Source organism: Pelodiscus sinensis, chromosome 12, assembly GCF_049634645.1.
Source record: "Pelodiscus sinensis isolate JC-2024 chromosome 12, ASM4963464v1, whole genome shotgun sequence".
NCBI lineage: Eukaryota > Metazoa > Chordata > Testudines > Trionychidae > Pelodiscus > Pelodiscus sinensis.
The window spans coordinates 43,752,264-44,040,621 of record NC_134722.1 but is presented as its reverse complement, the minus strand read 5'-3'; the positions used below and the strand labels follow the sequence as shown (position 1 = coordinate 44,040,621).

The 288,358-nt window shown below is 45.9% G+C and overlaps 1 protein-coding gene and 2 long non-coding RNA genes across 6 annotated transcripts; all 3 read left to right on the top strand.

Annotated features, from left to right (window-relative positions):
* The first annotated feature begins 30,663 nt into the window (after nucleotides 1–30,663).
* Nucleotides 30,664–33,273, top strand: LOC142831097 (uncharacterized). Its single transcript, XR_012906766.1, has 3 exons — nucleotides 30,664–30,870; nucleotides 31,536–31,601; nucleotides 33,196–33,273. It is a non-coding gene; the product is annotated as an uncharacterized LOC142831097 (long non-coding RNA).
* A 31,261-nt stretch (nucleotides 33,274–64,534) lies between these two features.
* On the top strand, nucleotides 64,535–69,581 carry LOC142831096 (uncharacterized). The gene is made up of 3 exons (XR_012906765.1): nucleotides 64,535–65,495; nucleotides 67,816–67,881; nucleotides 69,529–69,581. It is a non-coding gene; the product is annotated as an uncharacterized LOC142831096 (long non-coding RNA).
* A 34,521-nt stretch (nucleotides 69,582–104,102) lies between these two features.
* NUP93 (nucleoporin 93) lies at nucleotides 104,103–280,424 on the top strand. Of its 4 annotated transcripts, none has more exons than XM_025180496.2 (22): nucleotides 104,103–104,207; nucleotides 127,119–127,336; nucleotides 133,936–134,053; nucleotides 206,281–206,343; nucleotides 208,795–208,923; nucleotides 233,345–233,419; nucleotides 237,123–237,212; nucleotides 240,248–240,387; nucleotides 245,153–245,285; nucleotides 247,655–247,812; nucleotides 250,614–250,779; nucleotides 251,643–251,736; nucleotides 252,757–252,948; nucleotides 253,208–253,334; nucleotides 253,430–253,502; nucleotides 253,874–253,918; nucleotides 255,674–255,790; nucleotides 256,322–256,440; nucleotides 258,452–258,569; nucleotides 265,178–265,261; nucleotides 266,826–266,954; nucleotides 280,193–280,424. In XM_025180496.2, exons 2-22 carry the CDS (start codon nucleotides 127,158–127,160, stop codon nucleotides 280,301–280,303), a joined length of 2,460 nt encoding a protein of 819 aa, XP_025036281.1. In that variant the 5' UTR covers nucleotides 104,103–104,207; nucleotides 127,119–127,157; the 3' UTR covers nucleotides 280,304–280,424. The 4 variants fall into 4 exon arrangements, with proteins under 4 accessions (XP_025036281.1, XP_075796506.1, XP_006114794.1 ...); XM_075940391.1 differs by lacking the exon at nucleotides 104,103–104,207 and adding an exon at nucleotides 104,942–105,094; XM_006114732.4 differs by lacking the exon at nucleotides 104,103–104,207 and adding an exon at nucleotides 105,341–105,676.
* Nucleotides 280,425–288,358: the final 7,934 nt, after the last annotated feature.

The window sequence follows — 288,358 nt, the reverse complement described above, 5'->3', positions numbered from 1 at the left end:
CTGAATTAGCTCATGATCACTTGAGCCAAGGCTGTCTCCTACAACCATTTCATCTATGAGGTCCTCGCTACTCACCAAAACCAAATCTAAAATAGCATCCCCCCTTGTTGGTTCAGCAACTACTTGATGAAGGAATTCAGCAGCTATCACATCTAGGAAAATCTGAGCCCTATTATTATTACTAGCACTTGTTCTCCAGTCTATATCTGGAAAGTTGAAATCTCCCATGATTACGCAGTTTCCATGAGTATTTACTTCATTAAAAACATTAAAGAGGTCTCTATCCATATCCAAATTGGATCCTGGTGGTCTATAACACACCCCAAGCACTATCCCAGGGGAGGATCTGATAGTTTTCTTCCCCAATGTGATTTTTGCCCAAACAGACTCTGTCTTCTCCATTCCATCACTTTTTATTTCTTTACAATCTACCTCATCTTTGATATACAGTGCGACTCCACCATCTTTACCCTTATTTCTGTCTTTCCTAAATAGCACATACCCTTCAATACCTGTACTCCAGTCATGCCTAGTTTTCCACCATGTTTCTGTTATTCCTATAATATCTGGTTTCACTTCCTGGACCAATAGCTCTAATTCCTCCTTTTTGTTACCTAGGCTCCTCGCATTGGTGTACGAACATCTTAATTTTTGCTGTTTGGCCTCATTCACATTCTTTACCCAATTTGGCGCGGACGTTGTACCTCCAATATGACCTATTAGACTAGTATCCACCCCACCCTTCCTCATGTTCATTCTCCTACTCCCAGCTATATCCTTTCTTACTTCGTTTTCCTCCTTCTCAGTGTTAAAATCTGGCGTAGAGATTACCTGGACATCTCCCAACCGTCTCCCCCAAATTCCTAGTTTAAAGCTCTCTTAATCAATTGAGCCAGCCTCCATCCTAGAAGTCTATTTCCCTCCCTACTTAGATGAAGTCCATCCCTAGAGAACAGTCCTCTGTCCATAAATGCCTCCCAGTAACCATACATCCCTAAACCCTCCTTATAGCACCACTGCCTAAGCCATCTATTGATCATCATAATCTTGTCACATCTTAGTTGCCCTTCTCTAGGAACAGGCAGAATCCCACTAAAGATCACCTGAGCCTCAATTTCCTTGAGCATCCTTCCCAGCCTAGCATAGTCTCCCTTAATTCGTTCCAGCGAGAATCTAGCCGTATCATTTGTTCCTACATGAAGGATGATCAATGGATTCCTTCCTGCTCCCTTAATAATCCTCTTCAACCTCAGTTCCACATCCCGTATCTTAGCACCTGGCAGACAGCACACCCTTCTATTCTCTGGATCAGCTCTGGTTACAGGCCTATCTATTCTTCTCAATAAGGAGTCCCCAATCACATAGACCTGCCTTTTCCTAGTGACAGTGAAATTCTCTGGTCTATCTCTAGCTTCCTCTGGCTGCAAGTCCTTGCCATTCCTATTTTCCCTTGTAATCCTCTTTAACCCATCCTGTATCCTCCTAATGCTCATTATTGGTGTTGTCTCCATTAAGTCTTCCCCTTTATCTATGGGACTAGCCACTCTTCTCTTCTTCCTCACCCTTCTATCTTCATTATCTACCTGCTTCTTCATTCTCCAGCTCCACATACCCCTTCTTCATTCTCCAGCTCCACATACCTGTTCTTGAGCTCTATTTTTCCTTCACTGACCAATCTTTTCCTCTGCCTGGTTCTCTGAGTCACATGCTTCCACTGTCCATTTTCTTCGCCCAGCAGTCCCCCCTCTGAGGCCCTTGATCCTGCTTCCATCTGCATATTTAAGCTTTCCCCTTCAGCCACGTCATGCCTTTGCCCCATCATCTGCTCAAACCCCCTTCTAAACTCGACCAGAGTTTCCACCTGCATCTCCAGTCCTCGGATCTTTTCTTCCATCAGCTCTAGCAGGCAAACAAAACTCCTTTCAGGTACCCTCTCCAGAATCGTGTACATACCACAGCTACCACATCCAATCATCCTCCTTGTGTTCTCTACTACTTGGGCCATGGCCACTACTGCCTCTGTGTTTTATCTACTTTCAATGATGATTCAATATAGTCCTTTGATCATTCAGACCCATAATAGTGCATTAAATACAATGGACTCCAAAGATATGTAAACTTAATTCAGTAAGGTCTCTGGAAGGAAATTGCCATATCTGTCAAACAGTGTCCCAGAATTTAGTGAAAATATCTCTAAAGCCATGTCTGTTGCAGGAACCAATCCAGCATGTTCTTGTCTGTCTGAAGAAATTATTGCGTGAAAGCTAGATTGAAAGATTCCTTGTACAAATATTGTCTAATTGTGGCTACCTTTTCATCTCAACTTATATACTTGTTGAAAAACCCACTGACCAGCAGGACCCCATAGGGTCAGCAGTTACTCAGGTTCCCTGTGGAAGCTGACCCTGAAGCTGGACCTTCTGATCACTCTGAGTAAGCCACAAACTCTCACCCAAGTAAGGACCAACCTATAGAAGACACCCAAACAGAACTTGAAAAGGGATGGGGACTTTCTATGGGAACAAAGAGAAGACACAAACTTTCAGCCATACCTGGGATCAGGCAGTGGGTTTAGGACTACAAGGGGTCAATAAGCTGAAAGGCCCATAGGATCCATGATTCAATATTCAGAATTAACTGGTATATTGAGTGGTTTCAGACCCCTAAATGAGGGACAGCTTCTAGTTCCACAGAGGTTGCGTCAGAGCCTCCTTCACTTGCTCCATGCAACATGATGGGTGGGGCACCTGGACAGAAAGAAAACCCTCTAGAGGACAGCTAATTACTTCTTCTGGCCAGGTATGCCAGGAGGTAAGAGACCACTGCACGTCCTGTGCTGAATGCCAGCAGACTGGACCTAAGGGGATGCCCAGAGCTCCCTTCCTACTGTGGTGGGGATCCCATTTAAATGCATTGAGATGTATATGGGTGGACCATTGGAAAAGAATAAGACTGAGAAACGTTCATCCTGGTGGTCATTGATTATGCAACCTGGTACCCTGAGGCTGTCCTGCTATGCACGGCCACAATTCCAAACATTGCCAAACATTTGCTCAGGTGGGGATACCAAAAAAAAATTTCTGACCAAGTGTGATGGGTCGGACAGGCCCCACACTGAAGGGCAGGAAGTAGCCCAGGCCCAGCTGGCTGAGAAGACCCCACCCATCCAGCCCTGCTGGACATGCTCGCAACAGAACCAGGGTATAAAAGCAGAGAGCCCTGCAGTGAAGGGGGCTGCAGAGGGGGGACTAGTCCAGGCTATGCCAGTGTTTCTGCAGCAGCTGGGACTTGAATCTCAGCCCGTGGCCGACCCTGGAGCAGAGCCAGCAGCTGCCAACCCCAGGGAGACAGAAGCGCCTACAGCCCCAAGCAGGGGCGGATAAGAGCTTTGCGGGGGTCCAGGGCAGCACAATTTCGCGGGGGCCCCTCTTTGGAGAAAAAATAGAAAAAAGGCATCAAATGCGCAAATTGAAGGCTATTTTCATATTGAACACGAATTGGGTAAATTTGATAGAAACTTAATTTTGTTGGATAATTTTTATTTTAATTATATTGTAATTCATTCGTAAACAAAATTCTGCATTAATAATTAAAACATTTCATTTGTATTTACGTCTATTATAGCTGTGTAGCTCTTTTGGCAGCACATTCTTCAATTATGTCTTTAAAGTCCATTTCTTTACACAGGTAATTTTCCAAAAAGGTTAAAAATCCTTCTTCATAAACAAATGTCACAGCCACCACATGACAAATATGTGTGACTGAGGACTACAAATATTAAGCAGTACATTCACCCGCCAACATGATTTTTAAACCCCTACAGCAGTGAAATCCTGCATGATTGTTCTCTCAATACTCCTAGGCTACGTCTAGACTGGCATAATTTTCTGCAAATGCTTTTAACGGAAACGTTTTTCCGTTAAAAGCATTTTCGGAAAGGAGCGTCTAGATTGGCAGGACGCTTTTCCGCAAAAGCACTTTTTGCGGAAAAGCGTCCGTGGCCAATCTAGATGCGCTTTTGCGCAAAAAAGCCCCGATCGCCATTTTCGCGATTGGGGCTTTTTTGTGGAAAACAAATCTCAGCAGTCTACACTGGCCCTTTTGCGCAAAAGGGTCTTTTGCCCAAACGGGAGCAGCATAGTATTTCCGCAAAAAGCACTGATTTCTTACAGTAGGAAGTCAGTTCTTTTGCGGAAATTCAAGCGGCCAGTGTAGACAGCTGGCAAGTTTTTCCGGAAAAGCAGCTGATTTTCCGGAAAAACTGGCCAGTCTAGACACAGCCCTATTATTCTGCATCCTTTTAGACTTTTAGATAAAGGTTTTCAAGATTACAAATAGCAATTAGGCCCAACTGAAATAGCCCAATTCTAATGAAATCTCAGAGCTGAAAGTCCAACTTTATCAGATATACCTTTGAGAAAAATCTCCCGTCTATATCTATGTGACAATTTCTCATTTAAGGAACAAATTTTCAGAAATATGCAAATGAACATGTCCCAGATTCAGCCCTGCTGCCTATCTACATATTACTTCTGATATGTCCCAAGCAAGTGATGGGTCATTCCTTAGGAGCAAGGCTAGAGAAAGAAACACCCTCCAGCTCCGACCAAGATGCCTGGCTGTTGTGGAATTACTGGAGGCCTCGCGTGTCTCTTGGGATTTCGTGGTTTCAGACACACACTTTTCGAGGAGAGCCAGAGAGGCTGAGACAGGAGGGCTGGGAAGTTGATTCGGTTGCGCCAGGGTCCAGGCTATATTAGCAGCCTACAGCAGCTCTGGCTTCCGGTGGGTGGCATGAAGGGACGAGAGTGGCTCCACTCAAAGCGCTTGGCAGTGGAGAGCCAACTGTCTCCTAAAGAAGAAGGGCGGGATGGTGCTGGTGGCCGGAGAAAACCCCAGGCATCCAAAAGAAAAAGAGAAAAAAGAAGCCGCCTAAAAGACAGCGGGCGGCTTTCACCTAGTTCATCCGGTGGAGCGTGGACTTCTCAAAGAGCCGCAAGGAGCGGCCGCGACTGGGGTCGACGTCCAGAGGAACAAAAGCTTCATCAAAGCGCTCAAGGACACTTCAAAGTGGGGCCTGTTGAAGTGCGGGGCCCGGGGCAGCTGCCCCGCTCGCCCTGCCCTATAGCCATCGCTGGCCCCAAAGCCAACCCCGGTAAGGACCGGTCTGGGAGGCCAGAGACTACAGGGTACCAGGGCATGGCTGGAAGCAGCCCAGGGCTCGGCGTGTGTCGGCCGGATTCCCCACCGAGCGGGCAGGAGCCATAGTGCTTGCCTAGTGGGCCCTGGGCTGGGAGCCGGTGGAGAGGGGCCTGGGTCCCCCTACCACCTATTCCCCTACCCTGTACAATCAACCCCTGATCCAGGAAGGGCTTCTCCGGGCGGCTAGGCCTCAGAAGCCATATTTACCCTGCTAGAGGGGCATCATCTTTGGGGGACTAGGCTACTAGCCATATTTACCCTGCTAGAGGAGCATCATCTTTGGGGGACTAGGCTACTAGCCATATTTACCCTGCTAGAGGAGCATCATCTTTGGGGGACTAGGCTACTAGCCATATTTACCCTGCTAGAGGGGCATCATCTTTGGGGGACTAGGCTACTAGCCATATTTACCCTGCTAGAGGGGCATCATCTTTGGGGGACTAGGCTACTAGCCATATTTACCCTGCTAGAGGGGCATCATCTTTGGGGGACTAGGCTACTAGCCATATTTACCCTGCTAGAGGGGCATCATCTTTGGGGGACTAGGCTACTAGCCATATTTACCCTGCTAGAGGGGCATCATCTTTGGGGGACTAGGCTACTAGCCATATTTACCCTGCTAGAGGAGCATCATCTTTGGGGGACTAGGCTACTAGCCATATTTACCCTGCTAGAGGAGCATCATCTTTGGGGGACTAGGCTACTAGCCATATTTACCCTGCTAGAGGGGCATCATCTTTGGGGGACTAGGCTACTAGCCATATTTACCCTGCTAGAGGGGCATCATCTTTGGGGGACTAGGCTACTAGCCATATTTACCCTGCTAGAGGGGCATCATCTTTGGGGGACTAGGCTACTAGCCATATTTACCCGGATAGAGGGGCATTGAATTTGTGGCAAAGCCGAGGGGGGACGAGCCCCTTGACACTAAGCCACTAAAATGTCCTTCAAATTAATAGCAGAATTGAGTCATCTCATGAACAGTTGAAAACTCCAAACATCTGTATACTACCCCCAAACAGATGGGCTTGTTCAATGTTTCAATGGCACGTTAAAGTCTATGCTACCAAATTTGTAGAGAATGACCCTAAACAGTGGGATTCACTACTACCTACCTTACTCTTCACCATTCAGGAGGTCTCCCAAACCTCCACTGGAAACTCCCCTTTCAAACTCCTCTAGGGGAAACAACCTCAAGGCATCCTTGACCTTTTGAGGGAAGATTGGGGAGACACAAGAAACTCGGGCCCTGAAGACTTCATGGTATGTTACTCCTACGAGAATGACTCCAGTCCCTGGGAGCTTTTGCTCAAGAGGCTCAACAGAACCAGGAGCAGCAATACAAAAGGGTGTGCAGTTTTGAGCCAGACAACAAGATGTTACTTTTGGTACCTTCTTCAGAATCAAAGCTTCTGGCCAAGTGGCAAGGACCCTTCCAAGTGACCTGTCATGCAGGGCCTGTGGATTATGAAGGTAGACTGCCAGGCCGAAGAAAAGAGGTCCACACTTATCACATAAGCCTACTAAAACCATGGAAGACAAAAACACTGTATTTATTGCAGCATCCCTTCCCCCACCCCTGAATCAGAGTTAGGCTCACTAGTGGGAGAACCTGCAGACGTAAAGCCAGCTGGGCTGTCCAGAAGAAGTTACTACTCCTCCCATTTATCACATGCCCCCAAAATCACAGGTAGTGCTGGGCAGCCTGGCCTAGGCTAGGTCCACACTGGGCTGTGATTTCTTCCTGGAGGTCTAGGAGAAAATATACCGTATTTTCCGGCGTATAAGACGACTTTTTATACTAAAAAACATCCCCCAAAAATCGGGGGTCGTCTTATACGCCGGGTATAAACATACTGTAGCTTCAGCTACATACAGAACGTCCCTGTGCTGATACTGTATGTACCGCGCTGAGCCAATCCCGGCAAGCGGTGTCATCTATTAATGCATACAAAGCCTGCTCGGATTGGCTGAGTCAGAGAGGCGGGCTATTACAACCTTTGCCAATCCGAGCAGGCTTTGTATGCATTAATAGAATACAAGATGAAGGGGAAGCCGAAGCTGAAGCCATACCATCTGATTCGGAATTAGATCCATATGATGACTGTCTTACAAATGTACCACAAGATGTCATTGATGAACTTATGATGTCAGAGGATGAACATGATGAGGATTTTGAAGGATTTTAAGTACCGGTAAGTCAAAACCATTTTAATTAAAATTATTTAAATCAAATCTGATGTTATTAAATGGTGTTGCCTCGGAAGGGGAGGTAGTCTTATACGGCGAGTATAGGCCAAAACCTATGTTTTAACTAGAAAATTAGGGGGTCGTCTTATACGCCCAGTCACCTTATACACCGGAAAATACGGTAATAAGATACAATAAGATACATGCACATACCGAATTCACTATTGATGACATGGAGAACTAAACAAGATTCTCCCCCCCCCCCCCCCCCCCATTCATGGAATACGACTCAGATTACAGGGATAGTTTCAACTGGCTGAGTCTTGAAACGCTCATGGGAGAGCACATTAGCCATTTTGTTAGAAGCTCCTGAAATGTGTTGTATTTCAAAATCAAAGTCTTGGAGAGCTAAGCTCCACCTAAGGAGTTTCTTGTTATTCTTTTTGACTATGTGAAGCCACTTCAGTGCAGTGTGGTCAGTCTTCAGGTGGAAATGCCATCCCCAAATATGTGGGCTTAGCTTCTCCAGAGCATATTCAATGGTGTAACATTCCTTCTCTGAGCCAGACCAGTGGCTTTCCCTCTTGAGAGAGCTTCTTGCTAAGAAACACAACAGGCTGAAATTGTTGATCTGGCCCTGTCTGCATTAGAACTGCTCCCACACTAGACTCGGATGCATAATGATGAAGAAAGGGTTTTCATAGTCTGGGGCTCTTACTATAGGGTCAGACATAAGGGCAGTCATAAGCTGCTTAAAAGTTTCCTGACATTCCCCAGTACACTTAAATGCATATGGTTGCTTCTTCCTTGTCAGGTCTGCCAGTGTAGTGGTGATCTGACTGTAATGCAGTAAAACTCACCTGTAATACCAGAAACTGCCCCCCAAACCATTTGCAGCCTCTGCACACGCAGAATGTGCCTGTCCTATTTCCTGCAGCTAGGCAGGGAAGCTTTCCAAGCATAAAGCTCAGAGAGTTAGAAAGGAGGGGGACCTAAAGTGATCAGAGAGATGGCTGAAACTGGGTGGGAGGTGTTCCCATTTTCAGTGACAGCACAGGCAAGGGAAAAGTTTGGTCTTGCTGTCACTGGTGGAGATCCTGACCTGATTGCAAACAGGGTGAAAGTAGGAAGAGAGAGGTACTGTCTTGTTACTACATAGCAGGGGCGAGGGGTGCAAATTGGAGAGAATGGGGCAAAGTAGCAGGTGGAGAAGTAAACAGAACTGAATGATCAGCAGGGAAGTATAACACGTGAAAAACGGGATCCCTGGCCAATTCCCCAACGGAAGGCAGGGGAGAAGTAGGAAGTGGGTGAGGCTGCTGCCCTGTTAGCAGGGGAGGATTTGGGAGCAAAGTAGGGAAGTTGACCTGATCTGGCACTTCCTGTAACTTACCCAGCTTTTCCCATGTGGCCAGTGGCAAGCAATGAAGCCCGATCCCTCTTCCCCTTCAGCCGGCAGCTTCAGCACGATCTGGGTCATATGATCCCCCCAAGTGCTTCCTTGTCTCCCTGATTAGATAACTCACTCATCCCAGCGAGTACAGACCCTCAAGTAGGGTTATGAGGGGAGGGGGGAAGACCAGAGAGGAGGCAGGAGCCAGTATAGCAGGTGGCAGCAGCAGCTTCTGCTGCTTTTGCTCCCTTACAGCCAGAGAGCGAGTGCTCTGCCCCCCCTTCCCAGCTGATCAATTGCATGAGGAGCTGTAACCTCTGCATGGGCTCAGCAAAGGGCAGGCGTGCAGCGTACAGGGAACCTTTTAGGAGGGTATTACATTGGCTCAGTACAGAGAAGTAAAAAATAAAATAAAATAAAATAAAATAAAATAAAATAAAATAATCTGATCATGTCTAACTAAACAGTCCCTATTTTACTTACATATCTGTTAGTCCATGGTTTAGTAATCCTTCTCTAGGCATGGATGTCACTGGATATTCCATGCCTGTTTTCTTGGCTTAACTCATTTCTGTCCAGCTCTGCTCTGGTCACACAAAGATTGGAGCAGGAAGGTCCTACTTCCAATTTAAAAAGCTACACTCTGTTTTCATTGGCTCTCCTGGCTTCCTCTCTACATTAATAGGAAGGGCTACTTTTCTATGGTGCTCCAGGCCCTGGTCTACCACTGTGGACAATTCACGGACATTTTTGTCAGGTGGTCAGGCAGGGCACACGATGCCCGCGTGTTTCGTAATTCCAGCCTGTGTGGAAAGCTGGAGGCGGGAACATTCTTCCCCCACCGTGAATTTGCAGCTGGGGATGTGGAAATGCCACTGTGCATCATGGGAGACACAGCCTACCCCCTCATGCCGCGGCTTATGAAACCCTATACCAGTCAGCGGGACCCCAGCCTGAACCTGGCCTGGATCCAGGTCGAGTGCACCTTTAGCCACCTCAAGGTGCGTTTCTGGTGCCTGCTGACCTGCCTCGACGTGGCGAACACAACAACCCCAAGGTGGTCATGGCATGTTAAGTCCTCCACAACATTGTGGAGAAGAAGGGGGAGGCCTTCCTCCTGGAGTGGGAGGCAGACACCGGCCGCGAGGGAGGAGCGTTCAAGCAGCTGAGAATAGCTGCCATCTTCCAGGCCCATCAGGCCAGGGTGCGCATCCGGGAGGCCCTGAGTGAGAGGTTCTCTCAAGGACCCCAGTAACTCTCCCCATGTCCTCCCCAACAGGGGTCTCTGGCTTACTGCCCTATCCCTTCTCCACCACAACCCCTCTGTTAGCCCCTTCCTTGACCTCTCAATAAAAACACCTGTTTAGTTTCCAACAAAATAAAGTCTACGTTTATCTTTCATTGCAAACAAGTGGGCGGGGGGGGGGGGGGGGGAGAGGAGTAGCGTCGGGGCCGGCTAGATGTGCCACCTCAGGTGCGGGGACCTCATTGGGGTTGTGTGAGTCCGGGGACCATGGCGGGGGGCAAACAGGAGGGGGAGTCAGGGATCACAGGTGGGGCAGCGGGAAGGGGCATGGGCATCACTTGGGGAGGAGGCAGAGGCATTGCATGGGGGGCAGGCAGAGGGGGAATGGACATAGCAGGGGAGGCAGGAGGGTGGTAGGCAGGAGGAGTGACAGCAGGCAGTTGTGCCATCACGTGTGACATGATGGCACACATGGTATCACACCGCTGCATGAGCTGGTCCCATGCATGGTTCCACCACTCAGCATTCTCACAGCCCTTCTGTGCTGGGGACTGCTGTATGTCATGCAGGATGCTGACATGCTGGCGCATGAGGTCTTCCTGGACCCTGGGTCTCCCAGGCTGTGACAGCTGGCGTGTCTTTGGGTCCCCTGGGTTGTGGCAGCTGGCATGGGTAGTGTGGTTTATGCCGCAGTCCCAGCTGGTCCAGCTGTGGAGAACACAAAGAGGGAGAGGTGGTCAGTCATCTATGCAGACAGAGTCCCTGAGGCTGTGCCCTCCTCTGTGAGCAGCGACCAACCGTCCTAGGGGCACTCCTTGGTGTGTCTGGGGTCGTGCCTGCACCCTTGTGGCTAGCCTGCTTCCAGCCGTGGCAGGTGCTGGGAGGGCTCCCTACCTGGCCAGATGTGTATGGCCTCCCCTGAGCCTGGCAAGAGGATCCTACCCATACTTGGGCTGCCTGCTGCATCCGTGTGCCGCACATTAACACTGCACATGGTTCCACATGCGTCGACCACAGCACAATGTCCGTCCCAAACAGCCTGAGTGACACTCGCACCTCTTCCTCTGTGCGCCCATCTCCACACTCTGTGTGCATGACAAACTGAGACCACTCACCTGAAGACCCTCTCCGGTGTTCAATGAGGCCTGGGAGACGTCCTGGCTGACTGGCCCTGGCTCCAGGAAGACAGGGTGATGGTCTCCGCCACCTCCTCCACCTCTTCCTCCTCCTCTGGCTGGCCCTGGTCCTCCTGCTTCTCCTCTACCATGACCTCCGGCCGGGCAACAGTGGGGGGCTTGAGGCCAGAGTCCACAATGATGGATGGGGAAGATGTTTCCTCACCCCCAGGATTTGGTGTGAGGTCCTGCCCCTGAGCTCAAGCTGAGCTTTCTGGCCCAGACATATCCCTGACGGAGCTCTTTCACCTTACTCTGGACCCGTTTCAAAGTCCGGGGTGGGTGTCCACATTCCACCAGGGACTCAGCCATGCGCTCAAATATTTCTGCATTTTGGCGCTTGGAGCGGAGTTCCTGCAATGTCTCCTTGCCTCACAGCTTGATGAGGGACAGGATCTCCCCTCCGGACAAGGAGGGTGTGCGCCTCTTGGTTCCCCTGGGTGGGTCCTTGGTCCCCCTGGGTGGGTCCAGTGTCTTCGCTGGAGCTGCTCCCTGCAAGGGCCGGAGGGATTGTGGGGGGCTTAAGGTTCTGCCATGGCCGGCAAGGCCTGTGGCAGGGAGAGCCGCACAGTGAGGTGCTGCTCTCAGGCTGGCTTCCTGCCACAAGGCTTGTCTGTCCAGGATGCCTGCAGCTTTAAGAGGGGCCAGGAGACAGGAACTATAGGCTATGTCTAGACTGCAGGCTTCTTTTGGAAGAAGCTTTTCCAGAAGAGATCTTCTGAAAAAACTTCTGCTGAAAGAGAGCGTCCACACTGCCAAAGCGCATCAAAAAAGTGATCTGCTTTTTCGAAAGATAGTGTCCATGCTGAATGGCCGCTCTGGCATTTAAGCTGTGATTACTATGGATGGAGTGGCCACCAGGGCACCTGTGCTTTTTCCTCTTTCCTCCTCTTTCGAAAGAACTCCCTCTTCCCCGTCCACACACACATTTTTCCGAAAGAGCTCTTTCAGAAAAAGGCTTCTTCCTCGTAGAAAGAGGTTCATCCATGTTGGAAACCCCCCTCTGTTCTTTTGATTTTTTTTCGAAAGAACGCAATTGCCATGTGGACATGATTTTTTTGGAAAAATGGCTGCTTTTCAGAAAAAACCTTTGTAGTGTAGACATGCCATAAAGTTGATTACTTTGGATGGAGGGCACCTGTGCTATTTCTTGGAGGGCATCTGTTATTTGGAGGGCACCTGTGTTATTTCTTGGAGGCCTCTTCTTTTGAAAAAAACCCTCCTCCCCGTCCACACATGCCTTTTTCTGAAAGAGATCTTTCGGAAAAAGGCTTCTTCCTCATAGAAAGAGGATTACCAATGCTGGAAAAAAACCCTCTGTTCTTTTGATTTACTTTCGGAAGAACGCGATTGCCGTGTGGACTGTTTTTCCGACAAAACTCTGTAGTACAAGCATATCCTAAGCTTTCACATCCAACAAAGAACCAGAGAGTAACCTGCACTGAGGAACATGGAGATACTGAGGCTTTTGGACTGAGGCACCACTGTCTACAGTAGGAAGCAACCCAGGGTGGGTGAGTGAGTGGTACATCCCAGTCATGTGAGCTCAACTTATTTTGCTGGGGTTCCCTGCTGAGCCAATGGTATTCTGCTTTGCCACTGCCCCATGGGCATGAAAGCGTCTTTGCCCTAGATCTTGGACTGTGAGGATGAAAAAGCCTGGAGGCCACCCATAGGGGTAACCACTGTGTCCATGCAACTCCTAGCTACACCTGACTGGGACGGTGGGGTGTACATTGCGACAGCCTGTCAGAATTCAAAAAGCGGGCTATCTGAGAGAATTGAGGGAGGGAGATTCAAGCAGCTGAAGAGGGCTCTCGTGAATGGCAGGTAGAAGAGAGATGGTCAAGCAACCTGACATCAAAGGGGAATTCTGGGACTAAGCTGGATGGATGATTTAAGGAAGTCAAGCAGCAAAGAAAGAGGCAGGCAAAAGGACAAACAGTTCAGGTCTGCAATGGCAAACCTGTGATTTTTGGTAATCCCTTCCCCAACAGTTGTTTCTTCAGCCTTCTGTACATATTTTTGGCTGAGTGCTAGCATCAGCCCTTCCTCAATGGCAGCTGGTGGGGACAAGGACATAAGATGGAATACAAGGTAAATTCCAGGCCTACGCTTTGTCAGCCAGAGACTTTTCCAGCCTCACTCCATTTCCTTTCCCGGATGGAGGTTAAATTTTCCCCTCATCAGGCACTGATGTAACTCCCATTTACAAGAGTTACAAGCACACATCAAAGGAAAAATAAATGCTTTAATCAGCAAGACATGTCTGAGCACACATCTTCCAACACAGAAAGTGCTAATGACCTTATTATAGCTCTAGCTAGGATCATCCCAGTTGTTTCACTATACACACCCTACACATACATCCAATGCCATGACTGCAGAAAGGGCACTGACCGACTTTTGCAGTATCATAAGAGACCTCGAGGGGAAAAAATGTTCAAGGTTTCCCCTCTAGATCAAGTAAAAAGTTTATCCTTGGTGTAACGAATGTCACTGATACAGAGTGAGAATTTGCTTTCTCCCCCCACCTCCGAAAAAAGAGAATAATAATCATTACTGCTCTCTAAGTGGTTTTGCAGGGGGATAAGCATCATGATCTTCAGTTTAAAAATTTACAGAATGAAGTGCAGGAAAAGTGACTTGCCCAAGCCTGGGTCCTACAACATGTCAGTGGTAGAGCTGGGACTAGATCACTGGGACTTACAGGTTCACAAGCCTGTGTATGAGCTATTGGCTCACACTGCAAGTACTTAGTAACTCAAAATCAAAATACTGTAGTATATTGTAGTAGTCTGAACCCTAAACTGTTTATGAACATTATTGATTGATTGTATCTTTAGTATAGCAATATTTGACTGTACTAAAGATATAATTTGCACTAAGTCTGGGAGACCTATTGTGAATTACTGACTGACCCTTTGTGGGGAATGAAACAGTCACTGTATCACTTGTCCACTTCCTGATTTGCTAGTGAATGTTCCCTAGTACTGTATGGCAAGCCATCAAATGAGATCGGCACTACAAGCCCTTTTCCTCTAAAGTGATCTGTTCAATGCCACATGCTAATGTCTTCGCTAATGACATCCCACCACTTCTTCTTAGGTCAGCCTCTCTGGCTTTTTCTTTAGCCTTCATTTATTGAACTCTTACACACACAGTGGGGAGGCATGTGCCATAACCAAGCCCTTTGAGCATGTACTCCACCATTTTTTCATTTATGGGTGAGCATGTCTCTAATACACATTCCTCATGTGATCTTTTTTGCTTACACCACTCGTCCATCTCAACATTCATACTTTTTCCTTTTTTGCTTCCCAGCACTCAGTGCCATATTTAAAACTGGACAGACCACCATTTTACAGACTTGCCCTTTAAATATTACTGGTTTCTTACTGTCACATACTACAACACTTCTCTCGATTTGAGCCAGGCATTTATTATCTTAGTGCTAATTGCATCCTCCATTTCCCCATTTTACTGGATTCTGTAGCACAGATGTATGAAACATTGTATTTTAGGTATTATCTGCTGTGATGGATGGGAGGTCCCAAGAGTTAACTACTGAGAAAGACTTTAGTTAACTGAGTGGCTGGAACATCCAGAAACATATATCTCACCCCCCATTCATCTCAGGGGGTCAGGGTGGATAATCAGCTGAACATGAGCTCCCAGTGCAACACTGTGACCAGAAGAGTTCATTGGATGCCTAAATAAGAGAATCTCAAATAGGAGTAGAGAGGTTAATGTATCTTTGTATTTGGCCCCAGTGTGACTGCTGCAGTTCAAGAATGATGGTGATAAATTGGAAAAGGTTTAGAGAAGAGCCATGAGAATGATTATAGAATTTAAAAGCATGCTTACAGAGCTCAATCTATTTAGTTTCACAAAGGAAGATTAAGGGGTGTCTTGATTACAGTAAGTGCCTACATGGGGGAACAAACATTTAATAATAGGCTCTTCAGTCTGCCAGAGAAAGATCTAACATAATCCAATGGCTGGAAGTTGAAACTAGACAAATTCAGAATAGAAATAAAATGTGAATTTTTAATAGTAAGAGTAATTAACCACTGAAACAATTTACCAAGGTCATGGTGAATCCTCCATGACTGGCAATTTGAAAACCAAGCTTGGATATTTTTCTAAAAGATGTGCCCTAGGAATGATTTTGGGAAGCTCTGTGGACTGGGTTATGCAGAGAGTCAAACTGGATGATCACAATGGTCCCTTCTGGCCTTGGAATCTATGAATCTGTGACCCTTTAGCAACAGTTTCATAGCAGAGGTTGAAGTCACAAAGAGCTCTCCTAGTACTAGGCCTTCCTGATTTTGGAACTCCTAGAAAAGAACTGCAGCAGGCAAATTCCCTTTGCATTCAAATCTCAACACTTTGTTCCCATTGGTTCTCCTGGCTCCCTGCCAATACTTCCTGTTTCCCCACTCTTCTGGGTTTTACACTTTTTAGTTACTGAATGAGCTTTTGGCTCAGCAGACCAGGGCAGTGTGGTACCCCGGACAACAGGGAGCCCTTTAGATAACAGTCTTGAGGGGATCTCTGTGACCCAACCCATCACAAGGGTATGATTGCATCATCTGTTTTCCCAAATACAGAACAGAAATAGGTATTAGCACTTTGCCTTTTCTGCATTATGATTGTTAATTCAACCATTTTCATCTATCAATGGGCCACTACAATTGTTAGGATTCTTTTTGTCCTAATATGATTTTTGTATTGTTCTTATCTCTGCTGGCCATACATTTCTCCTTGTTTCCATTGCTTCCCTTATCAATTTCTTACAATTGCTAGCATCTGATTTATTTTCATGACTATCAACTTCCCTTTTCCATTTTTTTAAATTATTTTTATAGCTGCTTTTGTACGCTCTACTGTACAAAATCAGCCGCTATTCCGGAAAAACTATTCTGCTCCCGCTCGGGCATAAGTCCTTATTCCGGAACACTGTTCCGGAAAAGGGCCAGTGTAGACAGCCCAGTAGTCTTTTCCGGAAAAAAGCCCCGATCGTGAAAATGGCGATTGGGGCTCTTTTCCGGAAAAGCGCATCTACATTGGCCACAGACGCTTTTCCAGAAAAGGGCTTTTCCGGAAAAGCAGCCTGCCAGTAAGACGGAGGCCCGGTGGGACGGCGGAGCAGATGGATGCCAGACCTCCAAAGGACCCTTCCTTATGGGTCCCGAATGTCCAGAGGCAGAAGGACTGAGGACTCATACTGCAGGGACGGTCAAAAGGTGGACAGAAGCCGAGGGGGAGGGCGCGAGGGAGAAAGGGGGTGGCACGGTCTCAACCCCCCCCAGATAGTGGGGGGCGCCCCCCCCCCAGTTTGAGTGACTCGGCTACATGCCCCCTTACTCTCTTCGGGTTCCCAGTTCTGTCCTTTCTCTGTTGTTTTCCCCAAATTAAAACTCCTGTTCTTTGCACAACGGTGTCTTTATTGCTTCTACTGAAGGAGTGGGGTAATTAAAGGTAAACTCAGGAAATGCAAGGGCACCTTGTGGAGAGCCACGGGGAAGAGTCTTGGAACTGCCCTTGCAGAAAACTGTCCTTCAAGGCATCTCTGATTAGCGCTGCCCCTTGCTGTGCTCTCCTTATGCACTGGTGTCCAGCTGCTCAAAGTCTCTAGCTAGGTGCTCTGCCTCAGCCCCCCACCAGAAAAGTCTTCTCCTTGTTCTTGCACAGATTATGCAGCACACAACATGCTGAAACCACAAAGCAAATGTTGCATTCACTGAGGTCCAGCCAAGTCAGGCGACTCCTAAACCTCCCACTTGAATGTTCAAACACATGTTCCACCCCATTCTGCACCTGCTCAGCTGTTCTTGCTGGGGTGTAAACTGCTCATGTACAGCTTCATGAGTCAGGGGAGCAAGGGGTTAGCCGGGCACTTCCTCCTCTCCGATTGAGAGTTTCCTGTCCAGGAGGAAAGTTCCAACATGCATCTTTCAGAAGAGACAGGCGTTCCTAAAGATGTGCGTGTCATGCACCTTTCCTGACCATCCCACATTGATGTTGGTGAAACAGCTCTTGTGATCTACCAATGCCTGCAACACCATGGACAGGTAACCCTTCTGGTTGATGTACCCTGAGGCCCAGTGGTTGGAGGCCAGGATGGGGAATGTATGCTGCATCAATGGCCCCACCGCAGCTAGGGAACCCATTGTGGCAAAACTATCCACTATGTTGTCCATGTTCCCAAGAGTCACAACTTTCCATAGCAGAATGGTATTGGTGGCCTTGGCTACTTGTATAACAGCAGCCCCCACTGTAGATTTCCCCACCCTGAACTGACTCCCCACTGATGAGTAGCTGTTTGGTATAGCAAGCTTCCATAGGGCAATTGCCAGGTGATGCTCTGTGGTCAGCATGGGTCATGTGGGTACCTGGTGCCTAGGGGTATGTCTACACTACAAAGTTAATTCGAACTAACGGACGTTAGTTCGAATTAACTTTGATAGGCGCTACACTAGCGCGCCGCTAGTTCGAACTTAATTCGAACTAGCAGAGCGCTTAGTTCGAACTAGGTAAACCTCATTCTACGAGGACTAAGCCTAGTTCAAACTTACTAGTTCGAATTAAGGGGTGTGTAGCCCCTTAATTTGAACTAGTGGGAGGCTAGCCCTCCCCAGGTTTCCCTGGTGGCCACTCTGGCCAACACCAGGGAAACTCATATGCCCCCCTCCCGGCCCCAGACCCCTTAAAGGGGCACGGGCTGGCTACGGTGCCCGTGCCAGGTGCAAGCCTGCCAGCACCCAGCTAGCAGACCCTGCACCTGGCACGGTTCGAGCCAGCCACCCGATGCCCCCCAGCCCTCCCCCTCTTCCCAGGACCAGGCTGGCGGCTCCCGGGAGCTTGCCCGGGACCGCAAGAGGCGGGCACCTTCCTGGGCTAGTGCGGACATCGTGGACCTCGTCCACGACCTCCGCACTAGGCACAGGAAAGTGGCCGTCTAGGGCAGGAGAGCTGCCAGCCTGGCCACCCAGGAGCAGGTGTGCATGAAAATCAAGGTGGTCCACTGAGACCCCCGACCCTGAGCCCTGAGCTTACAATGGCCGTACTGGGTCAGACCAAAGGTCCATCTAGCCCAGTAGCCTGTCTGCCAACAGCGACCAATCCTAGGGACCCTGGAGGGGATGGACCAACGACAATGACCAAGCCATTTGTCTTGTGCCATCCCTCTCCAGCCTTCCACAAACTTTGGGCAGGGACACCACTCCTACCCCCTCACTAATACCACTCCATGGACCCAACCTCCATCACTTTATCTCACTTCTCTTTAAACTCTGTTCTAGTTCTAGCCTTCACAGCCTCCTGCAGCAAGGAGTTCCACAGGTTGACTCTTTGCTTTGTGAAGAACAACTTTCTGTTACTAGTTTGAAGCCTGCTACCCATTCCTTTCCTTTGGTGTCCTCTAGTCCTTCTATTATGGGAACTAATGAAGAACTTTTCTGTATGCACCCTCTCCACCCCACTCATGCTTTTATAGACCTCTATCCTATCCCCCCTCAGTCTCCTCTTTTCTAAACTGAAAAGTCCCACTCTCTTTAGCCTCTCTTCATATGGGACCTGTTCCAAACCTCTGATCATTTTAGTTGCCCTCCCCTCTCCCACCCTCTCTCTTCCCCTCTTCCACCTCCTTTTCCCAGTCTCCCCGAGTTTTGTTCAATAAAGAGAGATTCTATTTTTGACCACACATTTTCTTTATTTTGTACATCAGGAAGGGGGGCTAGGGAAGGGTAAGTGGAAGGAGGTGAGGGAGGAATGGGGTACGAGCCCCCGATGGGGAGGACTGGGCTGGCTCTGCGGGCTTCTGGGGGTGGAAGCTCTCCTGTAGCCCCCCAATTGCCCCTTCTCCCCAGATGGCAGCCTGCGGCAAGTGCAGCCGGGCTGATGGCCGAGTGCTGTGATGTGCCCAGTGTGGGCACTCAGGGCACTCCAAGCCAGGACTGCTTTGCAAGCGGGGCACCCCTGAGAACTGTCTGTCCGGGGTGGGGGTCGGGTCCCTTTAAGCACAGCCCTCGGTTAGCCTGAGACAGCAGCTCCACGCTCTAAGTCCTCATCTGATGCCCTGCCGGCACTGCTTCCGGCCAGCCTTAACCCCGGTTCAGGGTCCACTTAATGTGGACATGCTAGTTCAAATTAGCAAAACGCTAATTCGAACTAGTTTTTAGTTCTAGATGCGTTCGTTCGAATTAGCTTAGTTCGAATTAACTAATTTGAACTAAGTTAGTTTGAATTAGCGCTGTAGTGTAGACATACCTTAGGGTTGCCAAGCATCCAGTATTGGCCCAGACAGTCCGGTATTTGCAGCCTCTGTCTGGTAAAAAAAAAACAGAAAATACCAGATATGTAAAATGTCTGTTATTTTCTGTTTTTCTTGGACGGAAAGCCGCTTGAGACATTCTCCCCCACTGCAGCATCTGGCGAGGGTGGGAGAGAGTGGTGAGCATGGGGTTTAAAGGCACAGTGCCTCTTTCTTTTGTGTTTTCTTTTTTTTTTTTCTCAACAACTTTGTGGTCCTCCATTTTTGTTTTTGTTTTTTTTTTTGCTCAACCAATTTTTTCCCTGCCATGTTTGGTATTTTTTTCTAAAGTATCTGGCAACCCTACTGGTGCCTCAGGGCAGGGGAAGCTGTTTGCAAAGTTCTGGGCACATGACCTTGTGAATGAGGAAGTTCTACAGTCACTGCTGGTCATCCCATCTCTGCATCACAATGTTGTCCCACCTGTCCGAGCTTGTCTCACAGTATCAGAATTGGTGTTGCACGGTGTCCAGAGGACTCACTAATGGATGTGCTAGTATCAGCACCAGGCCTTGCATGAGCAGTGCCTCCATGCCACACCACGCTTCATCCTCATCCTCTTCGAGGAGAAGCAACATGCATACAATCTCCAAGTACTGTGCTGTGAGGTGCACCACAACACACATGAGCTTTCCTGCACAGCAGGCTACATGCTTGCAGTGCTCTGGCCTCTGCACAGGCGACCATGGCCCCAAAAGGCATAAGCACACTTCCTCCCCTCTATGTCATGCATGGGGTGAGGGACTAGACCAGCACCTTATGGGATGCTGCCGACATGAGCCCCTAACCACCTGCTGCAGAGTTTTGGACCCAGAGACCCCCCCGGAAGCATAGCCCAGATTGCAAAGCAGTGCACAGTGCCTTGCTCTCAGAGTTGATGATAGGCTCCCTAATGGAGGCGCGCTACTTCGTACTTTATTTGATTCTTCCCCACAGTGAGGGCATGGACCTTGGACTTCTCAAAATCCGGTGGTAAGAAATTGACCATATTACATTCAATTGTATCTTGTAGTGTAGATGTGCCCTTAAAGTACAAAAACATGTTCTGGTTAGGATATAGCTTTGGGGTGCTACTCACGAAGGTTGTTTGTACAACCTACAACGTAAGGGTACGTCTACACTGCATGGCTATTTCAAAATAAGCAATTCCAGAACAGTTATTTCAAAATAGCTTATTTCAAAATATCATGTCTACACTGCAGGGAAGTCTCAAAATGAGTCCGAGGCTTCCCTAATGTAGACGTGCTCTCTCGATTTAGAGCCTCAGGAGAAACTAGGAGGAATAATTTCGAATGGCCCTGCTGAGGGGCTATTTTGAAATAGCAGCAGTGGAGCGTCTACACAGGCCTTATTTCAAGATAGCTATTTCAGAAGAGGCGTTATTCCTCGTAGAATGAGGTTTACAGATGTCGGAATAAGCCGCCCGTTATTTCGAAATAACGGTATGGCTGTGTAGACGCAGTGTTATCTCGAAATAACTGTGCAATGTAGAAGCACCCTTAGGTGGATCCCTCACTTATTCTTGCTCACATGCTAGCCTGTTTGCATCATTCTGGCCACCAGGCCACTGGAGAGTACACCTGTCAAAAGCACAAATGGCACAGTTCAGCGTGGCTAAAATCGAGGTTATGTCACATGTGCATGATGTACAGGGTGATAATCATCTGCAGAGGAATGTCCCCACTCTGAGATACATTCCATATCTACGGGAGCATGGCAGATATGATTATAGCTGCATCTGCATGATTAATGTTTCTGTTTACGCTAATATGTGAAAAGCAATGGCCGTGTGTGTTAATGCACAGACCACCTGTACTGATAAGCGTGTGCATGTTACAGAAGAGCTGACACAATAAGAATTAGTGATGACAGCAGTAGCAATTTCATTATTCACTGGTGAATGGATGCCAGGGTATGTCTGTACCATAGGGCTCTGCTTTTCAGAAGTGCTGAGTACCCACAACTCCAGCTGAAATCAACAGCAACTGCGAATGCACAGAATTTCTGAAAAACTGGACTGCCCAGCTCCTATTAAAGCAAGTGATTTCAGTTGGACTAGGATCAGTCCCTTAATGTCTCCTCATTCTTAGGCATCAGTAAATCTCAGGCATGGTTCCGCAGTGTATAGTAAGTACAATGAGATGTGCAGTGTATATAAAGGGAGAAGGTTTCTGTGTAACTTTGGAGTTGTGTTGTACCCTGCATCTATCTGCTCTGCATATGAGTCTGATCAACTCAGCATAGCACTTTTGTGTGCCCAATAAAGATACTGACGTGACAAAGGCTGGAGTCAAACTAAGTTCTTGGGAAGCCGAGTGGAAATAGATGAATCTCTGCCTCCACTAGCGTAGCTGGAGTTGACGTAGCTTAGGTTGACTTACTGTGGTGTCTACTCTCCACTGGATCAATGGGAGAAACTCTGGCATCGACTCACCTTATGCTTCGCCTTCCAGTACTGGAGTTGATGGGAGAGCAAGCTGAAGTTGACTGAACAGGCAGCGTTGATCTCCTAGTAGTGCAGACAAGCCCTTAGTTGGATCAGATATCTTGTCTTCTGAGCCTGCTAACCTATTTACTTATCCTAGTGAGCACAAACTTTCTGTTTGCAACCTAATGCTTTATTTATGTCCCTAGTTATGTCTTCCAAAAAGCCCCAAACAAAAAACTGGTGCCCAGGGTTACAGCACCTCTCCAGTTTCCCCAGCTGCTCCTCCATCATCATCATGGACTGCCCAGTGGATAGGCCACACCTGAGCAGCTCTGCAACCTCATTCACCAGGCCAGAAATGATAGAGTGATGATCCCTGGAACAGAAGCCACCTCTGCAGGATGATCTCAGTCTCCAGCTTCCTCTTCCTGCTCTCCCAGAACTTCCACTGCTCAAGGGGAAGCTTAGGAATTTCATTTTCTCTTGTTTGATCCCCCTAGCCCCTGCCACATCCCCAGCAGGGACAAAACTCAGCCAAAGGAATTACAAAAGTAAAAAGAATTTCATGTATTTTATGATTGCCATAGAAATGCCATAGAGTTATTCATTGTATAATACTTGTAGGTAGTACTTTTTTTGTTTAAAAAAAAAAAAGGTGCCGATATTCCAGGGGAAAAGTTGTTGAGCTCTGACTGGAGGTGCTGGTACTGCATCTGGAGGTGCTGGTACTGCACCAGGCAGTACCATCACAAAAAAGCACTGCTTGTAGGCATACATGGCACATATCCATCAGGATACATGCTTCAGAATTTGCTAAAAGGTTCTCAGATAATTTCCACCACTCGTCATGAAGACATGCCCACAAAACCCTGAGGAGGTGAGCAATCTTGATTCAAAGTAGGGAAATGGAGGCACCACATGGCTATAATTTGCCTAGGCTCACTGTGACAGAGTGGTCTGCCCCTTTGAAAGCCAGGGAGCAGCTGGTATGTTCTGGAGCTGAGCACAGCCAGCAGGCAGGTGCTAAGAATCATCTGACCCATCTAGATAGCAGGAAGTGATTGGGGCTGATTACTCCTAACTAGGGAATACAAAAGAGGGCCCCACCTCCATCAGGGAGCCTGAGACCAGGAGAGGGTTGGCAATACATTCTCCTGTGGAAGGCTGTAACAGCACAGACAAGCACTGTGGATTTCCCCCAAGGCAGGGAAAGATCCAGGCCTTTAAGCTAGTGATGAGAACCTCATAATCTCCGTGAAGAATGAGGCTGTGACTTTGTTATTGTTTCACATTTCCTTTTTGTGACTGGACAAGGTTCTGAGGTAAAGAGCTACAAACTGAACGGGAGAGGGCCAGTTGCTTGACCTAGGCTGGTGATTGGCTCCACCAGGCCACAAATTTGCAGCAGAATCAAGAACAGAAGCCAGATCTAGGTCTTGATCCCATGCCTCTTACAATCAGAGTCTTTCCAATGGCCGCAGTGGATACTGGATTGGACCTCTCGTGCTTTAGCCATTAGATTATCCTTACGCTAGGTCACTGATACTGTCACAGGCTGTTTGCTGATCTATCGCTGGTGCAGTATGTCTGTTCATGAACCCTTGACAAGGTTTGGAGCTGTGTTCAAAAGCCAGTGTGCAGGGAGTGGAAATCACTTGTCTGGATCCAACTCTAATTGAAAGGCCAAACAAATAAAAAGCATCCGTGGTAAACTTCCAGTTTTAACAATTTACCAGGTATTAATTAGTAACACAGCATATTTAAAAAAAATAATTAAGATCATGATGTTCTGATATCTACAACACTCCAAAAGAATTATGTTGTTAAAAAAAAATTCTTTCTTACTGTCAGAAATCTTGGCACCTACCAGCGAAGTCTGCTTTCCCCAGCCGCTCCACGCCCTCCCCTTGCAGCTTGCTCTCCCTTGGGGCTGGGAGAGAGTCCCTTCTCTCTCTGACACCAGCTGCTGCTTCTCCTCTGAATATGTGTTTACAGTTTTAGAGCAAACACTTCTATAATTACAGGACAAACACTTACCTATTGCCTTATAACCTGGGGTATAGATTAAGGATGTTAAGTAACGGTTAATTTACTAGTCGAGTAGTCGATAGGCACTTCTGCATTCCTCCTTTGAAATGTACAAAAGCCCCCATCGGGAATGCGGAACTCTGTGTGCAGCCCGGGACCAGCGGGAAGTCCTGCTGACTCCAGGCTGCATGTGGGCGTGCCAGCTTTGAAATGTACAAGAGTTCCCAGCGGGGCTCTTGTGCATTTCAAAGCAACAGCACAGCATGGAGCCTGGGGTCATCTGGGGACTTCCCAGCTGATCCCGGGCTCCCTGCGGCATTTCAGCAGAACCTGGAATTAGCTGGGGACTCCCTAGCTGATTCCAGGTTCTGCAGGAATGCCACGCTGGAGCCCAGGATTAGCTGGGGAGTCCCCAGCTGATCCCAGGCTCCACACACAGCAGCGCCGCACAGCTGATCCTGGGCTCAGCTGTGTGGCACTGCCCCTTTGAACGCCACCTCTCTTTGAAATGCTGAGGGGGCATGTCAAAGAGACAGCACTGCACAACTGATCCCAGGCTCAGCTCTGCCCCTTTGAAATACCCCCATCTTCCCCCCCTTTGCTGCCTCTATCTGATAGAGGAAGCAAGGGGAGGGGATCGACGAGTCAACTAATCGACTGACTGTCCAATAAGTCTTGCTTATTGGATAGTTGACTAGTCCTTAACATCCTTAGTATGGACGCTATAGAATTAAGACCTAGACTGATGTCCAGCTATTCAGTAGTTAGTGTACAACTGAAGCCTACGAGTCTTGGCAGAAGCTGGCACGTAGACTGCAGAATCACAGCAACTTGGTTCATTCCCTTATTTCCAATATCTGCTGCTCACAGGAAATGCCTTCTGCTTTATGGTTCCTCAATGCAGCATGGTCTAAGCATGCACATTAAAGGTCTGGTTCACTATTACATTAATCTAAGGCCGGGTCTACACTACACTAGCTTGACTTAAGGTAAGCAACTCCACCTATGTAGAATATGTAGCTGGCGTTGGCTCACCTTAAACCAAGTTTGGTGCCATCCCTTCAGTGGGAGGCTGATGGGAGCAAATGTTCCTGTTGACTTCCCTTACTCCTCACAAGAGCAGGAGTACCTGCCACCGGGGGGGGGGGGGGGGGGGGGAAGGGAAACACCCTCTGAGTTTGATTTAGTGAGTCTCAACTAGACTCGCTAAATCAAACTTTGGAAGATCAGTCTATGTTAGAACTGCAGTAACTCCATTGTTAAACTGGAATAACTCAATGGTGAATCAGGCCCTCAGTCTGCAGACATAGGTGAATACCTGTATAGCTCTTAAGCCTTATCTCACTCATATTGGTATAAGTCAGGAAAAATTCCATTCAAATCAATGGGGCTATGCTGGTATGGGATCAGACTCTGACCCCTGGGGTCTTTCTGAATATCAGAATGAAATGAGTGGCACAACGCACACTTTGCACAGATATTATTAGTCTGCTGCCTTTTAGAATATAGCTCACCACAGGACTTGGTACTGGATGGCACTCCTAATGATTGGGTATAACTAGTGCCCGTCTTGTAAGAAGACATTAAGCTCTTTTATGGAGCTAGACAGCTCAACAAATAAGGACTTCCCGCATACAGGCACATGTCAATACCCACAGAGGGCTTTCACAGCTCTTAGTTTATGTTTGTCTGGGAGAAAAACAGCAGAAAGACCAGCCAATTGTCGAATCATAGAACTGGAAGGGACCTTGAGAGCTCATCAAGTCCAGTCCACACATAACAAAGCACCATCTAGACCAGAAGTGGGGAACCTTTTTTGGATCAGGGGTCACTGACCCCAGAAAAATCAGTCAGGGGCCACACACAAGTGAGAAGCAAAAAAAAAACCCCACAAAAAACCACCCTGACGTGGCCCGATGGAGGACACGCCCCACGTTCTCCTCACCACAGCCTAGGAGGGCCCAGCCTAGTAGGTTTTGAGTGCTCCAGCCCCATGGTAAGACACTGGGGAGGAGGGACTGCAGCACCTGTGCAAGCTCCCCAATGCTGGGTGAGGGAGGCTGAGTCTCAGAGGCAGGATCCAGGCAAGCCAGGGGTATCTGGCCCCCAGCCTGAGGTTCCCCACTCATGATCTAGACCAATGGCCCCCAACACGGTGCCCGCAGGCGCCATGGCACCCACCGGGGCATTTATGTGCACCCGCCGAATGATCTGGGCCGGCCCCACCCCCGGGTGCTTCGTGCATGGGCGGCCCTGCCCCCCGGTGCCTGGCAGCCCCGAAAGGTTGGGGATCTAGACCAGAGGTTCCCAACCTTTTCCAGATAGGGACCCATTTTGACAATTCAGGAAGACTTGGTGACCCAAGGCAATTAAAAAACAGGGGAGACACGTGGCAACCCTTTTGAAATGTAATGGCGACCCATATTTGGCAAACCCTGATCTAGACCATCCCCGACAGGTGTTTGTCTAACCTTCCCTTAAAAATCTCCAGTGATAGCGATTCCACAAACTCCTTAGGCAATTTATTCCGGTGTTTAACCACCCTGACAGGAAGTTTTACCTAATGACGAACCCAAACCTCCCTTGCTGCAATTTAAGCCCATTGCTTCTTGTCCTGTCCTCAGAGGTTAAGTAGAATAATTTTTCTCCCTTCTCCTTGTAACAACCTTTTAGGTACTTGAAAGCTGTTATCATATTTTCTCTTCTCTAGACTAAATAAACCCAGTTCTTCCAAGCTTCCCTTGTAGGTCATGTTTTCTAGAGCTTTCATCATTTTTGTTTCTCTTCTCTAGACCCTCTCCAATTTGTGTACATCTTTCTTGAAATGTGGCCCCCAGAACATGACACAGTACTCTAGTTGAGGCCTAATCAGCGCAGAGTAGAGCGGAAGAATGACTTCTCATGTCTTGCTCACAACACTCCTGTTAATGCATCTGAGGTGGGGTAGCCCCGCCCCTCCCGGAAGCCGCCGGGATGCCGCGATCGCGGGGGGAAGGCTCACCCCCCGGAGCGGCGTGCATAGCCGCCTGTCGTCCCCGAGCGGGGGGGCCGGCGCACCGGCTGGGTGACGAGCCGGGGCCGGCAGACAGCGCCGAGAGGGGGGCGGGGAAAAGTGGCCGCGGTAGTGACGTCACGGGGAGGCCGGCCCGGGGGGGGGCCCGAGGCCGACGAGGGGGGTGACGTCATCTGCCTGCGACATCATTCAGTCCAGCTCCTTTCCATTGTGGGAGACCATTAGTGTAATTGAGAACAGAACTAGCCCAACAGGCTGTGTTTACACTGAGCTTTTACTTCAAAATTTCCCACCATTTCACTAGCACTGCAGTCCCACCCCCGGGAGTATGAGTATAGACAGGCCACAGATGTGTCATCTAACAAGCTCAGAACAAGTCTAGACAGCCCGGTAATAAAAGTACCATCCCCACCAGTGCGGTGTCTATACTGACTGTCTTACCATCTGTCACCACCAGTAGAGTTGCACGAGAGAGAAACTTGAAGCAAAAGCTCAATGGAAGAACAACCATTGAGCTTCCTGACTAAAACACCTACCTGTCTCTGTGTGAAAGTGCCTTTGGCTGCTTTGCAAATGAGCAGGCTATGCGAGTGGGCCAATGAAAGAGATGATTGTAATGCTGCTGGCTTACTCATCATGCCTCTAGGGAGCCGAGTGCAAAGAAAGCACATTTGCTTGCCTACTAGGTGCTAAATTATATTGTATCCGTATAATATCAGGTAATTAAAAGGGAATAAGCCATTAACGCAAAAGAATTGCTTGAACCTGCAGGACAAATAGCACAGTCATTTTCCCCTTCGTCAGCTAATTTGTACCTATGAAGCCACATGGTCTGGAGGAGAGAGCCTGTGCCTGAGCCATATAGATGCTCTTCATTTTGAGCCTGGTTCTGACACTCTGATGTGTGGCCTAGGGCCAGAGCAACTTAGGCAACAATTTTCAAACCTGGGTTCCTATAGTTAGGCTCCTAATTCTATATTTAGGCACTTAGGCTAAAGTGGTCCAATTTTCAGAAGTACACTCAGAACCCGTAAAGTCAGTGGGAGTAAGCAGCTCTGAAAATTGGATCTTTTTCCTACAGGCTGCCAGGTTTAAAAGCTTTGCCATAATTGGTGCTTGCTTCTCCTTCTATTAAAAGGGGATAACAACACGCACCCACCTTACATGTCGTGCAGCTTTTTTTAGGGTTCATAGAATGCTTTGAAGAATAAAACTGTAAACTCTAGGTATGATTGTGTTTTACAGTGTTCTTAGCACCACAGCTATTTCTGACATACTGTGGTTTTTCTTTAGTGACCCATTTTTATGTTGTGTGAACTATTTTTATACAGCACCCACTCACAGGAGAAAGTTTGGGTGCAGGAGGGTGCTCCGGGCAGGTGGTTAGCATTGCCAGGTGTCTGGTATTGAACTGGACAGTTCAGTATTTTCAACTCCTATCTGGTAAAAAAATTCACGAACTATCGGACACATAAAATGTCCAGAACTTTCTGTTTTTTTCCTGGCCAGGAGGCAAAAATCCCGGGTTGTCCAGCTCAGTACGGAGGCAGCCTGGCAACCCTAGTGCTTACCGGGTTCCGCAGGCAGACAAGATGGGGGGTGGCCTCCAACAGCCTGTTAGGGCCAAAAAGCCTCACCACGTGTTTTTAAAGGGGCCACGCTGTTTTTTTTTTTTTTTTTTGAGGATTTGTTGTTGTTTTTTCTTTTTGCTTAACAACTTAAAAACTTGTCAGAGAGGGAAAATCCACTGCTGAGGAAAATCGCATTGCCCTGGTTGCAGAAAAAAGAAAGGAAAGACAATTATCATGCAGCAGTCACATCCCAACTCTGACTTCCAACACTCTATGCAATGTCCACCAACAAGGCCGTGGCTCTAGGACTGGACCCATACAAAATAAAATCTGTGAAAGAGATCATCCTCAACCTTGAAGGATTGCCAATGAATACAAAATTTTGTTTTGCCCAGCTTCGACAAGACTAAGGCCAAGATTTTCAAAAGCAATTAGTGATTTAGGGTACCCATTTGGATACACCTTAATGGGGCCTGGTTCTCAGAGCACTTTCTGAAAATCAGGTCCAGGAATCTTCAATAGGGTTCCCAAAAATGAAGGCATAGGGAGTCACCACTCACTTTTGAAAATGTTGACCAAAAGCAACATGTCACCATTAGGGTCCAAACCAAAAAAATGTGTTTGCGTCTGGAAGATTTTCCCACGTTGAAAATACCTCTTGTGCCTGTGCTTTTCAGTTGAGTCTAAACTGCTCCTATTAAAAAAACAAAAACAAAAAACAAACAACACCCCCCAATGTCATTTGTTCAGCCCCTTCCAAGATTAGCAAAGCTTTTTGAAGCAAAATGCAGGACAATGTAGCACTTTAAAGACTAACAAGATGGTTTATTAGATGATTTTTGCAACACATTAACAAACCTCAGAAGACCCATTATACAGATGAGGCCATAGAGTGAGTTGAGCAGACCAGAAACAGAATCTGGTCCTCTTACAAAATGTTGTTTCCTGAATAAATCTAGAAGGAATGCAATGGAGCAGCTACAGACAGCCCAGAACAAAACCCAGCTCTAGCCCCTAGCTGACATGTCCTCCCCTTCAAAGGCATGTGACCAGGAGCGACCCTAGACAAGCTGCCGGCAACTGGCGCCCCTGCCTCCAAAGCCCTCAACGGCCATTTATCTTGGCCCCCTAAGTGACCGCTTTGTATTGAGGGGCCGCCACTGTATGTGACAGCAAGATGAATAGTGGTACACACTTCAGTGGTGGCATGTCTAACATTCAGCTGTGCACTGCCACTGTAGGGTGCAGGAAGGTGGAGCCTGGTAGCTCTTAATGCATTTGAAAAGCAGAGGCCGGGTGTCTGGGACTTGGCACCAGCCAGGAATCAGCTGATGTCTCTGCCTCTTTCCCCCTCCCCCACGGTGCTGTGGGGTACCAGCTTTTAAGTGGGCTCCCCCCAACACTGGCTCCTGCCTCTCTCTGACAGAAGCAGCAAGTGGGGAGGGGGGAGCGACTAGTCAAGTCGCTACTGGGGTAGTCAACTAGTCGCGTAGATTCCTCTCAAGTGGCCACTGTTCTGACGACAGGTGGTTCTCGGGGTTACTGCCTGCTGCTGATGCCAACATAGGGATCTGCATAGGTCCCTCTGCCCGCTCGGGCCGGAGTAAGGGGAGACAGGCTGGATCACTGCTGTGATGAGTGCACCCCGTGCTCTGCGCTCACAGCCCCCCAAGAACCCCGCAGCCTGGCGCCAGTCCCGCCCTGCTCTGCGCTCACAGCCCCCCAAGAACCCCGCAGCCTGGCGCCAGTCCCGCCCTGCTCTGCGCTCACAGCCCCCCAAGAACCCCGCAGCCTGGCGCCAGTCCCGCCCTGCTCTGCGCTCACAGCCCCCCAAGAACCCCGCAGCCTGGCGCCAGTCCCGCCCTGCTCTGCGCTCACAGCCCCCCAAGAACCCCGCAGCCTGGCGCCAGTCCCGCCCTGCTCTGCGCTCACAGCCCCCGGAGGCGCTCAGGGTCCCTTTCCCTCTCCCGGCATCCGCTGGCCCGGGCAGGCTGGCTCCGACGCCAGTGGGGGCCGCAGGGCTGCGTGCACATGGCGCGGGGTGCGGCAGGGCGCGCAGGGGGCGGGCCGGGCCGGGCCGGGCGATCTCGCAGGCGCCAGCGACTCCCTGGCGCAGAAGCCCTGGCTCAGCAGCGCCCCGGGCAGGTGCCCGCGCGGAGCCGTGCGCAATGGCCGGGGCGGGGGCTTTGCACTCGCTCCCGCTCTGTGCGCGGATAAATAGGGGGCAGTGGCCGCTCCGGAGCAACTTCTCCGCTCGGCATCTGCAGCCCGGCACCATGGACCCCCAGGACTGTCCCTGCGCCATTGGTAAGTGACTCCGCTCCGCCGCCCGCCCGTGCCGCGCACAGCTCCCCAGCCCGCCTCTCGCTCGGCGCTGGAGCGATTGCCCGCATCGCCGGGCGTGCCCGGGTGGCTTTTCCTCTGTCCCCGGGACGCGTTCGCTTTGCTAACGTCCCTGCCGCAGCCTGTCTGGCCGCTCCGTCTCCACTGGGCTGTTCCCAGCGCCCGGGCTCGCAGCTGGAGGAGCATCTCGGGGGGAGTGTCCAGTTATTCTCTGGAGGGTCCCAAACTAAGGCTGTACCAGCACATACTCCCCCTCCTTTCGCTAGAGAGCAAAAGTGAAGCACTCTGCATTTAAAAAACCTCAGGCTCGTATGTTCGCTTTCTGGTACCACTTCTGCCATCAGTTAGGTATCAGGAATAGATTCTTCCTGAAGACCTGTGGCTAAACTTTCCTTCCTTAGAAAGATAATAAATAAATAGCACAAGCTGTCTGAGTTCTCTTAGATGCTGGGGCTGACTGACAAGTTTCCAAGGCAGTGTAATCTTTATTCCTTCCTCTTTACTCCATCCTCGGGACTACCTAGGGTTAGTATGGTTAGGGCCCTGGAATATAACTGTTGAGACCTGTCTGGCTTTTCCCAATGTGTTTTCATGGGGTGGTTATTTTTTCTCGTGTTTGTTCATTTTAGGTGGCACCTGCACCTGTGGTAACAACTGCAAATGCACAAACTGTAAATGCACATCATGCCAAAAAAGTGAGTAGCTCAACAGATTTCAGTAGCCAATCAAGTATGTAGTATTTTAGAACCCTTACAGTCTATATCTATGAAATGTGCAGTTCTTTTCTAACCGACCTTGTTGCTTAATACACTAAACCAAATGAGGTCCTGGAATAACTTCATTGTTTTTTTTCTCCAGGCATGAATCGGGCCCTTTTCAAATATCTTTTCCCAACTACCATCAACAAATTCCTCCCTTGTTACAGACCATACACCAGTTTAATCTCTCAGCTCTTATTGCCATCTGGGCTCCTGTGATCTCTTCAGCTGCTGGAGAGCAGAGCTGTCTTCAAGCGAAATTTGACATGAGCCATGTCTGCCTCCCTTTATAGAAGGGCTGTGAAATCCTGTTACATTGATTACCTGGGGAAGTGTGATGTCTAGCCAGTTAAAGGGGTGGTAGTTGTGGGAGGAATGCTGCAGCCCAAGTGGACTGGAGTGTTCCCCCTGCCGCAGCAGGAGCGACTCCAGCACAGCTGGAACAATCCCTGCCTGTGACATGGTCTCGGCCCGCTGCAGACAAGGGCTGCTCTGGACGGCCCCTGCCTGCGGTGGGCAGGGAGCTGCTCCAACCCCCACCAGTTAACCTTTCGCATCCTACTTCAATATGCTCCATGCAAGTCCTAGTAATTCCTGCCCCCTCCTCCACAGTGAAGTGCAGAAAGGGGCACTGATAAACAGATCAAAATATTAGACCGCTTCTGCCGCCTACAAAATGGGAGACAGTTGGAGAGAAGATGTGGTGGGTTGTTTTTAAAATGGGGATCTGAAATAGGAAGGTGGGGAATGACTAGACTAAACCCAAGGCAGTGAGACAAGAATAGAGAAGGATTAAGGCATATATGAGAAGAGTAATAGAAGGCAGAAGTAGCATTGATTTTTTTTTTCCCCTATATTGCTTCACGTGATTTCCCCAGGTGACTGCAATAGTCAAGGGTTCCCTTGAAATCAGTGGGAGTGTGGCTTGAATAAGAACTGTGGGATTGAAACCTCTACGTTTTAGAATTTGATTAGTTTATAATGTACCCTCAAGGCAAAACACCCAGGCTAGGTCTACACTACAGAGGTTTTGCGGAAAAACCCGTGGAGCATCCACACCTCAAGTGCATTTTTGCACAAGTAAAATGAAAGACCAGAGGGTTTTTTCTGGTGTAGGCATTCCTCCTCCTACGAGGAATAACTCCTTTTTGCACAAGAGCTCTTGCGCAAAAAGGTGTGTGGGTGGAGAACCGGGGTTTTTTTGCGCAAATAGAGGCAATCAAAAAAAGCACAAGGTGCCCTGGTGGCCATTCTGTAAATAGCAATCAGAGCTTTCTTGAGAGAGAGCGTCCATGCAGGCTGGACTTTTCCGATGCACTTTTGCAGTTTGGATGCGGTCGGGCACAAGATCTCTTCTGCAAAAAGCTTCTTGCGCAAGCAGCCTGTAGTGTAGACATAGCCTTAGAGGGAATCTTATGTAGCCTTGGCTGTAGATGCTTATTTGGTCTGTCTCAGCCTGCCACATGGCATTCCATGTTATGGTCCCTGTTTGTTTTGGACCTGTTCTGACTCTGTTTTTATTCCTTGTTAGGCTGCTGTTCCTGTTGCCCACCTGGCTGTGTCAAGTGTGCCCAAGGATGTATCTGTAAAGGACAACCTTCAACCAAATGCAGCTGCTGCAAATAACATGCAACTTCTCTTCCTGACAGTGCTATATATAGTGACATGAAAACTACATTATTGTGCTTTTTGTATATTTGTCCAAATATGGTTAGTATTTGTGATGTGAGCAAAGCTGCCTAAAACAATAAAATTGCATGTATATACGTGTGTAGAAAAAGCTCTTGCTGGTCACTTGATTCTTGGACAGCACATGTCTCTTCCTGCCTGTGCGCCTTCCCACCATACACACAAGGTCCCCTGCAAAATTGCATACAAACTGCAGAATAGCTTGTACAGTACATAAAATTCAGTGTTGTGAACGTCCCAGCCCTTTCAAAACAAATAACTGCTTCCCTCGGAACTAGCAAAACACTTGATTTCTGATAGGTATTAAAACCTACCATTCAAGGTGGGGTATTTTCCTTCTTTAAATGTTTTTCTACTGCTGTTAAGGATCCTGTAGCCCTTCCTCTGGCAAAACTCCCCCAGGGCCAAAGGCAATCTCTTACTTGAGTGCTCACTGCAACTCCATGCTAACTCTTGAGGCTTTAAGGTAAAAGCCTGATGGAAGCAGTGCGCAAAGCATGCCCTTGTCAGTACGTGCCCTCTCAGCATGCGGGTGCTGTTACTGTGAGACTCACTGAACTATCTTTTCCCTTTTTAATAAGAGCCAGCTCCTTGCTTTACTTTCCATGAAGATGGTTTCCAACAGGACGCCACCATACCAGCTCAGAGACAATCTGGAAACTGCTGAGCCTCCTCAACTGCTTGCCTCGGTGGAGAGCTGAAAGCATTTGAAGGATCAGGACCAATGCAAAACAATAATTGTGATAAAATGAGATTATGCTCAGAGTACAATATGAACATGGCCGGGGCTGGTGTATATACTTCCATCCATTCTGAACTTCTGCTAGAAATGGCCCTTTCTAATCGTAGTCTATCACCAGCAGTTTCAGCCATAGGGGGGTCCTCAGTGATCTTGTATTTCTCTCCTATTCCCCAGTTATAATTTTCTTATGCTGTTCTGGCTTCTGCAAACACTTCTTATGGGCAAATAGAGAGCCATCTGCTGACCGAAGTAAGAGCACTCCACCCCCTCCATATTTGGGACTTAACCCTACCTACTCCAAATGAACAGGAGCCCTTTACTTTGTAATTGCAGTACAGTGCTCATCTCCCACATCATCACATGATGCCATGCTCATCCTGTGCTGTGTGTCAGCAGTCTGATGTGTGAGAAACAACTACATCAACACCTCTTCTACGTCGGTCAATGCTGAAAGTGCTCACTCAGTACTATTGTACTATTGCCAGTCCTCCACCCTACTCAGCCTCACTTATTCTCTAGAGAACCTTTCTCAGGTTCATCTGATTTATCCTCAGCCACTCCAAGCTCTGTTGTTCCAGCCTTTATGGATCTTGAGTTTTGCATGAAAGTCTTCCAGCTGCACGAAATTCTCATTGGAATACACCCGATAGCTCAGTTGCTCTTCCCTTTGCTGGTGTCCAACCAGCCGGCCAACAGATCCCTACAGTCCAGCCTTGTTAAGAGGTATAGTATTTTGAGTGTTTCTCACAGTAAGGAAGAATTCAGTAGTGATGTTTATAAAGGGGATTCTTTCTTTAGCTTCCTGGACACACACACACACACTATAATTCCCTCTAGTTTCCATGCTAAGTAACATCAGCTAGTGTCACCACAAAGTGTCTCTCTAAATATTGGACACAGAATGGGCTCTTGACACTACATTCATTCTCAAACCTTGCTGAGGGCTAAGTCCATGTCAACTTTCAAACTCCAGCCATTTTTAATGTAACCCCCAACAAAAAGTGTGGCTCTAGAAAAGAAATGTTATTGTTTTATCCAGAGGTGAAAGTAAGCGGGTGCGCCCTGGTGTGCAGCTCTGGCAAGAGCTAGCCAAGCTGTGGCAAAAGCCAGCAAGGACCTATTTAAAGAGCTGGTGCGGACCTGGGTTGCAATAGGACAGGACCTGTAAGAAATTGTAAGGTACTTTCACCACTGGTTTTATCTTATTGAACCTCATTGAGACTGGTTAGTGTAACAGCTGCTTTTTTGGGAGGACAAATGTAAGCAACAATTTAGCTCCTGTTTGGAACTAGGTAGCTGAAACAATAAGGGCTTCCATCCAAAACAAAGCCACATGTAGAGGTGGAGTAAAAACTGAACCATGCAGTCAAAATGTGGACTGGTGTGAACTGATATATCTGTGTGCGTGTCAGTGAATTAGGAGAAACAGCAGAGATACTGGAAGAGAAGCAACAGAAAGAAAAAGACACAGCCAGAACAAGCACTGGGAATGTGGCCTTAAGCAAAAGCCTAGAGCGAGAGTTTTTGGGCTAAGAGCTGTCTGAAAAAGGGCATGGAATAGTTAGGAAAAAGACTGTCCTGCTGTGTTCAGGGATACGGGGCTTTAGAAATAACCAGGATTGCATCAAAGGTACCTATCTTTGTCATCAGTTTCTCCTCATAACTCAACCTATTAGACCTTGAATTTTGGCTTACCACTCAAGTAAAAAATGCATATTATTATTATTATTATTTTATTTTTATTTATTTTTTATTATTTTATTTATTTATTTTATTTTATTATCTCATGAAAAGCAGAAGGGATTTAAAGATTTTCCTTCACACTTCCAGAAAAAAAACCCAACAACATTTGACTGATGCAAGGCTTGGAAATTTTATTATGAAAGTTGCATTTAAAAAAATAGGGAGGGCTCAAAACAGGCGTGATAATGAAAAGCATTTTACAACCTTTCACTTCAGTCTTGCAAAGACCTATGCACATGCTTAAGTTTACACTCTGCACATAGGTTCACTGACTACAGTATGTTTTTCTGTGTTTCTCAAAGTGGTCCGTGGACCCACTTTGAGAGTGTATCTACACAGCACCTGTAGGTCAAAATAAGATGTGCAATTTGCATAGCTCAAATTGTGTATCTTATTTCAAGCTAATTTCAAAATAAAGCACTATTCCGAAATGTCCCTTAACCATTGCGGAATAATGTACCCATTATTTTGAAAACTAGTTTGAAATAAGAGGCACATTTAAAGACACAGAATAGCTATTTTGAGGTACTTTCTCAGACATAGCCTGAGAAAGCTGCCAACTGGCACTCCCGTTTGTGTATTTATCGGCTCTGCAGCCACGGTGCCTCGCTGCTCCCCTTGGCTGCGGTTCCCCTGGGTTGCAAATGGCAAACCACAGACAAAGGGAGCCACGAAGTGCCATGGCCACGGAGCCGGTAAATAAACAAACAGGCGTGGCCGGTTAGCAGTTTTCTCAAACTGGTGCCTGTTATTTCGAAACAGGATTTTGAGATCTGTACTCTTGCTTTTCATCAGGAGTAATGCTAATTCTGAAATAGTTATTTTGAAATAACGATAGTGTGGACACTCCTGTGCCACTATTTCAAAATAATTACTCCCCAGAGTAATTTGGAATAATGACTCCCCAGTGCTTCCTGGGGCGCTAAGTCGGAGGCAGCATGTCCACATTAACAGAGCCTGCCTCGGGCTAATTTTGAGGCTCCCCTGAAGTGTGAACATGCTAGTTTGAATTTATTAAATTGGGAGATATGTAGAATTTACTAAATTACACTAGTTTCCTAGTGTAGACGTGGCCTAAGAGTGCCTGTGGCGGGGCTCCCGGGGTGCGAGCTCCTCGCCCCTTCTCTCCCGGCCGATCTCGGCCCAAGTCTGGGGAGGGGGCGGGGCCCAGCGTACCCCTCCCGCCTGAACTATGTTCGTTGGTCGCCCCACCCGGGGTCTGTCTAGTAGGTTCTAGCTGCGGGGGCGATCACCCCTCAGCCCCAAGGGACTGGGGGGGCTCTGCGACCCCTCCGTTCTCTTTCCCCTGCTCCTCGACCTGGCGGAGTAGGGGAGGGTAGTGGCGTGGGAGGAAAAGGGGAGTGGGGGACCCGGGCCCTCCCTCACCTCCGGGTCCCAGCCCGAGGCCCTAAGTGGGGGTTCACGACTGGGCGTCGCTCCCCACGGCGGACGGGGCTGCGGCCCTCAACTCGTCCGCCCACGGGCGCCACAGGGGCCCCGCCTCGGGCTCCTTCCACTCCCTGCTGACCTGTCCCCCAGGCGGAACAAGCCCCGGGTGACTCACCATGCCGGAGTCGTCGGGCGCGTCCCAGGGCGAGCCGCCAGCTGCCGAGTCCGTCTCGCCGGGTCGCCCCAAGGGCTGGGGGCTTGGTGCTCCTGGACGCCAGGGCGCCCGTCGCTGGGATCTTCCCCCCTTCTGGCCGGGACGTCCCCGGCTGTTATAGTCGCCGGGGGATGACGTCGGAGGGGTTAGCTCCGCCCCCCCCGGCGCGGCCCCCCTTCCGGGTGTTCCGGGGCGCTCCCGGGTGCCTGCCTGGGGCGTCAATCGGGGCAGCAGGGGCGGACGCTTCCTGGCCGCTCGCGCTCGACCCCGTCTCCCGCTCCCGGCTCTTTCCGGGGTTGCGGGGCGTCCGGCCCCCAGTGCCGCCGCCTGGGCACGCTCGGCGGCCGCTGACGCCGCTTTTCCCCTCGCGGAGGGGGTTCCCCCCGCCGGGTCAAGTGCGGACCCTACCGGGTCCGTCACAGTGCCCATTAAATTTTTCCATCACACCCCACTATCATGCAAAAGTGACGAAAAGTCCTGTGGCACCTTATAGACTAAGGGTATGTCTACACTACAGCTTTATTTCGAAATATCTAATTTATTTTGAAATAACGCATCTAGACACAAAATGCATTTCAAAATAGCATTTTGCTATTTCGAAATAGCACGTCCACACTGATAGGATGCTGAATCGCATTTGAGGCCAGCCGGAACCGGTTCTGGCAGGGCATCAGGTCAGGAGTTACCTTGTGTGGCTGCTGCCTGGGGCTATCTGAGACCTGTGCTTAAAGGGACCCCCCCCCCCCCCCAGACAGCCAGTTCTAAGGTTTCCCTGCTTGCTTGCCTACCTCACTGAGGGACGGCAAAGCATTTTTTCCCCTGCATGCTCTGGTTGCCCTCACTCAGGACACCACAGCATTCTGCAGCATGGAGCCGGAGCCGCCCTTGGGCACTCTGGTGCTTTTCCTGGATATGTTGCTGCAAGCCTGGCAGCATGTTCTGCAGACAGTAACAGTCTCCCTGGTGTGCCCCACTGGGGGCTTGTGCCTCCTTCCTCCCTCACAGCCTTCCACTTACCCCTCCCTAACCCCCCTTCCTGCTGTACAATAAAAGACACGTGTTCATTACAACAAAGCCTCTTTATTGAACAAAACTGGGGTGGGTGGTGGAGGGGAATGAAACTGAGGTGAGACTGGGGAAAGAAGCGGGGAGAGGGGAGGTAGGAGAGAGGAAGGGAAAACCTGGGAGGAGGGAGCTGGCAGGGGGAGGCAAGGAGAGGAAGGGGGAGGAGAAGCTCAGGGTTCAGTGTTGGGGGTCTCGCCAGCCCAACTGTCTCCCAGCACCGTGAGTGTGGGGGCCTCGGCATCCCTGGGGGTGTGGGGAGGGTGGGAAGGAAGAAGCAAGAGGGGGAGAAGGAGTAGGAGGAGGAGCGGTAGCTGGGGAGGCATTAGGGGCTGGAGCAGCAGGAGACAGCAAGCTCTGCCCCAGGGTTGATGACCACCTGGGGGACACGGACCATCCTGCCCCCCAGGATGCGGTCCAGGGCATCAAAATAGGGGCTGGGGGCTGGTTCTGCCCCTGGTTGGGAGCTGCCCCCTGTGGCCCTGGCATAGGCCTTCTGCAGCTCCATTATTTTCATGCGAACCTGCTCCTAGGTTCACATGTGGCCTTTGGTGGCCAGGCTGGCAGCCATCCGCCTGTAGACGGTTGCGTTCCTCCGTTTAGTGCAGAGATCACATTGGAAGCATCTCCCCAAACCTGAATAAGGCCCCGAACTCCGCACTGGACTAGGCAGGTGCCCGCCTTTTCCAGCCCCTGGCAGGCTCCTGGGAGCTGGCAGATTGGTCCCGGGGAGTGGTGGAGGGCTGGCTGGAACTGGCTGGCTGGCTTATGTTTTGGGGCCACTGGGTCAGGGGCAGTGACTGCTGGCTCTGGGCTGGCAGGCTTGGAGCTGGCACAGGCACTGTGGCCAGAGTCTACCCCTTTAAGGATTCCGGGGAGGGAGGCAGGGAGAGGAGTTTTCTTGGTTGTGCCCAGAGTGGCCACCAGGGCACCCTGGGAAGGGCTGGAGGCCCCCTACTTCGAAATAAGCGTATTCACAGCTCTTATTTCAAAATAGCAATTTTGAAATTGGCATTATTCCTCATGGAATGAGGTTTACCAATTTCAAAATAATTTCAAAATAGTGGTTTGGCTGTGTAGACGCTGGTAAAGTTATTTCAAAATAATGGCTGTTATTTCAAAATAACTTTACTGTGTAGACATACCCTAACAGATTTATTGGAGCATAAGCTTTCATGGGCAAAGACCCACTTTGTCAGATCATAGAATTATAGATCCATAGAGCTGGAAGAGACCTCAGTAGGTCATCAAGTCCAGCCCCCTGCTCTAGGCAGGACCAATTCCAACTAAATCATCCCAGCCAGGGCTTTGTCAAGCCGAGACTTAAACACCTCTAGGGATGAAGACTCCATTACTTCCCTAGGTAACCCATTCCAGTGCTTCACCACTCTTGTAGGGTGTGTCTAGACTACATGGCTCCGTCAGCGGAGACATGTAGATGAGTGTATTCGGCAAAGGGAAATGAAGCAGCAATTTAAATAATCGCTGCTTCATTTACATCAAAATGGCTTACAGGATCTGACGACAAAGGTTCTGGGGTCAATTGGTCCCTGTCTAGACTACCACGCTGTGCCGACAATCAGCTGATCGGAACAGCACGGCGGCCATTTTGATGTAAATGAAGCGGCGATTATTTAAATCGCCGCTTCATCTCCCTTTGCAGAGTACACTCATCTACATGGCTCTGTCGACGGAGCCATTTAATCTAGACATACCCCTAGTAAAATAGTTTTTCCTAATATCCAACCTGGACCTCTCCCACTGCAACTTGAGACCATTGCTCCTTGTTCTGCCATTTGTCACTACTGAGAACAGCCTCTCTCCAGCCTCTTTAGAACCTCCCTTCAGGAATTTTAAGGCTGCTATCAAACCCCCCTCACTCTTCGCTTCTGCAGACTAAACAGACCCAACTCCCTCAGCCTCTCCTCATAGGTCGTGCTCCAGCCCCCTCATCATTTTGGTCACTCTCTGCTGGACCTTCTCCAATGCGTCCACATCCTTTTTGTAGTGGGGGGCCCAGAACTGGACACAATACTCCAGAGGTGGCCTCACCAGAGCCGAATAAAGGGGAATAATGACATCTCTGGATCTGCTGGCAATGCTCCTCTTAATGCAACCTAATATGCTATTAGCCTTCTTGGCTACAAGGGCACACTGTTGACTCATATCCAGCTTCTCATCCACTATAACCCCCAGGTCCTTTTCTGCAGAACTACTACTTAACCGGTTGGTCCCCAGCCTGTAACAATGCTTGGGATTCTTCCGTCCCAAGTGCACTTGTCCTTGTTGAACCGCATCAGATTTCTTGTAGCTCAAACCTCCAATTTGTCTAAGTCACTCTGGACCCTATCTCTGCCCTCAAGCGTATCTACCGCCCACGCTAGCTTAGTGTCATCCGCAAACTTGCTGAGGGTGCAATCCATCCTCTTGTCCAGGTAATTAATAAAGATATTGAAAAAAAACGGTCCTAGAACTGAACCTTGGGGCACTCTGCTACAAACCGACCGCCATCCTGACATCACGCCATTGATCACTACCCGCTGGGCCCAGCCTTCTAGCCAGCTTTCTATCCATCTTACAGTCCATTTATCCAATCCACATTCCCTTAACTTGCTGGCAAGGCTGCCAAAATTTATTTTGTAATAGTACCAAACTTTTCACGAAAAGGTACCAAAACACACAAAAACATACCAAATTTTAAACATCAATATATAAACCCTATAAAACATCTTAAACAGGAAAAAATACATTTAATTTACATTACATCTTATTAAAACATCAAAATGGAGGAAATACATTCAACTTACTTTATATTTTGTTAAAAGAGAACTTTTTCGTCAACTGCTTCATTACTGCTTCTTTTTTGTTGCATTCTTTCACAAAGCTCTTTTGGTGGATTCCATGTCGTGCAGTTAATGTCTTGAAGTAAAGATATAGATTTTATTAACGCATTTCAGGTGGACATTTTCAGAGACGCGCAATTTTTAACTTTAATGTTGTTGAGTAAGGAGAAAACTTTCAGCAGCTGCTGAAGAGTGAGGCAATAAAAGAAGATTGATCATAAATTTTGACAACAGAGAGAAGCGATATTCGTCACCACATTTTTCTTGAGATATGTTAAACCAAAATTTTTCAGGCATTTTTTCAGCATTAGGAGGTTGATCTTGCATTGTCAGCTCCCTCCATTCTTTATTTATTTGTTCATAATGTTCTTCATCGACTAGGTTAGAAAATTTCATAACTAGTGGGATAATTGATTTAGGCCTTCCCTCAATAACATTAGCCGGGTCCAACGCCTCAAGCAACTCCAATTTTGCAAACAATTCACAAGATAAAAAGCATCTGCTTTGTAAGGAAAACATAGAAATTTAAAATTTGTACTCGAAATTCTTGCAATTCTTTCCGGGAAATTGTTGTTGAATTATCCAGGTAAATGCTTTCTACAGTGGCACCACAATAAATGTCATCTATCCTGAGATATGTTGAAGGATCATTAATATTGATTTTACTTATATCATTAGGTTTCAAATTTTCTCGCTTGATGAAATTACTGAGAATCCCTTTAACACTAGTATTAATAGAATTCCTTAACTTACAAATTCTAAATATTTCTGCTTGATACTTCAAATTGAGCTTATTGATGTCAGGCAAAATGTAAGCTAAGAAAGCATGATACATTTTTGTAATGGGATTTCGTAATCCCTCTAGAATTCTTGAAGCCATAGGAATGCCATCTTCTAATGCAGCAGATGTAAAGAACAATAAAGCTGTGTCTACACTGGCCACTTATTCTGGAAAAGTAGCCGCTTTTCTGGAATAACTTGCCAGCTGTCTACACTGGCCCCTTGAATTTCTGGAAAAGCACTGACAATCTACTGTAAAATTGTCAGTGTTTTTCCGGAAAAACTATGCTGCTCCCGTTCGGGCAAAAGTCCTTTTCCGGAAAAACTGTTCCGGAAAAGGGCCAGTGTAGACAGCACAGTAGTCTTTTCCGCAAAAAAAGCCCTGATCGCAAAAACGACGATCGGGGCTTTTTTGCGGAAAAGCGCGTCTACATTGCCACGGACGCTTTTCCGGAAAAAGTGCTTTTCCGGAAAAGCATCCTGCCAATGTAGACGCACTTTTTTCGGAAATACTTATAACGGAAAACTGTTCCGTTTTAAGCATTTCCGGAAAAGGGTGCCAGTGTAGACGTAGCCTAAAAGTGCAGGCCATTGGTCTAAAATTCTTTTCACCACTTGCTCAAGGAAAGCCATTTTGTGCAGCTAATGTGGAGAATTTTTTGAGGATTGGTATTTGTAAATGTTTGAAATTCTTTATATTCATTTAGGCGCTTAGGACTATTGCTCAAATATGAAAAAATATTTCTGGCAAAATCTTCTAAGTAATGTGGCAGTGCAGTGCAGGTTTTAGAAGCACACAAGTGCAATGAATGGCAAACACGAGGTTGTATGAAGATATGAGGATTTTTCTCGTCTAAGAGATGCTGGACTCCTTCTTTGCTTCCCATTATAACCCTAACATTTTTGCTGGCAAATCCTATTAGGTTTTCAAAGGGGATTTCATTACTGTTAAAAACGCCTCTATGCAATTATAAATTACAAGAGCAGTTGTGTCTTTAATTTCTAAAAGTGTTAGAAATTTGTCCACTGTTTTTTGAACTTCAGTATCATAATGTCTAGCTACCAGAACAAGTTGTTTGATAGTAGAAATGTCTGTTGTCTCATCAATAATAAGAGAAAATTTCGTCACCTTCAACTTAGATACTAGGTTACTGAAGTCATATTCACCGATCACATTAGAAAAAATGTATGTTCCTTTGGTTCTAGCACACTTGATATCCTTTGCTATTTTTGAATCTGGACAAATGTTTGCAACAAGGCCAGGCAAATGATCCAAAAGGGCTATAGGTAAATTGTGTTCTGCAATAAATCCACACAGTTTAAGCTCAGCAGCTGCTATCTATGCTGAGTGAATAGAGGATGGACCAGGTTTCATAAAGTCAGTTACTTTTGAAGTTTGTTTTGTAGATTTTAGGGTTTTTTTAATGCTTTTCTGTGTTTTCATGTCTTTCAATTTGACTTAAACTACCAGCAATTTCGCAATTGCATAATTTGCAGAAACCTTTACCTGAGTTGTATTTAGTAACTACTAGCCAGCCAGAAAATTTTTCATGTGTCAACAATTTCGACGGCAATTTTCCCTCATAAGAAGCTGTACACTTTTGTTTCTTTTTCTTAGGAGTGTTATCCTTATCATTTTCATCGCTATCTGAACTAATATTTTTCTCTTCACTCATAATGGGTTCACAAAAAACAATGTGAAAACACAAAATGTTCACAAAGGACTTGTAAAAGTAAGCAAACAATGCCGAGTAACCAGAACACAGCGCTAACTGCGTCACTGAAACTCAAACTGATGCCAGGGCGGCAGGGCCAGTGACGCGGCCATGTGAAGTGGAGGAATACATCACATGATTGCATCACATTACACAATACACACAGTCAGTCTCCTCTCCCCAGTCTTCATTTGCATAATAAACCAAAAAGATATTAATGAACATGTATCGGATGTAAGAAATGTTAACATTGTAAAAATGAGCGTGGAACATAAAATTATAACTTAGAGGCTTCTGAGAAAAAATTTATAATATTAACACAAAATTCCTAAAACATACCAAAAATATCGGGCGTCGTACCAAAGGTACAACAGGAGGTAAATAGTACCAATTTTGTATGAACGTACCAACTTTGGCAGCCCCGCTTGCTGGCAAGAATATTGTGGGAGACTGTATAAAAAACTTTGCTAAAGTCAAGGTATATCACATCCACTGACTTTCCCATATCCACAGAGCCAGTTACCCCATCATAGAAGCTAATCAGACTGGTCAGGCACGAGTTGCCCTTTGTGAATCCATGCTGACTATTCCTGATTACTTTCCTCTCTTCCAAGTGCCTCAAAATGGATTCCTTAAGGATCCCTTCCATGATTTTTTCAGGAACCGAGGTAAGACTGACCAGACTATAGTTCCCTGGATCGTCCTTCTTCCCTTTTCTGAAGATGAGCACTACATTTGCCTTTTTCCAATCATCCGGGATCTCCCCCGATCTCCACGACTTTTCAAAGATAATGGCCAAAGGCTCCTCAATAACATTTGCCAACTCCCTCAGTACCCTCGGATGCATTAAGTCCGGACCCATGGATTTGTGTACGTTTATCTTTTCTAAATAGTTCCTAACCTGTTCTTTACCCACCAAGGGCTGTCGATCTTCATCCCATCTTGCATCACTTAGCTCATTAATCCGGGAGCTGACCTTGTCCGTGAATACAGAGGCAAAGAAAGCACTGAGTACTGTTGTAAAGCAGGCTTTTTCTGTCCACGGCCTTCACGTATAGCCCATCCTGCCACACAAAGCCCCTCACACAAAACCCAGATACTCAGAGGAGCATGGGAAGCACAATGCAGTTTTGTGAATGGAATTTGACCTTACAGGCATCCTGGAACTCAGAGGCACCAGAAAACAGGGAGGTGAGCATGACTAGATAGCTCCTAGCTGCATTTACAGATAAGCCGCATTTGACCGTAGCTTGACCGGTCTTAGGGGCAAGGGAAAAAGCAAGCATAGGGTAATAAAACACAACTGTCTCACACTAACCATGCCCCATCTAGTCCTGTCCACGAGGGGATCATGCATACATCACGAAAATTCCTATAGGGAAGTATTGTCATACTACCTCATCACTAGACTATCAGGCCCTGCCAAATGCAGACCCTAGCATGGCATTAGACACCAAATTTTTGTATAAAAGACCCTCTATCCCTATGTTTGACGGAGGTTCCGTGTATTGAGGGCACGTGTCTTTTTTTGCCCGGCTAAAGGATTGATCACCCTGAGGCTGCCTCCCCACCCTTCGAATCAAATATAGGGGTGCACGAGTCCTGAGCATGCTCTGAGTTCTAGTGTGCCTTTGTGTTGTTATCGTTGCTGGATTTGTAAGTATTGCTTTAAATGTATTAGTTATTGGTTTAATTAATAGTTAAATTGTGTTAATTTCACTGTGTAATTCTGTAAAATGTATCTAAGTTCTGTTAACCACACTGTATAAATTGTATAACCTTGTGTTGTGTAGTAGTGTTGTATTTAGGTTAAATATAAGTGTTAGAAATAGAAGCCCAGGAGTTGTTAAGTTGTAAAAGTAGATTTATGACTAACTCCACCATCTGCCCTAAAATAACCATAGAGGGGCTGGCTTTGGACGAAGTTTTTATTATCATTATATTGTCTTTGTTTTTGTATTTTTTGTTAAGCAAATTAGAGACAGTGATTTGGTATAGTTGAATTGTAATAAAAGAAGTTTGTAATTAGTTAAGTACAGCTAAGTTTAGGGTTTTCTACCCTGTAAAAGCATTAGGCAAGTGATAGTTTAAAAAAACCATTTGCTAATTGTTAGTTTTGATAAAAACAAAATCATTCCACTTAATAAAAATAATTTGTTTCACCATCATCCAGTAGTTTTCACTGGGTAGTCGGCTTTAACCCTTGAGGCTCCCATCACATCACCGAACCAAAGTGTAACAAGTACTTCAGCTTTCCCCACATCATCTGTCAGTAGGTTACCTCCTTCATCCAGCAGGGCTCCCCACACCCTCTCTGATCACCTTCTTCTTGTTAACATGCCTGTAGAAACCTTTCTTGTTATCCTTCACATCCTTAGCCAGTTGCAATTCCAATTGACTTTCGCCTTCCTGATAACCCCCTGCATTCTTGAGCTATACATTTAAACCCCTCCCTGGTCATTTGTCCAAGTTTCCACTTTTTGTAAGCTTCCTTTTTGTGCTTAAGTTCACCAAGGATTTCCCCTGTAAGCCAATCCGGTCTCCTACCATGTTTGTTTCTCTTGCTACGCATCGGGATGATTTCTTCCTGTGCCTTCAACAAGGCTTCTTTAAAATACTGCCAGCTCTCCTGAACTCATTTCCCCTTCATGTTAGCATCCCAGGGGATTCTGCCCATCAGGTCTCTGAGGGAGTCAAAATCTGCTTTTCTAAAGTCCAAGGTGTGTATTTTGCTACTCTCTTTTCTTCCTTTGGTCAGGATCCTGAAATCTACCGTCTCATGATCACTGTTTCCGAGGTTGTCACCCACTTCTACTTCCCCTATTACTTCCTCCCTGTTTGTGAGCAGAAGGTCAAGCTGCGCACGGCCCCTGGTCGGATCCTTCAGCACTTGTAGTCCATGCAGAGTTCTTCTTCTTGTGCTGTTGGTGGGAGGTTAACTGTGTGTCAGTGCGCTGTTCAGTGTTGTGTTGAAAGTATTCCTTGAGTTGGAAATGACAAAAGTAGGCTTCCAGATCACTGCTGAACTGTATCATGTTTGTGGGGGTGGTGGGGCAAAAAGAGAGTCCCCGAGGTAGGACAGAACCTTCTGCCGGGCTGAGTGTGTAGTTGGATAGATTGAGTAAAAGACTCTGTCCAGGAGTCTGTTGCAGTTGGAGTCACTGGGCAGGGCTCACAGTGCCGAACAGGAGTGCTGGAGCTCAGAGCTCAGCCTCAGAGCGAGGCATTGAGATCATGCAGCCTGCCCTAAACGAAGAGCGAGACCCCTTAGGGGGCTGGCACTCTGAAGGTTTCCTTGGAGGGAGCTGTTTAAATGCTGGTCAGTACACATGTATTTTGGGTATCAGTTCCCCTTTGCTTAGCACAAATATTTGCAAAAAGGAATCTGTTGGTGCTTGGTTCCATAAAATGGCAGGAGTCCCAGAGGCTTAAGGCCAAATACCCAGTGAAAATACAGAATGATGGCAAGACAACAAGTTTTGCTAAAGAAGGAGTGATTTATTAAACTGAACAGCTTCCTAATATTTACCTAACATTTACCTAATATAATGAACAACTACCTAATATTTACCATACAACAACTTTTAAACCCTACCTAAGTTACAGCTAAGTCAAATATATACACACTTAAAAAACCAGTTTCTTTAACACTGACAATAGCAAGGGTAAAAGTTACCCCAGAGCAATATATTTTCTAACCTGTCTCTTTTAAACAACTTAACAGTGGGGGTAAATTAAATACTCACAAACTCAGCAACAACAACACAAAGACACACAAGGAAACGGAGCATGCTCGAGATTCGTACACCCCTTTTTAGATTCGGTGGGTGGGAGGCGGCCTTTGGGTGATCAGTCCTAAGCCAGACTCAGATTCTGTCTTCCAATATTCGGGAGTCCTCCCCGAGCTAAGGGCAGAGAGGTTTTTATGTTCTTGCCTATTACCATATTTGGTGTTGTTTGTGCTCCGGGAGTGGCATGGGTGTGGTCTGGGTGTGGTGTGATGCCCATATAGGGTGTTGAGTACTGGACTCTGTCAAGCTCCATTTTATTGGTAGATAAGCCTTGTTGCTATCCAGGGCTATGTCTAGACTGCAGGCTTCTTTCGAAAGAGGCTCTTTCGAAAGCATCTTTCGAAAGAGCCTCTTTCGAAAGAGAGCGTCTAGACTGCACGGAGAAATTTCGAAAAAGCGGCTTGCTTTTTCGAAAGAAAGCATCCAGTGAGTCTGGATGCTCTCTTTCGAAGAAGCCCTATTTACATTGAAGAACGCCTTCTTTCGAAAGAGGAACTTTCGAAAGAAGGCGTTCTTCCTCGTAAATTGAGGTTTACCGCCATCGAAAGAAAAGCCGCGTTCTTTCGAATTAATTTCGAAAGAACGCGGCTTGAGTCTGGACGCAGGGGAAGTTTTTTCGAAAAAAGGCTACTTTTTTCGAAAAAACCCCTGAGTCTGGACACAGCCCACGTGACGTGGTGAGGTTGCTGAGGTAGATCTCGGCTATACGCACGAGGCCTGGCCAAGAGAACCCATACTTGACAGAATCATGTGGCAGGTGCTCAATCTGTAGATTGTCAGCGTGGCCTAGTTGACAGGAGCTCTAGACGGAAAGTCAGGAGAAGCAGGTGCTGTTCCTAGCTCTGCTGCTAACCTGCTCTGTCTTGGATAAGCCACTTACCCCTTTTGTGCTTATTTTCTCTCCCACTGTTCCTCTGTCTTGTCTCTCGTCCAGCACAATGGGGGCCAGATGCTAGGGGTGTAGCCATTTAGGCTCCAAGCCCACTGTGACTGACTGGGCCGGGTCTGGGCACAGCTGAGGGTGTCCGCTCAGGGCAAATTGCTCAAATTCGGGGCTCCTTTCAGCCCCCAGACTGGAGACCTCTCCAGACAGGCCACAAACCAGTCCCACAGAGCACTTCCATCTGTCTGCCTGAAACCTCACGAGCAAAACCCCTCCGACACCACAGCAATATCCATGCCCCAGATGGCCCCGGGCCTCATACACAGGTGAGGGGTTTTAGAACCCAATCTCACCCACCAAGAACAGGTTCTGTCCGGTTCCAAGAAACCAACCACAGATCCCAGGCCAATTTACCCTCCGGCTCTTAACCACAAATCACGCTGAGCCAATCCTTTAGCATCTAACATCTAAAGGTTTATTATTATAAGAAAGAAAAGCATGAGAGTAAGGTGGTTAAGGTATCATACGTTACATGCATCGAATATCCCAGTTCTCGATACAGGCTTGCAACAGAGATGTTATAGTTGCTGGCTTAAAAGTCCTTAGTGCACATCCTATGCCAGGATGGGTCCGCAGTTCCTTCCGGCTCTTCGATCCCTGCACTGCTGCCTCTGGGATGATAGGCTGAGCTGAGTTCCAAAATGGAGTCCTAGTTCATAGATGTTCATAGACTTTAAGGTCAGAAGGGACCATTATGATCATCTAGTCTGACCCCCTGCACAGTGCAGGCCACAGAATCTCACCCACCCCTCCCAGAATAATCCTCTCACCTATATCTCAGATATCGGAGCCTTCAAATACTTTGAAGACCCCAAGATGCAGAGAATCCTCTAGCTGTGATCTGTGCCCCATGCTACAGAGGAAGGCGAAAAACCTCCAGGGCCTCTGCCAATCTACCCTGGAGGAAAATTCCTTCCCGACCCCAAATATGGTGACCAGCTAAACCCTGAGCATGTGGGCAAGACTCATGAGTCCTGGCTTCTTCCAAGCTGGAGGGAGTCACATGGCCAGTGGCCAGGTGTGTCTTTGGCCTCCAGAGGTCCATTGTTGCCTGGAGCTTCGCTCATTAGCATGTCCATGAGCAAACATTCCTAGCCCATTACTCAAGCACATTCAGAGAAACTTCCAGTCTCCATACAGAGTAGATTCATAACTCCACACACAGACATTATACAGATCTATGAAGCCCATATACAGACTCAGTAGAAAGTAAGCTTTATTTTGACCCCTCACACAGCCCCCTTTGTACCACTTTGGGGGCCAACACCCTCTCCCCCATGGGTGCAGCGGTGATCTGGCTGCTTCCCCCAAATTCAGTAACACCTAGTCCTTGCTCTGCTCCTGGCTGGGCACATGGGCTTCCCCTTCTACATCCTGTGCTTCAGCCAGGCCTGGAGAGTGTGTTGGGGGCTAGTCCTGTTCTGTTCTGTTCTGCCACTGTTCCTGCCATGGAGTGGAGCTGGGAGATTGTAAGCCCTGGAATCCCAAGCCCACTCTCCAGCAGGAGGAAGGAGAAGTGGAGCAAGCCCCCAGTACTGCTTTGCAGCTGGAGCTCCAATACCAGAGCAAACCCCAGCATCCAACCCCACTCCCCACTGGGAACACTGGGTGGGCAGAACATGACAGCCCCAGCACCCGAAGTCCCCTCTCTGCTGGGAACATTGGGTGGATAGAACAGGGCAAGCCTCTGTGCTGAAGCCCCACTCCTCACTGAGAGCACTGGTTGGGAGCAAAGCATGCCCTTGATTCCTCTCCCCAGCAGGAGCATCCCGTGGGCAGAGCAGGGCAAACCAAGTGCCTGGTGGGGAGTGCAGGGGCACACAAGGACCAGCGTTCCCTCTAATTTTGTACATGTGCGGGATACATTTTTTAATGTGTACCAAGGCAGATGCAGATGTGCACCACTAGTAGAAATGCATGCATCTGGCCAGGGGGCAATGTGCCTGCTCTGCTAATCAGCTGGACAGCATTTGAATCTTTCCTGGAGAGCTGCCCAAGCACACAACTTACAAGGAACACTGATAGGTGCTCCTGCTGGGGAGAGGGATCCGGGGCTTGCCCTGCTCTGTCCCTCCCTCGTCCAAGGACAATTGGAGGGAGGGAGAGATGGCCCCATTTCTGCTACCACCCCATCATTGCCTGCCCACCTGAAGCTGGGCCCCACTCACTTGTCCCATCCTGGCTACACCACTGACCTTAGCTGGGAGTTTTGGATGCTATTGTAAAACACAATAAACTCTTCAAATCAATGGGATTGCTCTTGTTCTCAAAGTTAATGTGCTTTTTTTCGGTAGGAGTCCATAACAAATAATTCACACCTGCTCGCAAAGAGCCAAATTGTTTCTTACTCTATGCATGTTTGAGGAATAAGGTACTACTCTGTTGGGATCACTGGGCATGATCCTAGGTAACTCGGGGGAGTGGAAGATCACGAGGATCGATGAAGCGCCCCCGCTCTAGGCCCAAGCACCCTAAAAGCCCCCTTCCCCCCCAGGCATAACTTTTCTCTAGCTCGCTAACAGCTGGGAACAGCAAGACCTTGAAGTTGCCTAGTTACTATCAGTGGTATAGAAGAAGAATTCAGATATGTCTCTGTAGAGGGGAGGGGGAGGAGGAGGGCTGTCAGCATGTCCCAGCGTGGGAAACTTGCTACAGTTCACTATTCTCCTGCAAGTAAACAACCTGGGTATATAAGGAGGGAAAACTGCTTATGTTGGTGTGCTTGATCTGAGATGTCTAGTCTCCTGGCACCTATTTGGGCGTTCAAATAAACTTTTTTTGCTTCTCCACACCGGTGTGTTTATTGGAGCGGGCACACCGGGCAACGAACCCAGCTGTTGCCCCCCTCGGGCACTGTGTGTCGGCAACAACTCCATCTGGGTAAAGACATTAGAGTCCAGTTTTAGCCATCTCAATGGAATAACCCCTTCCTTACAATGGGATTGAATGTAACTTGGACTCTGCCCTTAAGCCTCCCCTCTGTGTCCTACGCACACTGGCTAAAATGTGTGTGATTCATTTCACTGTAGGAAAAATGTGGATGAGGAGAAAGTCTAAGAATGACAGTTAGTGAGGAAATCAGCGTGGATCACTGTCCAATGTTTCTGAACACCATGAAAGTCCTTAATGATGAAAACAGAGTGAACATAAATACCCCCTGCTACTGGTATGTGAAAGTTCTACTGGTTTACTCAAAATCTTGCATAATTATTTTTGAGAACTGGGGTAAATGTCTGACACAAACTTTGAGGCTCTGCTTATGAGTGTATAGCTGGATCCACTTCAACAAACGGGGTCTGTGGCCAAAGAATCTGTCCTTTTGCACCCTTTTGCTCCCATTGCCCCAGTAAAAGGGGAGAGCACTTGATTATATTCCAGCTCAGTGTTTCTCAACCAGTGGTACAAGTACCCTCAAGGGTACTTGAGAGAAGTTGGGGCTGGGGAGGGGATGTCAATACAATTGAAATTTGGAGAAAACTGAATTTTTGTTTTAAGTTTTACAGCACTGTATTATTTTTTTACTTTTTACACCCAAGAATTCCATCTCCCGTCCAGCTACGATTAAGTTGTTTAAACAAATGTGTTGCAATGGTAGAAAAAAAATTGTGTCTGAAAATATTTGTTCTGAAAAATTTGTGTTTGTAGGTACTGCGTGTACTTTTTTTTTTTAAAGAGGTACTTTATAAAAAAAAAAGGTTGAGTCATATCTCACCACTGGGGCTGCTACTGTGGAAGTTGTGGTGCAAACAGGAGCCTGATTTTATCCCCGCACTGTCATGTGAGTAGCATGACATGACATGACAGTGAAAACCTTCTCTGCTGCCACTAGCACTTCCCCATTGCTACCACTGCGTGGCACAGCGGGGCCAGAAAGGAGCTGCAAAGAGCTGAAGCAGGATTCTTCCAGGGCTTGGCTACTATCCCGCTGGCACACACCAGCAGGAGAAACATGCGGGGCAGGGCTCACACCAGGGGGACACAGACCCGCCATAGAGCATAGCTGCAGGGAGTCTGGGTTTTGTGGCAGGCCAGGGGAGGTGAAACGGGCCCATTTCTTAGCGCACACACGGTCCAGGCAGCACAAAAGCAGGGGGCTGGAACATGTGTGTAGTGCAGCGCTGAGGGCCAAACTCAGTTTGCTGGAAACCACTGCAAGCCTGGGGGCGCTCCAGAAGCCCCCAGGCAACACCCTACTCCCAGCGCCTCTGCGAAGCGCAGGGCTGGCCTCAGGCCTGCTATTGCACCACTTGCCCACCCTGGTCCTGACGAGAGAGATACAATAACCACCAGGAAGACGGAATGCTGCCGTTGGCCCTGGATCTGTGCCAGCTTTTGCTTAGCACCGCGTGTACACCCTGCACAGGGACAGCACCCCCGCTACCGTGCGGAGAGGGCCGATGCAGTGAGCAAAACACTAACTTCTCCAAACGTGCGACTTCGGGTGCACTGAACATGCGCCCGAACTGAGCAAACACAGTACCCAGTCCCTCTGAATTTGCAACCCCTGGACCAGGAGCAAAAGGCCCCTTCCCAAGGCAAAACACCAGCATCCCCGGAGTCCCTTATCCCCTGAGTCCGTTATCAAGCAGGGAGCATATTGTGAGTGTTTTCACCACAATACCCAGTCCCTCTGAATTTGCAACCAGCAAAGGTAGCAAGTCCTGAGCAGTAGCAACGAATTCCATGTATGCACGACAGAAACTGCAATGGTCGCAAAAACGGAGAGCTGCACTTTCTGTCTATACACCTGGTCTGCACAGGGACAGCACCCCGCTACCGTGCGCCAGGGCACAGGACGTCCTCTGTGCGGGAACAGGACGTCCCGAGCGATGCCCCGCGGGCCCGGACCTTCCCGCACAGGGGGGCCTGCGGGGGCGGGGCTTTGCACGCGGCGCGCTGGCGGTGCGGGGCAGGGGCGGGGCTTTGCACGCGGCGCGCTGGCGGTGCGGGGCAGGGCGGTGCGGGGGCGGGGCTTTGCACGCGGCGCGCTGGGGGGTGCGGGGTTGCACGCAGCGCGCGCTCCTTTGTGCGCTGCCCGGCCCGTGTGCAGGCTGCGGGGCGGGGCTTTTGCGCTCGCGCTCAAGCCTCCAGCCTATAAATAGGCGGCAGCGGCAGCTCCGCAGCAAAGCGCCGATCCCGAGCAGAGCGAGCGATGGACCCCAAGGACTGCCCGTGCGCGAGCGGTGAGTGGCTGCGGGGAGGGGCCCTGCGCTCCTGGCCGGGGAGCAGCCCCCGGCGCTGATGCGCTCGGAGCGAGTGTGGCTCTTCCCTCTGGCTCGCTGCGCATGAGCGTCACTAGGGGCTGCCGTGAGCCCCGGGGGGCAGTGGCAGGTGGGCGCTTCCCTGCAGGTGGAGGGACGCGATTAGTCCCCCTGCTCGGCACATCTGGAGTATTGCGTCCAGTTACCCCCCCCCCATGCACTATCGCCGGGGCAACCTGGGGGAGCCCCGCAGAGGGCAAGGAATGGATGAGGGGGCTGAGGTGCCTGGCTCAGGGGCGGATACTTACTCAATCTGCAGAAGACTGAGGGGGATTTGACAGCAGCCTTCAACTACCTGAAGGGGGGGGGGGGGTCTGAACAGACGGCTTTCCATGGTGGCAGATAGCAAGGAGGCGCTATGGCCGCAAGTTGCAGAGAGGGAGGTCTAGGTTGGATATTAGAAACTTTAAACTAGAGGGTGGTGAAACACTGAGATGGGTTTCCCAGGTTGAGACTTGACCAAGCCCTGGTGGGGATGATTTAGTTGGGGGGGGGGGGGTGGCCCTGAATTTAAGTGCCTCCTGAGGCCTCTTCCAACCCTGTGAGTCTATGAAATCAAACTCCCTGATTTAAATGTCACTCTCACACCTGAGTGCTGTGGGCTGGCTTGTAAATGTCCTTTTCCAGGTGTGGGGATCAATTTTAGGGAACTTTAAAATACACTTTCATGGGGTGTGAGACTTCTGTAGTAGCTTTCTTTTTGGTAAGATGCAAGTAACAGGGGAAAGTCAAATTAAGGGATAACCGGATGGTAATTTTCCTTTAGCAGAGCAATGGAAATAAATTGACTGAGATTAAACCACTTTTTTAATGCTGGTGATTAATTGTCTTTGCTTTCTTTTGTGTTTAGTCTCATTACTATGTTCATTTCCCTTTTCTCTTTTGCCCCCAAGGTGGCTCCTGTACCTGTGCTGGCTCCTGCAAATGCACAAATTGCAGCTGCAAGTCTTGCAAAAAGAGTGAGTATCTCCTCCCTTCTCTTCCCCCCCCCTCTGTTTTTTTAAATGTTGCACACAACTCCTTTGTCAGCCTGCTAAGACTGAGATGAGTGTTTTGTCACTGGCTTTCATGACAATAAAATGGAGGCTAGAATATAGAAGCTAGAATTTCTGGCTCTTATTTGGCAAGTATCAGAGGGGTAGCCATGTTAGTCTGAATCTGCAAAAGCGACGAGGAGTCCTGTGGCACCTTATAGACTAACTGAAGTGTAGGAGCATAAGCTTTTGTGGGCAAAGACCCACTTCGTCAGATGCATGTCTACATGCATCTGACGAAGTGGGTCTTTGTCCACGAAAGCTTATGCTCCTACACTTCAGTTAGTCTATAAGGTGCCACAGGACTCCTCGTCGCTTTATTTGGCAAAACATTTAAATATGTGCTCAACTTGTAGTTAGGGATTTGAAGGGATAACTGGTTACCCAGTCAGTATTGCTTTACTGGCATACTTACTGGAGTAACCAGTTAACCATGCCTGGTCCAGATGAGCCCACTGTGCTGCACCATGGCCGGGGGGGTTCCAGCCCTGCTGAGGCAGAGTAGCCCACTGCGGCGGGCTGGTTAAACATAGGTAAACCGACTAACATAAATGGGATTTGATATCCTTACTTGTAGTTGGTGGGAGTTAAGGCTGCAAAGCCTAGCAAAAGGAATGAGTCTTATATTTGATTTTGGTGGGCTCTTGGATCAGGCTGTAAACACTTTGCTGAATGGGGATCAATTTAAGAGTATGCTTTAAGATAAGAGAAACAAAATACAGGACTATGTAGCACTTGAAGACTGTGCTTTGCTTAGTGATGAAAGGATACTTACTACTGATGGTCTATTGATACTTACTGGCCTGTAAGGTGGTACCAGTGTCCTTTTTAAGGTATCCTGGGTGTATGTGGACTGTTGACTTTAAAATGATTTGTAAAAACATCTGGTCAGTGCCAACCAGTTTTCCATACATTGAGACTGTTCAACAACTGGTCAGACAAAAGATTCTGACCTATATCGAGGTAGGCAGTGACCAAACTTGACTTTATATGAGGTCTTTGAGGCATAGTTATAGTGTTTACAGCCTGGTTTTGCTCCTTATCTCATCCATGTTGAACTTTCTGAAATTCCAACAGAAGGATGATTGGTCAATTTGGTTTTGTCTGGCATCTCCAATAATTTGTCTTCACTTATGTTTTCAGGCTGTTGCTCCTGTTGCCCAGCTGGATGCAATAATTGCACCAAGGGCTGTGTCTGCAAAGATCCAGCATCCAGCAAATGCAGCTGCTGTCCTTAAAATGGCTATCTTCTGTTCTCTTGTAAATATTCTGTATGAAAGGGGGGAAATATAATATAGCGGTGACTATTTTGTACCTTTCATAGAAATGTAGATTTCAGATTGAATGAAAATAAAGGATGTGATTGGAGAAATGGAATGCAAGCTGGAAATCATTGAACTGAATACATCAGGCAAGACTACACCCTGTTCAGTTTAGTTCTCACACAGGGTGTTTGCTGCATATCTCATGGGAGCATTAACAAGAGCCTGGAGACTAAAGCTTCATCCATGAGCTGCAGCACTGGCTTAGCTTGCCTGAAGCTCTGCTGCCAAAAGGAGAGGTTTTCAAATGCTGCATTTGTGTGGGTTGGTTCTGAGTTACTTTCGCTGCTTGGGGAGCAAAGGGAAGCAGCCTAGGAATCTGTCTAGAACACCGGCCCTAGTTCTGCAAAGTGTTGCCTTTCAATCCATTGTGCCAGGTTCAGGAAACTCTCAAGGGCTGAGAGTTTAAGTAGGAGAGGAGTGGAGTCAAAGCTTCTGTAATATACCTTCATCCTTACTTAATACATATATTGCATCAACTTACAGCTTGTCTATACTGCCACTTCCAGAGGCATTGATAACTAGAGAGAGCTGGCTGAAACATCTTTTATAGCCACACATACCATGTTTAGTAGTTACAACAGCTTGCTGCAGCCCTCTGGCCTGGACCATGGCTCTTCCTGTAACTAGGTCACAGTGCTTTGCATTCTTGAAGATCCCAACTCTAGGTGTAAGTGATTTCACTAGCCTCCTAGCTCTATGCAGTAGGGCAGTGATCACTAACCAGTAGCCTGGGATCTACTGTTAGATCTTGGTGCCTCTGACAGATGATCCTGACTGGTCTGGGCAAGAGGCTACCCAGTACTGGCACTTCAGCTGCCCCTCCACACACTGCTGCTCATCTCCTAACCTTTGCCTGGGAGGTGCTCCTCCCCCTGTGGAGCTTTCTGTGCGAGGGGTGGGTGGGAGAGGAGTTACACTGATGTTAAGGTGCCCCATCCCACTCTAGCCTTTTGTGGCAAAGCAGAGGGGGGGCACAACAGGACTCGGGATGGAGTTTGCTGGCTGCTTTAGGGAGTGGGCCGGGTCCAGAGCAGGGGTGAGGCTCTTAGCCCTACTGCACCATTAACCAGGAGCCTCCTGAGGTAGGCAGGGCCCAGCTAGAGCCCACATCCCAAACTCCTACCCCAGTCATGAGCCCCTTCTGCATTCAAAGCCCCCAGCAGCCACTGCAGGGCCTGCACCTAGAACCCCTCCTGCCCCAAGAACAGCTCAGAGCCCCTCTCTCATTCCAGATCTCTTCATCTAAGACCAGAATCTGCACCCCAGCCTGATGAAAGTGAGTGAGGTTGGGCAGGAGAGGGCGGAGAGGTGGGAAGGAGGCGGGTGCAAGGGTATTTATATTTGAGGTAGATCTTGGATTGCACTTAAATTCAAAAAGTGACCTTGTGCTCAAAAAGGTTGGTGGCCACTGGGCTTCCCCAGAGTGCAGGCATTCTTCTTGATATGTTCCCTGTAGGTACTCCATGTAAGGCCCTATGGACAAGTTGCCCAGAATGCAACAATACAAATACACCTGCTCAGCCCAAGCACTTGTACCCTACTGTGGGGTGCTCTGTGAGAGAGGGTCAGGCTGGCCCCTCTGCTGTGGGGGCTGCTGTTAAAGCTGTGAGGCTATACAGTGGCGGGGGGGAGGCAGGAACACAGCAGGGGGTGGGCCTGGACCTGCATTCACCAAAGGAAACTTTGTAAACTGGCTCCAGCCTCTCTCTTCCCTTTGCTCCCAGCTGCATTGCTTGGGGAAGGGGTCAGGGCTGCCCTTGCATGCAGCAGTGGGGAGTTAGTGGAGCAGGCTGGGGTGCTCTTCCCTACTGTGGCTCATGAGTGCGGAGGCAGGCTTGATTGGTGCTGGGCCACATTGCTCAGGGGAGGAGGCTTGAGGAAAAGGGGGGAGGACAGAGCATGAGTGGGAAGAGACAGAGCAAGGGTAGAGGCTTGGGCCTTGTACCTCACTATGATGCAGCCCCGGGGGGAGCCAGCTGGGGGTTGAGACTGGTCCCTGGAGCTGCTGCATACATAGATTTTGCATATTAGTAGATGGCCATGGTGGGGACACGAACATACAAAGGCTAAGGGGGGAAAAAAAGCTGCCTTGGCGGCAGTCTAACTAAAAACCAGGGGCTCCTGAGAGTCTGCATTTACCTGTGCTGTAAGAAGCAGAGACCAATGGGCTTTAGATCATCCTACCAGGACTCAAGATGCCTTCCTGGTTGCTTGCCTGGGACTTGCAGCCTCCCTATTCGCAGTTTCCTGTTTGTCTGCAGTGGGGCTCTTCTAAAAGAGAATGACACAGAAGGTAATTATCCCAGCCAGAGGAAAAGCAATCCCGGGGCTGTTCCCACAGACTGGTGGGAGAGCTGACTATGAGCGTGGGAGCTGAGAGAGTAACTATGTGCACCTGCCAGAAACTGGAGGAGGGAGGAGTGCTGCACAAGGATATGAGATTTCAGGATGCAGAAATTGGGGGATGCAAAAATCTAGCGAGCAAGGTGCAGTGAAAAGAAGGATTGATGTTAGGTTGACAGCCACCACAGCAATTCCTGCAAAGGTTCATGTCCTCACTATGCCCCTCCCCCCTTTGGTGGTACAAGTCCTCACCAGGAGCACTTCCACCAACTTAGCAGTCTGGGGCATTTGTGGGATTCTAAAGCCCCCTGCCAAGGGGCGGGCAGGCCAGGCAGTCAGCCCTGAGATGGGCAGGCTCAAATCATGAGCCCCATATAGGCCTGACAGCCAACAGGTGAGTAACGTAGTGTCTACACAGACACTGTGTCACCCCAGCTACATCAACCTAAGCGCTATGCTTCTTGCGGAGGGGGAATTATTAAGCTGATGTAGTGGGCAACTTACATTGGCAGGAACAACACTGTACTGCAGACACTGACACAATTAGCTTGATGCAAGGTGCTTTATATCTGGGATGGGAAAACTTCTTTGGATTGGGGCCGCTGACCCACAAAATATCAAGTGAGAAGAAAAAAAACCCCTCACTGACATGGCTCCCAGCCGGAAAAAAAAAGACACCTCACTCATGCAATTAGGGATCCAAAGCTCAGGTCTTCCCCTCAGAGCCTGACCAACTCTTCTGGGAGCCGAGGGCTAGTAGATGTTGTGGTCCCCCATAGGCTCTGGGAAGGGTCAAAATGAAGGATTCAGTGTGGGGAAGGGAGCTGCTGGCCTGGGGGTCTGGGCATATAGTAGGAAGGGTTGCAGGGTCTGATTGGGAGGCAGAATGCAAGAATGGCTAGGGTGGGGGACTTTGGTGGGAGGGAGAGTGCAGGAGGAGGCTGGGGGCTATGGGCAGAAGGGAGGGTGTAGGAGGGGGCTGAGGATGGGGGTGTGAGATCTGGATGGGAAGGGGAGTGCAGGAGGGGATCTGGGATGGGCGTCAGGATGTGAGGGAGGGGGCTGAGGGCACGGGCTGGGTGGGAGGTAGGGTACAGGAGCAGGGTGTGGGGACTGGGCAGGAGGTAAGGGCAGGAGTGGGATAGGAGTTTAGAGTATGGGAGGGAGGAAGATGCAGGAGGGGGCTGGTGGTGAGGGATCTGCAATTGAGGGATGCAGGAGCCGGTGGGGATGGAGTCTGAGGAGTGGGGGAGAGAGCAGAGGATTAGGGTGCTTACCTGGCTCAGCTCCCGGGGTGGGACACAGGAAGCTCTGCACCAGCCTGCACTGGCAGCCACTGCCCCCGCAATTCCCAGTCAAAGGGAGCGACGGGGACGGAGCCTGCAAGCCAACACACGGGACAGGGCTTCCCTGTGCTGCCATTCCCGGTGCAGAGTCGCTTCCTCCCCCCACCAGATACAACCTGTGGGCTGGATGCAGCTTGTCTTGACTGGGCGTGTGAGGCTCGGGGCTCCCCCCTGTAGCGGAGAGAGCCAGCTCTGGCACTCCAGCCACATGGGGGGAGATCTGGTGCTCCCCCACGTGTCTTGAGTTTCAGCCCCAGCTCCTCGCTGCACCTCACGGGCTGTATCAAGGCAGCAGTGGGCCAAATCTTGCCCGTGGTCTGTAGGTTCCCTATCCCTGTCTCATGTCACTGTGACTCTGCAGTTTAGACCAAAACAGAAAACTAAACCCAGATTTCCCAAGAGGCACCCTTAGCCACTGCACCATTCTGCCTCTCAACGGCTAGCTTCTGGCTAACGTGCTGCCCATGGGCTTTTTCACAATTACAGCCTCCCAGGTCCTCCCTGCATGTGAGCATGCTAGATATGAGCTGGCAGTGTAATAAGGCACCAATGCAATGCTAAGCTATGTATCAGGGGACAGGGAGATGTTAGTTCCCTACCTCACCGCTCTAGGGCAGCAGCATGTGAGATATTGTGTTCAGACTAGGGATGTTAAATCCCAGGTAACTGATTAAATGTTAGGTTTGCCTAGCATTTAACCCGGTAACTGACGAAAGCAGGATCACAGGTTGGGGACCGCTCCAGCCGCTGCCCATGGTGGGCCAGGCTCCCTGCAAACAGGGACTGCTCTGGACGAGAGCAGACCCTGTCTGCAGAGAGCCCGCTATGGGCTGGAGCAGCCACCTGCCTGCAGCAGGCGGGGAGCTGCTCTGACTCCCACCCCATTACCAGTTCATAGAATCACAGCATCAAGAGCCATAGAGCTGGAAGAGACCTCAGAAGGCCTTCAAGTCCAGCCCCCTGCCCTAGGCAGGACCAATCCCAATTACTGTTTAAAGTGATGCTTACCGGTTAACTGTGCAACTGGTTAACCTTTCACATCCCTAGTTTAGACCAGAGCCCCTTGTTATTGGAAAGATATTCAGACATGGGATGGAGCTCTGAGAAGCAAAACAAATAATCCGGATGCCCTGGGGATCTGGCTGATGAGGAAAGATTGAAAACAGGGAGCAATACATAGAACTGGGCAAAGGGATGGCTAAAGTGAGGCGGGATGAGGGGTACGTGAGGAAGGGCTGTTAATATAACCCCAAGGAAGGAAAGGGATAACTGACCATAGTAAATGGGGAGCACACAAAGCAATAGGAGGAAATAAAGAAGGGGAAGATTTGGGCTGAATATCAGTTAGTGGGAGCTGGGGATGCTCAGTGTCCCTGAAAATTAGCTCGAGGTGTTGCAGGATTGGTGCTCCAAAATGGCAATCCCCACTACCTAGGCACTTTTAAAAAATGTTTTATATTTGATTAGTCAGGCGTGGCTTTTCCTTCACCATCCCTGCCAGCAGGAAGTTGGATTATCATCTTTGAAACGCAAAACTCTAGCAGTCCCTCCCCAACGTAAGGCAAGCCCATGCAACCTCAACCACAAGGCAACTCCACAATCTCTCCTCCCTCCTCAACAGCCACTTATCATATCCAGAGGGTTAACTAACATATAGATAAAAAGTCTCCGATGAGTAGTTGTGTTAGGAACTTTAAAAGCAACAAGCAGTCCTGTGGCACCTGCTTAGAGACTAACAAATTTATTAGATTATGAGTTCATCTGATGAAGTGGGTTTTACCCATGAAAGTTCATGACCTAATACATTTGTTAGTCTCTAAAGTGCCACAGGACTACACATATAGATAAGATTAATGACATCATTTTCTTACTTAAACTGCAGAAGCGGGAGTGTTATATTGTCTTCAGCTGAGCACAGAAACTGTTAACATTAGATATCCCAGTGTATTGTGATAATAATGAACGTCGTTAATCCCACGTACAAAAAACTCAGCAGATTAAATTATTTTTCTGGTAACTGGCAAATCCATAAAAATATGTCCAGAACGGTCAAATTCAGTCCCTGCCAGGAAGTAACTCTACCAGGATCTACACTTGCCATTGCTCTGAACTGCTGCCAAAAGCAGCTCCACCCACGAAGTAGGCTTCCTATGCTCCAGTAGCTTGTGGTAAATTGTTAGTATGTATATAGGAACTTTCATTATTTTCATTCCTTGTTCTTTCATTCTTGAGGTAAATGTACTCGCTTAGGAAGAGCTGTGTGGTAGCATAAAAACAGCCACACAAGAGCAGACCAAAGGTTCATCTATCCCAGTCTCCTGTCTTCTGACAGTGGCTAATGCCAGGTACCCCAGAGGGAATGAACAGAGCAGGTAATCTATCAAGAGATCGTATGTATTGGGCTAACTAACATTGTTGCCCATTCCCACATGGCTATAGCTATTGATGGATCTAGCCTCATGAATGTATCTAGTTCTTTTTTAAACACTATTATAGTTTTGGCCTTCACAACATCTGGCAGAGAGTGCCACAGGCTGACTGTGGTTGTGTGAAGAAATATTTCCTTTTGTTTGTTTTTAAACCTACTGCCTATTAATGTAATTGGGTGACCCCTAGTTCTTGTGTTAAGAGAAGGACTAAAACAACATTTCCTTATTTACTTTCTCCACACAAGTCATGTTGTATATACCTCTATGCTGCCCCCCCCTAGTTTCTTTTGTAAGCTGAAAAGTCCCAGTCTTATTAATTTCTTCTACAGTAAAACTCCAATTGTCCGGCATCCAGTGGTCCAGCACTTCTGATAGTCTGGCACTAACTGGACCCCAGAAGTGCTCCGGCCAGCTGGAAAATTGGAGCTGCTCTGCCCCTGGCTTCCCCAAGTCCGCCGCTGGTCAGTTTCAACAGTGGTGGACTTGGGGAAGCCCTGGGGCAGAGCAACCCAGCTGTTCTGCCCTGGGCTTCCCCAAGTCCGCTGCTGCTGCAACTGACCAGCGGCTGACTTGGGGAAGCTGGGGGCAGAGCAGCTGGAGTGCTGCCGGGCTGGTCCCGCAGCGCAGCTCAGGTGAGGGGCGGCACTGCGGGACCAACACGGCAGCGCCCCAGCTGCTCTGCCCCCAGCTTTCCCAAGTCCGCTGTCGGTCAGCAGTGGCTGACTTGGGGAAGCCGGGGGCAGAGCAGATGGGGTGCTGCTGGGTTGGTCCCGCAGTGCCGCCATCTCCCACACTGCACAGTTCCCCTCCGACCTCCCCCCCCCCACCCTACCCCAGACTCCTCATAGCCCCCCTTCCTGTACTCCGGCACAGCTGATAATCCGGCACCCCCTGGGTCCTAAAGGTGCCGGATTATCGGAAGTTTACTGTATATAGCTAAATGGCTCGTTGGGGATAACACAGGCAACTGTGTGGCTTGGAACAATCCTGGTTAGGAGGGACTGAGACCTGAGTCTCCACCCAAAAGGTAACAGCTGAGGAGCTGGGAGACTAAATGCGTGCCCTTGAAGGGCTACAGAGGGGGAATACAGGGGCAGTTGCCCTGAACTGTGATACGGCTCGCTTAGAGGAATAGGGCTTAGAGAAACTCACTGGAGCTGGGCTGTTCTGGTAAAGGAACAGCTATTGCTACAGTGCCATATTTCTTTACCCTTATTTAGCACTAGGCCTTTTCAGAATGCCTTAAATTTATGCCATTAATTGTAATCATATGGGTACATCTAGACAGCAGGGCTACCCCATGTCTTTTAAATGTGCCTGTTATTTCGAAATATTTTTCAAAATAAAGGTTGTGCTATTTTGGTATTCAAAGGTGTTGAAATAGTGCATTATTTCAACAATTTGGCACCATTTAGACATGTCAGATTTCGAAATAAGCTATTTTGAATTGCAATTGAAATAAACTGCGCAATTTACGCAAATTGCATTTATTTCGCGTTTGGGGTGCTGTGTAGATGTGCTCTATGTGAGCAATAAACACTGCATTAAAGGCTCTCCTAGGCAACTCCATTGTAGCATTTTTGTCTAATCATAAGCATCCATCTCCATGGTATCTAGGTGCTTTAGCAATAAAAATGCTGGGGACTTCAGTGGGATTGTATGGATGTAATGAGAGACAGATTTTTATCCTTATTTCTTTGTTTGTAAAGAGCTGTGCTAAAACTGAGTTGATATTTCCACATGTGCCCTGGTCCTCCTTAAAGCTATTCTGGTAATGCTCCTTGCATAGTCTGAGGTGTCAACACTGGCATACACTGCTATTACAGATGCCCTCTCACCTGCCAGGTAGACCTCTGTCCTAATCTAGAAAAAGAATCTTTCTCATGGTGGTCCTAGGAGATCATCCTAGACCCAGGGATGTTAGATATCGTTTAATAATCGTGTAACTGCACAACATCTTAGTGGTTACCCAATTATTTGATGGTCCCCAGGGGTGGGGCTGGCAGCCAGTGTGCTCCCGATCCCACTCCCAAGGGAGCCCCCTGCCACCCTGTGCACGGGGAGCCTGAACTTCTTGCAGACAGCGGTGAGGAGTCTTGTGGCACCTTATAGACTAACTGAAGTGTAGGAGCATAAGCTTTCGTGGGCAAAGACCCACTTCGTCAGATGCATGTAGTGGAAATTTCATGCATGTGACGAGTGGGTCTTTGCCTACGAAAGCTTATGCTCCTACACTTCAGTTAGTCTATAAGGTGCCACAGGACTCCTCGCCGCTTTTGCAGATTCAGACTAACATGGCTACCCCTGATTCTTGCAGACAGAGGCTGCTCTGCCAGCCCACCTGCTTCCCCTTCTCTCCTCGCTGCTGCAGATACAGAAACATCATACAGAGGCATCAAGGGGGAGGGAGTGTGTGTAGTCCTTAGGATTAACCAATAAACCCAGGCTTATTGGTTAATTGTTTACATGATTATACACTAACATCCCTAGATCATCCCCCTTGTGCCAGAGCTGTTTCCCCATTTCACTCTTCTCCTCTTGCTGAACAACTCCGGGCTGGCTGCTTCCTTCCCTCTTCCCAGCCTATTATACCAGTCAGGGGTTTGAGGATTTCCTCAGCGATTCTCCTCTTTTCTGGGATTTTCTTTGTCTTTTCCTGCAGGCTCTTTTTGCCCTAGCAACAGACCTGGTACTGGGGTCCATAGAATATGAATGGGGAAATCTGAAGAGAGGTGACTCATGGAAACAGGGAACTGATGGAGGAAGGTCTTGGTGTCTCACCTGTGCTGGCACTCTCTCCTGCTGCCTGTGTGGGGAGAAGAGGGACCCTAAAGAAAACAGGGAGGAGTGTGAAGCTGCAGTCAATGTTTAGAATGACTTGTAAATTCCAAGGGACCATTCACACAGAGCAGAAAAATGTCCCCAAATGATTCCCCTTGAACCAGAAATACAAAAACCCTGTCCATGATGGTGAATCCACCACCACCCTTAGGAGAAAATGGCTTCAATGGTGGTTAACCTGCAAAGTGCCTTATTTCCAGGCTGAATTTGTCTTGCTTCAGCTTCTAGGCATTGGCTCAGGTTAGCTCCGTGGGCTGCGACATGTCTGGGTCCCACTCACGTTTCTGGAGCTGCCCGCTGGTGATGCTGCCTTTGCCAGCCTACGTCTCAAGGGAATCGAGGTCACCACTGAACGGGTGCGGGGAGGAAAGGGGCCGCATTGTCTTAGGGCAGGTCTGCGCTTCCAACGCTGCAGGGGGGAGCTGTGAGACCGAGTAGGCTTCACCCCCGCACGCACCAGCCCCTTCCTGCTGACACCGCCGCACCCGCAGCTGCAGCCTCTCGGGCCGTGTGCCGCCGGGCGCGTCCAGCTGCACGCGGGCCCCGGAGGCTGAGCCCCGCGCGCTCTGGCTTTGCGCACGGGCCTCTCGCTGCTGCCAGTGGCTCAGCTTCCCGGGAAAGGGGCGGGCAGCTGGGAAGGGAGCGATCGCTGCACTGCCCGCTGCGGCTTCCGTGCCTTGGGCAGGGCTGGCTTCGCCTCATGGGGCCTGGCCCAAGTGTGCATAGGGGCCCGCCTCCCCGGAGAGCCGCTGGATAGTGCAATGCACTGGGGGGTGGCGGGGCACTGCACACTGCGCAAGGGGCTGTGCGGACTCAGCACCCTGCACTACAGAGTGTTGCACGCCGCGCTCTGGGCTGTGCTGACTCAGCACCCTGCACTACAGAGTGTTGCACGCTGCGCTCTGGGCTGTGCTGACTCAGCACCCTGCACTACAGAGTGTTGCACGCCGCGCTCTGGGCTGTGCGGACTCAGCACCCTGCACTACAGAGTGTTGCACGCTGCGCTCTGGGCTGTGCTGACTCAGCACCCTGCACTACAGAGTGTTGCACGCCGCGCTCTGGGCTGTGCTGACTCAGCACCCTGCACTACAGGGTGTTGCACGCTGCGCTCCGGGCTGTGCGGACTCAGCACCCTGCACTACAGGGTGTTGCACGCTGCGCTCTGGGCTGTGCTGACTCAGCACCCTGCACTACAGAGTGTTGCACGCTGCGCTCTGGGCTGTGCTGACTCAGCACCCTGCACTACAGGGTGTTGCACGCTGCGCTCTGGGCTGTGCTGACTCAGCACCCTGCACTACAGAGTGTTGCACGCTGCACTCGGGGCTGTGCGGACTCAGCACCCTGCACTACAGAGTGTTGCACGCCGCGCTCTGGGCTGTGCTGACTCAGCACCCTGCACTACAGAGTGTTGCACGCCGCGCTCTGGGCTGTGCTGACTCAGCACCCTGCACTACAGAGTGTTGCACGCCGCGCTCTGGGCTGTGCGGACTCAGCACCCTGCACTACAGAGTGTTGCACGCTGCGCTCTGGGCTGTGCTGACTCAGCACCCTGCACTACAGAGTGTTGCACGCCGCGCTCTGGGCTGTGCTGACTCAGCACCCTGCACTACAGGGTGTTGCACGCTGCGCTCCGGGCTGTGCGGACTCAGCACCCTGCACTACAGGGTGTTGCACGCTGCGCTCTGGGCTGTGCTGACTCAGCACCCTGCACTACAGAGTGTTGCACGCTGCGCTCTGGGCTGTGCTGACTCAGCACCCTGCACTACAGGGTGTTGCACGCTGCGCTCTGGGCTGTGCGGACACTGACCACTGTGCAGGAGTTTGCAGACAGCATACTTTTGGCACCGGGTGCAGGACTTGCCGGGGGGGGGGGGGGGGGAGGGTTGCGCTCGCCTCATCCCCTCACTCGGGATAAATAGGAGGTAGTAGCAGCTCCTGTGCAAACCTCTGCTCTGATCCCCGAGTCTTCTATTGACTGAGCAGCTGCTGAAGCCAAATCCACCATGGATCCCCAGGATTGTCTTTGTGCAACCGGTGAGTGGCTCCTCCCTGCTGCAGAGACCAGCTTCAGTTGCAGGCTGCCATTGGAGTGCTTATACTAGGGCGGGGAAGAGCTTCATTTGTGCCAGTCTGAGCTCCAGCACTTCTAGGCATGGCAGTTCATAGCTCTGGCACCTGTGAACTTGCTACGTTAGGTATGAGGGTTTTATTTAAAAACATTAGGCCTCTACATTTTTTGGCATTATAAATTAAGCACTTTGGAGGGCCTCTGTGTTCCCCTCGCAGCCACTCTCCTGGCTTGGAGTCAGCATGGGCAAGGGAAAGAGCCTCTCTAGATCTTGAGAATGACTTGTTTTGTCTTTTTCCCTCTGGGCTGGACCCTAGAGACCAAACTCCCAGACTTAACTGTCACTTAGGCTTACCATAGCAAGGCAGGCTGTATTTAAATACTGTGTAAGTGGACCTGACATGTTTAAATACAGTTTTTATGGCGTCAAAGATTCCTTGCATTACTTTTTTTTGAAAGATCAAGGTAATGGGATGGGGGGGGGGGGGGGGAGAATTGGGAATTTTGTATAATCTGAAAATAATTCTTCCTCTTGGTAAAAATCTCCTTTGGGTGTCTGACCAAGTGTGGACGTCTCCTTTTTATCCCTCAAGGTGGCTCATGTGGCTGTACTGGCAATTGCACATGCAAAAATTGTAGATGTGGATCTTGCAAAAAAAGTGAGTCGATTTTTTTTACTGTGATAAGATGGGTTAGACATGAAAGTATCAAAATACTTCAAACATAGACGCCGTAACTTTTTTGGAAATGGTATGCCAAGGCGTTGAGGACCCAGTAATTAGGGGCTGTTTCCAGGGAGCTGTGGAGCACGTGGAGGGGTGAAAGTTTCAGGCCCACAGTCTGCTCTTTATTCCAGTGTACAAGCAGAATAACTACTCTGAAGTCAATAGATATTCTGGCTGTAGGTCCTGTGACAGGGTGCTTGCCCTGCACTGGCCCTTAAAGGGCAAAAACCCAGCCCTGAGCCAGGACTGTGGGTGAAGCTCCATCTGAGGCAGTTCTGGCCAATGAGCAGGGGGGACCTGGTTATCTGGGAAGTAGAAGGCTTCCTGGTGGTAGAGTAGTGCTGGGGAGGGGAAGCCCTGGCCCTGGCCAAGCAAGACCCCAGTCTGCAAGGCCTGAGGCTACTATGGCAGGCAGGGGCAGCAGGTCCACACCTCTTTGCTCATGATGAGTGGCCATTATAGACTGCAGGTTGCCCTGAGGCAGGGCCTAGATGAAGACTGGCAGAGGGTCACTGAGGCAAGGTGGGTACAGCGGAATTAGGTGCCCCTTGGGAAGAGAGGGCCCTGGAGTGTGCAGTTGAGTAAACAACACCCCCTCATCCCCAGAATGGGGCACAGAGAGATGGGAGTGGTTGCTGCTGGAGGACAGTGTCCTGAAGAGGACGCCATGGTCAAAGAGTAATGCATTGGGATCAAAGGGAAGAGCGAGGACATGGGAAGATACCAGTTAGAGGGAGATGTCTAGTGAGCTAATTCCCAGGACTGCAAGCTGGAGGCACCAGGGTGGTTAGTCTGCCCTGTGACAACCCCCAAAGCACTTAAGCATGTGCTTATTGAATTGAGTCCTTGCAGTGGAATGACTAAGAGCAGAATTGGACCTTTTGGGACTTGATTCTTAGGCTACGTCTACACTGGCAGCTTCTTGCGCAAGAACTGTTTTGCGGAAGAGTTCTTGCACACAAAAGTCTTCCGCAAGAGCGTGTCTACACTGGCATGTGCTTTTGCGCAAGAGCATCTATGGCAGTGTGGACTCTCTTTTGCGCAAGAAAGCTCTGATGGCCATTTTAACTGTAGGGGATTCTTGCGCAAGAAATTCAGGTTGCCTGTCTACACTGCCCTTTTGTGGGAGAGCTCTTGTGCAAGAGGGCTTATTCCTCATGGGGAGAGGAATAACTCTTCCGGAAGAAGCCCTGTTTTACAACGCTAAACTGTAAATTTACTTGAGCAAGAACATGCATGCAGTGTAGACAGCAGGCAAGTTTTTGTGCAAGAACGGCTGTTTTTGTGCAAGAAGCTGCCTGTGTAGACATAGCCTTAGAGTTTCTGAGAACCAACATTAAGATTTTCTTTTATACACCAAGTAGGTTAATCTTTTTTTTTTTTTAAACTATAAAACAGGGAGGTCTGTGCCATGTCAGATGTGACAAAACTGTATTCTTTCCTGTACTAGATGCAGATCCCAAGGAGGAACTCCCCTCCCACATCAAGATCTCTTTGATACATTGCGTGTTCTGAGATTCTGAAGAATGCAACATCTTTGTTGCTGTCAATAAGCAATCTTTTTATTTTTATTTTGTTTAGGCTGTTGCTCCTTTTGCCCAGCTGGATGCAGTAATTGTGCCAAGAGCTGTGTTTGCAAAGAGCCAGCATCAGACAAATGCAGCTGCTGTCACTGACATGGACATTTGTGTTCTCTGGTGACTAGCGTGTATGTAAACAAGAGTTTGTACAACTGAGTGTGAGGAATGCAAATAAAGACTTTATTTGAGAAATGTCTGCTTTCTTATGTTAGTCACTGATTTCAGTTTTGCAGAACTAATAGCTGTACATGTTTAGAGATTAATTATTCTCAGAAACTTTTGCACAGGGCATTGGCTACTTACCTAGCATGGGCATTTATGAGTCTTGGGACTACAGTATGCATGACATAGTGTCTGCTTCTGTAAGGGCTCATTCTTGGTCAAGGCTGTAATTCTTGCGGTAGTCAGAATTGAGTGCTAGTTAGGTGACTTATTTATTGGCCAGCTTCCCTCCCCTCTTCTGATGGGGCAGAAACACTTGGGCTGCGTCTAGACTGGCATGATTTTGCGCAAATACTTTTAATGGAAAAGATTTTCCATTAAAAATATTTGCGCAAGAGAGCGTCTATACTGGCATGTGCTTTTGAGCAAAAGATTTGCTTTTGCGCAAAAGCATCCGTGCCAGTTTAGACGCTCTCTTGCGCAAGAAAGCTCTGATGGCCATTTTAGCCATTGGGCTTTCTTGCGCAAGAAATTAACGTTGCTGTCTACACTAGCCCTCTTGCGCAAGAATACTTGTGCAAGAGAGCTTATCCCTGAGCGGGAGCGTCAGAGTATTTGCGTAAGAACCACTGATTTTGTACAGTACAAAGTCAGTGTTCTTGCGCAAATACTCGTGGCCAGTGTAGACAGGCGGCAAGATTTTGCGCAAAATCTTGCGCAAAATCATGCCAGTCTAGACGCAGCCTTGCAATTTATGACCTCAGAGGGAATTGCAGACAGTCAGGCCCATACAGTTTACATGAGCTTCACAGAGGGAGTGAGGACACATTAAAGTTGTGTGTCAGTCTCGTGCCTGGGTTAGTAACATTTGCCTTAGTTTGACGTGTGTGTGGTCTGTCCTTTGCAATGCTTCCCAACAAATACTGTAGACAGAATTGCAACCATCAAAAGATGACCTAACCTATGGCCCTGATCCTGCAAAGAGATTTCCTTGCAAATGCTCTTAGCAGGATTGGGGCCTATATAGTAACTAGGGATGGTAAGAAATGAGTAATCAGCACTGCAACTGAAATGTAATAAGAGGCGGGCATGCAGATAGGGGGAGCTCTTGGACCAGTACAAGCTGCATTGGCTCAGTCCTGGGCTGGGTCGGGGCCAGCAGTCCCTGTTCGCGGCCAGGCCCGAGGGCAGCAGAACGTGCTGGGCAAGCCCAGCAAAGGACGTCTTGTAGATAGAACTGATTTGGGATGTGGCTTCCCAGTGCATCTCATTTAACTCCCCCTTCCTGTCCGGGCCCTGGCAGCTAGAGGTAAAGGGGAACCACAGCGGGTGCTGCCTGCTGTGCACATCCTGCAGCTGGGAGGGGAAGCTGAAGGACCATGGCATCCCTGGCTGGGCTCAGGGAAGGCAGCGCTGGGTCGGTGAAGGGCGCTTGACCCACCTATTCGTGCCTCTAGCCTCATGGAGCAAACTGCTGAAGCCATTTCAGAAGGGTGGCTCCCTGACAGTGGGCAGCAGCACCCACGTACCGCATGGGCTGGGCAGAGCCCAGTGTAAAGCAGAACTGTAATACCAAGGTTATAGCTATGTAATAGGTAACCAGTATATAACTGGGGGTATGTCTACACTACCCTCCTAGTTCGAACTAGGAGGGTTAATGTAGGCATACCACCCGGGATTTGAATTTCCCGGGCTTCATTTGCATAAGCGGGGAGCCGCCATTTTTAAAACCCCGCTGGTTCGAACCCTGTGCAGCGCGGCTACACAGGGCTCGAACTAGGTAGTTCGGACTAGGCTTCCTATTCCGAACTACCTAGTTCGAGCCCCGTGTAGCCGCGCTGCACGGGGTTCGAACCAACGGGGTTTTAAAAATGGCGGCTCCCCGCTTATGCAAATGAAGCCCGGGAAATTCAAATCCCGGGCTTCATTTGCAAGTGCGGTATGCCTACATTACCCCACTAGTTCGAACTAGCGGGGTAGTGTAGACATACCCTAAGTGAATATAAGTGTAACATCTAGTGTGAGTCTATAATGTAATACCACGTACAGTGTATGTCAAATACAGGACTGATAGCTATATATCGGAATACCTAACCACTGTAAAATCTATATAAGACTAATTTATATATATATATATATATATATATATATATATATATATATATATATACACACACACACACACACACACACACGTCATATTTCAAAATGGAGTCCAAAACTCCATTTTGAGTTAAGAATTCTATAGACATCCATTTTAAGTCAAGATCTTGTCACATGCCACAGCTACCTGTATACATAGCTGTTGGGATTTAAAAGTAAAAGCTAGTATACCTGTTGAAATTTGAATGTTGAATGATCTATGAATATGCATAAGCTAAAGTGTCAACCAATGATTTTAAACTATGCTGGAATAGCATCTTTTCTAAACCAATCAGATCATACTATGGAACTTATGAGTATGTATGAGCCTAGACTATATAAGGCTCTGCCGCGCAGCAGTTGCTGTCGCGTCGGGTCTCGTCGGATTCATCGGTTCCGTCAGGATAGGCTTAGCTTAGAGAGAGAGAGAGAGAAAGAGAACCTAGGACAAGATTAAATGAGCTCTCTGGTCCTAGGTTAGAATGAAAGTGGTCTTGTCAAGATATTCTTCTGGAGAAGCTAGCGGAAGGCTATGCTCCCTCCATTTCATAGAATATAGTATTCTCTTTGAGTCAGGCTGGCGGAAGGTCAGACCTCCTCAAATAGGTTAGGTTAGTTAGTTTAGTATTTTAGACAGAGTTTGTACGGCAGGTTGCATCGGTCCTCGCATGTCGGCCGTCATCGTGCTTGTTCGTCGGGCTCGTCACGATTTAGATAAGGTTTTATTTTAGGACAGGATTAGTGTAGGTAAAATAGAGTCATCCATCGCCTGATCCTGCCGCTCCGAAGTGCGGTGAAGAGGTATCTAGGGCCAGAGGCTTCACGGAAGGTGAACCGACCGCCATCGCTCCCTACCTGTACTTCGAGGGATCTCCTGGCTGTTCCTCTCCTGCGGCTTTAAACTAGCCAAAGGATTGAAGGTCGCCAATCGTTGGGATCATCCGTCGAGGGACGCCTGGTAGTTCCTCCCTTAAGGCTTTCAATTAGCCGCAAGGTTGTAGGTCGCCAGCAACACCTCAATCGCCCTCTGCATCTTGGACTCTGTAAGTTAGTTAAGTGAGGGACTACCCCTCAAGCTCCTTTCAAGGTATTGTTTGTTAAATTTGCTGTTAAATAATATATTCTTGTGGTTTCCACTTAAACTTATGTTGTTAAGTTTTTATTTTATACGCGTCTAATATCCCTGAGAGATTATACTCTACCGGTGATCAGATACGGTATGAGGGTATGCACCTAATATACCATCCCTAGTGGATGAGACCAGGTTACGGTTACAAAGTAACCATCTGGAGTAGCTAGTCTTCATGACACTTCTCCATTCTGTTAAAAGATTACAGTAACACCAGCCAGGAATCACAGGGCCAGGGAGGGCAGATAGTGGAGACCGGGCCACAAACCAAGCGCTGCTTGCACCTGTGGGAGCTCTGCTTGGCCGCTCACCCTGCTTCTGTGGGCTGCGGAGCACCCACCCGCCTGGGACAAAGCCCAGGCAACAGGTGAGCTCCAGTCCCTGCCCCCGGGTCCAGCGCCTCCTCCCAGGTGCCCGCATGGCGCAGCCAGGCTCCCCCAGCACCCTGCTTGCCATGGGAGACCCGTCCGTGTGGCACCACCAGCCCGGCCCTTGAGGCGAGCCCACATCTCCCCAAGCTCAGCCTGGGAGCACCAAGCTTGCCTGGCCGCTGCATTCTTCCTGCCTGGTCTCGTGTCCTCGGCTCCTGGCCTAGCCCCGGCCCTTTCCCTGCTTGTTGGGCATGAGGGGGACCAGCCTGGAAGGGACAGGCAGAGAGAAGAGCTGTGGCTGAGCCGCCCCCCAAGCAGCTGGCTCATCCCGGGTCCTTGTGTGTGTGTGTGTGGGGGGGGGGGGGGGGGGAGAGAGAGAATGCAAGTAGAATAGTCAAGTACTCAACTACTCTCTTCCATCCTTAATAGGTAGATATATTTAGCTCCTGGAGGGTCAAGAGTTTCACCATTGCTTCTGTGGATATCTTTTTGTTTGACTGGGAAGGTGAGGCAAAATTTGTGAGTATTAAAATGCGTAGCAAGCCCTTTGGGCCAGATATAGGAGCCTGTCACGGGGTACGCCCCCGTCAAGGGGCTCGGCCCCCCCCTACCGGGCCGGTACAGCCCCCAAAGTCCCAACGCCAAGGTCCCGGCCCTTCTCTCAGGGCATATACGGTACTACGGTCCCCATGCTAAAGTCCTGGCCCTTCTATCAGGGCATATACGGTACTACAGTCACAATGCAAAAGTCCAGGCCCCTCTATCAGGGCCAATATGGCAGGACAGTCCCAATGCAAAAGTCCTGGCCCTTCTATCAGGGCCAATACGGTAGTAGAGGCCTAGCCGCTCAGAGAAGCCTCTCCTGGCCCGGGGTTTGTTTGTCCAGGGAAGGGGAAAATGGGTGGTAGGGGGACCCGGGCCCTCCCTCTCCACCGGGTCCCAGCCCAGGGCCCTTTAGGCAGGGTCTGTGGCTCCTGCCGGCTCGGCGGGGGATCCGGCCGATACACGCCGAGCCCTGGGCTGCTTCCTACCGCGCCCTGGTTCCCCCCGGGCCCCTTCACCTCTCAGGCCGTACCTGTCGGGGTTGTGGGCGCGCTCCTGCCGCCCTGGGTCGGCAGCTGCGTCCTCCGTGTCAGGGTCCGGCGACTCTGGACCCAGCGGCTGCAAGAACACTGGCCCAGCCTCGGCTCCTCCTTCACCCAGGGGCCTCCCTGACTGCCAGGCTCCTTCGGCCTTTATACCCGGCCGCTGTTGGGAGCATGCCCAGCAGGGTCGGAGGGGCGGGGCCTTCTCTGCCAGCTGGGCCTGGGCTATCCCTGCTCATCAGTGCAGGGCCTGTCCGCCCCGTCACAGAGCCCTTTGAGCTGTTTGGGGCCCTAAGCAATTGTTTAGTCTGCTTATGCCTAGCACTGGCTCTCAGTAGCTAATGCAGCTTCTGTATTGCATGTAGGGTTTTCTGCGTTTAGAACAGACAATACAAGTTGTGTAAATGTTAAGGGGACAGGCACAGTAGGGTCCTGATTTATGATTTGGAGTTACTAGATGCAACCATTAACGTGTGGCTTATGCGATTATTCCCCTTTATTCAGCACTGGTGAGGCCACATCTGGAGTATTGTGTCCAGTTCTGGGCCCCTCACTACAAAAAGGATGTGGACGCATGGGAGAGGGTCCAGCGGAGGGCAACCAGAATGATTAAGGGGCTGGAGCACATGACCTACGAGGAGAGACTGAGGGATTTGGGCTTATTTAGTCTGCAGAAGAGAAGAGTGAGGGGGGATTTGATAGCAGGCTTCAACTTCCTGAAGGGAGGTTCCAAAGAGGATTGAGAGAGTTTGTTCTCAGTAGTGATGGATGGCAGAAAAAGGAGCAATGGTCCCAAGTTACAGAGGGGGTCATCTAGGTTGGATATTAGGGAAAACTATTTCCCTAGGAGAGTGGTGAAGTGCTGGAATGGGTTATCTAGGGAGATAGTGGAATCTCCATCCCTAGAGGTTTTTAAGTCCCAACTTGACAAAGCCCTGGCTGGGATGATTGAGTTGGGATTGATCCTGCTTTGGGCAGGGGGTTAGATTCAGTGACCACCTGAGATCTCTTCCAGCTCTGGGATTCTATGATTCTAACAGACCTGGATGAGTATGAGTAACCCGAAACAGGAGTTATTCTTACGACTTTCAGGGAAGTAACTGGGTGTAAAAGCACAGTCTGGCCCTTTCTGCTTGTTCATAAGGTAAGAGACTTAACGTTCTAAGGACTTGATCCTGCAAATAGGTAGCAGGTGGGCAATAATTTTGGATAGGGGGCCACTCCAAGAATTTGGTGGAGGAGGAATTTTGGTCAGAGGTCCATATCAATGGAGGAGGTGTGGGGTGTAGAAGCTGTAGAAACCATTTCATATTTAGCTAGAAGCCATCTTGTATAACAGAAACCATTTCAGCTTTTCTCTCAAGCACGTAGACCAGAGTGAACTTTCTGTCACCCCGTGAGAAGAGGCCTACAGGATAGGCTATTGGTATGTGTTAATTGGGCTGGTTGGGACAGGAGATGTACTCCCTCCTCCCTGTCCGCCATCTTGTTGATAAGGCTTTGTTTTTCCAAGTTTAATTGAGGATTTCTGTAATTGGATGCCCTGACATCAGACTGTTTGGCTAAGGGTATAAAGATACTAGGATTGATTGTATTAGCAGCTTTACTGGGCCCGGCTCTGCTCGGACCATGTTTGGCTCATGCTGTGCTTTATTAATTAATAAAGCTGTTTGTTAGCTGCCTAAACAGAGAGGAGCGTTTTTTTGCTTCAACAGGGGGTCTGGGATGGAGGTTGGGTGTAAAAAAAGAGCTTGGGATAAGGAATTGGAGTGCAGGAGGGGGTGAGAGATCTGGAAATTTGGGTGAATTAGGGGGTTGTGACCCGAGGAAGGGGACCAGGGTGCAGGAGGGAGTTGGAAGAGACCTCAGGAAGGTATCTAGTCCAACCCCTATTCAAAGCAGGAACAACTCTAACTAAATCATCCCAGCCAGGGCTTTGGTAAGTCTCTCACAGATGCAGCAGTGTGGGGGGTGAGGAGGATGGGACAGGGGGGAGCTCATGCTTGCGGGGAGCTGCCATTCATCACTACTGTAAACAGCCTCTGTCCATCCTCTTTGGAACCTCCCTTCAGGAAGTTGAAGGCTGCTCTCAAATCCCCCCTCACTCTTCTCTTCTGCAGACTAAACAAACCCAAATCCCTCAGCCTCTCCTCATAGGTCATGTGCTCCAGCCCCCTAATCATTTTAGTCGCCCTCCACTGGACCCTCTCCAGTGCATCCACATCTTTTCTGTAATGGGGGACCCAGAACTGGACGCAATACTCCAGATGTGGCATCACCAGAGCCGAATAAAGGGGAATAATGACATCTCTAGATCTACTGGAAATGCTCCTCCTAATGCAACCTAATATGCCATTAGCCTTCTTGGCTACAAGGGCACACTGTTGACTCATATCCAGCTTCTCATCCACTGTAATCCCCAGGTCCTTTTCTGCAGAACTGCTACTTAGCCAGTCGGTCCCCAGTTTGTAACAAAGCTTGGGATTCTTCCGTCCCAAGTGCAGGACTCTGCACTTGTCCTTGTTGAACCTCATCAGATTTCTTTTGGCCCAATCTTCTAATCTGTCTAGATCACCCTGCCCTCCAGCGTATCTACCTCTCCCCCTAGCTTAGTGTCATCTGCAAACTTGCTGAGGGTGCAATCCATCCCCTCATCCAGGTTATTCATAAAGATATTGAACAAAACCAGTCCTAGAACCGATCATTGGGGCACTCCACTAGAAACTAACCACCAACCTGACTTCGAGCCGTTGATCACTACACATTGGGCCGGACAGTCTAGCCAGCTTTCTATCCATCTTACACTCCATGTATCCAATCCATACTCCCTTAACTTGCTGGCAAGAATATTGTGGGAGAAAATGGCTCGGGTGTAATTATGTAATTAACAGTGAGTTTCCATTAGCAACGGGTAGTCCGCAGAAAGGTTTGGAGATGGCGAGGCCTCAAGAAAGGTGTCAGGTAAGGGATGTGGTAGATCCTGGCTTGCTCTGACATTTAAGAAGTGATCTTGGGCGTAAAAAGGTTGGAGACCACTGCTGTAAGGTGCCACAGGGCTATTGTTTCTAAATATACTATTTTGACACACAAATCATGGTTATGACAATCTCTTAGCCATAAATACTACTAATTGTAAGATGCAGCTTGATATACTTACGAAGTAGTTGCTTGAAATGTTTATGAAGTATGTGCCCTGGCTTAAGAAGTCCTTTTTAGTCCCATGAACCTCAGTGATCTAGGCACAATATTTTTGTAATGGGTATTTGACCTTTGTTTTTCTATGCCCACTTCTTTTGTTCTCCACTCAGTAATAAAATGACCATTAATATAGCCATTGAAAATGGCAGGTAGCCTTCAGGCTAGGCATTGCTTCTATTGGTTTATATAACTTTAAATCACATTCATTATGATCTTTACACACTGCTGTAAGCTGGCCTTGAGGGAACACTTGTGCCAGTTTCTCCTATTCACTTTCATATTGCGTCCAAACTTGCTGTAGAACGTGCTGCTGTTAGGAGTCAAAAGAGTATTGTACCTTGATAATTTGAAGTGGCTATTGTGCAGCAATACAGGCAGTCCCCGGGTTACATGGATCCGACTTACATCGGATCCCTACTTACAAACGGGGTGAGGCAACCCCGCACTAGCTGCTTCCCCCCAGCAGACCAGGGAGACGTGAAGCTAGTGCCCCCCCTCTCCCCAGCAGACCAGGGAGACGCGGAGCGGCTTTTCTCAGCAGACACCTCAGCTTGAGAATAAAGGACTGAGGGAAGTGAGGTGTGGGAGAATAAAACTGAGCTCTGGAGAAATGTTTGGCTAGAGTTTCCCCTACAATATGTACCAGTTCCGACTTACATACAAATTCAACTTAAGAACAAACTTACAGTCCCTATCTTGTACGTAACCCAGGGACTGCCTGTACATCCCTACGATTTCCAGTGTTAAGTGAAACTTAAATATATTTCCTGATGGGCCTAAAGGCAGCTTCTTGATTGCATTTGCTCAGTCAACACAGCTTCAAGGGGAAATAAACCCCAATAGGAATAAGCCAAGGAGGCCTCTCTATCCATCCCTGGATTCATGACCAGGAAGGATTTGCCCTACTTTTTAGGAGGGGAAGTATGGGCTTGCGGTTAAAGGATAGGATGGGTTGTCAAGAGACCCTGAATTTGACTACTGATGAGCTTTGCAACCTTAGGCAAATCCTTGAATTACTTTTTTCTGAATCTCCTATTTGGAAAATAGGGATAACAACATGTGGGAGACTTAAATAATTAATGATTGAGATCCTCAGATGAAAGGTGTGATAGAAATGCAAATAGCTGTTATGCTAAGTGGTGACTATTCCTTCCTTAGTAGCTACTGTGTCCATTGTGCTGTCTTGTTTCCTTTGCCTTCATGTTTTGGTTCCTGTTTTTTGTAAGAGCTGTTGAACTGAATGTACCACATAGACTCTCCATCCACAATAGAAAAATGCCGGGGGGGGTTTGTGCCACCACAGGTCTACGGTAAATAGCTTCTACGTCCAAAGAGAATGAGTGGCTGGCCTTGAGATCTTTTAAAACTGTTCAGCACAGAACATGCAGTGTTTGAGCAGTTCACTAACTGTAGGTTGGAAAAGATTGCTCTGAGGAAAGAAATAATGACTAAACTCATTGCATCCCCAGCCTTATGTGGCGAGCTGGCTTTCATAGATTAGGGTTGGAAGAGACCCCAGGAGTGTCTCTAGTCCTACCCCTTTTCCAATGGGTGTCACTTTGACTCCATCAGGAAGGAAACATAAGGAGAGGGGAAGTGGTTTAATAAGGATGTTCCAGAAGGATTAATTCACTCCATTGCAAAGGGCTAGCCTGATGGGATAGGAAAGCACTGAAAGACAGGCTTTTTGAGTATGGGAGTGATACACATGGTTTCAATAAGGCTACATGTGCTTAGGAGGTAAAGATACTTGAGACCAAGTCTGTACTAAAGCTTTGTTGGAATAGCACTGCCACTTAGAGTGTGGAGAAAACACACACCACAGTTCAATGGTTTACTGCCTCCTCCTGCTCAGGGTCTGTTTGTAAATACAGGCAGTCCCCGGGTTACATGGATCCGACTTACATCGGATCCCTACTTACAAACGGGGTGAGGCAACCCCGCACTAGCTGCTTCCCCCCAGCAGACCAGGGAGACGCGAAGCTAGCGCCCCCCCCAGCAGACCAGGGAGACGTGAAGCTAGCGCCCCCCCCAGCAGACCAGGGAGACGTGGAGCGGCTTTTCTCAGCAGACACCTCAGCTTGAGAATAAAGGACTGCGGGAAGTGAGGTGTGGGAGAATAAAACTGAGCTCTGGAGAAATGTTTGGCGAGAGTTTCCCCTACAATATGTACCAGTTCCGACTTACATACAAATTCAACTTAAGAACCTACAGTCCCTATCTTGTACGTAACCCGGCGACTGCCTGTACTGATGGCTTGCTATGAATGAGTAATGGGGTGGGGGAGAAATGGCCTGTTGTGATCCAGTAAATGGCAGGGGGAGCCTGTCTCAATCCAACAAACAAGTGTGTGTGTGTGCAGGGAATGACAGGTTTTGCACCCGGGCAGGGGATGGGTGGTGGGGCTTAGTGCATCTCTTTCAGCTCCTGTTGCATGGGGTCGGCTGGACTCTGCTTGGCGTTGTGCTAGTGCAGTGTTTCTCAAATTGGTCCACAAAACCACTTTGAGAAACCTGCTAATTTGCTGCGCCAGTTTTTTTCTTTATTGGCGCTCCGCCCACGGAGCCTCGCGGCTCCTATTGGCTCCGTTTTGCCATTTGCAGCCAAGGGGAGCTGTGGGAAGCAGCAGTCCTGCCCAAGCCACTTCCCGTGGCTCCCTTTGGCTGCAAACAGTGAAGCGGAGCCAATGGGAGCCGCAAGGCTCCATACTCACAGCGCCAGGAAGTAAACAAACCAGCGCAGCCAGTGAACAGGTTTCTCAAAGTGGTTTTGTGGACCACTCTGAGAAACACTCTGCTAGTGGGAAGGGATGCAGCTAGGCCAAATCTGAGAGCTGTGTTGTAACCTGATGCAGGGGGTGGCAACACCACTCACTCAAATTTGACCTGTTTGTCCCTCTCCCATCATTGTGACAGAGGAACAGCTGTGCCAAACCAAATGGCACTGTAATACCAGAGATTGCAATTTTCAGAGCTGGGAGCCGAGCCCCTCCAGCCCTGCAGGACCTGCTCTGTGACCCTTTGAAACATTCAGGGGGCCCAGTTTTGGAAAAACTTTGAGAAAGAATGTCTTACCTGCTGTAGCTATGCTAACCAAACCTGTACTAATGTTATACTGGAAGAACTCCTCCTCCTGTCAGCATATACTGCAACTATCTTAGGCGGCTCTGGGGATATAGCCACACTGGTGTAGCTGTACTGACAGAGCTTGTGTCATGTAGACAAGGCCTAGGTGCTTTGCTGGATCCAGGCCTTGTTAACAGGGAGGCATAAAGTGTCATTGATGACTGAGAAATCCGTTGTGTCTCAGTGACTGTAGCTCAAATTTACTCAGTTTGCAAGTAAGTTGTGTGTCCCTGTGAAGGGCCACACAAGCCTCCCATACCCCGCCGAAGTATTTGTGTCTTCTCCGCATATTTCCACCTCTCTGATCGCTCTCCCAGATTACTAATGAATAGATATTAAGCCACCTCAGTCCTGGTGCAGTCCCTAAGTAGCACCATTCTGTTGGGTGTATCCCTCTACTCCTCGTAATTTGGGGATTGATCTAGTTCCTGCTGACATCTGTGGCAACGCTCAGACTGGCTTCGGTGACACAGCTTTATTGGCCCCTTGCCTGCACTTTAATTTATGAATGTGTCTGGCGCCTTCTCTCATGACACCATGCTCTCTGCCAGTACTTCATCTTTATTATGCGAAAAGAGCAGGGTGAATGCAATGGATGAACTGCTGACAAAAAAGCCACAAGGGGGGAGGGGGAGGAAAAGAGACCACACAGGGAAAACATGAGGGCCCTTTTGTTGTTTTTAACTCTTTAGTGGGCTTGCTGCTTCTCACAGGGAATCTGCCACTAGAAAGGGAATATCAGGCAAAAGTTACTGTAAGTCTTTGCTGCCACCTGGCTTTCCTTCCTCTCAGTGCTTCCAGCTGAGGCCTGTATTAGATTGTTTCTTGCCCAGCCTTGCCACCATGAGGCATAAACCTTTCTGCTTTGAATTGTATGAGAATGTTGCCTTGTGGACAAAAGGGCCAATCTATACCACAGTTGCAAAAAAATCAGGTTAAACAGTGGATAGTATTGCTAGGACTTTAAGCAGAGCCCCAGATTTAATTCAGTTAGGGTATGTCTACACTGCCACCCTAGTTCGAACTAGGGTGACTAATGTAGGCGTTCGAACTTGCAAATGAAGCCCGGGATTTAAATATCTCGGGCTTTATTTGCATGTTCCCGGGCGCCACCATTTTTAAATGCCCTGTAGTTCTAACTCCCTGCCTACGGCTACACGCGGCACGGACTAGGTAGTTCAAATTAAAGCTCCTAATTTGAACTACCGTTACTCCTCCTGTAATGAGTGTTTCTCCTCAGTTGTGGGCCATTTTTGTTTTTGTTGGGGTTTTTTTGTTTTGTTTCTCACTTGTGTGCAGCCCCCCAACTGATTTTTCTGTGTTTCAGCAGCCCCGACCCAAAAAAGGTTCCACACCCCCTAGTTTAGAGGCCTTCTTAAAGGATTTGTTTGGTTTGATTTTGGTCTCCCATTCTTGGATCCTACAGAGCTTTCTATGACAAAGCCTTCCAAAGCCACTGAGCCCAGCAGGAGAAAAGATAAACTCTCCCACTGCCACTGGTCCCCCTTCAATCACCCCTTTCTACTCGCTTTGTCCACTACAGGAACATCCCTCTCGTGTGTATCTTTAGTGCAGAATATATGGTACATCTAATTGCCATGCATGTGATGTCTTTCTACACTCAGCTTTTCCTGACGCTGACTCAGGGTGCATCTGCACTGCACCCTTAGCTCGAAATAAGCTATGCAATTAGAGCTACAAGTGTACTTTGAAATAGCTTATTTCATAATTTTGAAATAAAGCGCTATTCTGAAATGTCCCTTAATCCTCGTGGAATGAGGTTTACAGGGACATCGGAATAGTGTGCCTGTTATTTCGAAAGATATTTCAAAATAATGGGCATGCTGTCAAGACACGGAATAGCTATATTAGGATACTGGAAGTATCCCGACATAGCACCGCAGTGTAGACATACCCTTAGAGACCTAATTGTGAGAGTATTTTAATTGATTTCTGTGGGTTTGGATTAGGCCCAAAGAATGAGTCAGGAAAGTAAAGTCTCTGATAGAACATCTGTGGGCCTGGCTCTGCTGTCAGTTACACTTGTTCTAATATCATGAATTATATCAAGTCAGCAGAATATACATCTGGGTAAAACTGGGATAAGTGAGACTGGAATCAGTCCACATCTATGTGTCAGCCCTGAATGCAAAAGCCTGCCGCTGCTGACAGCAGACTCCTTTGAGATGTAACAGTGCAGTACACAGAAATCAAAATAAGTTATGTAGCTGTGGTTGCATACATGCGGCACTGTAGAAGTATGTTATTACTTTGAAGATAATAAATAGTTGGGAGGATTTAAAATGCTCTATGACAGGGATGGGCAATAAAAAAGGTGGCCTAGCATGGTTAATACCTGGTGAGCTGCTCCTGCTATATTTACCTGGGCCTCTGCAGGTATCAGGCATTTGCAGCTCTCGTTGGCCACGGATCACCTTTCGTGGGCGATGGGAGTGGCGGGAAGCAGCGTGGATTTCTCACCACTCCCATTGGCCACAAATGGCAATCTGTGGCCTACAAGAGCTGTGATTGCCCAATACCTGTGGCAGAGCGGGTAAATATAGAGGTGGGGGCCCGCCAGAAATTTGCCCGCCACTCATCTAAGATAATGGTGTCAGACAGACTGATAAGAGGCCCATGGGATCATGAGCTTTCATGGGCACAGCCCACTTCACTCCGGTCATCTGAAGAAGTGGGCTGTGCCCACAAAAGCTCATGATACCATCTACACGTTTTGTTAGTCTATAAAGTGTTACCAGACCATTTGCTTGCTGTTTTTTTCCCTGAGTTTATCCAGTTAGCCTTAATGTTATTTGGCCATAATATGGGGATTTTCCACAAGGGGTTATCAATTTGCATATCTAAGAACTGAGTTTACAGATTCAAAATTCAACCAGAAACAGAACAAGACAGGAGTGCTTTCCATACAATTGGAAGTGGATTTTAAGGCTGTAAAAAAGGAAATAAATCAAAAAGGGAGGAGGAAAGGATGAATGTTTTTGACAGATTAATGGGGTTTGGAAAGAAGCTGAGAGAGAAAATTTGATGAAGTAGAAAGGTAAAGAAGCCATTATGACAAAAGAATATTTAGTTATCTTGTGACTGACTTATCCGTGATTAATAACCAAGCAGTGGAAGGCTGTATCAATCCTGTTGCTTTTTTTCTGTCTGCTAAAAATGCAGCATCCGATGGCACAAATTCGATGCTGGCATACATCCAGTTAATGTATTGGGTTCTGATCCCACAATGAGCACGGACCTTTGAGCTGAGCCTGGGGGGCTATCAATGAGGCTCTTGCAGAAGAGGGGTGTGAACTACTTACAGGCCGTTGCCGAGAGAAGCGAGTTCTAATATTGAGCTATAAAGTCATGCTCCACTTTAGACAGCAGAGGGTGTTAACAGACGATTCAGTTCCTGACTTGCTCTCTCCTAAAAGAACTCCATTGTTCAGGAGTAGCTGTCGGTAATACTGCAGTGATACTGCTGCAGTCTCTATGGTCTGGAGCCATTGCTGTGATCTTGCCTATTAACAATATTAATTCAAAGGGGAGTTAGGTCCAAATCATGTTTATTTGTAGAGCTTTAAAATCCTGGATTCCCCTGATGCTGGGGACATAACTCAGCTGAAGGGGTTGGGACAAGTCCTGCACTAGCCTCAGAAACCAAGGTCTGAGTGTTTGTTCCCTCTGCAGCTTTGGGAGTTTGGCCATTATTAGGAGCAGAACACTGGAAGTTCCACTGGAAGCTATGGGCAGATGTTCCTCCTGCAGCAGAATCCATCAGGACACATTCAGAGGACAGCAAAACCAGTGTAAATCTGAAATAATTCCATCTGTATGTGCTGGGAGGAAGGGGGAGGGGTTGGTTTGACGCTTGTGTAATCTGGAGCAAAACCTGTCTCATAATCCATTCTTAAAATATTCTGGAATTAAAACAGAACAAACTGGGATGATCAATTCAAACATGCGCAACAGTCAGCACACACAATAGACAGGCACCAGAGACTTGTGTGTCCTTACTTATGGTTGGACCTAGCATAACTCATGCATGCATTCTTAACATTAAAAAAAAAAAGAGTTGCACTGAGATAATGGAGAGTCTAATTTCTCCAGAGAAAGCAGAGGAAAGCAAGCCAAATCAGGTACGTAAAAACCTCCTCTCTTAAAAAAAAAAAAGTTGGCATTTTTATTTATAACCAGAGCCAGGTAACTTGTAAGCATGGCAGAATAATTAGACAACACCAATTATAATTATAGGATGCAATTTTCCCCTGTGGCAGGTGGAGGTGGAGGGGTGATTTTCTGCCAGTTTTGTGGCCCCTGGGATCCTCCACCCATCCCAGCTAAAATAGCCCCATCTTAAAGAAGAGCAGACTCTGATGTGCTCTAATTTCCAGAATTCTCCCAAGAGCTGCAATCTGCAGCAGCCCAGTCTCTCCATACCCTGGCGAGGAGAGACACCCTTTCATGGCTGCAGCACTGGGACTCGTGAGGGGAGGGAGGCAATGTAGGACGACTTACGTGTAGGGGTCAAGAAGAGACCATCTCCCCCAAGGTTTATATCCCACTTAAGTCTCGCTTAAATCCTCATAATGGGGCTTGGATGAGACTTAAGTGACTTATATGCTGGCCCTCTGCACAGGGCCCACCTTAGGGAAAACGGCACCCTGGGTGAACTTGTATTTTGATGCCCCTGCCCCTCTTCCTGGGCATGGTGCCCCCCATTTCCATTGTCTCCACCCCTGGATTCCCCATCCTGTGCCCCCGTTGCCATTAACTCCTGCCCCTCCTGCAATATGCCCTGTGCCCCAACCCCAACATTTTGCCACCTTCACCCCAACCTCTGCACAATACCATCTTCACCCCAGCCCCCACACTTCCCTCCCACCTGCACCCCAGGCCCAGCCCTGCATTGCTGGTGTGCCTACCATACTGCCTCCCTGCCCCGTATTATCACCCAGCCCCTTATGCCCAATAACCCCCATTCCTAGTCGCCTCTCATCCAGAGATCACCACAAATCCCTATGCCCAGTGCCCTCCCACCCACAGACACGCCACACTGCCCAGCATCCCCAAAACTGCCCCGCATCCCACATTCCTGAGGGCATTTGGCACCAAAACATTAAATATTCTCTGCACAATATTTTAAACTTCTGCAAATTTTATTGAGAGTAAGTAAATGTGGAGGCTCCAGCATGGGAGTGGCAAGCACGGGCCATTGGCTAGATGAAGGTGGGAAATCACACCCCACCTCCTCCCCCACCCCACCCCACCCCTCCTAGCATAGGGACTTGGCCGTGAGATACTCTGGGTGCAGGACAAAAGGCCACAGGGAAGCATTTGACACGATGGTTGAGAATCAGCCATGACCCAAAATCCATTTGAATGACGAAAGCAATTGCTAATGCTAACGACTGAGTCCAGCCCGCACCCAGGCCCTTGCCTGCCATGGCTCTGGGCCATCCCTTCCCAATGGCCTTTTCGTTTCCCCCTCAGCCTGAAATGCAAAGAGGGGCTTGGAACGTGCAGTTGAGTAAGAAAAGGACCCATCAGGCACCAGCCACAAGGAAAAGAAATGTCTCTGTTCTCTCAATCAGTTTTCCAAGGCAAGTCCATCTTCCCGCCTAGGCTGAGAACAAGTCGCTCCCTCCCTTGCATTCCGCAGCCCTGATTGCTGCTTTTCTGCTCCACGTACACACACCCCTTTTGAGAGAGAGAGAGAGAGAGAGAGAGAGTGTATATACACACGCACCTCCCTCCCTCATGTCTGTGGCTGATTTCTGCTGGGGAGGGAAGGAGAGCGGACCCTTGGCAAGTGGGCTTGAATTTCAGAGCAGAGGGAGACAGCGTGAAAAGGAGGTTAGAGAGATTGCAGGGAGAGCAGGGCAGGGGCAAGGCATGAGGGCAGAAGAGAGGAGAGGGGCAGGTGCAGTGCAGGTGGGAACAGCTGCTGGCCCCCAGGGGCACCAGACTGCTCCCCAGTCGGTCCTAGTACAGTTACTTCATGCTCACTGAGCCAAACAATACCCCCCTCCTTTCCCTTCCCAGCCCCACTCCTGTCACAGCCACCACAGCCTGTTCCCCCCCAACACACACCCAGAGCTCGGCTCCCCCTCTCTCCAGCCTTGCCCGGCCCCCACCTGCTCACTCACATGCTGCAAACTTTCGCTCCTGACAGAGAGGGGCAGTGTCACGGAGGGGCTGGATGGAACTGGAGCCCTCAGCTGGGCGGAGGGGAGGGGTGGGGAGAAGCCTGCCCCCTGGATGGGAGAAGAGACCGGAGGGGAAGGGGGGAGAAAAGCCTGCCGGCTGGCTGGGAAAAGATGCAGAGGGCAGGGGGGAGAGAAAAGCCGGCAGGAAAAAAGGGCCGGAGGGGAGGGGCGGGTCTGAGCCGTTGTGGCACCCCCTGGCTGCAGCGCTGCCCTGGGCCTAGGCTCAAAGGCCGGTCCTGCCTCAGCATGGGCTGGGTTCTACCCCAACCAAGCATTGCTTCTGTTCTCAGGGAGCTCCCAACCATTCGGGGGAACTGCCAGCATTTGCTAAAAGAACCTTCCAGTCCTGCTGGTGGAGGCAGCTGCACCTTAGGATCCAGGCTTGGACTGCAAGAGCAGAGCTTCTGGCTGGGAGGTTGTCCGGTGCAAGGCAGAGTCAGGCTTTCTGGAGCATCTCACCCCAGGGCTCCTGCTCTCCAGTTGTCCAAAAGGGATAGGCTGTTTGATGAGAAGGCTTGGGAGAAATTTCCCCACTGCTCCTCCTTTAGGAAGTTTATCTCTAGCCACAGCTTGTTCTTTTTGTAAAATTGTCTCCTAGGGTTACAGTTTGCACTGGGTGCTGTTTACTCCCTGTGAAAAGCCTGCACAGGATGTATGCACCGCACGTATGCCCTGTTTGAGGGGCTTTACTCATACCTATTCCTCGTAATGTGACCTTTGCACAGGTGAATTTCACGTGGCCTTTAAAGGGGCCATGCAATATTCTCTAAAGTGGGCAGCATCCTTTCTCCTCACTGCACAGGGTGGAGTGGGTTGAAAAAGCCCCCTGGGACCAGGTGGACTCCCCTGATTTTCCAAGGGATATTGCTATCCTGTGGCACATAGGGTAACTGCTGCTGGACTGTGCTTGTAATGTCATCTGTGAGATAATTTCCACTAGGTAAGGCTGTGCAACTGTGTCAGGGAATGACATGGGAAAGAGAACGTGGACATTTGTCTCCTCCAGTATTCAGGCCAGGAGGTGCACACAATAGTGTGTTTTCCTCTGCCGGAGGAGCAGGAGGAACACCAGTAAGTAACAATGACAAGTGATGCTGAGGGCAGCAGACTCCACAAACTCGGCCCGCTCCTGATCACATCATTTTGCTCATTTTAAAAACACAGGGAAGGTCTATTTGCAGCCTTCCATTTTCCTCCGAGCATGTCTGCAAAAGAGTGTTCTGCTGTTGAAATGAACAAGGATTTCTAGATGTACCATTAGCATCTCTACGGCAGGCCCCGGCATTATTCAGGTGCAGCCACGTCAGTTTCAACAGTTAGGTTAATATGCTGTTCGTACTCAGCAATGTACAATAAAGACAGTGCTGCCCCTCCATGAAAATAGCCCCTAAACACACCGGGCTGCATTCTGGTTGCACTGACTCTGATGCAAATCCAGACTAAGGATTACTCTGGGGCTACGTCTACATTGGCAAGATTTTGCGCAAATACTTTTAACGCAAGAGTTTTTGCGTTAAAGTATTTGCGCAAGAGAGCATCTACACTGGCATGTGCTTTTGCACAAGAGATGTGCTTTTGCGCAAAAGCATCCGTGCCAGTGTAGACGCTCTCTTGTGCAAGAAAGCTCTGATGGCCATTTTAGCCATCGGGCATTCTTGTGCAAGAAATTCATGTTACTTGTCTACACTGGCCTCTTGTGCAAAAACAGTTGCGCAAGAGGACTTATTCCTGAGTGGGAGCATCATAGGTCTTGCACAAGAAACACTGATTTCACACATTAGAATGTCACTGTTCTTGCGCAAGAACTCCCCGCCAGTGTAGACAGGCAGCATGTTTTTGCACAGAAGCGGCCACTTTGGCGCAAAATCATGCCAATGTAGACACAGCCTGGTTTATGCTGGAAGCAGAATCTAGCTGCAGTGTCTGGAAAGTGTCATTTTCAGTGGAGAGTTACTGCAATAGAACAAAAAGAAAAGCCTTAAAGCTCTGGGAACCAAGATCACTAATTTAAAAAGACAAACATCTATTTTCCATTGATTACAGTTGGGGGATCTATATTTCCTCCATGTCTCTGATGTCATTGCACAGCTTCATGGTAATTGCTTTGATACAGGCAGTTGGAAATAAAGCTATAGGCTTGCAGACTCCTGCATGGCGAGCCCTGCAAAGAACCAGGCCAGACACATGCCGAAATCAAATAGTCCTTCAGGAGCATTTGGCTGCCTCAGATACTTGGCCGGCCATCATTAAAAGATGATTACGTGGCACCAACCAGTCTAGGGCTTTAAAAGGCCTATTTTTGTTAGCTACTACATTAGAGCCGCCTGTTTGCAGGTGGAAGCAGAGCCCTAGTGAGAGGAAGGAATAGATTCCTTGTCTTTTTGCATTGGAGTGCACTCACTAGTGCTTTCAGCTGCATTGTGCTGTGCTGGAATAACTGCCTGGAGAATGCCCTGGCCTGACGGATCTTGCTTTCAGTTGTGTCAGTGTAAATCTGGTGCCACTCCACTGCAATCAGCTGTGTAATTCTGGTGTAAAACTGATGCTGGTGTCTCTGCATAGGGGATTATATTGTTACAATGAAAAGTGACAAAACTTTTGTGTCAAGGCTTTTTTAGAATAACCAACCTCACGCTATCACACAGTGACTGGCCCCTTTAAGAGGCAGTGGGTCTAGCCCCACTTGAGCCTCGCTCGCTCTTTGCCCCAGATAGGGAAAGTCATCGCAGCCACATGCCAGGTAGGTCATGTGGCTAAATCAGACCCAACCAGGCCCAGAAATGAAAGAAAAGCCATCGGAGAGCCAAGGGAAGAGGGAGCAGGCAAGGAGGCCTTCCTGTCTAGGGGAAAGGACTGAATTAAAGGGGGCCACCTCAGGGAACCCGCTTGAAGGCTGGCCTGAGTTAAAATCACAGGTCACAGAAGGAGAAGTGTGAGACTCCTGTCCCCAGGAGAGGGAGCCTATGGGAAATGGCCGCCATAGGCTGTGGGATCCCTGAATCCAGGACTAGATTTGAGGGGCTAAAGAGCAATCAGTATGCTCACCCTTTGGGGGAATTGCACGTTACAAATTCTGGGAGTGATGGCTTCCAAGAGGTAGTCAGGAGAAGAAAGGGTCATGCACCTGCCAGGGCACGTGCACAAGGGGGCAGGGAGAGGGATGGTTGCCTGTCTCATAAAAATGACAAAGGGACACTTAAAACAATTAGTGTTCTGGTGTCACTCCTGCCAGCTTCTGCATAATCAGTTATGTGCATGTTACTCAGACAGGAGAGCTTTCCCCAGTTATGCAGTATACTGGGGGGCTACGTCTACACTGGCATGATTTTCCAAAAATGGTTTTAATGGAAAACTTTTCCGTTAAAAGCATTTTCGGAAAGCACGTCTAGATTGGCAGGATGCTTTTCCGGAAAAGCACTTTTTGCGGAAAAGCATCCGTGGCCAATCTAGACGCGGTTTTCCGCAAAAAAGCCGGATTGCCATTTTCGCCATCGGGGCTTTTTTGCGGAAAACACTACTGTGCTGTTTACCCTGGCCCTTTTGCGCAAAAAGACTTTTGCCCAAACGGGAGCAGCAAGAGATCGTCAGTGCTTTTCCGGAAATTCAAGTGGCCAGTGTAGACAGCTGGCAAGTTTTTCTGGAAAAGCGGCTGATTTTCTGGAAAAACTGGCCAATCTAGACACAGCCAACAGGTAAAACACAATAACAATGAAGCAACACTGAATCAATCCAACCCCTCCTCCCACTGATATAATAGGAGACAGTACAGATAGGATCATAAACTAACGGTAGAATACTGTACTCTGTCAGAGCTTCACAGGTGCTCAGGACCTTCTACCCTGAGGCTGCAGGTAGCTGTAGGGGAAGAACTCTGCGGAGTCCTTAGGCGTTTAGATGTTGAGTAACTCATGAAGCACTGCAGAGGGCCTTCTCCACAGAATGCAGGCTTTGCCTCATGTAATCAATGTTGTCCGATGGTATGAGACATACCATAGGTAGCTATGGACTCACTATGCTGGGCAGTTGCCACAAGGGTGGGTCTAAGCACCCTGATGGCGGCCGTGGGATGAGGTCTGTCTGTACTTGAGGTAAACCCGGCCTTCGCCACAGCTTCCAAGTATAACAAGCGACTCTCCTCCACAGTGATGACAAACGGCCGACCCGATCCGCTCAGGAACAGGTGTATTTAAGGATTCAAAGGTGGGAAAACAGCTAGAGTCCTGTGTGCAGAAAAATAGTGATGCGTGCACAGTCTATGTGCCTTGTGCATGTTTCCGTGCCGTATACACACAATTGGTGTCATGAGCACAGCCAGGTGCTGTGTGCAAAGCTGTTTTTGGCAGCAAAGTCTCTGTCATTCATGATGTGTTCCATTTTGAATTCCCTGACTCCATTTTGATTTTACCATTTTACCAACAATATCCTTAACACTGAGCTTGTGCTTAAAGGGGCTCCCCTTTACAGCCACGTCTCAGACTTTTCACGTTGGCCTTCCTCCTTGTGGGAGGACAAACTCTTCTCACTGCCTGCTTTGATTACCCTTGTGGACGCCACAGCACTCCAGCCAGGGAGCCGGACCTTCTGCAAAGCAGTCACCAGCTCTTAGGCTTCCTGCTGCACCTGCTGGTGCAGTTACTGCAGGCTGTCCACGTGGCACTGCAGGACCAGGACCCACATCTCACTTCAGGGCACTTCCTCACCTCTCTCCATGTGCTGCTCATGCAGCACAACCCCGCCCAGCCATCCCTGCACACCATGCACTGCTGGTTCTGGCACCAGGACACCAGTTCCAACTGGTGGGACCCGATAGTCATGGAGCAGTGGGACGACCAGCAGTGGCTCCAGAACTTCTGCATACTGAAGCTGTGCAGGTGGCTCGCCCGTGCCCTCGTGATGCAACCCACCATCCCCCTTCACAAGTGGTCACCATCGCTATTTGGAAGCTTGCCATGCCAGACAGCTACCACTCCGTTGGGAACCAGTTTGGCATGGGGAGATCGAGCGTTGGGGCTGTAATCATGTAGGTGTATGACTCTCTTACGATTGTCCTAGGAGGGTGGTGAACTGCTGAAATGGGGCTCCCTAGGGTTAGACTCTTCCTCCCTGGAGGTTGTGCACTCCCGCCTTCACAAAGCCCTGCTGGAGATAGGGTAGCTGTGGTTGCTCCTGCTGTGGGAAGGCACTTCGGGACCTCCTGAAGGCTCTGGCAACCCTGTGATTCTCTGTTTGTCTCCTACAAGTGGCGAGGGTCATCAACACCATCCTGCTGCACAGAGTCATCATCCTGGGTGATATTGATCCCACCATGGTCAGCTTTGCCGCCATGGGCTTCTCCAACTGTGGGGGGTCATTGACGGCATGATGCCTGAATATTCTGCAACTCCAGCCTCTTCCAGAAGATGCACGCCGGCACAGTTTTCCCTAACTGCACCATCAGGGTTGGGGACGTGGACATGTTGATATGCATTGTGTGGGACACACACTACCCTTTTCTCTCCTGGCTCATGAAACCCTACACGGGACACCTGGACCCCACAAAGGAACCTTTCAACACCAGGCTGAGCAGGGCCTGCATTGTGGTAGAGGGCACCTTTGGGTGTTTGAAGGGGAGGTTCCACTGTCTCCTCACCTGCCTGGACCTCGGTGAATGGAATGTCCCCTAGGCAGTGGTGAGAAGAAAGGGGCGACATTCTTGCCTGGGTGGGGGGCAGAGGCCAAGCAGCGCGCAAGGGCCTTTGAGCAACCATGCACAGCTGCCATCCAGCAGGCCCATCAGGGGGCTGTGCGTATCTGGGAGGCCCTGAGGGAGAGTTTCAGACAAAGACACCTGTAACACTCTCCCCTGGGCCTCCCCACAAGGGGCCTCTGCATTGCCCCTTTGTGCCTTTTCTCCCACACCGTTTCCTTCCCCTGCCCTCCCTTCCCACCTTCCTCTCCCCTGCGGACACAATAAACCAGACTTTTTGTTTTAAAAGAATAAACTGGGTTTTTTATTTGGGGTAAATATAATTGGGGTGGGACTGGGGAAAGAAGCTGAGAGGGGAAGGAAGCAGATGGAAGGGGGAGGAGGGCTCAGGGATGGGGCTGGGACTGGCACCAGCCTTGGGTGATCTCACTGCCTCATGTGTGGGCAGCCACGGGATGGGGGACACTAGGGGGAGAAGCCAGAGGGGTGGGGGCAAGGGTGGGAGGAGGAGCGGGGGCAGGATGGCTGCTGGACCATGCAATAGTGGCCACCAGGCAGTCGACAGCAGCAGTGTATGCTGCATACATGCTCCAGGCATGCTGCGACAGCTCCTGCCAGGTGGTGTGGTGCAGCTCCTGGTCGGCGTCCAAACTCTGCTCCTGCTGCTCCAGATACCACTGCACAGCACATGGGCAGGCAATGTGTTCCCTCTCAGTGTCTTCCCGGGGTCACTGGGGCCTGTGGGTTTCGTGGGGTTGGGAGGCTGGCCCGGGAGGTGGTGGACGCACCTCACTCGCAGCTGGTCCAGCTGTGCAGAAACGTGAGGCCAGTAATCCCAGGAGACACTGCATGAAGCCCAGCCCTCATCTCTGATCCAACACCGAAAGGTCTCAGTTCAGACGAAGGCGATGTGCTTCAGCAAGGCCATCTGTGGCCTAGACAGCAGGCACTTTCCTGCAGGGGCACAGATGTCCCAGGGGAGCCTTGCCACCCCCACGTCCCGGGAACAAGCTGGTATGGGAAGGTGCCAGCCAGGTCAGGAGCCTGTGGGTGGGAGGGGGAGGAAGGGGTGGCTCGCCTTCCCTCTGTGCGCACACATGCCAGGCCTGGCAATGGCGGCGTCCCACAAGCAGAGGACTTGTATCCCTACACGCTGGACAAAACGAGGGGGGAGGGTGCTACTGGGGTCCCCTCCTCTTCCTCCTGGCAGGTTCCCATGCAGGGGCTTGGTGTCCTCTGCCTTGCAGTGCTTGCCTGGGAGCAGACGCTGCCCTGAGAGTACGGGTCTGACCACGTGCTATGCATGGCACTGCTGTGTGCGTGTCCCTTGACCCAGCCTCCTCAGTGGTGGCAGAGTGTCCCCCCGTCCCACCCTGGAGTTGGGAGTAAGACAGGCCTCTCCAGAACCTGTGAGCAGGAGCACAAGTTTCCTTTGTGGCAGCCTCATGCGGCTGTCTGCTCTGCACTGGCACTACCTACGCACAGACTGCTGAGCGATTCCCAGGCCGAGAAGGCCAAATGAGGCGTGCGCAGTCCCTCGCTGCTCTCAGCATCCCTCCGCCTGTGTCTAGGGAAAGTAATGGAACTCACCTGATGGGCCTTCCCCGGCCTTGTCCAAGCCCTGGGTGACGTCGTGGGAGGGGGGTACCAGCTTCAGGGTCAGACTGACCTCCTGGCTGGTAGGCATCATCTCCTGGCTGGCCTCATCTTCCTCCTCCTTGCCCACAGGCCTGTCTTCTGGAAGGCTGAGGATGGGCATCTCCAGTCTAGGGTCCATAACAAGGAGAGGGGGAAGGGACCAACCCCCCTCTCAGAATGCAGTTTAGCTGTTCATAACAGGGGAACAAGTGGGGTGCTGCTATGAAGTGGCAGCGCCGCTCCCTGGCCTTAGCATTGGCCTGCCTCAGTTCTTTTACTTTCATGTGTACCAGCTCCTGTGTGCGCATGTGGCACTTCTGGCCCAGGTTGTTGGCCATCTGGCTGTAGATATCAGCATTTCTGTGCCTGGTGCGGAGATCCTGGAGGTTTAGCTCTTCTCTGCACACCTCAGTGAGATCCAGGATCTCCACACCACACCAGGATGATGCCCTCCTCTTTTATACCCAGGCAGGGGCTTGGGACCTGGCTGCTGGCTAGCTAGCAGCACTGGGGGGCTTGGTGGGAACTCTGGGGTCAGCCATTGATGGGGTGGTGTGGGTGGCTCAGGGCTGTCAGGGCCTTCTTGCTGCCACAAGCCCTCTACCCTGTGGCTGCAGCTTTAAAGCCTGCAGAGGAAGGGGAACTACCGAGTTCTGGTAAGTGGACAGAGTGGCTACCAGGGCAGCTGTGAGAAGCCTTGAAGGCCAATTCTTTTGAAATAACCTCAGCTGCCCTGTCTACACACACCTATTTCGAAATAGGTATTATTCCTCGTGAAATTAGGGTTTATTATTCTGGAATAAGAAGCCCATTATTTTGAAATTATTTCACAATAATGGATTTGCTGTGTAGACGCTCGCCTTGTTATTCTGAAATAATGTGAATTATTTTGAAATAACGCTGCTGTGTAGATGTGCCCTTAGGTGCCATTAAACAGAGAGCAAATTCTATAATGTTCTGTAGTTTTAAAAAACAGTGCCAATCTGTACTCCTATGCTCACCCCTTTTACAGGACAATGATGAATTTTGTACAAAGTATGCCTTGAGAGGTTTCATCTGAAAACTCATAATTTGTTGACCATTATTGTTCTGGTAAAATGTGTGGCAATATTGTATATAAAGGTATAATATTCTGCTGTATGACATTACTAAGACATGTTCCAAGTCTGGGGAGCCGTCACAAACCAGTTTCACACAGGCAAAAGGCTGGCTGATGCCTCAGCCAGGAGTCAACAAAGTCAAACAGACCATCAAACAGCTAGGTGGACATTCTTTGGCAGGAAAGAGGGCATGGGGAGAAAACTCTATGGCTGTGTCTACACTGCACCCCTTTTCCGGAAAAGGGATGCAGATTAGACACTTCGGAATTGCAAATCTGCGGGGGATTTAAATATCCCCCGCGGCATTTGCATTTACATGACTGCCACTTTTTTCCGGCTTGGGGATAAGCTGGAGAAAAGCGCCAGTCTAGACGCGATTCTCCGGAAAATAAGCCCTTTTCCGGAGGATTTCTTATTCCTACTTGATTTAAATATCCCCCGCGGATTTGCAATTCCGAAGTGTCTAATCTGCATCCCTTTTCTGGAAAAGGGGTGTAGTGTAGACACAGCCAACATCTTGACAAAGAAACAGCTTGATATTCCCATCTCCACAGACTTTCTGTTTCCTTAACCTCAGCTGAAGAAGAAAGAACTTTAAGAAAGGAGAGCAGATGCCACATTATCTCTCCCTTTCACTTGATCCATGGCATCAACACTTTGAATCCTCACTTAACTTAAGTTCGGCATTAGTTGCATTTTTCTGTTATTTTCTTGTAATCAATTCTGACTTTTATATCTCATTACCTGTAGTTACTTAAAATCTTTGCTTCTGTAGCTAATAAACCTGTTTTACTGTTTTCTTAATTGTATTTAAAGCAATGTGTTTGGAAAATTCCATTTGGCATAACAGGATATGTGCATATTTTCTATTAATAAAATGATGGACTTTGCTTGTGTTGTCAAGGACAGAGCAGGGTGATATGAGACATAAATTTGTGAGAAAAGCCTGCAACGAGTAATTTGCTGCTGTTGCTCTACAGTGTAATTCAAGTGTGGCTGGCTAAAGTACTTGTTCAATATAACAGGGAATAACTTACATGCGGGAGTCTGTGTGTGTACCCCTAGGCTATGGCTACACAAAAAGCTTTTTCCAGAAGAGGAAATGCAAATAGAGTGGTCATTTGCATATGTTGTGCTCTCATTTGCATTTTCTCTTCCGATCCTTTTTGCGGAAGAGGTTTTTGCGCAAAAAAGCACTGTGTGGATGGCGCCTTTTTGTGCAAAAACCCCCTTTTGTGCAAGAGCCCTTCTTCCTCATTTTTGAAGAAATGTTTAGGAGAGGTGAACTGAGGCACAGAGAGTAAAATTTGCAAAGCATCTAAATGGCTTAGGAGCAATGTTCTTTTTAATTTTTTCCATCAATGTACATAATACATTTTGTTATGTGCACCAAGGCATATGCGGATGCGTACCACATGAACACATGCTGCTGGCTGTGGGCATTCTAGGTGCTCTGCTAATCTGCAGGGTGGCATTTGAATCTCTCCTGAGTGGCCGCCCAAGCACTCAGCTTACAGGAAACACTGCTTAGAGCCTAGATTCCATTTTCAGAAGTCACTTTGGCTCCTAAGTGCCCAAGTCACTTTTTAAAATGGTGTTTAAACACCAAATCACTTAAGAACTTTTGCAAATGTTATTCCCCGTAAGTGACTTCCCTATGGTCATACAGGAAGTATGTAATGGGGCAGGGAATGGAACCAGACACTCCCAAGCCTCAGCACAGTGCCACTGGACCATTCTATCTTTCTTTCCCTTACTTTTGTTACTCTGTCTCAGTATCCCATCTGTAACATGGGGAGGGTTTCATTTCCCTCCTGCACAGATGCGTTGAGGATAAATACATTAAAGACTGTGAGATGCTCATAAACTGCTGTAATGGGGCCATATAGGTACCTTAGGCCATGTCTATACTTACTGGCAGATCAGCACTCCAGAGATCAGTCTTTTCGCATTTGATTTAGCAGTTCTAGTAAGGACCCACTAAATTGAACACAGGGTGCCCCTGTCGGCACTGGTACTCCTACTCCTCGTGAGGAGTAAGGGAAGTCAGTGGTAGCATTTCTCCCATTGACCTCCCTCAATGGGGATGGCACCAAAGTTCGAATCAAGGTACATCAACTCTAGCTATGTAATTAATGCAGCTGGAGTTGCGTATCTTAATTTGAACTCATCCCCTAGTGTAGACCTGGCCTTAGACAGATGAGGATTGCAGATGGCAGCACTTTGACTACCTCTGCTTTGATATGTGCGGGGGAATAAATATATAATTGAAGCATCAGAAAAGGTAACACTTGAGAAGAATGTAGCCAGTTCCATGTCATGACTATAGATCAGGTCAAGCATTCAGCCAGACAGCATCCCCTCATTGTGCTTGCAAAAATGGGCAATAACGGAACCATTTGTTTTCCAAGAGGTAGCAGAGACCTATGAGGTTCCATCCAGACTTTGGGACACCAACAGGACTGGTTTTTTCTTTGCAAATGAAGCTAAGTGTCAAGAAAAGATTATTTGTCTTGCAAGAGGGATGTGGATGACTTTGTCAGGACAAGAAAAGGGAACGTGGCCAAGGGAAGCACTTTTCCACTGCTGCTAATCATTCTTATGGGTATAGAGGATGACAATCCGGAGACAATGATTCTAGAGAGCCAGGTACCAGGCAAGTCGTCAGTAGGTGGGCAAAGTGCAACCTGGCTAGATAATATACAGTGGGCAGGCCTGGCACTGAGACAGAAGAAGGCCTCAATCCTGCTCTCACTGAAATTGGCAAGAGATTGGTCTAAGTGACAGTAGGATCAGAACCCAGGCCAGCTAGAGGAGGAACGGAATGGATCAGCCAATCCAGATACCACACCCAAGGCCATGTCAACATGCTATAAAATTGTTCCCACCAGTGCTATGATTTGCTTATCAGAACAGTGCCAAAGGTTTGTGGTTGCCCTAGTGTAGAGAACTCTCGGATGGCTTTCAGGACATATACCATGGTTAGTTAAAAGTAGCCAAAAAGTAGGCTAATGCAGGATGTTAATGGGAGACTTATCTACGCTAGGCCTCCTATTGATTTAAAACTGGAGGGAACTATTTTTGTGAAGTTCAGCAGTGTAAACAAGTCTCACATAGGGATGTAAAATCCCACTTAATTGGTTAACCAGTTAAACATGAAGTTTAATCTGTTAACCAATCAAAGAAGGGGAAGGTGTGTTGGGGGGGTCGCTCCAGTCTGGCAAGAGCAAGCTCCTGCCTGCAACATGCCTGGGCCTGCTGTGGACAGGGGCTCTCATTTTTCTTTTCAATGCCACCAGAAACTCCGACAAGCTGAAATTGCCTCTTGGTTCCTCTTTTGAGAAATCTGAGCCATATTTGGCCTGAATCCATCCCATTGCAGATAGAACATTTGGTCATTGTCCAATTATTTCTCAGGCCAGAAAATGGCATTGGTAGGGACAATTAATCATTCTGTACACAAACTCTGAACTGAGATCTTTCACTTGTAATTGCTGCTGAGTCAGTTCCAACAGTTCATTGTAGCTCAAAGAGGTACTAAGTTCTAACTATGCAACAAATGTTTAACCAGTTGTCATTTTCACTATTTTACTGAAGGATTTTCTTAATCTTTGGTTTCATATACATTTATGTTGCCTGGATTCACTCCTAGGCTATGTCTGGGGAGCTGCACCAAGAATAGGGACTTTTATCACAGGTGATTTCTGTCTAGATAATATGAAGTGACGAAAAAGTTAAGGAAATTGGCCTCTTATAGGAAGGTTTTGGAAGATGAGCTGTTGGAGGACCAATCTGGATGTGAAATATTGCTTGTCTGTAGAAATATTTTTAAGAGGAGGTGGACAGAATCATAAAACTGGAAGGGAGCTAGAGAAGTCATCTTGTCTCCAATAATGGTGATTCCATAACCTTGCTATGCAATTTATTCCAGTGCTAAACCTGACAGGAAGGTTTTTCTAATAACCAACCCAAACCTCCCCTTGCTGCAATTTAAGCCCATTGCTTCTTGTCCTATCATCAGAGGTTAAGGAAAATATTTTTTCTCCCTCCTCTTATAACAACCTTTTAGGTACTTGAAAGCTGTTATCATATTATCTCTTTTCCAGACTAATCAAACTCAGTTCTTCCAAGCTTCCTTTGTAAATCATGTTTTCTAGACCTTTTATCATTTTTATTTCTCTTTTGTAGACCTTCTCCAATTTGTCTACATCTTTCATGAAATGTCACACCCAGAACTGGACACAGTACTCTATTTGAGGTCTAATCAGCGCAGAGTAGACCAGAAGAATTACTTCTCATGTTTTGCTTACAACACTCCTGTTAATACATCCCAGAATTATGTTTGTTTTCTTGCAAGTGTCACATTGTTGGCTCATATTTAGCTTGTGATCCACTAAGACCTCTAGATTACTTCCTACAGTACTTCTTCCTACACAGTTATTTCCTATTTTGTATGCATGAAAGATATTGTTCCTTCCTAAATGGAGTACTTTTGTCTTTCTTCAATTACATCCTGTTTACCTCAGACCATTTCTCCAGTTTGTCCAGATCATTTTGAATTATAGTCGTGCCATCCAAAGCACTTGCAACTCCTCCCAACTTGGTATCATCTGCAAACTTAATAAGTGTCCTCTCTATACCAATATCTTACTTGATAAAGATATTGCACTGGTTCCAAAACTGATCCTTGTGAAATCCCACTCGGTATACCCTTCCAGCATGACTGTGAACCATTGATAACTACTCACTGGGAATGGCTATCCAACCAGTTACGCACCCACCTTATAGTAGCCACATCTAGATTGTATTTCCCTAGTTTATTAATGAGAAGGTCATTCAAGACTGTATTAAATGCTTCACTAAAGTCTAGTTATACCACATCTACCACTTCCCCCTTATCCACAAAGCTTGTTATCCTATCAAAGAAAGCTATCAGGTTGGTTTAACATGATTTGTTCTTTTTGCAAATCCATGCTTCCTGTTACTTACTACCTTTTTATCTTCTAGATGTTTGCAAATGGATTCCTTAATTATTTGCTTCATTTTCTTTTCTAGTACAGTAGTTAAGCTGATTGGTCTGGAGTTCCCTGGGTTGCCTTATTTCCCTTTTTATAGATGGACACTATATTTGTCCTTTTCCAGTCTTCTGAAATCTTCCATGACTTTTCAAAGATGACAGTTAATCGCTCAGATATCTCCTCAACCAGCTCCTTGAGTATTCCATTATGCATTTCATCAGGCCTTGCAGGATCAGATCCAGGGATTTCAATAACTGAATAGTCCCTATGCTGGGATGCAAGGAGGGAGCCTTTTTGAACCCACACTGTCACCTTACAAATCTGTGCCAATTTAGTCCATACTAATGGCTTGGAGTCTTGGTTGCATCTTGCAGGAAATGGGAGCTATTAACCAAACCCCAACCTGGAATTCTTTCTTCCTAATCAAATTGGATGGAAGAACAATCTTATGCCCAAGCCAAGGGCAGGGAATCTCTGTGTATTCCTTGTGTTTCCTGTAATTTTGCAAATCACTATTGTGCACTATAGAAACTTTAAAGGACTGCAGAAAAAAGAAAACATATTAAGAAAAAAATCCTCCCTCTACTATCTTTATGGTAGACAGTTGGTATTTTGAAGTAGGATGCTGGATCCAGTGTCCTTGAAGGCCAGTGTCTGATGCTGGTATTATGAATGTCAGACACCAGACGATCACGCAGCTCCATGTCACCAGTGAGGCAGACAGCATGAAACAAATCCAGATGGCAAGGTAAAAAACTATGAGGCAGGAGGGAAGGACAGCTGTTCTCTGGCTGCCTTTTAAATAATGTTGCTGATCTTTCAACAAAAGCACTTAAAAGCCTTCAAACAGGCAGCATCTTTAGCTATTTAACCCTCCGGCAGCAGCCAAAACTAGTAAAATGAGACTGGGAGAATCTGCTCATGAAGAGGATTTGTTAGCGTTGGCAAGTAGTGCATATCTGGAGAGAGAAAGGGGGAAGCAATCACTTTCTTATACTCCCTTGGCTATGTCTAGATTGCATCCCTTTTTCGTAAAAGGGATGCAAATTAGACGTATCGCAATTGCTAATGAAGCAGGGATTTAAATCTCCCCCGCTTCATTAGCATCAAAATGGCTGCCGCTTTTTTTCAGCACGGAGCTTTGCCGGAAAAAAGCGCCAGTCTAGATGCAGATCTTTCGGAAAATAAAGCCTTTTCCGAAAGATCCCTTATTTTAAGAGGGATAAGGGATCTTTCGGAAAAGGCTTTATTTTCCGAAAGATCCACGTCTAGACTGGCGCTTTTTTCCAGCAAAGCTCCGTGCCGAAAAAAAAGCAGCAGCCATTTTTATGCTAATGAAGCGGGGGAGATTTAAATCCCCGCTTCATTAGCAATTGCGATACGTCTAATTTGCATCCCTTTTACGAAAAAGGGATGCAATCTAGACGTAGCCCCTTGTGTGGCAATTTGATGTATTTGTGATTCCACATGGCACAAGAGGGGCATCATTAATTTTCACATTGTTAAATGAAACAATTATTATGCCTGGATGCCATAAACTTATGTATTCTAAAGGAAGATGTTTACAGAAGAAATTCAGGATGGGGTTATGTTGGAAAAAGTCCTTCCCTGAAATCAGCCAGGCTGTAGGGTCAGAAATAGATTTCTAACCTTAGGGGTTTTCTAAGGGAATTTCCACAGCCCACCAAGTGGGTAGCACCAGCTAGGAAGTGGGCATGGATGGGGCAGACGACTAAATCAGTGATTCTCTTCAGTAGCCTTAGCTAGTACAGCTTCCTTAGGGTATGTCTGCACTAGGAGATTATTTCAAAATAACTAAATTCAAAATAATAACTTCTGAAATAAAACCAAAGTGTCCCCACTACAGGGGAGTCTTGAAATTAGTATAAGGCAGGCTCCATTGTTGTGGACATGATACCTCAACTTTGAGCCCCAGGAAGCACTGGGGAATATTACTTTGAATGACTTTAGGGAGCAGTTATTTTGAAATAGCAGCAGTGGAGTGTCCACAGTAACGCTATTTTGAAATAACCATTATTCTTCGAGGAAAGCAATACAGATTTTGAAATAACCAGGCCATTGTTTTGAAATAATAGGCTTGGTAGTATGGATGTTTCGCTTATTATTTCAAAATAAAGAGGGTTATTTTAAAATAACTTCTTACTGTAGATCAGGGCTTAAGAGTCCTAACTGTAAAACAAAGTTGCTCAATTCCCTAGTAGTAATCTTGAGCTGTAGGGTGGTGATTGTACCACAGTTGCCCATCCTTTGAATGCCTGTGGTTAATTTACATCGCTCTGCAGCAGCCCTCTGGAATGTGGCCATACATACAGCTGAAAAGTGTATAAATGGGACATTTTTGTTAATTCTTACCCCCATACCAAACTGAACTAGAAACTAGGAACCAAATCCTTCTGCCAGTCGTGTGATCCAGCAACTCCCCAGACCAGAGAATCCCTTCTGTTGGCATAGGTAAATGCTATAGCAGCACACAGCACAGGGCATGGTGGGCATAAATCAGGAGTAACTCCATTGCTGTCACTGCAGCACACGGCTATAAGGCAGAGGGACCCATGCTCCTTGTCTGCCTAGTGCGTGGGTGAGCAATAATTTTTGGAGGGGGGGCCACTTCGAGATTTTGGAAAGCGGTGAAGGGCCACACTTTTCTGTGGAGGGCATACAAGGTCCAGGATGGAGGTTGGGCACAGAGGGTAAGGGACTGAGGTGCAGGAGACAGTGTGAGGTCTGAGAGGAAGTTTGGGCAAAAGAGGGAGTTGTGACCTGGGTTTGGGGATAGGGTCAGCGAGGGGTATGGGTGCAGGAGAGGGTTCTGGCCTGAGAGAGGGGCACTAGAGCTATGTCTACACTGGCGGGTTCTTGCGCAAGAATGGCCATTCTTCTGTAGAGCATCCATACTGCTCGCCTGCTCTTGCACAAGAAGGTTTACAGTAAAGTGTGGTAAGAGAGGACTTCTTGCACAAGAAGCTCTCTTGTGCAAGAGGGCAGCGTGGAGGCGCAGCAGGGGTTTCTTGCACGAGAAAGCCCTATGGCTAAAATTGCCATCAGAGCTTTCTTGTACAAGAGAGCGTCCACACTGCCATGGGTGCTCTTGCGCAAAAGCACATGGCAGTGTGGATGTGTTCTTGCACCTGCCAGTGTAGACAGTGTAGCCGAGGTGGGGGTGCAAAGTCTGGGAGGGAGCTGTGACCTGGGAGAAGGGGAAAAGGGGATGCAGGCTATACCGGGTGTGGGTAGTGACTTGGGGCAGGGGAATGGGGTGCAGGGTCTGGGAGGGTGTTGGGGTGCAGGAGAGGATTCTGGCCTGGGGGTGGGTATAGGGGGGTACAGGGTCTGGGAGAGAATTGTGTCCTGAGGCAGGGGGGTGCAGAGGGTTAGGATGGTGACCTGGGGAGTTGGAGTATGTATAGGAGGCACAGGGGTGCCAGAGGCTGGGCTCCCTGCCTGCTGCAGCCCCAAATGACTGACAACGGCAAGCTGCAAACACCACGTGGCGCTCAGCTCTGGGAGGGGAAAGAGATTTGCGGGGCTCCCATCCTCCAATCTCTCAGATCTTATTGGCTGGTTGTTTCCAGCCAATAGGAGCTCAGAGATTGCCGGGGTCAGTTCCTATTGGCCGGTTGTTTCTGGCCAATCGGAACTAAGGCTTGGGCTGGGGGCGGGGAGATGGCAGGACGCTTCCCCCTCCCTGCAGAGCGGAGAGAAGCGGGGACTGAGCTCTGTGCTACGTGCCTGGGGGGGTCCCGGCAGGGGGGCCCGCGGGCCGGATCCAGTGGCCCTGGCCTAGTGACCGCAGGCAAGGCCATCAGCCCCCTGCTCAGGCAGCGATCGCGCCTCCTACCCGCCTTGCTTAGTTAATTTCGCCACGTGCGGGCTCTTCCCATCCCAGGCTCGTTCTGGTGCAGGGCAGGCGGAGCGCACAGCGGGCTTGAGAGCGGTGCGTTCAGCTGTTTCTGCAGTGCCAGGCCCCAGGCAACCTCAGGCAGCTGGGCCCCCTGCCCAGCCCCAGCACGGATGCGATGGAGCGGGGCCTAGGCCAGGGCACCAGCTGCCTCAATTGCCGAGGTGCGGATGGATCCGCTCCTACTAGGTTCCCGCTGGGCTCTGGCCAATGGCCCCTACACACCCCGCACCACTAGGGATTTCCCCACCTCGCCCGGCCCCCAGGGACCCCACTCTGGGCCCGACGCCCGCTGCCCACCAGGGACCCCACTCTGGGCCCGGCGCCCGCTGCCCCCCAGGGACCCCACTCTGGGCCCGGCGCCCGCTGCCCCCCAGGGACCCCACTCTGGGCCCGGCGCCCGCTGCCCCCCAGGGACCCCACGCTGGGCCCGGCGCCCGCTGCCCCCCAGGGACCCCACGCTGGGCCCGGCTCCCGACGCCCCCGGGGACCCCACGCTGGGCCCGGCGCCCCGGGGACCCCACGCTGGGCCCGGCGCCCGCTGCCCCCCAGGGACCCCACGCTGGGCCCGGCTCCCGGCGCCCCCGGGGACCCCACGCTGGGCCCGACGCTCCAGGGACCCCACGCTGGGCCCGGCGCCCCCGGGTCCGAATCCCTCGCTAAGCGTTTCAACCAAGCTGAGCTGACGTCAGTGGCGCGGGGGCCGCTGGGGGAGCGGCGCTTCCTCCAATCAGCGCGCCCGGCGCGGAGACAGCGGCTCCCGCAGCGGAAGGAGGCGGCAGGTAGGCGCGAGCTCAGGCCGGCGGGCGGGGGCGCCTCGTGCTCGCGGCTACCCCCACCCCGCCCCCGGCGGTGCCGGCCTGGCGAGGGGCCCTGGGCCCACGGGGGCGCCCGGGGACTGTGCCAGGGGCGCTCCTCGGTCCGGTGGCCTTGGGCTCGTTCCTTAGCCCCTCGGCCGCGCCTCAGGGGATGGGGGCGGCCCGCGGGGCGATGCCAGGCTCCTCTGGCGTGTCCGCCCCTTCCCCGCCGGAACCGGCTCCGCCTGCCCCGCCGCCCGCGCGGGATGTGTCCTGCCCGGTGACCGGGCTGCGGCGTAGCCGGGCGTGTCTCCAGTGTCTCCGTCCGGCGCCTTGCCCGAGGGAGCTAAGCACCCCTCCACACGGGCGCCTGGTTCCCCAGAGAGTCCCGCCCACAGTGCTTGGCACCTGTTTGGGCCCGGAGTACCCAGGGGTTTCTTCATGCGGCCTGGATTGGGCTGGTTTATTGTAGCCTCTGCTTAATGCTGCAGCGCAGCACTACATAGGCACGTAGGACAGGGATCTGGAGGAAAAGTCTGGGATCTAATTGAAACGCCATTTGGGAATGTAAGTAGGTGGAATGGGAGGCCTTGCGGAGTACTCTGTCTGCTGGTAGACTAGTGATAGAGATGGAGCCGGGTTAGTCTGGTGTAGCTGAAACAAAAAACAGGACTATGTAGCACTTTAAAGACTAACAAGATGGTTAGTCTAACGTGATGAGCTTTCTAGGGCCAGACCCAAGTGGGTCTAATAAACCATCTTGTTAGTCTTTAAAGCGCTATGTAGTCCTGTTTTCTGTCTGCTGGCTGCTTGTGTAACCCACACACCTACTGGGTGTGCTGCACTTAGATGCTTAGAGAGAAAGATTGAGTGTGCTCTACTGCCTCAGCTGAAAGCCAGTTGGTCTAAGCTCCAGGGGTCCCCGGTTCAGTTCTGCTGGTGAACCCTACACTTTGTGGCTGATTCTTGCTCATATCTGTGGGGTCATACTAATGGCCGTATGTGGGGGAGAGGGAAAGAATTGTTCCTCAACTCAAATTGGCAATTAACTTGGTAGGGTTTTGCTCCTGCAGCATGAGTGCATGGTGGGGTCACTTGTCACATTTATCTGGGTATATCTCACAATCATTTTCCTGCATTTGTGTCCTTGCTATTCACTGCCTAAGGCACTTAACAGTCTAGTCACCTGTGGGCTGCAATACTTTGGCATAGTTTTGGTTGTTGAATTTAGTGTTCAGATGGGTGGTGGTGATCTGTGATGGATAGGCGGTCCACCTAGATTGCGGTCCTCAATCTTTTTCTTTCAGAGCCTTTCCTTCCCCCAATATGCTATACAAACTCCATGGCTCACTTGGGCTACAACAATTGGTTTTCAGGTATAAAACCCAGGGCTGGCATTATGGCAGGGATGGGCAATAATTTTTGGCCAGGGGCCACTTCAGAAACTTTTGAAGTAGCCCTAGGCCACCCAGGAAAGGATGGGGCCTCAGGTAGAAGGAGTGGGGCTAGGACACTTCTGTGCTTTCCCACCCATAGACCCTGCTTGGTCTGGGGATGGGGGATTGTGCAAAGTTCCCCTCCCCCCGGAGAGAATGGCAGTTCCCTCTAGGTACCTGTGCCTGTGGCAGTGAGAGTAGACTTTGCATGCTTCCCCCTGCTGCCCCCAGGTCAGTCAGGGCCTGGGGAGTGGGAGCATGTGAAGTCTCTTGTTCCCTGCTCGCACCCTGCAAGGGAGCAGCAGCTGGCAGTTGACTTTAAGTACTGAGCCCCTTGCATGGCAGGAGGAAACTTCACGTGCTCCCCTTGCCTCTAATCCCTGATTGGCCTGGGGGAGGGGGGAACTGCGTGAAGTCTCCTCCCACTTTGCCCCTGTCCTAAATGCTCCACGCTCCTTGCAGAAGTGCCGCACCCCTTGCAGGGTGAGAGGAGACTGCCCACTTCTCCCCCTCCTGCAGGCCCTGATTGGCTTGTGGGTTGGGGGAGTAGCAGGCCACCGCTGGCCAGATCGACTTACTTGGTGGGCTGGATCCGGCTCACAGAGGCCCTTTTGTCTCCCTTCTCCCCCCCGCAGTAGGGGGTAGCAAGCAGGGCAGCTGCTGAAGCTGAGTTGCTTGGGCTTAGGCTTCGGCCCCAGCATGGTGGCAGGACTCAAGGCCCCAGGCTGCAGCCACATGTGGTGAGACTTTGGCTTTCTGACCTGAGCTCCAGTGAGTCTAATGCTAGCTGTGCTTGGAGGACCACCCGAAACCTGCTTGTGCCCCCACTCCGGAAGCCTCAGAATCCTGGTTGAGAACCACTGATCTGAATATGGTGTTCCCTTCTGACCTTGAACTGTACAACTCTAATAGCCTGAATTGGGCTTTTGTGAAAAGTACTATCACAAGTGGCTGAGATTTTTGTTTAAAACCTAATCTGAAACACTGTTGTCAGCAGTACACTCTCCTGTAACACTATAGTGATAGAAATGTAGCCGTGTTAGTCTGGTGTAGCTGAAGCAAAATACAGGACTATGTAGCACTTTAAAGACTAACAAGATGGTTAGTCTAACGTGATGAGCTTTCGAGGGCCAGACCCACTTCCTCAGATCAAATAGTGGAAGAAAATAGTCACAACCATATATACCAAAGAATACAATTAAGAAAAAAAAAAGAACACATGAAAAGGACAAATCAAATTTCAGAACAGAAGGGAGATGCGGGGCGGGGGGGGGGGGGAGGTAAATGTCTGTGAGCTAATGATATTAGAGGTGATAATTGGGGAAGCTATCTTTGTAATGGGTAAGATAACTAGAGTCTTTAAGACCCCTGTGCAAAGTGTCGAATTTTAGCATGAATAACAGTTCAGAGGATTCCCTTTCAAGTGCAGTTTTAAAAAGCTTTTGAAGCAGGATGGTATCAGCAGTGTGAATATGTGGACAAAGCTGATTGTAGGTGATGACAAGTGGTGTTCTATTGTTGGTTTTCTTGGGTCTGTCTTGAAGTAGATGGTTTCTAGGTATTCGTCTGGCTATTTCAATTTGCTTTTTTATTTCTCCGGGTATGTAGTTGAGGTTTATAAATGCTTGGTAGAGATCCTGAAGTTTCTGGTCTCTGTCAGTGGGATTAGAGCAGATGTGGTTGTATCGAAGGGCTTGGCTATAGATGATGGATTGTATGGTGTGTTCTGGATGGGAGCTGGAAGCATGTAGGTAACTGTATGAGTCAGTGGGATTTCTGTAGAGAGTGGAGTCTAATTTTCCGTTGTTGGTTTGTACTGTGGTGTCCATCACCTACAACCCCCAACTTAAACCTGTCCAACACATTATCAATAAACTACAGCCTATACTGGAACAGGATACCAAACTCCAAGAGGCTCTGGGAGACAGACCCATAGTCTCCTATAGACAACCACCTAACCTCAAGATGATTCTTACCACAACCACAGGACATACCACACTAATACCAACCCTGGTACCTTCCCTTGCAACAAACCCGTTGCCAGCTTTATTCACATATTCACTCTGCTGATACCATTATTGGACCTAACCAAGTGAGTTATAAGATCAAGAACACATATTCCTGCGCATCCAGAAATATAATTTATGCTATCATGTGCCGAAAGTGTCCGTCTGCTATATACATTGGACAAACGTCTCAGACACTTCGCCAAAGGATCAATGCCCACAAAACAGATATTAGACAGGATCACAAAGAAAAAACAGTTTCTTGCCATTTCAACCAGAAAGGACATTGTCTCAATGACTTAATTACCTGCATCCTGCTTCAAAAGCCTTTTAAAACTGCACTTGAAAGGGAATCCTCTGAACTGTTATTCATGCTAAAATTTGACACTTTGCGCGGGGGGCCTTAACAAAGACCCTAGTTATCTTACCCATTACAAAGATAGCTTCCCTAATTATCACCTCTAATATCATTAGCTCACAGAAATTTACCCCCCCCCCCCCCCCCCGCATCCCCGTTCTGTTGTGAAATTTGATTTGTCCTTTTCATATGTGTTCTTAATTGTATCCTTTGGTATACAGTATATGGTTGTGACTATTTTCTTCCACTATTTGCTCTGAGGAAGTGGGTCTGGCCCACGAAAGCTCATCATCTAATAAACCATCTTGTTAGTCTTTAAAGTGCTACATAGTCCTGTATTTACTTCTGTAACACTATGTGAGACTTTTTGTTCTTTTATCGTCTTGGAGGCAAGTGTGTACCCATAGGAACATTTTATTGTTCTGCCTTGATCTTTCATCCTGTTAGTGTGCTACTCTATCACTGCCTTAGCTTGTGAGATCTGGTGGGAGTGCAGCGTTCAGGTCACACAGCATGATAGTTGCCAGGTAGCATTTTTAAATTGGGTGTGCTCTGTTAGCCATGGGATTTTGTACAGTCTCTGGTAAATGAGGGCATGGCAACTGCCTTTGGATGCCTAGAGTGAGACCTGAAATAAAAATCTAAATGAAAATAATATGTAAGCTTCAGCTTTTTCCACTCATAAGCAATCTATAGTGACCTTATAGCTTCAAGCTCTCCATGTGACATACCTGCCTAAAGTGTGGCTTGTGGACCCATATGGCTTGACAGATGCTATTGATTCCTTCCAATGATTTCCTTCTTTCTTTGCTTTGGATGACCTATTAGTACCGCAAAGGGATAGGAGGAAAATAGAAAAAATAGAAAAATATCCTATCTGCATAATAACTTAAAAGAAATTAGTTGATCAGTTTGTTCTGCTCTCCCTTACTTTACTCTGTGTCTTTCTTTCCAGTGGGTTGGGATATGACCTTTCAACATACAGCTGATTCTTCTTGGCCAGCTGTATTCTCCAGGGTTGGGACACTAGCTTTGTTGAAACATCCTCTCCATGTTATAACTCTGATCTTTACAACACTGAGCGGTAACAGAGCGTAACAGTGTTTGGTCCCATCTACACAGACAAAGCAAAATCTCTTATAGTATGATTGTAGTATTTTTGTGTTAAACATGAACTCCTGATACAATAAGAATTGCTGTGTAAACAGCTGCTAATATGGAATTAAGGGTACCCAGGTTGGCATGACGTTATCATCCACCTATAACTTGGGAGAAGAAGACAGAACTTTTAAGTCTCTTCATTAGACACGTAGTTTTATGATCACCTTCAGGTTCTGCACTGTTGCAACCAGGGCTGCTTCTCTCTTGGTTTAGTCATCATGATAGTATTAATTCCTGCAGAAGTATCACTGTCCAATGCAGAGTTTGTGCAGAATTCATGTTCCTTGCAAAATTTTATTTTTTTCCTGCGGAATTTCTCATTTCTCCCCCGCATCCCTGCCTGAACCTTTTATGGGCAACTGGCGTTGCTTCTGAGAGTCCTGAGTGGCTGGGGCTGAGTGTTGGAGCATGATTATATTTGTGTTATGGCAAATAAAGCAGCGGTGGTAGGAGTGAGTAATTAACTAAACATTTAGTTGATAGACTAGATGGTTAGTCAATAAGGAAAGAAGCCTCAGTCCCAGCTCTGCGCCAGGTCCAGGAACTACCCCCTGCTGCTACTCCGTAGTTGAAATGAAGTAAGAGCTGGGTGGGCAGATATAGCAGGAACTGGGCTGTTTCAACTGCAGAGCTGCAGCGGAGGTAGATCCTGAACTCAGTGCAAGCTGGACTGAGCCAAGCTTGTTCAGTCCTGGCGTGTGCCAGATCCAGCAGCTCCTGTCTCTTGGAGGCACCTGCAGGGTGCTGGGACCCCTCAGATTTCCTGCTCCACCTTCCCCCCACTGCTTCTGATACAGAGGTAACAAGGAGGGAGGGAATGTGAGTAGTCCACTCACCTACTCACTTGCAGGCGAGTGGACTAAAGTATGCAGAATTTTTAAACTATGTGCAGAATTTTTAATTTTTTTGGCACAGAATTCTCCCAGGAGTATAGAATATATAAGTTCCCATAGCCTGATTTTTCCAATAGAGGTATTGTGGTATTGTCATAGTGGTTTTTAAATTTTCCTTGTAATACCCTCTGTTGCTTCAGAGAGAGGAGAGAATTTTTATAGTTTGATTTTCCTCCAAGGATTTTCAGAAACAAAATTACATACTTGATGTAATCAGTTTTCTATGTAGCAAAGGTTAATGGTGGGGTGTCCCAATGACCTGTGCTAGGATCAGGTGCCATTTAATATATTTATTGAGGAATTGGTAATGAGGATGAATGATGAGGTTGTAACATTGACAGATGACACAATTATTATAGCTAAGACTAGAGAAGTATGTGAGGAAGTTCAAAGTCAGATGACAGATGAAAGTCAGTGGTGATAAATGCAAGGTAATACACATTGAAAGAATAATTTGAAATACTCAGACATGTTGCTGGGTCCTAAATTAAATAATGAAGGGTACAGAGGAGGTAAGTTAGGTATGCTTATTTACTTTTTCTCACAATACAAGAAAAAAGGAGGATTACATGAAACTGAAAGGCAACACATTTAAAACTGATGGTATGAAATTATTTTATGTAGTGCATATTTGACTTGTGGAACTCAAGGATACAAGAGATCAATCAAACCAAGAGCTTAGTATCAGTCACTGGAAGATGAGACTTTTATATGGACAAATGCATATCCACATTTAAAATAGATAGGATTAACAATATCTGAGCCAAAAACTGATAAGTTTTAGACTGAAGCCATGTCTACACCATGAAATGAGGTTGAATCTATTAAGATCAATTTCTGGTCACTGAATTTTGCAAAGTCAAAGGTCCATGTCACCACTGCGGGGAAGAATTCAGTGTAGTTTGAAATAGCATGTCCCCTTTAGAGAGACTGCTGTTGACTTTGAGAGAGATGCAATGTGGGTAGCAATCCCACAGTGCCTGTGCCACTTTGCATTCTGAGTTATGCTCCCAGGGCACGCTGGGATCAAACCTGTGTAGCGTGTAATTATTGTCATGTTGTCAGCACCCTATAATGCTCTCATCTACTCCCTCCCCCTTTGCTTGAGACCATTGGGAAGTAGTCTTTTTGTGCCTTTTTTGGCCTTTCTTACTCATGCAGATGCCATAGCAATGCAAGCATAGATTCTGTTTTGCATCAAACCATTGTGATGGTGATGTCTATTTTAATGTGCCTAATGGTTCAGTATGTTGAGAGCGCATGTCATTCCACAGGAAGACGAGGACAAATCTCAGGATCTCATCTCTTCTGCTGATGGAAATGCAGTTTCCATTCGATCCTCTGGACACAGTAGAATGCCAGTTCTGGTGCCATGAGACAAGCACAGACTGGTGGGACTGCATAGGGCTGCATCTATGGGAGGATCAGCAGTGGCTGCAAAACTTCTGAATGCGTAAGGCCACTTGCTTGGAATTTTGGCTTTTTCCTACCCTGAAGTGCAAGAATGCTAGAATGAGACATACTCTAACCATGGAGATGTGTGTGGCAATTGCCCTGTGGAAGCTTGCAACACCAGACAGCTACTGGTCAGTTGGGAATTAATTTGGAGTGGGGAAATCTGCAATGGAGGCTGTTGTTGTTAGGGATGTTACATTTCCATTAATCAGCTAATCGAATAGTGGATGGTCTTTCCATCATAAGCACTAAGTCTTATGGGATAGGTAACATTGGAACAGCCACACTGGGTCAGACCAAAGGTCCATCTAGCCCAGTAACCTGTCTGCGCAGTGGCCAATACCAAATGCCCCAGAGGGAGGGATCGCAACAGGTAACCCTCACATGATCCCTCCCCTGTCATCCACCTCCAGAGAAACAGAGGCTAGGGATACCATTCCTACCCATCTTGGCTAATAGCCATTGATGGACCTAGCCTCCATGAATCTATCTAGCTCTTTCTTGAACCCTGTTAAAGTTCTATCCTTCACCGCATCCTCTGGCAAGGAGTTCCACAGGTTGACTGTGTCCTGAGTGAAGAGAAACTTCCTTTTGTTTGTTTTAAACCTGTTGCCTGTTTATTTCATTTGGTGACCCCTAGTTCGTATATTGTGGGAATAAGTACATAACTTTTCCTTATTCACTTTTTCCACAGCAGTCATGATTTTATAGACCTCTATCATATCCCCCCCTTAGTATCGTCTTTTCTAAGGTGAAAAGTCCAAGTCTTTTTAATCTCTCTTCATATGGGACCCGTTCCAAACTGTAATCATTTTTTTTTTTTTGCTCTTTCCAGAACCTTTTCCAATGCCAATGTATCTTTTTTGAGATGAGGCGACCATATCTGTCTGCAGTATTCAAGATGTGGGCATACCATGGTTTTATATAGAGGCAATAAGCTATTTTCAGTCTTATTCTCTATCCCATTTTTAATGAGTCCTAACATTCTATTTGCTTTTTTCACTGCTGCTGCACACTGAGTGGATGTTTCCAGAGACCTATCCACAATGACTCCAAGATTTCTCTTGAATAGTTGTACCCAAATTAGTCCCCATCATATTTTATATATAGTTGGGATTATTTTTTCCAATATTCATTACTTTATATTTATCAATATTAAATTTCATTTGCCATTTTGTGGCCCAATTACTCAGTTTGGGTGAGATCTTTTTGAAGCTTTTCACAGTCTGCTTTGGTCTTAACTATCTTGAGCAGTTTGGTATCATCTGCAAATGTTGCCACCTCACTGTTTACCCCTTTCTCTCGATCATTTATAAATAAGTTGAATAGGATGGGTCCCAGGACAGATCCTTGGGGGACCCCACTAGTTACCAGTCAAAGAACTATGATTTGATTGGAATAACGGAGACTTGGTGGGATAACTCGCATGGCTGGAGCACTGTCATGGAAGGGTATAAACTGTTCAGGAAGAACAGATGGGGGAGGCAAGGAGGAGAAGTTGCATTGTATGTAAGAGAGCAGTATGATTGCTCAGAGCTCCAGTACAGAGAGGGAGAAAAGCCTGTTGAGAGTGTATGGGTTAAGTTTAGACGTGGAAGCAACAGGGGTGATGTTGTGGTTGGTGTGTGCTATAGACCCATTGGATCAGGTGGATGAGGTAGACAAGGCTTTCTTCAGACAACTGAGAGGAGCTTTCAGATCACAGGACTTGGTTGTCATGGGTAACTTTAATCCCCCTGACATCTGTTGGGAGACCAATGCAGCAGTACACAGACAATCCAGGAAGTTTCTGGAGAATGGTGGGGATAACTTCTTGGTACAAGTGCTGAAGGATCTGACCGGGGGCCATGCGCAGAACTAGTAGGGGAAGCAGAGGTGGATGACAACCTGGGAAGCAGTGATCACGAGATGGTAGATTTCAGGATCCTGACCAAAGGAAGAAAGGAGAGTAGCAAAATACACACCCTGGACTTCAGAAAAGCAGACTTTGACTACCTCAGAGAACTGATGGGCAGGATTCCCTGGGATGCAGGGAAGGAGTCTAGGAGAGCTGGCAGTATTTTAAAGAAGCCTTATTAAAGGCACAGGAAGAAGCTATCTCAATGCGCAGTAAGAAAAGCAAATATGGTAGGCGACCAGATTGGCTTACCAGGGAAATCCTTGGTGAGCTTAAACACAAAAAGGAAGCTTACAAGAAGTGGAAACTTGGACGGATGTCTAGGGAGGAGTATAAATATTTTGCTCGAGAATGCAGGGGAGTTATCAGGAAGGCGAAAGCTTAATTGGAATTGCAGCTAGCAAGGGATGTGAAGGCTAACAAGAAAGGTTTCTACAGGCATTTTAGCAATGAGAGTGATCAGAGAGGGTGTGGGGCGCTTACTGGATGAGAGAGGTAACCTAGTTACAGATGATGTGGGAAAAGCTGAAGTACAGGCAGTCCCCGGGTTACGTACAAGATAGGAACTGTAGGTTTGTTCTTAAGTTGAATTTGTATGTAAGTCGGAACTGGTACATATTGTAGGGGAAACTCTAGCCAAACATTTCTCCAGAGCTAAGTTTTATTCTCCTACACCTCACTTCCCTCAGTCCTTTATTCTCAAGCTGAGGTGTCTGCTGAGAAAAGCCGCTCCGCATCTCCCTGGTCTGCTGGGGGGGGGGGGGGGGGGGAGTGCTAGCTTCATGTCTCCCTGGTCTGTTGGGGGGAAGCAGCTAGTGCGGGGTTTCCTCACCCCGTTTGTAAGTAGGGATCCGATGTAAGTCGGATCCATGTAACCCGGGGACTGCCTGTACTCAGTGCTTTCGTTGCCTCTGTCTTCACAGACAAGGTCAGTTCCCAGACTAATACACTAGGCAGTGCAGATTGGGAAGGAGGTAGGCAGTCCTTGGTGGACAAAGAACAGGTTAAGAACTATTTAGAAAAGCTAGACATACACAAATCCATGGGCCCGGCTTTAATGCATCTAAGGGTACTGAGGGAATTGGCAAATGCCATTGCAGAACCTTTGACCATTATCTTTGATAACTTGTGGAGATCAGGAAACATCCTGGATGATTGGAAAAAGACAAATGTAGTTGCCCATCTTTAAAAAAGGAAAGGAGGACAATCCAAGGAACTACAAACCAGTCAGCCTTACCTCAGTCCCCAGAAAAATCATAGAGGGGATCCTCAAAGAATCCATTTTGAAGCATTCATTCGGAAGAGGGGAAGTGATCAGGAATAGTCAATATGGATTCACCAAGGGCAAGTCTTGCGTGACCAATCTGATGAGCTTCTATGATAAGGTAACTGGCTCTGTGGACATGGGAAAGTCAGTGGATGTGATATACCTTGACTTTAGCAGGGCTTTTGATACGGAGTTTGGGTGGCCCCACTCCCGGGTGCGCGGCGCAAGGGCTGTGCCGGCCCCGGGCGTACGGCATATGGGTGGTGCCGGCCCCTGGGCGCACGGCACAAGGGGTTTGGTTCGAACTAACGTGCGCACTTGCACTTTCACTTTCAAAACAGTTGTTGATTGGATTAACGTGCTGGAGGGATCATGCTAATGAAGTGTGGGATCTTTAAATCCCAGCTTCATTGACTGTTTCGAATGCCTACATTTGCAACCCTAGTTCGAGCTAGGGTGCAAGTATAGACATACCCTATATTTGCCTGCAATCTCCCACCACGCCTCTGCAATACAAGCAATGAAGAGACAGCAGGGAAAGAAAAGTCCATGGTGGGGACACAGAAACATGAGACAGACTGTCTTTTGCCTCCAGAGCCCTTGGAGGTTGAGTGTGAGGCTGTCCTTGAGTGTCGTCCCCCCCCCCCCCCCCCCGTGTGTTGGGACTCCTGGGGGTGGAGGTTATGGAATTGGGGGAGGAGGGAAATTTATTTTGCATGGGGTGAAGAGGGCGCTTAGGGGGAGGTTCTTCTCCAGGCACACCCCCAGGCGCTCCATCATTGCTATCAGGGAGGCAAAGATATTCTTTCATTGCCTCGCTTGCAGTTCCCTGCATGCTCTCCTCTTTTGCTGTTTCATTACCTGTCCTGCCACTCTACCCACATCTCGTCCTCTATATCACTCCACACCGTTTGCTCCTGAAATATGTCTTCCCTTGGCCAAAGTTATGCTTTAAAGCAGCCACTGCACAGCAGATTTCTCAAGGGAACCTCTGGACTCACATGGTTCAGAGGCAGGCCTAGTAAGGAGTCTGGGCACCGTCCTGTGGGCAGGTGAGGGGGGGATGGGGTCTGGTCCTGCCCTGCCAGCATGACGTTTTCCCCCTGTGTCCGGCACACCTTGCTTCTTGGGAGAGTGCTGCTTTCCCATTCTGCTGGAGCCTGCGGATCGGAGGGCAGAAGGGAGTGAGGGAAAGAGTGCTGGAGGCTAAAACCATGCTCGCAGCAAAGGTAGCAGCTAATAACTTCCCCCTTCCTTCATCCAGATTGCCATGTGTTTTCTCCGCATCACACAGAGTGATAGGGAGCTGATGCTGATTGAATGTGGCCATAAACATAGGCCTTATGCTGCAATGCTTTGTGCAGCAATGATGCCAGACCACTTACTGCTGGCTTGGTTTGGGAATGTTTCCTACCATAGAGGACAGAATAAGACTGGCCTCCCCGGAAATCTTGTGAGATGAATCAAAGAGTTCCTGAGAGCTTCATGGAGATATGTAGGAAGGATTCCCGCTCCATCTCCAGGCACATTAACAAGCTGTTCCAGGCCCCCCTAACTGTAGGCACAGAGCATGCCTCACGCCACACTCACACCGTAACTGTCTTGTAGTAAGAAAACAATTGTGAACTCACCAGAAGTGCCCTCCCCCGGAACAGTGCTGGATTAGGAGATGCCCTGGAGGAGGGGACTGCTCCAATGTTAAGAAAAGTGCTTGGCTCTCGCTGATCGCCGGCTGGCCATTCTCCTCATTTGTCCTCCCCCCCCTCTACCACCATGCTGTCCTCCACACTGCTGCCAGGAGTGTCTTGGGCGGACTCCACTGACAGGTTTGGGAAGCTGGTTGGGTCCCCCTCTAGAATTGCAGATCATAGAAATGGCATGCTTGTGGCGATGCACTAGATCATCCGTTTGCCTCCTTTGATTTTTGGTGGGACTGCTTCAGCTCCTTTATTTTAACTCTGCACTGCTGGGCATCCCTGGAGTAGCCTTTGGCCACCGGGCAGTTTGCAATCTTTGTGTAGACATCAATGTTTCTTTTGCTGTTTCAGAGCTCAGAGAGAATGGATTCCTCTCGCCATGTCTCTATTATGAGGTCCAAGATCTCCTGTACACTCCATGCTGGTGCTTTTTTGGGCTCCTGGGAACTGGAGCTCATAGGATTTGAAGTCATGGCCAAGTGTGCTGCGCAAGTGTCTTGCCTACTCTCAGGTGTGCTTGCAATGCTGGCCAATTGGGAAATTCAATTTATACTTTCCCAAGGCTTTACCTATCCACCTTTAGAGGAGTCAGAGTGCAAGTTCTGGTCACAGTGGAGCACTGTGGGATGTCTCCCGGAGTCCAAGAACCTTGACTTTTGCCAATGCTGTGTCTACACTCCCATACATTCAACCGGGGCAAGGTTGGAAATTGCATTATTTGTAAAAGCAGGAGTTCCCAAAATCAACTTTAGTGGCCCTTGAGGTCGATGGAACAGGCTTGGTAGTGTGGACACATTGTTTAGAAAATTGACTGTATGTGGCTAAACTCAGTATAAACTCTTAGTGTAGACAAGGCCTAAAAAAGTTGCTCATTACAGATATGCTTGTCCTCATTGACAGGGCTTGCCAAGTGGCGGCGAGCCCCATTCGCCAGCTGCACGGTTTTGCGAGCTGCGCATGAGCAGATCACGTGGCGCTGGCTATGCCGGCTTGTAATCTACTCGCCATGGGTGAGTAGATTACGTGATTTGTCGAGCCTTGCTCATTGAAGCATTTGGTACTAACCAGTGCTGGAAACAGGGCCGGCCTGAGCCCTTTTGGCGACCTGGGCCCGGGCGTGCGGCACTGCCCCTGGGCATGTGCTGTAGGGGCAAGGGCGCTGCTGGCCGGCACCCCTTACAGCTGCCATCAGGCGCCCCCGTGGGTTGGCGCCCTGGGCAGCTGCCCGGCTCGCCCATGCCTCTGTCCCGCCCTGGCTGGAGACAGGATATTGGACTAGAGAGGTTGGTCATTGATCTGTCATTGATTGGCCATTGATTGAGTATGGCAATTCCTATGTTCCTAAATTATTTTTTTATTGGCTCTGTGATCTCTCATGTCATCCTTATGTGCTCACTGTTTGGATATCTGGCATGCTTTTAATTTATGGGGGTGGGAAATCAGCTTCATAGGTGATTAGTCAGCCCTGTCCTGTCAGAGGCTCCGGGCTCCATGCATGGAGCTGACTGACTGGGCAGGGCTGATTAATCTCCTGTGAAGCTGTGCTGCAGCAAAGCTTAGAGGGAACACTGGAGTTCCTTTGACTGAAAGTATCCAGCTGATTTACAGGTTTTGGCAGACCATTTCCACCCATGGTACCTAACTTCAAGGTGCTTTACTTTAAAACATTTGGAATTCTATTTAGCTTCAGGCTCTGGTCCTGCAATTCATACTTACGCAAAATGCTTGAGGCCTGCAGAATGGGGCTTTTACCTATTGATCTTTTGAATTCTCCAGCTTTCACAAGAATGTAGAAATAGTAATACAAGGAATTGCGGTAGACATTGAAAATCCAGGCTACTTTTTTTTTTTTCATTTTTACTCTCCCTCCCCTTCTCACCAACCGATTTGAAATATTTACTAGGCATTTCCTATCCAGAGGCCAACATAGAAGATAAAGGGGATGGTAGAGTGGGGAACTTACGCTGTCAGATGAAGTTGTTAGAATTCCTCCTAGAGTGCTGTCTTGGAACCTGTTCAGATGGTCCTATCTATCCCCTCACTTGTATAGGGGTTCCCTTTATAAGTCACTTCAATAATCGTCTTTTTGCATATACATTGTCAATTAATTAAGGAAACTAAAATCATTATATATCTCACAGACCCGCACTTGTCATTTTTCAAGGCACCCAATGCCAGCAATGTAGGCTGGGCAAGTTTAATTAAAAAAACCGTGACTCCTGCTGATGCTGCTCATGCACACAGCACCCCAGCGCGTGCTCATGGCTGAGCTGCTGAGCACACGCGCCCCAGCACCTGGAGTGAGCAGCGCATGGCAGTAGCGGTGGTGGTTCCAGGACCCAGGCATTAGGTTAGAGCAGGGAAGGAGGATTTTATGGGTTACAGGTACATTATATGTATATACAGTACACGCGTGTGCACTGTATGTGTTGAGAACGTATCTCAAGCTAATTACATTATTCCTTATGTGTATTAATTCCCCTTTATAAGTCATTTCGCTATAAGTTGCATTATTTAGGAACGTAACCTGGCCTTATGATGGGACCCCCTGTATCTTCAGAGCCCTGGCTACTGCATGGAAAAGGGGACTGTGCAGCTCTGCCCCATTCTTATCCTTGTGTCTTTCTATCTTCTTTCCACCTATGCATTTGGAGCCAGAGATAATCATTGTTAGGATCTTTCATAGGAACAGCAGTGTGAAATTGACCTGATTTTTGTCTCTTTTCCAGCTGCTGGGATTCTGAGTAGAAGCACTGAAATTGACACTACTAGTTGATTTCACATGGCTGAGTTCTCTGAGCCAGCCAGTTGGAACTGTCTTGTGAGAATGAGGGTAGCATTAGATTTATTCATGTTTACATCATATTTGAAAAAATATTTAGTGTATTTTTTTATATAGAAGCCTGAATTATAATCAGAGTTTAATGGCTTACAGTCTCCAATGAAAGTTTCTTGCAGGTCACAGTCATGTGGACGAGGGGTTCCTGTCACAGGTGCAGAGCACTGGGAACAAGTTTCAGGGGGTCCTCTAAGCACAGCTAGCATTAGATTCACAAGGCCTCAGGGCAGAAAGCCAAAGCCCCACCACATTGGACTGAAGCCAAAACCCGAGCAACATAGCTTTGTGGGGGCCCCTCTGCATAGGACTCCGTGGAATTGCGCTCCTTGTTACCCCCTAACAAGCGCTCCAAGTGCAGAGGCCCCATGCTGGCGCTCCAAGTGCCGAGACCTTAAAAATACCTTGCTTCTATAGGCTTCTGCTTAAAAGCTCCCCAAGGTGACAGATTCCCTATTTCCCCAGAGGCTGCCACCACCAAGTGAAACAAAAATCCCTTTGTTCTTGAACGCAGGAAGAAAGCACTTCTTCCAGAGAGGTACACGCATTTGTGCTTCATGGTCCAGTTCATTTCCATACCCAGTATTCTTTGTAGGAATGGTAGTTGTGCCTGGTTTAATTCATCTTGTTCCCCTTGCTCCTAGCTTAAAACTCCCACAAAGAAAACAGCAGGCAGGTATATCTTCCAATTCAAATCTCAAAACCTTCTCCCGTTGGCTCTCCTGGCTCCCTGCCAACATCCCCTAACTACCTGGGTTTAACCTGTTAGTCATAGAATGCTGGGATGTTCATAAAAGGCTAGCACTCCTCCTATCCATCACATCAGCCCTGGCTTTTATGTGCTGAAAACTAGTTGTTGTTGCCCAAGTGGGCCATGGAGTTTTTTATAGCATGTTGGCTGTGGGTGGGGGTGGGAGGGTGGGGTGGGGTGGGGGGAAGGTTCAGAAAGAAAAAGGTTGAGAATCCCTTGAGGGTGACTGTTTTTCAGACCTCAAGTTTTTGAGTTTTAATGTCCATTCCAAGAATTAGGTATTTCTGCTTTATCTATTTGAGCCTTTTCCAGTAATAAAGAGATTTAAATTTTGGCTCATATTACTCAAAACTAATTAATTAGATCATAAGCCTTTGAGTATTTGAAAGATAATAGATACTGTTCATACATTTAAATATTTAAGCTTTAAATCTTTTTAAAGCCCGTTCAATAAAATATTCAGCATGACTATATCTGGAATATAGTAATTACAACATTCTTCATCAGACAGTGTGTCCATCTTCTTGAGGAGACTTTTTTTTAATAGCAAACCATAATTGAAAATACTCTGTGTGGAGTTAACAAACCAGTCACATCTTATTGGCTCCTTTTGCTTAAATTTAGGCAACTAAATCAGTCTTCAGAGTTTATTCTTGGTTTCAGAATGTTAGAGAACTGTTGAAATTTGAGTTTTATTAGACATGGAATAATAAAATCCTAGTAGTTTAATGCAGAAGCATCTATTTATAAATTACCAATGTTGTTTTACTGAAGAGCTGTGCCAGTCCTGACTTAGCCCACAACTGATCTGCCTTCACAAAAGTTAGTTTAATTTTTTCTGTCTGCATTTTCTTTCCCTTAGGTGTCAGTTGTTGCTCTTTCCCCAGCCAGACATGAAAATCTGCCATACTGTAGCAGTTCCCATCTGAACAGCACCATTAATAGTCAGACTGTAGTCTCTTGAATGCAGTAAATTCTGTCAGTGTAAAGGCTATTTTTTTGTGTTGCTGTTCTAACGATTTTAATGTTGTCTAGAAAAAAGCTATTTGCTGATCACTCTCCAGATGAACAGAGAGTTGTCATTACCACAGATTTGTTATAACTACAGTTAATTTAGTGTGTGTAGTTAAAATTCTGGGTTTACCTAAATTGATCTCTGTTTTCACTGAATTTGTTGAAATTGTCCCATATCTGCAGATTTATGTAACAAACTGTTTGTTGTTGATGCTGAGTCTATGTGTAAAAGTGCAGGTTTGGGAGCAGTTTTACACTGCACTGACTCGTCATGCGTTTGGTTTCACTGCTCTCTAAGAAATTAGCTCCTGCTTATGTTGTTGCCTTTTTATCTAGATAGTTAATGAAAATGGGAAGTGGACCGGATCAAATCAGATCAAACTAAATTCCGTCAGTCAGTGCCACACATGCTGCTCCCTCAGAAACTGACATTAGCAGTCTTCACTGTATAGAGCGTGGTTATTCTGGTCGCTGTCTGCCAACAGAGGCTGCTTCTGGCAGCAGAGTACAGGAGATCTGTGCCAAGGGGAAGTAGTTCACAAATAAATACTGAAAAGATGTGCTATATTGCATTGCAGGGCATGAAATTGTCTTCCACTGGCCTGCTAATCTTATCTAACAAATCCAATACAAACTATCTATTCTGGTTTGTTGGCCAGCATAAACTTGATTGCCAACTGTACCCAAACTGTTCAATATCTAGCCAGCAGTGTGTGGAGAATGTTTACATTGGCCCTAATGTCTGGAGGTAGGCTATTAGTTTGTGTCATGGTGTCTGTGAAAAATAACAGTGTACAATGTTCTTGAATATTTCATTAACTGCATGTGACTGAATCACTAAACATAATAGTTTTAAGCAAACTCCTACCCGGTAGTGCTAAATAGTTCTCTCAGCACAGAGAGAACAGTGGTGCCTAGCCATGAATGATGAAACTAGATGACTAATAAATATAAAATCCATTCTATTAGCATTCTTGGGTTTCTTTTCTGCTTCACTGTTTGTTCTAAGCAAAGGTTTTTTAAAATATGTTTTTGAGAGCTTTTTACGTGTGAACTCTCTGATGGTTTTGGTCATAGAAATGCCCTTGGGGTTGTGCCACAGTGTGCTGATCAAGCCACTGATTCCTGCCTTACTCCCCTTCCCTCCTACTCTGTTGGAAGGCTCATATGCTCCCTCCTTTTTTTTGTGCTGCTTTGATCGTTCCTTCCTCCTTCACCAGTATAAACTACTTAATTGTGAGAATTGGGTATCCCTTGAACAACTGAAATTATGGTAAAAGAAATACAAAATGCTCCCTTGACCAGATGCATTTGTAAGAAGTTCAGTCTCTTTGGGGGACACTGAGATGTTTAAACTGTAGGTATTTTCCTTCTATAAAACAGTCCTTTTTCACATTGGACTCATTTGTCTGTCTGTTGCTCAAATAAGAAAGTAAATTACTTCTTGTTGTTATATTCTTGCAACAAATTAGTGTTAAAGAATTACGGTTTATGCCACAGACCTTAGTTTGTCTTGTCTGATTGCTTAGAAAGAAAACATGTTAATTTATCTTCTGTGAAGGGACATTTTAAAATTCTGGATAAAGGAGCTTATTTGTAGGAAGAGGAGGAAATTCTAAAGGGTTATACCAAAGTTCAGATTTGGTTTAGGGAGGATCCCAGTTTGTGGATCTGTGCATTGAAGCAGATATGAGATACCTTGTCATCTCTGTTTGAGCCCGAGTCAGCTGGATTTGTAGATTTCATGTAAGGAGAACATTTCCTGAAAGTTTGTTGACCTTTATTTAGAGGGCATTTTCTTAAGATGGCAAAAAGAAAGTTGGCTGGTACAAAGGCAATATGCATGCTTTGAGAACTGGGTCATGGCCAAACAGGCAATGTGGTGCCATTTTATTTACCAGGGACACTGCTTTGTCTTGTACGTCTAAGTTGTGCAAAAAAACCCTCCAACAACCTTGTGTTTTTAATGCACATTAGTTAACCCACATTAGCAAACTTATGTTAAAATAGTAGTCAAGATATGGCAGATCTGCTTTTTTAACTCAGTTTAGCAAATCAAATTCAGCTACGTCCAATATAGGCTTATAATCAGGCTGCTAATCAAGTTACCAGAACTTGTTTGTTTTATTTTATAGTGTAAACATACTCTTTCAAGAAATATTGGTTATTTTTGGTACTTGTTTTTGCTGTACTTTGAATGCTGCAGAAGTATTTTCTAGGAAGGGTAATGATGGGGTTGAAAAGACTGATGGCGGTGAATGGGCTCGAGGTTTCATTATTGTTACTTCATATATACTGAAAGGATAATATAAGTATGTGGATGCTGTAATTTTTAGTGGGAGGGGCTATTGATTCACTTAAAAGCAGATGCCAATTAATTAGTCAGCTCCCAGAAGACTATTACGATGCTGATTATGCATCAGAGTAACACCTTTTGTGTGGAAACTTCAGGGGGTAGCTGAGTTAGTCTGTTACAGAAAAAACAACAAATGGTCTGGTAGCACTTGATAGACTAACAAATCATGTAGATGGCATCATGAGCTTTCATGGGCACAGCCCACTTCTTCAGATGACTGATTGATGTGAACCAATGTTTGTATGGTCCAGTTTTACTTTCAATATCTTCTGCAGGTAGCATGGTCACCATTGCACTTTGCATTAGCATGCTGTCAGGGGTGGCCCTAGACTAGCTGCCAGCAGCTGGTGCCGGCCTAGGCGAACCATGCAATCGGTGCCCCCACCTCCAAACCCCTCAATGATCTTGCACCACCATTTGTCTCCCCATTTAACTTGGCGCTCTAGGCGACCGCCTAGTTCACCTATATGGATGGGCAGCCCCTGCATGCTGCACATTGGAAAAACTTGTTTACTGAATGCTGATCATTACAAACAGTTTTAAAATAATATAGCCTTTCTGTTCTGGGTCATCAGACCTTCATGTAAGCTTGGCCATATGTTCTGTGCTGGGACAAATGTCCATTAATTAGCTTCTGCTTTTTTCCAGACTTCTAAGTTTATGGGTTGCAAGGAGTGTTAGGTGGATATTGTTGCTAATGAGTTAGACATGTAAATTCCTTGCATTAAATGGAAAATAAATCTCATACTCAGGTGACAACTGCAGAGCTATATCAATTTGCACCTTTATTATGTCTGTCTCAACTTGGTCTTTGGTTGGAGACAGCTGTTCTGATTATTGAATACTTGCCAAACACATGGAAATTCTAGAATGCTGGAATTTTTAGAAGTCCAAGTACTTTTCTAGAATAGCCTTTATCTTACACTTGGCCTTGGGTGCTCCTTGAACAAACTGTGAATTAGAAAAATATTGTGCTGCTTCTTTGTGTCTTGCCTCACTCTGAACAGGGCTGTCTTTCCAAGTTTGTCAGGAACTGAGCAAACTTTTCTAGAAGTTGGTGTTTAAAAGTTGAGAAATTCAAGTAACTTGAGTTCTTATTAACTTGACCATGAATGTAATGGATGTATGAACCTAATTTTATGTATCCAACTTGGGATGTTTGAATCCTTGTCTCTTATTGACATGAGTTTCCTGGCTGAAATTAGAAGAGGCCTTTCACACATTGATCCCTATATGTTTACATTCCCAGTCCTTTTTAGATCACAGTTACTGTTCAGTAACCGGCTCCCTGGGTGTACCGACTCCTACGGATTTGCTTGCTCCCCCCTTGCCTCCTGCACATCAGCTCCCAGGGAGCTGTCCCTCCCATGAGTAAATGTGTAACCACTGAAATTTTTCAGCAGTTACAAGTTTACCCAAAGAGATGCATTTTAACATCCATACTGCAGTGACCCCATCAGTTACAGCCTGTTTGTTAAAGACTCACTTTATACTGTCCACTTCCTCCAAATGATAAATTCTACTTCAGTGTATGTACGTAACTCTCATTAACACTAATGAAAGTTTCCCATGTGCAGTGAGGGAAGGCTATCTGCCTTCAAGATGGAACAGCCTGTTCATATTTTTCCTATCTATATACTTAGTGATACATGTCTTTATATGCTTTTCTGAAAGAGTAAAATAAAAAAGACAATATATGCTGGTTGAAACAGAAGTAGTTTAAACTTAAGACTTAATTAATACCAAATCCTTACCTTGGGCAATTGTACCTTCTGATCACTTCCACCCCCATATATTCGAATTAACCATTGTACTCCATTTGATGTGTTTTAAGGTCATAAACCTGAACTAATAACCTCATATCTACTAGGCAATTGCCTATCTTAAAAGACTACTTTAAATATCCTTAAGATTTGCAGTAGTTTGGGGATGATCTGTAGTGTGATTGGTTATTCTGTACTCAACAACCAGTTTTTGCCCCTGGGAACAGGTGTTATTGGAATCAATGAGGGATCTTTTACTTGTTTTGTCAGAAATCTCCTAGGGTGTTATGCTATGTTAGTCTGTATCTTCAGAAACAACAAGGAGTCCTGTGGCACCTTAGGCCTGCTCTACACGACATAGAAAGGTCAAAGTAAGATATGCAATTTCAGCTATGCAAATTACATAGCTGGAGTCAATGCATCTTACATCGCGTTTCTGCACAGTCCACACAGCAAATGTTCCCATCCACTTCCCTTACTCCTCAGGAGTAGAAGGGTATCAGTGCTGATGGGGGGGTGCCCTTTGAGTTCAATGTAATGGGTCTATACTAGAGTTGCTAAATTGAACCCCAGAAGATCGACTGCTGTGGTGTTGATCTTCCATGTAATGTAGGCATGCCCTTAGAGCAGGGTTGGGGAACCTCAGGCCCTGGCTTGCCTGGACCTGGCCTCCGAGGCTCAGGGCCTCTCCAGCATTGGGGAGCACAATCTACTAGGCTAGGCCTCCCTAAACTCTGGTGTGTGAGGGCAATGTGGGGAGTGTCTTTCTCCTTCTCAGTTGGGGGCCACGTCAGTGAGGTTTGTGTTTTTTGTTTCTTTCTTGTGTGCGGCCCCTGACTAATTTTTTTTTTTTGTGTGGGTCAGTGGCCCCCAACCCAAAAATGGTTCTCCACCCCTGTCTTAGAGACTAACAGATTTATTAGCGCATAAACTTTCAGGGGTAAAACCCACTTCATCAGATGAGTTGGAGTGGAAATTACAGAGGAAGGGAGATATATATAAACAGCAAAAGAAGCTACTTGTCAAATCAGAGTGGATGTGTCTCATTCACAGCATTTTGATGTGGAAGATGTATCAAGAGAAGGGAAATGAGTCTCTCTCTCTCCCCCTCCCTCCCAGGGGTTTCTGTGCACGTCTTGTATAGGAACTGCTTTGCACATGGACATTGAAGGATTTGGAGAACTCCTCCAGCAGGCGGAACAGCTTGCAGCTGAGACAGAGGGAATCTCTGAACTTCCTCATGTAGAACGCAACCTGCAGGAGATCCAGCAGGCTGGAGAGCGTCTGCGGTCCCGGACTCTGACCCGCACATCGCAGGAAACTGCAGATGTCAAGGCGTAAGTACTTGAGTTTTCAGGACTCTCTTTAGAGATAGCAGTGCTGAAGAGACAGCCTATTAGCTCATTTAATTCCTCATGAAAATCTAACATATTTAAAGATCTTATAATGGAGCTGTGAACTACTTTGGGAAGAAGCTCCTATGTCTGTAAAGGTCTACACATCTCCTGTTTGTGCTATACACATACTGTTTTCAGTGGTGGTAATTTGATAGGTATGATTAATCTCACCAACAGTCTCTTACCTTTAATGTGCGTCTGTTTATAACATGTGACTTGATATCCCTCAGTCCTGCTTTTGTGTGTCTACCTACAGGGAATCAGAACATACACAAAAAGACTGTCAATAATCCTGACTTTATAAAGACCTGCTTCATGTTTAGTTTGCCTATGGATTTCCCAGACATAAATCCAGACCAGGTTTTTTGCACAGGGACAGGCTACATCTTAAATTTGATTGATTAAAAGAATGCAATTTGTCCCAACCTAACCCCATACCACCCGTGATCTTCTGCTACCTGTGATTGCCTTAGAACAGGGTGTTAAGCTACTCTGAACAGCACATTTAAAATAGGGAGGGAATATGGTCTTGTGGATCAAATGTTGGACTGGTACTCAGGAAATGTGGGTTCTATTCCTGGTTCTGCAACTAAGGAAGGGCAAGTTACTTAAGCTCTCTACGCCTTTGTAAAATTAGGATAATGACACTGCCCTGCATCACAAGGGAGTTTTGGGGATAATAGGTTAATGCAGTGGTCACCAACCAGTAGATCTTTGGAGCCTCTGACAGGTGATCCTCACTGCTTTGTCCTGGAAACTATCAAGCGCCAGCACTTCGATTGCCCCTTCCTCCACTGTGATGCTGCTCCTCCTCACTGCCTTAGAGCTGTCACCCTGGGAGCCTCCTGCTTGCTGTGCAGAGTGTGGTAGGGAGAGGGGCGGGTGCTCCTGATGCCAGGGTGTCCATCCTCCCCCCACTCCTGTACCCTGCCTCCACACAGACAGCTGGGGATGGAGGGAGCTTGGCAATGCAAATCTCTGCCACTCTCACAAACACACGTTACCTTTACTCTCATCTCCGAACCCAACACATATGTGCATTGTTGTTACTTCTTTTACTGCTTGCTAAGTGGATTCTTTTTGGGTTTTGACTGCTCTGTGCATTTCATCATTTTCATTTCTCCCTTACGCTTACATTTCATTCTTTGAGTAGCGAGTTCTAAAATGCCAAACCTGTCGTGGTTGGAGCCATTATCCCTGTGGTAATTGCTGTTGCTGGAGGTGGTTGGCATATCCCTGCAGCCCCTGAGAAGGGCAGAGCAGGGGATCTTCACACGCTGTCCTTGCCTGCAGATACCACTCCTGCAGCTTCCATTGATCAATAACAGGGAACCGTGGCCAGAAGAAGCTATTGGGTCAGTGCCTGTAGATGAGGAGCAGCACATGGCGCCATAGAGCCTTTGCTGTACATACCAGCTGCTTTCAGGAGTGGTGCAGGGCCAGGGCAGGAGAGAGCCTACAGCAACCCCACGGCTCTACTACCCAGAACCCATCTCAGTTACGTGATGCCCAGCCAGAGCTTGCATCCTGAATCCCTGTGCCAGTCCCAAACCCCTTCCTGCACCCAACATCCTGCCCCAGACATGAGTCCCCCTGAACCCAAACTCCTTTCTAGAGCTTGCACCCTGAACCCACTCCTGGACCCTAATCCCCCGCCCTGGACTAAGCCCCAAGTCCCTCCCACACTCTGAACCCTTTGGCCCAAGACCAGAGCCTGCACCTCTACCCCAGCCTGGTGAAAGTGAATGACGTTTGGAGAGGAAAGGGGTGGAGTAAGCAGGGTGAGGCCTCCGAGAAGGGTGGAGCAGGAGCTGTGCCTCAGAGAAGGGCGGGGGGAAGGAAGACAGGTAAGGGTATTTGGGTTTGAGGTAGATCTTACATTGCACTTAAATAAAAAAAAGTGATCTTGTGGTTAAAAAGGTTGGAGACCACTGGGTTAATGGTTTTTGTGAAGAACTTAGATAGTACTGCATAAGGGCAGTGGTTCCCAACCTTTTCAAGCATTCGGACCCCTTTTCAATCTATTAAAATTTCACAGACCACACCTCTTACTAGAAAAAGAAAAGTAAGGATAAAAAAGAAAAATGGTGGGCCTGATGCTTATTTTTAAACTTTCCACATACCCAGGTAGTACCGCTGGGGACCACCAGGGGTCCACGGACTTCAGGTTGGGAACCGCTGGTATAGGACCCTGTCAGAAGACGAGGAGGGTGGCTGACTGGCATCTCTAGCTTCAGATAGAAAATGAAAAATTGTCATAGTTCCCTTATGAACAGCACAGACCCTGGCCGTGCCTTCTAATGCAGTTTGGCCAAAGAGCATGTTCAGTTAGCTATTTGCACTTTTCCTGACATGGAGCCTGGAGGGAAACAGCTGAGTGGAGCTGGAGGAGAAATTTAACATCATCAATTGGATGGGCAAATAATTTTTAATTTTTTCTGCCACTAAGTCAATAACTCAGATGCAGTAAAACTGGTGAAAAGCTAGGGATATTAAGTGTAAGTCTGATTGGAAACTTGTGCACTGGGAGATAAGTAAATATTTTTGGGCTTGGCTGTCCTTAGTCACCAGCTGTGATGGGATATTCCTAGTTTATTTAGGAGAACATCCCATATTCCCATTCATGTTAAAATTTCTCTTTCTGCATTCCATATTTCTGCACTGAAGTTCTCTGGCAGAAATGCATTCTGGCTGGCTGGTAAGTGGGTTCTGAATTTTTATAGGCTAAAGCTCTGTTTTTCATGACTCTCAGTCTATTTTAAATCCTTTTTTCTCTGTTGGCTAAAAGACTCTGTTAAAGAACCATAAGAACATTAAGAATGGCCATATTGGGTCAGAACAAAGGTCCATCTAGCCCAGTGTCCTGTCTGCCGACAGTGGCCAATGCCAGGTGTCCCAGAGGGAGTGAACACAACAGGTAATGATCAAGCGATCTCTCTCCTGCTATCCATCTCCACCCTCTGACAAACAGAGGCTGGGGACACCATTCCTTACCCATCCTGGCTAATAGCCATTAATGGACTTAACCTCCATGAATTTATCTAGTTCTCTTTTAAACCCTGGTATAGTCCTAGCCTCCTCAGGCAAGGAGTTCCAAAGGCCAAATGGTTACCTATTAAGATAATGGTTATGGTAGAAGGCAAATGTCTGCATCTTGGGTATAGTGGCATACCCATAATTACGACACTGTCATTTCAGATTTAAACATCTGAAACCATGAAATATTCCAATTTTCAAATCTTAGGTCCATGAAATTGACCATAATGAATCCTGAATTTAGTAGGGCCGTACACATAGGGCATGTTTTCTAGATCTTTAATCATTTTTATTGCTTTTTGCTGGACTTTATTCAATTTGTCCACATTATTCTTGAAACGTGGTGCTGAGAACTGGACACAACACTCCAATTGAGACCTAATCAGTATGGAGTAGAGCGGAATAATGACTTGTCATGTCATAAGAATGACCATATTGGGTCAGTCCAAAGGTCCATCTAGCGCAGCATCCTGTCTGCCAACAGTGGCTAATGCCTGATGCCCAGTAGGGAGTGAACAGAACAGGTAATCCTCAAGTGATCCCTCTCCTGTCATACATTCCCAGCTTTTGACAAACAGGTTAGGGTCACCATTCCTGCCCATTATCGCTAATAAATATTGATGGACCTAAACTCCAGGAATTTAACTAGTTCTTTTTTGAATCCTGTTAAAGTCCTGGTCTTCACAACATCCTTGTCTTGTTTACAAGACTCCTGTTAATGCATCCCGGAACAATGTTTGCTTTTTTTTGCAACAGCATTACACTGACGACGCCTATTTAGCTGGTGATCCACTATGAATGGCTTTCAAATAAGGAGAGATGAACAAGACTGGGACTCTTTGGCTTGGAAAGGCTAAGACTAAGAGGAGACATGATAGGGGTCTATGAAATCATGACTGGTGTGGAGAAAGTAAATAGTTATTTACTTGTTTCCATTACGTTAGAACTAGGGGTCACCAAATGAAATTAATAGGCAGCAAGTTTAAAACTAAGAAAAGGAAATATTTTTTCACACAATGTATAGCCTGTGGAACTCTTTGCCAGAGTATGTGGCAAAGGTCAAGACTCTAATAGGATTCAAAAAAGAGTTAGATAAATTCATGGAAGATAGGTTCATTGACAGAGGATAGCTCCATTGAAGGCTATTAACCAGAATGGGCAGGAATAGTGTGCCTAGCCTCTGTCTGTGGGGAGCTCAGGCCCCACATGGACAGGGGCTGCTGCCACCCCAAGCTGCTACCTCTGTATCAGAGGCAGCAGCACAGGGTGGCAGGCAGCTGATCTCTGAGCGGAGCTGGTTTTTAAGCTGATGCAGTGAAGCCAGTGCTTTGGGGGGAGCCGGCTTAAAAGCCTAAGAACCAGCTCCTGCCTGCCCCTGCCCCACTGTCTCTGTGGGAGGCAGCAAGAGGGGCAGGCAGCTCTGCGGAACTGGCACGCGTAGAGAGCCAGCTTAAAAGCCGGATCCCCACACGTATTGACTGCTGCCCTTCCCCATCGCCACTGCTGCCTCTGATAGGAGACATCTTGAGAGGCGGCTTCCCGCATGTACTGGCTCCTGCCTGCCCACCTTACCCTCCATGCTGCTGCCTCTCTATCAGAGGCAGCAGCATGGTGAGAGGTGCGTCAGGCGGCACTGAGTAATCTGGTACTCGTGGGGAGCCTCGTCCCCCCCCGATACAGAGGCAGCAAAGGGCGTGTGTGCATATAGTCCTTTAAATCAGGGGTCTCCAAACTACGGCCCGGGGGCCGGATGCGGCCCGCGAGGCCCTCTCATCCGGCCCGTGGAGACCTTTTTGGATTCAAAGGCAGAAGAAGTGAGATTGTTTCAAAACCCATTTGAAGCAGATGTGGCCAGTTGCCCAGATGAACTGCAGCTGGAAGTCATTGAGTTGCAAGCAAATGACCTCCTTAGGGACAAGTTCAAAATAGGACTGGTGGGTTTTTACCAGTTTTTGCCCAAGGAAGACTTTCCTAATGTCAAAACTTTTGCATCAAGGTACCTTTCAATCTTTGGAACAACATACCTGTGTGAACAAACATTTTCAAGAATGAAATACGTGAAGAACAATTTGAGAACAAACTTGTCCGATGATAATCTCAGGTCACTGTTGATGTTAGGGACAACAAATCTAAAGCCAGAAATGTCTGCTATTTTGGCATCCAGGAAACAATTTCACCATTCACACTAATACAGGTGTTCATGTGTAGTGTATGAATGTGTTATTAAATAATAACTGAATAAAATAATATTAAATAAATAATTAAAAACAACATCCATGTTTTGATTGTTTTTTATTTGGACCTCAAGTGTGTAGTCGGCCCCCGAACTGCTGTTTGATAGTTAATGCGGCCCTCGGGCTGAAAAGTTTGGAGACCCCTGCTTTAAATGATTAACCAATTAACCTAGGCTTATCAGTTAATCATTTTAAAAAACTATATGCTAACTAGGGATGTGAACGACTAGTTGACTATCCGATAAGCAAATGCTTATCAGATAGTCGACGGGCTAGTCAACTAGTTGCTGCCCCCCTTTTGCTGCCTCTATCAGAAAGAGGTGGGGGGGGGGAAGAGGAGGATATACTTCAGAGGCAGCACCATGTGGAGCCTGGGGCCAGACCCTAGGCTCCATGGAGTGCTGCTGCTTTGAAACGTTGTGTGCAGCCTGGGGCCAGCTGGTGACTCCCCTGCTGACCTGGGGCTCTGTGTGGCGCTGCCGCTTTGAAACGCCATGGGGAGCCTGATGTCAGGCTCTTCGCGGTGTTTCAAAGTAGCAGTGCCGCATGGGGTCAGTGGGGGAATCGCCAGCTGATCCTGAGCTCCATGGGGTGGCTGCCATTTTGAAATGCTATGAAGAGGCTGACGCCGGGCTCTCCACTGTTTCAAAGTGGCAGTGTCGCATGGAACCCCGGGGACATTCCCCAGCTGATCCCATGCTCTACGTGGTGCTTTCACCTTTGAAATGTAGCAACAACCTAGGGCTGTTGCTACACTACAAAGGTGAAGGCACCCTATCGACCAACCAAATAGTCGATGCAAAATGCATCGACTGTTTGATTAGTCAGTTACTTGATATTTAACATTCCTAACACGAACATCCGTACTGGTAAGTGATTTTCTTCCCCACTCAGAAGCTTAATAGAAAAAATGCTGGAACTTTGAATTTTTGGTAAGTGACTAACGTACTCATCTTCTGAGAGCTAACTCCAAACATTTAAATCCAAGAGGGCAGTATTCTGTTCTAGAATTTTTATGAATGGAAACATTTGACAGCTGTATGGTACTGCAATGAGAACAGTATTCGTTTTGCAAGGGAGAGCCTATTTTCTCTTTACATTCTTTCAGGACGGATAATACTGGATGTTATAAATGATACAGTGATGTCAGAAGAGAAACCTTCTCTATACATCTACAGTCCAAATATTTGTAATGCAGATTTTTTTTTCAGAGCCAATAAAAGTAATCTTATTGGTTTAATTTCAGTTTTCTCCCTTTCCCCCATATAGATCTGTTCTTCTTGGGTCCAGAGGACTTGACATATCCCACATCTCTCAGCGACTGGAGAGTCTTAGTGCAGCCACTACATTTGAGCCTCTAGAGCCTGTGAAGGACACTGATATACAGGTAAGGGCAGTCTGTGACAATCTCAGCTCCTCTGGACTAGGGATGTTAAAATGAGATTATTTTACTAATCGATTAGTTGATAGAATTTTTCTTTTCTTGTGTGTGGTTTCCTGGTAAGGTGAACCACAAAGAAAATAATTTCATGCAGTCAGAAACCTACCCTGAAAGATTTTGGGGTTAGGTTTTGGTTGAGGCGGTAGGCCTTTGTTTGCAAAATTGGATTGTAATGGGCTGCCACGTCTTTCCAGCCTTTAGACTTTTCTTGTGTTTGAGTGGATGAACCATGGTGATTAATTCAGTGATTTCAAGTGACTGGGTTTCGGGACAGCTCTTTTTCTCGGTCAAGCCAGCTTGATTCAAAGAACATGGGCAGTGAGCAGCCTTTTCCTTACAAACTTATGCTCTGTATTGTGGATCTTGTGATTGAGTTCATCAATTGGACAATGTTTCACACGGGCCACATTTCCTGCTTTTGACCATAATTAGATGTAGTTTATTATCTGTTTTTGCTGTAAATCACTTTTACAGCATATAGTCACCAGCATCCTACTAGTTTGATAGTTTTAAATGTGACTTGTTTTGATGTGGTCTCATTTTCACCTTATCAGTTGTTTGTGTTATTAAACTAACTTTTTAATAATATTGCTCTTTCCAGCACCAAGAAGAAAGTTGTTGGGTTAATGACTTAGTTAAGAGCTTGTTAGCTAAGGATCTGTAAGTTATTAGAAAATTCCGTTTGTCTTACCGTTATTTAATGAGTTAGAGCAGGGGTCGGCAACCTCTGGCTACCAAGGCAAATTATGGCTGAGTAGGGAGCCAGATGTGGCTCTTTTGCAGCTTCAGCTCAGCCCCCCCACCATCTCATTCCCTTCCAGCAGGGAGCCTGTGCTGGCGCTCCAGTCTTGCAGCCCCTCGCGAGATTGGAGCACCAGCATTGGCTTCCTGTGGGGGTGGGGAGGAGCCCGAGCCTCCCCGCTGGATCTGGCTCCCAGGAAGAAACAGCTGCATGTACTGCTGCTTCCCTTCCCCCTGCTCCGGCTGGGGGAACCGCAGTGCAAGGAAGCATGATAATGTCCAAAGGCTCCACAATGACATTTGCCAACTCCCTCAGTACCTTCGGATGCATTAAATCTGGGCCCATGGATTTGTGTATGTTTAGCTTTTCTAAATAGTTCCTAAGTTGTTCTTTCCCCACCAAGGGCTGTCCACCTCCTTCCCATACTGCATTGCCTAGTGCAGTACAGGAAGTCCCCGGGTTACGTACAAGATAGGGACTGTAGGTTTGTTCTTAAGTTGAATCTGTATGTAAGTCGGAACTGGTGTCCGCTGCTGGAACTGATCAGTTTCAACCGCGGCTGAATCTGGATGCCAATTCTGACTTACATACAGATTCAACTTAAGAAACCCAGGCGTCCCCAAGACAGCTGCTGCTGAAACTGACCAGCGGCTGATTCCAGGAAGCCTGGGGCAGAGCAACTCTGCCTCGGGCTTCCTGTAGTCAGCCGCTGGTCAGTTTCAGCAGCAGCTGACTTGGGGACGCCTGGGGCAGAGCAGCTGGGGTGCTGCTGGGTTGGTCCGGAGCGGTAGGCAAGAAAAGCCTGGTCTGTTGGGGGGGGGGGGGAGCACTAGCTGCACCCCCCCCCCCCCCCCCCCCAGCTCCCAGCAGACCAGGGAGACGGGGGTGGCGGGACTGCCCAAGTCCTCCACGGCTTTGCTCCGTCTCCCTGGTCTGCTGACCTGGGAGACGCGGAGCAAAGCCGCAGAGCACGCGGGCAGCGGGACAGTCCAGGCGCGCCACGGCTGTCCCACTGCTGGCGTGCTCCGAGGCTTTGCTCCCCATCTCCCTGGTCTGCTGGTCTCCCCCAGCAGACCAGAGAGACCGGGAGAAGCTTTTCTCGCCCCGGAGGACATGGGTGGCGACCCGCCGCCCGTGAGCTCCGGGGCGAGAAAAGCCCCGTTCGTAAGTGCGGATCCGACGTAAGTGCGGATCCGACGGGGACTGCCTGTAGTCTGGGAGCTGAACTTGTCCGTGAAGACAGAGGGAAAGAAAGCATTGAGTACTTCAGCTTTTCCCACATCCTCTGTCACTAGGTTACCTCCCTCATCCAATAAGGTCCCTACACCCTCTCTGATCACCCTTTTATTGCTAACATGCCTGTAGAATCCTTTGTTATCCTTCGCATCCCTTGCTAGCTTCAATTCCAATTGCGCATTTGCTTTCCTGATAAGTCCCCTGCATTCTCGAGCAATATATTTATACTCCTCCCTAGTCATCTGACCAAGTTTCCACTTCTTGTAAACTTCCTTTTTGTGTTTAAGCTCACCAAGAATGTCCCCGGTAAGCCAATCTGGTTGCCTACCATATTTGCTTTTCTTACTGCGCATCGGGATGGTTTCTTCCTGTGCCTTTAATAAGGCTTCTTTAAAATACGGCCAGCTGTCTAGACTCCTTCCCCTTCATGGAAGCATTCCAGAGAATCCTGCCCATCAGTTTTCTGAGGGAGTCAATGTCTGTTTTTCTGAAGTCCTGAGTGTGTATTTTACTCTCCTTTCTTCCTTCTGTCAGGATCCTGAAATCTACCATCTCATGATCACTGCTTCCCAGGTTGTCACCCTCTTCTACTTCGTCTACTAGTTCCTCCCTGTTTGAGTAGCAGGTCAAGCTGTGCATGGCCTCTGATCAGTTCCTTCATAACTTGTACAAGGAAGTTATTCCCAACATTCTCCAAAAACTTCCTGGATTGTCTGTGTACTGCTGTACTGGTCTCCCAACAGATGTCAGGGTGCTTGAAGTCCCCCATGAGTACTAGGGCCTGTGATCTGGAAGCTTCTCTCAGTTGTCTGAAGAAATCCTCATTTACCACCTGATCCGGCAGACACCAACCACAACATCACCCCTTTTGCTTCCACGTCTAAACTTAACCCACAGACTCTCAACAGGCTTTTCTCTCTACATATACTGACCAATCATACTGCTCTCTTTTCTCCCCCTCCTGTTCTTCCTGAACAGTTTATACCATTCCTTGACAGTACTCGAGTCATGCAAGTCATCCCACCAAGTCTCTATTATTCCAATCAAATCATAATTCTTTGACTGGGCCCGGGCTTCTAATTCTTCCTGTTTGTTTCCCAGGCTTCTCGCATTGGTGTACAAACACCTTAGATAACCAGTTGATTGCCCTATCTTTTCCATCGGAATCAGGAGTCCTTCCTTGTTGCTTGTTGCTTCTTGTGTTTCTTCCCGGTATCCGACTTCCTCACTTACCTCAAGGCTTTGGTCGCTGTCCCCCAATGAGCCTACTTTAAAGCACTCCTTGCTAGGTTTGCAAGCCTGCCTGCGAAGATGTTCTTTCCTCTCTTCGTTAGGTGGATCCCATCTCTTCCCAACAATCCCCATGCTTGGAACAGTGTCCCATGATTGAAGAAACCAAAGTCCTCTCTCCGACACCACCTGTGCAACCACACATTTACTTCCTCAATTCGATGATCCCTACCCAGACCTTTTCCTTCAACAGGGAGGATGGACGAGAAACCCCTTGCACTTCAAATTCCTTGATCCTTCTTCCCAGTGCTACATAATCTGCTGTGACTCACTCAAGGTCATTCTTGGCTGTATCATTAGTTCCTACATGGAGAAGCAGGAAGGGGTAGTGATCCGAAGGTTTAATCACTTTTGGAAGACTCTTGGTCGCATCCTGAATGCAAGGTCCTGGTAAGCAGCATGCTTCTCGAGATTGCAAGTCTGGATGTCAGATGGATGACTCAGTCCCTTTTAGGAGGGAGTCCCCGACCACCACACCACCTGTCGTCGCCTTTCGGGGGTGGTGGCCAAGGAACCTCCATCCGTAGGACTACGCAAGCCATGCCTTCCGGTAGATGGTGGTCCCTTCTGATTTCTTCCCTAAGATGTCTCTGCCAAAGCATTCTCCACTGCAATGCCTGTGGAGAGATCCTGAAAGCAGTTACTTACCTCTACAGGAATGGGGGATACCTGAGTTGGCCGCTGCCTTCTTCTAGAGGTTACATGCTGCCAGTTCTCTTCCTTGTCCTGCACTGCCCTCACTGGCTCTTCAGCCTGCTGTGCCTGCAGGATTAAACGCTGCCTTCTATCGAGGAAGTCTTCATCTTCTCTGATGGAACGTAGGGTCAATACTTGGGCCTCAAATCCTCTAATTTTTTCTTCCAAAATGGCGACCAGTTTGCACTTAGTGCAGATGAAATCCCTTCTTTTTTCCAGGAGGAAGACAAACATTGCACATGCTGTGCAGGTAACAACAGCCGACCTATCATCGTCCATACCTGCATTCCTTTTGAGAGATTCCTCAGATTATTAAACGCCTCCTTGAAGGGCGGGAGTGCTGTGAAAAGATTTTAAAGAATGGCGAGTGTCTCTCATGCCCTTTCCACTCTCCTTCTGAACTCCCTCTCCAAACTCCCTGTTAGCAAGTTCCCCGGTCGCTGACTCACTCCTTTATAAATCCCTGGACTGCCTGATAGCTCCTCTCCCTGATTAAGGCTCGAGCAATGGGCCTGGACTGTGTATTGTGGGGAAGGATTGTTCAGTGAATGGCTGTGCTGACTAGCACTGCTCCATGGACAATGACTGTCAGAGTGGCCAATACACACCTGAGGAATGTATCTGGAAGCCTGCAAACCAGCCAGTGTCTCATGGCTACTTGCATGTGAAACACAGACAGGTCACTTGATCATGTAACGAGCTCCAATTTGGGAGACACCAGGAATATAGAAGTGCCATGAGGGCATCTCCATCTTGTCTTCAATCCTGCTTCTGATTCCAGATGTATCTTTGCTGGGGACAGAGCTCCGGGAAGGATTTGCTGACCTGTTCTGATACAGGAGGTACACCAGAGACTTTTAAGCTGGTAGTTTGTAACATCTCTGCTGAAAGCCTGCATCAAGCACTTGGTGACTGATGTATGTAATGTATTCTCCTTAACAATCTCACTCTCAACCTTTTTTTTTCTTTTATTAATAAACCTTTAGATTTTAGATTCTAAAGGACTGGCCCAGCGTGCTCTTGTGGGTAAGATCTAAAGTGTAAATTGCCCTGGGACTGTGGTTGGTTCTTTGGGACCAGGAGGATCTGTTTGGAGTTGGTGAGATTGGATTTTATATAACCTCTCACCTGTGTGTAAGGTCTGTATTTGACTGTGGCACAGGGAACGGTGGCGTGTCCGAGGGGTTTTGCTTGTGAGGCTTCCTGAAGGCCAGATTGGCAGCTGAAGTGCTCTGTGTGACTGGTTTGTGGCCTATATGGGAAAGGACTCCAGTTGTGGGCTGTAAGTAGCCCTGGTTTGAGCATTTCGTCCTGAGCTGACACCCTCAATGTTGCCCGGACCTGGTCCGGTCCGTCACAGGGTAGGGGTGCAAGAGTCAGGGCTGGGAGGCTGGGGGAGGAACTTACTGGGGCTGCCCATGGTAGTAAGGGTGGTGCTGTTCCTGCTGGCGGTTTCTGCTGGGGCAGTGGAGGCTGCTGCTGGCTTCCAGCTTGTCCGTGGGCCAGCACCACCTCCAGCAGACCCCACTCCTGCCCTTGAGTGTGTCCAGGTGGGATGATAGGGTTCTGGAGGCCATCTCTGGCCTCTCGCTGACTCCCCGTCCTGCAGTTGGTCCGGGGGGGGGGAGGAGGGCTCTGAGGGCTGGCCTTCAACCTCCAGAAGCCCCCCTCTGCCCTGCAGCTGGTCCAGGGCCAGGTTGTGGTTCCCAACTTCTCCTCTGGATGGGTGTGTCTCCTTGAATGGAGGTCAGGGTTCAGTTCCTATCCCCAACTTCGGTTGGTGGACGCTCTCCTGGGTTGGGGTTGGCCTGAACTGTTGGTCCTGGGAGTAGTCCGAGGGGGAGGGCAGCAATGGCAGGAGGGCTCCCCCTCACTCCCCCCCGGCACTGTTTAGGCCAGGAGGTCCACTTACCCAGTTTAGTAGCTGGCAGTGTGGGGAACCCTTTTCCCAGCTGGCCACTCTTGCTGGTGTGGCTGCTCCAGTGGGCTCTTTGTAGTATAGCTGTCCTCTGATCAGCCCCCTTCATTTCCATATTATGGAAAACTTCCCATTTTCCTGGCACAAGCAAACCCTTGCCTTGCTTTGTTAGGATAAATGGAAGCTGCCTACCAAATTTGTTGGTCCTAGCCCTCACTGTTTAGAAGGAGTTCTTGTATAAGTAGACTCGCAGGCCAGTAGACAGACGGGGATACAGGCAGTCCCCGACTTAACGCGGATCTGACTTACATCGGATCCTCACTTACGAACGGGGCTTTCTCACCCCGGAGCTCGAAGGCAGCGGTCAGCCACCTCGACCTCCGGGGCGAGAAAAGCTGCTCCCGGTGCCCCTGGTCTGCTGGGGACCGTCTCCAGCAGACCAGGGGCACCGGGAGCAAAGCGGGTCCCACGCTGCGGCTTTGCTCCCCATGTCCCTGGTCTGCTGGGGGAGAGGGGACGCAGCTAGTGTACCCCCCCAGCAGACCAGGCTTTTGTTGTGGACCCTGGGGCAGAGCAGCTGGGGCGCTGCCGGTTGGTCCCGCAGCGCCGCTCTGGGCACTACTGGACCAACCCTGCAGCACCCCAGCTGCTCTGCCCCAGGCATCCTGATTCAGCCGCTGCTGGTCAGTTTCAGCAGCGGCTGAATCAGGATGCCTGGGGCAGAGCAGCTGGGGTGCTGCTGGGTTGGTCCAGTAGCGCCGAGGAGCCGCGCTACTGGAGCAACCCAGCAGCACCCCAGCTGCTCTGCCCCAGGCGTCCCCAAGTCAGCCGTTGCTGAAACTGACCAGCGCTGACTACAGGAAGCCCGAGGCACAGTTGCTTTGCCCCGGGCTTCCTGGAATCAGCGGCTGATCAGTTTCAGCAGCAGCTGACTTGGGGTTCTTAAGTTGAATCTGTATGTAAGTCAGAACTGGCGGTCAGTTTCAGCAGCGGCTGAATCTGGACGCCAGTTCCGACTTACATACAGATTCAACTTAAGAACAAACCTACAGTCCCTATCTTGTACGTAACCCGGGGACTGACTGTGTGTGTGTGTGTGTGTGTGTGTGTGTGTGTGTGTGTGTGTGTGTGTGTGTGTGTGTGTGTGTGTGTGTGTGTGTGTGTGTGTGTGTGTGTGTGTGTGTGAGAGAGAGAGAGAGAGAGAGAGAGAGAGAGAGTGAGAGAGAACGAGAACAGCTAGGGCCACCAAATTTGGCAGGCAGTTTCCTCTTACCATAACTTAAACCAAGGTCAGGGTTTGGTTGTGCTGGAAACATGGGAAGTGGTGAGAAATGGGCTTCTCCCCCCCCCATCATAGAAAAGGAGGGGCAGAGAAAGGAGGGACGCGATCCTCACACTCCCCACTGGGGACAGCGAGCAGGGACTCGATACTGCAGAGTGAACACTGGGGACAGCCACACCATCATGAGACTGACCAGCTGGGAACAGGCCAGACCACCTTCTATGGGTAAAGATCCCCACCCTGCTATGGGGCCTGCTATGGAATTCCTCAGATCCCACCTATTGCTGTGACACTCCTACGGGGCCTAGTGATTCTCTCCCTCTTTTCCCTTCCCCCATGCCTCCTCACAGGGCCTGAGGATTCCCCCCTCCCCTTCCCCCACAACTCCTCACAGGGCCTAGGGATGCCCTCCTTCTTCCTCCCCCTACTCCCCTGTGTGACTCTTCATGGGGCCATGCCATGCCCTCCTTTCCTCCCTCTGTGCTGCCCTTCCTTTTAATTCCCAACAAAACCCAACCAATCATTTCTTAAGTTACATACCCGAGCAACACCAAGTAAATCTGTGTGTGTATAAAATATAAGATTAAGGACATCCAGGAGCCCTCGTGCTTCAGGATTTAAGCCAATCTCTACTGCTGACCTGTCTCCCCAGCCTAGCTTAAAGCCACATTCACAAGTTTGGCCATGCTCACAGAGCAGTTTTCTTTTTCAAATGCAACAGAATCCCGTTTGTCCGAGCATCCGTTACCCAGCTCTCTCTATTAATTGAACAGGTGCTGGGACTGGCAGCTGGAGCCTTGCCTGGTTTTCTGATTATCTGGATTTTGATGATCCAATCTGGCCCCAGTCCCAATTAGATTGGATAGTCTGGTTTCATTGTATAAAGCACATAAAGTAACAAATGGTTATTTTCCTGACCAAAGCAGGCTACAGAGTCCTAGAAGCTTTTTCATTGATGTTTTTCTTCTGCTCCAGCCTCAGCCATACAGGATCTACAGAGTTTCCCACTGCTCTCCTTAACTGAGTGCTTTTAGCCTTTTACATGAATCCCATGACTCCTTCTCAGCTGGATCTGATTATTGAAGAGTCCTGGCTTCCATCCCTTAGAAGGGCAGACCACCCTGTCATTATAGAGGGTCAGAAGGAAACTTTCCCAGTGGACAGGTTAGGTCCTCTGATTACTGCACATTATCTGAAGTAGCTGGTACTGGCTACTGTCCAAGGTGGAGTACTGCCTCTTCCCAACTTACGAACCAGATACGGACCAAGCAATTGGTCGTAACTCGGTTCGTTTGTAAGTCGGACCCCATAGAGTTACACGCGACCACGCTGTTCATAAGCGTAGATCGCGTTCATAACTCGGGGTCCGCCCTTTACGACAGCTTCGGTCGTAAGTTGACCGTTTGCAATTCGGGGACCGGCTTGTACTGGGAAAAGGCACCATTATAGGGACTTGGGGGGCAGTAGCCCCCCTGAATTTGAACCCCCTGGATTTGATACTGAGATTTGCCTAAAGCTGCATGCCCTGACTCCAAAGGCAATTCTTAAATGCAACAGAGTTTGAGCTGCTCCTAGTTTTGCCTTCGGGGCAGGTGATTAAGAATAACAAAAGGCCGGGCTTTCAGGCACTTAAAGGATTGTTAGATCATTATGAAAACATTGCTGGATACTCCACTTAAAAGATGTGGGGGGCGGGGGAAAAGAGTAGGAATGACTGTTGTGCTGCTGGGATTTGCATTTGGATTACTGTGTTAAATTTACAAATGTTCTTGAAAAAGGGGTGAACAGGGACCAATTCAAAGCTGACTGCAAAGAGCTACAAAGGGAATTCACAAAATTGGGTGATTGGGTAACACAAAGGCAGATGGAATTCAGTGTTAAGTGCAAAGTAATACACAATCGGGGTAAGTGCAGCTGCTGGGAGGGGGTGAGTGTCCATGGGGACAGCCGGCCTGGCGGTGTGGGAGCCCCCAAGAGCCTGCTGCTGGCACATAAGCTGGGGTGGGAGCCCCGCTCCTAGTGTCTGTCCCAGGGCTGCTGTCTTGAGCACTGCACCACCACCACCCAGTTGTCATGGCTGCAATGTGGGGTCTGCTGGCAACTGTGCCATATTTCTTGGCTTTGAAAGCCCTGTGGGGTGGTGGTGGAGGAAGGGCAGTAGGGGCTTGGTTTATAATAGCAATTCCAAGTGGTGAGGGGAAGCAGCAAAGTTGGGCTCAAGCTGGAGGAGGAGAGAGGGAGGAGGCAGGTGGGTGGCAGAGTGACGTGATAACATCTCTGTTGTCCCACAGGAAAAACTTTTAAAACTATATATAGAGAAAATAGCTGTTACCACTCAAGAAAGAGACCTCGGAATCATTGTGGATAGTTCCCTGAAAACGTGTTCAATATGCAGTGGCAGTCTTAAAAACTAAAAAGCCAAGAGAATATTGGGAATCATTAGGAAAGGATAGATAATTAAAAAAAAAGCCATATTGCCCCTACATAAAGTCATTGTATTCCCACAACTTGAATACTGTATGCAGATCTGGTCAATCCAGCTAAAGAAAGATATATTGTATTTGGAAAAGGTACAGAAAGGGCAACAGAATTATTGGGAGTAAGGAACAGCTTCCATATGAGGAGAGATTAACAAGTCTGGCACTTTTCAGCTTGGAAAAGAAATGACTAAAGGATAGGGGTAAGTTAGAGGTTTAGAAAATCATGAACATTGTGGAAAAATAGAATAAGGGAATGTTATTTATTTCTTCGCTAGCATAACACAAGAAGCATGGCCCTATTAAAAGCATAGGCAGCAGATTTAAAACAAACAAAATATATTATTTTTTTCACAATCAGCCTCTTTGTCAGGGGATGGTGGAAAGGCCCAAACTATAACAGAGTTCTGATAAGAACAAAATAAGTTCAAGGAGGATAGGTCTATCAATGGCAACTAGCCAGAATGGGCAGGGATGGGGTCCCTAGCTTCTGTTTGCCAGAAGCTGGGGATGGGTGACAGGATAGCTTATGATGTTTGCCTCTTCTGATTGTTCCTTCTGAAGCACCTAGCATTAGCCACTGTGGGAAGACAAGGATACAGGGCTAGAATGACCTTCGGTCTGACCCAGTATGGCCATTCTGATGTTCTTATATAGAGCTGAAATATATGTACCCTCTTGCTGTAATCCACTAGATCCCACTCCCCTTCCAGAGCTGAGAGAGAGCCCAGGAGTCCTGACAGGATCTCTCCCTCTATCCACAGAGTTAGTTACAAAGAAAGAATATATATGAAAATGTTAAGGCTAACCAGTGTCCCGTAAGTGACTTGCTACTAGATGTCATAATATGTTATTGTTAGAACTGAGTGGGTCTAATAATTATTATTGTTATTTATTTTATATAGGAATTAGATATAGTGCTCACAGCAGCTAACTGCTAAGTTGTCTGCCAAAAAAGTAGAGTTTTCCAGTACCTTGGTAGTCCCTGGATAGAGATGATACATATGGCAAGGAGGAGGAAGATGGGGTTAGTTCCCCTCCCCCTTCCCCATTTGGTGCTCGGCTTGTACTGAGCATGCTCAGTAACACTGCTGAAGCCTGTGTCCTCAGTCCGCCCCTCCCATACTTTCACTCCCCCTGCCCCCCAATCATGGCAAAGCCCTCAGTGTAGTCACAGCTAGGCTAACAGAAAAGGGCTTCTCTTGGCACAGCTAAGATCAATGGGGAGGTGGTGTTACTATGGTGGCAAAAACTGCTCCTCTTGTCATACGCTGCATCCACACTAGAGAGCTCTGCAATACAGCTGTATAATATAGCTGTATTGGCAGAGCCTAATGTAGCCTCAACAAGCTTCAGTGTCTGAGAATGCAAACAAAAGAGAACAGAGAAAGGACAATTCGGTTCCATCTACACAACAACTGGAGGTGTAACCTGTTACCAGGTTAGGTAGACCTGCACATGCTAGGTTTGATCGAAAAGCAGCATAGACATGATGGTATGGGCATCTATCTTAGTCCAATCCTGTTTGAGATCCTATGTATGTACCTAAGCTGCTAGATCACTTGCGCTGCCACAGTTACGCTGTATTTTTAGCATGACAGCTCAAAGCTCTCATGTACACACTTTCCTGAGCTGGAATTTACATCTCCAGCTCCAGTGTAGATGTAGCCTTAGGTCAAAGGAAATCTGTAAAGATAAATACGAACTAAAATCATACATGTCCCACTGTGGGGTTCGAATGCCAGCACTGGCTTCCTGCTGGAGGCAGGGAGAAAATCACAAGCCTTGCTGTGCCATCGGGCTCATGGGGAAGTAGAGCCACACATGGCTCTGCACACTATGGCTACCCCTCCCCCAGCTGGGGGAACAGCAGCGTGTAGACATGCTGCATGGAAGCAGTGGAAGGCTGTGCCTAGAGTGTAATACCTGGGAGCGGTGCAGAATATGAAGGCAAGTAAGTGTCCCCCTTCCCTTCATGCCCAGACCCCATCCTCCCTGTACCCCAGCTCTCTTCCCCTCCCCCTGCCTTCCCCCGAGACATTGCACCCCTAGCCTACTCCTACATCCTCCTTCCTGGCCAGACACCACCAATCTTCCCTTGCCTTTGCCCCTCCCTTAGCCAGACACCATAGTCCCAGCCTGCTTCTGTACCGTACCTCCTATCCAGACCTTGTGCCCTCACCCCCTCTTACAGCCCACCTTCTGTCCAGACCTCGCACACTCACCACTTCCTGCATCTCACCTCTTGCCCAGATCCTGAACCCCCATCCCTATCCTACTCACTGGCAGTTCTGTCCAGCATATTGAACCCCTCATTTTTGTCCTCACCCCAGAGCCGAGGGGTCCCACAAAATCCACTAACCCTGGAACCCCAGAAGAGTAAATCTGGCCTATGGGAAGATGTCTCAGTTAGGGGCCATGTCAGAGAGGGTTGGGTTTTTTGGAAGTGGTTTTTTTGCTTCTCATTTGTGTGGTCCCCAACTGATTTTTCTGTGGGTCAGTGGCCCCCGACCCAAAAAAGGTTCACCACTCCTGCAATAAAGAAAGAAAACATGGAAACCTTCTGTGTGGGACATAAATTAATATTTTACTGTATTTAAAATGAAGTTTGATAAACTAACATGGTAAAGTTAAAGCACTTAATCTGTTGGATAATTTAAATTAATATTTCCTTTCTTACTGGTTAAATTAAACTGTTCTCCATAGCTACAGCCCCAGCAAAATGTCTTGGACATAATTATGTAATTAACGGTGAGTTTCCATTAATAACTGGTGGTCCTTGGAAAGGTTTGCGTTGAGCCAGGTAGGCCACGGCAAAAATGTTTGAGAACCACTGTGGTACACAGATGTCAGCAATAGCATCTAGTCTCTGAGAGAAATGTTTACTCATGGCAAGAGGTGTTGGTTCTTGGATGCCTCTGATTATCCTTTGCCTGTTATGTAAGTTTTATTAAATCATATAAGTTTAACTTGTTTGGTTGTTATTTTAGACAAAAGCTCCTGGTACCAAAGCATTAGTGGCATTTGGCTTGATGGTTGTGACTATTTTTTTGCTGGTTTCATAGGTACTTCTCTAGGGCTACGTCTACACTGCAGGCTTTTTGCGCTAAAACGACCGTTCTTGCACAAAAACTTGTGGAGCGTCTACGCTACACGTATGTTCTTGCGCAAGTAAATTTACAGTAAAGCATCAGAAAAGAGGGCTTCTTGCACAAGAGTTATTCCTCTCCCCATGAGGAATAAGCCCTCTTGTGCAAGAGCTCTTGAGCAAGAAGGCAGTGTGGACAGGCAACAGGGGGTTCTTGTACACGAAACCTCTATGGCTAAAATGGCCATCAGAGCTTTCTTGCGTAAGAGAGCATCCATACTGCCATGGACGCTTGTCACGAGTTTTCCCGGGGTGTGTCTCGGGTGCCACTGGATGGCAAATTATTGCCCCTCCGGCAGGGGTGAGGGGTCTGGGCCCACCCTCGCTCCAGACCCCGGCCCAGGGCCCTAACACCATGAGCTAGCTCCCGATGGTAGCAGGTGGGGGGTTACACCTAAACTCGCCTACTCACGGGTTCCACTACCCTCCCTGGTCCTGTCTCACCCCGCCGGACAGTTACCTTCACACGCCCCTGAACCCCGACACGGGCTGGGCGTCCCCTTCACCGCTCCCCTGTCTGTCCACGCTCTCCCTTGCTCCCCAGTTACCTCCGCCAATTTCCCGTCACACTCCTCCCCCCCTTCTCCCCGTTCAGCCTCCTTATGTGCCCCCACGCCAGCGTCCGCTTCTTCCCCCACTTCTGGGTGCCCCGCCTCGAACATCATCAGCGCACCTGTGACGTCATCCATCGTCCCGGGCGTGCCTTGATGACGCGCCGCTTCCCCAGCTCCTGGACGCACCGTCGCAGCAGCGTTCGTGCCCGCGGTTTCCCCGCTGGCGCCTGTGTCTCCCGCCATGAGCGAGTGACGGGGTGAGGCAACCCCGTCACAACGCTCTGGCGCAAAAGCACGTGGCAGTGTGGATGTGCTCTTGCGCAAGACCTTTTGTGCAAGAGCTCTTGCTCAAAACAGTTTTTGCTCAAGAAGCCTGCAGTATAGATGTAGCCTAGAAGCTTAGAGGTCATTTAGAATCATTTTGCTCCATTTTAGGATCAGATAGCATCTTTACTTGGGTAGTGCATCTGGGAGATGTCCGGTTTTCTTCAGTGAGTGGAGTAATAGGTGAGAAAGGGGGCAAGGATGGCAGAATCTGGCTTGCAATTTGTCATTTCTCTAATTACTCCCGTTTTACAGTTACACTGATTATTCTTGACACTGATAAGTAGGTTTTAATTTTTGGGAGGAGCTGTTTGTCTTGTCTGGCTAGCGCTTAATGACTAATATTAATAGCATGTTTTTAAGAATAAAAACTTCTCCTAATATTTTGTATGATTTTAGTTCGTATTTATCTTTACAGATTTCCTTTGACCTAAGGCTACATCTACACTGGAGCTGGAGATGTAAATTCCAGCTCAGGAAAGTGTGTACATGAGAGCTTTGAGCTGTCATGCTAAAAATACAGCGTAACTGTGGCAGCGCAAGTGATCTAGCAGCTTAGGTACATACATAGGATCTCAGACAGGATTGGACTAAGATAGATGCCCATACCATCATGTCTATGCTGCTTTTCAATCAATCCTAGCATGTGCAGGTCTACCTAACCTGGTAACAGGTTACACCTCCAGTTGTTGTGTAGATGGAACCGAATTGTCCTTTCTCTGTTCTCTTTTGTTTGCATTCTCAGACACTGAAGCTTGTTGAGGCTACATTAGGCTCTGCCAATACAGCTATATTATACAGCTGTATTGCAGAGCTCTCTAGTGTGGATGCAGCGTATGCCAAGAGGAGGAGGAGTTTTTGCCACTATAGTAACACCACCTCCCCACTGATCTTAGCTGTGCCAAGAGAAGCCCTTTTCTGTTAGCCTAGCTGTGTCTATACTGAGGGCTTTACCATATAGGTATGTTGGCAAGAGGTGTAATTTCTTTACACTCCCCACTGACATGGCTGTGCCAACAAAACTTGTAGACCCAGCCTGAGCTTTTGTGCACTTTACCATAGTTAGAGAACTTACTGTTGGTTTAGATTTAAAGCTAGTCTGAAGCTTTGTTTAGGGTCTAATTGTATGTTAAGAGTTTTTAGCTTTTTCATTGTTATTGCCCAGATGACATTTGTAAATCCCTTCAATGCACATGATTAAATATATTATTTAATAAACATTTTATACTTTATATGTGTTTTTAATATGCGTATGAAACTTTTGCTAAGCTAGTGTTGGCCAGGACCTTACAGTTCTAGTCACTATTTCTTCTGCAGAAGCAAAACATCACTGTAACACTTATATTGGTACACCTATTGCACATCACATTGCAGGCATGAGGTTGACCTTTGGGGTTGGATGTGTGGAATCTACGTGGGATCTGGTCTCTAGCCTTTGTTCATTGTTGCTGCTTAGGCTATGCTTTTTAAAAACATATCAAAATGTACTGTATGGATTTTAGGCCAGTGCTGACTTAAAACCAGTCAAAACTTCAGACACAGGAAAATACTGGACATTGTCCTTTGATTTTGTGCCATGTATTCTTACACTTCTTCCATGCATTGAACCCTGGAAAAAATGTTAAGTTGTTTTAAGAGAAAAATAACTATTTGTCCACTACTAGTTTGTTTAAGTCTCTCCGGTTTCTTCTTGCCTAAAGTATTGACTTATTTTCTTCCAGTCTTCTGGTGTTGATATGTTAGTGTTCCGTAAGTGGGCAGCCTGGAAAGATTAGAGTCTAGCAAATTTCTTTCAGAAGATCAGTCAGCTATTCAGAGAGAGGATTCTAACACATTTCTGATTCCTGTGAACACAATGGAAAACAAAAGGGAATGACCACAAGAGAGTCTTGAGTAGCTCAAAAAGTGTGCAGACTCGGGATTTCAACTTACTGAAAACCTTGCCCTCTTTGGTTTAGCAGCAGAGTGCCTTTCTATGCTGAACCTTTTTATGTTGTTCTCTTTAGTGCTGAGAACAGAGAGGTGCACCAAATTGGGTCTCAATCAATTACCTGAATTATTTATCAATAATAAAATGTAGATGACTTGTTCATAAAAGGAATTAGTCCGGGAAAGTCTCCCACTAGAGTAGTTGGCTGGAAAAAAGATTTTGGATTCCTGGAACATTGGTTCAAGAACCAACCCTCGGGCTGTTGCTACGCTTCAAAGGTGCAAGTGCTGCGGGGAGCATGGGGCCAGTGGTAGACTCAAGCAGTCCCCTGCTGGTCCTGTGCTCCCCTTGGCATTTCAAAGAAGCGGTGCCACATGGAGCCTGGGGTCAGCGGAGGAGTCCCCAGCTAACCCTGTGCTCAACGTGGTGCTGCTGCTTTGAAATGTCGCATGCAGCCTGGGGCCAGCTAGGGAGACTGGGCTGCATGCTGCGTTTCAAAGCAGCAGACCCCAGGCTCCACGTGGCGCTGCCGCTTCTATTCTCCTCCCCTCCCCCCACTGCCTCTTTTTGATAGAAGTAGCAAAGGGGGGCGGAGGAGAGCAACTAATCAACTAGCCTGTTGACTATCTGATAAGCATTTGCTTATCGGATAGTTGACTAGTCGTTCACACCCCTACCTCTGTGTGTCCCATTTTTTTTTCGTGCTCGTGTGGGTTCACTCTATTTACAAATGCTTCTTGTGGCTTCAGTGGTTGAAACCTTGTAGGATAACATTCAGGCAGGGAGCATTATTTTATTTTTTCATGCTGATGGTGATATTGTACTCCTTTAGAGCAGCATTTCCCAAACTATGGGCCGTGGCCTGGTACCGGTCCGCTGGGAAAAAAGTTCCGGGCCTCAGCGTGGCTGCCTGGGTGTTCCAGGCTCCTGGAGTGCCTGTGCGGCGCCGAGTCCCCCAAGCCCTGAGCTGGGCTGGGCGGAGGATGCAGCTGGATGTTCCGGGCTCCCGGCACGTGTGGTGGGGGCAGTTGCGCATGTCTGTGCGGTTTGGGGGGACGTGCAGGGTAACGGAGCACAGCTGGGCTGCGAGAGTGAAGAGGTGCAGGGGGCTGGGCTGGGCTGCGGCGGGGGGGGGGGGATGGGGAGAGGTGCGGAGCTCAGAGCTCAGTTTGCCTGCAGGAGGAGGGAGGTGCCGGGAACTGAGGCTAGACTCAAGGGGTGGGGGGGAGGAAATCGGAGCTCTGCTCAGCAGTTTTGCAGGGCTTGGAGGGAGGGACAGGGAAACGGGGCTCATCTGTGCTATGGGGGAGGCATTCAGGGAACCAGTGCGGGGCTCAACTGGGGTGAGGTGGTTGAGGGAAGGCATAGGGAACAGAAGGGCAGCTCAGCTAGGCTGTGAGGGACTGCAGGGAACTGGTGCTGCACTCCCTTGGTTTGTGGGGGATGGTTTTGGGGAAGGTGCAGGGAACCAGTGGGGGTGGGCAGCTCAGTTGGGATGCAGGGGAAGGAGATGCAAAGAAGCCTAGTGGGGGGGAGGAGAGGGAATCAGGAGCCCTGAAATCACCTCCCCTGGTATCCCTCATCTGGGACCAGACAGGTCCAGAGGGTGCCAGACCAGGGAGGTCCAACTCCTACCCAAGTCCCCTACTTGCACCCTCCCTCCTAGCCAGATACCCTACCCCCAATCTGCTCCTGCTCCCATCTCCCGTAATGCCTGTGCGGTACTGAATCTCCCAAGCCGTGGCCTGGGCTGGGCATAGGATGCAGCGGGGTGAAACGGTGAAAATGTATTCATTTTTCATTCTTTTTTTATATACGTTTATATTTTTGGGCTGCAAAAAATAGTACTGAAAAAAAACGGGTTCCAACTAAAGTAAAAAGTTTGGGAAACCCTGGTCTAGCCAGCTTTCTATACGTCTTACGGGCCATTTATCCAATCCATATTGTCTTAACTTGCTGGCAAGAATATTGTGGGTGACTATATCAAAAGCTTTGCTAAGGCTGGCCCTGGGGGCTTTGGGAGGACCAGAAACAAAGTATTTGATGGTCATCATTTGCTTAATGAGTATGCAAATATGCAAATGAGTTACCGGTCCTCCAAAAGCTGTGTCAAAAAGTTTCAGAACCCCTGCTCTCGAGTAACTAAAATCAAGCTTTATAAATGGAAACACTGATGAAATGTTAAAGGGACACCCTCAGTACTGTTTACCCTCCATTGTTTGTTTGCATTATCTTAGTCTGAAAATGTAATTTTTCCTTCTACATATTTTGTCCTTCCCCATTTGCCAAACATTGATTTTTTTTTTTTCTCCTTCCATTCTAATGGAGCTTGAAATGAACATAGTTTTATTTTTTTGTAGTTTCCTTGTTTGCCCCCAATTGATTATGGCAATGTAGCTGTGGGAACTTCTTAGCTATTGCACAGTCACTACAGGCAACACAATGGCAAACTCCCCCACTTTGGTTATGTAGGGTCAGTTGATTGATTTCTCCCTGATCCCCATTATTTTCAGGAGAAATAGATTACAAAAAAGTGTAGGATTTTTAAAATGTTGCTAAATGACCGACTTTGAAAACTGTCCCTCTGTGGCCTTTTTATTCAATTATGATCAATGTGATGTTTGCTCAGAGGGCTTGCTTACTTGCTGAAGTGGGTCTATTGATATCAAGCAGGATTGTATATGAACAAATAAAGAAGACAAAAATCCAGATAATAAAATGTGGCTAAAGGCAGTTTAACATGATAAAGGGAATGGTGGAAAAGTGGAATTAATCAATTTCTGGCATGCTGCAGTCAGTTTTTGGAGTACAGTCTGGAAACATGTTCAGAGTGAGGAGATCAGACACCCTCTGAAATGAAAATATATTTTAAAAAAAGGGAGAAACTTCTGCCACCTCAGAACTGGGGTGGGAAATTTCCCTGATGCATCTTAGTAAAACAAATGTAAATAAACATCTTTGCTGATGCTTGTGGATCCTATGGCCAGTTGCAGAACAGAAATATCTCAGTGACTGCATGGGGAGGCTTCATGGCTTGCAGTCATCATCAGGTGGTTGGGGGATAGTTATATCTAGCTCTGTTAATATCCTGACAGTACTTGTAGTTTGTGTCTCTGAATCACCAGATTGGAAGACTTGACTAAATAAGCACTTGAAAAAAACCCAAAAACTGTTTGCAATAGAAAGTTAGTTGACCTGCAGTAATCAAAGGCAATGCTGAGATGTTCAGGAGATACTCATCCCTTGTCCTGCAAGGGATAAATAATCAGCTCCTTGCTTCCTTTGGCTTTGATGGAAATGCTGAATAGCATAGTGTAGCAGGGAACAAAGTCAATTTGTTAATGTCCCTACTCTATAGTTTACACACAGCCAGCAGTTTCTCCCACTTAACACAGGCGTGTAGTGAGCTCTTAAATTACTAAAACTTTATTACATTTCCAAACTAGACTACAGTATATTTAGTAGTAGACTGTAATATAAAGCATTGTCAGTTGTTTAAATGGAATTATAAAAGTGCATTTTATATACATTATTTCTGTTCTTTTGATGGTTCACACGCTAATCCACAAAATTGAATAATTGGCATTTGTTCTCCCAGTTCATAATGTGAAGTAATGTGGTTCTAGAGCATGGGTTCTCAACCCAGGAATGTCATGGCCATTTTTATGGCTCGATGGAAAGTCCCAAGGTTACAGAAAAGATTCTGAAACTTTATGCTAATATGCTGCCATGGTATGGGGAAAAGGAGAGAACCATTGTTGTCATGTATATACCTATATGATATATTTAAATTCTCTGATCTAGTAGTGCATTCTTATAGCTCCAGCATGCTCAGCTCAGATGGTTTCTATTTGTCTGAAACCTATAGTACAGTAGGCTTAAAAAGCATTTTTATTTGGTTGAATATTGGATCTTAAAATTAGTTTTGCCCCTCTTTACTTTGGCTGCACTAGCTGGAGGTTTTGCTTATTATTACTTGTGTTGTGGCAGTCTTCATCTGAAGATCAAACACCTTTAGTAGGTAGGTGAGGGACAAAGATCATATCTATGCGGCCACCACTGGAGTATAGGCTGCAGGCTGTTTAAGTCCTCACAGCAACTTTTTACAACACCATATGCAGAGGGAATCTAGACTGGCAGAATACAGTTCTCTAAGTCAAAATGACCCAGGTGACAGCACTTTTCTTACAAAAAGTACTAGGGGATCATTAATGATCTCCTAGACTTCGGCATGACATCTTATCAGAAATATAACGTTTCCAGCGGCTAGGTTCTCCCTAATACCAGGCTGGAACATTAATTCATTATTGACTGAAACCTGTGCAATTCATATTTGCAAAGTATTATACTAACTACTGGCCTGGTTAACATCAACTTAGCATACAAATAAATGATTAGAAGCTATGCTTGTGCAGCAAAGGAAAATCACAGCTTCTATATTTCATCTAAAAAATTATTGAACTTGAACTTCTGTGAGAAGAAACAATATTTTAGACACAGCTTTTGCTTCTTCCATGTATAGCCTATAATAGCAATTACTGTGGTTCAAGGGATGTATTGATTTTTAGGCTCGGGATGTAGTTTAATGTTTCACAAATCAGTTTTGTTTTATAAAACATTGATGTTTCCATGAATTTTGAAAGGAAAACTGGAGACAATGACTTTAGTGGGATGGATTTTAGGGTTCCTCAGCAGCTGTTTGCAGCTGGAATGTAGCTGAATTGTACTAGTGAGCAGTAACTTGACTGGAAAACTGGACTGTAAACAAAAGTGAAACTGACTGTCCTTTTTGCCTTCTCCAGGCTTAGAAAAATGGAAAAAGGGGAGAATATAAGTGTAAATTAGATTTCTAAAATATTATCTAAATGCTTGTTAATAGCATATTTCTTGCTTTCAGAAGACACTTGTACATTTCAAAGCTGGCATGCCTCCTGCAGCCTGGGGCCAGTGGGAAGTCCCTCTGACTCCGGGCTCCATGCTGGTGCTTCTGCTTTGAAATGCACAAGAGTCCTTCTGGCCCTGAGCTGCATGCAGAGTTCCAACTTTGAAATGTACAAGAGCTCCCACTGGGGCTCTTGTACATTTCAAAGGAGGAATGTGGAAGTGCCCATCAACTAGGTGAAATTCCATCGACTACCTGACTAGTAAATATATTGATATTTAACATCCTTAATCAAAACCTTATGGTGACTTTCAATAAATTTTCCTGAGACAAGCCTATGAAATTTCAGGGGGAAACATGGTATTGGTCATGGTTTAACATATGGCTTATATTTATAATGGATTTATAATAGGAAGCCTGCCTTAATTTTAATTAGGTGGTATTAGTTCAGTACTTGTTGGTTTGTAGCAGTGCCTAGAGATCCCAACTAATGTAAGGTCCCTTTGTGCCAGGTGCTTTATAAATACAAGTGTCAGTTAATAACCTGAAGGGTTTACTCTGAATAGACTAGACAGAGAGAGACTAGGCAACAGAAGGTATCACAACCATTTTAGAATTGGGGAACTGAGGCATAAAGAGATTTTAGGCTTTGATTTTTACTAGTGTTTAGTCATTGCTGCACTCAGGGTTAACATGCTTTGATCTAGTGTTAATTAAGTACGGGAATATACAGAATATGAATCAATAGCATTCAATAGCTTACAGATAAGTGAAGACAATATTGTTTCCATTTCCTTTGATATTCACACAATTGAATTGAGATATTGTTCTGACTTGAGCTGATGTGTTGGCGTCACCGATGCGCATGTTGTGAATGCTTATTAGTTAATGTTCATAATAGGGATGTAAGCGACTAGTTGACCACCTGATAAGCATAGTGATTCAACTAGTTGCTCCCCAATGCTTGCTGTCTCTATCAGAGAAAGGCAGCAAAGGGGGCGGGGGAAGCAGGAGCCAGTGCTGGGGGTAGCCATCCTGAAAGCCAGTTCCCTCAGCACTGTCTCCACAGGGTGGGGGGCAGGGGAAATAGAGGCACAGTGGGGAAATGCCACGAGTGAGGACTGAAGGTCTTGATACATTTCAAAGGGAGAGGCAGAACCGGAGGCAAGCGGGAACTGCTTGAGCCCCACTGCTCTTCTGCCTTTTAAATGTAATGAGAGCCACCCGTGTAGTGGGGATAGTGAGCCCCCCATCCCGTATTGACTACTTGAGTGGTCGATGGAAATTCCATCAACTACTCGATCAATTGATTAATTGAAATTTAACATCCCTACTTCATAAAGTTCCTCGAAGAAGGAAGAATCTATACAAGTGCCCATTGTTGCTGCGCTGGTGAGTGGAATCCGTTTTAACTCTTCCATTATTGTACACTACTTATTACATATATGGATTAACATATCACAGGTGAATCCAATGTACTGGAGAACTTGAATGAAGGGAGCTGTTCATTGGAAGAAGGCATATGGTAGTTTCTTCATCACTTGAAGTCTTTAAATAGAGATTGACTCTTCTCCAAAAGAGATGCTCTAATTTTAATGCAAATTAATACGGTTCAGTGTCATTGGATGTAATTCTATGGCTGTATGATGTAGTTCAGACTATATGATCATTGCCTCTCCATGGATCATCACCTTGTAGTGGTGGAGAGGCTTTTGTGTTCACCCCTGAGAGTGACGCTGCCTGCAGTCATGTACTCCCTTAGGGTCACCCATAGTAGAACGGTCAAGGGCAAGGTTCTAGACAGTGTGACCCAAGAAGTCCTCAACGGCAGAGCAGACTGAGGATAACTGCACAGTGGAGATGAAACTGTTGTGTAATGTTACAGTGGCTGTGAAGGTAGATGAAGGCTGCAGCAGATAGGAGATCTCCCGTCATAGTGGTGTCCATGTCATTAGTTTCAAGCCCTCTATCTGTCAAGGACAATGTGGTGATGGTTGTGCACCAGTCTCCCCCCTTTAAAAGAATTATTCACATTATAGTTAGCTTTTTTTGACTACTGCTGCACATTAAGTAGATGTTTTCAGAGAACTATCCACAAGACTCCAAGGTTTCTTTCTTGAGTGGTAACAGCTAATTTAGACCCCATAATTTTATTTGTATAATTGGGATTACATTTTCTAATATGCATTACTTTGCATTTATAAATATTGAATTTCATATGCAATTTTGCTGCCTAGTCACCCAGTTTTGTGAGATTCCTTTGTAACTTTTTGCTATCTGCTTTGGATTTAACTATCATCATCATCATCATCATCATCCACCGCCATGGGCTCAACGCCCGTTGGTGTCCGATGCCTCCCTCACTATTTCCTTCCATCTTTCCCTGTCCAGCGTAGAGTGGCTTAGTTTCTGTAGACTAGCTCTGCACCAATCTGCTATATCATCTACCCATTCTCCGTGGGGTCTGCCTCTCCTATTCGGACCATCCAATATGCTGAATACCAGGGTCTTAACTTTTTGCTCATCATTCATTCTGTAGATATGCCCAAATAGCTGTAACTTCTGTTGTACTGTATAACTTCTGCAGTAGGTTCTCTTACAGCTATATCTTCCAATATAATTCCTTATTGGTGACCTTCTGCATCCATCCTATTCTCAGGATCTTACTGTAAGAACTCCTCTCGAACGCCAATATCCTTCTCTTCGAATCTTTTATCATCACCCATGTCTCACATCCATACAACATGCTGCTAAATACACACGTTTTCAAGACGCTCAGCTTCATTCCTAAGCTAATCGCTTTACTTTTCCAGATCTTATCCATCGCCTTCAAACTCGCTCTTGCTTTCGCTTTGCAACCTCACTATTTACCCCTTTTTCCATATAGTTTATTAATATGTTTAACAGCACTGATCCCATTAGAGACCCTAGAGGGCCCTCTTTGCATTGCAAAAACTGATAATTTATTCTTACCTTTTGATTTCTCTTTTAACCAGTTACTGATCTATGAGAGGACATTCTCTCTTATCATAACTGCTTGTTTTGCTTAAGAGCTTTTGCTGAGGGATCTTGTCAAACGCTTTCTGAAAGTCCATGTACTCTATTCCCTGAATCACCCTTATCCACATATTTTATGACCCCAGAATTCTAATAGATTAATGAGATATGATTTCCCTTTACAGAAGCTGTGTTAATTTTTTCTCAATCAAGTTCATCTCTGTGTCTGATAATTCTGTTTACTGTAGTTCTAGCCAGTGTGTCTGGTACTGAAATTAGACTGACAAGCTTGTAATTGCAAGGATCACTCTGAAGCCTCTTTAAAAAATTGTCAAGTATCAGAGGGGTAGCTGTGTTAGTCTGGATCTGCAAAAGCGACAGGGAGTCCTGTAGCACCTTATTGACTAACAGATGTATTGGAGCATAAACTTTCATGGGCATCTGACAAAGTGGGTCTTTGCCCACGAAAGCTTATGCTCCAATACATCTGTTAGTCTATAAGGTGCCACAGGACTCCTTGTCATTTAAAAAAAAATTGGTGTCACATTAGCTATCCTACAGTCATCTGGCATAGAAACTGATTTGAGAGTTAAGTTACATTCCACAGTGAATAGTTCTACAGTTGCATATTTTAGTTCTTTCAGAACTCTTGGGAGAATGCCATCTGGTCCTAGTAACTTTGTACTGTTTATTAATTTGTTCTAAAATCTCCTCTCCTGACATCTCTGTTTGGGACAGTGTTAGGTTTGTCACCTAAAAAAAAAATGATGCGGGTATGTGAATCTGCCTTATATTTTCTGCAGTGAACGCTGATGGAAATATTTCATTTAGCTTCTCCACAATGGCCTTGTCTTCCTTGAACACTCCTTTAGCACCTTGATTGTCCAATGAGCCCCACTGATTGTTTGGCAGTCTCCCTGCTTCTGATGTACTTAAGCATTTTTTGCTCTTCTTGTGTCTTTTGCTAGTTGCTCTTCAAATTCTTTTTTGGCCTGAGATGCTCAGAAGTTAGATGCATTTCATTGTAAGTACTTGTGGAAGACGTTATGAGTAAGCTGTAAGGAAAGAAAATGTAATGATGAGGGTATTTCTGATCCCTTCTCTCTCTTCTGTTTTGATGTTCTTGAACTCCACTCACTTATTCCCCTGGGCTTCCATCGTCAACTCCATGATTCCTCCCTTCTCCCCATTTGGTATACAATATGGAGTAGCTACATTGTGGCCTCCAATAGGTAATTTATTTACTTAGTGCTAAATTATAAAAACCGTGTGATAACAGATGTTGCTGGAAACTTCCTCTTGTGTTTTGTTTTCCCTATTAACCTTTCATGGCTTTCGTGATCTATAGAAGTTTAGTGAAACCCAATCTAGGAATTCATGTATGTCCATCAAAATACATTATTTCTCAGCAAGAATGTATTCTGTGCTTGAAACAAAAATGCCCTACTTATGCTGCAATTTTAGCTGCATTTCAAAACAGATTTTGAACTTAGCATGAACAATGTTTAAATCAAGTCTAGTTGTAATGATGTGGGAAACTCAGTGAGCTGAGAGTTTTAAAATCAGTGTAGTAGTATCAGAGGGGTAGCCATGTTAGTCTGAATCTGCAAGAACAAGTTCTATTGCACCTTATAGACTAACAGATTTATTGGAGCATAAGCTTTCGTGGGCAAAGACCCACTTCGTCAGATGTAGTAAAGTGTTTCTTTGAATGTTTGCTCATGTCCATTCCATGGTAGGTGTGTGTGCTTGCCACATGTGCTGGTGCCGGATGTTTTTCCCTAAGTGGTATCCATAGGGGAGCAATTCTGGTTCCCCTCTCTCAGGTCATTAAAGGTGATTATATGAGTCTTTCTGCTTTCATTTAAAAAGAAAAAGAGACGTTATTGTGGTTGTGAGGAAAAGCTTGAATACATGACCAGAAAGGCTCTGAAACTAGAAGGTAAGCAAAAAGAGCCCTAAACTTACTTTGTAATCTCATTTTTTTTAAAATCAGTCTCAGATTCTGTGGGGCCTGATTCATGATTTTTGAATCCTTAGGATTGGCAAAATTGACTTTCAGCCAAGGTTAGGGACTGGGATTAGCTGGAACTGTGTTAACATAGGAATTGCCATATTGGAACTAGGGATGTAAAATCCCATTCAATTGGTTAACTGGTTAAACGTTAAGTTTAAGATTAAGTTTAATGTTAAGATTAACCAATTTAAAACTTGGATGGGCTAGAGCACGCTACCACTCCTCAAACCCGGGCTGGAGCACCCATGCTTGCGGTGTGCGCTGGGTTTGCTGTGGACAAAGACAGCTGTGGCTGGGCTGGAGCATTCTAGACAGTTAACAAGAGCTGCCAGTTAACTGGTTAACTATTAACATCCCTAATTGGAACAGGCCTGAGGTCCATCTTGTATAGTATCCTGTCTTGGACAATGGCTAGTTGGAAGAGCTTCTGAGGAAGAGGTAAGAATCCAGCAGTGGGCAGATAATGTGGTCATCTATTCCCTTTGCCAGGGTTAATAGAGATTGGCTTAAGTCCTGAAGTATGAGGTTCAGTGTCCCTTCCACAGTTTTTGTCATCACGAATTCTGATGATTCTGGATATGCTTGATATCCATAAAAATGCCCAGCTCCTTTTTGATCCTGTTAATTTTTTTGCCTCAATGGATTCTTTTGTCTATGAGTTCTGCAGTTTGTTTACACATTGTGTGAAAAAATATTTCTTCTTCGAGTGTTTGCTCATGTCCATTCCAGTCAGGTGTGTGTGCGCCGCGTGCATGGACTGCTGGAGAGTTTTACCTTAGTGATACCCGTTGGGTCAGCCGGGGAGCTCCCTGGAGTGGCACCACTATATCAGTGCATTTATATCCCCGCTGGCTCTCCACCACCGCAGCTCCTTCTTATTTCCTGTGGCAGTTGTTGAAGCTCCCTTCTTGCTTGTTTGCAGGCATGATTCCAGTGGTATCCACAAGTCCTTTAGTGTAGTTAGCACCTAGTTGATTCCCTTTGTTTCCTCCAAGTTGCTTTTCCTGTTAAGTCCCTGTTAGTGTTAGGTAAGTTGTTGTTAGGTTTGATAGTGTTAGGTAAGTTGTTGGGTTGGGGCCTACCCTTTGCCTCCCATTCCCTCCCGGTCCACGGAGCATGCCAGGCCTCATGGCTTCAAGCCCTGCTCTGACTGTTCAAAACCTATGCCCTGTGGCGACCCACACAAGTCATTTTTGAAGCCTTCCGCCCAGTCTTCCTACTTGGCAAAATGGAAACATTTCATAATCTGGTCAGATAATGTAGGATTTCCCCCAACGGAGGCCCCTGTGCCACCTATCCTGGACTACCTTCTCAAGCTCAGGCTTCAGGGCCTGGCTCCCTCCTTGGTGCGGGTGCACCTAACAGCCATTGTGGCTTTCCATTATGCTTTGGGAGGTGGGACCGTTTTTTTGGACCCCCTGGTGCACTGATTCCTCAAGGATTTAGATAGGTGCCCGTGCCCTCTTGGGACCTAAATTTGGTTCTCTCAAGGCTCATAGGGTCCCCCCTTTGAACCATTGGCTTTGTGTTCCCTTCTCCACGTTTCCTGAAAGTGTACTGGTGGCCGTTACCTCGGCCAGGCAAGTGTCGGAACTCAGGGCCCTAGAAGTAGACACCCTCCCCACCCCATATACGGTCTTTTTAAGGACAAGGTCAGGCCCCTGGAATCCCACCCTCCACCCTGCCTTTTTGCCCAAAGTGGTTTCGTACTTCCACATCCACTAGGACATTTTTCTCCCTGCTTTTTATCCCAACCATCAGAACTCTGGGACAGATCAGGCTTTACACACTCTTGACATTAGGTGTACTTTAACTTTTTATTTAGAGAGGACCAAGCCTTTCTGAGAGTCCCCACACTTGTTTATGTCTATAGTGGACAGGATGAAGGGCCAGCCAGCATCAGCCCAGCTTATTTCATCCTGGATCACTGGCTGTATCAAACCATGTTATGAGCTAGTACAGGTTCTGGCCCCGTCCATCAGGGAGCACTTCACGAGAGATCAAGCATCTTCCATGGCCTTTGCAGCCCAGATGCCCATCATGGAGATTTACAGGGCAGCTACCTGGTCATCAGTGCACTCTTTTGCAGACCATTATGCCATCATGAAGCATGCCAGGGAGGATGTTGCTGTGGGTAGGGCTGTGTTCCAATCCGTCTCGAGGTAGGCTCTGATCCCTCCTCCTGGAGGTTGGCTTTGGAGTCACCTAAGTGGAATGGACATGAGCAATGCAGCTTGAAGAACAACAGTTACGAAAGTAAGTAACCATTTTTTCTCTTTATCCATTTTGAATTTTTGACACTTTTTAATTTAATCAAATGTCTCCTAGTTCTTGAGTTACAAGTTAGGGAGTCTGATAAACCATCTCATTATTTTATAAACCTTTACCCCCCATTAAACCTAGTCTTTTCAGTCTCTCTTCATATGAAAAGGTGTGTTGTTTTTTTTTGGTGGGTTCTTAATCCTCCTTTTAATCTTTCTTTGAGCCCATTTTGCTTCTGCAATATCCTTTTTGAGGTGGGGTGATGAGTATTACATATTGTATTCCAGATGCGGCCCCCTTCATTACTTTTTGATAGACTGAAGTCCAGCAAAACAAAAGCTAGTCATTTTGAAACAGAAAATGGTAATAAGTTTGCTGAAGGTTTGATTCTAATCTTAGGTAAGGGAGTGTGTGATGGTAAGAGTTTCATATTATATCTTGAAAAATTGTTCAGAATGCATTTAGAATTCTATAGGCTAAACTCTAATATCTAGAAAGAGGAACAGACAAACATTTCCAATCAGAAAAAGGCGGAAAAGCTAGCATTGCAATGAGATGTGTGGGAACCTACATGTTGTCTACAAATCCCATTAACAGTAATTGATTTTGTTTGCTGTGGCTACCATATAAGAAGTCTGATCAAACATTCATTATTTCTATCTTCTTCTGTCATGAGGCTTGTAACTGAAAATGGCATGTGTGAACCCTTTTACTCCACTAGTTAGAAGAAGCTAAAGGGCTTTGATAAGTCTGAAACTAGCACTAATGTGGCAGTGAAAAGGACCCACTATCACCCTAACAGACAGTCCATTCACCCCATCTCTCAGAGAATGCCAGACTGTGGAAGTGTGGTGCAAAGATGACTTAACTTTGGATTGACTCCATGTTATTTGTTTTTTTGCATACAAATAGTATTGACATATGGTTCTTACTAGTCTATGCCCAACCCATTTCCTAATTTAGTCTGCTGAGAATTAAAGATGGCATAGCCAGTAGATTTTAAATGCATTTACAATGATAGAGAGATGATTACTAAGGCCTGGCTGCTATAGTGATGCTGTATATCAACCTTATATTTTCTCTTCTGTTTTCATTTCCGTGTTTGACTTGCAGTTAAAGTCTTTGGCTTCACATTTGCTGGTAGGATGAAATGCTTAATGGTCTTGTGCATAATTTGTTAGCAATATACCATATTTGTGTTGCTTCTCTGTGGTTAAATGCACATGGGAGACATCCTACCCTCTATGCTTTTTAAAAGCATCATCCTTCCCTCCCCCATCCCATTAGTCAAGACAAATTCTTATCTTCTCAGGTCCTCTAGTTACACATTTGTTTTATAAGATATATCCAAGCATGCAGATCAGCTCCCAACCAATTGAAGGATTCTGTCTGCTTGCCTTTTCTAGAGATGTGAAGAACTAAGGGAAATAAGTTAAACATCTATGTCAGTTTGTTCCCCTTTGTCTGAGAGAGATGACAATTCAACTTTTGCGTTGTCCATTTAAAATCTCTGATTAGGAATGTATTCTGTATCTCATCTGTTCTATAGGAGTTTTCCTCTCACTAATAAAACCAGTAGCAGCCAGTAGAAAAGGCGACCAGTCAAGCCAGGGATGGGCAATAATTTTTTGCCAGGGGCCACTTCAGAAATTTTTGAAGTGGCCCCCGGGCCACTCCGGAAGGGGCAGGGCCAGGGCCAGGATACTTCCCTGCTTCCCCACCCACAGACCATGATTGGTCTTGGGGTGGGGTAATGGCTTTTTCTACCCTCTCCCTCCCCAAGATTCTCCCTAGGTGTCCATGCCCCTGGTGGTAGGAGGAGACTTTGTGTGCTCCCCTTTCTGCCCCCAGGCCAATCAGGGTTTGGGGGCGGGGGAGCATGCTCCTGGCAGGGTAGGGGCAGGGAAGAGGAAACTAGGCCCTGCCAGGAGTGCATGGTGCTTCTAAGTGCCACCTACTCCTTGCAGAGGCATGGCTGAGGGCCTGGGGGTGGTGGGGAGTTGCCCCCAGGCACCACACTAGGGGGCCGCTGGGCTAGGGTGGGACTGGAGCGCACACTGCACAGCCCCATGTGATGCATAGAGCTGCGAACTGGGCCACGTGCTGCCTCCCTGTACACACTGTGAGTGAGGCAGCTGGGCCAGGCAGCAGGAGAGGCAACTTTAAAGGCAGGATTACCTTACTGATCCCGTACCTCCGGTGCCTGGCTCTGCAGAAGGGGAATTTGGTTGGGGGGTGCCTGGCTCTGAGAGAGGGGGTGAGGGTATTGGGATGGGGGACTAGGAGGACTGGCTCTGGGGGAGGGGTGGTTGCATTGGGATGGGGTGTGCTGAGGATGCCTGGCTCTGAGAGAGGGGTGAGGGTATTGGGATGGGGGGACTGGGGTGCCTCGGAGGGTTGGTTGCATTAGGGGTATTTATATTTTTTTTAAAAGGTACTTGATAATAAAAGGAAAAACTTAAAAAACAATAGTCTAGTAGCGCTTTAAAGACTAACAAAACATGTAGATATCATGAGCTTTCATGGGCAAAACCCACTTCTGCCTACAAAAGCTTATGATACCATATACATGTTTTATTAGTCTTTAAAGTGCTACTAGACTATTCGTTGTTTAAGTTTTTCCTATTGCAGACTAACTCGGCTACCCCTCTGAAGATTATAAAAAAAAAGGTGGAGAAACACTGCTCTGTACCATTTCTTTTTGCCTCCCTGTTTCCTTTCTCCTTTGGCGAGTTGGGCAGGCAGGAGTTTTGGTAAATATATATCAGACGTGCACACAGTGCTCGCTCTACCTCAGCTAGTGCTGGATAATCAGACCCTTAATTCTAAAAGAGTTGGCACTATTGAGGTGATAGATTCCTCTCCCCCTCCCCCCCACACGTTTTGTTGTGCATTTTCCAAAGAAAATGCTGAGACTGGGGATTAACATGGCTTTCTCAAGTAAAAGTCTTATATGTGTTCGGATGTTGTGATTGTGAACACCTGGCGAGGCAGTCTGCTCAAGGCAAGGCTGGTCTTGTATCTTGATGTCTATGGCTATAGTTGAATGGGTTGTGTTAATTTGGAAGAGCAGCTCTGAAAGACCTCTCTCCTTTACTTAAGGATAGAATCTCACAGCAGCCTGAAGGAAAAAGTCCTCGTGTCAGACAGAAAGCCACACTTGCAGTGTAAGCCTCAGGCTACTTATTGCTTCAAGTGCCTTTAAGAAAGTGAGGGTGATTCTTGTGTTGTGTGTTAGCTTTATTTAAAAGTTTTTCTGAGCGTTATTTTAACAGATAAGTTAATCTCTTACATTCATAACTCTCATGTAGTTTTCAGGTTAACTAGGTAAGTGACTAGGCAGTTAGGAAGCATTACAGATTGCTTACAATAAATTTGATACACTTTGATAAATTTCATAAATTTATTCATTAAATCAATGAGTTACTCGTTTGCTATAACAATGCTTTTAAATGCTTGATTGAGATATAGTGATGAAATTCATATTTAGGTTGTATAATATTTATTTCTCTCGTGTTTTATAAAACTTACATATTTTAAGAATTTGACATTTTTTATGCAAAAGACGTGAACCAAATGAGGGTAGGATATGAACAAATTAAAGAGGAAAAAATTATTTAACCGAATGTAAATCACAAAAAACTTTAAAATTTATATTTGTCTGCAGTTAGTAAAATAGGATATTTATTGTTTAATGAATTACTTAAGAGGTGGATTATTCACAGTGTTGTAAAGAAGAGGGTGCGGGGAGAGGGGGAGTTGCCCCCGGTGCCATGCTAGTGGGGTGACAATTTTGTCCCCCTCTACTCTCCCTGTCATCCCTTTGCTTGCCTGCTCCTCCTCTGCCCACTGCTGTCGGCTGGAGCTACCTCCTCCCCGCCTCTCTGCCCCCTGTCTGACCCTCCTCCACCTCTGCCAGAGAATTAGTGCGTGTGGGGCCCGGCCCCAAACTGGAGGGGGCGGGGTAAGACGCGGTGCAAGCTCCGACCCTCCAGGGTCGGGCTCAGCTGTGCTCCAGGTTTGGAGTCTTGCCACACAGCAGCAGTGCGGAGGGGGCACAAATTTTGCCTTTGCTCCCATGCGCATAACACCCTCGCGTCTTACCCTGCACCTCTGGCTCCTTGCAAGGCGGGGCCAGAGTGGAGGAAACTTCGTGCACTTCCCCTGCTCCCAGACCCTAATTGGGCTGAGGCAGAAGAATGCGTGAAGCCTCCTCCTGCCCTGCCAGGAGCGTGTGATGCTTTTAAGTGCTGCGTACTCCTTGCAGGTGGGGGCAGGGCAGAGGAAAGTTGATGCACTTCCCCCACCCCCAGGCCAATCAGGACTTGGGAGCAGGGGAGCACATGAAGCCTCCTCCCGCCCTGCTAGGAGTGTGTGGCACTTCTAAGCACCCTGTGCTCCTGGAAGGCTGGAGAAAATGTCATGCACTTTCTCCCGCCCCCAGGCTCTAATTGACATGGAGATGGGGGAGCGGCAGAGCCCTTAAGGCGTGGATCAACCTCGGGTTGGGCCAGATACGGCCTGCGGATGGCCTTTTGCCCACCTCTGAGTCGAGCAATTAGATGCTGTAATTTTTGTGTGGTATAGAAAGATCATTCTGAATCATCTTCTGTACCTTGGGTGACTTCTCTCTCCTCAGCTGCCATGTTTGCTTTATGTTTCTTTCCACGCTTTAAATTTCCTTTCAGAAGAAAGAGAGGTGTTCTCTCAGCCTGAGCTTCAATCCCAGAGGGGTATTTTGGGGTATCTGCCTTGCAGTGGTTTTTTTCCCTAGATATGTAATTTGAAGGCCCTCAGGGAAAATATGCACTGAAAAGTTTTCTCTGTGTTCCAAGCAGAAAGGAAGCAAGAGAGGGCCTTTCCTGTCAATATTTCAATGTGGAAAATAATAGCAACAGCCTGTGTCTCACCCATGTGGCCAAACTGGCAACTTCTAAATTTACTCAGGAGGTTGTAAGGCAAACTTTTCAGGCCTAGTGCCCCTTTCTCCTGCTGTAAGTGAACTGGGTGTAACTCTTTAGGAGTCAACGGAATAATACTAATGTAGGTGAGTGGAGAATCACATCCTTGCTTTAGAGCAGGGCTATTCAATATGTGGCCTGCAGTGCCTTAAGCCTCTTCCTGGGCGGCCTGCCTACCTCCTTGCTGTGGGCTCCAGCGGCAGCGCCTCCCCGTGAGCTGAGCTGTGCGGCGCCGCACTGAGCCAGGCTGCGTGCACGTTGGCATGTTCGCAGGAGCTGCCGGCCAGCAGGGGGGTGGCAAGAGGCAGCAGCAGAGATGCCTACCACGGCAGCCATAATGGCAGCGCCTCCCCACAAGCAAAGCCATATGGCACTGCACTGAGCTAGGCTGCATGCACATCGGCACATGCTGACGAGCTGCCAGGGTGGCAAGAGGCAGCGGAGGAGCTGGGCAGCAAGAGACATGGCAATCCAGGAAGTTTTTGGAGAATATTGGGGATAATTTCCTGGTACAAGTACTGAAGGATCCAATCAGGGTCCGTGCGCAGCTTAACCTTCTGCTCACCAACAGGGAGGAATTAATAGGGAAAGTAGCGGTGGGTGACAACCTGGGAAGCAGTGATCACGAGATGGTAGATTTCAGGATCCTGACCAAAGGAAGAAAAGAGAATAGCAAAATACACACCTTGGACTTCAGAAAAGCAGATTTTGACTCCCTCAGACACCTGATGGGCAGAATCCCCTGAGATTCTAACATGAAGGGGAAATGAGTCCAGTAGAGCTGGCAGTATTTTAAAGAAGCCTTACTGAAGGCACAGAAAGAAACCATCCCGATGCGTAGCAAGAGAGGCAATCATGGTAGGAGACTGGATTGGCTTACAGGGGAAATCCTTGGTGAACTTAAGCACAAAAAGGAAGCTTACAAAAAGTGGAAGCTTGGACAAATGACCAGGGAGGGGTTTAAATGTATAGCTCGAGAATGCCAGGGGGTTATCAGGATGGTGAAAGCGCAAATGGAATTGCAACTGGCTAAGGATGTGAAGGATAACAAGAAAAGTTTCTACGGGCATGTTAACAAGAAGAAGGTGATCAGAGAGGGTGTGGGGCCCCTGCTGGATGAAGGAGGTAACCTAGTGACAGATGATGTGGGGAAAGCTGAAGTACAGGCAGTCCCCGACTTACACGGATCCAACTTACGTCAGATCCGCACTTACGAACGGGGCTTTCTCGCCCCGGAGCTCAAAGGCAGCGGTCAGCCACCTCGACCTCCGGGGCGAGAAAAGCTGCTCCCGGTGCCCCTGGTCTGCTGCGGACCGTCCCCAGCAGACCAGGGGCACCGCGAGCAAAGCCGCAGCGGGTCCCGTGCCAGAGCAAAGCCTCAGAGGCGATGCGCCCCACCGCTGTGGCTTTGCTACCCGTGTCGCTGGTCTGCTGGGGGGTGGGGGGGGGTGCAGCTAGTGTGCCCCGCCCCCCCCACCAGACCAGGCTTTTGTTGTGGACCCTGGGGCAGAGCAGCTGTGGTGCTGCCGGTTGGTCCTGCAGCGCCACTCTGGGCACTACTGGACCAACCCTGCAGCACCGCAGCTGCTCTGCCCCAGGCGTCCTGATTCAGCCACTACTGGTCAGTTTCAGCAGCGGCTGAATCAGGATGCCTGGGGCAAAGCAGCTGGGGTGCTGCTGGGTTGGTCCAGTAGCGCCGAGGAGCGGCGCTACTGGAGCAACCCAGCAGCACCCCAGCTGCTCTGCCCCAGGCGTCCCCAAGTCAGCCGTTGCTGAAACTGACCAGCGCTGACTACAGGAAGCCCGAGGCACAGTTGCTCTGCCCCGGGCTTCCTGGAATCAGTGGCTGATAAGTTTTAGCAGCAGCTGACTTGGGGTTCTTAAGTTGAATCTGTATGTAAGTCGGAACTGGCGGTCAGTTTCAGCAGCGGCTGAATCTGGACGCCAGTTCCGACTTACATACAGATTCAACTTAAGAACAAACCTACAGTCCCTATCTTGTATGTAACCCGGGGACTGCCTGTACTCAATGCTTTCTTTGCCTCTGTATTCACGGACAAGGTCGGCTCCCGGACTAATGCACTAAGTGATGCAAGAAGGGATGAAGATCGACAGCCCTTGGTGGGTAAAGAACAGGTTAGGAACTATTTAGAAAAGATAAACGTTCACAAATCCATGGGTCCGGACTTAATGCATCCTAGGGTACTTGAGGGAGTTGGCAAATGTCATTGAGAAGCCTTTGACTATTATCTTTGAAAAGTCGTGGAGATCGGGAGAAATCCCGGATGACTGGAAAAAAGGAAATGTAGTGCCCATCTTCAAAAAAGGGAAGAAGGGCGATCCAGGGAACTATTGGCCAGTCAGTCTTACCTCGGTTCCTGGAAAAATCATGGAAGGGATCCTTAAGGAATACATTTTAAGGCACTTGGAAGAGAGGAAAGTGATTAGGAATAGTCAGCATGGATTCACAAAGGGCAAGTCATGCCTGACCAATCTGATTAGCTTCTATGATGAGGTAACTGACGCTGTGGACATGGGAAAGTCAATGGATGTGATATACCTTGACTTTAGCAAGGCTTTTGATATGGTCTCCCACAATATTCTTTCCAGCAAATTAAGGAAATATGGATTGGATAAATGAACGGTAAGATGGATAGAAAGCTGGCTAAAAGGCCGGGCCCAGCAGGTAGTGATCAATGGCTCGATGTCAGGATGGCGGTCAGTTTGTAGCGGAGTGCCCCAAGGTTCGGTTCTAGGACCAGTTTTGTTCAATATCTTTATTAATGACCTGGATGAGGGGATGGATTGCACCCTCAGCAGGTTTGCAGATGACACTAAGCTAGCGTGGGCGGTAGATACGCTTGAGGGCAGAGATAGGGTCCAGAGTGACTTAGACAAATTGGAGGATTGGGCCACCAGAAATCTGATGAGGTTCAACAAGGACAAGTGCAGAGTCCTGCACTTGGGACGGAAGAATCCCGAGCATTGTTACAGAATGGGACCAACCAGTTAAGTAGTAGTTCTGCAGAAAAGGACCTGGGGGTTATAGTGGACGAGAAGCTGGATATGAGTCAACAGTGTGTCCTTGTAGCCAAGAAGGCTAATGGCATATTAAGTTGCATTAAGAGGAGCATTGCCAGAAGATGCAGAGATGTGATTATTCCCCTTTATTTGGCTCTGGTGAGGCCACATCTGGAATATTGTGTCCAGTTCTGGGCCCCCCACTACAAAAAGGATGTGGATGCATTGGAGAGGGTCCAGCGGAGGGCAACCAAAATGATTCGGGGGCTGGAGCATATGACCTGTGAGGAGCGGCTGAGGGAGTTGGGTCCGTTTAGTCTGCAGAAGCGAAGAGTGAGGGGGGATTTGATAGCAGCCTTCAACTACCTGAAGGGAGGTTCCAAAGAGGATGGAGAAAGGCTGTTCTCAGTGGTGACAGATGGCAGAACAAGGAGCAATGGTCTCAAGTTGCGGTGGGAGAGGTCCAGGTTGGATATTAGGAGAAACTATTTCACTAGGCGGGTGGTGAAGCACTGGAATGGGTTACCTAGGGAAGTAGTGGAGTCTTCATCCCTAGAGGTGTTTAAGTCTCAGCTTGACAAAATCCTGACTGGGTTGATTTAGTTGAGATTGGTCCTGCCTAGAGCAGGGGGCTGGACTTGATGACCTTCTGAGGTCTTTTCCAGCTCTATGATTCTATGGCGAGGCAACAGCAGAGCCGGGCAGCGAGGCACGTGGAGGGGAAGTAGCAGCGGAGTCAGGCAGCAAGGCCAGGGGAGAAAGGTCTGCGCTGAGGATTGGGCTGGGTTAGGGTCTTGGAGTCCATTTGGGCTGGGTCCCTCCTTGCCCGGTGTTAGGAGGGTAAGAGGAGCATGGTAAGAGGAGCCAGGCTGGGCCTAGAACCCGGTATCCATTTTGTTCAGGGAGAGTCATGAATAACCTGGGGAGAACCATGCGGTGGCAGGAGCCTGCTCCGTTGTGCCCCCCTTGCCCTCTCCCAGGCTGTTGCACTTTGCTTTACTGATATTGCGGAGTGAAAGCATGTGTCCTGGTAATCCCTCGGGCTGCCCTGGGCTCCGTCAGTCCCTTCGAAAAATCAGTTGAGGTAGCCACCTTGAACTCTTGTGTCCGCAGTTTGGAGCACTCTGGCTTGGAAACTTTTTCTTAGTAAAATCACTCCAAGAAATGCACAAAAGGCCTTAAGTACCCCCGAAAAGAGTTAGGAGGGACAGCTCCTCCCCTCCCTGTTTTGTGCACTGATGAGGACTAATTTCTGACACCCCAAGTTCAGGTCATGGATCTCTGCTCTCCCACTTCTCCTGTGTCCTAGGGTGCCCCAACTGAGCCCTTGAATTCTATCTGGCAGTTGGTTGATTTGAGTTAAAAACCTTCTTTGTCTCTCTCAAGTTTCCCCCAGCATTTATTAGTCCTACTCAGCCCCTCCCCATCCTTCTGTGTTCTGCTTAGCCATGGTGGTGGGAAGCAGAGTGCCCTGCTCTGCTGCTGTACTTAGTGGACTGGGAGAGGGCTGTGGGGTAGAGCAGAGCAGGTTGGAAGTGTGGGAAAGGGGACCAACTCCTGCTGCCACCTTGCATCTGGCCTCTCCCCACAAGTAATGCCCAAGGACTGCCCAGGGACCCATTAACGGGACCTTTGAGGTTGATCTTCTCACTAGCGGGTCTAGTAAGGACCTGCTAAATTGAATGCTAAGGGCACCCCCCGGTGGCACTGGTACTCCTGCTCCCCGTGAGGAGTAAGCAAAGCCAACAAGAACATTCTTCCAGCTACTCAGTTAACATAGCTGGGTTTGCGTATCTTAATTTGAATTTAGCCCTTAATCTCCATAGCTAAGATTTTCTCTTAGTTTCTTTCACTGGGTTAGGAGGCAGTTGTTTGCTAGGTTGCACTCCTTTTCTCTCTGATGTTCCAAGCTGATAAATAGAAAACTACCAGGAACAGTCTCCTACACCTATTTACCTGATATAAAATGTATGCACTAGACAGTGAAATTGACTCTGTCCTGCATCTAAATAACAGAAGGTTTTTGGGGAGGACTTTTTTCTTTTTTTTCTATCTAGCATTGCAGCTCTTCTTTCTGTGTGAGTTGACATATGTGCAGTTTAATGCAGTTCCATGTGAAATATGGAATTCTATGAAAGACCCAGGAGATGGTGATCCAATAATCTATTTGCTTTTGGACACTGATGGGTAGGACATCAGAATGCAGACAAAGCAATTATTCTGGAGGTTGCTGAATTAATCTGTATTTTATATGTTTCTGAATAACCCCATTTCTACACTTGCAATACCTGTCCCTGCCTAGTTTAGCAACATTGGATAAACTGTTCACAGGGCTTCACAGAGTGGATCAACAGCTTTACAAACAAATCAACAATGACACAATGGCTGAGATGATCCAGAGACCTGGTCATATAGAGTAATGTTGCTGGGCCCATGACGTATTTTCTCATAGCTGTAAATTTGCTAAGTGCGGCTCTACGTATGAATCTCTGAGTTTTGTGCTGCTTAATCATAGAATCATAGAATCATAGAATAATAGGACTGGAAGGGACCTCGAGAGGTCATCGAGTCCAGCCCCCCGCCCTCAAGGCAGGATCAAGCTCCGTCTACACCATCCCTGACAGATGTCTATCTAACCTGTTCTTAAATATCTCCAGAGAGGGAGATTCCACCACCTCCCTTGGCAATTAATTAGAGCATATGAAGCATTTTGAGGTCCTCTGATGCAAGATAGTATGAGAGTACTAAATATGTTCTCTTTATTATCATTCAGAACTTGTTCAGTAACCATAAATGTGTTTAATATTTAGCAGTATTCTTCTTATAAACCCTAATAAACTCAGAATTCTGGATGAAAATGGACTTGCTTCTCCTCATAAGTGAACTCTCTGGTTTATTGCTCCTAAGTGCTTTAATTCTTGGGAGCCCCATAGTTTTTGGAATGCATGAAGCTGAGAATAGTGGGAGAGTTTCTTCATTGACATAAAAAAATAAATAAAAAATAGTAGTTTCGGTTTAGTTGCTAGAGAACAGGTGTCTACATTTTTTAAAAAAGACCACTAACCAGCTACAGGTTATACCTCAAAAAACCATTACTCTCTGGTCCAGCAACATCTGTCATCCAACAGGACCACAGATGCTCTTGGACCAGAGAACTTGGGAGCCTACGGGTATGAAGGCCAGCTGGGGCTGGTGCAACAGGATTGGCAGCCCAGCTGGGGGCGGTGCAACACTGGGACTAGAGCACCACGGCAGCCTCCAGCAGCCTATGGCGGTGCAGGGCCATGCAGGAGTTCCCTGGCAGCATAGATAAGTGCTGGGCTGGAGCCCTGTGGCAACCCTGAAGCCCCCTGACAGGTCTTGGGAACTCGGGGCTGAGGTTGTAGCCCTGTGGCAGTGTGGGCCCAGCTTCCTGGAGTGCGAGGCTGGGGCTGGAGCCCTGCAGTAGTTCTCTGAGTGCAGGGCCAGGGCACTGCAGTAGCCCCCAGGAGCATGAGGCTGGAATCAAGTCCCACGGCAGCACAAGGCTGGATCCCCACAGCAGCGCCATGGAACATGGGGCTGGGATTGGAGCCCCACAGCAGGAGCGGGAGCCTCTGCTGCCCAGGGAGCTGGTAGCAGCTGGACAAGCAGCTCAGCTAGGTTGGGTGGTGGGGAGGTGAGGCAAGGTGCCTGCTGGGGCAGCCTTGGGAGCTGGTGGCAGGAAAACTCCCCTGGTCCAGCAAATTCTCTTGTTCAGTATTGGTCAATGCCAGTGGTGCCAGACCAAGGAGGTCATAATATCTCAAGGAGGGAGGGATAGCTCAGTGGTTTGAGCTTTGGCTTGCTAAACCCAGGGTTGTGAGTTCAATCCTTCAGCAGGCCATTTAGGGATCTGGGGCAAAATCTGTCAGAGATGGTACTTGGTCCTGCTGTGAAGGCAGGGGACTGGACTCCACTTAACCTTTCAAGGTCCCTTCCAGTTCTGGGAGATAGGCATTTCTCTATTCATTAAAGTCAGCCAACCTGGGCTTGTTCTAAATCAGTGACCCAGAGCCTAACGTCATTGTGGCATTAACTCAAATTATAACTGTTGCCTTTAACTTGAGTTCTGTCCACATACAAACATCCTTAACTTAGCTACTTTTTACTTGAGTTGATGGGATGCCAAGGAATATAAGCTACAGCTTGCATTAATGCAGCCTGTTACTAGCTAACTCAGTCACTTTGTGCTGGTAATACAGTCACTATATGCAGGTCAGGTGTGTTGTACTGTGATTGAACTTGCTTGAGTTAGGCTAATCTGAGAGGAGTTACCTTGAGGAGCAAAGACCTAGCTGTGGTGGCAAAACCTTTTGTATTCCATTACTAAGCTATTGCAGTATTCTATCCTAACTTGCCTCTTTTTGTAATGAAAGTTGGAGAAGAAAAGTACAACCGAACTGCTTCACAAAACCCACAAATGACCCTTCTGAAAAGTCAGGGACACACTGCATGGTTACAACAATATTACAGTGTCTTGCTTCTGAACTTCAACTCCAGAAGTTGTGGACAGAGATTGGGCATTATTTTTTTTTCCTTTGGTAAGAATGTAATGTGTCAGCAGAAGAAGGTGAATGTATAGATGCCGGTGCCTTTGATTACAAAGAAGAAAATGGAAAATTCGGCAAGAGGTATTTGCAGAAGCTATAGGGTATGCTTAATAAGGCAGGGGAAAGTTCCTTTGCAGTGGATTGAATGAGGCTGTGATAATGAGTTATCACTTGGAGTATGCTTCTGCTTTCTCATGGTTTCATCATGTTGGCTTCACAACTGCAATGATTTCTTCTAAAAAGTATGGTTTAACCCAACATATCTTCAAAGAAAAATAGCTCTCTAAGCTATTTTACACTGTGCAGTCATACAGTGTAATCACCTAAAAAAGAGAATTCCACCAATGATTCAGCAGCCCATGGATAGGTGGTCTAACATAGCAGCTAGATTTTAGGCATCCATTCTTTATAAACAGGGAATAAATGATGTGTCCAACAGACCCCCTACTCCAAATTCCTGTCATTGCTTTGGATGCTAGTTTTTCCAGATTGGTCCTATAAGTTGAGTTGCCTAGATACCATTATGATGGAGCCATTTAGACAATACCAAAATAATTCTAGATACAACACTAAACCATAGCAGATTTTCTGGATGCAAAGATTTTTTGCTTGCCTTTTAGTTGAGATATTGATTTTTTTAGAGAGACAGAGTCTGAACCATGCAGCCAATTCACTTAATAGCTTGTGGTGTTTATTTTTTAAGTGTTACTGCTCCACCTGCTGAACTGCCAGATAAATTCACTGTCTCAAGATCTAGCCTCTTATTTCTTTGGCATATGCTGCCCTGAAGTTATAGGATAAAAAAAATCCATGCAGCATTTGAGCACTGTTTTGAAAATAAGTTGTATTTTAGTCTTCTCTTGATACTCTTCAGTTGTTTTATGTTGGGAGCTGAGCATGACAAAGAAAAGGATGAAGCCAGAAGCAATTTTAGAGGGTACGTCACATTTTTACTGTAATACTGAAGTATTGATTGTTGACTTACTTGTAGGCTTAATGCAGAACCATTTCCTTACTTAGTGTCTGAACATCCATTAAACTGTTGTCTCAATGCCAGAATGTTGAAATCCTTCATTTATAATATAATTTGGCCATCTAAGAGTTCTAATGTAGTTTTGACTTAAAAAAGTTGGCATGGCCTTGAGTTTCCATGTTTTAGTATTTAACTTGTGTATACTGGAAAGAATCTCTAAAATAGGTTCATGTTGGTCCATGAGAACTAGTTATCAAGTTGTAGAAAGCATGAAATTATTCACATTGGAACCTGCAAGGTGCATGGTGCTAGTGACCTTTTGGCAGACATTGGAAGAAGTGTAGGAATGTTGTCTCATTGCTTACTTGTATTCCTCCCTCAGTGTGTCTATATCAGCAGTTTTCATACTGTGGGTCGGGACCCCAAAGTGGGTTGCAACCCTGTTTTAATGGAATCACCAAGACTGGTTTGGGTTTTCTGGAGCCTGGGGCTGAAGCTGAATAAATCCCACCATCAATGACCAAAGCCAAAGCCTGAGAGCTTTGGCCACAGTTGGGGGGATCAGGTCCCCCACCCAGGGCAAACAGGCTGGGGCTTTGCCCCCCACCCTGGGGCAAAGGGGCTGAGACAGGCTGAGGCTTCAGTCCCCACTGCTGGGGTCATGTAGTAAATTTTATTGTCAGAAGGGGTCACAGAGCAATGAAGTTCGAATACTCCTGGTCTATGTCAATGATCTTTTTTCTTATATGTATATGACAATCATTGGGGCAGGAACTGTTTTTTTGTACAGTGCCTAGTACAGGGATCCCCAACCTTTTTCTTTCTGAGGACCTCTCCCAACATTCTATAAAAACGCCACAGTTAACCTTTGCCACAACTAGAACCATAAGATGGTTTGGGGCAGCTGTCCCAAACCCCGTGCTTTGTAGGACACTGCGGTAGCTGCCTCAGCTGTCCTATGGTTCCCCATCTTGATGACAGCTGTGGAGCTCAGGGCAGCTGGGGGATTACCTGGAGGGGCTCGTCAAGGAATCTGTTTTGGAGCACTTGGAAGAGAGAAAAGTGATTGGGAACAGCCATGATGGATTCGCCAATGGCAAGTCATTCCTGGCCAACCTGATTGCCTTCTGTGATGAGGTAACTGTCTCTGTGGACATGGTGAAGGCAGTGGGTGTGATATACCTGGACTTTAGCAAAGCTTTGGATATAGTCTCCCTCAGTATTTTTTCAAGCAAGTTAAAGAAGTATGATTGGATAGATGGACTGTAAGGTGGATAGAAAGCTGACTAGATTGTCGGGCCCCGTGGATAGTGATCAATGGCTCTGTGTCTGATTGGCAATTGGTATCAAGCAATGTGCCCCAAGGGTAAGGTCTAGGGGCAGTTTTGTTCACCATCTTTATTAATGACCTGGATGAGGCTTGCACCCTCAGCAACGTCGACTAGCATGTCAACTGTCTGATAAGCATTTGCTAATCGACTAGTCCTTCACATCCCTAGACCAGTCATTGAGAACCACTGGCCTGGCACGCTGGGGTCATGATTCATGACTGGGTCTCCAGTGCAAGATAATACAAATAATAATAATTTTGCCATTATTTTTCTCTCTTATAGAAAATGCTATTTTATATTGACTTTTTCTTTTGTTCACATTTTTGAAAGATGCTTTTAAATGTAAAGCTTAATAGCATAGCATATAAAAAACAGATGCTTATCTTCTCATTACTCATGGAATTTAAAACCATTGATTCCTTGCTCAGTCTCTTGAGGAGCTGATCCCTTCATATTGTATTAAGCTACTTAGGAGTAATTCTTATTCTGCATGGTCCACTCAGAAGTTCAAGGAACCAGGCTGCTCAGACAGTCTTCTGGGTTGCAGAAACAAGAATTTCAAGCTCTTTAAAGCATATGTAGCCTAGGGCAGCTGTTCCCAACTGCTAGTCTGAACCACGGGCTGCTGGGCTGTGGTGGCTGCCAGAGATGTAGCTGGCTGTTCACTCTAGCAGCCACGGTGGCTGATTTTGCCCAGCGGCAGGAGGACACACTCTCTCTCTCGCTCTCTCTCCTCCACTCCCACAACCCCGGTAAGGTGGTGGCCCAGCTCTCCCCCACACCTCTACCCACGGGGCACAAGACTTGCTTCAGGAAGGAAGGGGCGTGCTGCCAGTGACTACTTCCCCTGCCTGCCTTGCAGTAACAGCCACACTCCCTAGAGGGGCAGCCTCCCTTTGGGGAGTGGTAGGGTGGGATGGACTCAAAGGGTAAAGGGGGGTGTTGGCATGGGCTTGGGTCAGAGGTTAAAGGGTCAAAGGGCACAGGGCATGGGGTGGAGTATCAAAAGGCATTAGGCACTGGGGAGCAAGGGGCTGGGTTGGAGCTAGGTAGACAGGCAACGTTTTATTTATATAGTTGCATACTCATTATTTGCATAATGAATATGCAAATATGCAAATATTACTGGTCCACCAAAAATTTGTGAACAGGTTTTCCGTTCCACAGTATAAAAAAGGTTGAGAACTACTGGCCTAGGGGACCTGATCTTGCAGTCCTTACCGACATGGGTAGTCTCATCCATAATGATTATTCATATCCAGAAGGGTGGCAGGCTTGGGCCTATTGTACGTATGTTAGGATTTGAAGCAAATACAGAAGGCTCTGCAGCGCTATATAGTACCAAGTGTAGGGTAACAGTGGGGGGTTTCTTCGCATTGAAAGATGAGGAACTAAGAATTTTTTCCTCTGCAACTATCCTGAGGTTTATTGAATCTTTTTCACTCAGACTTCTAGCCAAGGCTTACTGCCGTCCATTTCCTGCCATTTCAGCTTTCCGTTAAATTATAGGATTTTAGAAGGTAGGCTTACCACCTGTTAGACTGTACCTTTTAAAAAGGAAATTAGCAGCTTATGCTTGCCAAAAAGCTTATGATTTTCTCCCAGTGGGATCTAATAGTAATGGTTCAAACTTTAAAGTGAAAGTCAATTTGAGCCAGCAGTGCCATCAATTGAAACTTATGCTGACAACATCTATGTTAAAATTGACTTTTCTTAATACAAAGGATGATGTTGGATACATTTGCATGCAAATCCTTATACCTTCTTCCCTGACTCTCTTGCCATTAACATTCAATATTTTTGTTTTATAATGGTCATCCCCTCTGATTGTCCTGTGCAAAGGTAGCCTTTCACAAAGTCCAACTTTCCTGCCAGAGAATATAAAAATATCTAAGAACATCTACTGTTTAAATGTTCTCTTTTGTTGTGTGATGCCTGGCTACTCCAAGCTCCTCCTAAGATTTGATGCCTGGCTACTCCAAGCTCCTCCTAAGATTTGATGCCTGGCTACTCCAAGCTCCTCTTATTAAGATTTGATTATAGACATCTTTGCATTGCCTCTCTGATATATGAGAGATAAAGACAGCAATTATAAAACAACTTGGAGATGATGGATCCTCTTGTCATTTTCATATTTAATTGAAAAGAGAAATTTTGACAGTTGTTATTCAGATCTTTATTTCAATGAAATAGGCTACATAATTTTAAGCAGTGTGTCACACTCTCTCCATTGACTGCTATGACCATAGTCCCTGAATACCTTTCTTTAATCAGAACTTAATTTTAGAAGCTAGAAAAGAGAGCGGGCATTACCACATAACATTTTAATTTATAGAGTGGCAACTACTATTTATAGACTTTAAATAATTGCAATGCCAATGCCAATGCCAATTTAAGTTGACCTGTTCCACTTTTTTAGATTCTTGCAATTGCAAGAGATGATAAACTATCTCTCTACAGGATGGTAAATTAATAGGTGTCCCAGAAGGCCTAGATGTGACAGGATTTGATTGCATTCCTCGAACTCTTAATACCTAAGGCTTTCAAATTAGATAGCAAAGAGGATCTGTTGAAAGAATCGGTGGACTTGCAAGAAAGACTTTGCTGATAATGGAGGACTGTGGGAAGGGGGAGAAAATCATGTTGGGAATCGTAGACTACTTCAATAGCTGAAGGATCCTGGTTGCAGCAAATAATATTAAAGTTACTTTAAATTGAAATAAAGTATTACCCTTCCCTACACATCTTCGGTGCCCCAAGTGAAAATGGATAAAAATTAATATTGCCACCAGGGAACTGGTCCCAAATCAGTGTCCAGTTAGTTCTTGCATTATATCTCAACTAGCTACTTACATTTTTTTCACGAAAGACATGGCAGTGCATTTAATAATGGCCATATTACTGAAACTTAGTAATGGTCCCAAAGAAATGTATTCTTCCAGAATAGTGTATAGATATTGATTGACCAAGTCACAGTGTAAAAATATTCACAGGTCTCTGGTATTGACCAAATGGTGATTTAGAAAGGAGTCTGTTTCAAGGAAGTCTCCCTGAATTATAAAACATATTGCAGTGCCGTAGCCAGTTCTTTGGGATACCCGAAAGAGAGATTCAAGTTCATGACTGAAGCTAAATCAACTACAACATTAGATACTCTCTAAGTAGTAAACATCATAAAATGAGGTGGTAGTTTTGACTTTTCCAAATCTGATATACTTCACTGTTTGAGGTAAGACCTACCTGTTCAAATTGTAGATCTGTGGTCAAGATTTAGGAAATCGGGGTGAGGGGAAGTGTATCTTGGGTAGAGGACCAGGACTGGCTCAATATCCTTACTAGGTTATCTGCCATTAGTTGATCTTATCTGGGCATCAAACATAACCTTAATCAGCAAAAGGGATATTTGCATAGATACTTTCTGCTGGGTTCCTTCTTGAAGGATTTGTTGCATTGTGCCTCTCTCTGAGCCTGAAGTATAGCAAGGCCTTGAATGGAGTCTCTTCGAGTCTTTGGGGAGGAAAGGGGGAATAAGTGATACTCAAGTGTTTATAATTTGTCATGTACAAATTATAAAGTTAATAGATTAACAAAATAAATTGGTTTTACCTGAATATACTGAGTTTTGAGCAGTGCAGTTGTCATGGGATCTTTATGCAGTCCCCCAAATAGATGTGAAATGGATATCTTTCTGAGTGCAGCACTCGCATTGTTTCAGAGATTAAGCAATAAACAGTTGTGCATGCTTAGCATTTTGGGTCAGTTGTTGCAGTTGATGAGGGTCCTGGCTAGATAGTCCTGAAGAATGAAATCCTCAATTTATCCACAGATCAGGTATCAGACAAAAGAGCAGTGTAGTCATTCCCACTCTACCATTGCTCCACAATCTTGACTACTCATTGTGTCCATTCAGTCCTTGGCCCCTCTTCTGGGAGCCTACAGAAATGCCAATTAGAGACAACAGTTCTCTGGTGGTTTTAGCCTAAACACTTATCTACTAGGAGCTGGAGCAAGATCAGTAATACTTTTTGCCAAAACCACTGACAGGCCTTTAGGTGTAAATAGCTGTTGGTCAGTACTGATCTAGTTTGAGCTGGTGATCAGACAGTCTGTGTCCCTTCTTGAGGGAAATGGTTTTTGTACACTTAAAAAGGTATTTTTGAGAGAGACTAATTCCTATTTTGTATGGGTAAGCATATTACCGAACATGAAAGCCTCAGTGTACTCTCCTCATGCCTGCAATGACTTCTTGCTACTCTTCTAAATGGGCATCTTGCACTCAGTTTTCTTTGAGCTTCTGTTGTCTGCATTTTCTGGGGGAGGGGTGGGAAGGTGTGAGTTAGAGGGATGAAATTACAAATTGTCCATGTTTGCTTCCTTACCCATGTGCTGGGAGATAAGGGTTTATGTATTCTTCCATTTGGCCTTTGTCTTGGTGCACGTTGCTACTAGAAGAATACATGCACAAGTAGGGCAGCTGGACTTCAGAAAAGCAGACTTTGACTCCCTCAGTGAACTGTTGGGCAGGATTCCCTGGGATGCTAACATGAAGGGGAAAGGAGTTCAGGAGAGCTGGCAGTATTTTAAAGAAGCCTTATTAAAGGCACAGGAAGAATCCATCCTGATGCACAGCAAGAAAAGCAAATATGGTAGGCGACTGGATTGGCTTACCGGGGACATCCTTGGTGAGCTTAAACACAAAAAGGAAGCTTACAAGAAGTGGAAACTTGGATGGATGACTAGGGAGGAGTATAAATATATTACTCGAGAATGCAGGGGAGTTATCAGGAAGGCGAAAGTGCAACTGGGATTGAAGCTAGCAAGGAATGTGAAGGATAGCGAAAGGTTTCTACAGGCATGTTAGCAATAAAAGGGTGATCAGAGAGGGTGGAGGGCCCTTACTAAATGAGGGAAGTAACTTAGTGACAGATGATGTGGGGAAAGCTGAAGTACTCAATGCTTTCTTTGCCTCTGTCTTCATGGACAAGGTTAGCTCCCAGACAAATGCACTAGGCAATGCAGTATGGGAAGGAGGTGGACAGCCCTTGGTGGGGAAAGAACAACTTAGAAACTGTTTAGAAAAGCTAAACATACACAAATCCATGGGCCCGGATATAATGCATCCGAGAATACTGAAGGAGTTGGCAGATGTCATTGTGGAGTCTTTGGCATTATCTTTGAAAACTCGTGGAGATTGGGGGAGATCCCGGATGACTGAAAAAAAGCAAATGTAGTGCCCCTCTTTAAAAAGGGGAAGAAGGACAATCCAGGGAACTACAGAACGGTCAGCTTTACCTCAGTCCCCAGAAAAATCATGGCGGGAATCCTCAAGTAATCCGTTTTAAAGCACTTGGAAGAGGGGAAAGTGATCAGGAATAGTTAGCATGGATTCACCAAGGGCAAGTCATGCCTGACAAATCTGATTCGCTTCCATGATGAGGTAACTGGCTCTGTGGATATGGGCAAGTCAGTGGATGTGATATACCTTGACTTTAGCAAGGCTTTTGATACGGTCTCCCACAATATTCTTTTCAGCAAATTAAGGGAATATGGATTGGATAAATGGACTGTAAGATGGATAGAAAGCTGGCTAGACTGTCGGGTCCAACAGGTAGCGATCAACGGCTCGATGTCAGGTTGGCGGTCGGTTTCTAGCGGAGTGCCCCAAGGATCTGTTCTAGGACCAGTTTTGTTCAACATCTTTATTAATGACTTGGATGAGGAGATGGATTGCACCCTCAGCAAGTTCACAGATGACACTAAGCTGGGGGGAGACGTAGATACACCGGAGGGCAGAGATAGGGTCCAGAGTGACCTGGACAGATTAGAGGATTGGGCCAAAAGAAATGTGATGAGGTTCAACAAGGACAAGTCTAGAGTCCTACACTTGGGACGGAAGATCCCAAGCATTGTTACAGGCTGGGGACTGAATGGCTAAGTAGCAGTTCTGCAGAAAAGGACCTGGGGATTGCAGTGGATGAGAAGCTGGATATGAGTCAACAGTGTGCCCTTGTAGCCAAGAAGGCTGATGGTATATTAGGTTGCATTAGGAGGATCATTGCCAGCATATCCAGGGAAGTGATTATTCCCCTTTATTTGGCTCTGGTGAGGCCACATCTGGAATATTGTGTCCAGTTCTGGGCTCCCCCACTATAGAAAGGATGTGGATGCATTGGAAAGGGTCCAGCGAAGGGCGACCAAAATGATTCGGGGGCTGGAGTGCATGACCTATGATGAGAGGCTGAGGGATTTGGGTTTGTTTAGTCTGCAGAAGAGAAGAGGGGGGGATTTGATAGCAGCCTTCAACTTCCTGAAGGGAGGTTCCAAAGAGGCTGGAGAAAGGCTGTTCACAGTAGTGACAGATGGTAGAACAAGGAGCAATGGTCTCAAGTTACAGTGGGAAAGGTCTAGGTTGGATAGTGGTTAAAACTGTTTCACTAGGAGGGTGGTGAAGCACTGGAATGGGTTCCCTAGGGAGGTGGTGGAATCTCCATCCCTAGAGGTTTTCAAGTCTCAGCTTGACAAAGCCCTTGCTGGGTTGATTTAGTTGAGATTGGTCCTGCCTTGTGCATGTGGCTGGACTTGATGACCTTCTGAGGTCTTTTCCAGCTCTGATTCTGTGTTGATACAAGACACAGCTTTGCCACCTTGCACCATGCCTGATGGCAAGGCTGACCCCTAAACTTTGTTTCCTCTCAGTTCTACTCCTCCACATCCTAATTATGTGTCCTACCCCTTGCCCTTCAGAAAGAGCTATTGTTAGAAACCAGGGTGTACTGGCACTAACTTGTCTTCAGTGTTGCAAACCCAGCAGGCAAAGACACAAACTGGAAGAGAGGAGATGCAGAAAATAGGATGGAGTGGGAAAGACTGAGGTTTGTGCATGGAACAGATACCACCAATTAACCCATGAGTTTTAAAACCTCTTTTCCTTAAAATTTGATATCCTAATTGCCGCAGATTCACAGGGTCTGGTCTATGTCCCAGTCTGTAGCCAGTTCCTTGAGAGCATCCCCTGTATTGGGCCAGGACCCACACTATTGCACAGGGCAGGCTCCTGGCCTTTGCATTTTTTAAACTTGGCTTTTAGACACTGTCCTTGAATCAAGAGGCAGTTTATTTAGTCACACAGCTTACAGAATTGGTTCATGAGGTTAATCAACTATTCAGATATCTGATATTTCGCATCCCTAGTCCTTACCATGATGCAGAGAAGCAAAGACCGTTCATACTGGCCAACATCAGGGTTCCATTCAGCCATGCTGCTGTGAAAACCATCTTGGTCCTGTCTGTCTACCTGTCAGTTCCAGGTAGGAGCTCTCTTGTGTTTCTCTGAGCCCACTTCTTATTCTAGGTTCCTGTTGCCTCCTTGAGCTCACATATTCACAAGAGGGAACATAACCATTTGTACACATCTCAGAGGTGTAGCCATGTTAGTCTGTAACTAAAAAAACTTAAAAACAACGCATGGTCCTGTAGCACCTTAGAGACTAGTCAAAAATATATAGTCTCATGAGCTTTCATGGGCACAAACCACTTCTTCAGATAACTCATGAGACTATCTATATGTTTGATTAGTCTCTAAGGTGCTACAGGACAATTCATTGTTTTTTACGATTTTTTTTTGTTGTTACAAGGAGGAGGGAGAAAAATTGTTCCCCTTAAGGTCCAAGGATAGGATAAGAGGCAATGGGCTTAACTTGCAGCAAGGGAGGTTTAGGCTGGACATTAGAAAAGACTTTCTAGCTTTGTGGGGCAACACCTGCATAAAAATGGTGTTTGAAGGTGAAGTGATAGACAAGCTATTTTCAGACTGTGTTGCTAGCAATCTCATGATGTTATCCCATCAGAAATTGGAACGTTGTTTTCTGTGGGAGGAGGAATCAGGTGTCATTACCAAAATCTATGGGAATTCCCTGTTTAGTTGTTACAAGTATTTTGTAAGTATGCTTACCCCCTCTAACTTCCTCTGTGGAGAGGATGTGAGAACAAACCATACAGAGCGTCTCCGCTATAAGTCACTCCGGTATGCATCCGTTCTACACCAGAGTTGTTGACGCTTATAGGAACTGATGCGTTCTTAGTCCTTCCATTCCCCGCTCTTAAGTTACACAAAAAACCCCCAAACCAAACCAGAATCCAACCAATTTGTGTAAATGGAAGTCAGCCTTAGAGAAAAAAAATCCCTGCATTGTGTCACTTTAAGTCCAAGTTTTTTGGAACGTATCTTGGATGTATAGTGAGGATGGCCTTTACGTGATTAGTCATGGCTGCTCAATGCACTACTGCAGGGTACTTAGGTACTGCAGTGTAAAAAATTATATAGACTAGCATTGATTAAAATTAACCCTCCCCTGCACACTAGCATGAAGATAAGCTTGTGTTTTGCAGTGTCTGAACCCCTTGAGCAGATTAAGCACCTTTTTTCTGAAGTCAGCATTTTAATCTTTGTACATTCAGATGGATCAAACACACATTTCCTTAATGTTGGTGACAGTTAGTAAATTATTATTGGTATTTGATTTCCCCTCAGAAGAATTTTTTTTCCAAAAAGCTCATAAACCTTGGTCCTATCCTCTGTTAAGTGTTAAACTACACACTGGATTCTCTCTCTGCTCCCCAAAAACTAAAAACTCCAAACAAAGCTGGGAACTAATGAAAAATGCTAAATTCCACCATCAGTCACATTGCCTTTTATTGCATCTCATTGCATTCCATTTAGATAAGATCTTCAAGTTGGAGTTCTTGTCTTCCTACCTGTCTGTAAAGTGTGGAACAGTGAATCAGTCCCTAGTTTTCTCTCTTTATATAATTCTCATCTCCAGAAGAAACTGGTAGAAGCATAACCCTTACCTGTTTGTATGTATGTGACTTTTGGACCCTGTGTTATGAAAATTCAGGGACTGTGTGTGAGGTGACTGAAACGGGCATTATTAATTACATGCTGATTAATCATAGTAGAGAGATCATGATTGCTGATACTTCGCTGCTTTTGCTGAAGTTAATAAGTCATTGTTGGACTTGTCAAATGGTGCTCTTTAAATCAGGTTCCTTAGTGGATTAAGGACATCAGTGAGCCAACTATCACTAGGAGTGGAGAGATGGACTTGTGGTTTTCTTTTTTTTGACAGTCATTAACTTGATTCAGGTCTCTAGAAGATATGTGGTTAACTGCATTGGCTCTATCCTCGTTTGAATGTATGATAGTGAAGGGTGCTGGATTTTAACTTCTTATGGAATTCTATTAAACATTTTAGTGGCTAAAATGAAAAATACTAAAATTAGGGAGTGTGTGTGTGGCATTCTGTGTATTTGAACATTATAATTATATCTCTGCATTAGGAGAACTTTGCATACACTGATGCTGAGGTGACAATTTTATAAAAGCATGGACTTCATTGGATTTCCAAAGTGACCTGCCCAATGCACTTCTGTGAGAGATTCCCATTTGTTCACATCAGCTCTGCAAAAGGGATTGACATTCAGGGCTTGTTTGTATAAAAAGGGGGTAGTGTTCTGAATTAAAAATTAAAATATTCTAATGCATAATTATAGACTTTCACCATGCACTAGTGAGGGAGGGTTTTTAAGTCAGCATTTAATGGTTCAAATACTGGACTTGTTTCTTTTAAATCAGCATAGGCGAGTTTTAAACATTCCTAGATTTCTGCTGCAAACTAGATGTTTAGCTTAGAATTAATTGTTTTAAAGGTGATTATTCTTTTAAATGCTGGAGATAGAAGGTGGCTTGAATATTCATGACACATTATCATTTTGATAATAATATCCTAGTAGACATTTAACAATAGCTTTGAGTAAAGACACTTGTTACTCTTTGTTTAGACGATTACGAATCCATTGTCACTAGATGTTGAGAGCACGGGTAATACTCTGGGTTCTTTGTTAAAAAGGCCCTAATTAAAACCAGTTTTTGCTCTCGCCTCTTGTATAAATATGGACGTGAGGTAGTTCAGCAACACTTTGTCAAATTGCTGACCCGAGTGCAAGTTCTCTCTTCGGTCTGACAAATTATACCGCTAATTGGCGTGTGGGGCACGGATGGCCAGAACAGCATGGCTAGTGTAGTGCTAATCCTTATTGCTAGTCTAGAAAGGAGAGGCTTCCCCCTCCTGTCTATTACTTGAGGCTGACACTATAAGCAAACTAAAAGAAGAATTCTTTCCCAAATTTTCCTAGTCGTAAAAGCAAAACTCCCTAATGCCTTATGCATTATTCCCTGACTTTTGTCTGGCACAGACTTCAGGAGCCCCAGCGAAAGAATTTGTACCTAAATGTGAGATTCCTTTTGTGCCTTGTTAAAAAGCAAAAGGAAAGTTGATTCTTGGATTTGCTGTTTTTTGAGTGAGAGGTAACATGATGTTGGAGCTCGAGCACTGCTCTGAGAACAAGTAAATTGAGCTCCAATCTTAGTTCTGGTACAGACTCTTTATGTGCTTTAGAAAAGCCACTTTTTCTTTGTGTTAGTCCAAAAACTTTATCAAGAACCGCCAAGCCCTTCCAGTAAATGGGCTTTAACTGTAATATACCTTTAACCTAATGCAAATTTTGTTCTGTACTGTTCTCATATGAACGTGCTTGTATGATGCAAAACAGGCTATTAACATGGCGCTGATCCTTTCTTTTGGGTGCCCTTTCATTCTAAGTTGCGCAACGTGACTCTTGCATTCATAGTCCTCCTTAGAAATCTCCACACTCCAAGAGGATGATAAGCGTTTTTCTGCAGCTCTGCTAATACGGGCAGTACATTGGGTAGGTACTGCTTCCCTCTTTCTAAAGAAATTTAAAATGTCACTAATACTAGATTACCAGTTTCCACCAGCTTGATACAGAGAGGGAGAGAATTCCTGAAATCACTCATGAAAACCAGTGGGACAATGGAATTGACTTGTATGGTTGCTGCCACAGCATTGGAGTAGCTTGGAGAAACATTTTCAGGAAGAAAGCTACTTACCACTGTTTTAACTGACTGTCAACATATCCATGATTTTATAATAGCAGGCACAGTAGATGTAGATGCTCAAACATGAGCAAATACAAGAAAAGATTCAGGCGTGCTTTTCATGCTCATTTTCCCACACAAGACTCTCTCAAGTGAAAGAATGAAGAATAGATTACTTTGAAGGCCCAATGTATAGTAGGTTGTTTTATGGGAGATACTTGAATTTAAGGCAGGAAGTGGCAGTGGCTGCAGCTTCTGCTTTTCTATTTGTATTGAAAGAACTCCCTTTGCTACAGAGATGTAACTGTGCATTCGAGAAGGAAGAAGTATTTTGGTGGGGTATGATAAAGAGAATGCACATGTGTGCGTGTACACACAAAGATGGGAAATGAAAGTAACATAAAGAGTAGGCTGTCCATAATTTAAAAGTCTGCTTGATCTGCACAGAATTTCTTGTCTTAAGGGGTCAAGTCAGTTGTGTTCCTTAGACACATGCCTCTTCCCTTACTCCATCTCTCTGATAGAAAGATTAACATTTAGTTGCCCTATTGAAATATAGTTATGGACATGGATTGTCCAAATGACTGGTGGGCACTTCGCAGAATCTTAGAATGGGACATTAAATTGTTCATAATCTTTTCTATACTATCTCTCTCTCTCTTTCTCTCTCTCGCTCTCTCTCTCTCTATTTGGGACATGATGTATTATAAAAGGAAGTAGAATTTGCATAACTCCCCTTGCCACTGGCCCTACAATGCTTGACAATAGTTTCGTATCTGCCACAACAGCAGCTGCCACTGTGTCCAATAATGATTGAGTGGCATGCTGATTGAATGTTTCTACTAAAGTGATTATGAATGAAGTGGCCACCAGGCTTCAGATTTTTACTACTTGGAGATGAGTGGGTGCAGGTCACATCCCTTAGAGTTGTTGCTTTCAGATATCTGCAAACTTTGGAAAACAACACTACATTTATTCATAGATTCCAAGTCCAGAAGGGATCATTGTAATCTGGTGTGACCTCCTGTATAACACAAGCCATAGAATTTTCCCCAAATACTTCTTAGAGCAGATCTTTTAGGAAAAAAAATCTAATCCTGAAGTTGAAATTCAGTGATAGAGACTCCACCAGTAAACTGTTGCAGTGGTTAAGTACCCACACTATCAAAAATTTATACTTTATTAGATAGGCATTCTTTTGCAAACCTACAAATGAAACATCTTTTAAAATAAAAGCTAGATGTAATGCATAGCTCTGTAGCAATTTACATGGTCAAGAAGCTACAGAAAACCTCTACATATAACTATTAAAATTGTGCCTTGAAGCTGCAACCAAGATCATGGCTTAATTGTTCTAGTCACTGCACAGATGCATAGTAATAGGCAGTCCTTTCCCCAAAGAGCAGATCCTCTAAATACCCTTTCCTTTTTCATTCATGTGCCTAGAAAGTGAAAGCAATCAGTGTGCCCAACAAGTGGCACTATACCATCTAATTTTACAGGGTAGGCTAGGTAGGTGGGGAGCCTATCCAAAATCCAAAATACCATAAATCTGGATGGGAGCCATATAACTTTACACTACATTTCTGTCTGATTCAGGATGAGCTGCTGAAGTGTGCAAGGCTATAAAGAGTTCCTCAGTTATTGAGTCAATTAGACTAAAGAGGAGAAATAAATTAACTAAATTATACCTATGAACATATTTTAAAAGCATCCTTCTCCCTTTCCTTTGTCTCCTAAAATGGATACTGCCCAACCTCACAGGCAGCTTGTCAATAGCTTTTCCTTAAATTGTACTGACTGGTGGATTTATTTTTTTAAGAACATCAGTGTGGGCCCCATTCTCACCCGTGAGACTTCTGGTTTAAGGCTTCCGCTGCTCAGCACTGTAGTTATTTGATCAGAAACAAGGTGGATTTACTTTTGCATTGCTAAAGGAAATATGCCTGCTGGATTGTCCCTTGTCATAGTAATCAGAGCCAAAGCTCCAATTTGCTAATTTCAAAGCAGAAACAGTTCCTTGAAGAGACTGCTGTGCTACTTGAGAAGCTCTCTGTACTGTCAAGCCTCTGAGCTGGCCTTAAAGGTGCCGGGGGTTGCCTCTCAAATTGATAAGTCTGAATCACAAAGCTCGTTCTGCAAATATAGCAGCTATTAAGTGACATAGAGACCCAGTTTTCTTCACTGCATAGAAATAAACTGTACATTTCTGTGGTGCTACTGTTTTTGCTAACCATTCCCCTCTGTTCATTTAGCATTGTTTTTAACTAATAAAACAATGGACATAATGAATTGATTTTTATGCTGCTGTTGGTACTATGTATAACCTCAGCAGTAACGCACATTCAAATGCTGCTCTGTTCTTCGTACTTTAAAAAAAAAAAAAAAAAAAAAACCCTAGACGCAGACCCACTTTTTTGTAAGCAAATACTAAGTTTGTATTTGGTGGCAAGTTTTCTGCTTGGTGATGTATGTTTAGAAGAGCGTTAAGTTGAAAAGCTTTAAAATTGAAAGAATTCTGTGCATTTAAAATATTCACCAACAAATTGTTAAGCGTGGAGGGAGCTGAATTGTGTGTTAAATGTGTCGTTTGAGTGTGCATCTAGCTGTCTGATAGTGATACGCTCACATTTTTAAAACACTTCATCATAGTTGTGTGTTTTAGAGATCAACAAATATATTCCTTATTTTTTGGTGCTTCTAATTTTTTTCTTTAAGATGGGGGTGGTTCATTTCTCGATTTTTCTCTGGCTTTCTGCACTGTAATGATGGCACCATCACCTGACTGCTGGAATATACTGGCCTGACTTTAATCATCGGGTGACTGGCTCTTAACATGGTTTCATTTCTGCTGTTTTACATCCTTTCTTGTAATTGCATGATTGCTTGCAGCACTGAATTTCTATTGGTGACAATGAAAGACAGATTGATATTTTACACTACCTGTTACTTTTTATTTGATGTATGTGAGTGAACAGTACTTTAAAAAAAAATCGGTTTTTTCCCTTAAGCAGCATATTTTATCCTTATGTTCATGATCAACCTATTACGTATTGTTTAAATATTATATGAGAAAGTGGTAAACTAAACATGTTAGTAAAGGGCATGCATTTTCATGTCACTGACACTTTCATTGGGCTGTATGTCTGCAATGCAATAACCTCTGTTCAAAGTTCTAATTAAGTCCTAAGATTAATTTAAACAGTATCTAAATCTTTAACCACCGAATGACCCAAACAGATAAAAACAATAGAGAATCAAGGCTCTCTTTAATAAAAAATGCTCTTTAATGAAAAATGACACCAGATAGCCCACTGTTAAATTAAGTGAACAAGGTGTATGTTTTTCAACGTATTCTGCAAGTCTAAAATGGCAGAAGCTCTCTGTATAAAATCTAACTACCACTTATTTCAGCCTCATGGTATGTGCAAATTCATGCTGCTCAGTTAAGGGAATAGCTTCACAACTGGTGTTACAATCTGCGACCACAGCACTGCATCACAATGCAGCAAATGCATTTTCCACATTAACTAAACATGACAGCTGAAACGATTATTAACCATGCAAGATGTCGGAAGTCATCAAAAATTCACATCAAAGTAATTGCTGTGGCTTGGGGAAAAAAACAGTAGAATCTTTCCCCTTGCTGGCATATTGTCCCTCCCCTTTCTTATATCTCACATGGTACAGTCCATTAACAATAAAATATCCTTCTGTAACCTATAAACTGCTACTCCCATCATTTGCTTGTTTCAGACTGATGCTTTCCTTAGAATCTGAATAAAGCACCACTGAAAAATTATATAGATGCTTTACAGGTATTGGTGTACAGCAGATGAGGAAGCTGCTTTCTCATTGTCTTGCTGGACTCTTCACTGTCTCAGCCATTTCAGGACTTGCAGGGTTTTTTTTTGTTTTGTTTGTTTTTAAGATGAAAAAACTTGAGCATTAATACAGAAAAATACAGCTGCATAAGACCAAATTTTAGACATTTGAAGTATTGCGGCGACAACCAGTGTTAATAGGTTTGTAACTCCTCAGTTCTGCGACCTACAGGTAGAGTTGTCTATATTTTAAAATCTATATATATAAAAATGTTAACAGTAAAAGCTTACTGTTAAATAGGCTGCAGTTGTTTTTTAAGGTTTCATATAATAATTTTTCTAGTGGATATTGCCATGGTTTGTTTAAATGTTATAGATGAGGAATTTTGAACAGGTGGATCATTTCACTTCTAATCCAAGAGAAATCTTAAGATCTATGCATTTCTCGTCTTATAGTATCCTTTAGAACAGCTCTAGGGTGGGGCAGTGTGGTGTCAGCTTTTGGATCTTGATTGTCGCCTTTTTAAGATCCTTTTTGAGATTTGTAGCTTTTTTTTAATTTAACCAGAAATACAGTAGTATAACTTATTTTGTGTGTTTATTCCTGTTTTTCTCACCTAAGATATAAAACATCTTTCAAAGTATTTTTAAAAAGATGATACTGTTTATAATATGGTTTTCAAAGTTATAACAGTGGAAGAAAAATATATATACCTCAACTATGGAAAACTTACTAGGTTTCCACTGTTCCTACAAATGCACTTTGTGATTTATTTAGAAGACACATTAAACCTTATTTTGAGGAAGGGCTTCAAATGTGGCATATATATATATCAGAGAGACTCCAATACAAATATTTTCCATTTTGAGTAGGAAAGTAATGTAGTTTGTATTATTGTGTTTTTGTTAGTTATTTAACTAACAACCTAAAGAAACTAACATAGATTCTCTGAATTTTAGTTTTACCCCTCCCTTTCAGGTAAAAGGGTGAGTGAAAACAAGGCTAAGCTTTCAAAATCATTGGAATATAAACCACACAGGGAATAAAGATTTATATATTAAATATGTATTTTAGGGACCTGGATTAGTTGGGTGAGTATCAGCTGATTATTACTCTAAAATCCACAGATTCTCAAACTGCATGCTAATTATCAGCTCTGTCTGTCTGTCTGTCTTTGAAAGGAGAAACGAAAGTATAGCATTTTCTTAGACTCTATTCATCCTGTATGGTAAAAAATTACTTGATCAAATGTGCAGTGCTGGGACCACATTTGTATTTATGAAGTAAAGGTAATAGAAAATTATTAGTCCACTTTGGAAATTCATCTTCAGGTATCAAGGTGTGTAACATGACATGTCCTGCACCCTTTCTATTGTTAAGTGGGAAATGTGTGAACTGTTAAAGAAAGAGAAATGTTAGACTGACGCTGCTTGACTAAAAAGTTCTGTATGTCTAAGCAAGATGACCTGTTTTAAGGAAGTCTGGCCCCAGAAACAGTAGTAGAGCAAGAAATTGACTCCTTTTGATAAAAGACAATGAAATATGTGGTTCGCATGTGTGAAAAGATGGAGGAAGCCATCACCACTGACCCTGTGTGGGAGATGGCTCAATTATCCTTGCAGTTGGTACAGTGTTGCAAATTATTTTCCTTTGTCTGAAGTGGGTGGGATGCAGAGTTCAACTGAGCTTTGTAAATTAATGTATGGAAAATACTGAAGGACCATTTTTAACAATTAGGACTAGCTCTGTTATAATAGAACCCTCTCCAATATGTACTGGTAACAGCTGGAGTTGGCATATTGTTTGCATTAAAGTCCTAAAGCTCATGTGCTTTGCTAATGTAATACACAAATAATGCTTGTACAATAGGAGAATTCCTTACCAAGGGTGGAGTACAATCAAGAGAAAAATGGAAGCCTTTTGTCTATAGAATGTATTTATCATGTCTAAGGTATAAGTATAAAAAGTTTAAACCACATGTGTACACCCTACATAAGTGAAGTAGATTTGAAAATAAATAATATTTTCAGTAAAATGTATCTGATTACAGTAAGAAATAATTAAATATATCCATTATAATCCCATATTGTAATATATTCAAATAATTATATAATTATAACAGGCATATTCTTAGTGACTTTTGTATTTTTTACTGTAAGGATCAGCAATAATTTATAAGAAATGTAAGTGATTAATTTATGGAATGTATTGGTAATGTGGTATGAAAACAACATTATTTTGAAAGGCTACGAGATGTTTAAATTTAGTATTTAAAGATATCATGATATATTTTAATTTCCTTCCTCAAATTAGCTTTGTCTCCACTATGGAAAAAGGGTTTCTGTATTTTCAAGAGAAGTGCTGCCATGTTGGAATCACTTAGACAGTTAACCAAATATCTGTGATTATTTAAAATATTTTGGAATAATAAACAAACTGGTCCAGTTTATTTTCTGACATGTCCTGTTGATTTTGCTAATATTGCCTAAATGTTTGTTAGAGTGCATAACTTCAGAACCATTGATTGTTTAAAAAACCAGTTTTGTATGAATTGCGCCATAGAACATTGTAATTCTTGAAACTGAAATAAATATAATCTTGTCTTTTTCTTTATAGTTTATGCAGCTTATCAGTGTGATCAAAATAAAGTTGATTTTACTTTGTAAGGTTTCCTTTTGCATTGTGGGATTGTTTTGTTAAGATTTCAAATTACTGTAAAAATGTTACAGTAAATAGCATTGTGAAAGTGCTGCAAAAAATTAAACCTGTCGACTCTGCTTCTGTATTGGCATCCTGGTTTAACTTGGTTATTATATTTACAATGCCGGCAGTATTTTGAGGTCTCTGTGAACCAGGCGTTGTCCCTCTCTGTCAATGGGCGTTGCTGCACGCAAGCAATGGGGTGGAAGGCTTACACTTATTCCTTCATATTTTAGAAAGGTAATTAGTATTCCCAAGGATTGTGCAGGAATCAAATACATGTGTGTTTCTTGTAACATGTTAGAATCCTTATATATGATTTTACTTGACAATAGGAAGCGTGTCAAGCTTAAAGCATTGTATAGCTAGTTAAAGGGACAAGAGGGGGAGAAAAAAATAAACCTTTCCATTAGATTTTGCATATAATATTTAGTTTAATTTTAAGACATAACTTTTTTATATCCCTAAAACTGTGGGAGAAGATATATGCAAATATTGATCAGAAATGTGATCATTTCATAAAAAGCTGCTGACACACACATATTGCATAGAAGCAGTAGGATTTGTATACTAAAATAAATAAAGCAGATCGTCATAGATGAATATAGCTTCTCTAGCAAAGATAGTGGAGTGGCAGGGACTAAGAACGAAGGAAAGGTTACATTAAAATGTGGGAAATGGCATAGAGGGGATTGGTTAAATGTTAATTACCGGACTATTTGTCTAATACATTGTTTCTCTTGACAGTGTTCCAGGAGATATGTAATAATCTAAGAGTGGCCAATCTTTTATTAATCAAAGTGGCAGATTAGCATTCAGATTGTAACTATGTTTCTGAAGAAAGTAATTTTCTATCTGCAGTTTGTGAGTTCTTGTGTTTGGATACACGTTAATGATAGTGCTATATAAGACTGTCACAGATACTGTTAATATTTCAAATGCTTATCTCCTCTGTGCCTTGTTGCCTTTTCATTGCACCCCCATTTTGTCTAAGGATTCTTAATGGAATCTGGAGGGAAATCTGCCTGCCTGCATGCAGAATGCACATTCCTTCTGTTCTGTCCTCTGGTGCTGACAGATTTCCAGTGACTAGTTTCTCAGTTCAAACAATCTCACAAGACTCCCAACCCAGCCCATCATTGCAGAGCATTGAGGTGTGGTCCTCCAGGGTAACAGCGAGTTGAGCTTTCTTGCTCTGTAGATGTAAAAACAGGATGCTAGCAGCAATTAAAAAGGAAAAAGTACAAATTATATTTGTCACTAGATTATTTGAGCCTAGTTTCATGCTAGAGGAGAGAGCATACAGCTTTGTTTTCTGGAAAATATGTGGTAACTATGCTACTAAAATGGCAGCGAAAGAAGTAATAAAATGGCGTCATCAGTAAAATTAGTTTTAGTAGCCTGATTTAGTTTCTCTGCTTGATTTGAGGAAGAAATGCCTTCAGTGGCAAGTATTACACTGCAGAGCTAGTTATGACTGGCACTTTTAAGACCAAGCAGGAACAATGAATCATTCTGGTTTTCATTTAACCCCAGTATTTAATTTTAAAGGAATGGTGTTGGAAGAAGCTGACCACAGTAGAAGTAGTTTACCACAATAGATAATCTGGAAGGATCCTGCTATATTTTGTTACCTTGCTTCCTTATTACCTCTTATAGAAGATAGCATTTTGGATCTCAAAGCCTTTAGAGATAAATAAATTATATATATTTTTTTATCCATAGAACTGCTTGTTTTGAAGAATAGCCAAAGTTCCGAGTTTTATTTTGATTCTAGATATTATGGTGCAAAACCACTCCTGTAAATTTGTAATAATGTTTCATTGTTTCTGCCATTTAAGACCAGAAACTATTCAATAACTCCTATTGATGGTTCCGAACAAAACCCCAGAGCAGAGTCATTCTCTGCATTTAAAACCCTTGTTAAAATCAGAATGAAGGATATTCACTAGTAGATTAGAAAACTGGAGAATTATCTAGGATTGCACTTTGGTAAAATTAGTTACCTCAAACTTCTGGAGTGCATGGTTAATTCACATCTGTGTAGAGCAGATAGAATTGCTAATGGTGAAACATCATGTGTCAAATTGCCTTGGGTGAATCAGTTTCTTATGCTGAATCAATCCATCAGGATAGGTACATCCCCTATGTCAAATAATTGTATTGTAAGTGATGCCATAAATACAATGTTACCCTTGAACAAAAAAGTCAAATGATAATTTACATTCACTAATACTAATGGGAACTTTAGTTGAGGTAGTTATTTTTGTTTTCTTATAGGAGTATCGTTAGCAAGCTGTACTAGCACTTTGGGGATGAACAGTAGGGATGTAATAGTGTAGTCGATTAACCGATAAGCAAAAGCTTATTGATTAATGCTATAGACTACACACATGTCCTCCTCTTCTCTCCCCCCCCCCCCCCCCCCCCCAGTAAATTTTTTAGCAGGCTAGCCTGGCTCAGTTCTGGCTCACACCGGGTCTGGGAGCTCGCCTCCCACCCCTGAAATGAGCTGCTGCCACCCCATGCTGTTGCCTCTGTATCAGAGGCAACAGTGTGGAGTGGCTGGGGTTCCTCGGGAGTGGGGCAGAGGACACCACCCCTGAAGCGTATAGAATAATCGAGTAACTGATAAGAATTCATTAGGTTAATCGACTGTTCAATTAAACAATATTTAACATCCCTAATGAACAGTGACGAGGAGTCCTGTGGCACCTTATAGACTAACAGATTTATTGGAGCATAAGCTTTCGTGGGAAGTGGGTCTTTGCCCCAGAAAGCTTATGCTCCAATAAATCTGTTAGTCTATAAGGTGCCACAGGACTCCTCATCGCTTTTGCAGATTCAGACTAACACGTCTACCCCTCTGACTAATGAACAGTGTAGTAGCTAGTCTATCTTAAATTGCATGCAAGAATTAAGTCATCTAGGTTCTCTTTTTAGATTTTTACTTTTCCATCTAGAAAGGTGACTGCCTTCTTTATCTACCCTTTTTTCATTCTCAGATTTGGTGCTTTTGTTATTTGTCATATCTAAATAGATCAGAGTTCTTTGTAACCCTGTAGTAGTTCTTGTTTATTATTACTATCTATTACTTACACAGTGAACAGAGTCTGCTGGGTGCTTTATAGAACAAATAACATTTAGTCCCCAATGCCAAAGTGCTTATGTTTAATTGCAGACATAACACAGAGTGACAGAGTATCTAACAGTGGAGAGGGAAGAACAGGAGAAGGTAGGTGCAGTCTGAAGTTCAACCAGGACAATGCTGGGAAGGTGTCTTAAATTCTGAAAGTGAAATTGTCTGGTACACAAAAATGAAATTGGCTATTCTGATTTTATTGTCTTAAGGTAGGAAAACAAATTAGATTTAAAAACCTTCAGTTTTAGTGGGTTACAAGTAATGCAGGTAAGGATATGTGTTGTCAACAACAACGTTTTTTTTTAACCTGATAATGTGCCTCTCCGAATAAAAATATGTCCACATTTATCTTTAGGTTTAGGATTATTAAAGCTCACAAACTCCTGTGATGTTGGTAAAATAAGACTACAAAATAACATTAATTAAAACACTTCCGTGGATTTCCATGTGCTGTTAGGGATTAAGTAAATTGTAAATATCACTGAATGTAATAGAGTAGAATTTGTAATCAAGTAAAAGGGTAAACCAAACACAATGATATTGAATTAGAAGAAACCAATATCAAGCTGAGATTCACTTCCCTACACTAGTAGTGATCTCTACTCTGAAACAATCAGCATGAGCAATACTGCATAGCAAGAATATTGTTATAGTTTGTGACTGCAGTCTAAGTGACTGACACTATGTACCAGCAGGGAATAAATGGAAAATGGTGTTTATATTAACTGTAAACACATTTAACTCTTACAGTTTATTAAAACAGCAAATATATTTTGGAGGGCTAACATTTATCATATATGTTAGAATGGAACTATTGAATATCAGTAGAGAATATTAACTGTCTATCTGTGCTGAAAGGTAGTCTAGAGCACAGGACTGGGAGTTAGGAGATATGGGTTCTGTCAATACACACTTATCTCCTTCATAAAGGTAATGTGAAGATTAATGATTGTCCATCGCATTGAGATCCTTCTGGAGATGGAAGGTGGTAGAAGAGTGTGAAATATAGTTAGTCTGTTAGCTAATAGACAGTGGCCATTACTCAGCCTAGTGAGTTCAGTTGTTGCGTCCCTTGCAGCCATTGTAAACCCATTTGTGCTGCTCTCAAGTCTGTCAACCCTGTCTACTTTGTCACTTTGACAGGTGGACTAAAATTTCTTCTCCTATCCTGCTTCCAATGAAAGTTACCAAGAATAAGAAGGATGCTTGATTTGGTCCATCTCCCTGAAAATGTGGTCATTGTCTGCCTCTCTTAAATCCAGTATACTATAGTATACCACTGTGTTTTCTGCATGAAACAGTCTGGCTACGTCTACACTGGCACCCTTTTCCGGAAATGCTTAAAATGGAACAGTTTCAAATTCTAAGGATAAATCAAGACAGGTGATCCTTGTGTGCTGCCTTTGAACTGCAGGGTTGGGGGACTATCCCCACAGATGTCAGTGACTGCCCTACATCCTACTGGCAGGATGCTTTTCCGGAAAAGCACTTTTTGCAGAAAAGCGTCCGTGGCCAATGTAGACACGCTTTTCCGGAAAAATGCCCCGATCGTCATTTTCGCAATTGGGGCTTTTTTGCGGAAAAGACTACTGTGCTGTCTACACTGGCCCTTTTCCGGAACAGTTTTTCCGGAAAAGACTTTTGCCTGAACGGGAGCAGAATAGTTTTTCCGGAAAAACACTGACAATTTTACAGTAGATCGTCATTGCTTTTCCGGAATAAGTGGCCCAGTGTAGACACAGCCCATAAGTGTAGGCTCTTTTCCCTAGTCTTACATTGCTTTATGGGTTTTATGAGTGATCTGTTTGTTCAGTGACTTTGTTTCTAGTAATGTACATGTGTGCATGTGTGTGAAAAACCTAGAGCCATCCTATGTGCAAAGTTGGGAGTTGTGGAGCTCTACTCTCAATCTCAGGATGATGGAACCAGAGAGCTTTTTCAGCTATCCTGTGTCATGGTAGCAATCCTCCTATCCTATCTTATGCTTGCTATAGACTTTGCTGGCCACATTTCAAAAACTGGTCTTTTGGAGGAGGGTTCAGTTACAAGTGCAGGAACAGTGATAGAATACATATGTTTGTTCTACCCATTTGTGGGCACAAATGTTGTGTGTGTGTTCAGAAAGCCAGTAGACTCAGTCTGATTTTTACCCTGTAATTGATGGAGGGCACAAAGTTAATAATCATTATTCGCAGAATAGATCATAAAGAGAGCCTTTCCCTGTAGCTCCTCCAGTCCTATAAAGATGATACTGGTTCATAGCTTTTATCCTTACCTTGGAGGATTTCACATCTCCATTTTCCAGATCTAAGTGGTTTCAGCAAGAGCCCAAGATCATGCAGCATCTGTCCTGCTTTAGTGGCAAAAACATCAAGAGAATCTGTGAACTTCAAGAGAAACTCTTCTTTCAGCAGTTTTGAGATCTTTCCCTAAAAGTAGTAATGATATTGCTACAACAGACCCCAGCATAGCTGCATCTGATAACTCTATTTCTAGCACAAATCAGATTTAACAATTTTAGACAAACAGTGCTAGCAAAGACTTCTCACTGCAGGTGCTAATCTACAGCACGGAGCAGTTTGCTTGTAAATATTTGCCTTAGGCTCACTGTGTCACAGAGATTAAAGGCTGCATTTAAAATTGAGCACTACATCAATGACACCACCTGACATAAGGGCAGAAAGGTCCTGCTCCACCTAATGCCACATTTTAAAGCAAAAGTTGCCTCCTGCAGCTTCCAAACAGCATGCAGCTCCCTAGAAGAGCTTTCATGGCAAATGGCAGATGCCCCTTTAAGTTTTGGAATGTATGCTACCCCCTGCTGAGTTTGAGCAGTTAGCTATATGCATAACTACCCAGCAAGAAATCATGTGGTTATGCAAAAAATATGTTACCGTGAATATATGTTAATTCTCTGCATCGCATTTTGTTGTAGGAATAATTTCTGTGGTCCTCTTCTTCTGTAATGAATTACTGTATTTTAAAAAATATATTTAAAGTAGCCTTGCAAAATTCGATTTGCCCAAAGCAGTGTGTTGTATCGTTTTGTTTTTTAAAAAAAAGACAAGTGAAGTATCTTTAGGACGGTCCGTATGACCAGAATGACTGAGTGTTATTTGTGCCCGAGTTGGTACATTTTCATGACTTAATATATTTGAAATGCTAACCATTGCAAAACATATGTTGTTCTCTGTTAAAATGAATTAAATATGACCCACCATCCCAGGATGCTCTTACATGTGGTGATGGTGGGGAACTGGTTGCCAACCTCTAAGAATGCCGCCAAAAGAGCAGTAAAATCTCCCTTGAGCAAACTATTTGAATTTATCAGTGTAGTGTTCTGTGTAACAGTTATTGACCCTTACATTTTACCTCTTTAAATGTCAACATATTTACCTCTCGAGTGTTCTCTGATGCTGAGTAGCTGATTCCTGAACCATCGGGAAATATGCCAGTGTGCTCTGCTGCCTTTTTTCAGCTCAATCAATAATGGAAATCTCTTTCCACTTCAGAAATTCCTGCAGGATTCCCCAGAATAAACATAATGACAGGGAACTAACTAATGTTATTTGCATTTTGACAAGCTCACTGCCTTTCTCAGACTCTGCCAACTCTCATTTCTGCTGACCCCTGAAGTGCTAAGTTTATCCTTTGCCTCTCAGTGAGTATTAATTTATCTAATTTAAGGGTGGAAGAGGTAGGTCTCATTGTGATTCTCCATTGAGAACATCTGTTCTGCCATTGAGCAAAGGACATTTTACCTCTACAAAGACTATCTCATTTGCAAATTGCATGTTTGTTGTACAATTTATACTCAAGACATGGCTCTATATAGTCTTATGATCACTGTTCTACCTTCCTTCTTCACTTTTCCATGCATTCTAACTTACGGTTGGCCATCCACTCCTTATTTTTACAAAACATCCATTGGACATCTAGTACAATGTTAATTCCAGACTTATCTGGGAGCTTTTTGTGAGTAAGAACTTAGGGATGTTAAATTTAGATTAATGGGCGAAAGCACTGCAGGAGCATGGGGCCAGCAGGGGACTCCCAGCTGGCCCTCGGCTGCACACGGCATTTCAAAGTGGCAGACCCCGGGCTCCATGCGGCACTGTAGCTTTGAAGCACTCCCCCCTCCACCGCTTCTTTCTGATAGCGGCATCAAGGGGGGAGGAAGCGACTAGTCAACTAGTGTGTCACGTATCTGATAAGCAAATGCCTCATCATAATCCTACCATCTAAAATTTCCTAAGAGGAAAATCAATTGTGGGTCCTTCAGTCTCGGGCAGCATACCTTAGGATAGCTGCCTTGGTATTTCAGATGAAATGGTATACTCTCTAAACAGGCCAAAATCTGTACCTGCTTCCAAAATCCACGCACAAGCTGAAGCTTCCTACTGGAGAAGCTCAGAGTTACGAACCTCAGAGTTTGAAATTGGCCAGTTAACGATTTACCTCATTTGGAACCAGAAGTGTGTAATCAGGTAGGCAACAGGGACCAAATAAATAAAGTAAAATAAAATAAAAAGCAATTACTGTACAGTGTTAAATGTAAACTACTAAAAAAAAAAGTAAAAGATTTTGCGAGGTAAGGAAACTGCTTCATTTAACCATTTTAATTTAAATGAAACAAGCACAGCAACATTTTCCCTCTGCATAACAATGTTTTAAAGCAGTATGAAATAAATATTCAATTGTAAACTTTTGAAAGCACAACCATAATATTTTGTTCAGAGTTACAAACAACCTCCATTCCCAAAGTGTTCATAACTCTGAGTGTTGATTGTGTTTGTTTTGCTGCTATATCCGCCCCAAGCTCAAAGATCTGAAAAAACTCCCAAAGGATGTGTGATCTCAAAAATGTGAGAGGAGTATGAATAAAGCTCAAATGCTACAGATATTTCTCTAGAAAGTTGTCATCTTCCACAGAGACATGGAATTACTTGTAGTCGGGGAAAAGTTGTTGAGCTCTGACTGGAGGTGCCGGTACTGCGTCTGGAGGTGCTGGTACTACATACCAGGCAGTGCCATCACACAGGAATGTTGTGAAAATAAATTTGTATTTGTGAAGTTCATCTCTCTCTTCTGCTGCCCCTACTCGGTCCCCAATCCTAACATCCTCCCTGGTTCCAGAGAGGATTTTCCTTAAAGCAGATATATGCAAATTAGGCACATGAATGGGTAACTGGTTAAGTGGTAAGCGTCACCCATAGCTGGTGATGCCTGCCAGGTAACAATGAACTGTTAGTTCTGTGGCCCGCTGCAGGTGAAGGGCTGTTCCAGCCTTGCAGGACAGCTGATTCCTAGCCCAGCCAGGCTGGGGAGTAGGCTGCCTCATGCAGGACTGGAAGCAGCAGCGGGGATGGAGAGAAGGTTGCTGGCTCTCCTTTTCTCTGGGGCTGCTGCTTCTGGTCCCATGTGAAGATGCTGCCTCCCAGCCCAGGCTGGCTTGGAGCTGGTAGCCCAGCGTGGGATGAGAAGCAGTCAGGCAGGAGCAGCATTTGCTCGTGGTGCGGGGGCCACTCCAGCCCAACTTTGGTGTCCCCCTGCCTGCCCCAGTTTAATTAGTAAACTGGATAAACTTAACATTTAACTGATTAAATGGGATTTTACATCCCTAATGCAAATATTAATCTACATTTAAAACAAAAACCTTATGCCACTAGGTGGCAGTATAATCACCTATATAAGGAATGCGTAGCAGTAGCTAATGTATGCTCACTCTGTTTACAGCTCCATATGTAACAAGTGCTAGAACTTATTTTTGGTGGTAAAAGCATGAATTAAGTAGCTGGGATAAATTCCAACAGCAGCTGCTGGAAGCTCAGAACTTGAATGATTAGCTTCCATTTAACTTAAAAATTTCTGTGTTACAGATATAAAGTTTAACATGAGCTACGTCTTCATTTTAAAACACATCTTTTCTCCTAGGATGGGCATTGTGGGATTTATTCCAGGTTTTTTAATCAATGGAATCATTATATTCCAAGGCCAGAAAGGATCATTATGACCATCTAGTGTGCCTGCCTGTGTAATGCAAGCCAGGGATTCTAAACCAATACGCTCTTCATCACACAGACCCATAACCACTGGTTGAGCTAGTGTGTGTCTTTTAGAAGACTTCCAGTCTTAATTTTAAAACTTTGTGTCAGAGAATCTACTACATCCCCAGGTAAATTGTTCCCTTTGTTAATTATCCTCACTGCTACAAAATTGGCCCTTTATTTCTCAGCCAGGTACATGAGCAGTTGTCATATCTCTAACATCACCTCCCTGAGGGCAATAGCCCGGGCTTTGCTTAGAGCTCAGTAACTGCTTTCCCCCATGAAATCAATGATGGCTGCTCTTGTGCACTGATGGCTCTCCTCCGTGGAGTTACAGACTCTTTTGAAGGCTTAGGCCACGTGAAAGGAAAAGAGCTAAGCTTTACTCAGCGAGGTGAGGAGTGCAGAATTCTCTATTACCTCATGATATAGCTCTTCTAAGAGTTCATTCATCACAGGAGACTGAAACAGCAACCTCATCCAATGCCATGGGGACTGAGAATTTCCATTGTTACTCAGCACCTTCAACTTCCATCCCATCCAAACACTTGCAGCTCTAGGTCTGCATGAAAAATGAACAGCAGTAACTATGTTACTGCATATGCCATTCTCTGTAACAACATAGTCCCGGAAGGAGAGGAAACTCCATCTTTTGTTGGTATGCGGGACGAAGATCCTTAATATTTTGGAAGCTCTGCCTGTCTTAAATTTAAGAAACTTCTCAGAGAAGTGCACAAGGACTGACCCCTTAAAGACACCAGCAAACCTTATTGATTATGGATATTGGAAGGTGGGGTTAGGAGAGAAATCAATACAAGATTCAATCCTACCTGTCAGTAGGGCAGTCACTGACATCTGTGGGGATAGTCCCCCAACCCTGCAGTTCAAAGGCAGCTCACAAGGATCACCTGTCTTGATTTATCCTTAGAATTTGAAATTCATCCTTCCGTGGTACTCAATTTAAAAAAAAAAATAGCATTCAATGAAGGCAAAATATACATCACCTGTGTTGGCTAAGGAAAGTTGCCATCTAGTGGCTGGGACATGTATAATAGGGACCTTGCTATTGTTACTAGCCGTTGAGTTCTCTATTTGCTCAGCTAGTTCAGGCCTGGATATTTTGGGGAACTGAACAAACAAAGATTCACATTATGGTTACTTGTGTATGTGTGACTTCTATAGCAATTGTCTGACTGTAATACATAAACTTGTTATGCTGTGCATGCATGCTCATGTAGTGCCAGCTTATGACTAATCACCCAGACAGTGCCATGTCTGTATTAAAAAAAAAAAAAAAAAACTGCACACACTCTCAAACTAAAAATGTTGCATACAGATTGTATAAAGCCATCATTTACTCTGTCACACCGTGTGTGCACAGCTGTGGTTAGGTAGGACCTAGAGCAGATATCCTCCATTAAGTAGGGTTGCCAGATGGTTTCAACAAAAATATCGGACACTCTTGACATTACATCACAATCTACATTACATCTTGTTTAGAAAATACCGGACATTTATATTTTCTCTTTTATATTTTCTAAATTTGTTTCCTGAACAGAGAGCTCAAAGACTGGACTGTCCGGTTCAAAACTGGAAACCTGGCAACCCTACCATTAAGGGCTCCAACCCATGAGAAACTGAGTGTAGTTGTAGCCCATGGAATTCAGTGACAGTTGAAGTGGAGCACTCGAGCGCCTTCAGCATTAGCTTTGGAATAGGGAGTGGAACTGACCGACTGTAAGATCTGTGGGGCAGGGACCATCTATTGTGTGTGTTTAGTGCATAACGCAGTGGGGCTCCAGGTCCTGATTGGGACCACTAGGTCTTCCAATTACTGCATATTTCTTATGCTTAGTGCATATAACATCAAAGGTACAACATGCTGAACTCCTACTCTTTAATTGGAGTGCTTTCTTCAATTAACATGAAGAGTTTTAAATTGGTCCTTTTTATCAGTCGTAATTAATATTTTTAGGGGAAATAAAAACTGGTGTGTGATGTGTTGTTTTTTTTAAGGTTTACTAATGAGTTGACTCCAAATCCAGGAATTATAAACTTGGATTATTTGGTAATTGAATTTGCATCACAGCAAAATGACAAAATAAAGAGATGTGAATTCTGCTCTAATAAAGGCTGGTCTTACAGCTTGCTTCTCATGGTAATGAATGAGGTCCACTCTAAATCTTTTGAAACACAACACGTTCTTGCTGATGAAGAGCAATACAAAAGAACATGCAGCTTTGGGCAAAGCATTAACTGCAATGGCTTGCATGTTTTGCCAAGCTAGGCCGACCCATTTTCTTCTGTGTGCAGGTCAGTAACTATGTGTGAGTAAACAAAGAATCTAAATAGATATAAAAAACCCTCTTTTTATGATGTGCTGTGGGGAGGTGGGAAGAGACCATTTGTAAACTTTTCCGGTTTATTTTAATTGTTTAGTCATTTTAGCCTTTTGCAACTATTTCTTAAGCTCTTATTCATGATTTCCAATTGGCCTCTAAAACTTTTCTCTTGCCAGAAGCTTCATAGTCAAAACCTTTTTTACTTACTAGGGTCCAACAATCTTCTCGCTCAGACAAGCTTTCACCCATGCTCCCTCACACAGAGCAAGAGGAAGCAGTTGCTGAGACACAGAGATAAAAGAGAAGCAGGACACTTCACTATGATTTAATACATATTAAAGCAGGATTAATGTGTTTTCATTTTCACATTGAACTTTATGGGCATCCTACTGTACCTTGAGTGAAATCAAATGACCTTTAAGCTCCTCAGGAATAGATTGGGAGTACTGCTTGCACTTAACATGTTGAAAGAGCTGAGTAGTGCAATGCTCGTCTGATATAAGTGTAAAGATGGTTTTCAACCAAAACTGTGTTTCTCCTTTCCATAGGGATTCCTGAAGAATGAAAAAGACAATGCATTGTTGTCAGCCATTGAAGAATCCAGGAAAAGAGTAAGTTTGAAAGGAGTATTAAAAAAAAAATGCTGAAGGACATTTCTACATATTAAATAGCGATAGACCACGTTTAAAAGCTCTTGATTCTTTCACAGTGTATGGAACAATTATAAATGTTTAGTACTGCTTACTTCTTGCTCTGTGAATAGAGTAGATTTGTTTTTGTGTATGTAGCCTTTGAAACCGTTGTTTCAGAAAGCCCTTGCATTCTGAGTTTGAGAATGCAGTAACCCTGTTAACAAATGGGCTAGACCATTATGTATTTGACAATAGATCTGAGACATAAACACATAGTGATGACCATTAGTACCTCTTTATTAAAGTGGCAACATCCCCTTTGTAACACTGAGAAACACTGATCCTTACTTATTAAGACAGTGCCTTGGAAAGGGATACAATCCCAAGATGATAACTTTCCATAAAAAGACAATATGCAGTGAATTCATTGTAATAGTGTCTCAGTTTACACATGCATATGCTCAGTTGTGATGCTCTCTGCGTACAGTGAATACTTGTATTCATTGTCTAACATGCTATAGTGCTATGAGATTTAGCTGTTGTGTGTATATAACATTTGATGCATCCTTATTAAATGGTTTGTTTTTAGTGGGTAAATGTTCAGAGCTAAATTCTTTTAATAATAAAATGCTATTCACTGAAGTTGTGTACAAAAATATTGCAGCACTGTGTTTCCATACAGAGAGATATTTTAATCCCTTGTTTTAAGACCTAATTTATACTTCTATTTAATCATGAAGGTATAGAATCGTAGAGCTGGAAGAGACCTCAGGAGGTCATTGAGTCCAGACCCTCTGCCCAAAGCAGGACCAATGCCAACTAAATAATCCCAGCCAAGGCTTTGTCAAGCAGAGACTTAAAAACCTGTAGGGATGGAGATTCCAGCACCTCCCTAGGTAACCCATTCCAGTGCTTCCCAATCCTCCTAGTGAAATAGTTTTTCCTAATATCCAACCTAGACCTCCTCCCACTGTAATTTTAGACCATTGCTCCTTGTTCTGCCATCCATCACTGCTGAGAACAGCCCCTCTTCACCCTCTTTGGAATCTCTCTTCAGGAAGTTGAAGGCTGCTCACTCTTCTCTTCTGTAGACTAAATAAGCCCAAATTCCTCAGCCTTTCCTCATAGGTCATGTGCTCCAGCCTCCTAATCATTTTGGTTGTCCTCCGCTGGACCCTCTCCAATGCATCCACATCCTTTCTGTAGTGGGGGTCCCAGAACTAGACACAGTACTTCAGATGTGGCCTCACCAGTGCCAAATAGAGGGGAATAATCACTTCTCTAGATCTGCTGTCAATACTCCTCCTAATGCACCCTAAGCCGACTTCCTGAAATAATGAGAAGTATCCCATAAAAGCCTCCAAATAAAACTTTGGCATTAAACATTCATCTTTCTTTCCTGATTGTCTTTTAGAAGTATAGTAATATAGTGAAACCTTTTTCTAAGCTGGACAACCCAAGAGCCTACCAAAACTGCTTGCCTAATATAGAGTAGTGGATGGAACAAATTTGGCCTGGCACCATGGGTTTACTCCAACATCAAGAACAGAGAAAGATGTGGGGCAGGGAAGGTTCTATGAAGGAGTAGTCCTAGGTGCAGATATCACTCACGTTACTCTTTATTGCTTCTGTGAGGGCAGAAATGGCCTGGCTTCTACTTGCACTCTGAGTGACACACATCTCTGCCTCCATTAGCACTGCCATTCCCCAGGCGAACCTAGCTAAGATTGTGTGGTGGCATGCATGCTTGTAAGGTGCACTAAGTGTTGGTGGCAGTGCACATCGAAACCTAAAAGTGGAGTAGATGTTGCAGACTATGATTCCCTGACTTCCGTTTAATTGGACAATCTGATCCAAAATTATACCTGAAGTTAGGATTATAAGAAACCTTTTCTGCTCTTGGTACATCAGTTCTGTGGACAAATACTCCAGACATTTTGGTAACAGAAGCTACAGTTGATACCAACTAATGGAAGTTGGGAGTTCAACTAATTCTCTGTGGTATGTCTGGTAGTGATGGAACAAACTTCAGATGGCTCTGCGTGTTGAATCAGAAATGTACATCTTTGAATGCAAACCTATTAACATTATTTATATGTCTAACCTAGAGGCTTCAACCAGGAGCTGAGCTCAATTGTTCAAGGCATTCATTTCACAGAATTAGACACGTATTAGGGTGCTTTCATTTTGCTAGTCCCTTGCTTATGTTTGAATGGCTAAAAATCTGAATAATCCCTTCTAAAGTATTTACTTCTGAACATTGGCTCCAGGGGGTGCTCTCACTATTTAATTAATGTTTTTCTTTTCTTTTGTTTCCTGTCTGTACTTTACTTATAGCAGAATTAGTTAGTGGTTATAACTTTTATTGTCCTTGAGACTATTTGGTGTGTCTGTGTGTTCCTTAGCTTTTATTTATTTCTCTGCAAATAGACTTTTGGTATGGCTGAAGAGTACCACCGAGAATCCATGCTGGTCGAATGGGAACAGGTGAAACAAAGGATCCTTCATACGCTACTTGCTTCAGGAGAAGATGCTCTGGACTTTACCCAGGAGAATGAGGTATTTCTGAAACTTGATATACATTGTGCATGGTGATGTACACTACACTCACAGCTAGAATTCCAATGTTGTTGAATTCAATGTGGATTATTGCACTGACATGATTTACTTAGTTGCATTTATTAAAAACTCTAGTGAATTCTAAAGTCACCAGGACTTATTTTAAAATTTATTTTTCTTTACTTAGGGATTTATGCAGCAGAACACCTATTGTTAGATCCACTTTTTAGGCAATAACTTACATAGGTTGGAATTAGACATGACCCCATCCATACTGTTGGGGAGAATTTTGCGAATAGTAATATCCACACAGTTCTAGTGAAGTTATTGGAGCTGCTCGGGTATAACTGAGGGTCGTGTTTAGATCAGGGGTGGGCAATAAGTGGCCCATGGACCAGATGTGGTTCACCAGGGTTAGTCCCTGGCAGGCTACCAGACGCTTTGTTTATCTGCAGGTACAGCTGCTTGTGGCTCTCGTTGGCCCCAGATTGCTGTTCCTGGACAATGGGAGCTGCAGGAAGCACTGCAAATAGGCACAATGCTTCTTCTTCGAGTGGTCCCCGAGGGTGCTCCATTCTAGGTGTCAGGCTCATCCCGGTGCCGCTGATCGGAGGCTTTTCGTAGCTGTAGTTGGCTGGACCGCACATGCGCAGCAGCCGCCGCACGCTGTTCGCACCGTTTCTCCCGTCGCGCGGTCCGGCCCCTCCGCCAGTTCCTCTCAACTGTCCTAGGTTGCCGACGGAGCTCCGTTATCTCTCCTCAGAGGCAGCTCCTTTCAACTGAAAAGTTCAAAATGTCATTAGTTTTTCTTCAGGTTATTGTTAGTTAGTTAGTTATTCGTTAGTTAAAACAAAAACAAAAGAAAAGTTAAAGTTAAACTTAGTTCGTGTTACTGTTATTGTTGCTAGTCTAGTTTATTATTACTATTTTAATCCGGTTGAATCAAAATGCCTGGTTCCCCAGAGTTTAAGAAATGTTCCCAGTGTAAGGACCCCATGCCAGCGTCCGATGGCAATGACACATGCATATGCTGTTTGGGGGAGTCCTATAAACCAAGCAAGTGTGCTCACTGTTCGATATTAACAGCCAGTGCACGTAGGGACAGAGACATGAGGCTCAAGCTCATCCTCTTTGATAAGGCTCTGCAGCCTTCTGAAGCAGCCCAAGGGGACTCCTCTGTGGAGCGCAAGCGGAGGGCGTCACCGTCAAGGGAGTCGACCGCGAAGAAAGGAAAGAAAGCCTCCCCGGTGTGATCCCTGGCCGCGGCCCCTCTATCTAAAATCAGTTAGGGTGACCAACTGGGCACCTCTGGAACAGGCCATCAGTCCACGAAAGAAAAATCTGAAAGGCATAAGCCTTTGGTGCGCTCCTCTTCGGTGCCCGTGCCTTCGAGCGCGCTACTAAGACTACGGGGAAGAAAGTGGCTTCTCCGATTCACAAGCGGCTGACTACGCAGGTGTCGGATCCAAGGATCTCTGCACCGATGGTGCAACGGCATGGGATGCATGATCCGGCACCACTTCAATCAACGGCACCGACAGCCCAGTCAGCACCGGGGCACCGAACGCCCATGGTGCCGGATACAGTGCTGAGTGAGAGGCACACTTCTTAAGAAACCAAGTGTGGCACCGACGGATCACCACAGTTCGGTTCCGCATAAGACACCAGCAGGAGAGTTAGTCTCCCCACCTTCATTGGTACGGCACTCGCCAATACTGGTTTTGGACAATGAAGATCAATCCTCAAAACATTCCTCTGTTGATGAGGCCCGCACCATGCCTTCAGCCATTCCTATAAAGGCTCAAAGGAAATCGGTTCCGAGAAGGGTGTCCCCATCTCCCTCACTGATGTTTTCCCCGGCACCATCTCCATCCCCTCCACGATACCACTCTCCGCGAGAGCCTCGTTATCAGTGCAGCCCATGTTCTCCACCCCGGCATTTGAGGCCTCACTATACTTATGTGTACAGGCACCCCCTGCTGCATTATGGGATGCCTAGTAGTAGATCTTGTTCACCAACTTGTTCGCCTTCAAGGTCTTACCGCAGTAGATTCAGCAGTGCCCATTCATCCAGGAGGCCGTCTCCCGACTACTCCTATCGCCATGGGGGGAGAGATTACTTTTCGCATGACTATACAAGATCTTGCTCTCCTTCCCATTCTTGCTGTTGCCGCGCATCTCTGGATAGACGCCAGTCCCCGGTGGGCTCTTGTGAAGGCTAGGATTATATCAGAGTTTAAAGAGAAGGCTAGATAATTTCATGGAGGTTAGGTCCATAAAAGGCTATTAGCCAGGGGATAGAAATGGTGTCCCTGGCCTCTGTTTGTCAGAGGCTGGAGAAGGATGGCATGAGATAAATCGCTTGATCATTGTCTTTGGTCCACCCTCTCTGAGGCACCTGATGCTGGTCACTGTCGGCAGATATGACCGTTCTTATGGGCTCGCTCCAACAGACAGCCCCATCGCCCTAGGTTCCGGTGGCTGCCCGTCCTCCTCTTCAGATGTCCGAACCAGAGGAGGGTCAGATTTCGGACGATGATGCCCCTCCGCACACTGTGTCTCAAGTTGACATTTCGTCATCCTGCCCGGACGAGGCTGTCTTTCAGGGGGACATTTCACTCCCAGATGATGATCAAGAGTTCCAGGATCTCTTTAAATGGGTAGCGCAGACACAGAATGTCCAGCTGGCAGACGTGTCGACCAAGCAATACAGGCTGCTGAAAAATTTACACCCGAGACAACAGTCGAGAGCAGCACTTCCGATTGATGAGGCCATTCTCAAACCAGCCTCGGAAATCTGGCACACCCCAGCTTCCACCCCACCTACATCAAAGTGGGCAGAAAAGAGACAGTTCGTCCCTTCCAAGGGTTTGGAGATTTTTTTAACCCACCCCCGGCCAAACTCTCTTGTAGTGGATGCAACCCTTAACTGTGCTAAGAATCCACAGGTGAAAAATGCAGCAGTAGAGAAAGAGGCCAAAAAATTAGACCTCTTCGGTCGAAAAGTTTTTTTTTGTCCACCCTCCTTCTTCGTATTGCCAATTACGCGGCACTTCTGTCCAACCATGGGTTCGATAACATCGCCAAGTTGGCAGTGCTTGCCCAGAACGCTTCCGAAGCGGACAAGGCCAGACTCCACACCATGGTACAGAAGGGGTACGCTTGCTCTAGAGCTAGTCTATGGATACTGCCGCAAGATCAATAGCTACCGCAATATCCATGCGCAGAGCATCATGGTTGGCTGCTGCGGGCGCCCCTAGGGATTTGCAGGCAAAAGTCAAAAACCTTCCTTTTGACAAATTGAAGCTTTTCGCGGACAAAACCGATGCGGTGTTACACACTGGAAAGGACTCGTGTACAACCCTACGTACGCTCGGCACGTACGTACCACCGTTCCATTGCCGAAGGTACTTCCCGTATCAGAGGCGATATGACTTTCAATTCCAAAGTCCTTTTGATCAGACTTGATCTAAACAAAGACCGCAGCGTAGGCGTCTGCAACCGTCTAGGGCAACCAATGTACCGCACACAAAACAGCAGGTTTGACTCACCTGTCGAGAGCGCAACCTCACCAGTCGTCGTTGCCATCACTGCCGATACGATACCCATCTTTCATCGCCTTCGGCCTTATTACAATCGTTGGGCCGAAGTAACCACTGACAAACGGGTATTGGAAATAATATCAGGCTTCACCACCCCCTTTGCGTCTGTACCCTCTACCCATCCACCAACCCCGTCCCTTTTCAGGGACCCCTCTCACGACACTCTTTTGCGACAGGAAGCTCTACACCAACTTACCATCGGAGCTATAGAAAGTGTCCCAAACGAGTTCAAAGGGAAAGGGTTTTATTCACGCTACTTCCTGATGCAAAAGAAGACAGGAGGATGGAGACTGATCCTCGATCTGTGTTGGCTCAACTGTTATCTGCAGAAAAGATGTTTCAAGATGGTGACTCTTGCCACAGTAATCCCATCTCTGAATCACAACAACTCAACTTGCATATTTTCACATTATGATTCATCCGGCACACAGACACTTCCTGCGCTTCGTGATAAACAATTAACATTTCCAATACAGGATCTTCCCCTTTGGCCTGGCGTCGGCTCCCAGAGTTTTCTCAAAGACTCTAGCGGTCATCGCTGCATATCTCTGTCGCCAACATGTTCTCATATTCCCTTATTTAGATGATTGTCTCATAAAGGAGCCAATGCATCAAGAGACCATACGAATGATCTCGTTGACCAGAAACACGTTCGATTCTCTGGGCCTCATAATAAACGAACAGAAGTCGACCATTGTCCCCACTCATAATATAAAGTTCATAGGGGCAGTCCTAGATTCTATCACGTCAAGAGCATACTTACCTCTAGACAGGTTTCACTCGATACAAGAACTAGTGAAGGTCCTCGAGACCGCTCTGACTGTATCCTTCCATACCTGCCTTTGTCTTCTGGACCACATGGCATCCACCACCTTTGTCATCCCTCATGCCAGACTTCACTTCAGGGATCTTCAACACTGGTTAGCAAAGGTATACATACTGCAAAAACACAGCATTCACAAGACGGTCACTGTGCAGCCACATGTCCACGATTCCCTGTCTTGGTGGAAGCATACAGGAAACCTCCTCTCAGGAGTCCCATTCCGTCATCCTCAGCTCTCTGCGCTCATAAGAGATGCCTCTCTCATAGGCTGGGGCGCACATATGGACAACGACCGCATTTAGGGCAGGTGGTCCTCCGCAGAGAAAACTTATCACATCAATCTCTTGGAGTTACGTGCCATTTTTCTGGCATGCAAGCATTTTCTTCCACGCATACGACACACCACAGTCAGGATATTCACAGACAATGTGGCAGCGATGTACTACATGAACAGACAGGGAGGTGCCAGATCCCGTTCCCTCTGCGCCGAAGCAGTGCGGTTCTGGAATTGGTGCATAAGGAATGACGTAACCATCACAGCATCTTACTTACCTGGCATCAGCAATGTCGTTGCAGATTCGTTGAACAGACGATTCCCTGTGGATCATGAGTGGGAGATAAGATCAGACGAGCTACATTACATCTTTCGCAGGTGGGGAACACTGACGGTAGACCTCTTTGCCACGATGTACAATGCCAAATGTCCCCAGTTCTGTTCCAGAGCGGGAATGGGAAGGAGTTCTCTGGGCGACGCCTTTCTGACCACTTGGCACAGATCGCTCCTTTACGCATTTCCCCCGACAGTCCTAGTCACAAGGACTCTCGAGAAAATAATGTTTGAGGAGGCGACAGTCATCCTGATAGCCCCGGCATGGCTGAGGCAGCCGTGGTACTCACTCTTGCACAGGCTGTCAGTATACCCACCATGGACACTCCCTCTTCACCCAGACCTGTTATCACAGGAGGAAGGGGCTCTCCTGCATCCCAGACTCGATTCACTCCACCTCACAGCATGGCTGATAGCTGGCTCAAAAATGACGAGTACCTTTGTTCACAACGAGTCAAGACAATTTTGATGAGCAGCAGGAAAGCTTCTACTCGAAAAACTTACCTGGCGAAGTGGCACAGATTTGCTCAATGGTCTCGTACTCAAAACGCGCAACCCCTTGTCTCTCCTTTGCATCAGGTCCTGGATTACGTCCTCCAACTTCACGACTCTGGCCTCTCCATGTCAGTCCTGAAGGTTCACTTAGCAGCTATCAGTGCTTTCCATGATTTTTGAAGGGATTGTCAAACATGCACTCACCTCAGAGACTGCCTCCACCAGTCTGGAGCCTGGATTTGGTCCTGCACACAATCATTCACCCTCCTTTTGAGCCCTTGGCTTTGATATCACTGTGCATGTTAACAATTAAAGTCGTATTCCTATTAGCGATTACCTCAGCACGCAGAGTCAGCGAGCTGGGGGCATTAATGGCAAGTCCTCCCTACACATCTTTTTCAAAGGACACAGTGACATTGCGCCTACATCCGGCATTTATCCCCAAAATTAATATGTCTTTTCATGTCAACGAGCCTATAGTTTTAATCTCCTTTTATCCTAAGCCACACGCTTCTCCCTCAGAGACCTTGTTACACATGCTCGATGTGCGACGAGCTCTCTCTTTTTACATAGAGAGAACCCGCTCATGGAGACGTACGGACAGGGTGCTCATGTCGCTAGTGCAGCATTCCAAAGGCAACCCTCTTTCGAGTCAACGTATAGCTAGACTTATCACTGCTTGCATCACGACATGTCATTCACTCAGGGGAAGGCCAATTGCTTCTCAGCCTATTGCTCATTCCCCTAGAGTGGTTGCCACCTCCACCAGTTTTGCCCGAGACGTCCCTCTCAGCGACATTTGCTGGGCAGCTACCTGGTCCTCTAGCACCTCTTTTGTGCACCATTATGCTATAGTGCGGCGTTGGGCCTCAAACGCGGCATCTGTTCTAGCATCTGCAGAAAATCATTGATCTGGTGCGCATCTTGACTACTGCTTTGAAGTCACCTAGAGTGGAGCACTCACGGGGACCACTCGAAGAAGAAGGGGAAGTTACTCACCTTGTGTAGTAACGATCGTTCTTCAAGATGTGTCCCTGTGGGTGCTCCACGTCCCGCCCTCCTCCCCGCTCCGGGTCTGTTGTTCCTGTCTTGTTACAAATTCCGGACGGTGAGAGGAACTGGCAGAGGGGCTGGACCGTGCAACGGGAGAAACGGTGTGAACGGCGCACGGTGGCTGCTGCGCATGCACGGTCCAGCCAACTACAGCTCCGAAAACCCTCCCATCAGCGGCGCCGGGACGAGCCCGACACCTAAAGTGGCGCACCCACGGGGACACATCTCAAAGAACGATCGTTACTACACAAGGTGAGTAATTTCCCCTTCCCATAGCTCCCATTGGCTGGGTACGGTGATGCACGGCTAACAAGCGTTGCAAGCGGCTTTATCTGTCAACTTCCAGGTAAAAAAAATCTGGTGACCTGCCAGGGGCTAACCATGGTAAACTGCAACTGGCCTGCAGGCTGCTTAATGCCCACCCCGATTTAGATCTTACTGTTACCCTGTATTTCCTCAATATCATCTTCTGCTAGCCTAAATAAATGGTATTCTTTTCTCCTACGGGAGCAACTACATTCACTTGTGTGATCTGGCATGGGCTGACTCGAAGAAACCAAATTAATGGAAAAGTGTGGGGGAGTGATTTGGGGCAGTAGGGTTTATCTTCCAGGTTTCTCTTAGCTGAGATGAGTTTAATTGCAAGCTGCCTCTAGTTCACATGCTTCTAACAACAAATGTCACAGCTTGGGCTTCAATTGAAGCTGACATTTTCAGTGGAGGTTGGTGTTTTATGCTTCTCAGACCTTTCCTGTGTGTTTGTTCAGTGCTAATTAATTAAAATGGATAAAAGAATAACAAAATCATTTCAGCAAAGTATAGCCCCTGTGTTTATATGCTGGATATATACTTATGTGCAAATAAAAAAACCTCGTTACCCAGTTGATTCTTTTTTCCCCTCAAAAACTCTACATTGTGAGTAAAACAGCACACAACCGAGCACAAGCCTGTGGTAACACTACTTCTTTTGTGCTGGGAGCGCCAAGCCACGCTACATCCCTGGAGTAGGCAGTTACATCTCAGCCCACCAACCACTGCTCAATGTAGAATTAGAACCTTGAAGAATCATAGAATCATAGAATCATAGGACTGGAAGGGACCTCGAGAGGTCATCGAGTCCAGCCCCCTGCCCTCAAGGCAGGATCAAGCTCCGTCTACACCATCCCTGACAGATGTCTATCTAACCTGTTCTTAAATATCTCCAGAGAGGGAGATTCCACCACCTCCCTTGGCAATTTATTCCAATATTTGACCACCCTGACAGTTAGGAATTTTTTCCTAATGTCCAATCTAAACCTCCCCTGCTGCACTTTAAGCCCATTACTCCTTGTCCTGTCCTCAGAAACCAAGAGGAACAAATTTTCTCCTTCCTCCTTGTGACACCCTTTTAGATATTTGAAAGCCGCTATCATGTCCCCCCTTAATCTTCTTTTTTCCAAACTAAACAAGCCCAGTTCATGAAGCCTGGCTTCATAGGTCATGTTCTCTAAACCTTTAATCATTCTTGTCGCTCTTCTCTGTACCCTTTCCAATTTCTCCACATCTTTCTTGAAATGTGGCGCCCAGAACTGGACACAGTACTCCAGCTGAGGCCTAACTAGTGCAGAGTAGAGCGGCAGAATGACTTCACGAGTTTTGCTTACAACACACCTGTTAATACAACCTAGAATCATATTTGCTTTTTTTGCAACAGCATCACACTGTTGACTCATATTCAACTTGTGGTCCACTATGACCCCTAGATCCCTTTCTGCCATGCTCCTTCCTAGACAGTCGCTTCCCATCTTGTATGTATGGAACTGATTGTTCCTTCCTAAGTGGAGCACTTTGCATTTCTCTCTATTAAACCTCATCCTGTTTACCTCCGACCATTTCTCTAACTTGCTAAGGTCATTCTGAATTATGTCCCTATCCTCCAAAGAAGTCGCAACCCCACCCAGTTTGGTATCATCTGCAAACTTAATAAGCGTACTCTCTATCCCAATATCTACATCATTGATGAAGATATTGAACAGTATGGGTCCCAAAACAGACCCTTGAGGAACTCCACTTGTTATCCCTTTCCAGCAGGATTTAGAACCGTTAACAACCACTCTCTGACTACGGTTATCCAGCCAATTATGCACCCACCTTATCGTGGCCCTATCTAAGTTATATTTGCCTAGTTTATCAATAAGAATATCATGCGAGACCGTATCAAATGCCTTACTAAAGTCTAGGTATATGACATCCACCGCTTCTCCCTTATCCACAAGGCTCGTTATCTTATCAAAGAAAGCTATCAGATTAGTTTGGCATGACTTGTTCTTCACAAACCCATGCTGGCTATTCCCTATCACTTTATTACCTTCCAAGTGTTTGCATATGATTTCCTTAATTACCTGCTCCATTATCTTCCCTGGGACAGACGTTAAACTGACCGGTCTATAGTTTCCTGGGTTGTTCTTATTCCCCTTTTTATAGATGGGCACAATATTTGCCCTTTTCCAGTCTTCTGGAATCTCCCCTGTCTGCCACGATTTTTCAAAGATCATAGCTAAAGGCTCAGATACCTCCTCTATCAGCTCCTTGAGTATCCTGGGATGCATTTCATCAGGACCTGGTGACTTGCTGACATCTAACTTTCCTAAGTGATTTTTAACTTGTTCTTTGTGTATCCTATCTTCTAAACTTACCCTCTCTCTGCTTGTATTCACTACGTTAGGCACACCTCCAGACTTCTCGGTGAAGACCGAAACAAAGAAGTCATTGAGCATCTCCGCCATTTCCAAGTTTCCTGTTACTGCTTCTCCCTCCTCACTAAGCAGTGGGCCTACCCTGTCCTTGGTCTTCCTCTTGCTTCTAATGTATTTATAAAAGAGAAGCACCATATTACTGTGCTTAAAAGTGTGAGAACAACCCAGGATTTTTTTTTAGCCTTGCTTTTTTTTTTCTCCTCTCTGTGATAAAGCTGCACTTGTAGGAGTAGTTTATGGCACTGCAAACCACAGGGTTTTTGTTTTAAATGCTGGTATTAATGGGCTATCATCTGTACGGGGATTTGGAAATAATTAAAAGTTGTTAATGAAACGTTCCTTTTTGATTGGTGATATCTTAAATATAGGTTAATCCCAGTTAATACATTTCTTTTTATAGAAACACCATCCCCTTGGAAGACATTTTACTGATTCTTTACTGTGACTTCCCACCAGGTTGTCCAGCTTTGCTGCACAAGCAACGGCAAATAATGCAGGCTGAACTCATTTTAAATAGGCAAGAACATTCCATTGTCTTGTGACATGGGAGTCTGTAGACTCAGAAGCTATTCTGGCATCTTCTAGTATCTTTGTGTGTGAGAGAGATTTTTGGAGTTTCCTTTTGCTCTTTGAAGCATCAGCTATAGTAGGGGTAGGCAAGAGAGCCTCCGCGGGCCGAATGCCAGTTGATCCTGCCAGGGGCTTTCCTGATGCTTCCCTGCCCCATGGCCACTCGAGACTTGGGAACACGGTGCGCATGTAGTCTCCTCCCCCGCCAGGGTCACGCAGCACCTAGAGTGAGCCGCCAGGTGTTCTGAACAGCTGGCAGTTCAGTCTAAGTTCTGTGTGCCCCTTGCGGGGGGGAGAGACTTTGCGTGCTCCCGCACTCCTCGGCCCTGATTATAGACTCTTAAGCTATAGGCTGCTGTCAAAATCTGGATACTGTAATTAGTAGCCCAACGGACTGCTCTGATATGGCAGATCTTGTTGTCTTACTACTTTGATATAAAAATAGACACTAACCCCATCCAAGGCACTGGAGTGACAAAATGGTGAAAAGAGATTTCCCCCAGTGAATTTTGTGAATGAATATTATAAAATGATAGTGCAGATCCAGTTTTCACACTTCACTCTCCCATTCAAAATTCTTGTGGTATCAGTGTGTCATTTCAAGAGCATTTAAAATCCTTGATATATTCCAGTCCTTGCCTTGAGAAGTCAAAGGTCTGAGAGATTTGAAGTGCATCTACTGTGTTAAAAGCTGGTTATCTAATGTCCCCACAGCAGGTTGTTCATCTAAAGCCTTGTTCCAGTCAAATACATTTTTGTGTGTGACACAAACAGACACAGTGGGTAGAATATAGCAGAGGTTTAATTGATATCCTTTGGAGGTGCTGAAAAGGCACAACTCATAACACAGCAAGAGGCAGGCCAGCCAGTGAGCCACTTCTCAGGCTTTGGGTATATAGAAATACCAATACTCATGGAAATAAGACCAGTTAACAGTAAAAGCTTCCAGTTCACACAAGGGCTTGCTTCTGAATCTACCCTCCTCAACCCCAAACTATTTCTCCCAGAGAACATGTGCATAGGAAGTGGGGAGCTGTTCTCATTTTTTGAGTTACCCACCTAAATCTGGCTGCATGTTCCAGCACTGCTCATGTAATCAGGCCAGTTCACGTTAGCTCTTACGTTTTTCTTTTGCCCTGTCATCCTGAGTTGCTGCTTTTGCTCTGTCTGATCTTCCCCTCCTGTTGTAAAGCGTTGCTGTCAAGATGTGAGTATTTTGGCGGGTGTTCTTCCATCCCAGGCTCCTGCACAGTAATACACTGTGTCCACTGGCCAAGCCATTTGGAGCTCTGACAAAATGTCTTCCCAGGTTTCTGCTTACAAATGTTCATATGCATATGAGGTTGATGAATAATGTATGCTTATAGGGATGAGGTTTGGTGCACAAGTGAAACTAAATGCTTGGCTGAGTACAAATGAAGGAAGAATCCTTTGAAAAGGCAGCAATATTGAGTAAAATTAATTTTAAAACAGAAGTGTGATGACAGTGCCATCTAATTGCGGTTTTTGCAATTGGATACTTGTGAAAATAAATATTGCAGCCCCAGAAAAATCTTTTTACAGTCATAAATTCTTGGCAGGAAGAAACAAACGTGATTTGTGAAAGCAGAACAAAACATTTAAATCATTGGAAGTTACATAAACATAAGTGTGTGTCTGTGACAACATAGGTTTGTCTAATTCAGTCATCATGCTTTCTCACAGAATCCTAGAATACTAGAACTGTAAAAAACCTCAAGAAGTGAGCAGGTTGAGCCCCCTGCACTCATGGCAGGACCAGACACCATTTAGATCATCCCTGACAGGTGTTTGTCTAACCTACTCTTAAAAATCTCCAGTAATGGAGATTCCACAGCCTCCTTAGACAATTTATTCCAGTGTTTAACCACCCTGACAGGCAGGAAGTTTTTCCTAATGTCCAACCTAAACCTCCCTTGCTGCAATTTAAGCTCATTGCTTCTTGTCTTATCCTCAGATATGGAGGAGAATAATTTTTCTCCTTCCTCCTTGTAACAGCCTTTTAGATACTTGAAAGTTGTTCCCATGTTCCTGTATATCTTCTCTTTTCTAGACTAAACAAACCCAGTTCTTTCAGGCCTGGTCCACACTAAAGCGTAAAAGTGATGAGGAGTCCTGTGGCACCTCTGATACTAAAGGGTAAAGTTGATTTAAGATATGCAACTCCTACCTGGAGTCGTAGCTGGAATCGAAGTATTTTAAATTGTGTTTTGGTGCCATCCACGCAGCAAGAGGTTGATGGAAGCGCACACCTCCCATCGACTTTCCTTACTCCTCCTGAGGAGCAAGACTACCGGCGTGGATGGGAGCGCCCTCTCAGTTAAAATTAGTGTGTCTTCACTAGACCCGCTAATTCAGACCCCAGAAGATTGACTGTGGCAGTGTCAGTCTTCTCCATTGCGTAGACAAGCCCTTAGTCTTCCCTAATTGGTCATGTTTTCTAGACCTTTAATCATTTTTGTTGCTCTCTGGACTTTCTCAAGTTTGTCCACATCTTTTCTGAAATGTGACTCCCAGATCTGGACCCAGTACTCCAGTTGAGGCCTAATTAGGGATGTAACCCAGTAAGCCTTAAGTTTAGGGTAGGTGAGTCAACTACTCTCATTCCACCCCCCTGCTGCAAAGCGCAGAGGGGAAGGGGCAGAGGCCAAGGCTGGCCGTGGGCAGCATCTCTGCATTTAAAATGTAGTAGAAGCTTGACAGGCAGGCAGCCTAGCTCGCACCAGGTCCAAGACCAAACCTTGCTGCAGCTTTGCAATTTAAAGTGCAGTAGGAACCAGGGTGCCCGGCCTCTTTTGGCTTTTAAATTGCAGAGCCACGGTGTAGTTTGGTCCCAGACCCGGCGCAAGCAGGCAGTGAGCCAGACTGCCTTTCCCTGCTGACTCATCAAGTAGTGGATAAAAATTCTATTGACTATTCAGTTAGTAAATTAACCTCATTTTAGCATCCCTAGGCCTAATCAGTGCAGAGTAGAGCAGAATAGGGATGTAAAATCCCATTTAATTAGTTAACCAGTTAAATGGGCGGGGGCGGGGGCTGCTTCAGCTGGGTTGGGGCGCTCCCCACATGTGGCAGGCCCTGCTGGACTGGAGAAGTATCCTGCCTATGACAGGTAGGACACTGTTCCAGCCTGTGCCAGTTAACTATAACAGGTGAGAATCACCCAAGGTGCTTAACGGTGATGCTTACCAGTTAACCATTCACATCCCTAGCGCAGAGGAGTTACTTCTCGTATCTTGCTTATCCCAGAATTATATTGCTTTTTTCTTTTTCCAACAGTATCACATGATTGACTCATATTTAGCTTGTGATCCACTTAGATCCCTTTCTGCAGTGCTCCTTCCTAGACAATCATTTTCCTTTTTGGATGTGTGAAACTGATTGTGCCTTTCTAAGTGAAGTACTTTGCATTTGTTCTTATTGAATTTCATACTGTGTACCTGAAATCATTTCTCCAAGTTGTCCAAGCCATTTTGCACTACCGCCCTATCTTCCAAAGCACGTGCAACGCTTCCTAGCTTGATGTCATCTGCAAACTTTATAAGCATATTCTCTATGCCATTATCTAAATCATTGACGAAGATAAGGAACAAAACCAGGCACAAAACTGATCCCTGCAGAACTCTACTTGTTATGCCCTTCCAGCGTGACTGTAAACCAGGCCCTCTCAAAGAATGACAGACGCTCGGGCCACTTTGAATTTAGAGGCCCTAGCACAGCCCAAGGCCCCCAATATATGTAACTTCTCATCCACAGGATCATACTAAAACCAAAAGAATATATGAAAATGAACACTTGAGACATCTGTTTATTAACAATTAAGTCATTATACTAATAGCATATATATTAAAAATGTAACTTTAATTGTGAGTTTCCACTGCAAGCAAAACTCTTCATTTTAAGAATGCACACAACAAAGCCAAAAAAGCAAACTCATTTGTAATTTTAAGAAAAATCTAATATACGTGCAACATCACATGGGGGCAGGTTTAAAACAAACAAAAGGAAGTTCTTCACACAGCGCTCAGTCAGCCTGTGGAATTCCTTGCCTGAGGAGGCTGTGAAGGCTAGGACTTTAACAGGGTTTAAAAAAGAGAACTAGATAAATTCATGGAGGTTAAGTCCATTAATGGCTATTAGCCAGGATGGGTAAGGAATGGAGACCCTGGCTTCTGTTTGTCAGAGGGTGGAGATGGATGGCAGGAGAGAGATCGCTTGATCATTTCCTGTTCAGTTCACTGCCTCTGGGGCATCTGGCATTGGCCACTGTGTACAGACAGGATACTGGGCTGGATGGACCTTTGGTCTGACCCAGCATGGCCAATATGTTCTTACGATATTAGGAGATACAGTCGACAGGCTGAGATCAAATATTTCCTGAAGCAATTCTTTTGGCTTGCAGCCAGATTTAAAGTTGGTGGAATGTAATACCTTTCAGGAACACCGTCTCATCACAGAGATCTCTTGAAATTTCATTGTACCTTTATGGAAACTGTTTAGCCACTGAATATAGATCTTCATTGCTTAAAAGCTTCAGAGGGGTAGCCAAGTTAGTCTGTAACAGGAAAAACTTAAAAAATAACAAATAGTCTAGGAGCACTTAAAGACTAACAAAACATATAGATGGTATCATGAGCTTTCGTGGGCACAGCCCACTTCTTCAAAACTCTGGGCATTTAAAGAAGTGGGCTGTGCCCACAAAAGCTCATGATGCCATCTATTTGTTTTGTTAGTCTATGAAGTGCTACCAGACCATTTGTTGTTCTTTTAGTTTATCCTATACAGACTAACCCGGCTACCCCCTGAAGCTGTTAAAAATGAAACCGGGTACACTGTACAGAGCCTGCTTTTCCATGGTCCAACAGAGCCAGTCTCTTGTGTAGATCTCTCCGTTTAAAATAGTTTTTGTCAGCAGATGAGTTGGAAAAGCATGATTTTCAGCATCTTTTGGTGTATTACTTGGAATCTGCAAACAACTAACTTTGAGAAACAACTGCATTTGAACAACATTGTTCTTATCAAGAAGTCCAATATCAATTTCGAATGCTATTGTTGTTACACTGTGTCCTGTGCTAGTCATAAGTTCTTGCTCTTGCTGGGCAGCATCTCCAACATTCTCATTTTCTGCCTGTACACTCTCTAAATCAAGCATAGATTTTGCATCTATCGCTACTGTTGGCATTTCTGTGTCTTGATTAATGATCTAATTTTGAGGCAGTGCCATTGAAATGTCATTTGTGGGTACAAAGTTGTCATAATCAGAACTCGAAGTGTCACTGTCAGTATGGTCACGCTTCTAATGGCTGAAGCGTCTTTTCTACAAGAAATTATGTTATTGGCTTTAAACTCTTAACTGCTGCTTCACTCTGTTGCTTTCACCATCTCTTACTTGCACCACTTTCAAATCTTTGCCTCATTTTTCTATAGGGGTTCTTTTAAAACACTGTAACACACAATGCTTTTTATTCTGTCAAAGGAAATTATCAGGTTAGTTTGACCTGATTTGTTCTTGACAAATGCATGCTGACTGTAACTTACCACCTTGTTATCTTCCACATATTTGCAGATGGATTCCTTAATCATTTGCTCTATTATCTTTCCTGGCACAGAAGTTAAGCTGACTAGTTTGTAGTTTCCTGGGTTGTCCATTTCCCTTTTTATAGATGGGCACTGTATTTGCCCTTTTCTAGTCTGGAATCTCTCCCCATCTTCCATGACTTTTCAAAGATGATGGCTTATGGCTTAGATATCTCCTCAATCAGCTTCTTGAGTAGTCTAGGATACATTTAATCAGACCCTGGAGACTTGAAGACATCTAACTTTTCTAAGTAATTTTTAACTTGTTCTTTTCTTATTTCAACTTCTGAACCTACTTCATTTTCTCCAGCATTCACTATGCTAGATAGGCAATCACCAACAACCTTCTTGGTCAAAACCGAAACGAAGTCATTAAGCACCTCTGCCATTTCTACATTTTCTATTATTGTTATTCCCTTTCCATTGAGCAGTGGGCCTACCCTGCCCTCGGTCTTCCTTTTGCTCCTAATATGTTTGTACAATGTTTTCTTGTTACCCTTTATGTCTCTAGCTAGACCGAGCTCGCTTTGTGCCTTTGCCTTTCTAATGTTGCTCCTACATACTTGTGTTATTTGTTTGTATTCATCCTTTTTTATTTGACCTAATTTCCACTTCTTGTAGGACTCCTTTTTGATTTTTAGGTTATTCAAGGTCTCCTGTGTCATACCTCGGTGTCTTCGTACCTCGGTACCTTAGGTGGTCTGAACTGTCAGTGTCAGCGTCGTCTGGTCAGGGTCGTCCTGGCGCGCTCCTGACAGGACCTCTATTCCATTGGTGGTGATAAACTTTCGGCTGCGTGTGTAACAATCGGTACTCCCTTTATCTAGAGTGTTAGACCCCGTGCACTTGGGTCAACATAGGAGATCTCTGAGAGGCCCCGGAAACGACAGATGCAGGCAAGGTTTGAAATCAGTCAAGCAGGTTTATTGTCAAATGCGAAGCTGTACCAGTTGGTAACAGAGATCAGTACAATGTGACACCACTGGGCACTATGGCCTGCGTTGACAAGGTATCAACACCAGGCAGGCCTATTCCCATATATCAGATATTAACAGCAGTTAGTCAAAGTTAAGCTACTGTGCATTCTGTAAGTTTAGGCAATGACACCTGCCGTTCAGATGCCTAGTGCACCGCCCCCCCCCCCCCCCCCGCCGCCCCCCGGTTGGCCGGAGAGCACCCTCTGCGGTGTCCTTTTAAAGACAGGTACAAACAACTTACATCATTTCTTTACGTACCAGGTTACCACCCTCTGTTGCCTACTAACCACCCCTCACCTTATGGAAGGGGGGGCTCACTTACTATCCTTCATGCCATCAATCTCGACCCGGTCCTGAACCTAGGTCGGTCTCTGCATTAGTTTTTAGGGAGTCTTTGTACCAAGACATTTCTTATTAAGATGTTCCGTTGCTCCCTTTTGGCTTAAAGTCTGTTCTCGGTGCTTCCCTGTGTCCTAACTTACACAATTACACAGTTATCAATAGGGCCTCTTTCTTGGCTCCTGTTACTGAACCAAAGTCTTGGTCACTAGATTGCAGGCCTGTTGCTGTTTTCATGTTACAGGCCTCTGTTCAGGCCTGCTGACTCCATGTTACTGACCCTCAACTTACTACATCCTGGTTAAACCAGTGCCATCTTTTGCCATACTTCCTGTCTTTTCTATGCAGTGAAATAGTTTGCCCTGGCACACTTAATAATGTTTCTTTGAAAAACTGACAACTATCTTCAATTTTTTCTCCTGTTAGTCTTCCTCAGCATGGGACTTTCCCTACCCACTCCATGAGTTTGCTGTAAGTCTGCCTTCTTGAAATCCATTGTCTTTAGTTTACTGTTCTCACTCCTACCATTCCTTGAAATCATGGACTGTATCATTTCATGATCACTTTCACCCAAGCTGCCTTCCACTTTCAAATTCTCAACCAGTTCCTCTCTATTTGTTAAAATCAAATCTTCAACAGCTTTCCCAAATAGCCTTCTCCACCTTCCGAAATAAAAAAATGGTCTCCAGTACATTCCAAGAAGTTGTTGGATAATCTGTGCCCTGCTGTGTCACTTTCCCACCAGATGTTTGGATAGTTGAAGTCCCTCATCATCATCAAGTGCTGTGCTTTGGATGATTTTGTTAGATGTTTAAAAAAAAAAAAAAGCCTCATCCATCTCTTCTGCCTGGTTAGAGGTGGTCTGTAGCAGACCCCCTACTAACATGCCATCCTCTTTTAATCTTTCTATCCTTACCCAGAGATTCTCAAGACTGTCTCCTATGTCCATCTCAATCTCAGTCCAAGTGTTCAGGCTGTACCCTTCTATACCAGTATTCCAGTCCTACATATTATCCCACCAAAAATGTTGTCATTGGCTACGTCTACACTGGCCCCTTTTTCGGAAGGGGCATGCTAATTTTGAAAGTGGGAATAGGGAAATCCGCGGGGGATTTAAATATCCCCCACGGATTTAAATAAACATGTCCGCCGCTTTTTTTCCGGCTTGGGAAAAAGCCGGGAAAAAAGCGTCTAAACTGGCCCGATCCTCCGGAATAAAGCCCTATTCCGGAGGATCTCTTATTCCTACTTTGAAGTAGGAATAAGAGATCCTCCGGAATAGGGCTTTATTCCGGAGGATCGGGCCAGTCTAGATGCTTTTTTCCCGGCTTTTCCCCAAGCCGGAAAAAAAAGCGGCGGACATGTTTATTTAAATCCGCGGGGGATATTTAAATCCCCCGCGGATTTCCCTATTCCCACTTTCAAAATTAGCATGCCCCTTCCGAAAAAGGGGCCAGTGTAGACGTAGCCATTGTGTTTATTTACTAGCATTTCAAGTTCTTCCTACTTATTCCCCATAATTCCCACATTAGTATACAGACAACGAAGATACTGATTTGATTTTTGCTTCCCCTCCCCCCAGTTCTGTCTTCTCTCCTTGATCCCTGCTGTTACAGCCCATGCTCCCCCCTCCCAATTTCTGACCCATCTCCCAGGTCTCCGTGTGCATGACTTATCTGTGGACTTTGGTCATCTGCACACATCAAACCTAGTTTAAAGCCTTCCTCACTAGATTAGCCAGTTTATGTCCAAATACTCTTTGCCAGCACTTCAATCTCCCTGGACACACAATAGCAGATTTAAAGGTAGCCATCCTGCAACAAAAAAGCTTCAAGAACAGACTTCACAGAGAAACTGCTGAGCTACAGTTCATCTGCAAATTTGACACCATCAGGTTAGGATTAAACAAAGACTGTGAATGGCTAGTCAACTACAAAAGCAGTTTCTCCCCTCTTGGTGTTCACATCTCCACAACAGCTGCTAGAAGAGGGCCTCATCCTTCCTGACTGAATTGACCTCATTATCTCTAGCCTTATTCTCGATCGGTACTAATTTCTTATGCCTGTATATTTATACCTGCCTCTGGAATTTCCACTACATGCATCTGACGAAGTGGGACTTTGCCTACGAACACTTATGCTCCAATACATCCGTTAGTCTATAAGGTGCCACAGGACTCCTTATCGCTTTTGCAGATCCAGACTAACACAGCTATCCTTCTGATACTTGATAGCTTTTTTCATGTTAACTCATTGTGACTTAGTATCAGCTGCTTAAAATGAGCTTAAAAGTGTTTTTTCCAATTTCCAATTTAATTGCAAGAGGCCGTGCTGCTGTTCTTCAAGTGCTTGTTCATGTCAATACCAAATAAGTGTGTGTGCGCCATCTGCATAGTTGTCAGAAGATTTTTTTTCCCTTCACAGTACCCATTGGGTTGGTTGTGGAGCCCCCTGAAGTTACACTTTCATGGCGGTGCGGATAGGTTCCTGCCAACCTGCTGCCTCCCCAGTTTTTTCTTGACACCAGTGACGGTTATTGGAGCAGTTCTTCTCTTGCTATGGCAAGCAAACCCCTACTGGACTTTTCTTGTTGTACCTGTAAATTGTTGAAAATTTAATATTAGTTCTAGTAGTTCATAGTTAGTTTCGATAAGTTCTCCCCCTCCCCATGTTTCCTTTCATGGGTGTGGGGCATATCTTGATCTCAGGGATTCATACTATGTTGGTCCTGTTTGAAACTTATGCTCAAGGGAGACCCACACAACTTCCACTTAGTGTTGGGGGGAAGCCCATCAGACTGAGAATTTAGGCTGAAATTTGCTCCTTGTGGAGTCTGCCTTTTGTCCCCAGCTGGCACGAGAGGTGTCCAACCCCAAACACAGCATTTTGGTGTGGAGTACCCCAGCCTCAATAAGAGAAACTGCAGCACCAAGAAAGGATTCAGGTTCCAGTGACTCTTGGCACCTCTATTTCCCAGCTCCAAAGACCTTCTCTGGTGTGATTGCCCAGCACAGCTCCCATTCCCTGGTCCCACACAACAGTTGTCATCTCTGTCATGTTAACAAAAATTATTTTCAAAACCATAAAGGTTACGATGAAATTAAAACTGAGGAAGGAAAAATAGACGTAGTTAAAATGTTATTGTAATAGTGGTTTGCTACTTTCAAGCATGCACTTTCAATTCTAATGTTAACTTGTACATTTTGGCCGGCTAGTTGTATACTCTCATAGAGCAGCAGCTATATATATCTTCAGAACTGCAAAATGATAGTGGAGGAGAAAGAAATCAGATTCAGAGATGAAAGCCTCAATCTTTATATTTGCAGCATTCAGGCACTGACTGAAAAGTGACTGTAAGTCACAACTAACCCACCCACCCACAGCTTGTGTTAGCAGTTGAGATCTCATCAGTGAATAATGATGGTGTCCATAATTTAGCATTTCTTTAAATAGTTCTGTAATTTATCTGGAACAGCATAGGGAGAGACTGCAAAGCACCATTTCTGCCTTCACCTCTGTTTCCCAGGAAACCTGCTTTAACAGCTTCTTTGTTCTTCAGAACAAAGCTCTTGTCATTATTTAGGTGGGTTTAAAGGAATTTGTTAGCTGATTTAGCACTGGAAGAAGCACAGAAGCACTCCTAAATATTGGGGACCCACTAGGAATAATTAAAGATTTTTAAAATGTTAGTTTATTAGTATATAACGCATTTTTAAACATGTGTTTTTTAGTTTAAGGGAATTACTAGTCTTAGTATTTAACCTCACCTGTCTTTATTTTTTTATAATATCATGAACATGTTTTTCATATTTTAAATACCTCCATATTTTAAATAATTCTCCTCTGTACAGTTACCGAGAAATGAAAACAATAAATTCATATCCATTGTTCTTCACAATGTAGCTAAAATTGATGGTCCAAATTTGGCTTAATCTTGTTTGAGCCAAGAGGTTATAAAACACCAGTTTTCTGAGCTTCTGATAAATTTCTGGACAGAATTCCTGGTTATGAGACCCTATTACCTAAGAGAAAACTTTGCTCCCTTTGCCATACTAGTGACCTTGTAGTCATTTATTTAGATTTAATTGCAGGAATGTACCTGTCCAAAGCTCTTAGACTCTTCCAAATTTACGGTTACACAATCCTTGCAGGACTATATACCTGGCAATGTAACAGAGACTGAACTTAACAAAAATTAAATAAGCTTTACCAGTGCTCAAGTCAAAGCAGAAAATATACCCCAGTCCTTTCATAAGGCATACATAAAAATAGCCATTGCTGTGTGCATGATAAGTCAATACATTTGGGCCGTTTTAGAATAAGACTGGCAAAATAAGGAGCTCATGTAAAGCTCATTGAGTCAACAGTTCCAGCTCATCTATAGCAGCGGGTGTACATTGTAAAAATCTCCAAGGAACGAACACACACATACACAAGAGACTCTGATATGCAGAATCTAGTCCTTTTAGACACATAAGAACTATCCTATTGGACCACAACAGAATCTGTCTAATCCAGTGTACTATATCTGACACTGGCAATACCAAATGCTTTAGAGGAAGATGCAAGAAAATCCTAAGTGTTAATTAGGGATGTAAAGTCCCATTTAATTGGCTAAGTGATTAAAATTATGTTTAACCGGTTAACCAATTAAATGGGGCAAGCAGGGGGGATTGTCCCCTACCCCGTGGATGGGGGGCTGCCCTGGCCAATCTGGAGAGCCCCTGCCCATGGTGCGCATTGACCAGGCCTGCTCCGGCTGGGCTGGAGCGCCCCTGCCAGGCGGTGGGCTACTCCAGCCGTCACTGATTAACCATAACTGGTAAGCCTCACCCAGTTAACCAGTTAAACATTCACATCTCTAGTGGTGATTATGGAATATCCTGCCCATAGGTGAAAAGGGTGCCTAGATTCTGGATACATGCCAGAGGAATCAAAACCAACCAATCAATTAGCTAAACCTCATTTCAGAGTCTCTGTTGACGTAATCAACGACTCCAGTACACTAGGAAGTAAAGCAAAAAAGCCATGTTAACATGACAAGTGTCAATATCAGAGGGGAAGTGTCAATATTTTGTCAGATTACAAAGGGACAAATTGGGAGAGAAGGTTTTTTAGAATTTTTTTTTCAAGTACCCATTTGACACTAATGGTAGCAGGTAATAAACTTGGCAGTGTGATTGTAATACTGTGTCTTTATCAGTCTTATGTTTTCTGGTACAAAATACTGATTTCAAACAAGTGTAGGAAATTCAGTAACAAAATATAATGTACAATTTATCAGAGGAAAGTTAGAGATCCTTATGAAGGCAGCAAAAATAAGTAGCTATCAGATGCTGAATAAAAGTGTTGTTTAATGGAAGATGGCTATTATATTGCAAGTAATCTGAATGGCATCATAGTAAGTGCCGCCAAAACACAACACATTTCAATGATCTGAAGATATAGTTTGACTAGACTAAACAAGAAGGAAAAAAGAAAACCCATTCTGGAGCAGACTGTTCAAACTGTTTTAAGATAAAGACTTACTTACACAGGCAGTTTTGGAAAACTGAGCCCTTCCAATAATGGATATAACACATCATTATGCCATGTATTTAGGGAATCCAATTTGCACACATGACTGATAATACTCTGGATAGGTTACCAATAGAGAAAATAAAAAACATTTGACTATATTGATAAAGTGAAGCCACGTAGGTAATGGTTGTAACGTTGAAGTGCTATTTTTAAAACTGTCCAACTCCACATGCTCTTATCCAAATTAGCAACTAATTCTGATTTAGAGGCCATATAGGTGGACATAAGTAGCATATGTATAAGCCAAAATACAATATCATTATTTGTAAAAGACACTGTCCAAAGGATAACTTACATTTAAAAATGACCCCTCCTACCAAAAACAAACCTATTTTGTCATTTTAACAAACCTATTTTGAATGAGGGGGAATTACATTTTTTGGTTGGTACATGTAGATGGTGTGTCATCCAAACAACTGATCTGTCTTGAGTTGATGAAGCACATTCCTTTGGAAATAGCCCTTTCCAATAGTATTGAGCATTTACATATAACCACAATTGTACAGACAAACGTCCCCACAGTTTGTGATGGCCATTTAACAGTGCAGCATTATATTGCACCATAGTAGCAAGCATTTTCTTTATTCCATTTTTAACAGAAGAACATAATCTTAATACAGAGGCAGTATGTCTCAAGCTTAGGTCACCTCTTTGGATGAGAAAATAGCTTATTCTCCAGGTCCAGGTAGGGGGGAGGGCAAAGTTGGTATGTGGTTCAATATTCTTATTTCTTTTTGAGCCTCAGTACATTTCAGGAAGACACAATAGGAACATAAGAATTGCCATATAGGGTGGAGTCAGTAGTCTTTCGAGTTCAGTATTTTGTCTCAGACAGAAGCCAATATTAAATGCTTCTCAGGAAGTTATACATCATTGTAATAGACAATTTTTCAGTAACCATAAACAGATAAATAATTATAAAATGCCTTCTGAGAATGTTTCTTCCTAATTCTAAAAAGCTAATGGTAAGTTTATGTGCTGAGTCAAGAAGGCTTCTGCCCTTTTATGCAGTTAGCATTACATTTAGATGGTACTGTGTTTATAATGGAGTATTTTCAGTGGCATCGTATGTGGGTTTCTACATGTGAAAAGTTCATAGAACCATAGAGCTGGAAAAGACCTCAGAAGGTCATCAAGTCCAGCCCCCTGCTCTAAGCAGGACCAATCCCAACTAAATCAACCCAGCCAGGGCTTTGTCATGCCGAGACTTAAAAAATCTGTAGGGATGGAGACTCCACTACTTCCCTAGGTAACCCATTCCAGTGCTTTACCACTCTCCTAGTGAACTAGTTTTTCCTAATATCCAACCTGGACCTCTCCCACCGCAATTTGAGACCATTGCTCCTTGTTCTGCCATCTGTCACCACTGAGAACAGCCTTTCTCCATCCTCTTTGGAGCCTCCCTTCAGGAAGTTGAAGGCTGCTATCAAATCTTCCCCCTCCCCCCTTCGCTTCTGCAGACTAAACAGACCCAACTCCCTCAGCCTCTCTTCATAGGTCATATGCTCCAGCTCCCTAATCATTTTGGTTGCCCTCCGCTGGACCCTCTCCAGTGCATCCACATCCTTTTTGTAGTGGGGGGTCCAGAGCTGGACACAGTTCTCCAGCTGTGGCCTCACCAGAGCCGAATCAAGGGGAATAATGACATCTCTGGATCTGCTGGCAATGCTCCTCTTAATGCAACCTAATATGCCATTAGCCTTCTTGGCTACAAGGGCACACTGTTGACTCATATCCAGCTTCTCATCCACTGTAACCCCCAGGTCCTTTTCTGCAGAACTTCTACTTAGCTGGTTGGTCGCCAGCCTGTAACAATGATTCAGAAATATGTTGCTTTGTTTTATCTCTTGAGCATGTCTGGCCACACACAGTTTTGCATTACCTGTCTTGTGAATAGATAAGAGGTAAAAACAAACACATTACAATGGATTTACCGGTTTGGTATGTTGAACCATAAAGACATTGAACTAAAAATACATGCTAAATAGATGTAATTATATGTGAACAACAGACTCTTTAATAATTGCTGTCCTTCTTGTTAAACAGCCCAGTTGCATCAGTGAGTTGGGTCCGCCAGGTCGCAGCTCTTTGGATAGCGTGGAGATGGCATATGCCCGGCAAGTGAGTATGCTGGAAGTAGTTAAGTTCATTGCTGATGTGTCTTAGCCACAATGAACATGGGAGAACAAAACAGGAAGCAGCCCGAGTGAGAGGTTGACATGAGACAGACATGAGAGCACCTTGCCATTATTAAAATGCTGTCTCAAAAAGACAAGATAATTAGCCTGACTTTTTTTCATTAATGTGCTTCTCTATCTACTGCACTGTTTGCATCTAAAGGTGATGCTGATACTAGATATTTCATGGTTATATAGTAAATGGAAATTATTTTATCCTTTTTATATGAGACTTTCCGAACTTATCTTAAAATGTAAAAGTATTAAAAAAAATACTCTGCATTAGAAACACTTGAGAAGATATTAAATCTGTTCATAACCATAACCAGTTAATTCCATTTTTTATTCAAAGACAAGGGTTCTGATTTCCAGCAATGTTGGAAGCAAAATAAAAGACAGGGAGTTGATTTTCAGAATTGCACATACAAAACTGTATGCCTAGTTCTTTGTACTGAATTACCAGGATTACATGCATAAATTAGGTATTTGTGCAGACAGATGGCTAGTTAAACATCTGTTTTGCCATTTGTATATGCAGTCATGGTAACTGTGTACAGAATTAGTTACATACTGATAAATGTATTGGTTTTTTTTTTTAAATTGGGGCCAACATACCTCTGTTCACTTAGCATTAGTTCTGATTCTGTTCTACTTGTTAATCCATTAATTAGTTGGCTCTTATCTTCGCTGTGGAACTACTGTACTAAAACCCCCATAGAATAAGGTTCAAAGCACATTTTAGATTACAGGAAGATCTTCTCTTATTTTTCTGGAATAGATTTAGTTTAATAGCATATGAATATAGAAATCCTTCCAAATTCAGTAAATAAAAAATTATCAGATCCCCTACTGCAAAAACTGAGGATCTGACTTTCAAAGGTACTAATACCTTCAGCTGCTATGAATTCTAATGGAAGGTTAGAGTGCTCAGGACCTCTGAAAATCAGATGATTGTTACATACGTACTGTATCAATATGGTGTCTAAACAAGAAGTCCTGTAGTGCCTTAGGGCCGTGGTCACCAACCAGTAGATTGCGATCTACTGGTAGATCTCGGAGGCGCTAAGAGTAGCTCTTGAGCCCTCTCTGAACTGCGTGCCTGCACAGTACATTTACATTAGATTTCCTCATTTGAGGAGCAGCTACTCACCGAGCAACAGCACAGGTGAGTAGCTGCAAGGAATGGTGAGAATTTGGTTTTTTTAAGTAGCAGTATAAGGATTGGGGATAGCAAGTGATGGAGAGGAGGAGAATAGAGAGGGCGGGGCTTCAAGGAACGGGCGGGGCAGTAGATCTTGGCTTGGTCTGTCATTTAAAAAGTGATCTTGGGTATAAAAAGGTTGGAGACCACTGCCTTAGGGCATGTCTACACTAGGAAATTATTTCAAAATAGCTTATTTTTAAATAACTCCTGAAATAACTCTCTTGAAATAGTGTGTCCACACCACAAGAAAGCCTCAAAATTAGTCCGAGGCAGACTCCCTTAATGTGGACATGTTACCTCGAATTAGAGCCCACAGAAGCACTGGGGAGTAATTACTTTGAATGACTCTGGGGAGTAGTTATTTTGAAATAGCAGCAGTGGAGCATCCACACTACCGCTATTTTGAAATAACTATTTCAAAGTTAGTGTTATTCCTTGTGGAAAGCAGGAGTTATTTCAAAATAACCAGCCCGTTATTTCGAAATAATGGGAATGGTAGTGTGGACTTGTTATTTCAAAATAGGTGTAGACCAGGGCTTAGAGACTAACAGATTTAATAGGGCATTAGCTTTCGTGAGTAAAACACACTTCATCAGATAAATTGGAGAGGAAGATGTCTGTATCTGTGTGAGTTTCTTCATGAAGTTGCTGGATTTTTTCTTAATACAGCTAAATGCAATGCCTTGCATACTGAAAAGTCTAATTCATCTGATGAAGTGGATTTTACCCATGAAAGCTTGTGCACTATTAAATCTATTAGTCTCCTAAGATGCCACAAGACTCCCTATTGTTTTTGCAGATACAGACTAAACACAGCTACACCTCAAACTTTTCAGTATGGTGTCAGTAGCTACTTAATAAAACTACACTGGTGCTCTTTTTAGTACAGATTATAAAATAATTGCTCCATGCGGCAGCCCAGAGCCATTCACAGAAACACAGTGCAGTCTAGTTTAAATGACTGTCTGGTAATGGAATAGTCAAGAGGCCAAGTCCACTGCTGTTGTGGTAGACAGAGGAAAGCATTACTACCATAAGAGGCAGTTTGGATGCTGAACATATTTTCTTGTATGTATGCAGGAAATGCTGAGGAGACAGTCTCCAACAGTCCCTTCCAAATGACTTCAAAATTTTCCCAGGGAGGCCTAATTATTCTTTTATGAGGAAAGAAAGGTTTCTGGAATGGGAATGAAGGAAAATATAGCAAAGTAGCTAAAATAACATCAAAGCTTTTAAAAGGGTATTAGGCTCTTAGGGTATGTCTACACTACCCCGCTAGTTCGAACTAGTGGGGGTAATGTAGTCGTCCGCAGTTGCAAATGAAGCCCGGGATTTGAATTTCCCGGGCTTCATTTGCATGAAGCCGGCCGGCGCCATTTTTAAATGCCGGCTAGTTCGGACCCCGTGCCGCGCGGCTACACGCGGCATGGACTAGCTAGTTCGGATTAGGCTTCTAATCCGAACTAGCTGTACGCCTCGTGGAACTAGCCAGCATTTAAAAATGGCGCCGGCCGGCTTCATGCAAATGAAGCCCGGGAAATTCAAATCCCGGGCTTCATTTGCAACTGCGGACGACTACATTACCCCCACTAGTTCGAACTAGCGGGGTAGTGTAGACATACCCTTAAGTCTTTATTCAAGCACCTAAAATCTGAAATCACCTTTGAAAATGGATGTGGTCAAATGAGAGTTTAGAAGCAATTTTTTTTGAAATCTTCATCTAACTTCTATTACGCAAATAATAGAACTGTAATGGAAATTTGTTCTGTTCAATGTATATATTTCTCAGGATGTAAACATTCCAAGAAGAGAGGGCAGTGTAAGAGCAGCTTGGTCAATGTTCAGTGGAATTCACTGCAAGGCAGATAATCTTTTGCAGGAATAGAGGAATGTTAAGGCTCTAGGGTGGTTATGAAAGGAATACTTTTTTTATTGCAACAGTGTTTTATTTAATAAGTTTTTGATGTACAGGTTGCTCTTGGTCAGGGCTATCACACTGCTATCGCTAATGGACTTAATACTATGGTTGCAGAATTCTGTTCCTGTCTCTTCCAAAGAAATAAAAGTGTGCAAAGTGAAGTGTTAGTCTGGCAGTTATATATCTGCCAGCACTTTTCCCTCCTACACTGTAATTACTCTGACATAGCAACCACCGCAAAGCTGTGCTATGCAGAACCTCTGAATAACAGTATCATTCCTGACATTCAGGCAGCTCTGGAGCTCTGTATTTTTGTGGAGGTGCATTTCATGTTGTTGTCCATCTCCCTCATCCCAACACACACACTTTGTGTCCAGAGTAGAAGGCAGTTAATGTGGGAAGAAAACTAGCTGGTGATGCTGAAACTATCCAATTTTGAAGCCTGTTTCAAATTCTGCTACTGTAGCAGGGAGGAGGAATGAACAGTATGCATTGTGAAAATTGCTTACTTTTGAAATGTTTCAGATTTATATTTACAATGAGAAGATAGTGAACGGACATCTGCAGCCTAACCTAGTGGACCTTTGTGTTGCTGTTGCTGAACTGGATGATAAGGTAATGCCAGCAAGTTAACACAGGGAGATGTATGTACTTAAACTGCTTTCAGCTGTGATTTGTAGCCTGCTGACATTTACAAAAATGTACTGATATCACAAGAAAAAATTGCATTGCTTTATAGAAAATACTGAGCCAGGAATGCAATCTTCTTCAGTACAAGCAGGGGCCACGTAGTAAATGCTGGGAGTGAAATTCTGTTTACAGTGAGGTGGGAAAAAATGCCCGGTTGTTTCATTGCCTTGTGATCCTTAGAACAAGTCCTGTGGGTCCTGTTGAGTCTTGTTTTAAAAACAGCACCTCCTGATATCCCTGTGTGCCATTTTTTATATGTGTTTTCAAAGAGTTTGTGAATGAAAGGGCTAATCTTCAGATCAGGATTATGGAAAATGTAGGTTGGTCATCAGTAATAATATTGGCTCATGTTTAAACCCAAGCACCAACTAAATAGCCTTGTGGTGGCTTTAAATCAACATTAAATCCAGTTTTCCTGTTTCTCTAGCTCAGCTGGATTGCTATAGCAGACTTGTTGAAATATATTGTCCTGTGCACTTTAATTCATCAAATCTCAGCTTTGTTCCAGATTGTGCCACCTGTCTGGGAAACCTCTTAACCTTTTTGCTTGCCTATGGCAATTTCTAATGGTGCTATTGCAAAATAACATTGCTTTCTGGACTTGCTGTTTTTTCCTGAAAACTGTTATGTAGTATTTCATATTACAGTAACACTTTATGGTTACCATAAGTATCAGGGATACATTGTGCTAGGCATGCTCCAGATCAGGGGTGGGCAATAATTTTTGAGGGGGGGGGGGCATTCCAAGAATTAGGTAAGTAGTCAAGGGTTGCACTCTTCCATGATATTAATGGAGGAGGTGCAGGATCTGGGAAGGAGGTTGGGTGCAGAAGGGAGCTTGGGGTAGGGCATTGGGATGTAGGAAGGAGTGTAGGGTCTGAGAGAGAATTTGGGTGGAGGGAGTTGTGACCTAGAACAGAGGATTGGGGTGGAGGAAGGAGTGCAGGGTCCAGAAGGATTTTGGGTATGGGTGCAGGGGAGGATTCTGAGCTGAAGGAGGGGTATAGGAAGTGGTGAAAGGTCTAGGAAGGGGTTGTGACCTGGGACTGGGGTGGAGGATTTTGTAAGAAGGGTTGGGTTGTAAGAAGAGAGATTGAATACAAATGTGACTCAAACTATGGGGAACACAGGAAGTTCTAGATCAGTACAAGTGATAGTGACCACTTCCCCGCTTTCCTCCCAATCAAATGCACAGACCGTGGAGATACATGGGAAGAGGACAGGGAAATGAGTAATACTAGAAAGGAGACACAATGCAGCGGTTGGCAAACCAGGTGTCCAAAATGTCTTGGCCATCTAACAAACTGAAATGACTTTGAATGTGCACCCGTAATTCAGTTCTCTCAGACTCTGAGGGCTCTGAGCAATTCTGTTCATTTCAAAAGAGGCAACTCAATGAGTTTCAGTGCTTTTGTCACATGGAGGCATTGTGGGAGAAATCCCAAAGTCAATGGCAAAACCCGCATTTATTTCAGTATGGGTCAGGATTTCACCGTACGTGTCTTGCTATTGTAGTAGAGGAGGATTGGTCCAGTGAGGATTGGTAATTTAATCCACATGAACATGAAGTCCTGAGTCATGGAGTCTCAGTATTTTTCATAATGTGGACTACATCTGAACAGGGAGAGTCTTGTGGATATGTCCCTCCTGTTTGTGATTTCATAACTTCCCAGGGTAGCTACAGCAATTATTTATCTGAAAACTATGGCTAGGAAAGTGTTTGTTTAGATTGATACAATGACTGGAAACAAGGAAGCAGACCCAGCACCAAATCCCCAATTAGCTCTCTGAATGCCCCCTAAGGCTACATCTACACAGCAGTGTTAGTTCAGCATAACTGATGTTAATCCAAAATAACATCATCTGCGTCTATACTACAAGCAGTTATTTCAACATAATGTCAAAATAATGTCGAGCTGGGGGAATTTTTACTCCAACTCTTGCAACCCTCATTTCACAAGGAAAAGGGAAGTCAAAGGAAGAGTGCTCTTTCCTGCTGTGCAGACAGCTCCAAAAGCCAAATTAAGCTATATCGACTTAAGCAACTCAATTGACGTAGCTGAAGTTGCGTAGCTTATTTCGGCTTTAGCCCTGCTGTGTACACATGCCTTCAGTCTCAGAGGGGTAGCCATGTTAGTCTGTAACTTTAAAAAACAAAACAAAAAACAACACAACCTTGAAAAACAAAGAGTGGTCCTATAGCACCTTACAGACTAACAACTTTTTTTGTTAGTCTCTAAGGGTACATCTACACTGCATGCTTATTTCGAAATAAGCTATTCTGGAATAGTTATTCTGAAATAGCTTATTTCGAAATAGCACATTTACGCTACAGGGAAGCCTCAAAATTAGTCCAAGGAAGGCTTCCATAATGTAGATGTGCTATCTCTGTTTAGAACTCTGGGAGGCACTGGGGAGGAATAACTCAAATAGCCTTGGTGAGGGACTGTTTTGAAATAGCAGCAGTGGAGCGTTTATACACACCTTATTTCAAAATAACTATTTCAGAATAGGCATTATTCCTCATAGAATGAGGTTTACAGATTTCAGAATAAGCCGTCCGTCATTTCGAAATAACAAAATGGCTGTGTAGATACTCGCATTATTTTGAAATAATGGTGCAGTGTAGATGCACCCTAAGGTGCTACAGGACCACCTGTTGTTTTTAAAGCTTATTTTGAAGGCCACTAGACAGTCATTTATGGACTACTGTCAGGCAAAATCTATGCAGAGAAGTCTGGGAACGCGATTATCAGCCTAACTCTGGCATGTGCACTATCATCTAGACTCATTCAGTCAGGCAGATAGAGACTTACCTTGATGTGTGCTTCTAGTGTTTTCGTTATAAGTCTTGACTAGCTGTAACTTATCCTTTTTTTGTAAAACTATCATACTGCTCAGACTAGGTACATCTCTAATGGCTGTAATAACCACTGTTATATGAACTGGTTCATTTATAGAATATCTCTGATATGTGGGCCATGGTTAAAATAATGACAGATGTGATGCTGATTCCTGCAAGCGATGCGTTGAAAGTCCGGACCAGCATGGAGGTGCGCATGGAATTTGTAAGGCAGGCTCTGCGTTACCTAGAACAAAGGTAAGACAAACATGGGGGAGAAAAGCATCCATGAGAATTCATAAGTAATTACATACAGCAACAACTTTCCTGTGACTCCACTGGTATTTTCAAACTAGATACATGTGCATACTGAAGGTTAGTGATTAAGACAGAAGAACCTAATTCTGTCTTCAGAAATGCCTGTTCCCAATCGTGCAGCTGCTCTGCTGGGCTAAGAGCAGCCAGTGGGGTGGAAAACTATTTCAATTTTGAAAAAATCGTTGAGTCCATTGGGAGTCTGTTCTGAAAATACTCTTTTATTCCTTCCCTGACCCTCTTTATCTACTTGCCACAGTGATGAACAGATGCTGCACATAATTCAACTAATTAAAATAGGTAAATTATCCCTGTCTGAAAAACCAAAGTCTCCCTCTTCCTCATTCCTTTTGGTTTGCTAATGAAATAGAGAAACTAGAGCTGAGGGAAGCGGGGAGCATGCTTTGCTGAAAATGTGTATAAATGCAGTTCTGCTTCCCTTTCATGCATTGATACTGAAAATTCTTCTTTACAAAAGAAGTCAGGAAACTGCAGTTCAATTGAAGCATATGAAAATGAAGGGAGAGGGAATTATTTTTATAACTCCATGCCTGTGAAACTATAAAGGGAGCTAGGCCTGTTTTCTCTTGTGTGTGTTTGCAGTAGAAATCCCGCAAAATGTAAGTTTATGTGCTAAGCAAGACTCGTGAACAAACCCGCTTATGCCTAATGATTAGGAAACTGAATGTTTTTCATATGCTTCTCCAAGTTACTATATGAAAACACAGGTAAATCAATAGCCCATATTTTTTTTGTTTGCTTTTAAGAAAGAGGGCCAAAAAGTGTCTGATAGAATTTAGGCCAGGCAGGCCAGACACAGATCATTAGTCCCAGCAAATCTCAGCAAGATCTGGAGCATAAATTGTCAGAGCTTGAATAAGGTGCATGCATGGTTGCGTGCATAAAACAACAGCAACAGCAGGTAGAGCAGGGGTGGGCAAAAGGGCCTCTGCAGACTGGATCCGGCCTGCCACGTGGGTTGATCCAGCCCGCAGAGGCCCTGCCACTCCCCTGCCTCCAGGCCAATCAGGGCCTGGGAGTGTGGGGAGCACACGAAGTTTCCTGTCCTGCCCTGCAAGGAGGACGTGGCACTTAGAAGTACCACGCTCTCATGGAAGGGCGAGAGGAGACTTTGCGTGCTTCCCCACCCCCAAGCCATGATTAGCCTGGGGGCAGAAGGAGGAGTGCACAAATTCTTCCCCCATCCACAGGGGCATGGGCACTTAGGAGGAACCTCTGGGAAAGAGGGGGCAAAAGCACTCCGTCACCCCCAGACCAGTCATGGTCTGTGGGTGGGAAAGCAGGGAATATCCTGGCCCCGCCTCTTCCACTTGAGGCCCTGTCCCTTGCAGCGCAGCCTGGGGCCACTTCAAAAATTTCTGAAGTGGCCCCCTACAAAAAAATTATTGCCCACCCCTGAGGTAGAGTGTCCACAGAGTTAGGATTCATTGCAAGAGTCTGTTGTGCTTGGAGCATTACAGAATCTGAACTGTTCATTGCATGCATAGTCACAGAGCCACGTGAGTGTCCTTCCTGCCAGTAACTGCCATCATCATGTTACAGTAAAACTCTGATAGTCCGGCATCCAACTGTTTGGCACTCCTGATACTCCGGCATCAAAATGCCAAGCGTTCCTGACCAGCTGATTAAAAAGCCTGCCGCTCAGCACAGGTGCTGGCTCTAACCAGAGGGAGCATAAGGTTGGGGAAGGGGGAGAGGGAGTAGGATCGTGTTACAGTATGGAAAAGAGTGTTTTGCTTCAGAGAAGGGGAGAAGGGACGGGAGGGGGAGGAAGATCAGGTTACAGCAGGGAGGAGCTGCGAAGAGGAAAGGGGAGGGGAGAGGGAGGGAGATTGTGTCCTGGCCAGCTGTTAAGCCGTGCAGCTGTACCAGACCTCCTGATTCTCTGGCAAATCTGATAATCCGGCACCACTATGTCCAAAAGATGCCGGATTATCGGAAGTCTACTGTACCTGGAAAGTATGATAGTGGAGAGCAAACAATAGACAGAACCTTACATCAGTTTTTTGGGGGGAGAGCTAAGGCAGTGGGCCCTGAAACAGTATGTTGAGATAAGATGTTTTCCCTTCCCATCATCACATCCTCCTGACTATGAAGAGTTGAAAACTCATCAGCACACTGTCGCTCATTATCACTCATGAGCTTCCTGACAGCAAACCCATCTATTTCCAGATGAATTGACTAATACAAAGACTCCTCTGCACAACAGGTCAATTTGTGTCTTCACTCAATTCACTGAGTATCCAACGTGATCACAGCCACATTGATTGCAAACACAAAGCAGACATGCAGTTGCATATACATTTTTTCTTGGACAGTTTTTGAAATGAGGCCCTTCAGTCTGTTTATTTTTAAAACCCAGTAACATGCTGTGCAGCATTCATTTTTATTTGCCATACATTGGCCTTCTCTGCTTCAGTTGTCACACCCCCTCACGCTTCAGGTGTGCCTTTGGTAAATTTAAGTCACTAACAGCTGGCCTTGTGTCTGGTTACTTACAGTAGACATCTGTAGTCTTAAACCCTGCAGAGCACATACTTAAGTATAACTCTAGACATCCTACCAGGTGATATGAAACTTTAGTAGATCTAGCACAGCTTTTCACACATGTATTTTACTCTCATGTATTAATCTTCTAACTTGGTTTTCTGTAGCTCACACACTAAGTAAAAGGCTGTTGAATTTCATTAGTTCATTATTGGCTGAAGGAAAAAAGTGGGAGTCATCTGTCCCCGCCATCCTTATAATGTTGCTACAGTTTTTTAACTCCTTTTCCAGCCTGTTCCCTGTAGTTTCAGTACATGGATAATTTATTAGCTCACATTGGTGAATTACTTTCACTGTTCCCTGAACAAGGGTGTTCTCAGATCCATTTTCTGCATATAGAGATTTTGCATCTAAATTCCCTTTTCTCTTGTTCCCTTATGGTAAGTCGATGTCTCTGAAGTGTATTGTTAAGGCCTTACTTAATTCATGGTATTGTGGAAACTGGAGCTCCTGCAATTTCCACAAGGCTTCCCTTGCAGTTTTGATTTTTAATTAGCTTGCTTTGTGTATTCCACAATTTTACATACATTTTGTGGTTTGTAACACACACTTTCCCTTCCATAAGTCTAGTACATGTTGGACCTCCCTGTGGCACCTGCGGGACCTGACCGGTCCCAGACAAGGGAGTTTGCTGGAGGGGAGATCTGGAGGGAAGGAGTGGCACCAGCCTCTCTGCTGGGTTCCTCTCCCCAGCCACCTGGGCTCCTTTTCCCAGCCTTCTGCCTCCACAAGCTTCAGCAGTCCCATCGGAGCTCCTGGTGGCCCTGCTGGCCTCGCAGCAGCCCCGCCACCCCACTGGAGCTCCCGGCAGCTCTGCTGGCTGCGGGCTCCACTGCCCCATAAACTCCCCCTCTGCCTTCCCTGCCCTGCCGTCTGTTGGCTCTAGAGCCCCACTAACTCTGCTGCCCTGCTGGCTCCACTCCAAGCTGCCAGCAACTTCTGCCCCTGGGGCGTTCTCATCTTGCAACATCTGTGGGCCTACCTGACCATGGCTGTTTCTGAACCATAGAGTCCCAGTCAACCTGTAGTATTTATCTGAGCTGATTAGCTACTATGATATAGTTACAGGAAAATGTCTGGTTATCAAAAAAAATTAAATTATCAGATGTAACATAATGCACACATGTTTTTATTGTTCCAGCAAATATTTTTTTCAACAAATAGGTTTTCACTGGCTTTTTCAAATTACTGTAGTTAATGTAGGTTCATTATTACCTTTCCATAATTTTACATGTCTTGTCCACAACTCAGCCACAATTATTTGACAATCATCCTGCAATTCATAGTGCCTTATTTATCATTTCTCCATTACAGAGATTGTGAGTACAGGCATATGGGATCTTAAATGTTATTTTATGCTAGTTAACATAATGAGAAGAAAATAGTTTTTGCTAGCATGAGAAGTGAACTGTGAAATTCAAAATGTACAATTTCTCAAATGATTTCCACCTAGAAACATCTGGATTAAGGAACTTAACTCCATGGATCATGTTGTCCCTATGATAGTGTTTGCACATCCAAGTAATACACTCAAAGATAGATGGTTCTGTTAAACAGGAAGTCAGAGGTAAGGTTGCCAGGTGTCCGGTATTGACCCGGACAGGCCGGTATTTTCGCCTCCTGTCTGGTAAAAAAAATTCAGAAAATACCAGACACCTAAAATGTCCAGGAACCTGGCAATCCTACGACACACTCAGCAACTGGGCCCAGCCCCTGGCCCCCATGCTTATCTGGTTCTGCAGGGAAGCTCCCTTCTGGCTGGACCAAGAAAACAAGATGGCCGCCAGCAAAAAGACTGAAGACCTGACCAAGGGGAAGCAATGCCTTCCCTGGGTCTTAGTGCTCAATCTCTCCTCTTCCTATCCCTAGTCTGACTTTGCACACACTTAAAGGGGCCATGCTGTTTTAATGCTATTTTATTTTATTTATTTATTTTTGCTTAGCTCTTGGGGTCCTTTTTTTTTCTCAACAACTTTGGTCTCTCTCCCCCCCCCCCCTTTTTTTCCCCTCAACAGATTTTTTTCCCCAGTGTTTTTTTTGGGGGGGGGAGGTTGGTATTTTGGGTTAAACCATCTGGCAACCCTAGTCAGAGACTTTTTGCAGAGATTGTGTTTTACTTTATTAAATTGCTTTCTTACAGTTATAAGGATTATACTTTGGTGACGGTTTTTGGAAACTTACACCAGGCTCAATTGGGTGGCGTACCTGGGACTTACCAACTAGTCCGCAGCTTCCTTAATATCAAGCTCCCAGCACCTGTCCCCGGTCTACAGGTATGTGTGCTACCGTTACTAATACAGCTAAAATGCTGTACACCTCTTCACACTAGTGTAGGCATGATGCCAACACAACCCACTGATGATTTTATTTTATATAGATTGCATTATGAAGTGCTCTTTTTTTCCTTTGCTGAATAACAGTAACAGTTCATTGGTATAATAGAGTATATAATCATTAGGCACAAGCGGACTTGCTTTAGAAACAGTTACCAAATGGTGATTTTCTATATTTAAGCCTTAGAATTATGAATGTTTGTCTTAAAAGAGCATTCAAATTTATTAAACTGTTTAAAATAGAAAAATCACCCAGCTGTCGTTTTAAAGGGCTAAATTTAAACACAGAAAAAGCAGTCGTCTTTTTGCTGCTTCAGATTGCAGGTGCAAGTAATTGTGGGCATGACTTTGCACTAATAGTGCTGTGGTGGCACAGTTGCTGCTACTGCAATGTCTAACCACTGAAACCGAAACCCAGGCAGAAATCAAGTATTTAACAATCTAACCAAAGCCATTTCCAACTATTGTGCCAACGGTTGCCTGCCCTGCAAAATTATAGGTGCAAATAGGGAGGCTGGGTTGAAATCCTGTCAAAAATATTAGATAAAAGATTTGCAAATACAGGTTGAAGCTCTCTAATCCAGGACTTTCTTGTCCAGAAACAACTGTCGTCCGGAATGTTTTTAGCTAGCTGGATGTCCACTTTTCAAGGATGTGGCCAAGTTTCTCTCAGTCCCATAAAGTTTGATTACAGCCATAAGTCCTAACTCTCAGTGTTCTGTGCTGTTATTTCCCACACAATGTCCTCTAACAGCCCAGTGAGCAGTGGAAATGTTGGTAATGCTGCTAGATAAATATTGACCTCCAAACGTCCAGAAAATTCTCTCCTTCGGAACCAGTCAGATCCCAAGGGTGCCGGACTAGAGATGTTCAACCTGTACAAACAATTGAACCCAAATACACTTGAACCTCTTGAATCCAACAACCCTGGGTAACAGTGTATGCCAGGCATTGCAAGGTCTGGTCATGAGGGGGTGGCAGTGGGGCTCATGGAGGCTGCCAGCAGCATAAAATCATCTTATGATTGGATGAGCTTAGAACATCACTTATTATAATAAATAAAAATATGTATTCTTTCCATCACCAAACCCATCTGGGCTTTTGTGCCTGTTGTTCTAACCTGAATTGCACGGGCTCGAGGATGTGGTGATCTTAGCTGAGGAGTATTTCTGTAGAAAGGTACAAAAAGCAGTTCAGTGGAGCAATTGGAGAGATACTGAATGCTTCTGTTTCCTGTGAGAGAGAGACAGACAATGGGTAAGGTAATGCCTTTTATTGGACCAACTTCTGGTGATGAGAAACTCAAGCATGGTCCAATAAAAGATATGACCTCACTCACTCTGTCTTTCTAATATCCTGGGACTGATGCAGCTCTAATAATTCTGTTGCCTATAGGTAGACAGATGAGGCCTGACCAGTTCCAGGCCTAGAAGTGCCAAATAAATAGTGAGTAAAGAGGGCAATTCTGTATCCAGAACTCTGTTACGGACTCAAATCCCACTCTTGCTCCCTTCCCACTGATTCCCTTTGTTGCTGTGATGTTATGCAGCTGGAAGGCAGAGTAATTTCCCTCACAGCCCTTCAGAGTGCCCACAGGAATGTATTAACTGCCAACTGCCCAATTGTCCTCTTCTGCTTGTTCCATTGTGACTAAGCAAGTCACTGCTTATGTGATTGGGTGTCTCATATCTGGCTGGTTTGTGATTTTCCCCAGCAAAGTACAAGTCCCAGGAAGAAATGTACAGATGCTGCTAGTATGATTTAAGAGTTCACACCCAGAGAAGAAAATGTGGGAGAGAGGGAGCTTAAAAGCAGGATGTTATTTAATAGCCACAGGCATGCACAGATTTTCTGGAACTTACATCAGATGGCCCTCATCCTGTATTTTTGTTACACAAATTGAATTCTGCCTGAAGTCAATGGAGAATTGAGTATGAGAGAGAACTTGAGTATTTTGCTGGAACAAAATAAACAAGATGGCTTGGTGCGTGTAAAGAAAAATAAATCAAAATATAGAATCATAAGGTTAGAAGAGACCTCAGGAGGTCTTCAAGTCCAACCTGCTGCTAAAAGCAGGATCAATCCCAACTAAATTATCCCATCCAGGGCCTTGTCAAGCCAGGACTTAAAAACCTCTAGAAATGGAGATTCTACCATCTCCCTAGATAACCCATTCCAGTGCTTCACCACCCTCCTAGTGAAATAGTTTTTCCTAGTATCCAACTTAGAACTCCCCCACTGCAACTTGAGACCATTGTGCATATTGTGCAAGCTATTATTCTATTCTTAAAATCTTTCTTTATTTTCAGGATGGAGAGGTGGAAGGCCATCCTGTTTGGGCATTGATTTACTATTGCATGCGCTGTGGAGATTTAATCGCAGCTTTGCACGTGGTGAATCGGGCACAGCACCAACTGGGGGAGTTTAAAACCTGGTTCCAGGAGTATATACACAGTAAAGATAAAAGGTATTGTGAGCTCTGAAAAATCTATATGTAATGAAGAATTGCTGTGGAGTAAAGTTAATGCTTTGGGAGGAAAATGAAACCCTGATGTTTCTTCTCGTGAATATGGTTGGCTATTATGTGTATTGCCTAACTTATACCAGTGTTTCTCAAAGTCGTCCTCAGATCCACACTGAGAAACCTGCTAACTGGTCACTCTGGTTTGTTTCCTTACTAGCTCCGCAGACTCATGACTCCCATTGGCTCCAGGCAACCAGAGCTGGCGCGAGCTGCAAGGTTGTGTGGCTGCGGAGCTGGTAAATAAACAAACCAGATTGGCCAGTTAGCAGGTTTCTGTGAGTGAATCCACAGACCACTTTGAGAAACACTGATTTACACAAAAGAAGTTTTCGCATTTTTAATTCATGGCTTTGAAGTCTAGAAACCGAGAGAGATTGAAAATATGCAGGAATTTGCATTTCAAAACTAATTTAGTAGTTATAGCTTCAATTATTTTAATGGATGATCCATTTTCTGTATCAGGGTAGGATATTGGACCTAATAGATCAAAGAGCTGAGCTATCATATATCCTATATTTTACTCTTTGCAGTGATTGTTTTCACACAACTAGCTATGTAGCGAAGGAAACTGGTATTTTTTACAGAATAAACTGGGCCATTTAAAGGGACTGAAGCCTCAGATCTGATCTATGCCTGTTCTTCTCAGCTACTCACTACTCCATCATTTCACAGAGTACAGGTGACTTAGAGCTCGTCCTGCTGGAATCTGTGAGAATTAACTGTTCTCCATGAGCAGGGAACACAGAGTCACTCTTACCAGTGGTTGAGGTGCTGTCCAGGACCTGGAGAATTGAGGGTTCGGGTCAGCGACACCATGAGCACTTGAGCCCTTTAGGGTATGTCTACACTGCAGCTAACACCCACAGCTGCCCTGTGGCAGCTAACTTGTGCTTGCAGGGCTTGGGTCACAGGGCTATTGCATTGCAGTGTAGACTTCTGGGCTCAGGCGGGAGCCTGGGTCCAACCTTGCAGGGTCCTAGAGCCTAGGCTCCTGCCAGAGCTCTACACCAGAGTTTTATAGCCCTATAGTCCGACCCCCATGAGCCTAAAAGTTAGCTGGCCCAGGCTGGTTGTGGGTCTTTTATTGCAGTATGGACATACCCTCTGGGTCTCACTTCCCCTTGTGACAGTATGAGTCCTACAAATTAAGATCCCCAGGCCTCCAAATACATTGAGCACAATGGAGGTCATTGTGTGTGTAAAGTTATTCACGTATTTGATTCTTGCAGGATGAAGATCTCAAAGAATAATTATGAAAGATGCTACATAGGCCATTAGTCAAGTTTTTATTTGTTCCTTGCCTAAGGTAGATTGATTTACAAACTACTCTGAAAAGTTAAATCTGAACTAGTGCACATTACTGTTCCAGAAACCTCCATGAAGAATCTATTGTTGTTTCTATGACACATATTTTAATATTATGTGTTATAATTGATGTGTTCTGGCTTTATTACAGTTATAAAAAGGTGCTCTGGCTGCAGACTTGACAAATGAGAATGTTTCATTTTTATTGGTTCAACTCTAGGCTTTTTTCTAAGGAAAACACGTCATACAGCACACTATGGAAATGCTTAATGATAAAGATGAAACCACACTCCTCATGAGTAATGTTTACTCACCTGAGTATTCCTATTGACTGTGTAACTGATAATTACTTAAAAGGTGGTTCCTCCTCAGGCCCAAATAATTGCTATCCATCTAATGATGTAAACACATTCTTCAATTCTTATGCAAATGACATTCATATTATTAGGACTGCAGGTTGCCGTGCTGGTGAAAAAGTCCTAGATACTGTAACTTCTGTGTTTGCCGGAACTTCGGCATGGGAATGCTTTATGTGGGTCATCCCACTGGACCACTGGAGGTGGGGGTGCATTGAAGATAGAGACCACCTTACCTTGCACTCATGCTGCAGTCTGCTCCCATGTCCCACTGGACCTAGCTTCCCAGTCTGGGTGTTGCAATCTGGTGGATAGGGACAGAGGCACCTCAGGTTTAGTTCTGCCATCCTCTGTCACGACTATAGGGAGAGATGAAAGGCGCCTGGGCTGAATCTGAGTGAGTGGCATTGTGACCTAGTGCACTCCCTCAGATCGGGCCTGGCTGCCCCTTTGTCATGACGGAAAGGTGGCTGGGGCAAAGCTGAGCAATGCTATAATCCTGTGTGTCAGGTCACACCACCTAGAACAGAAAGCCAGGCCCAGCCCAAGGTGACTGCAAGGGAGGCTAACTGTCCAGTGCCCCTCCCTTCCTTGGACCCCTTACCAGGCCAGCATTAGGAATGCAAAGCCATTGTGGAGGGTGTCACTACAGGTGGTCATTGTCTCTTCATTGTGGCGAGGATGAAGCAGCGATGGAGGAGGACAACACTGGATTGCTCTGATTTTGAAGCTGTATAGTTGAATTTCATTTGTCTGGGCATTTTTTTTTTATCATCACAGAGCAGTCACTATTAAACCCAAGATTTTTGCTAAATTTACCATCACAGCTCTGTGATTTTTTTTTTTTTTTTGCCATGACAGATCTGCAGTTGTAATGCTTGCTTGTTTGTTTGCAGTCATAAGTGCAAGGATTGCCTTGCAATGTGTGTTTCCCAGACTCTTTTATGCATTTCACTCATCCCTGTCAAGCTGTACTCTACAATAAGTTTTTCTGGCTGTTGCAAAGTGTCCTAACATGGAGAAGGCTGGAATTGGTAGAGTGTTTCAAAGCTTTTTGTATAATCATTTGATTTTATTTTTTAGATTGTCCCCTGCAACTGAAAACAAGCTTCGTCTGCACTACAGACGAGCCCTGAGGAACAATACAGACCCTTATAAAAGGGCTGTTTATTGTCTCATTGGCCGCTGTGATATTGCCGATAACCAGAGTGAAGTTGCTGACAAAACAGAAGATTATCTTTGGTTAAAGGTAAGTGTTATTTTAATACGTACATTGAGTAAGTCACATCCTCAGTCGATATAAATGAGCATTTGCCTATTGACATCAGAAGATCTACACTGACATTCAGTAACTGAAGAACTGACCCATAAAACTGTTGGAAGGTGAGGAAAGTGGCTCTTCCTCCTGTGTTACACAGAATTATTCTCCATTCCAGTGCATTCCAATCTTAGCTCTTTCTGTTACATTAACTTGACAAGGTTTAGGGCCATTGTGGTGACAGAAACCTTTCCCAACTCCAGTCTCTTGTTCCTTGTGCCACCAAAGCTGGCTAGTGTCAAGGCAGCTTACTTGTCTTCTGTGAAAAGAGATTGGCTCTCCTCATTCAACAGCAATCAATTTCAGCCAAGTAAGGAGCATAGCTAACTTGTTGCAAACTGAGTACTTTACAGTTCATCCTTCCTGGATGGATCTTGGCTGAAATGTTGGTTTGGGAGTTGAGAGAAGAAAATGTGAACACCTCTAGGGAGCTACCATGCTGATGGGAATATGGGTAAAATGCTAGTCATTTGAGTATTTTCTTCTATATGGAAGCCAGGGAATAAGGACTAGTAAGGTTGCCATATAAGTTTAAAATATTGTCATTATTATTGGTGGCTTGTGTGCCATGGATTTAACTTGATTGCATACACTATTAAGGTGTGCCAAACTGGAACTCTACTATTCTTCTTTGTAGTATCTTCATACTCCAGCAATTGATTTGACTTGGTTCCTCTTTGACTGATGGTGGCTGCTAGTGAGCTGGTCAGTTCATGGAAGAGTACTTTTCGATTGAATCCATCGTGCAGGAGAAAGTAACTTAAAGATCCATGTTTCTCCCTTTTTGTGTTTAGCTGAACCAGGTGTGTTTTGATGATGATGGTACCAGCTCCCCCCAGGACAGGTTGACATTATCACAGTTCCAGAAACAACTACTTGAAGACTATGGTAAGGGACTCTTCTGCTGGGATTCTACCCGTCCGCTTAAAGTACTTTCTACTTATGTAAATTCTGAAATCCAGTTACACCCTTCAGCAGCTCCGTTGCTTATTTCCAGATCTCTGACTCTGAGAGCAACAGTATAGCTTACTGGAACTATGGAATGGTTCATATGGCTTTTCATTTGGCGAGGTAATTAGCACCCCTGTGCTGTCTGTAGCAGGAGTGCCATGTGTTGTGTCAGTTTCAAATTGCAGATCATTTTCTCTTTTCCTGGATCTGCTAAACTCTTCTAGCGGAGGCGGTTGTTGGAATAAAGAGGAAAAAAATGAGTCTTTCTCAGTTGCAGGATTGTCTTTTTTTCCCCAACATGTCTGAGCATAAGAATTCCTGATTTACTGCCTGGAGATGAGCATACCAAGTCACTCACTGAAGACTCAAACCAGTGAATGTGGCAGGAACTTGGCTGTATAAATCATTTCCACTTTGGAAGGTTTTGGGAAGGTGGGAGGATCCAGTTCCTCCCCTGGATGCCTGTCATTCAAAATTCATCTGGTTGTTCTGATTGCCGAAGGACTAGGGGGTCTGATTCTCCACTGCTCTGCATTTGTGTCATTTACATGCTTGTATAGTAAGTGCAGAGCGTGTAAATGGCTACCACTGCTGCGAGTGAGTGGCAAAGTCTGATCTGGTGATCATGCACTTGCTTTGTACTGGAATAACAGTTGACACACTTGGAGAATCTATTCCATTCAAGGCATCTTGTTTAGGAGGAAGAAGAGGGACGCCTTTCCTAATGAGGAACAGTATTCCCTTCTGCTTTCCAAACACATTGTTATACTTCGGTCTTTCTCCATCTTTGTGCAATGGGACAAGCTAGAAATGTGTGATTAGATGTTCTGTTTTGTCTTGTGAGTTTATTTCCATGTAGCGTGAGTTAACAATGGTGATGTACTGTGGCAGGAATTACCTACTGTCAAAGATCTCAGGGGCACAATCATCTTCACTCACACATGTGTTTCTTTTCAGGTGAATCGCATTTTGCAGTGAATCAGCAACCTCTTCTCTACTTCCAAGTATTGTTCTTGACAGCACAGTTTGAAGCTGCAATTGCTTTTCTCTTTCGGATGGAGCGCTTGCGTTGTCATGCCGTTCACATTGCTTTGGTCCTCTTTGAGTTAAAGCTGCTCCTGAAATCCTCTGGGCAGAGTGCACAGCTGTGTAAGTCCTGAATGCATCCCACCCTTGCCTCTAACCCTGGAGAGACTGCAGATGGACATAGCCTTCCTAAGCTATCATTTGAACAACAGTCGGCAACTTGCCAGCATTCCCTAACCATGTCGAGATGTTCAGATATTTGCTCGCTCTATGAATATGTTGGATGAAACAGTGTTTTGATCATTAGGTTAGTGTAGGATGGTTCCAAAATATTTGATACAAAGAAATCTTATTTTGGTTCTTATTATTTCCAATATCACAGTAAGTCATGAAGCTGGCGACCCTCCTGGCATGAGGCGCCTTAATTTCATTCGCCTTTTGATGCTCTACACCCGTAAATTTGAGTCAACAGACCCCAGGGAAGCTCTGCAGTATTTTTACTTTCTCAGGTAAGAGTCTGCCTACAAGATTTGGCAGCACAATTATACTACTTTGTAGAAAAAATCTATTCACCAATTTGTTTTCTTTTCTTTTTATTTTCCAGGAAGGAGAAGGATAGCCAAGGAGAGAACATGTTCTTGCGTTGTGTTAGTGAGCTAGTAATAGAAAGTAGGGAGGTACGTTTGGGAACCCAATTTCTCTCTTCCTCAATTAAGGTGAAATTCACAGCCTTTATAAAAGACCAGTTCAAGGCCTGTGCACTGCTTAAGGCAAATTACCTTGAGACATCTAATTTGTCAAATGGTCTGTTTCTCTCCCCCATTACAAGTATGGAAACAGATCCATGTCTCAGGAAAGCCATATGACCAAATGTTTGGTGTTGGTTTAATGCAACACCACAGAGGTGTTTGCATTCTTATGCATTCATTTTAAATCTTGTTTTCACTGAGTGCACTGCGTTATATTCAGCCCTGCAACTTTAGGCTACTACCATGTGTAGGTATATAGTTAATTTCCTTTCTTTCTTCATTTTTGTGTGTGCCTATAGTTTGATATGATTCTGGGGAAGCTGGAAAATGATGGCAGCAGGAAGGTGAGTTGAAAGTATTTTGTATATGAAATCTCTTTCTGTGTATGTGTAGATATAGATACAATAATATACAATTCTCTGGGTGCAGATGTGTGCATGCACACAAGTTGACTGTCCAGTCATTTTTTAGGCTATTTCTGGCTTCCCTGCATTTTTTCAGAGCCAAGGTCATACCATAGGTACACGCACACTATTGTTGCAAGCACAGTCATTTTGCAAAGTGATCAGTGAACTGTGTAAATGTGAAGGGGATGATGGCTGGCAAGGAGGAAGGAAAATGATTAGAGGTCTAGAATGAAAAGAGGATATAGTTTAAACTATATATCTAAAGAGACAAAAAAGGCATAGGGTGAAATCTTGGGTCTATTGAATTCAGTGACAACATTCTCAATTGAGGATGGGATATCATCTGTTCTGTAGCCAACTGTAGGATTTGGCAGTGGATTCAGAGTTTTGGGCTAAAGAAGGCTTACATCATAAGCTAGTGGCTGAGCCCGTAAATGGCCTATGAGGTTGTTAACGTGAAATACATATACTCACTCGCTTCAGAGGAAAAATGTGTTGCAACCCATTACCAGTCCTTGCGATTATGGAGGGCTAACAGACCAAAGGCATATCCACAAGTAAGTTTCTCTGCACAAATGAAAATGAATGTCTGATCAAAGAATCAGTTGTCTTAGTTGAGTGATGAATCTGGCTTCCATAAAATATGAAACTGAATATATGCATACACAAAGGAGAGGGGGAAACTCATACTTCTCTTTTAAAGAGGAAAGTGAATATAAATTTATACAGTTTTGGAAAATGAATTACAAGTCTCTGTTCAGTGAAGCCCCATTTGTCTTTGTGCTCCTCAGTTTGGAGCATAAACCCAATTCCCTAAACATGTTCCGATCTCAGTAATCTGGCCAGAAGTTTTAGAAGTGTCAAAAAGTATGTTTTATTTCTGGCAGGGTGGTGTTTTTTTTTTTTTTTTTTTTTTTGTACATTTCTCTCCTGTCAGCTTTTCTCTGTTTTTAGGCTAATGTGTCATGCCCAGGTTGTCCTATTTTCTTTAATGCAATGATCTTTTCAGATAATTTCCCTTGTTATGTTTCTGCATATGTTGTGTTTAGAGAGAGGGAGTTCAGGTTACTTTCAATTATGAATCCAGTTTGCTTGCTTTTACGTGATTCATTTCAAGTTTAACTATGTTTGTTTATGAAGACAATGAGACCAGAATTCAGAACCATTTTAATATAGCAAATGATTTTAGGAAATGATGTGATCCCATTTTTATACTGCACTTGTGTCCTTCTCAGAAGCCTCGGATCTTGGTTTTTTACCTCCCTTTTTTACTTTCTCTTTTTTTTCTTTTTGCTAATAGCACTTGCCTTTGGTTTGTCATAGCATTTCATTTGCAAACTGTTCAACCAGATATATAACCTTTCAGAAGCCATTAAAATATATATGCCCAACTCTTTTTTGTTTCGCTATTCTTCCTGGTGATGTCTTCAGGAAATTAAAGTGATTTAGACTTGGACCTTTTATCTGGGTTATTTTGAATAAATCCCAGTTGGAGAACTCTTCTCTTACAACAGTTCTTTCTGTTTGTAATGTGTCCTTCTTATGCATTCCCATAGAAATGAACAGTCCATTCTAACCACAATATGGCATGTAAAATATTTTTCTTGACAGAATATTCCAGGAATTTTAAAACTATCCGATCTCAAATGCTTTTTTTCCTTCTCTTCCTCCCTGTTTGTCTTGTCTCATCAGCCAGGAGTGATAGACAAGTTTACTAGTGATACAAAACCTGTTATTAACAAAGTTGCTTCAGCAGCGGAAAATAAAGGGTTATTTGAAGAGGCTGCAAAACTTTACGACCTTGCAAAGGTAAATGTATTCTAATAGCTGCCATCATATCTACCTATTTTATCTTCTTTTTTAAAAGCTATCAACCTTGATTTTAAAGTAATTTTAATCTTGGAACATGAACTGTCCTGACAGTATTAAGGCTGAATCTTGCTCATCTCATTCTATAGCTGTTCCGTTGGCTTTATTGAGGTGACTCGTGAGTAAAGCAAGGAGGTCTTGGACCTTAATGTCCCATCCATACTGGGATTTTGCCTTAATGCCCATAAGCAGTCTAGATTCCTAGTCGATATACAGTCCACATTTCAAATAATTGTTCCCATGAGCAAGATTGTTCTGGCCAACAAAGCGTGTGTGTTCATGTGAAATAGGGGCCCAAGGCTCCAGCCTCCACTACTTCTGTAGCTCCTGCCCCTTTTGAATCACTTGGCCCTGGGGCAATTGACCCCTTTGTGGTCCCCCTCCCCTCCGGCAGCGGGCCTGGGATCAGGTCTTTTTACATTTGTTGACAAGATGCCAAGCTCTATAACATTGCTTTTTCTTATTCAACAGAATCCAGATAAGGTATTAGAACTGATGAATAAATTACTCAGTCCCGTGGTTCCACAGATCAGCACTCCCCAGTCTAACAAAGAGAGGCTGAAGAATATGGCACATTCCATTGCAGAGAGGTAAGACTGGGAGTTAGATCTCTTGAGACTGTGAAGTGACTAGTGTGTACCTGACTATTCCAGTTCAGGTTCCTACACCACTGATAGTCAGTACACTGGGGGTGTTGTTGATGACCTTGCTCATGCTAGCCTGAGCGTGTACTTAGTGATGTTTTTAAAAGAGAAGGGTCAGAACTTGCCCTACCCTGCTTTTAATGACTGTATATTAGAAAATGTAATCTTGTGTTCCTGGTCAGATGAATTTGAGAGAAGAAAGATATATTACTGTTGGTCAAATCAGAAAAGGAGACCTGCAATATTACTGGAAAGAAAGGAGGGCAGGAGAGAGCGAGATATAATCTAGACAGCGATAAATGTAGTCAGTTGTACATTTTAAAAAGAGAATTTTTAATGAAATCTCCTAAGGCAAATTAGTTAGGAGTGGTTGTTAAGGGTAGCGCAACCCACTAACCTAAAATTGAATTAACAATAAGCTTTAATGACTAAGGCTGTTCTAAGAGGTTTGGAGGCCAGAGGTTAGTATCCTGAAGAGTTTGTTTTCCAAGAACCAGCAGTTTGTTTCATTGCTGTTTTACTAAAACAGCGATGGATTAAAAAGGCTACAAATTTCAATGCAAAACAGATAAGGCAGTTTCACAGAAGATGAAGTTAACCAGTGATATTTGCTGCCTTAAGATGTTATTGAGATAAAGAGCACTACAAGGAATCAGAGAACAAGTTTATATGAATAGTAAGAGGGCTATATGGAATCATAATACTCTAACTAGGATAAACATTTATCAACCTTCGTATGCCTGGGTTAGGAGTAAGCTGTTCTCATTGTTATTAAAGATAGTCCTATTTTTACATCTTCCTTTAAAACATCTGATAGTGGGTGTAGTCACAGACAGGATACTACGTGTCGTGTTTCTGGTGAAGTATGGGACTTCCTGTGTTTTCAATAAAAGAAAATCCTGATACTTTTAGAAACTTCTTAATTCTTATAAAAATGTAAATAAAATAAACTAAGCAAATCTTCAAGCACTTCTAAGTGTAGCCTGATATCTTTGATTTTTTTTTTTAATTAAAAGTGACATTTTCAGGTCACTATTTCAGTCTGTCCTATCTACAAATAATGAGGGTTAAAAAGAAAGAAAATTGGTACTGAATAGGTAACGTCATTCAGCAGTCTCCATGATGGAGTCTTTTAAACATCACTGCTTTATAGCTGCACCATCAATAGAGGGATCAGCCACTTTTTTGCTTTTTCTTTCATCCTTGTGCTTCCTAACATTCAGGACTCTTGACTAGGATTGGATTTCTTTTTCCCACTTAATTATTGTTTAGGGCTTTTCCTACATACCTTTTTGCATCATTTTATGGGAATAGAGGAAATGCTGTACACAACAGACCAAATGTCCCTCTAGTTTGGTATTCTGTCCCCATTAGTGGCTAATGCCAGGTGCAACAGAGGATGGTTGAAAGTGTATATAATGCACTTGAGCAACTGCACAGGAGTGGGGAAAAGAGCCTGACTTAGTTGGAAGTGTGTTCAAAATATAAAGAATGAGGATTGGTAGCCGTTTTATTTCTGTTGTATGTAGTATAGCTAGAAATAGTATTCATGATCTTCTAACCCTTTTTAAAGTCTTACTAAGGTATTTGCTTGAACATCCTCAGGCAGCAAGTGTCACAGGTAACTATATTGTATAAATAACATTTTAAAAATGCTTCTACATCATCTACCTGTAAGATAAATAAGATCCCAGTTTCCATAGCCAGTTGTCACATGCATTTGGAAACATTAGCAATGCAAATGTAAATAAACATGTTATTTGTGAGAAATAATTGAAATGAGCCGAAGACAAAGCTGCAGAAACTCTTCTTTATGGTTAAGGGAAATCAAAGCTGCCTTTTGATGCTTGTCTTTTGTTTGAAACCTGATCTTCCAGGAAATTGCAAGTTAGGGACTCCTGGCTATATGTGGATGCTGTTTTGCACAACAAAAATTGTAAACTCTCTTTTCTTTCAGGTATAAAGCTCAAGGGATAAGTACAAAGAAATCCATTGACTCTACATTCTACCTTCTGTTAGACTTGATCACATTTTTTGATGAATATCATGTGGGTCATATTGACAGAGCTTTTGATGTAAGTTCCAAATGTTCCATTTGAAGTTGCATTTCCATACTGATGCCCTTGCAAACCCAAAGCATTTTATGTAACGCAGCTTTAAAGCAACAAAAAATGTATGGTGTGTCTGATTGAAGGAGTTAGATGGTACAGTGATGATACAGGAATTTAAAACATTTCTTTCTTTCCTGTAATTTGTAATCAGGAAGATTTTTATTCTTGAGATAGTTTGTAGCCCCAGAATGAAATGTCCCTGCTAGAGCAATGAATGGGTAAGCAGTAAAATGCTCTCTTCTTCGAGTGCTTGCTCATGTCCATTCTGATTAGGTGTACGTGCGCCGCGTGCACGGATTCCGGAGCTTTTTTCCCTTAGCAGTATCCATAGGGCCAGCAGGGAGCCCCCTGGAGTGGTGCCGGTATACCGGTGCATATATACCCCTGCTGGCCCTCCCACCCCTCAGTTCCTTCTTACCGCCCGTGACGGTAGCTGGCCCGTGCTTCAGGCTATAGCCTATCTCTTAGCAGCTTATCTCTTATCCGTTGTATTATAGTTCTAGTTGAAGTTTTTTATCTAGTTAAGTAGTTGTTAAGTACTGTAAATAGTTAGTTAGATAAGGGAGCAGTGGAACCCTCCCGCAAGGGGAGGGCATGCCAGGGCCCCAGGGCTTTAAACCCTGTGCTTCCTGCTCCAAACCTATGCCCTGCGGAGATCCCCACTCCAACTGCCTAAAGTGTCTGGGTGAGGCCCATCGAGCTGAAAGCTGCTCTATCTGTAAGAGCTTTAAGCCCCGGACCAAGAAGGAGAGGGACTCCTGGCTGAAACTCCTGCTAATGGAGTCGGCACTGCAGCCTCAGGGCAAGGAGCGGCCTCACTCTGCCCGCAGCGCACTGTCGGCGGCACCCCCGTTGGACAGCAAGGCACCGAGGCGCAGATCGCCGTCACCGGTGCCGAGGGCCTCTAAGAGCTCAAGAGGACGCTCGGCAGAGAGGAGTGCCCAGAAGGTGCGCCCTAAGGAGGGGCACCTTTCTTCTAAGTCCTCTAGAAAGAGGCGCAGCCTGGACAAGGGCAAGAGCCCTGGGCAGCCCGTGGGGCTAGGAGAGGTCCGTCGGCCCTCCACCCCAGAAACTTTTGAGGCGGCCTGGGACCTCATTCACATGGCTGTGGATGAAGGGGAGGGCCCAGTGCCACAGGAGCGGACCGCACCGGCCTCAAGTGCCCCCCAGCAGGACATGGCCGCGTCGTGGGACCCTCTGGGCGAAGGGCAGGCCTCGGCCCAGCAGCAGCAGTTTTTCCCGGTGCCGGGGAGAACACTGGCACTGGAGCCGGGATGAACACCCGGCAGCGACCTTGGGCCCGCTCCCGACGGCACCGGCAGTAACACCGGGAGCGTGTGGGCTTGTGGCGCCGACGGCACCGGCACCAGTGCAGGGTCCGGTGCCGCAGACGGCCCACTGGGCGGTGCAGGGCCCCGCACCGTACTACGCACCACCTGCGGTGCTGCAGCAGGCGCCCCGCACGGCACCGACGCTGATGCCTCTCCCGGCACCGATCCCTGCTTACTCCTTGGGAGCGCAGCAGCAGGGCGCGGCACCGATGCACATGACGGCACCGGAGGGCTATGTACCGGCCTATCAGATGCAGCTGGGCGAGGTACCGCCGCAGCAAAGGCCTCCACTCATGCCCCCACAGGCACCGCGTGTGGTGCACAGGGGCAAACCATCGGCCATAGCATCCCAGCATAGGGTGCAGGCTTCATCGGCCCCTCCCTGGTCAGCATCAGACCAGGAGTCGGAGGCCAAGTCGGTGGCTTCAACCGGGCCTTCGTATAGGTCGCGGCCCCGTCATAGGTCCCGCTCGTCGGTCAGATCATCTCACCGGGAGCTGATGGACCAGCAGCAGTCGCAGGGGCAACCCCAGTGGGTTTTCTGGATGCCCTGGGCATACCACCAGGCCCAGGGGCCTCCCCCTACGGGGCCGGCAGCGGGGTCGTCACGAAGGAGTAGCACCCCGTCCGCCACCCCCTTGACAGCCCCCCCGCCTGGAGGCGGCTCGCCCATGGCGTCGATGCCGAGACCCCCAGTTATTGGTCAGGGGGAGCCAGGGGCACAGATAGCTGAGAAGGAAGCAGTCCCCTCAAGGGAGTTCTCGTCATCTTCACCAGACGAGGCCCTGGCCAACCCCGCACCCCAGCCCCTGTCTATGGACTCCAGGGCGCACCAGGACCTGCTCCGAAGGCTGGCGGTCAATCTTGCGGTCCAGCACGAGGAGGTTCACGAGGACTTAGATCCGATGGTGGACATCATAGCGGCAGCGGGCCCTGGTTGAGTGGCGCTCCCACTGAATAAAACGGTGGACAAGCTATCTAAAACCCTGTGGCAGACGCCGGCTTCTATTGCACCGACCCAGAAGGGGGTCGAGAGAAGGTACTATGTACCCCAGGAGGGGCATGAGTATCTTTTTACCCACCTGGCTCCGGGATCCATAGTGGTTCAGGCCACTGGGCAAAAGGAGCGCCAAGGGCCTCCAGGTCCCACCCCGAAGGCAAAGGAGCCTAGGAGATTGGACCTACTTGGCCGGAAGACCTATGCCACGGGGGGACTCCAACTACGTATAGCTAACCAGCAACTGATGCTGGGGCGTTATGCTTTTAACACATGGGCGTCTATGCAGAAATTTGCCAGCCAGCTTCCTCCCGAATCCCGCCAGGAATTCGGGGCCCTGACGGAAGAGGGACAAGCAGTGGCGCGTACCTCTCTCCAGGCGGCCTTGGACGCAGCTGATTCGGCAGCCCGCACCATGGCCACAGGGGTTGTGATGAGGCGTAGTGCCTGGCTGCAGGTGTCTGGAATCCCACCCGAGGTGCAGACCACCATTCAGGACCTGCCCTTTGAGGGGCCAGCGTTGTTTTCAGAGCAGACTGATTCCAAGCTGCATAGCCTGAAAGACTCAAGGGCAAGCCTGAAGTCGCTAGGGATACATACCCCGGCGCCTCAGAGGCGCTCTTTCCAGCCTAGACCCTACCCTAGAAGGGGGCAAAACAACGATAGGGGTCGCAGGAGAGGCCGCAACAATAGCCGCCCTGACCTCTTCAGAGGCAGGCGTCGGGCCCTTGGTCAGACTCCGAGAGAAGCTCAGGGCCGTCTCCCGGTCACCAAACTAAGCCCTCATTTTGAAGGTATGCCAGAGAGCAGAGTACCAGTAGCGCCTATCTGTCCACCCTTTGGGGACCGTCTTTCCCTCTTTTACCAGGAATGGTTAAAGATCACGTTGGACTGTTGGGACCTAGACCTGGTGAAGCAGGGATATACTATCCCCTTCCTTTCCTACCCTGCCTCCCATCCCCCAACCCCGTCCCTTTTCAGGGACCCCTCTCACGAGACACTCCTTCCGCAGGAGGTGTCCAACCTGTTGATGCTAGAGGCCATAGAAAGGGTGCCCCCAGACGTAAGGGGAAAGGGTTTCTACTCCCACTACTTCCTAGTACCCAAGGCGAAAGGGGGTATGCGTCCCATACTAGACCTCCGAAACCTGAACACCTTTATAAGAAAGACAAAGTTCAGGTTGGTGACGCTAGCCTGCATCATCCCATCGCTCAGAAAGGGGGACTGGTATGCTGCTCTCGATTTAAAGGATGCGTACTTCCACGTTTCAATTTTTCCAAGTCACAGAAAATTCCTCCGGTTCACGGTGGGGCAGGATCACTTCTAGTTTACGGTCCTCCCTTTTGGACTGTGTACAGCCCTGAGAGTTTTTACCAAATGTATGACGGTGGTAGCCGCATTTCTGAGGCAGCACAGGGTCCAAGTGTTCCCATACCTGGACGACTGGCTCATAAGGGGCAAGTCTCGAGAACAAGTGCTGGACCATGTCTCGAGGGCCAGGGTTTTGTTCGAGGGTCTCGGCGTCCTCATAAACGAGGCCAAATCACTGCTAGAGCCCACGCAAGTCATAGACTTTGTGGGGGCCCATCTGGACTTGCCTGTGGGCAAGGTGTCTCTACCGAAAGACAGATTTACGACCATTCGATCGCTGGTAGTGGGGCTGCAGGAGTTCCCGACTACGACGGCGAGGACCTGCATGAGGCTTCTAGGCCACATGGCGGCAGGCACTTACGTGGTCCAACACGCCAGGCTACGCATGCGCCCATTGCAGGGGTGGCTCAAGGTAGCGCACAACCCTTGAGGTCGCCGCTAGACGCGGTAGTAACTATCCCTCAGGACATTCTGCACTCGCTGGACTGGTGGAAGGACAAGAACACAGTGTGTGCGGGGGTCCGATTCACCAAGCCGTCCCCATCTGTGCAGCTGGTCACGGACGCTTCGGACGTGGGATGGGGTGCTCACCTGGGAAACCTCAGGACGCAAGGTACGTGGTCAACAGAGGAGGCTCACTTCCATATAAATATCAAGGAGCTGCGGGCGGTCAGGTTGGCCTGCAGGGCGTTCCTTCCCCACTTACAGAACAGAGTGGTGGCGGTGCTGACAGACAACACTACGGCCATGTTCTATATCAACAAGCAGGGTGGGGCGCGTTCCTCTCCCCTGTGCCGGGAAGCCCTAGATCTATGGGAACTGTGTATAGCCCACAGCATTTTCCTGGAGGCATCTCACCTTCTGGGAACCAGGAACAGGCTAGCAGACAGGCTCAGCCGTTCGATCCAGGCGCACGAGTGGGTGCTAAGGTGGGATGTACTTCATGAGGTCTTCCAAAGGTGGGGATTTCCCCGCCTGGACCTGTTTGCAACTCTGAGCAACGCCAAGTGCGGGGAGTTCTGTTCGTACATGGGGCACAGTCGGGGCTCTCGGGGAGATGCACTGCAGGTCAGCTGACCCAGGGGCCTACTCTATGCCTTCCCCCCGTTCCTTCTGATCCACGACACACTCCTCAGAGTGCAGAGGTTCAGGGCTCGGGCCATCCTGATAGCGCCAGTATGGCCCCGACAGTACTGGTTCACCACCTTGCTGGATCTGACTGTGGAGGGCCCGCTCAGGCTACCCCTAGTGCCAGATCTAATCACTCAGAGCTGCGAGGCCGGGGTGGCATTCCACCCGAGCCTGTCATCTCTGCACCTAGCGGCGTGGCTCCTCAGTGGCTCTCAGTGACAGAGCGAGCCTGCTCCAGAGCAGTCCAGGAGGTCCTCTTAGAAAGCAGAAAGCTGTCCACTAGAGCCCTTTACGAGGCTAAGTGGAAGAGGTTTACTTCCTGGCTGGAGGGCAGGACGCTCACTCCAGGTGAAGGGGCGGTTCCGATTGTCCTGGAATTCCTTCTCCACCTGCGGAAACAGGGCCTGGCCACAGCCTCCCTAAGTGTGTACCTGGCGGCCATAGCGGCCTTCCACGCCGGGGGGGGGGGGGGGGGGGGGGGAGCAAAGGTCTATCTTTGCCAATCCCTTGGTTAAAAGGTTTCTAAAGGGAGTCAACAGGATGATGCCATATGAGAGGCCTCCGGTACCGGCTTGGGACCTTAACCTGGTCCTGACTGCCCTTATGAAGCCCCCGTTCGAGCCCCTGGCTTCATGCTCTTTGATACATCTGTCTTATAAGGTAGCTTTCCTTGTGGCCATTACCTCGGCCAGGTGGGTGTCTGAGCTTAGGGCTCTCACCTCAGAACCACCTTACACGGTGTTTTTTAAAGACAAGGTGAGGTTGCGTCCACACCCGGGATTTCTTCCCAAGGTGGTCTCACACTTCCACATGTCCCAAGATATTTACCTGACAGTGTTTTACCCCAAGCCACGCGTCGCCCAGGGAACAGGCTCTGCACTGCCTGGATGTTAGGAGGGCGTTGGCTTTTTATATAGATAGGACACGAGAGTTTCGTAAGTCAAATCAATTGTTTATTTCAGTGGCGGAAAGGATGTGTGGTCAGCCAGTCTCGGCGCAGCGTATATCCTCGTGGATTACTTCCTGTATTCGACTGTGCTACGAGGGCGCGGGTAAACCACCGCTGCTCATAACAGCACATTCCACTAGAGCCCAGGCAACGTCGGCGGCATTCCTGGCCTGCGTGCCAATCTTGGAGATCTGCAGGGCAGCAACCTGGTCATCAGTGCACACCTTTGCAGAGCATTATGCAATCACGCAGCTGGCCAGGGAGGATGCTGCTGTCGGTACGGCAGTTCTGTGTTCTGCAGAATAATAAAATAATAGTTAGTCACCTTCCGACCCCGCCTCCGGAGGGGGGACACAGCTAGGGACTCACCTAATCAGAATGGACATGAGCAAGCACTCGAAGAAGAAGAAGAGGTTACTTACCTCGTAACTGTAGTTCTTCGAGATGTGTTGCTCATGTCCGTTCTGCATCCCACCCGCCTCCCCGTGTCGGAAGGAGCCGGCAAGAAGGAACTGAGGGGTGGGAGGGCCAGCAGGGGTATATTAGAAGGATACTGCTAAGGGAAAAAAGCTCCGGAATCCGTGCACGCGGCGCGCGTACACCTAATCAGAATGGACATGAGCAACACATCTCGAAGAACTACAGTTACGAGGTAAGTAACCTCTTCTTCTAATAGAGTAATCAGGTACAATTGGGATTGGCAAACATTTCAGAATTATAAACCTGTTACTTAGCATATGGTAGAGAGAAATTGCACTAAAATTTACTCTTATTCCTACTCTTCATTTTGCAGATTATTGAGCATCTTAAGCTCGTACCCTTGAGTCAAGATTGTGTGGAAGAGAGGGTAGCTGCCTTCAGAAATTTCAGTGACGAAGTAAGCCTCACTTTGTGCCCTCAATCTTTTGCTATTTATATCTTGCCAGAGAAGTGTAGTTTCACTGTTTTATAGTTTGTAATTGGAAATATCGATCAGCTCCAGATTTATTCTATAATTTAGTCTTTGACTGCAACATTTTCCACTGCGCTATTAGGACTCCTCCATGCAGCCTTAAGATCAGGCACTAGAAATTTCAGAATGTAGTATCCATTTTGTGGAGCAGAATCTGTTTGGAATCTTCTATGCCAGTATTTTGAGATGTAAAACGGAGGTCAGAAAATGTATTTGGAGTTTCAACTTTTGTATTGAAGTGGGCCTTCGATGCTTTCAGCAGCCACTTAGCATGTAAGGGATCATGGGCTTCCTCTCCTTTCCTTCCAAACTAAAGGAAATTATAACTGATTTGCAGGCTACAGCAATTACCCTGGGAGATTGTCCATTGAAATTGACATGCCAGGGGCAAAGCCTCCTTAGCACTTTCTTTTGAACCTTATATCAAATGTTAGATGCAATCTTAACATCTATTAAAGAGGATTTTTCATAGCATAATCATTGTTTGCTGCTAAGTGAACTCATAGATGAAAGGCTTGTGAATAAATGAATGACATTTCCCATCACGCCTTAAAATTTATTGATTTCTTTCCTGACTCATACATGTGGTGGACTGTTGCTCTGAAGTCACTTCCCCATAATCAAACTGCTTTAGGTTCTAGCAGGTACAAATCCAACTGAAGATTTTAACATCTTGACTCTTTGCTTATAAATTAGTCCATCTTCAAAGTACTAGCTGAAGTGGTAAAAGAAGGATGTTAGTGGTTGGAGGAAGTGTCTAGAGCAACCTTCTCTGTGTTTTCTATCATCGGAACCAAAAACTGGTATCCAGATGACCACCTAGCCAAGAGCTAACACTGCAGAATTTTAGAGGGGAAAAAAAAATCTCACTGCTACAATGTAACGATGGTAGCAGGAGTGAGAATTTTCTAATCTTCCATGCTATACAGATGGCCCATCCATAAAGCACTCACCCTGCCTACCTGCTTCTAACGAAGAACTACAACCTTTTGACTTACATGTTAGATCAGCATTTAAAAGAGAAGGGTGTCTAGAGCCATTTGAAAGCAATCCTTTCAGTATAATTTCTGGTTTCTAATACTGAATAGTGGTTGCCTTTGTTGGCCTTTCAAGTCCAGTTCAGTTGATTTCACATCAGCATTTTAAGAAGATGTCTGGCTTGTATTGTCACCTTGGAAATTAATACAGCAATGGGAGACTGAAAGAATGAATGACAGCTTAATGGTGAGGGACTGTGCCCATGCTGATATGACAGCATTGCTGTCATCTCTTGACTCTGTTGGGAGCAAGGAATTGATCGTTCACTTCTACGAATTAAAAAGGTACTGTTTTCAGTTTTACTCTTTACATACTAGATTTGTAAAAGTCTGTGTTTCCATGGTAAACTTGGAAAACTGTTCTGTTTAGAAGCTGTTTTGTTGATGTCAATAGTAATGACTCAGTGCTGACCTGTTCCTCATTCCATTGTGCTCTTTTTTTCCCCCTCTAGATCAGACACAATCTATCTGAGGTCCTACTTGCAACCATGAATATTTTGTTCACACAGTACAAAAGGATGAAAGGCACAAGCCCTGCTACTCCTGCCAGACCCCAGCGTGTAATGGAGGATAGAGATTCGGTAAGGTTATGGTCCTTATCAGTCAGTGATGTCTGCTAAATGTTTTATTCTTTTTGTTGCAAGATTTTGGGTCTCAAATATGTGTATCATAGTCACAATCTTAGACGACTTGTTCTTCTCTTACAAGACAGATTGCTTAGGATCTTGCTATGCCGCCCAGTTAACCTGGGCTCTTAGCTGGGTTTTAGCCTTAATTCCCCTGTGATTCACACACAAAAACCTCTGACCTAGGTTGGGAAGTGCTTTAAGCCTGGGCTGCCTGACCCAGCTGGGGACTTGGGTTAGAACCCAAGTGCTGCATTGACTTAGGTTTGAGCCTGCCCACTTTGCAGTGAGAATGCAGGTTTTAAAAGAATTTTGGGGGGGTTACCCTTCAGCATTTGGAAAGACTATCATTATAAATCACATTGCCTAATTTTAAAAATGTAATTAGATCCTGTACGTTCCTCTTATCAAGAACAAAATATGACAAATTTGCCCAAATATGAGATCTTTATTAGCTATTGTCCCATAATTAATGCACTGAATTACAATGGATTTGATTGTTACATCATTCACAATTAAGAACTTGACAGCCTATCTTCTACTCATTAATGTTAATGCTTTGTCCCTGATGTTATAAAGCATATTTCTAGATCTTGTTTCAGTTTACACCTTGATAGGGTGGGGTGAGGAGTGGTTTTAACAGATCCCCAACCTTCCACACCAAGGAAATATTGAACGACATTAAGAATATTTAGGAAGTATTCAAGGCAGTGAAATAAACATCCAGTATGTGACACTGCAGGAACAGACTTTAAACTGAACTAGAGTGTTTTCAGTATTATTGAGTGTGATAGGTAAACCTCGGCTATGTCTAGACTGCAGGCTTCTTTCAGAAGAAGCTTTTCTGGAAGAGATCTTCCTGAAAAACTTTTTTCAAAAGAGAGCGTCCACACAGCAAAAGCGCATCAAAAAAGTGATCTGCTTTTTTCGAAAGATAGTGTCTGGACACTATCTCGCATTTAAGTTGTGATTACTATGGATGGAGAGGCCACCAGGGCACCTGTGCTTTTTCCTGGAGGCCTCTTCTTTCGGAAAAAAAAAAAAAACCCCTCTTCTCCATCCCCACACATCTTTTTCTGAAAAAGCTGTTTCGGAAAAAGGCTTCTTCCTTCGTAGAAAGAGGTTTACTGCCGTCTGGAAAACCCCTGCGTTCTTTTGACTTTCTGTCAAAAGAATGCAACTTCAGTGTATCCATACCCATTCTGTGGACAGGCCTGAGTAAGGAGTATAGAAACCTGGACTTTATTTTAACTGGTTAGGGGAGAAAATCAATTCTCCTTTTAGAGCTGATAACAACTCAGGTCATAAAGCTGCTTTATTTCATATGTTTATCACATATTAGGCTTGACTTACACATTTCAGTATTAGAGAGAACTTGTTCTATAGGAGATAAACTTTACTATCTTTTAAAATTACATATTTTAAAGATCAGGTTGGTAATATATCTTTTTCCTTTGGTGTGTACTCTATACTTGTGTAGGATATTTAACTACAAAACCCTACTTTGCAATTACTATTGTAGCCAAGACTGACAGAAGCAAGAAAGAACTTTTAGCGGTTGGGCTGTTGTCACTTTTAAATTACTCTTATGTGAAGCATAATACCTATGGATGTGCTCCTAGCACTGGCTAAAAGGTGGAGGGGCTGCAGCCTTAGGCCTGAAGTCCCTTGCTTTCAAGTGAAGCCTTTTGCTTCTCTGTGTGCATTGTGCTCATGTTTCACAGTATTGTGCCTTAGTGTGTAGGTCCTGTTTTCTACCATCTGCACTAGGTATAATCCCAGCCAGTCCCACTGCAATGTGCATGGTTCTTTGAGGAGTAAAAAGCTGATCAATGACAGGATTAGCTGCTAGCTAGCAGGACGTTGCATAGAAGGAAACCAGTGTGCTGCTTGCAGTCATCATAATTTTTGCTGAAAAGGTGTTTAGTGAGCAGTCTGCATTCACATGCTGTTGCAGTTGTAAACAGCTGCCAATTATTTTCCTTGTTTTAAAAATCCTATAATTTGTATATTTCAGGGATGAAAGCATATTCCCTGGTTTTCTAGCCTAGTTGTGGCACTTTGACATTTGGTTATGTTCAAAGGCACAGCAGGATTTCTGTTTCCATGTCATTCCATTTCTGTGGAACTGGAGGTTACTATTAGATATTGCAGTGAGCAGCATGCCTGCTGTGCCCTGTTCCTCACTTGTGGGATAAGGGAACAGTAGTTCTGATGACACTACAAGAATGAATACATCTTCCTCCTGTGGAATTAGTTACATTTCTGTGGGCAGTGGTTCCCAACCTTTTTTATACGATGGACCTGCAAAGCCATTTACAAACTTATGGCGGGCTGGTAACATTTTATTTGCATATTCATTATACAAACAATGAATACGCAAATAACATGTTACCTGTCCACCAACCCACTCTCCTGCTGACCCCGTCTTGTCACTGTACATCCCTCTACCTCCAACCCCAGATAGCTCTGATTCCATCCAGCCAACCCTGGTACTCTGTGTGTCTATTATTAAACCTGCCAAACCCATCATCTGATATCCCCTATATCCCACTAACCCCATGACCTCACACATCTGTCTTGCCAGACCTGTCACCCCAGTGCACGCTGTCTCCCACTTCCCAACACTCTCTGCTGCCAACTTCCTTTTGTCAGACACTTCTGTCTTGCTTTGATCATGTCCTGTATCCACTGTCACGGCCAGTCTTGGCACGTTGTGTCCTAGCAACCCCAACTTAAATTGACAACCTCCCAGAGCCCTGGATCCATCCCAGCACTCCCAGTGCTCCCTGACCTTGCCCCAGTGTCTCTTGCTCCACAAACACTCTAACGGCCTGTTGCGCCAAACCCTGATCCTGCCCCACTGAACCTGCAACTGCCTGGTCCTGCCTTGGGCAGCGGGCTGGACTTGACCTCCTGAGGTCTCTTCCAGCTCTATGATTCTATGACTCTGAGGCCCCTGACCCTGCTCAAACATCTTCATATCTGCTGCCCCCGAGACAGAAGCACGAGCTATGCTGAACTGCCTCCATAACCGCCTACCCACTGCATCCCACCCCCTCTTGCCCTTTGACCTCTAACCCCTGCCCTCCCTCAGCCCCAACCTAGCCCCTTGCTAACACCCAATGCCGAACACCCTTTGACCCCTCCCCCTGTGCCCTTTGACACTTTAACCCCTGACCTCTACACCCCATCCCAATACCCTCTTGCCCCGTGATGCCCAACACCCCTTTGATCCCACCCCCACACTGCCCAGAGTGAGGGTGCCCCCTCTGGATAGTGTGGCCATTACTGCTGCATGGGCAGGGGAGCGGCCATTAGCGGTGCACCCCCTCCCTCCCTCCCCAAGAGTGTCTTGCGCCTCACCCTCCCCCCCCTCATTGGGAAGAAGATGCGGAAGAAGAGCAGAGCCCCAGCTGGGCCACCATCTTACCTGGATGGGAATTGTGGGGTGAGAAGGAGACACCTCCTCCTCCACCTCTTCCTGCCGCCACCTCAGTCCCAGCACCACGGCCAGGCAAAATCAGCTGCCATGGCTGCCACCGCCGGGGACAGGTGCTTGGGAACTGCTGTGCTTGGGGATATAAAATAGCTACAGAGCTGTGGCCGCCAGCCCCTTACTTCTGCAAAGGAGCTCATAGGAGCAGAGCTTGTGGGGCATGGAATGAAAGATAGTTAATAGCTCTCTCCCACTTACTTCCCATTCTCCTTAGCTGGGAGAAACCCCACCTGGATGGGATGGCTCTGTGGCATTCTAGATTCGTTGCTGGAGTATTGAATTTGGGGGGAGAGGGTATTAGATTGGAGAAGGAAGCTCCCCCCAATCCTTAAAGGAAGCCAGCACATGCGCCTGTAGAGCACTTCCACCTCTGCAGATTTGGAAAACACATTCTTCTTCGAGAGACATCTCTGTAAGTGCTCCACAGCAGCAGGTGTCAGTGCGTCCCCGCGTCACGGTCTGGATTCTTCACAGCAATGCATGGGGGCAGCGCATGCGCAGCAGGGGAGACACGCAGGCGCCACTCAGGACTACTGCACATGTGCGGCCACCCTCCCCTCAGTTCCTTCTTACCAGTTTAAGATGGAGCTTGGCAGTGTTCTTCACTCTTCATTAATCCTGTAGATTAGTACTTACGTTTTCGGTTACTTCTTCCTCAGTTACCCTACACCTTATTCAAGTTCACCTCCTTTTTTTAAAAAAAACTCTATTTTTTCCCCAAGTTAATCTCCCGCCGTTTGCGTTCTCCGCAATACCAGGGTCAGCAGGCCCATTTCTGATGGACATGCTTAAGTGCATGAAATGCCTCGGGGAGTCACACGTTCAACAGAATTGCCAGCACCCCAGAAACCAGCCGTGTAGCCCATCAGCACTGTCCCACCACCTAACGGTGCCGTATGTACCTCAGCAACCCCAACCCGCATTGGTGTCAGCCACACCAGCTCCAGTACCGTTCACAGTACTGATGACCTCAGTACCTTACACTCGGACACCCAGATATTTACACCAGGGAGACCTCATGTTATCTATGTTTAATTCTCCATTCCTCGGTACCAACAAGTCATCTCTGTCAGCAGTACCGAAACATGTCCCATCACCTACGCTTTTATCCAGTGATGACGATGATGAAGGGGGCTATTATTCTTGTCCCAGTTATCACCTGGTACTGCAGTACCTGTGCCTTTGACTCATCCCACCTTTAGGCTTCCAGTGAGCATGTCTCCCTAGAGTCCCTACCCATGGATGCCACCACCCATGCCTTATGCTGCACAGTGGCGATATTGGAGCCCATGGGTTTATGACTACAAAAAGAAACATTCAAAAAAAGAAACATACCCAGCCCGCACCCTCTCCTCCACCTCAGTCTCTGTCAGAGGAAGCAGCTGATCCACAATCTCATGAGTCGGACCTGGATACATCCCCAGATACAAATTCATCCTCCTCGCCTGATGAGGCAGTCATGCCACCGCCTCCAGCCATGGCCTTTCAGGATCTCTTTTAGAGGGTTGCAGCCGACCTGAATATTGCTATGGAAGAAGTGTAGGAGACACAGCACGAGCTCATCAATATCCTCCAGGCCATGCCATGAGGCAAGATTGCTTTGCCGGTTAATCCAGCTCTCATGGATCCTGCCAAGACCATGTGGCAGACCCCTGCCACTATGCCCCCGACCTGTAAGAAGGCGGATAGGAAATACTATATTCCCCTAAAGAGGTTGGAATATTCCTCTTCACCCACCTACTCCCAAATTCTCTGGTGGTGGAAGCCACCCATCAGAGGAACACGCAAAAATAAGCCTCAATGCACCTTGGCTGATAAAGATAGCAAAAGACTAGATTTGTTTGGCAGGAAAGTCTGCACCTCATCCACACTGCAGTTCAGAGTTGCCAATTACAACACACTCCTTAGTAAATACGATTTTAACAACTACTCAAAGTTCAACACCTTTATAGAGGACATACTAAAGTCAAGAAGCAACAGTTCAAGGCGGTTATTGTGCAAGGCCATGCAATATCATGAACAGCTCTACAAGCTGCTCTTGACACTGCACATTCCGCCACCAGATCAACAGCAACTGCACTCTTTATGCCTACTGGTTTAACTCTTTGGCGTTTCCTTGTGAAATTCAGGCAACTATGGAGGATTTACCATTTGAGGTCAAGAAGCTCTTTTCAACTAAAACCAACGAGGTCCTTCATTCCCAAGAGACGCTCCGCTCTCTCGGCATCCACACAACTGCAACCAAAAGGAGGCAGTATAGATACCAACTGTACCCAAGACCAAGGTATCTACCTTACACCTACCAACACCAGAGACAGGACTATCAATGGAACAACAATGTGGTCGTGGCAAGCAATGGTATAGATGCAATCAGAGCAGTGCTGTCACCTAGCTGCACCAACCAAATAGGTAGACTTGAGCCATCCGTCAAGAGACCAAAAACAATTCTACCCGCTCTAGAGTTGTCAGTTATCAACAAACCATTCACCCATCATCTTCTGCCCTTTTATAACAACTGGCAGACCATAACATCTAATAAATGGGTACTACAAACAATCCAATCAGGATACACCATTGCTTTTCTCTCCATCCCTCCCTTGCACCCTCCTACCCCATCCCTCTTCAGGGATAACTCTCAAGAGGCCATCTTGCAATAAGAAGTTGAGCACCTCCTCCAGTTGGGTGCTATAGAAGCAGTCCCACAGGAATATCATCGGAGTGGATTTTATTCACATTTATTTTCTCTCTCAGAAAAAGAGTGGAGGATGATGTCCAATTTTGGACCTTAGAGCCCTTAACAAATTAATGAAGAGGCAAAAATTCAAGGTAGTAATGTTGACTACCATTATCCCTTGTCTGGAGACGGACAATTGATTTTCATTTCTCAACTTACAGGATACCTATTTCTACGTTACTGTTCATCCTGCTTATAGACGATTTCTTCCTTTCATCTTAGGTACGCAGCACTACCAATATACTGTCCTACCCTTTGGACTCTCCAAGGCACCATCAGTTTTTTTGCAAGGTGCTGATGGTGATTACGGCCCACCTTAGGAAACAGGACACTATTATCTACCCTTATCTCGACGATTGCCTCATCAAGGAAAGAACCAAGTACAACTCTCGTTGCAGCACTTACATTGTCCAAGAATGCTTTCAATCTTTGGGCCTATTAGTAAACGAAACAAAATCAGTGCTCACACTGACTCAATCCATACAGAGCACAGCTCAGTTTGACTACCATCATAGCCTCTCTACCACAAGACAGGTTTTTAAAGAGTCATGATCTAAAGCTGCCACAAGGCATCTTGTAACCCTGTTGTTCCAAATACTCGTCTTTTCATGAGATGCTTCAGGGCTGGGTCAGGTCAGCCTACAAGCCAAATCTCCACCCTCTAACCAAACCCTGTCTATTCCTCTCAGTAAAAAGTGCAATATTATGGTGGACAAAAACAGAGAATCTATGTCTAGGAATTACCTTTCAAACTCCAGGACAATGTAGCACTTTAAAGACTAACAAGATGGTTTATTAGATGATGAGCTTTCGTGGGCCAGACTGGCCCATGAAAGCTCATCATCTAATAAACCATCTTGTTAGTCTTTAAAGTGCTACATGTCCTGCATTTTGCTTCAGCTACCCCAGACTAACACGGCTACACTTCTATCACTTTCAAACTCCAGAACTCTTTGTGGTTATCACTACGAATGCCTCCCTTATGGGGCGGGGGAAGCACATGAAACACTTCACGACTCTGGCCCTATGGACACCAGCAGAATGGGCCCTACACATCAACATCCTCGAACTCGGAGCCATTTGGTTTGCCTGTCAACATTTCCTATGTCACATGCTCAGAAAACATACCAAAATATATACTGACAATATCACCTGCATGTTTTATATAAACAGGCAAGGTGGAGCTCAATCGCATGCCTTATGCACAGAGACTATTGCCCTGTGAAGCAGGTGCCTTACCCATGCTATCGCCATAAGTGCATGCCACCTTCCTAGTGCCTTAAACATCACCACCAGTGCATTAAGCAGAACCCTGCCTCAGGACCACGAGTGGCAGATCAATCTTCAAACTTTGGGGATACCCCCGGATAGACCTCTTTGCCACAAAGGCAAACAAAAAGTGTCCCCTGTACTGTTCCAGGGCCAGCATTGGCAAGGGCTCCCTCAAAGACGCCCTCATCCTCAAGTAGATCCATCTCCTACTATATGCCTTCCCTCCAATTCCCCTTCTTAACAATGCAATTCTCACAATAAGGAGGGACAGGACGAGGATCATCCTCATAGCCCCTTGCTGGCCCTGGCAACCATGGTTCCCTTTCCTGAACAGAATGACGCTATGTCCTCCAATCACGCTTCCACATAGTCTGAAGATCTTTTTCCAACCAGGGCTCCAAGTCCACATGCACAGTTTCTATCACTACACCAGAAAGGTTGGTACCTAGATGGCTCTCGGGAATAGAGCTTCAGTGCTCTATCCAGGTACAAAATGTGCTTCTCCACAGTAGATCCCCCTCAACTCCCAACACATACAGGGATAAATGGTCATGATTTGTCCACTGGGCTACTCCCCGCAACATAGGTCCAAAGACAGCCCCATTACCTGTGATACTTGACTACCTCTTGCACCTTAAAAACGCCCATATCTCTATCACTTTGATTAAGGTATACTTGGCAGCTGTCGCAACATTCCATGCAAAGATTGATGCTACCATGGTCTTCGCATATCCCAAGACAAAGCGATTCCTGAAAGGCCTACAAACATTATACCCAGATGTAACCATTCCCCATACACCATGGGACTTACATTTGGCACTAAACACCCTCACAAAACCCCCATTTGAACCAATGGCCACATGCTCGCTTCTTCACCTATCCTTGAAAATGGCATTCCTAGTGGTGATAACATTGGTCTGTTGGGTAGGGGAGATGGCTGCCCTAATGGCAGACCCCCATACTCCATCTTCTTCAAAGATAAGGTGTGACTGCACACTCATCCCAAGTTCCTCCCCAAGGTCCAATCATCTTCCCACGTCAACCAGACTGTCCACTATCTGTGTTCTTCCCAAGCCCCATTCTAATACTTTCGAAGCACAAATGCATATCCTTGATGTACGTAGGGCACTTTCCTTCTACTCCATAGAACAAGACCTTTCAGAGTGTTCCCTATATTCTTCATTTCTATCGCAGAATGCAACAAGGGACAGCAGATACCATCCCAAAGACTGTCACACCGGATTTCAGACTGCATCAAAATGTGTTCAAACCAAAACCAATTGCCACCACCTACCTCAATTTGTGCGCACTCCACCAGGGCGGTAGCCATGCTGGTTGCTTACCTGCGCAAGGTACCTATTGAAGACATATGTGATGCTGCTACATGGACCTCAGACCATACCTTTCCAGGCGCTATGCATTTTCACAGGGACCTCTCTCCTCTACCAGAGTGGCAAAGGCTGTCCTGTTAATGGCCTACTTACCGGATCCAAAGTCCCTGCCTTCATGGGACAATTGCTTTGCAATCACCTGTTGTGGAGCACCCACAGAGATGTCTCTGTCTCTCTCGAAGAGTTGGTTACTCACCTTTAGCAGTAACTGACATTCTTCAGAATGAGCGTCTGTGTGGGTACTCCACTACCCTCCCTTCTTCCCCTCTACTTCAGACTGCTTTTGTTACCAGGCCGAGTGTCCGGGTGGAGGGTGGCTGTGTATGCGTAGTAGTCCTGAATGATGCCATGCGCCTCCCCTGCTGTCCAGGCACAGCCCCCATGTGCTGCTGTGAAGAATCCACGCTGCAGCGCTGGAACACACTGACACCTGCTGCTGTGGAGCACCCACAGGGACACTCATCTGGAAGAACATCAGTTACTGCTAAAGGTGAGTAACCTCCTCATCCCTGCACCCCTGGGGAGAGATTCTAGGGAAAGCTCCTGCCAGCATGGCTCTTGCCAGCATTGTCCATGGGACTCAGCAAGCTCAGTGCCAGTGTAGAGTCAAAGGTTAGTCATTGAGATGTTTATTACCTTCATCAGCTCTCTAAAGATCTGCAACTGCCTCCTGGAGCTTCTTCAATGTAGAGGACCCTGCCTCTCCTCAGCAGAACTAATTGGAAATGTCACAAATAGCACTTGACATTTCCAGTCCCCATGTGGGTTATTCCTACTCCGAGGAGACTGAGACCCTGAGTTAGAAGAATATAATTCTCTTAATCACCTCTTCAATGTGCTCAACCTGACCACGTTGAGCCATATTCCATTGAAACCAGGGGAATTGTGTAGGGTCCATAGAGAGCATATAGCAATAGCAGAACCAAAGAAGAATACCAGTGACAGTACACAGGCACTTTTTTGCTTTTTCAAACTCTGTTTCCATTAAAATAATTATCATCATCTCTTGTTTTCCTAATTCCAGTTAAAAGCCAAGATGCTTTTGAAAATATGTTTTTAAATAGCCATGTTTTTAAGTCAGACCAATTTTGGGGGGAATTTATTTAATGATGTAATTACTGAAATTGTGTTTTGAGATCTTTTGTGCGTTAATTGGCTTTGTGGATTAGGAAACAAAATTCTGTCTGGCCTGACCTGGTCTGTTTGCCAAGTTTCAGTCAGACACAGATTGTAGCAAGCCCCAGATTACAATCTGGGAAAACATGGTTTTAATGGCAATGGCAGCGAAAGCCTAATTAAAACGTCACAGTTATGTAATACACCCTCCCAATCATTTGTTATTAACTCTTTGGGATAGCTGAAGGGCATTGTTCTAGCAGAGAAAATAGGAAGTGAAAAAGCTCCAGTGCTCTTTTTATTTGCAGTTTTATTTCAAAGCACAAGGGAAAGTTGTGTTTTGTTTAATTCTTTTCTTCCTGAATGTTAATTAAGTGAATACAACCAACAGAACACCTACCCCTCTAGGCTTCTTTTAACCCGCTGGGGCTCTTGTACATTTCAAAGGAGGAATACAGAACTCCACATACAGCCGGGGCCAGCGGGAAGTCCTGCTGACTCTGGGCTGCATGCGAGTGCCTGCTTTGAAACGTACAAGCGTCCCCAGGGGGGCTCTTGTGCATTTCAAAGCCATGGAGCCCGGGATCAGCTGGGGAGTCCCAGGCATTTTAAAAAGGCAGCGCCACACAGGGGCAGCCATGGGCCCAGGGTCAGCTGGGGAAATGCCGCGTGGAACCTGTAGTCAGCTGAGGAGTCAACCCATAGTCAGCTGCAAGACAATAGGGCTTGTACCCTGGGTCCTGGCTTAACTCAAGCTTAGATCCTTCAGTCCTGCAGAGTCCTGGAACCCTGGGTCAGCACGATTACAGTTCAGATGCGATGGGAGTTAGGCTTGAGACTGAGCTCACATGTAGACACACCTTCAATGAAACCCAGGTTATTGGACTCAGCACAGGACTAACTGGGTGAAATGTAATAGCCTCTCCTATACAGGAGGTTGGGCTAAATCAGGCTTAGGCAAAATACGGCCCAAAGGCCGGATCCAGCCCATGGATGCAGCGAGAAGCCTCAGGCCTACCCCCCACATATTGCCCCACACACATGGCCCCTGCAGCCAGTGCAGTGGGATAGACAGAGAGCCTTCCTGAGAAGGGTTCTGGCTGGGAGTCGAGCAGGTAAGTCTCCCAGCTGGAACCTGCCTCTGGCACCCCTACCCTTTTCCTGCCTGCCCCACATAACCCAAATCCTCTGCCTCCATATACCCTCCCAGATCCTGCACCCCAATCCTCTGCCCCAGGTCACAACCCAAACCCCTGCACCCCCTTGTGCATCCCAGTCCCCTGCCCAAAGTTACAACCCAACCCCCCGTCCCAGGTCATAAGCCCCTCCTACCCTTGGTCACATCCCAAACCCCTGCACCCCTTCCTGCATCCCAGTCCCCTGCCCGAGGTCACAACTGCCTCCTTTATCCAAAATCTCTTCTAGATCCTACACCCCCTCCTGCACTCCAGTCCCTTTCCTCAAGCTCCCTTCTGCACCCAACCCCCATTCCAGACCCTGCACTTCTTCCATTAATATCATGGAAGAGTGCAACCCTTGACCACTTTCAAAATTATTGGCGGCCCCCTCCCCCATCAATAATTATTGCCACCCTTGGACTAAAAGCTCTGATGGTCCCTTCTGGCCTTCAAACTGATGAAATACACGAACTAAGCTCCATATTGCCAGTTCAATATGTTGCTGCTACCTTGCCTGGAAAAGTGCCCCTTATTGAATCACCAGCAGCACTGCTTAGGTGTTCCTGGCGGTCTCGCCTACAAATCCTTATTCTGTCCAACCTTGCTGAACTTTTGAGGGATGACCAGCAGGACTTCAGTACCAGATCAAAATGCAGTGATATATGCAGGTGTGCGATCTGGTTTTGCATAGTGCCATTCTTTTAGGAAATGGAGAGAAGGCAGTATGATCCTCTGTTCCAAGGGGTTTACACACATGCTATTTATATCACAAGTAGAATAAAGTCTCAGAGGGGCAGCTGTGTTAGTTTGTATCTGCAAAAACAGCAAGGAATCCTATGGCACTTGACAGACTAACACATGTATTTGGGCATAAGCATTTGTGGCTAAAAACACTTGGTCAGCACTCTGACTAAATGGTTTTTACCCACGAAAGCTTATGCCCAAGTAAATCTCGCAGTCTTTAAGGTGGCACAGGATTCCTCATTGAATAAGTGAAATAGTAACATTGAATCTCAGTGTTTAAATGAAAATTGTTTACAATTTTTGTATGTGATTATTATTCCAGTTTCTTAAATTTGAGATACTTTATTTATGCATTTGCTAAACGCGTATTAAATTACATACAACCAGCTTCTGTTTCCATTAGACAAATAACTTGTTTAATATTGTACTGAAAGGGATGGTTTTGCCCAGCCAGAGGGTAGAAGGGTAGTTCTTGTGGCCTCCCACTTTTCAGTAGGGCTAAATAATTCTGGGGTTTGTAAATCCCTGTATTCTGATTCATCCTGCTCTTGTTTACCCATTGCTGTGCCCATAACAATTTTTCAGCCTTTGATTTATTATGCACAGAATATAATAAAACTTGCCTTATAACCTAGAAACCTCAAGCTATCAGAGTCATTTTTATGCATTTAATTTTTTAATCCAGAAAATAGTTTGGGATTCTGTAGCTGCAACATAGCATCCTTATTGTTCATGTCTTGTTTTCCATTATTCGATATGGTGTTAACTTGAATACTTTTAAATAGGTCAGTTACATTGATTCACTGCTCTGGCAGAGTAAAGGCACCTTAAAAGTGGTGTAACTCACCCCGCAAGTGTCGTGTAAGGGCCTTAAAGTAATGAGAAAGAAGACCTTAATGTATGTGCAGTGCGGCCAACTTCCAGGAGAAATACGCTTTGTATTTCCTATTGCTTGTGCTTGAAAAGTGTCAGCAGTTGCATTGCACTGGTTTTTTTCATTTCTTAGTCGTCTTTTGAAATAGAGAAGAATTTTGATACAGTGATACTTTGACCGTCACAAATGAAGATAATTGGATTTCCTTGGTAAATGTGGAGAAGCATGGTCAAAAGAGAAACAGTGTGAAACCAAGATTCTGTGCCTGTTTCATTTGGAAGCGTTTAAGAAATGAAACCATCAATGAACCACTGTTCAGAATCCAGTGGTGTTTTGAGACACCTAACTTAAAGTAACCAGAACTTTATTTATGTTTGTTTCTTAGCAACTTCGATCCCAAGCCCGTGCATTGATAACATTTGCTGGAATGATCCCCTACAGAACATCAGGAGACACAAATGCAAGACTGGTGCAGATGGAGGTCCTTATGAATTAGTGGAGATGCTTTCAGTTGGAACTGTAGCATCTACTTCCTTATCAGTAGCTCTTTAGGAGGATAGGCCCAACATAATTTTGTATCTTGTATTTTTGTTGATAACAATAAATTTCTTTGGTTATATTTGTTTTTGATATCTTTTTATTTTCACTGATTGGTAATTTTTATTCCTTTTTTAAATTGCTTTATAGAAAATCATGCTTCAGGTAAAAGGCCCATATGGAGAGAGATGTGATAGCTTTTACTTTTAGAATGGTCAATAAACTATTATATAGTACAACCAGTAAGTGACAGTGGAAGATTGAAAAGGCAGTGCTAATTTCTCTGAATTGAACATTTAATATTCATGTAGTTTGAACATCATAAACTTTTGGGGTTTCTTTAAGAAGTGAAGGTAATTTATAAATTGAAAATATGTGTATGTACTTTGCATTACATAACAGATGCATTGTTCTCTCAGGATCACCTATATGCCTTTATATTAGGCCTAGGCAAAATACGCCTTGCAGGATCTGACCCGTCAAGCCACCGGATCCGGCACATGAATGCTGTGGGGAGCCCCAGGCAGGCTTCCCACTTACCTCTCTCCACCCGCATGCCACTCATAAACACAGCAGCAGGGCAGTTTCAATTTACAAACTGAGCCTGTAGGAGAGGGAGGGAGGGAGCTTTAGGAGCTGCTCCCACCCCCAGCACAATCCCATTAGCTGACAGGGGAGAAACCTGTTTCAATAACAGGTAGCCACAAAACACAAGGGGTGCCTAGTTATTCACAGAGCACATGGCTGCAGGCTGTGCAGGTGGCGGGGCGGACAGAGAGGCTGATTCAGGAACTGGCTGCTGGCTGGTAAGTCTCCTGGCCAGAGGCTGCCTCTGGCACCCCAATCCCTCCCTTCCATAACCCTCTGCTACCCTTCTCCACATACCCAAATCCTCTGTCCCCCTCTCTCCTGGACCCATACCCCCTCCCAGATCCAGCACTCCAGTTCCCTGCCCCAGACCACAGTCCCCTCCTGCCGTAGCTCACAACCCAATCCCCTTCACCTTCCTCCTGTACCTCAAGACCCTTTCCTAGGTCACAGTCCACTCCAGTCCTGTGTCCCAGGTCACAACTGCCTCCTTCACCCAAACTCCCTCTCTTACCCCAAGCTCCCTTCTGTACCCAATCTCCATCCCAAACCCTGCACCTCCTCCATTAATATCATGAAAGAGTGCAGCCCTTGACCATCAAAAATTACTGATACTCCTGCTTTATATGCTACAATTCAGCTTTGCATAGACTAGATAGGCTTGGCAGAATTGGGTTTTTTTGTTTTGTTTTGTTTTGATGAATAATGTTTTTAGGTTTTTTTTTTAAATTTTTATCCATTTAAATTTCCACAGTTGCAGGACATGGACTTTTAGGCACATTTTTTCAGTTTCTATCAATTTTCAATTTTTACAGTTTCAGGAAATTTCTGAAGGATCAGATAATAATTTAATGACCTTAGACACTGCAATGTAAAAAAATCAAAGCTTTCTGACACCATTTGTCAACATCATGTCAAAATATATAAAGTAAATATCCTTAAATCAAATTGTAAAAATTTCTCAAGAAGCATTTTCCTTGCTTTGTGTATCTGAACATTTAGATTAGCATTGATGGAAATATTTTTTTCATGGGTTAGTATGTACGGGGAAATCGACACCAACATTGTATTGATAAAAATCTAATCTTCCCAAGCCTTGAGGCTAGGTAGCATGAATTGACACTTTAAGAGTAGGTTTAAAATACGAGGACAGATTCTGACCTCACGTACTCTGGTGGAGATCCAATCTGACTGCTGTGAAGCCTTTGCAGGAATCAGTGAAATTTCCAAAGAAAAATAGAGACCATTGTAACTGATTCCAGAGGACTTACCTATGTTTCAGAAAAAGATTAGAACAGAAGAACCTTACTAATTACTTGACACTGTTTAGCCAGTCAAGACTTCAGGTTGCCATGGTGATTTGCCACCAGGGTAGAATGTTAAGAGATCTGAAAGAGGAGGACCAACATGTACAGATATGACTGTCGGAAGCAGGGTTTGGTTTCTGTGGTAGCAAATACCCACAATTCCTGCTGTAATCTGAGAGTTCAGGGTGCTTAACATCTCTGGAAGTCAGTGCCTTGTGTGACTTGCAGGTGACTAAACGTAGGCACCCAAATTTCATTATATTGGCTGAAATATGTCATCAGGAAGGCCCAGGGATAGGACTGCATGAAGCTCATTATCTGGTTAGAAACCCAGCAGGTATATTCCAGAGAGAATACTACAGTGAAGAGGCCAATACACAAACTAATACCATCTTTCCCATCTTAGTGCCCAAGATGGGAAAAACTAATTTGCTATTTTGCATCACTGTGTATGATTTATAATGTGTGTAGAGGGATAAATAAACACACTGCTAGGTGCTGTTCTGAATTACTTACAAACTATTGAGTTGGATTTTTCTAACCACCTTTTACCAAACCTTTGCTTTATACCTTCCTGTGTCAACTTTTCTTTGCTTGACAAGAAACCACAAGACGGCATGCAGAGGGAGACTTGGTCCTGGGGAATTCTAGACTGTTGCATTCACCTTCTAGAAAGACGACTATTACGAGTATTGATCAATCTCTGTAGCACTACAAATTTATGTGGCGCTTTACCAAAAATGACACATTCTGTGGCTTGAAGAGCATACAGTGTAAGAGAGGAGAGGAGGAGGCATAAGATGACAGCACAGGTAAGGGAGGGAATGGGGAGGTACCTAAACCTTATTGGAGGATGTATTGGGAGTGATCCTACATACCAGCTAATTGCCTGTATCATAATTTCATCATGAAACAAACCATCACTAATTCAATATGAAAATCTCCATTCTTTAATATTTCTGCATTTTTGGGATGTTTTGACCTGCTTTACCATTTAGTTTGATCTGCAAGAAAGCACAGTGCTATAAACCAGATAAGAGAGGGAGGTATCTTCTCTAAAGCCTGCTTTCTAATAATCATTATTTCACTTGTGTTTTTTCAGGTGAAGTCCAGCCCCCTCTCTCTTCCTTCCCCAGTTGTCCACCTGTTTGTATGTCAGCAAGTGCACTAACAGGACATCCTTAGTCACTGCATTATACCACCTTATGTGATATACGATCTGAGGAGCCATGCCTGGTCCTGAGGCAGCATTGGAACTACTCCCTCTCTGAAGAGATCTTGAGAGGACTAGACCTTTTTCCTGAAGGGCCTGCTCATTTAGAATTCCACCCCATTGGTTATTTGCATTGGTGCATACTTCATAGTGGGATGGAAGACTTTTTATTACTGTAGTTCCCAGTGCATGTTTACCTTGGTGGCTTGTGTGTTGCATGTTTCCGCTTTGGTTAGCTATTAAGCCATGTTATTTTAGTGGTGTCATTTTGTTCTCAAATTTGGATGATTAAAGTACCCATAGTCCTTTACACAGCTGCTAATTATTTTTCCAACCCTTTTCTGTTAGCATGGCACTGCAGAGGCACCCAAGAGATATGGGGTAAACCAGAGATGTGACATATTTTGATTTTGGGGAGGATTTTGACACAGTTCCACATGACAGTCTCAAGCAAATGAGGGAAATGTGGCATAGATGAAATTACTGTAAGGGGGAATGCACAGCTGGCTACAAGACCTTACTCAACGCATAGTTATCAAGAGTTTGCTGTCAGACTGGGAGGATGCATCTACCACAGTTCTGGGTCTGGTACTATTCAATATTTTTATTAATGGATAAAATGCAGAATATGCTTAGAAACTCGGTGGATGGCACCAGTTTAGGAGGAGTTGCACAATCTCTGGAGACCAGGATTAGAATTCAACCTTGACAAATTGGAGAATTGACCTGAAATTCAGCGAAGAAAAGTTCAGTTTTAGTAAGGAAAAATAAATGCATAGCTACAAAACGGGAAGTGACTAGCTAGCTAGTAGTCCTGCTGAAAGGGATCTGGGAGTTGTAGTGGATCACAAATTGAAAGTGAGTCAATAATGTGATGCAATTGCTAAAAAGCTAATATTCTGGGATGTATTAACAGGGGCATCATATACAGGACATGTGAGATAATTGTCCCACTCAACTCGGGACTGGTAAGGCTTCAGCTGGAGTAGTGTGCTCAATTCTGGGTGCTACACTTTAGGAAGATGTGGACAAATCAAAGAGAGTTCAGAGGAAAGTAACAGATGGAAAACCTGAGCTACAAAAAACATTTTTAAAAACCTGGATGTGTTTAGTCCTGAGAAAAGAAAACCGAGAGGGAACATTATAGAGAGGATGGTGATCTGTGACGATAGGAGTAGGTAAACTCTGGAACAGGCTTCCAAGGGAGATTATGGAATTCCTGTCACTGGATGTTTTTAAGAACAGTTGGACAAACTCCGGTCAGGGATGATCTACGTTTGCTTGGCCTTTCCTTGATGACTCGACGACTTTTTGAGATCCCTTCCAGCCCTATGTTGCTGTGATCTCACAGTCTGAACGTGAAATAATTGCCCAAAACGAGACCCATTGAAGCAGAATCATTTTAAGCTGCTCCTTCCGTGACATAGTGGCTGTGACTCCTGCCCCTGATGCCTCTCCTTAGGCATAGGCTTTTGCCAGAAGCTGAGCTGAAACAGGGATGCCTAGCACTGTGCAGTAACAGCCCATACGCCTCGTCTCTGGAGAACTGACCAGGAAATGGGTCCCATATACGGGAAGACCTTGGCTAAGAAAACATGGTGCTTGCTAACCATGGAAAGCTCCATCTTAGCACTCAACACTACCAAAGTGCTTGTCCCCTGAAGCCAGTTGGGAATGTCTCACTGTAGCACAATGAACAGCAGAGAGATGGGCAAGGAGGAACGGCCACTTTGATGGATAAGGTGCCAGTGAAATAACACTGTTGTGTTTCATGTTCGGGGGATAGGTTTCTTGGTAGCTTTGCTTTAAGTCTTGGCTGTTTCTGAGACTTTGCCTATTGTCCAGCTTGCATCTCTGAGTGTACTGGGGTGTTCTCATCCCTTGAGCATATTGCAGTCTTTGTAAATCTGCCCTTGCAGGAGGCTAGCAAACAATTGGGAGTATCCATGTGGTTTGTGTGTTTCCAAATCCCACCTTCCTCCAGTCAGGAACGCTATCATGGAGGGTTGGACTGCATGGACATAAGTGGGGGGGCTTTGGTTTGTTTCCTTTCCCTTTGCTTTTCATGGGCCTGGCTGTTACCAAGGAAGGGGAAAGTATGTCCTGGTCTCTTCTCTCATCCGTGTCCAGCGCAGGTGTTGCTAAGTCTTGAACAATAAATCTCCTTTGTTTTCCCAGGACAGCAGACTGTGCCTTGTCCACTGTTCTGCATTCTGTACCTAGTAAATCCATCTCTGTCCTGCCACAAATAAGTGCTTTGCTGCATAGAGCTGGGCTTAAGCAGTTTTGCTGAATCAGGGCCCTAGTGAATCTCCATCTGTTACTCTGCTGCATCTGCTGCAAACATTTGCTATTAAGGAAGTCTTGTGGTTAGAGATTTTATTCTTAGAGAAGTGGGAAGCTTTCAGTTTGGGCTCCCTTGAGATTCTGCCATGGAGAAAAGAACTTCGTTTTGCTTTATTCAGCTGGCCTATTTTCAGCGGTAGCCTTTCCTAAGTAGCTCTGTATACACACATTTTATTGCATTTCTCTCTGCCCCTTGCCTTAGTTTCCAGTTGCTTACAGCAGTGTTCTGTGTTCAGCTGCCCTTGGCATGAAATGTTGCCTCTCTACCATTGCTCCCAGGTTTCCTAATGTGTGTGGTTTTTTAACTCCTCATCTGTTTGCTCTGCTCTTCTCAAACATAGTCCTCTCTTTTTCCAAGATATGGCAATCAGTGCTCTGGGTGAGGCCTGGTCTCAGCTGGCAGAACATGAGATGATTCATCACAGGGTGGGGTTTGGAGCCACATGATGGGCCTGGTGCTCTTTTAACTTACATAGTTCTATACGTACCCGTATGGATCAATTCTGTGCTGGCACAGAGATGGTCTGAATGATCCAATAACTCTTTTCCATCTTTGTTCTGATACTAACTGATACTTTAAAGGCACAAACCCAGTTCTCCCTAATGGGTAAATCTGCCATTGTTCAAGATACTATTATTATGCTCTAATTCTCCACCATTCTCATAAATTTCAAGCCCAAGATGTTTGGGGCAATGCAATTAAGTTACTGATCTTTTTCAATGCTCTTTGTATACCAACATCCTAACACAGGTGTTTTGGGTGAGGGTGGTGGCCAACAAGTCATGTTCTCTCTGTTGAAGGAGACTATCTCAAAAAATAAAACCTGGGCTTGTTTAGTCTTGACAAGTGAAGACTGAAGGAGGGCTTGATAAGTCTTGAACTGTGTTAAGGGCTTTTATAAAGAGGATGGTTCCCAATTGATCTCCATGTGCACTGTAGAAGGAGAATTGGGCTTATTCTGCACTGAGGAAGTTTTAAGTTCGATGTTAAGGGAAACTTGATAAGGATGTGAGAATACTGCAGCAGGCTTCCAAAGGAGATTATGGAATGCCCGTCACTGGAAGCTTCTAAGAACAGGTTAGACAAACACCAGTCTAGATATGCTTGCTTGCCTTAGCACATGGGGATGAACTAGATCAGTGTTTCTCAATGACTGCTCAGTGGATTGGCACTGGTGCCGGAGATCGCCCTGACACAGTTTAGGGAGGCAATACGCCAGTCCCTAGTATCCAAAAGGTTGAGAGACACTGGATTAGATGACCTCTTGAGGTCCCTTCCGACTCAACATGTCTATGATTCTTGGAAGAGTGGATGCTGGAGCATCGAGACAGCATGGCCAGGCCTTAGCTAGAGGAGTCGTGGTAGCACTTTTCTAGGAAACTGTAATTCATGAAGGTCTAAATGGTACAAACTTTACTGGCTGAAGTGTTTCTCTGAAATGGCTGATGTTGCCAGACCCTCTAAGTACTGAACTAAAGTACAGATAGGGCTAATCTTCATTACCACGGGCCATCAATCTAACTTATGGCCTGAATAGCATTACTGAAGCCAGCATGAGTAGATCTACTTACCACGGCGTCTTTGTTGCAACGAGTCAATGTCAGACGCTCGCCCGTTGACTCAGTCTACACTTTTTGTTCTGGTGGAGTACGGAAGTTGACAGGAGAGTGCTTGGCTGTCGATTTATCACGTCAAATTGACCCCCACTGGATCGATTGCTGCCCGGGAAGACATGCCTTTATTCTCTGGGAAGTGATGGTGGTTGGGCTGTGTTTTTTCCAAAAATGAGCCAAATTTCTGCTGCTATAAATTGGTGAAATGCCATTGAAGTCGAGCCATGCTCATTCGCATGGGAGAAGAGCGTTTGCCCATCTGATCCCCTGTATAAAAGTGAAAGTGGGAGCTTTGGGGGTTTGTTTAACTCTCAGCACTGCAGGCTACAGCTGCCGTCTGACGATACAGTGAGGTGCTTTCTGGCTTCATGCTTCATCCCCAAAGAGTCTCCTGTTGGAACTTGACAGTGCCAAGGATGAATCTCAAGATGCAGAAGGGTGCGGGTCACTCTTAGCTGCGTTAGAGCTGCAGTGATGTCAGGTGCCGAATAGGGATGTTAACAAGCATTTTTTGGGGTGGTAAATGTGTAACTGCTGAAAGGTTCAGTGGTTACATGTTTACACTTTGGGGGAGGTAGCTCCGTGGGAGCTGGTGTGTGGGGAGCTGGCTTTTAAGCCAGCTCCCCACAAGCACCAGCTATCACAGAGCTGCCCTCCTCTCCCATCCCCCACTGCCTCTGATACAGCAATGAAAGGGGCGTGGCCTTTGAATGTAACCACGGGGTTAATCGATGAGCCCAAATGAATATGCTAGCACATCCCTAGTGCAGAAAGGGACATTTTGTTATTGAAGTAAGTAGATCTGACTGACCACAAACGGAGTCATCGAACACAAAAGTGCCATTTTACATGTCACATTTCTGGTTGTAACGGCTCTCGAATGAAATCTGCGAGTTCAGTGTAACAGGTCTACAGGCTTTTTGGGCTTAGTTAATTGACAAATGGG

Excerpts from the sequence above, each read along its gene's own strand:
- NUP93 (XM_025180496.2), top strand. The coding sequence starts at position 127,158 with ATGGACATTGAAGGATTTGGAGAACTCCTCCAGCAGGCGGAACAGCTT. Across the intron at positions 208,924-233,344 it reads ACTTTACCCAGGAGAATGAG|CCCAGTTGCATCAGTGAGTT; the intron begins GTATTTCTGAAA and ends CTTGTTAAACAG. Across the intron at positions 256,441-258,451 it reads GCACATTCCATTGCAGAGAG|GTATAAAGCTCAAGGGATAA; the intron begins GTAAGACTGGGA and ends CTTTTCTTTCAG.